Source organism: Cuculus canorus, chromosome Z (assembly GCF_017976375.1).
Source record: "Cuculus canorus isolate bCucCan1 chromosome Z, bCucCan1.pri, whole genome shotgun sequence".
NCBI lineage: Eukaryota > Metazoa > Chordata > Aves > Cuculiformes > Cuculidae > Cuculus > Cuculus canorus.
In genome coordinates, this window is record NC_071441.1 from 28,383,130 (window position 1) to 28,620,322 (window position 237,193).

The following is a 237,193-nucleotide window of genomic DNA, read 5'->3' on the forward strand; positions in this document are numbered from 1 at the left end:
AACTTATTCCAACAATATATTATCGTTTCAGAGCTGGCATAGAAAAAGTAAACATCATTCTTCATTATTAAAGAGATTTTTGTTTGACACATACAATTCAAAACATTTTAAAAGCATAATATTAGTTCCATGCGCAGGGTTCAAAGACAGTCTATAGTTTACATACATTTAAACTTGTTTTAATCTCTGGTAACGACCACAAGACAGATACCAAACACACACATTGAGATGGCCTGTGTTCCTCCCTGTTAGGGGATTTGATTTTCCTATCAATTTGATGGATTTGAACTATAAGTCTAGAACTCTCCTCCTAGATAGTATTGTTGGGTATATTCAGGGCATAGGGTTGTCATCCAATTGATTATTTGTCTTTGGTCTGAGTTATAGGTAGAACATCAGGGTAAGGTACAAATGTGACTTTCCCTCTTAATAAATGTAGAAGTCCCAGAAAACTCAAAACAAATACAGATGGAGGAGGAGGGGGAGGAGAAGAAGGGGAAGGAAGAAGAGGACGAGAAGGAGATGGTGGGTATGTTATGAGGGTGTCTGCTAATCCAGAATATTGGCATTCCTCTTGCCATTTTAATTTTTTGTGTGTCTGCCATTTCGTATTGATTCCTGTAATGACTGAAAAGAAATCACAGTTTTGGTGTTCATTCAGGTCTCAGGCCTTATTAATTCTTTCCCTTTCCAATTATTCAAAGCTTTCCACACTCCCTTTCCCTGGTTCCACATAAGGTAACTCAGTGGGTACCTAGTGAAAGGTAGGCATTAACCATTTCATCTCCCGACCTCCAGGTAAATTTGGGTTGGTATTGTGGGGCTGGGTAGGTTATTGGCAATTCAAATGTTTAATTATGCGTGCTTCATCTGAGTATCTGGTAATTGTTCAAATGCCATGACATCATCCACAAGAGCTTTCCCCACCTGGGAGATTTTGATTATGAATTTTTTATTTCATTAACAAACCATTCTGTATTTCTACAAACCTTTACTCTATGTTTGATATGGAAGGTGGAGAGTCCATCATAACCATCTTGATAAACACTACTCATACTTTGTTTAAAATGGGATCTATTATCAGATCGTATTTCTTAAGATGACAGTATAGTAAACTGTTAATTTGATCTTCTCACTGAAAGTGGAGCTGTGGCACATGTTCCAAGTCACTTATTACCTTTCAGAACATGCTGTCATCCCTTGGAGGTTCTCTGAAAAGGCCATGTGTAAAGTATTCATCAGATTTGTGTAATATTTTCCATTTTCTCAGGTTAGGATATCACTGGTCGTGGGCTATGCATCAAGCCACAGTGTAGCAAAACTGGCATGAGTATACTTACTATTTGTTTAGCTAAAGTATGTGTTACAGACTATACCCATTTGTCTGCATGTTAGAACAGATTTTAATTCCTCTTAAGTCCTAACCATTTGTGTAGTCACCTTTCTAATCACTCCTTACAGGTCTTTTGGACTGTACTAATTTTATTAAAAGATGGGTGTTGCCGGCAACAAAACAGTTCTGAGTCAAGGGATTTTACTTAATTTGATTTATGGCCAATTAAGAAACTTCTAGTTACAGATTCTAGTATTGAGACATAAACAATTAAACACCACAGCACAGCTTCACTCTGAACACTCCAGCAGGAAGGGACAGGGAGAGTGTACAGCTCTTAGAGAATGACCATCTTTTCCCATGTTCAGAGCTTCCTGATGTTTTAGAAGCCACTGTCGAAAAAGTATTTTACTTTAAAAGAATGTGTAAGGGTCTGGCTAGTATACTAAATCCAGGACTATGAGAGCACAAAAATCCTGGAGTACGTGTTGCTGCTCCTAAATCTGTTTTATTGTTAGGTGGAGTCATAACAGCAATCTCGTTCAAAACCTGTTGAAGAATTGTGTTTTTCTTCCTCCTATATACCTAGTTCTTATAAACACTACTTCTTGACTAAGATCTTGTCCTTTTTTTTGTCTGAGATTTCCATACCTAGAGTTAAGAGGTGTTTGATGACTGTTAATCTTTAAGATCTTGCTCAGTAATCAACAGGTAATTGCCAAGTAACATCAGGTTGCTTCACTAGCTACACCAGACTATCATAAGATGAATATCTCTTTTTTATTATTCCTCATCATTTTACTTGTTGGATCAGTTTAGAATCATAGAATCACCAGATTGGAAAAGACTTCTTGGATCATGAAGTGCAACCATTCCTATCTGCCAGTAAACCATGTCCCTGAGCACCTTGTCTACCCGTCTTTTAAATACCTTCAGGGATGGTGACTCAACCACCTCCCTGGGCAGCCTGTTCCAGTGCTCGAAGACCCTTTCTGTCATGCCCTATGCCCTGAATATACCCAGTTTTTTTCCTGATATCCAGTCTGAACCTCCCCTAGCGCAGCTTGAGGCCATTCCCCCTTGTCTGTCACCTGTCACTTGGGAGAAGAGGCCAGCACCCTCCCCTCTACAACATCCTTTCAGGTAGTTGTAGAGAGCAATAAGGTCTCCTCTCAGCCTCCTCTTCTAAAGGCTAAACAACCCCCCTTCCCTCAGCCACTCCTCATTAGACACAAGACAAATACTACTGGTAAGCTGTATTAAGGGATACATACTGATTTGCTTTCAAAGATAGATGGGGCAAGCTGGAGCAAACAGGTGTGAGCTTCCTTTTGGTTCATATTAAATGCTTAGATGGTGATCCAATTTCCCATTTTCCCTAACTGTCTACCCATGTCTGACATCTGAGAATGTCCATTCCCAGGATAATCACAATACCTGACAGAACCTGAGGTTTTACAATTCTGATATTTAGCAGAAATAATTTAGTCTTAGCCATGTGATATGTAACTCTTGTCATTCATTCCTATTGTTGAATTTTCACTTCATTTAAGTTGGGACTGTTCCTTCATATGTGTCCTTATTAATCATAGACTTAGGCCACAGCATCTATTAGGAAACTAGTGGAGAACTTATCTTTGATTAACATTTCTGAACTCAGATGGCGGTGGGCTGCTTGGATGGCTGCCAGCCATACAGTGGAGCCTGGCCAGCCCAGATCCCCGAGGTTGAAGTGGAGAATCAGAGGAACTGGTCTGGGCAGTTCCTGGTTGGGGCTCCTGGATATTTTGCAGTGGGCTGTTTTCTCCTGCTAATTGTTTGAGAGTACCTAGGGAAAGACTGCAGCTGTGACTGCTATAAAGCTTTATCTCAGCTTTTTTGTCTTCCTGCCTTGTTGACAGCAGTCTGAAGTTATTTGCTTTTCTGGCTCACCCGTGGCTTTCCTGCAGTGATGGTGTTGCAGACACAGGCTGGTGGGGTAGTGCCAGACCTTTCCTGGGTTTGTATTACTCAGACTTTGGGTGGTTCTTCTGGGCCATCACAAAATGACAATGTGGCCAACATCAGCTGCAGGGCTCCCGGCCAATGGATGTTGACACCCAGAGCTGCCATGTTGGTGGCGTTGAAGGCTTGAATTTTGGGGCAGCCTCCTCTGCTATAGCATAGTCTACTGCCATCCACAGGGAACTTCTGAGTCACCAGTGTAATCCTGGCTTTGATTTTTCCACCTCTCACTCCATGACCAGATTGTATAGAGGCAGTTGTCACATCTCAACAGAGACAGAGTAGGACTCAGAGGTGCACATATATTACAATTCCAAGTCAAGAGTATAAGCTTAAGTCTAGACCAATATTTATGTCCTATAAGGGTTTGTAAGGGATTATACGACCTGTCTGGAGTTCAGCGATAAAGGCTTTATAGATGGTATCACGAAGTTGCTGCAGGTGAATTTCTTGCAGACTCTTCGGTGGTGTAGGAATCAAATTCATGAAGTGATGGTGATGTCAGTGGGGGATCTCAGGCCAGCTGAGAGGGAGCTTCAACCATGGCTTACTCTGCTTGCTCTCTTAAGGTCCATTCGCAAGTGGTCTGGAGTGATAATGTCTGGGGTCAGCCCAGCTCTTATATTCTTCTTCATCTCTCATCAATGGCGCAGCTGATAAGAACACAGCCGGTTGTTTTGGCCTGGCCTTGCTGGTGCAGCCTCTGCCAATGTGTAAGGATCCAAAAACTCCAGGGTTACACACCAAGACATTTCCAGCACACAAACCACACAGTTTCCACATCCATAAGTCATCCAAGTACAACTTACATTGGTTTCAATTAATAAATCCCACTGATACTTCTGCTTTCAGGATCACTTTTGGTTCTTTGTTCTATGGGTATGGTGTCAGGTTAGTGCAACTCTGCCATATGTGCCTGCTTGCTTTGATGAGTGTGGAGAGCGAATTACCATGGGCCAGTGTGGTCATCCTGATTGTCAACAAGTGGTGGACACATGATGACTAAGTTATTCTTCCCCACTTATCCTCACTGTACACCTGGGCTTGGATGTGACCATTAGCATGGATTGATTGCCAGAACTTCATCTGGCTCCCCTACATCCGCAAGCTAGAAAAGCAGTAGCCATCTTCAGCAGCTCAAAGGGGAGTAATATGTCAGCAGTATAGCTTTCCTCTACCCATTTGATATCCCATTATGGATAGATATCGTATCTTTATAATATCGTATCTTTGACCTCTAGGATCCTTTCCTCTGTGGAAACCTGCAGACCAGCCCTTCTGTGGTGTTGCTGGGGCAGAGACTGATGGCCCTGGGGTGCATGCAGAAATCGGGTTGTGGAGCAGGGCCAAGGGAGAGTCCCTGGGAAGTTGGTCAGGGACAGTAAGGCTCACCAGTGCTCTTAGGTCCCTGACGCTTTCTCTACAATTTCATGCGTAAGAGGCATATAGAAAGCAAAATGCAGGTTAATGCAATACCACCAAAAAAAGTCATCCACCCTTTCCCAGATGCCCTGGAGCATATATTATGTCCTTGTGTGAGGGCTGAGGACAAGAAAATGAACATCACATCATGGTTGATACTATTTCATAGAATCACAGAATGGTTCGGGATGGAAGCAACCTTAAAGATCATCCAGCTCCACCCTTCCTGCCATGGGCAGGGACACCTCCTGCTAGATCAGGCTGCTCAAAGCTTCATCTAACCTGGTCTTGAATACCTCCAGAGACAGGACATCTCTACTTCTCTGGGCAACCTGTTTACCTTTACCTTTTCCTGTTCCTTTGCCTTCTAGATAAGGACTCAGGCTGGAATTTCAAACCAAAGAGAGCAATGAAAACATTAAAAACTCAATTATGTAAATTACCACAGAAGCATTTCAAATGTACTTTGAGACATTTGGTTTTCTCATGGCAAATAACAGGTATTTTTAGAGGAATATGCATTTGCATTACATATATGGGGAGGGGAGGGAGGGAAAAGTACATTTCTTTCAGCAGATTAGAGCTGTGTTAACTATGAACTTTTCACCTGCTCTCAACCTGAAAAACACACAAGTGCAGTTTCAAGCCTGAATTCTAAGGAATAACCAAACATGCAACCTGATGAGCAAAAGGCAGATGTTCTGAGGATTCAAAAGGACTTCTGAATAGAAAGAGCAAGAAGTTTTTTCCATTCTGACTCTTTTTTTTCCAATGATCAGGTATAAGGCAATAGCAGAGATGCCAGGGTTAGGAATCACGGTTCAAAAGCTCATTTCAAGTGCTGAATCAATTTAATACAAAATATAATATTAGAGCTACTTTAATATATATGTTATATATATATTTATATATATGATATATAAATAAAATAACAGAGTTACTTTTTCAAGAACATAGACATAAATACATAAGCCATCAATTCTGCAAACAAACAGATGACTGAAGTTCTCACTGGACATATATATCTGCAATCAATTAAATACATTTATAGATATTAAGATCCAAAATTAATAGTAGACATCCTACACAGGTAACTTCTGCTCTTTTTCTGACTAAGTACCACGTTTCTACTTTCATTGCTTATTTCCTACTGCTCAGAAATATTTAGGGAGTAGAATAATACATGTCTGAAAACTGATTTTAACAAATCTCCCAAGAGATCATGAATTGTGAACGCAATGGAAGGTATAACCCTAAGACAGTTTAACATTTTAAAGTAACGAGCAATGACAACTTTTTTCCATTGTCCCTTTTCAGAACAGGTTTAAGGAGGAAGCACACCTTCTTGACCAACAATTTTTTCTTTGCATGACTTTGCAGATTTATATTACACATTCAATTGAGTATTAAAAAGTCAAATAAATGTTCTTTTATTGTTCCTTTTATATTACCTATTCAGCATCTAGATAAGGACTCATTTTTTCATGAAGAATTCAGGTTATACACTTCGCTAACAACCATTATTTAAAATTATTCTTCCTCGATTATTTTCCTTGAGTTCCTACATCCTTGCCCACTGCATGTGACATGACCAAAATTCCCATCCAGTTATTTTGCTGTATCCTTTCTTCCCACTTAATATTGACTTCAACACCAAATTTTCCAATTCCCTTACCTAGGTTCTCATCATTAGGAAATCAAAATGCCAAACAAAAATCTTACTGTATTCATTGCTTGCATTGAATTGTGCCTTCCCCTTTCACTTACAAATCTTAGCACCGAAGGAGGGAACCAACTGAGAACTTAAGAACATGTAAAAGAAATGAAAATTAGTTCCCAACCATTGCATATCAAGACAGAGATCATTAACTTGTTAATTAATTAACTGCAATTGTTAACTAACAATATTAATTAAAGCTCCAGCACATTTAAAAGTCAAAAGAGACCACCAAACTACCCAAATGTTCCTTTGGAATAGTAAATAACATACATTTTTCAAGCATCACACTAGCACACGTGGCCTTCTGCTTATTAGAATCAGGGGGTTTGCGGTTTTTTGGGGTTGTCTTTTTTTCTTTTTTCTCTCTTTTTTACACCTTACTTATCCCTGCAGAAAAAGTGTGTGTGAAAAAAACGTTATAAAAAAGGTTATACCTCTACATCAAGCATATTCATTACAAGAGACATCCGAAGGCATTCTGGTATTCCTGAATTTTTTTCTAATTGCAGAAGAAAATGAGTAGAAAATCTAGGTGCTTAGAAATTATAGTGCTGAGTGTTAAAGAAAAGCCCTGAACAACACAGGTTCTTAAGAATTTCTCTCCTAAATCCCCACCTCCATTCTGGGCACTCTGTTTTTAAAAGCACTACTTAGGACAAATACAAGCCTCCACTGAAGAGCTTGCTGCATGACAAAAAAAAAAAAACAATCCCTACCTCATTCACCACCACAACATGTTACATTATTTCTTAATGTAACTTCAGTGATGCTAGGCAGAGGTTATATAAAGGTCTGCATATAAACAGTGGCCAAGACTAAAAATATGAGAAGGCTTCCCAAAAAGAGGACAGAGCCATCTCACATGTTTTAAGATATGGGCTTGAACCTCCCTTCAGCAGCAGCAGATAAATCTTTGCACTGACTAGATGAATAGCTGACGCTTGAATCAGAACATCACAGAAAAATACAACTTCTATCTGAATCCAAAGCAGCTTTAAAATTTTTTGAAAGTGTACAGACAAATTGATTTACGGGTTTCAGGCTGTGAAATCTAAGGCGGTAGCTCCCGTAAGTTCTGACTAAAGTACAAAAGCCACCAGAATGGGGCCGGTCTCCAGACAACTAGGAAGGCCAAACAACACCTCACTACTTCCTGTCAAGTCTAGCTTCCTATGCAGCCACCCCCACAAAGCTTTCCGTAAGGCCAAGACAACTAACTTTGCTGGGCATGGCAAAGAAAAGGAAACCTGGGACAAGAAGGATACCTTGTCAGTTTGAGTTCCTTTATTAATTATACAGTGCAGAGACATCAACTGAAATAAATACCATTATTGTACATAATACAAAAATATAACCCCTCAAAGTTTATACTGTACTAGGAATTATGTATTGAGCTTAAACAGTTTATATATTACATCTCTTAAATAATGTGGACAGGCACACTCAGCCAAATGAATGTATTAACATTTTCTCTAATTCGAAGACACAGGAAGAATAGTTTATTCGTTCAGTTTATCCATACATCACACCTCTTCTAGGATTTGAGAGCAAAATAAAAGTTTTTCAAATTTTTCCTTTTGTCATTGTACATTATCCATAGCACAGTGGTTCCACAACCAAACAATGAAATGAATTTTCAATAGGTAGCATTTATCAGCAGATAGATGAAAGTACTATCCAGACAACCAGCTCAAGGCACGATGTTTTCCACAATAGACATGAAATTACTGGCAAAGAAACAATTTTAAAGAAGGCTATACATGAATACGTAGCTACAGGAACAGGATAAACAACAATCTATTCTTTAAATATATTCTTGACAATATATTCAGTTGATTAGTGTGGGTTTTGTTTATTCTTTTAAAAGAGAAGTAAAATAAGACTGACATTAATAAAACCAAGAATGCCTCAACTCTTTAAAAAAAAATTCTTTCATCCCCATTTTAAATGTAAAAAAAAAATTCCAACCTTCAAAATATTTTATAGACTTTTTAGAAATAGTTTCCAACATATTATATTTTAAAAGTCCACTAAAACATTTCATTTTTCTTTAAAAGAAAGTATATGTAACTTCTGCACCTCGAATACTGTGTTCAGTTCTGGGCCTCTCACTACAAGAAGGATGTTGAGGCTCCGGAGCACGTCCAGAGAAGAGCAACAAAGCTGTCATCAGGCACTGGCACAGGCTGCACAGGGAGGTGGCATTCTGGGCATCTACCACCATCCCACCACCATCCCTGTAGGTATTTAAAACACAGGTAGACGAGGTGCTCAGGGATGTGGTTTACTGGCAGATAGGAATGGTTGGACTCGATCTAAGAGGTATTTTCCAACCTAGTGATTCTATGATTCTGTAACTGCAAACATTCTTCACTTAACTATCCACACCTTAGGGGCAGAAGAGGTCACAATTACCTTTGGTCATGTTCTGCATGTGCACATATCTATGAAAAACTGGCAACTTTAGGATACATAATTTATCTGCAAGGACCTAAACCAGACTTCCACTGATAATGAATTAACATAAGGGAACTGAAATTTTCTTGTATGGTTGGTTCCGCACAGCTTTGCTCAGTGGTTGTTCACTATTTTGCCTTCTCGCAGATGAAAGAAGTTGTTGTATTTGAGTTTAAGATGTTCTGGTAAATCTAGCTGTCTTTTTGCTTCTTCAATGTCTTCCTGAATTGCTGAAATGAGTGCATCTGAATAAGATTAGAACATGGTTATTTAGAAGTTGTTTTGAACTCTGAACACACAACAGCAAGTGAAAGTAGCATATCACAGAATACTAGATAGACAACAATCACAGAATATAATTACTTCCACTAGGCTTGAGAGGCAAGATTGCTTAGTTTTAAAACATCTTTTTAGAAAAACAAAACAAAACAACCACAGCAGAGCTGCATTTTTCACCATTATAAGCACTAACTTGTCCTTGTTCCAAAAGACGTTTTATGAAAAGAACAATGCAGTTTTATAATCTGTTTCACTTCTAACTGAGCTGCATTTTAAAGAGAAATTAACAGATTAGACTGATGCTTTTACGACAAGCCCATTATTTTAAAATTACTCAGACAAGTGAGACAACATTACAGGTTTTTAGTGCGATACTCTGAAAGATGTGGGGACAGATTTCTGTTTTTTTTTAATTAAACCAACTAGTTCATTTAATTTATGAAAACATCTTACTGAAATTTCAAAGGTTAATACATAAAACATCTCATGGAAAGAGAGATGGTGAAGACACAGTACTTGGCCTGAATGAGACAAATAAGACACTAGTTTGAGGGAGACCTGCAATACTGACCTAAGGAATCAAAGTTTTTCTCCGGTCGAATATATCCAATTATGACTATACTAAGAATTTCTCCGTAGAAGTCTTCTTTGAAGGTGTGGATAATGTGTGTTTCCTAAAGGAAGATAAATAAGTTTGTATTTATGATGAATTTTGAATTTATTTCCCTCACTGTAACCACATACATCTAATATCCCTACTTCAAATTCTTTCCAACACACACCAATAAAACAGACATTCCGTTTAGAATGTATTATGCAAGATTAAAAGGCTAGGGCTTTTGCTTATGTTAGGAAGGAGAATTGTACCTTGAATGGAATTTAAGAAAAGTTACTCACTTAAGAGTATTCTGATAGCAAAAACAAAAGAAGGCCATTACACGGGAGACATGCTTAATTGCTTCTCTGAGATAGGGTTTCCAAGGCAGCAAATCACAAACAAAGCTCAGTGTTTCAACATTAAGTTGATGCATCCAAACAACTATAAAGATTTTGATAGAAATAGTTGGCTTAAGGAAAGCTTTTACAACCAGCTCACATGGGAAATTAATAATAAAATTCAAGAAGGAATGAAGGCTGAGACAGGGTTCCACCTCATACACATCTGTCTCCAACACAGGCCCACCCATAGCATACACCAGCACAGATACTTGCTCAGAAAAATAATCTTCAAAAATTTTTAATATTTTGTGCCAGACAAGCACATTATAGAGGTCTCCAAACACTAAGAACTTTAGAAGTAGAGATTCATGCCCAAATAAAACTGTTCTTAACAGAATTCTAAGACTCAGAAAAAGCACCAGCATTTGACAGCAAAAAAAAAAAAAAACCAAACAAACCCACAGCCATTGCAGCTCAGGATTTTAACTCAACTCCTGTCCTACTTATTATGTACTTTCAATTATTTATTCTGTATACAAAGCCACAGCACTTCATGTATGGATTCCAACAATTAAGAGTAGATTTATGGAAAGTGATCACAAATTAAGATGCCCTAACACCTCTTATTTGAAATGTAGACAGATTGCAGAGAACAGCAGATTAATTTGTTCAACCTCATGCATGGGTTCTTATAACCAGTAAAATCAATGCACTTATCACAGTTATATTCAGTTAGCTATCAGCACCTCCATTTCAGAAATACCACAGAATTTTTAATTTTGAAGTATTTAAGTAATGACGGAATAGAAAGAAGAAAATAAACTTCATTCACCTACAGCTCTCTGGCTACTAGGAGTATTTTCTTTTCACAATATGAATGTATCATATAGATACCAAGGACATTTCTAAGAAAAAAAAGAGAATTTCTAGATTTCCTTTATGGATCAAATTCTGCATATCTTATTCAAATTAAACATTTGGCTCATTTAAAAACAACACCACCACCCCCCCAAGCAAAATTCTTACCACTGATTTCTTCGTATTCCTATAGAAAGGATTCCATCCTATGCTCAAAACCATTTTATGCACATCACCATTTCCAACACAGGCCCATCCATAGTATATACCAGTAGAGATATCCGATGGAAAGCTTTCAACTACTTGCTCTGAAAAGTTAGCTGTAAAATTTTAGAAAGTGTGAAGTGTGAATGACTTTGTGTACATCAAGGACATAACAAAATCTTTAAATACTTAAGAGCCAACCTCACCTACCTATTAATTATAAACATAATACTGATGATGATGAAAATGATGCAATGTGCCATTTGGCAAAGTATAAAATGCAAAACAGCTTCATAAAGTACAGTCCCTGTGGTAATACCAGAGTTACCACATCTCTTATATACATGCTTTACAGTTATACATATTCTCTTCTGCAGTAATACACCCTGTCAGAATGCATTTCATTCTTAGGATAACTAACTCAGCTTTAATATGGTGAAAGATGAGGGGAAAAAAAAAATCAAGTTTCTTTTGTTCTACAAAATAGCGTCTCAGAACTATTTACCTGTGAATAAAATAATTATTATGAAATAAAATATATGTACAAATGTATGAAATTATGATTCAATTACCAGCCAATTTTGCACAAGTTGCCTTCAGAGACACCTGTGCATTTCTGGACTTTTCATTGAAAACTATGTATCTACAGTAAAATAAATTTCCTTCTGACTGAATACAACTTTCTTTCAAAACTATTATTCTACCTCTACTTCCCACGAGTACAGTTTTTCACGCAAGACATCAAATTGACTTGAAAAAATTTTTAGTTACTGATTTTTTTATGAAAGTTCACAAATAGCAACAACCTCCCTCCCTTGTTCTCCAACATCAATACACCACTTACACACACCTAGGAGAAAACCACAAAATTATTAACATAAGTTAATTAATTATTAACCAATCCACCACCTCAAGACTGGTCAAGACAAGTTTCCTTGTCCGACAGGAGTGGTGTAACATGACTGCTGACTTCAGTACCTGTTTAAGACATGCCAACATTCACTTAAATTACATAAGCAGATGAAACGCATGGGGACTTGATTTAACAGCGGACAGGTATGGTTGGACTCGATGACCTCGAAGGTCGTTTCCTAGCGATTCTGTGATCTATCTGTATTTAGAAAACTGAAACGGACATGAGCAACAGGAAAACGTATTTCTTTTTAGGTCAAGCTCACTAGCTCTAGTTTTTAACTCTACACTATCCCCTAGAACTTCCTTCCTCACGTGTATTCCCAGTGTTTTATTCCCTTTCTTCGTCTAATCTGGGGCTTATGCGAACAGATATTTTCCAAGCTGCCACACACCACCGCGCGTGCGATCACTTCTCTGCATCCTGTACGCCACCATAACGACGCTGAAAACAAAGAAGGACGAAAACAACACGAAAGAGAGTCTAAAACTCTAAGCAACGCAGAAAAATAACAGCCAGCCCAAAGCTAACGCGGAACAAGCCCAGCCCCTTCACAGAAGGAGCGAGTCCCGCCGGCCCCAAGGGGGTCCTCGCCCCCCGGCCCGCCTTCCCCCGCGCTCACCGGTGGGGATGCCCAGCTCCTTGGAGCCCCTGCCGAAGCCCTTCACCACCTCCCCGCGGCAGAAGTACGGCAAGTGCTTCATGGCGGCCGCCGCCCGCAGCGCCGCCGCCCGCTCTCCACTGCCCTGCTGTAAAGGATACCAAAAAAGGAGGGCGGACGGTGCAGCAGGATAGCTTTCAATGCACACGCCTCTCTGACCGACAGCCGCGCCCCCTCAAGCATGGGCTGTCCCACACCCTCGTTTCCTCGCCGCGTAGCCGGGGGGGGTGGGTCGGACATGCTCAGTCCGCTGTGCAGCCGTATGCCTGGGCGGAGCGAGCCAGTCGCCCGGCAGGGGGGGAGGGGAGGAGGAAGATGGGGCCGAGCGGCAGCTCATGGCGGGGTGGGTCTTTGCTCTGGGGGCTGAACGCGGGGGAAGCAGGTACAGCGCCTAGGGGGCGCCCTTCCCTCTTGCCGACGGCCTCTGGTTCTGCGTGCATCCGTGGGTGTGGGCGGGAGCACTGGCAGCTGCCGCCCCGCGGTGCAAAACCGCGTTCTGTGCCTTGACAGAAGTCGAGATTGTTTCTTACTTGGTGACTGTGTGCTACAGAGCACAACATACGTTTGGGAAGACTCTAGAGAATAGCTGTTTTTCATAAAATCAGAGTGGTTTGGGTTGAAAGGGACCTTAAAGATCGCCCATTTCCAACACCCCTACCATGGGCAGGGACACCTCCCACCAGATCAGGCTGTTCAAGGCCCCATCCAACCTGGCCTTGAACACTTCCAGGGAGGGGGCATACACAGCTTTCCTGGGCAACCTGTGCAGCGTCTCACCAGTCTGATGGTGAAGAAATTCTTCCTTATATCTAGTCTAAATCTGCCCCTCTCCAGTTTATACCCATTGCCACTAGTCCTACAACCACAAGCCTTTGTAAATAGCCCCTCCCCACCTTTCTTGCAGCCCCTTTCACGTACTGGAAGGTTTCTATAAGATCTTCTTGGAGCCTTCTCTTCTCCAGGCTGAACAACCTCAACTCTCTCAGCCTGTCCTTGTATGGGAGGTGCTCCAGCCCTCTGATCATCTTTGTAATCCTCCTCCGGACCCGCTCCAACTGCTCCATGTCCTCCTTATGTTGAGGATTCCAGAACTGGATTCAATACTCCAGATGAGGTCTCAGAGGGGAGGAATAGAGGGGCAGAATCACCTCCCTCGACCTGCTGGCCACACTTCTTTTGATGCAGCCCAGGATACAGTTGGCCTTTTGGGCTGCAAGCGCACATTGCAGGCTCATGTTGAGCTTCTCATCAATCAGCACCCCTATTTCCTTCTCTGCAGGGCTGCTCTCAATCATGCCATCCCCCATCCTGTGTTGAAATGGGGATTGCCTTGACCCAGGTGTAGGACCTTGCACTTGACTTTGTTGATCCTCATGAAGTTCACATGGGCTCACTTCTCTGTCTTGTCCAGGTCCCTCTGGATGTCATCTTGGCCTTCTGGTACAGCAACTGCACCAGTCAGCTTAGTGTCATCTGTAAAGTTGCTGAGGGCACTCAATCTCACTGTCTATATCATTGATGAAGATATTAAACAGCACTGATCCTAGTACGGAACCCTGAGGGACACCATTTGTCATGGATCTCCATCTGGACTTCAAGCCATTTGTTACATAATATCCACAAAGGGTGGTTGCTTACTTGAAAAAAAAAAAACAACCGACAACATTTTTATATCCCTCTGATGTGCCGTTGCTCTCACAGCTCTTTTCCTGTCATTACCCCTGGCAATGCAGCGATTTCCTTTGGAAAAAACACATCACAATGCAAATGCTCATCCTGTATTCACTCTTATTTATTTAAAGGAAAGTGAAGGGTGAGGGAGCATTTCTTTCCCTTCACTTTTCACCACTGTTTCTGGTTCTTCTTCATGTTGTAGATGTATTGATAAATCTCTTTAATTTCTTTAGGTGATTAACACTCTTTTCTATGGACCTAATCCAGCTCAAATAAACTGAGTTTGCATGAGTTCAAAATAGTTTTATTAAGAGTGAAAAATGTCCATAATCTGTTTAAAGTACAGAGCAGACAGCCTGCTAGCAGTCAGTCTGTTTATATCAGTATGCCATTTCAGTTCTAGGGTCTCATTCAGCACTGCTATACTGCACATAGGCATATTTATGCATAAACACATATCTATATTTAGAAATGGCACCAAAGTCCTTGCTCTGAATTTCTAATCTTTCTCCTCTCTCTCTCTTTTTTTTTCTTTTTTTTTCTTTTTTTTTTTTGTAGTTGCTAATTTTACCTGTTTGAATAAGCTACAAAAATATTTCAGGACTTGCCTCTGATTCTGGTGAGGTATTTTTAATGCACAAAAGCGATGTAAACATCTATGACTTGTGCTTATATCTAATGGCATTTCAAGTAAATAACTTCTAAAAATAGGAACTATCCTGAGAAACTAACTTATATGTCATGTGGTCATGTGCTGCAGTTTATGGAAGCTGTGAACACAAACTATTTTATATAAGAAGGCCAAAATCACTTTTCAAAAGTGATTCTGCCTCAGACTTACCCTCTTCTTTTTTCTTTTTTTTCCCCCTCTTATTCCAGTTCCATACTATTTTTTTCATACTAACATTTAAATTCATTACTTCAGTTTGAGTAGTTTTGACTGACTTACAGAATCATTATATGTGTAATGGTAGTTGAACAACAGAACAATGGTAGTACATACATCAGAAGGAAATACGGAAGGGAAAGATGTCCTAAATATGCTACTACTGTACATGTTGTATTCTGCTGTCACCCCAACATACAGAAAGTAATATTAGAAAATGTGTTTTCACCAATGCTTTCTAATGGAAGCATCTTGGATAAAAAGTCCAAATCCTGAAGTTGTAATGTAATTGCTTAACTAATGACAGACCATGACCCTATGGCCATTAGGATTGTTCATTTATTTCAGCTGAAAAGAAAGAAACAAAACAGAACAAATTACATTTTCCAGAACATGTTTCTTCCTAATAGTAATGAATTATGCATCGTGTTATAATTTATATTTAAGGAGATACATATTTGTGTTCTTCCATGAATGAATGGGAATACAGTCTGAAACGAATATAGTTGTTCAGAATAAATGTTGATGTTCTTGTGATAACCACAAGATGGCACTCAATGCCTTCCTTCTCAAAGTCTGTAGTTGGGCATAAGCTTTGTAATCTGTTCGGTAGTAGAGAAGACCTTGAGAACTAGTAAACTAAGGAAGTATTTGTTTGAGAACTACATGGTTAGGTAGTTTCACAGAAGTCTAACTGCTGTTAAATGGTTATAATGTCAATGATTTTTATCAGTCATCACGCTAGATTGTTGCATTTCAGCTAAAATCTGTGCCATCTGTGATACTAGACGTTTTTCTTTTGTTAGCAATCGTACCTAGTTCATATTGGAAACAAGGATCTTGAACAAACAGATTTTAGTTACCTTTACTAAAGTTTAGTAGAGGTAATAGATGTCTTTCTTCCAAAAGTATCATCAAATTTTATTGATGAGCACGTCTGCTAGCATTGTCAGTCAAGAGAACATCAGTTCATACCTGCAATGAGAAAGCTCGGGTTCTAATTCAGGCAACTAGGAAGGAACTTCAGTTCACTGGTTATGCTACTTGCTCTACAGCTATTGATGTTAGTGAACAGTGTTAAAAAATTTTGTTCTAGTATACATATACAGCCATAGGGGACAGAATAAAGAAAACAGAGCACATGCTATGTCAGCTCTGTGGGTCTTCTGTCAGGTTAATTAATGTAAATTTTGTGGATACTAACCACGATATTAACCAATGTTTAATGCAATGCAAAACATTCTCATGTTCATCTTCTTTCGTAGTAGAATGTATGACTTTTATCATGTCACATCCCTGTGCCAGAGTCCTTGTCTCCTGCTGCCAAAATGGTTCATTCCTAGGCATGGATTAAGAAGGAAGCAGGAATATCCTGTTTCCCCCATGTGAGATGGAAAAACAGCAAAACAATATCTGCCAGATACAAGGATCTTTTAGGTCTGTCCTAGCCAAGCTGGAAATTCTGGTTACACCAGGCTAGGTGAAATATTCAGGAGGTGACTCAGAGAAAAGAGTGCCATGTAGTAAAACTAGAAGCATTTAAATCAGCTCCTTGGACATTTGCATTCCCAGCATGACAAAACTGTCATTGATTCAGGAGTTCAATCCAAGGACACTCTGGCACGCCTTGTTTTTAGTGGGCTGAAACCAGGTAATGAAATCAGAGTACAAAGATCCATACAAAACACTCTTAGAAGAATATCAAATAAACACACCTGATCTGAAACTATTTTTCCTGTATTTTAGTCTGGAATAGTAAACCACAGAAGTTAATTTTTTTTTAACAGTCTGAAGTTTTGTTCATCTGAAATGATCACATTTTTCTAGAAGAAATAACTGTGAATTAATGTGATGGCTAACAAGACTGTGTTAGATTACAGTGAAGCAACAGGTACTACCAATGTCTGCAGTATGGCACAGCTGTCTACTGAATAGCTCCTGGTAATTATAGAAAATTCTAGCAATTTCCATTTGTATGTGGCTAAATGATGTGTGAGACACAAAGCTTGTTTGATTACTTACTGGTGCAAATCAGACATTGCAGAAATATGGAATAAAGATATAGAGCTTGGTGCTTTTTAGAAGCTTATATCAATGTGTTCAAAAAACTCCCTGACCTTTTGAATCACTATTTCTCTTTCTAGTGACTTTTCTCCACACTGAAGCCTCAATTAGCTTCTTGAAAAATGCATAGTGCTGATTTCAACTATCTTAGCTGCTTTCCCGTTTCTGCACAGCATCATATTGTGCCACGTGGACATACTTCAGGGCTAGCACTTAAAATTCTCTACATTTTAAAACAGCTGAAGAACCCAAACTTTCTCTGCAAAGAGCCTTTAAAGGCATTTTACAGCCCTCTCCATCTGTCCATTTGCAAAAGGTAGTTTAATAGGAGTCTCAAATTAAACCACCAGGATCTAAGTACTCCTGATTAGACTGAATCATAATGATGGCAATCTGAATGTCAGGACAATATCATACGTATTTTTTCCAGCCACAGCTTGCTCAGATCAAAATGTTTGTGACCAGTCTGTCACATATTACAAAGGCAATTAAGACTTTTGATTTAGATTTCTAATCTGATACAAAATGGAAGATACAACGGAGTCTGAATAATGGTTTGGTGCAAACTGCAGGAGAATTGTACCTACAGGGGCTTTGGTAGCACAAGAAAAGTAGCACAGGGCAGGGCATTTCAGGAAGCTTCCACCCTTGAAAATAACTAAGTAAGATTCTCATATATTTGAGAGACCGTGTTCTGAAATATCTTGCATTTCTCAACAATCAACAGATTAATACCAGGAATCCCACAATGAAATGTAGAAGAACAAGACTGGGCATCTCAGTGAAGTAGGTTAGGATATGTTTACTGGATTGTCATGAGTTGTGCAATGCCTTTCAGATGAGTAGATGTTAGGCAACTTGGAGGTTAGTGTCAAGCTATTTCTGACCAGTATTCCTGCAGAAATGGCATGTAAGCAGCAATAATGTTACAGGAAGTAGTTAGCTGAGACCTCTTAAGAAAGCCACAAACAACAGGATGGACAATGGATTTTCCAGCTCATTAAATGTTGCAAAACCCAGAAATAACTTGATTTCAGATTTTGGTGAATTCGAATAATTTCTGGTGCTTATTAGTTGGAAAGAAAAAAAAATTAGATACCAAAATATTTTACTACATAACACTTAAGTGCTACTTGGCTCTTAATTCCCACTTTTCATGGGGAAGAATAGAAGGCAAAGGTGAGAAAGGGTTACAGAAAATGGCAATCTCTCAGAGGGAAGTGCCTATTAGAAAAGAATGAATAGAGAGAAAAGGAGGAGATAATTGATGATTATGATACTTCACTAGTTTGGGTGGGAACACTTTACCAAAGAAAGTAATCCAGTGTGTCAAAACTGTCTTTACTGTAAGAATTGGTTTCACAATGACATAAAGAAAAAAAATTTAAACAGTAACTACTGGACTAATTAAAGGAAGCTGTATTTAGAAGTGCTGGGAAGAACCCTGTCAAAACCACAAGAAACACAGTGCACCATTGGTAATTTCCTTTTTTTTACTGTCCAGAAATACCCTGCATAAGTTCTCACCTCTGTTCTCTTTATGGAAAACTGAAGAGGCTTTGTTACTTTTCAGGAGAAAAGGAGAAAACTTTTTCACCTATGCAATAACATCAGAAAGAGAAAAAAAAATATATTGTCCTAGGGACTGACGTTGCAGGGAGGAGGTAATGAAGGAAATGGCTGCAATGTTTTTCCCTGCATGCTACTTATCAGATTTTAACATAATTTTCTTCTTTCCTTCCCTGAGCTTGCTGTTACAGCCTTGTTCATATACCAAGCAATGGCTGAGCAAATAAGAAAGTCTTTAGTGAAAATTTCTCATTGTTAAAAAGAACCCAGAGTTCGTAATAGTCCTGGTTCACAAGCACAAGCAGAGCATGCCTGCATTTGTGACATCACTGCCATTTAGTGTTCTTTCTGCCGCCTATTTGATGAGTGGCAAATGTTTAAGCTTGTGTATTAGTCAATAGCAGTTGTCTAAGTTAGTATGTCTTATAGTGGTATGTGTCTTGAGAAATGTTTTTTTCTAAAAGGGGACTGATGATTGGCAAATGTTTGAGCTTCTGTCTTGATCTATAGCAATTGTCTAAGCTTGTATACCCTCTGTGCCTTGAGAGGGATGTTTATCTAAAGGGGGACCCGCTGTACAAGGAACAGGCATCCCACAAGATAAGATAAGGAAGCCTGGAATCCACACTGCCACACCAGCAGAAAAAGGACTGTTGATTTAAAGTTTGGGCTGCACCCCTCTTACTTCTAGCCTTCATCTTTGGACCCCAGGAGGTGGTCATCATGACCACTCAGTGGACTGACTGCTGATACATAATGACTCTTCGAAAAGGAATGAATATGTAATACCTTTTCAGATGATGAGATGAATATGCATAGATATGTAATATAAAAGACGCACCAATCTCTCGCTCGGCGTGCATGGTTTTGGAGGATTAATTCCCCCACGCATCCAGTGCTGCTAACAAAGGGTACCTGCTTAGTAACGACTATCCAGCTGTTATTGAGTTATTATCTCAGAATCCTTGCCCAGCCGCACCTAGCCTTCCACTTCAGTGAGGAGTGTTAGAAAGCAAGGAGGCTTGGAAACTCCATCTTTTGAATCAATTTGAATGAATATACCTAATCATTTCTCATGTCTGCCACTGCAAAGAGATCTTTTTCCATGTATGTACGCTATTTGACTGCAACTTTGTGTTTTCTTAACACAGGAAATACTTGCACAGCAAGGAGGATAAGTGTTAGCCATAACTTCCATTCCTGGTTTCTGGGCTACATTCCAATTGCTGTGCCAACCCCAATACTCCTGCAAGTGGCCTGTGCCAGACTCATCTGTGCTGTGGACAGAAGGGTTACTCTGCACAAGTCTCCCAAAAGTTGCCTTGCTATAGGCAGACTGCAGTCACTTGTCCTTGCCAGTAAACCTGGCTAGGTGCTGCTCTACCCATGTGGAAAGCCAAAACTAAGCTATGAATACAAAACGAAAATACAAAGAAGAAACTCAGAATTAATTAAAATGAGAAGAAACTCAGGTGCAACTCTAATATGTGCTATCTAATTGCATAAAGACACCAAATATGAAAAGGTAAAAGGCAGTTCCTAGGGTCAAGGCTGCTAGGAAATAATTGTGATTCTATCTACATGTTTCCTGCTCTATTTTTTCAGCCTATCATATATTTAGCATGTGCATTGTGTAATAATATCACCCGTATCACTAAGCAAGGTGTTCAAGAAGAAAGTAGCTCTACTGCATTACATAGGATCAAACTGACAAATCTGATTCACTTCCTCATGTAACTCCTTTCAGGTTCTTTGAAAATCAGACTCTTTCACCGTATTTTCTTTCTTCTTTCTTTCCAGTTTCTTTGACTTTTTACTCAGCAGCATGCAACCTATGGTGTTAATACCATTGTAAAAGTGGCAATGATGCCTACTCCAAAGAGTTGGATCTGGTGACTAGTATGTTATAACCGTACTTGGAAGTTTGTATTAAGTGGCTTTTTATAACTAGGATATCTCCCTTACTCCATTCACTTGTGCTTCACCAGTTTGTCTCACAGGACTCCTTACAGCATGATGCTTGCTCTGCCTTCCTCAGCAAATGACACCTGCTTGTTTCCAATGAGTTCCTTGGTGGATGATGGAAAGTGACTGCAGGTAGTATTATGGGAAGACAACACAGATGCCATACATGAGGTCTGCAAGAGCTGCTCTGGACGCTGCTGCGTGGTCATCTTGTCTTGCCCTAAGAATAGCAAGGCTTGTATGGTCTGAATAACACAGCTGGTATATTTGTTGCTGAATTAATTAAATTGTGGAAGCACTGTGTGCTTTTTGCTCAGTTCTCTCAGTTAAGCTGCATCCATCAGAAATGAAAACAATGACTATTTTGCTTATGGGTAGTTACAATTAAAAATCACTTCTCCTTGCCAAAAAAACCCTAAACAAACCACAACCCCATCAGGTTTTAGGACATCTCTTATTCCACTTACTTTCTCAAGAGTATCCCGAGCTGCAAAGGCTCAAAGCAGTCCCTCTAATTCAGTACTAGATTAATGTGGAGATGTTCTAACTAGTTTTTTTACTAGTTCTACTAGTTTTCTGCACTTGGATTGTTCATTTTGGCCCATACTATCCTTGGAGAAGAGGAGGCTGAGGGGAGACCTCACTGCTGTCTACAGCTACCTAGAAGGAGGTTGCAGAGAGGTGAGTGTTGGCGTCTTCTCCCAAGTGATAGCTGATAGGACAAGAAGGAATGGCATCAAGATGTGTCAGGGGAAGTTTAGATTTAACATTAGGAAATACTTCTTCACAGGAAGGGTTTTCAAGCACTGAAACAGGCTGCCCAGGGAGGTGGTTGAGTCACCATCCCTGGAGGTGTTTAAAAGGTGGGTGGATGAGGTACGGTTGGAGTCGATGGTCACTAAGGTGTTTTCCAGCCTAATGATTCTATAATTCTGTGATTCTATTTACCTTGGCAAAGAAATAGCAGTGGGAACCCATAATTTATGCTCAAAGATTCTGTAGAGCCTGCTTTACCTTACAGAATGAATTATCCCCAGAAACTCACATTTTTCTCATAGCCATCATCACTGTAATATCAGATAGATTTAATAAAGAGACAGTCCTTTGTTGCCTAAAAATAAATCAGAGGTTAGTATATACCCTTGTGAATTTTGACAACCTTGTACTTGGCAACCAGAACATACTAACGTGGAATAGATGTTCTAAGTTATTACAGAAGATTTACTTGTGAATGTAAAAGGGCATCATATTCTGGGGTGGTTTTAATAATCTACTACTTCCTTCTTTAATAAAAGAAAAGAAATAATTTCTTTAGTTTTCAGATTGATATTTTCTCACATCAAACAAGTGACTTCAACAGTCATTAACTGTCTCTAGAGGTACGTAAGGAAGTGGCACAAATGCATTCAAACTGCTCTGTCTGATGTTGGAGCATATATAAAAACTGAGCAAACTGACATTTTCATCTTTTAAGCAGAAATCAAACCATGGAAGAGAATCTCTACAAGTATCTGTTTTGAACTACACTTCCATTTTAATGCTAAATATTTAATAAATTTTACTGCTTATAGAAGGCCTCTTGACTAGCATACAAGTTTTTGAACCCGTTGCCTTTTGGAGAAACTTAATACCAAATGACTCAGAAGTTTGATATATTTTGAAAAATCTTTAAGAAGCAGCAATGAAATAACACATTCTAACACCAACTGCAGTTAACACCTTTTCTAGCCTTTTGGTTCACCAAACTACCCTATTCCTGGCACACTATCCACATCACTCTTCAATAAGCAATTCATAATCCTTCAGAACGTCAAATTTAGAAACAAAGAAACAAACAAACAAGGAAAAAACAAACAATCTGAGGACAATGCCCATAGGTATGGCAACAGCGTGACTTCAAGGGCTGGTTGGTATCCCTGTATTTAGTTTCATATCAGTAATGAAAAGAAAGCCCATGACCTTATTAATTACCACACTGGGCTGCAACTTTACATGTATAAGGTTCAGATTCACAGCTTATGGCCTCACCCAATTCAGTAAGAACACTCAGTTGTGCAAGCACTTGTCAGTGTGAATGACAACATTACATTTGGCATTTCCCATTCACACTCACTGCCGCCAGAAGGAAAATCCACACAGTTGAACCTGGAGGTTCAAGGAAGATAAGTTCCTCTGTGTCCTGACTTTTCTTTGTAGGAATTTAATCAACCGCTCTATCTGCTTTTATTGAAGCTTTCTTAAAGACTTGTTCCGAGGGCATGGATTAGTGAAAAAAGCCTAACAAAACACAATTGTTTACCTGAGCACTCCAAAGTGCTGCCAAGTTTGTATCAGTTTGTTCATGCCAGTTGGCTGGGTTTTGAGCGAATATCAACACTACATTTAAATGAAGAGAATATCAATGTGTATTTCAAGGCCCTTCCGTTTCAGATCTTAAAATACTGCTAGATTAGACAGGTAAAGGTCATCCTCCACTTTATTGAGAAGCACTTTTGCTAAATATATTTGTATTAGACAGCTTCCCTATCTATAGTTTTTGATGAATTCATAAAATATGTCAGATCATGAGCACCCTCACAGCAGGCTCGCTGCCCAGGAACGCATCAATGATCTTGAAATATTTATGAATATTTCTCAGTAAATATTACTACACATTAAATGATTAAAACCAAAATTCTGGTCATGGAATATGGCTAACACTTTGATCTAATAAGTTGTTCAAACGTCGAGCCAAATTCTGATTTCAGATACCTCAGTTTAAATACTTAGATTTTTTTAAATAAAAAATTTAATTATAATGGATTAAACTAAATTACTAGAGAGCCTCTCTATACTTTACTTCTTCGCAGTGTAATGAAATGCTATCACTTTTATCTATGTCAGCGAGTTGTCCCTAAATATGTTTGTCAGGAGTACGTATTATATTAAATTTTAAATTAGTAAAAAAGCTAAGTGATTTTTATTCAGAAATTCCAAAGTTAACATAATTATTTCCTGGGCATTAGTTTGCATTATATATACAGTGATTTTTATTCAATGTACTTCTAGTCCTGAATCAATTTCTGAAGAATCATGTGTGATACATAAAAGGTTCTCTAACATAATCTTGCTTCATTGGCAGAGCCTCAGTATGTTCAGCATTAACTGATATGTTTAACATCTACCACTTCATTTTATGCCTCTTCATGAGGAGAATAAGCAATGCAATATTTTGCTGTGGTTGGAATGAGGATTTTTTTTTTCTTTTTGACTTTGCTTTGAACACAGCTGCTGCTATGTATAGGAGAGAGGAGAAACAAGACAAATGGTATATAGCTAGTTCTTTATTTCTGTGAGAACATCAGGCCATATTCCCAGAATGGTCTATCAGTACATTAAACTTCTTTGTACAGGAAGTTGCAGCAATATGACAAAGAAATAAATCTGTCAACACTGGACTTCACTTTGAGCTTTATGGGGATATTTAAATATTTTGAGCTCAGACCATAAATCGTCTTGAACATATCTTGAGAAGGTGGCTGCAAGAAGCAAAGGTTGCAAAGACTTTGGACCGTAATGTCAATGACTGCAGCAATGCGAGCTCTACATCTATGGAGAACATTTCATAAGCAAACCTCAAAACAATTCACTGGAGAAATAACTGCCCTCTTTTTTTTTTTATTTCAGAAATTACAGATACAAGAAAATCTATACATCTGGCACACTTTCTTCTTGGTTTGTACTAGAAATACATTTTTGCAAGGGCACAGCTTCAAGCGGCATTATTAGAAAGGCTTTTATTTAATTAAGTGCAGTTTTTCAGATGAGGTAACCTCTGTTTGCATCTCATTCCTTTTCTGGCCTGGTTCTAGAAAAGAACAGACTACAGGTCTTCTCACACAAAGCTTTTTCATTTCAGATTACTGAAAGAACAGTGATCTGCTCGAATGAGTTTCTCTGCTGCACTGATTTATGTTGGTACAACTTGTTGGTTTCTGTTTGAATTTTGAGATTTTTAGCAGCGCACTTGCTTATAATATTAGTTTTCCTTACTTTAGACAATATGAGGAAGAAAGTGATGCCCTATATTACCAGATAGTTTCTTGATAAATTAAGTCTGTTGACTTCCAGTGCTTCTTTAAACCCTTGGAGTGAAGACCAGCCTAAGGCATAGAGAGCAGCCAGTTAACAGATCAAATGCTAAGAGTAAACAGAACATCAAGTATAAGGATTAAATGAAGATATTTGAGCCAGGAAGACTCTGCAGAACAATGGAGTCTTTTTTGAGGATGCTGTTCTGACCTTCATACGTGTATCTTGAAGGAAAGTTGTTTTCTGGGTGGCAACAATCCTACTTCCTAGCAGAGCTACAGATATTAATTTTAGACACATGCTAGCAAGCTGCGACACAAAACCACATCAGAATATTTGTTAATAGTATTTTTCACTATTGATACTTTGTAATTTATAGTGCAAAGCTCTGAATTTTGCTTAGAAATCAGGCTTGTTTGCTCTTGAGGGCTTCCTACAGGACAGACAGCAAGAAGTGGAACCCTTTCTTTCTCACAAGTTCCTTACTTGTAACTCATCATCAAGAGGTAAATACTTTCTGCTCCTTTGGTTGGATTTTTTTTTACTATTTACCACTGCCACAGAACACCACCAACTATAAAAACTATGTGATAAGACTGGTCTTAGGAAATGAGAGACCAAGGGGAAAAAAATCAAAGAGATTCCGCAGGAATTTTGTTCCTCAGGAAGGCTCAATGAAGCTGCTGAAAACAAGTATGAGAAGAAAGCTAATTTGTCCTGGATATTCAAGTTTATTTTAGTAAGTGATAAATAAGTGAAATTATAAATTTATCAGACCGTACTAAGGAAGTGTACTAAGTATTCTTGACCTAGAATGTCTGAAGCAGTTAAAAGGTATCAGGAATGAAGAGGAAACTTATGAAGCTCCTACAAGAGACCTCAATTTTAAGGCAATCTTAAAGCCTTAGGGAACCCCTTGTTTAGCATCTGTGTGACAGCCATTAAGGCACTCTAACCTGAATAAAATGTTTTCATAGAACACAGATTTAAACTTAGAATAATAAGCAGGGATGAATTGCACAATGTAAATTGACTAGCCTGTAATTAGGACCCCATATTTGCTCTCCAGAGCAGAACAATAACGGACTACGTGACTAAACCACTAACTCCTGGGAACATGAAGAAACAAGACAGATTTGGAAACTTAAATCTGCAAAATCAATAGGATGAGTTTGGAAAGGGCACTGTGAAAGACTGTATAAAGTGTGCAATAAAAGACATATCCCAGCAGTATCTATCATTTAGATGAAACTGCTACATTTCCAAGAATATAAGCCTTGTGCAAAAACCCATAGACAAAGATGAAATCCCTAATAAAAATTGAAGTACACTTTACAGTACACAAGTACTGATTCTAGGAACTGTTCAACAGGAAGTTGTATCTAGTAATATGGATAAAACCATTGTGATTTATAGTAATGTGCAGGTTATATGATTATGTGATGTCTAAGCTCACAGTGAAGTCACAGTCAATAATCAGATCATATGCATGGGGACAATTCTTATTATAGGTTCACGTGTACTAAATACGTAGCTAAAGACAATCTTGTGTTGCAGACATTATGCAGCCACCACCTAGCCCCTGTAATGAATTATGCAGGTGCTGCCTCAGCAGGGCTTGGCCCTAGGTTTCTGTTTTAACAAGACAAGTTGCCGGCCTGCTGAGTAAAGAACTGATTGATTTATCTGACATGCAGAGCAGCTTGAGCTGGGTGCCTCCAAGAAGGGATCCCCATTGCAGACCATGCACCTCAGTTAACACCCTTACAGACAGATTTCCTGGAACATTCCACCTGTTACCTGACACCCAAGTCCAATTACTTAATTCTGGTCAGTTGTTTCTTGATTTCTTATTGCTTTTCTTGGTCATTGGGCTGGCCACCTTCTGAAGTTACAACATTCTCTCAGAATTCTTTCCTTGGTCCTTATCTTCTACATTCTGCTTGCATCTGCCAGTTTCAGCTAGTTTTATGGTTGCAACATAAAACTTTATCAAAAAATTTACTCTCAGACAGGTCTTGTGGTCTAAGGCTTCAAGCACATTAGCTTTGAGTGCTAAAAAGGCTATAGATCCTAGCAATTCTCAACACTTGTAAATAGACAGACTATGATTTCCTTAGGAAATGGAGCACCTAATCCAGTAACGAAAAACATCAGTCTATAAATTTTATTCACAGCTGGCATAATAAAAGAGAACTCCCACGGAAGTACTGGAACATTCATATGCGAGATCTCATATTTCTGCAGTTTCTTAGGAATCACACATCTATATGGTACTTCTATTTTTTTACAGAGAGATGAAGTAGGCAGAGGGAAAGAGCAGGACATTCTGTTTTCAGCAGAGCAATTTTTTTACCAAAAAATGACTTACCTCTTGAAAAAATTTCAGCTGATCTCAGCTAAAAGAGCAACCCTGCTATTTAAAAGGAACCCACAATAACAGATAACTTACAGTGAAAGTGTAACTGAAAGAAAATTAAGAAATAACAGAAGTACTGCCTGTTTTACAGAAATTAGACAAAATGTCACAAGGAAAATAATAGGGTAAAATTCTGAGCAGATATTGAAAGCCTGATGATAAAGAAGGAACAAAGTAAAGACAAGAGGCTAATGTTGTGCATATAAATAACATCTAAAGAAACTTTATAGTCATGGTCCTAAACTGGAGGTAATTTGTTTGGATATGCTGGGAAAAAAGTGGTTATATTTAATTATTTTTTTCTTTGTGCTTACAAGTAACAATACAAGACCATATAGCATGAAATCACTTTAGCTATACATGGAATACCAACAACCCTGAAGTGTGCAACATCAGCAAAATACAAATAGCAAGCTTAGCACCAGACTACCAGCTTATGTAACAACTAATTGTAAAACACTGTCATTGTAGAAATAACTAAATTATAATTATAATTTAATTCTTACTATCAACTAATAATAGATAAAGATGCTGCTCATGTGATATAGGATAATATGAGTTTAACCATTTAGAGTGGAAAGCAAATGCATATTTATCTAGCAAAACGTGAACAAGAAAGACTAATAAACAGTTTGTTGTGGAATCGTTCCTCACAGCTATAGCAACAGACCACTGTCAACAAAGGGAGGAAGGAGATATGAAATGAACTTACATAGAAAAGTTGTGCAATGAAGATGACAAAAAATCAAAGGAAGTGCTTGAGCAGACTATTGCAGATACAGAGGATTGCAGTCCTTCCAGAAAAAAGACTGTGCTAAAAGCAATTGTGAGATCAGGCTCTGAAATTCATGAAATGTTTCCGAAGTGTAGAGAAGAAAAAAAGCCAACTCAGATATTAGTTCAGAATTTCTTGTGTATGCATACATGTACATGTATGTCTGCATGTATGTGTGTATTTACATTTATATAGATAATATTAATTTATTTTTACTTTGGGACAGGAGACATTCTACAACGATTGATATTTTCAATAAATAAAATTTAGAAAAGTTGGAAAGGCTGAAATTTCTCTACTTTTGTTAAGTGTTTTAGGAGAAGCTTGACTGATTCTCCTTATGGTTAAAATACTGGCTTTGCCAGGCCACACCAGACTGATCTTTCACCACTCCTTCCAAAACAGCCAGCAAGAGAAATCATTCATGGCCCTGGCAGACATACCAGGCCTGCTTCTTGCCTCCTCCCTGCAGTTAGCAAGTCTCAGTTTTTAACCCAACCAGAGTTAACAAAAAATAACCCAAATGTTTCTATTTGGTTTACTTAGCAAGGTCAGAGGGGTGAGGACTATAGGGTGACCTCTGTGACAGCATACCAAGAGATACCTTGTGCTGGACAAAGCTGGTTCTAGACAGCTCCAAGATGGACTCGCTGCTGGCCAGGCTGAGCCTGTCAGTGACACTGGTAGCACCTCTATGATAACATTTAAGAAAGGATAAAAGCCACTGCATAGTAGTTCGGAGAGAGAAGTGGGAAAAACATGGGAAAACAGCCTTGCAAACACTAAGTAAGACCAGTGAAGAAGGGAGGAGGTGCTCCAGGAGTCCCCTGCATCCCATGAGGAAGACTATGGTGGAGCAGCCTGACCCTGCTGCATATGGATTACCATAGTGGAGCAAATGCCCACTCTGCTGCCCACGGAAGACTCCATGCCACAGCTGGCAGATGTGCCCTGAAGAAGCCTACAAAGACCCCTTGCAGGCAGGAACTGAAGCCCAGAGGGAAAGCTGATACTGGAGCAGTATGTTCATGAAGAAATAAACCTCGTGGGAAGGATCCACACTGGAGCAGTTTGTGAAGAACTCTATCCTCTAGGGGTACACAGCGTGAGGAGGGAGTGCCAGAAAGGAGCCACTCCTCTTCCCCTCGTGCTGCTTAGGGGAAGGAGGAGGTAGGAGAGTGAGTTAAATTGCGCCTCTGAAGAAGCTAAAGGGGCTATGAGGAAGATGGGTTTAATTTTTTCTCTGTCACCATTCTACTCTATTTTTAATTGGTAGTAAATTAAAGAAATCCTTCCTAAGTCGAGCCTGTTTTAAGTAAGCAGTCTTCCTGTGTTTATTCAAACAATGAGCTTTTCCATCATACTTTCTCCCCCTGTCCTGTTGACAAGGTAGAGTAAGAGAGTGGCTGGGTAGGCATCTTCTGTCAGCAAGCCAAGGTCAAGCCCACCACAGTGGTACAACGAGAAGCCCCTAATTTATCCAATATATGGTTTGCAGTTAATTTTGGCAACTCAAGGCTGTAATCCACTCCTTTTGATTCTGTAATTAGTACTAACTGCCAGCCAATGTCTTAGAAGGGTTGTCCCAGGATGGCTTTGATTATGCAGTACTGACATAGTTTATTTATATTAAACTTTATTTATATTAAACTTATTTTAAACTTACCTGAAGAATGTGCCTCTCAAAAAGTATGATCTGTTTGTGTAAACACACAATGGGAAAGATGAAAGAGCATACCTGATATGTATTATACGTATTACACATATTTTGAGGAAAAAAACATAACCTTCATTTGTTAACTTTAGGCATGAGCAATGTTCATCCCAACAAACGAATACATACCCACATCAGAAGACGCTTTGTTCCAGATTGTGCTGCAATGGATTATCAGGCCCCATGAATGGCAAAACAAACTTGATTTTTGCAACAGAGACTGGTTGGCAAAAGGAGCAGCCAGCAACAGACAACACATCTAGTAAAACAGATAGATTGGGTGGTGGCTTGACATTCATATCAGCTTACTGGCATCTCAGCAAACAAAAACACCCCAAAAAGCATGGAGTGAGCCCCCCACGTTGAAGGTGTGGTGATCGACTGAGTCCCTGCTTCTAACAACAGAAGTGGCCTTGCCAAGGACCAATCAACACATACAAGTTGAGCCACCTCGCCATGAGGCGCCAAAAGGTTTTCAAAGTTATAAAATTGATACCTGAAAACCCTTTTCTTTCAGGATGAAAAAAATGACCACCTTAGCTGACAGATAGATCAATGGGCCTGGACCTCTCTTCCTCCACCAATAAAAGAAATGTCTTGGCAAGAATTGCACCTCTGACTCTGTCAGACGTTTCCCTGGGAAAATAACTGCTAATTTGAGTTTTTATGTTACTTGCTTTACATGTAATTGTTAACTGGCTATAAGTGTTTAAGCGCTAACACAGCAGTGAATTTATCAAGGCAATCCCAAAATTGTGTTAACCTGCCACTTGAATTAAACCACTTACTGCCTCCAGCACTGTGAGACTGTCTTTCTGACAGGCAAGCACTGCTAGCTGTCCTGGGCTGCAAACCACATGTATTAACCCTGTGACTACCAGTCTCCAAGGAGTCCCTCACAGGCAACCAGATTCTGACTTGTGGCAAAAGCACATATAAGCACGCACACATAATCATATAATCATAGAATGGTTTGGGTTGGAAGGGACCTTAAAGATCATCCAGTTCCAAACCCCTGCCATCGGCAGGGACACCTCTCATCAGATCAGGCTGCCCAAGGTCCCATCTAACCTCGCTTGAATGCCTCCAGGAATGGGGCAGCCACATCTTCCCTGGACAACCTGCGCCAACGCCTGACCACCCTCATGGTGAAGAAATTTCTCCTTATATCTAGTCTAAATTTGACCCTCTCCAGTTTATACCCATTGCCCCTAGTCCTATCACCACAAGCCTTTGTAAATAGTCCCTCCCCAGCTTTCTTGTAGCCCCTTCAGGTACCGGAAAGTCACTATAAGGACTCCTCGGAACCTTCTCTTGCCAGGCTGAACAGCCCTAACTCTCTCAGCCTGTCCTCATATAGGAGATGCTCCAGCCCTCTGATCATCTTTGCAGCCCTTCTCTGTACCGTTCTAAGAGGTTCATGTACTTCTTATGTTGAGTACTCCAGAACTGGACACAATACTCCAGATGAGGTCTCACAGAGAGGAACAGAAGGGCAGAATCACCTCCTTCGACTTGCGGGCCACACTTCTTTTGATGCAGCCGAGGATATGGTTGGCCTTCTAGGCTGTGAGCCCAGACTGTCACAGACTTAAGTCACAGACTGTCGACCAAGTCTGGGACTAGAAACAGATCCAGGCGCACCTAGACATCCTCTGTGAGGGGCGTTTAGAAAGCAAGGGGGTCCATTCTCAGCTTCATGGCTCAGTAAGAGGGCCTCCTTAGCCACCTGTCAGAATGTCACTTGTTTAAAATGACAAAAATCAAAATACACTACAATGTACTTCAGGTATGTTTTCTTAAATGGGGTGGGCTGTCCTCCTTTTGTCAGACAACGTTTTGTGTTGAAGTGCTTTTGTTAGCTGTTATCATCTTCTTCAAACCTTTTTTCTGCTGCACAGTGTTTGCATTTCTGGCACTCCATGCTCTGACTTACACTTAGGCTCAGCTTTCAAAAGTTCATTTGCAAACTGAAGACTGGAATTACTTTCTTCCCTACCCAAGCATAGAGCAAGCAGTGTGAGAATCTAGGCAAGAATTTTTAAGTCTCATAGAATTTACAATAAAGAGGAATGTTGCTAGGGATGCTTACAGAAAAGATAATACAAATTTCTGGATTGTGGCAACTCTTCCCTTACAGAAGGTTAAGGTAGTAAAGGCACAGTGTCCAAGTTAAGAAACCTCCAAGCCCTAGTAGGATTCAAAGATGGGGTTAGATCCTCTAACTGAGGTTAGATATTTGGATCTTCCTAATGTTAGGTCTGAACTATCACAAGAAACAGATATTGGGGTTACACTTATTAGACAAGCAATCTTTTGAAAAGGTTAGCAGAGAAGATATTATCATTACAAAATGCTAGACTACTGTCTGGCTTTTCAGAAAAAGGAAACTTCTTCTAAAACTTCTACTAATTCTAAAATTAAGAAGATACAAGAATGAACAGTAAGCATTAAGTTTAAAAAAATCCTTTAATCTCAAACTTTTGACAGAGCATGAAAAAACTAAGCCTGGAGGCAGCTGTCAAAACACAAATGAGATATGACTATCAATTTAGAGCAGGCATACCTATGAGACAGATGTCTTCCTAGTGGAAATGTATTTAAGCTCTATTCCCCTTCACCATAACTATCTAAGTTTAGCCATGCGCAGAAAACTGTTCTTGAAACTTTCTCAGTTATGTTCTTTGTATGTCGTGGTCCCACTGGATTGGTTTTTTTACCATATTATCAAATATTTACGTACAAATTGATTTCATGCAAACCAGTCAAGAGTGACAACAAAATCAATTAAGTATTTTAAATTTCCCATGCTTGTGACTTGCTTTTTGTCCACTTTTGTCTATATTTTGTCTCTTAAGTTCCATGTTTTCCAGTGTTTTATTTAATTCTGCTGTCAGTACTTGCAAAACTGTGAATGACACTTTTCTTTTTTTTTTTTTTTTTTTTTTTTTTTTAATTTTGTTTCACAGCTGCCAGACAGCCACAGCTCTCACTGGTCTGTCACACAGCTTGAAGGGCAACTTATGGACCCTATTATCTTCACCTCCCAGCGTCGAGGATAGAAGAGCAAAAACCAAGTAAAAAGCCATTTCATCCATTTTCTTCCAGGATCAGTTGACAAAAACCGTCCATGAAAGGAACCACAACTGAAACACAGTCCTTTAAATTTCACAAAGCTGCAATAAACAGATGATGAGGTTTTGCCAGCATGGGCAACAAAGGATCACTACTTCTCTAATCACATCATTCTACAAAAAACTTCACTTTCTACCTGTGCAAAAGTTAGAGAATAACAGACTTCTGAACTTCAGTTGTCTACCTGGAATAACTACTTTTACAATTACTTTAATGCTTTTTTAAAAACTTTTTTTCTCTCTGCAGGAAGTAGTTGTTAGAGGGTACATTCTGTTACTTCAGCAACATACATCAGCTCTGGTGCTTTGCTTATTTTTATACAACACGCTTCTTTGCATTTGTAACTCTGTAAGTAATTAAGGCAGGAGGAATAAAAAGCAACGAAAGAAAACATCTGCCAAAGCTTGTCTTAAGAATGCTTGTTGTTTAGTCTACAGTTAGTATTTCTTATACTGTAATGGCAATATTGTGATGCTTTGCAGACAGTTTAGCAAGAGCACAAGTAATTAAAGTTAGGCTACGTGTGACTTATTGTTCTAATTTACATGCAAGACCAACAAGATACAGTCATCGGCTGTAATCATAAACCATTACTCTACACAGGAATAACATGTAGGAAATCTTGCCCCCTCCTCCCATATTTCTCACTCCCATGGGAAAATTCTGTTACCAGCCTCTACAAAGTTTGAAGAGGAAAATACTTTTTAGCATGGTGCTCCGCCAAGAATTCAGCCGTATAAATACCAGGCACACTAGAAAGACCCTTTTCCTTCCCTTCCCTGCCCCATCTGTCAGGAAAAAGCAAGGACTGCCCAACTAGCAGTCTACTACTTCTCTACCCACAAGGTATACATATAATGAAAATTTTCTTGGCAACATAATGATGCAAATTTGAGGTCCATCCCTGACTAACCTGTCTGATATAAGTGATGAAATGTGGATGCAATTCCCCCTCTTCCTGGCAGTGGCTCCTAACGACAGCCTCAAAACCACATCTTCCCATTTTCTCATTAGCTTGATCCTGCTACTGTACAGATGCAGGAACGTCGAGTGGCCTGGAAAAACGACTGTAAAGTCCTTTAGGTGCACCTTAATCTGCCAAATTGTACCACACTCCAGATAATACCGACGTGTAGGGATTCCTGGGGAAAGCTGCAAGCAGCGTTCAAGTTGCTGCAGACTGCAGCACTTGGGGATTTTCAGTATTTTTGAACTTCCTATTTACTTGGAATTTAATTATCTGTTTTCTTTTTAAGCACCTTGGTAATGTATTAGCAAGCTGCCTGCCCCTAAGCTCCGCCTTCACGTTTCACAGCTGTCCAAACCCTGTCGAGTGTTAATCATGGGGCAGACCTTTGATGGGACAAAATGAACAACAAATCTAAAGGCTTTTTCCGGCTCTTTCTAGACAACTTCTTTTCACCGCTGTACGTTTCCTACTCGCCGCCTCAGCCGCTTCAGCTCACTCCCCACCCCACCTCCCTCTTCCGCCTCTCCATTTTTCCACCCGCTGACCTATTTACAACACATCTGTCCGCGAGAGCCGGGGTGGAGCCAGGTGGGCGCCGTTACCCCCGCTTGCAGGAGCTCGGCACCGACGGGTCCCGGCTCACAAGGCGCTGCGGCCGCACCGAGCCTCTGCAGGGCGGTCGGGGGGACTTCCCCCCTGGCCGCGGGCTGGCGAACGGGGGGGCTGCCTGGTGTTCCTTTCGGAGCATCCCCTGCGCACGCTGGCTCCTCCTGGGGTAGCTGCGGAACCGTGGGAAAATATGTTATCGCCGTGAGTCGTAGAACAGTTAGGGTTCGAAGGAACCTTAAAGATCATCCAGTTCCAAACCCTTGCCATGGGCAGGGGCACCTCCCACTGGATCAGGCTGCCTAAGGCCCCACCTAACCTGGCCTTAAACGCCTCCAGGGATGGGGCATCCACAACTTCCCTGGGTAACCTGTGCCACTGCCTCACCACCCTTATGGTGAAGAAATTCCTCACGTCTGTCTAAATCTGCCCCTCTCCAGTTTATACCCATTGCCACTAGTCCTGTCACACAAGCCTTTCTAACTAGTCCTTCCCCAGCATTCTTGTAGCCCCTTCAGGTAGTGGAAGGTCGCTATAAGGACTCCACGAAGCCTTCTCTAGGCTGAACAACCCCAACTCTCTCCGCCTGTCCTCGCGTGGGAGGTGCTCCAGCCCTCCGATCATCTTTGTAGCCCTCTTCTGGACCCGTTCCAACACCTCCATATCGTTCTTACGCTGAGGATTCCAGAACTGGAGACGGTACGCCACCCGAGGTCTTAGAAGGGAGGAACGGAGGGCAGAATCCCCTCCCCGCCCTGCTGGCCACGCCCATACAGAGTTGCCCTGGGCTGCGAGCGCACGCTGCCGGCTCATGCCGAGCTGCCCCCGCTCAGCCCCGCGCGGTTTCAGCGCTCCCGGCACTGCCAGGGAAAGCCGCAGCAAAGCTGAAAGCAGAGCAGCGGCGCAGGGGGCGGTGGGGAGCGGCGGGTGTGCGGGCGGGGCAGTGCTGCGCTGCCGGGCGCCGCCTGCCCGACACACGCGGAGCCGAGTCGGGGCGCGAGAGCGCAGGTGGGTGCTGCGGGCCGGGCTGCGGGGCCGGGGCCCCGGTGGGCAGCTGTCATGCCCCCTCCTCCTCTTCTTCGTGCTCCTTTTCACTTTCTTCTCTTGCTCTCCTTTTCCTCTTGCTTTTCTTCCTCTCCTCTGTTTCTTTCACTTCACTTTAGTTTTTTTCTCTCTCTCCCATTTCTCCCTCTCTTTATCTTGTTTTTTTTCCTCTTTCCTTACCTTTATTTTCTCCTCTCCTCTCCTCTCCTCTCCTCTCCTCTCCTCTCCTCTCCTCTCCTCTCCTCTCCTCTCCTCTCCTCTCCTCTCCTCTCCTCTCCCTTTCCACTCTTTCCCTTCCCCCCTTTCCCTCTCTTTTCTACTCTCCCTTCTTTCTTTTCTTCCTTTCTCTCTCTTCCCCCCTCCCTCCTTTCTGTCTTTCTTCCGTCCTGCCTTTACCTTTTCCCGCTGCAGTGCACGCAGGGGAGCCCTGGGCATTCTGTTGGCCTCGCGGGTTGGTGTCAAACCTATTGGTGACCAAAGGTTCAGGGGAACCTGAAACCTGGGATGTGGGGATTTTTTTTGTTTTGGTTTAGATTATTCCCCCGCCTGCTAAACTTTCTGTAACTGAGAAAACCATGAACACCCTCCCCCCAACAGCAAAACTGTTTAGAAGGTTGTAAATTTCTGTGGCCAAGGTTGGGTGGGAGGATTCTGGAGCCTCACAGGAGGCTCAGTTTGGCTTTGGCACTTCGCCTCCTTTCAGTGTTGCTCAGAAAAAGTAGATTTCTTTGTGGGGAAAAAGAAGGAGTGGCAGCAGCAGGGAACTGCTGTTTTGGAGCCCGCAATTTATTTTTTTCTTTTTTTTTAATAGAATATGAGGTGGATGACCTCAGATCTGGCAAGAATAACAGTCAGAAATCGTAAGAGAAGAGAGGACAAATCTAGCATTTCGGTCTGTCGACTTGAACTTGAAAATTCTTTTGCAAAATAGTGCAGTATTTGTACCCCAAGTTTGAACGTAGTTACAATGGTACATTTCTTCTGAAAATAGATGTATATAAAAGAAAATACTCTTCTCTCCTCAGTGATTCTCTACTTATGGTAAACAATAGTAATCAACATAATCTCTTTCCTATTAATCTGAATTTTCTGACATAATACTTCTTTACTGAGGCCAGAAAAGCCAAAAGTTCTCAAAAAAAACCCCAATGGATACCTTTGCCAAGTCTGTTCTCTTTATTCTAACTTAAGCAAAATGCACTGGGAAACATAGAAGCTGAAGTCTGCTGTGCTGAGAATACAGTGATTTGCTTGTTGCCACAGTGGAAAACGCACTGCTAGTCTTATGAAAAGATTTATGTTTGTTTTTCTTATAATGTCCTCCTAGTTTTCCTTTGGATTCCAACATAATCTAAAAGTTCTCCACTTAGTTTGATTCATAAGCTCCTGAAACCTGAAAACACATGACTTTGTCAACCTAAAATTCTGTCTTAGGGAAGGTGAAAAAAGGTAATTCCACAGGAATGTGGCATGCCAAACTAGTACAACCAACATAACTCGTACTGTTAGGTTTACTTCATAGCTCCAGGGAAACCACTTCTTACAGTGTGAAGCATTATTATACGCAGGATAATCGTGGCACTAGTACAGAAGCTTAATAGAACATGCAGAAACCTCCTCACATTTCGGAAAACTCTTTGCTTCTCCGAGAGAATAACATTGTAAATTGTGACAAAAACCTGCGTTTGGTAACTGTCTTACTAATATATCCCAAGTGTGCATTCTCCTGTTACAATCATAGATGGATTTAAAAGCTAATTTTAAATACCACTTAGAGGTGTGGGAGGATTACGGGATTTTCCTACTGAAAAAATCATGTAAAGGAGGGAATAAGAGGTGGTGGTTCTCGCCCAATATAAAGTTTTGATGAACACCAGGCAGTTCCACTGGGTGTTAAATTGGACAACAGTACTTTAAAGAATTTTTGTTCTGTGATTTTGAACTGTACTTCCAAGTTAGTTACTTCAAAGTAAAACGTATCTTCTCATCAGTACGAAGAGTCACAAACTTCTTGAGGTAGAACTGCTAACGCAATGATTTGCAAAAGGGGCTTTACTTTCCTTAGTTGAAATCTTTTATGGTTACAGCTCTGCCTGGGGGATCTGTACACAAATGGGAATAAGACATTGACCTGTTCCGAGAAATATTTACTTCATACAGTAGTACAAGAAAGTACTAGAAAAGCTACCGAAATTTACATTTTTTCAATGCCATTTTACACACTGAGTGTATGTTCATGTGGGATTTCCTCATTTTTTAAAAGAAAAAGATTTTAGTGTGTCAGATTCCTGACTTTTAAATGTATGATCTCCAGATAACCATAGGGTTTGAAGTTATTTCCATACTTTTTTTTCTCTGAAAAACAGCAATCTACTTTTAGCTGCTTTTACTGTTTAATCCCCATGTAGTGATAGGTGTGGCAGTACCAGTCATTTGTGGAGTTATGTTTAAATCTGCCTTCTGAGCTAACAGGGGACTAGAAACGTGATACTTTTTGCTATAAAAAGGAAGTTTTTATTATTTTTTTAAGCTCCTCTGAAGGAGATGCCCTGCTCTTGCTGAATGTTGTCAGTGAGCAGACAACTGCATCTACCTGGAACCTTGCTGCTGCCTCTGCATGACTTTTAGAATTAAGGTCTAATTAAGTCTAATGGTAAAACAAATACTCAGCTTATGACCAATTCCTGTTTTCAGTAAGACTGAAGGTTATCTAACAGAAAAACGTGAGTACTTTCATTCATTTACACGTGTCTACTTTCAAGATTGTGCTGCTTGATATCATAGAAATGATGAGTAAATGTGACTACTCTGTGGCTGGCAGATCTCTGCAGATAACCCTGTATCTGCACAGTGTGTCTGTGCTCATGCATGTTTGTATTTATGCAAGCTGCTTATGGCTTTAAAAATCACTTCCTTATCAGAACAAATGTTCTGCATAACTGAACCTGAATGGAAGCAGGTTAATTGTAATAACTGCATGCAGGCCATGTGTGCTTTGAAGCATCATGGAGATGCACTAGTAAAACTCAAGGACTTTCCAACAAATCCACCTTCAGTGGAGGACTTTTTTTCTGAAGTGCTGAAGAAAAGTTTTGTATCTCCATTAGAATTTGTGAATGAGGAGAGAGGATCTGGTCAGCACCTGCTCACTCACTATTCTCAAGGGTAGCTGAAGTTTCCTTACATCTTCCCTCCCTGTGAGGCAAGGGAAAAATAAATCTGTTCTGACTCTCGCTCCCCACCCATCAAAACAATTACTGGTCCATCCCAACTACCACTTCAGAGGTGGATGTACTCAGCATGGCATTTTCCACTTGGCTTTTCTTCATAACATTTCTGTAAAGCAAAAAAAACCCAACCAAACCTCAGGTAGTCATGAATGGATGTAGGCTTTTAGTGCAGCTGCCAGGAAGTTTTTGAATACCTGTTGTAAAGCTGTGATTAAAAGCTAATGTGTCTGTGGACATAGAATAGAAGCCTGCCTAATGTTGCTAGGTCATCTCCACAGCAGCTGCGTGCCAAAAATCACCAAAGCAACTACAAGAAAGTGAACATAACCGCTTACTTCCTCTGGTATTTGCTAGAGGAAGCAGAATAGGAGAAAATACGAAGGGAGGGATCTGTCTGCATGTTAGTTCAGCAGCCCACAAGTCTAGGAGTGTGATGACACTAGCACATTGCCACTAAGCCTGGAAGACCTATCACCTGCTGTTGTTATAATTGTTTTTGACATACTGACAGACTCCACGATGATGCTCTCTCCTACCTTCCTGTCAGTCTTTCATGAGATTTACAGCCTGTCGAAGTACCCCAAAGTACTTTCTTATCCTACACGTACCCTCTTCTGAATTTACGGTGCTAGTACTGTCCCACAGTGTATTTTGGAGGCTACAGTGCTTGCTTTTAGATGTTGAATTGGTGTTTAACATCTTCCCTCAACAGTTTTTCCACTGATGTGAGAAAAGAGTGAAGTGCCCAAATTAAAAGACACCTGATGGTTTTTTTTTTGTTCCTGTGCCTCTAGCCCTTAATGGTTTTCAACTTATCATGATACAGCTCTACATACTTGCTGTTTCACAGCAAGCCCTGGCTGTTTTTTCCAAGAGAAAGATATACTTGACGTAAAAAACATATGGTAATTGCTTAAATACAAAATATACATATATATCAAGTTTATGGTTTCACTCTGCTCTTTAAGCTACTTACAGAGAGGACAGAGGAGAGGTGTGCATTCTACATGAGCGGGCACAAAGGGGGCCCTGTGATGCCTGAGTAGTGGGAATCCTGTTTTCCCAATCCTGATGGAGTAACACGGGCAAAATTAAAACCCCAGAGAGTGGTGCAACTCTAGTGTAACATTGATTAGCGGCAGCCATTGCTTTTAACCTCCTTTAGGAAAAGACACTTCTCTTGCTCTCGGATGTATCAGTCTAAACAAGTGCCTGAAGCCTGGATGCTGGGTTTGCTGGACTGTGGCATGGGGAGCAGGGATTTCCAGGGCACCACAGGGCCGGTGGGTCCACATGTTTAGTCTGTCAGGCCATGGTGTGGCAGCCGGGGACATCCCACCATGCTAGCCCAGGGTGGGGCAGCTGGGAGGCGTGGTTGCAGGGAAGCATCAGCCACCTCCCTGGGAACAGGGATGGGCCGATGCTGGTCTGGGACTTGGGCCTAGCCTGTCATGGCCCATGGCTGGGCTGTGGTGTCTGGGGACCAGCCCTGCTGCGGCAGCACTGGGGCAGGAGCTTACAGCCCCAGGATGCTGAAGCAGGGTCATGGGGGAGCCTGGAGAGGATAGCTGGAGCCTATAATTGCCTGCCAGCAGCCATGAGGGCTGACCGCAAAGAGCTCCCCAGAGGCTGGCTGGCTCGATCTGATGGACCCCTCCTGCACCAGCACACAGCAAGCACAGATGAGAGCAAGGCTGCTCCTTCCACATCATGATTATCAGGCCAGTTGCATGCTGAAACTGCAACCAAAGATGTCTACTGTCCATGTTTCTGTGTTGCTGAGCCAAGGCACACTCACTTTGTCAGGGCCAACATAGTGGAGCTCTGCCTGATCTGTGCCCTCGCAAACACCTTTTTCCTTAGGATCAGCAAGGATTCTTGCTATTAGCACTGCTATTACGTGCTGCAGCTCCATTCCAGCCTGGTTGTATAAAACCTCCATGTGAACCTTGGTCTCCCTTTACAGTCTTGTAAAAGTGTTTTGTTTGCTTTTTTCTCTGAAGGCCTAGGTTTCTTGCATTATTTTCTGTTTATTTTTTAAGGATGGATGAACCTGAATTTACCTAAAATCACACGCTGAGCTGGGCTCAAAGGGTATTGCTCCCTTTTGTCTGTGGCCACAGCCTTTCTTCTGTGAAGGTTATTTATTCCCTTTCAGCTAGTTTGGCATAAGTACCTGTGTAGTCTATTGCCAGTTCATTTCAGTCAGTACCATAGGTCAGATTAATAATTTCACGGGTATAGTTAGCATAAGTTTATACAGTAACCAGGTAAAGACATTGTTAATGAAACTGGCTGATTTACAGAAGCAATTTTACAGTAATATAAAAGTTAAATCAGAACCTGACTTTTATCAAGATATCTTCCAAACTGGCAGGTAATGAGTGCTTGTTTCACAGATGAGTAGACTAAGAGGCAGATGATCCAAGTAATTTGCCCTTTGACACAGAAGGGGTGCCAGAAATGGACATTTAAACTAGGTGTAGGAATCCTTCTTCAATAAGATTTATTTAAATGGCAACACTAGCCTTACTAGAAATCAAGTTGAAATTATCTTGGTTTTGTGTTTAGACATACCGTACAGTTTGTATACAGCAGTGAAGAATAGTTTTGACAGGAAAGGGAGAAGTAAGCAGCTAACTCAATCTTTTTACTAACTCCTCCAAATACCAGCAGCTGCTATAAATTTCCCCTTTTAATGACTACTACATGTAGTAGTCACCTGAGGAAGAATTGGTAAAAGAAGGAAGAAGGTTGAGTGTGTATCTTCTGCAACTAAACTTGAGAGCAAGACCAAGGCTGTAGCATCAAGTCTTCTATCTGTGGTTATTGACACCCTGACTTCTGCTCTCACACAGTGTAAAGTGCTGCCTCTGACACGGCATTCTCTAGTGTGCTCAATAAAGTTATGCAGAGCTTGTGAAAAAGATGTTAGAAGTTTTACTGAATCAAACCACATAAAACAAAAAAAACCCCTGTGTTTTTAGATGAATCTTTATCCTGTAGAGGTCAGCTTTTGCAAAGAATGGGATATGATCAAATTTTAGGACCTTTTAGAAAAGGAATTATAAGCAAATTGTAACTTATTGTAAAGAGTGTTCAGAGGAAGCAGTTTGTCTGCAAGAGAAATTTAACTAGAGGGTAAAACCTCCACCTAAAGATGAGAGCCACGTTAGTGGGTGTTTGCAGATCTGTCATTCCTGCATAATGGAAATGCAGGGTCTGATTAGTCTGAGCTTAGAACAATAGAGGAATTGCAGTTAGCTGGTTATACAATGCTTTTCAGAGAACGATTCTTTATACTCCTTTCAGCTAAGGTTTATTCAAGAACAGGAGCAGAAAGGACTACTTAGCAAGGTTTATTCTTTGGAAATTGCAGAAGGTGAAGACTGTAACGGTAGCTTTCGATTAAGACTATTTCTCTGCCTTTTAAGGAACAGGGAGGAGGTGGCAGTCCTCATGGAGTGAGTTACTCCACAATGCTACTGCTCCTGTAAAAACTGAGAATAGGCTGAAATAGTAGTGCTAGCTCTCATACTAAAGAAAGAAGGATTCCAGCTTTTGTAATCGAAGGGTAACCGGTATCACAAGGTTCATCCTATGGAAATACATACTTGGTATGTATTTAAGACTAGTATCCTTCCTTTGTTAATTTCATATGTGATGGATATTACTTTCATTGGATCAGATCAACTAGACAAAATGACCAGGACATCAAGTTAGCAAGCATGTGGTAAGTTATAAAGCATGTTAAAACTTTCTTTAAATTATGTCATTGTGTTTGATGGCACATGGCAAACTAAAGTGGTAACTGTGGTAGCTTTTTAGATTTCAAATTCAAAATGTGGTACCTGATACTTAAAAGGTACCTTTCTATGCTTTCAGCTGTAATTGCACAGTAGTTCATCTAGCTACTTACCTTCAAGGTTAAAATTTTAGTTTTTCCAGTCTGATTGACTTCACTGTACACCTAAAACAGGCTTGGAACAAATGTCCACCTCCCTAAGATAAATTAGAAATGCAGGATAAAATAATTAACAGGTGTAACTCTGAAAACAAAGTACACTTTTTAGTAAATGAGCTGTTTCTATGATGCTGTTAGTCACAAGTATTTTGTCTCTGCCTAGGCATTTGTGCAGTAGTATACACCTACTACATATGGATCGATATCCTCAGTCAGCTTGCGAAGCTGTGGGCATAGTGGTAGACCCAATGTGCAGTGTATCCTAGTGACTACTGAAAAAACCCTGATGCCACAGGTCTTGTTTTCTAACATGTACCAGTTCCAAGATTTGCAAGTACCCAGCTGAAAGGCACAGTTTGAGAATTAAAAGCTAAAATGACACTGGAGTAGCTTAAAGAAAAGGAAAGGAGGTGGGAGAAAAATCTTACCCTGAACAGCCTACAGCAGAACCCAGAGTGAACAGAGCGCACACAGTTCTTAAACAGATTCTCTTGATTTTCTTACCAGTTTTTTAAAGTAGTGATTATTCTTAGAACTGTTCAGAAAATTATTTGTACGCACTAAACTTTTCTTGGAAGTATTAAAAATGCAAGGACCTGTATATCTCTCACATACTTCAATATTTCATTAACCTGTTATTTTATAGATTACAATAAATGTCTCCCAAAGGAGACATTGTCTATAAACTGTAACAGCTTTTGCAGTTAGAGGTTGATTTGAAACGCAAACCTGTACTGAATTATTAGGCAATAATAACTTAAAGCTTGGGAATAGAAATATTTGAGTATTTGAGCATTTAAGTATCAAAGTGAGTTGTTTAACGACGTCCTGTTCTTGATCAGTTTATCTGCATGAGATAGTAGTTACAAACAAATACACCCAATCCTGTAATCCAGTTCTAGACTGCAGTTTTCTCAGCAGCTACAGCTGTAGCAGCTGCAAAACTGCAGTGATCCCTTCAAGGGGTACTGAAATAGAAGGAAAGATTCTTAAGGGGACACAGGACTAACAAACAAAAATAACATAATGCCCATGAAGTAAAGATGAAAATAAGATTGCCATATGATAAATCTTGTTGAAACTCAGAGTTGCCACACATTTCTACATAAAATCAATCGCTGAATCATAAAACCAAGTGTGTTCAAACAATAGTAACACAGTGCTGCTGTGCTCTTAGATTTATGCATATGCAATGACTTAACACAATAGCTGCCTGGAGGAGAAGGACCTGGGGGTGTTGGTTGACAGCCGACTGAACATGAGCCAGCAGTGTGCCCAGGTGGCCAAGAAGGCCAATGGCGTCTTGGCTTGTATCAGAAATGGGGTCACCAGCAGGTCCAGGGAGGTTATTCTCCCTCTGTACTCGGCACTGGTGAGACTGCACCTTGAATACTGTGTTCAGTTCTGGACCCCTCACCACAAGAAGGATGTTAAAGCTCTGGAGCGTGTCCAGAGAAGAACAACAAAGCTGGTGAGGGGGCTGGAGAACAAGTCTTACAGGGAGTGGCTGAGAGAGCTGGGGTTGTTTAGCCTGGAGAAGAGGAGGCTGAGGGGAGACCTTATTGCTCTCTACAACTACCTGAAAGGAGATTGTGGAGAGGAGGGAGCTGGCCTCTTCTCCCAAGTGACAGGGGGCAGGACAAGAGGGAATGGCCTCAAGCTCCGCCAGGGGAGGTTCAGGCTGGACATCAGGAAAAAATTTTTCAAGGAAAGAGTCATCGGGCACTGGCATAGTCTGCCCAGGGAGGGGGTTGAGTCACCTTCCCTGGAGGTGTTTAAAAGACCGGTGGATGAGGTGCTGAGGGGCATGGTTTAGCCCTTGATAGGAATGGTTGGACTCGATGATCTAGTAGGTCCTTTCCAACCTAGTGGTTCTGTGATTCTATGAAATTAGGTTTAGAGATAGATCGTATTTATTGCCCTTTACCTTAGTAAGGTATTTTATCAATTCAGTCACACCTATTCTCACAACTCTGAATGTTGAGTAACTATGCTATACTAGTTTCTTTCTCCCCTTCTTATCAGCTCTCTCCTGATGGTATTTCTAAGCTCATCTGCAGGATGTTGAAGAAACTGTATCTCACATAAAAAATCTTGAAAGGCTTCAAGAACTGCTTTCCCATTGAGAAGGTATAGCATGACTGGCATCCAGGAAGTGAGTGGTAAGTTACAATGGAATCTATGTCACCACTGAAGTAAGCATAAAGCATTCCTGTCGAACTCAAAGTGTGAAATATCAAATACTTGCTTTCCAGTAACATATCTGATTTACTGGCTTTAATTCTGTCACTTGAAGCTGAGTAAGCTCATTTCTTCCTGAACTGTGGTTTTCCTGTCTTCTTGGTAGAAGACAGGAAGTAGCATCTCATGAAAATTGTCTGCCTCTCCCAATCTTGTTCTGAAAAAAAAACCTAATTTAATTAAATAATTTTTAATTTTCAACAGTATTATTTTTGGCTGAACTATTTAGTCTTTTACTGTCACGAAATAACAATGTAATTATTAAACAGTTTTTTAAAGAACCTTTTAGTACTTGAATGACAATTGTATTTAATTTTATTTTAGGATTTTTCCTTCCATCTTCCTGAAAAACTCACCAAATTCCTGAGAAATACAAACTTTTTTTCCGAAGTTATTGAAGTTGATATGAGCAGAGTGGAGGGTGTTTTTTTTAACCCTGCAAAGCTACCTGGTATTTGAAATGCTGAAGAGGAAATTACGGTTTTGTCACAACTCGCGGTTCAGGCTTTTCTTGGGTCTGACTCTTATTTTAGTAATCATTTCAGTTTTGAAAGTTAACCAGAAACAAGATTTCTTAAATCGGAGACATCTAGAGCTGACAAAAGAAGACCCTATTGGCAATGTTAACTGCACCAAGATTATAGAGGGGGATATAGAAGAAATTCAAAAGGTAAAGCTTGAGACATTGTCAGTGTCTTTCAAGAAGCGCCCCAGACTAACAACAAATGATTATATTAACATGACAGCAGACTGTGCCTCCTTCACCAAGACTAGGAAATACATCATGGAACCTCTCAGCAGTGAAGAAGCAGAATTTCCAATTGCTTACTCAATAGTGGTTTATCACAAAATTGAGATGCTTGATAGACTTCTAAGATCAATCTATGCTCCTCAGAATTTCTACTGTATTCATGTTGACAAAAAGTCTCCAGAATCTTTTTTTTCTGCTGTGAAGGGAATAGTCTCGTGTTTTGATAACGTCTTTATTTCTAGCCAGTTAGAGAGTGTTGTATATGCTTCATGGAGCAGGGTGCAGGCAGATATTAACTGCATGAAAGATCTCTACAGAAGAAGTTCAAACTGGAAATACCTAATAAACCTCTGTGGCATGGACTTTCCTATAAAGACCAACCAGGAAATAGTAGAGAAATTAAAAGCTCTTAAAGGTGAAAACAGCTTGGAAACAGAAAAAATGCCTGTTTATAAAGAAGTAAGGTGGAAAAAACACCATGAGATTATCAATGGTAAAATAAAGAACACAGGCGCAGACAAACAACCACCACCTCTCAGTACTCCAATTTTTTCTGGTAGTGCCTATTTTGTAGTTAGCAGAAGATTTGTAGAATATGTATTAGAAAGCAGTAAAATACTTAAGTTCATTGAGTGGGCAAAAGACACTTACAGCCCAGATGAGTATCTGTGGGCAACAATTCAGAGAATCCCTGAAGTCCCTGGTGCAGTTTCTTCTAGTGATAAGTACGACGTTTCTGACATGAATGCACTGGCCAGGTTTGTCAAGTGGCAGTACTTTGAAGGTGACGTGTCTAAAGGTGCACCCTATCCACCATGCAGTGGAGTTCACGTTCGGTCTGTCTGTGTTTTTGGGGCAGGAGACCTGAACTGGATGCTACGTAACCACCATTTCTTTGCTAATAAGTTTGATACTGATGTTGACCCTTTTGCAGTGAAATGTTTGGAAGAGTATTTGCGGCACAAAGCTTTGTATGTGCAAAAGAACTGAAATACTGCATGCTCCTGTGATGAAACATACGGACAAGTAGTATACAGCTATGTACTTTAACATTTTAACACTGATGGGCATGATGCTGATGACAGGTTATGATGGTTCTTACCATGTTAGTATGGTGGTAATGATGTCCTCCCTGCCTTGTCTGTGGTCAAGAGGGAGAGAGAGCATATCTCAAGTGAATATGGGGATACTTTTTGTTGCACACCAAGGACTGGAACTTTGTATACAAAATCAAAGATGGCAATTTTTGATGGCCAGCTATTTGGAATATTTATTATCTAAAGGTGTAATTAATAGACTAGCTTTTGCTAAACTATTTGTTTTAAGGCTTGGAAAATGCTTGTTGTTAATGGTCATTCTTCATTTTCATCCCATAAATGTAATGCTAGCTGAAGGGAAGGGTAGAGGAGGAGAGGGGAAAGAAAAAAAGGAAGAAAGCAGCTGGCCTGCACCGACTTCATTCTGAGTACTGAAACATCTCAGGAAAATAACATTAGAATTGGTCTGAAAACTAAACAAAAGGGACTATACCAAAGCAAGCTGTTATCATTTAACTTAAGTCTGATTGCTGTAGTTCTGTAATGTGTAATTCTTAATCCTCCTGAAAATGTAATCTGCAGCATGGAGTATTAGGACTAGTTCTTTTGCAGCCAAATCTTGCTTTTGTACTCTTAAAGCCCCCTGATAATGTGATATAAAGTTTATACACTAGTTTGTAATTACATCTTCTCAGGGAAACTTCAGTTTTGTGCCTGATGAGAGTTTAGAGTTGTAATTTTACACTCCTTATTGTATCAAGAGTCGGTTTTGCATCCAAAATGACTCAAATTTCTCAAAAACTTGAAAGAACTGCAGTAGTGTGTACATGTCGCTGATGGAACTGCTGGTTTCTGCTTTCTGTCAAGCTCAACTTGCATACCAGATTCTTTTAACACTGAGTATGAAAAAATAAAGTTATTTTTCTAAATTATGTTGCCTCTTCCTGCAACTGAAGTCCTTCTACAAGCACCACAAAAAATCCTTATGGTGAATATCTTAAATGTTCTTACTGTAGGTTGCTATACAAAACCGAAGCTACAGCTGAGGTAGGTCCTACCTGTTTTCCATGTTAATTCATTTATGTGTCTGCGCTTGTTTAGGTTTAGCTGGTGCAACTGATTTTTGTTTATTTGCTGCTTTTGGTGAAAGGGGAAGGAGGAAATCTGGATGAGTTGTGTTCTGGGTTAGGTCCCTGCTTATTTTAGCTTTTGCAATGTGGCACAGAAGCATGGTGATGAGACAACAGGACAGTGTGAGGGATTATATTATCTCTTTCCATATAAATTCAAGTTTGTCATGTATAGTTGCAGCCAGGTGTCTCATCTTACCCCTGAGATGACAGTGGAATTCACTGGAGTCACTAGCAAGTGGTAGAATAGACTGATTATTAATTTTTTTGTTTCTTTGTTTCTTGAACTGTTGCTGTGGTGGCAGCATTTGTTTCTCACAAAGGTCACTTTTCATTCTGTCCTGATGTGTGCTCCAATACTGAGGCATTAACATAATGAACTGCTTACTGTTGGTCATGCAAACAACTAAGGAAACAAGCAATTTCATCTGAAATAGGCTTATCCTTGCCAACCCCAACTCCAAAACCACCTGAAAGTTGTTTGGGGAGTCTTCAGAGTCTCTCATATGGTGCATAATTAGGTAATTAAAAGCTGTGAGCTGAGCAGTGGAGGGAAATACACTGTCTTCCACACCCTTTGGCTTTTCTACAAGAATGCTCTTATAGACAGTCATGTTCTTACACCTTTGCACAAGCTATAACAAGGTGTAACTTCACTGTATGTAGTTCTGGAAGTTCCAGGAAGTCATGTTATATTTTAACCAGAAAGGAAGGTGCTTTTAAGAATTTCCACCTAAAGACAAGCTACACAAATAGCTGCTGTGAGACCAGAACTGCTAGTTCAAATAGACTGGAAAGTGATACAGGAGTTCTGTGCACAGGGTCGACTGCTGACTCACTTGTATAATACAATGAATGCCTGTCTCTATCTGTTGTTAATGATACTGCTGCTATGGATGAACAGGGAAGACGCTGGTTGACTTATGTGCTCCAAATGTTACTGCTTGGTTAGAGTCAAGAGAGATCTGGTGTACACTCACTGTATATTCTGGTTCTGCACAGAAAGAAAGTTTTCAGCATATGTTCTTTGTAGGATAAGGAGGAATTTTTTTTTTTCTTCTGGGAAAAGTGAATCACAAAAAAACCCCTACCTCCCTAAAGCTGATGTGTGAAGAGAGACCCTGATCTAGTAGATTTTAAATGGTCTAGAAAGGCAATTAAATGAAAAGAACTCTTAATCTCTTGAACAAATACTGAATGTGCCAAAGGAAATGAATAGATTGAAGTCTTGCAACTAAGCATATGGGAGACACCATAGTCACCAATAACCAATAAGGGAGAGAAAGCAATCTAATGTATATTAGTATTTCACTGAATCTGCGAAGAAACTTAGCCAAAACAGTCATCATCCTAGAATCAAACAACTTTGTGACACCGAGAAATATCAAATAAAATCTAGATTATATCCCTTACTAACATCAGAAGCTCTTCAGTCAATTCAAACATGGGAAAAATACTGTTACATAAAATGGCTTCTCATTTCTAGTGAGCACTACCATTCATCCCCAGCTAAACATTTCAATAATGTTGTAGAACGGTTTTCATAGTTTTCGAATTCTTTTATTTTAAATAAATCAGTTTCCTTAATTGAGCTTTTAATGCCCTAGACTGCAGTGTTGTAATTTAACAGTAACGTGCTTTTGACAGGAAAGGAGCCTTCCTAGTGCCTTAGACCTCAGACCTAAAAAGGCAATATCCTTTAGGTTGTGTTCTTTATTCTAAATCAGTCACTCAGCTTTTTCCAGATATTCTTACTCAGTTTTCAAGAATCTACACTAATCTGATTTATCAAGTTGTTTTCATCATATATATCCTGAATTTTTCTAGTTTCTCTAATTTATAACTGAAACGAGTCAGTCTCAGTTATAAATTTCTAACTGTTTGCATAGAAATAATAGTTTGGGGCGAGTAGTTGTCTTTTTTTTTCTTTTCTGGGCCAGCTATTAATCTCGTGCAGATCCTTTGTATTTCATTGTGGTCTCCCTTATTTGCCTTACCTTATGTTACAATAGCTTCAGATAGGGAAATATTTTGCTCAGTGCCCTCATTTAAATTCTGTGGGTCTGAAACTGAGCTTTGCTGTTGGACTTTTACACTTGGTTGGGTTCTTCCAGGACCTGCCAGTATTCTTGCTAGTTTGTCTGTCTTCTACAGCTATAATAGAGCTTGACAAGGAAGAGTTAAGAACACAACCATGTCTTTGAAGTCAAACCAAGGTGTTGAAAAATAAATTGTTTTCCCCTAAAAAACTAAATTGTGTAGAAAAAAAAAGATTATATAGAAAAAAAATTAACTAAGAAAAACATGTCAGAATGGGCCCTGAGTAGATGTCACCTATTAAAATCCATGATGCATACTCCAAGACAGGATATTGGATTTTTTAATGACAAATACTGATCTAACTATACTTTTAAAAATTAATTTCCTCTGAATTTGGGAACCTTGGTCTACTGGGAGATCTAGTCACATAAGTAATGATGTTTTATTCTGTACTATTAAATCATATTAATAGTAATTAATATCTTCGTATTTTTTTATTTTGCAGGGACTTGACCCTGCATTCATTGTCTCATTTAAACAAGCAGTATTTCAGAAATCCTTTAACAGAAAATGTTTGGTTACTAATGAATGAAATTAATTTGTCTAAATCAAAACCTGTTATCACTCTTCCTTTCAACCAGCTTGCCTTTGCTTCACTTGGGAGTAGGAAGTGGAAATGATCATTTGGCTTCAATGTATATTTTGCTAACTGTTATGGCATAAGGAAAGTGGAAGTTGGCTTAGCATCGTCATTTATGGGTAAATACTTAGTATATTTTGGCATCAGCTGTGTGAATTTGCACTAGTGATGCTGGAAAGTGGGATTTCCCAGTGTTGATGTGAAATGAGTTTCATATGAAAAACATACTGGAAAAGTGCATGTTGCCTGTCAGTAGGTAATGCTCATAATCCCATTTAATAGCAGACTGATGTTGATGAAGTACGTTGCTAGCACCAGGCATTTAATTACCTCTTTGAACCTGTAGATCATTAGGATGATGTAGTGAAAACTCCTCCACAAGAAGTAGTTGAAATGCTCTTATCCCTAACTTGTGAGTTAATGCCAGCCATCCTTTCTGCCTGTTCAAATTTAAGGCAGATTGATCTTTTGGCATAAACCAGCAAACCTGTTGTTAACAACACACTGACTCTCGCTGGTTAGGCCAGGTCCCCTCCTGCTTGCATGGGGCTCTTAAACCCAAATGACCCGTGTGAGTTAATTTGTTCTAGACCAAGCAGTGCTGTTCTAACTACCTGCATGGCATATCTGTACTGGGCATGCAGAGCAAGGAGATGCTCTTAAGAGATAACGTATTGCACACTTGTAAGCTTTGCATCCTGGCACATTCGATTCCTGTTTCTACAGGGGTCTCAAAGATTACAGAAGATTTGCTTTTACACTGGAGCAAACCCAGATGAACATGCTTTGGGGCAGTGAGGTGAAAATCATTTATTCTTTCTTCTGACAGTGTGGAAGAACAGTACGGAGTGGCTGTTACCTGTGAGATACATAAATCCTTAACAATCAAACAGCAATGAAACATAAAGACTTTAGGAAAAAAAAAATGATATCCAGACTGCACCACTCAGGTACATCTTCTTAAAGGACTTCTGCTAGAAGGTAAAATACAAGCACCGTGCATACTCCTACCTCTCTCTCTTCCTCTCTCCCTCCCCACTGAATTTAATTTGAGTTGCTGCCATACCAGGAAACTCAGTGAACAGGATGCTTGGTAACTGAACTAATGCTCTTCCTCTGATGCCTGCTCCCTAGGCCATCTGACCTTTGGAGAGCATTGTTCTCTTCAAATGACGAAAACTAAAAGAGCCAGAGAGAAGCTTCATTTTTTTTCCACAGGAACTAGTCAAAGTATGTTGCCTTTGCTATGTTTTAGCCTTTTCTGCCTGCTTACATACTGCAACTGAAGGCACAAAGAAAGTGTCTTCCTCAGTATGTCTAGTCTCATGGGCTTTGTCCTTCCTTACTAAACAAGGCTTTTCCTACTCATACCTCCTTGGTTAACAGTCTTCAGCCTTCTTTTCCCCTCCTGACATGATCTACTGGAAAGAGGACATACCACTAAACATTGCCAAACATTACTTCACGTGGTGAAGGTACAAGGAGAAGTAAAGTCTCAGTAAAACTATTTTCAGATGAGGTTGTCTTAGGGCAAAGGTACTTAGATTCACAGAATCATAGAATGGTTTGGGTTGGAAGGGACCTTAAAAGATCATCCAGTTCCAACCGCCCTTCTATGGGCAGGGAAATCCTACTAGATCAGGCTGCCCAAGGCCCCATCCAGCCTGGCCTTGAACACCTCCGGGGATGGAGCAGCCACAACTTCCCTGGGAAACCTGTGCCAGCACCTCACTACCCTCATTGTGAAGAATTTCTTCCTAATGTCTAATCTAAAATTTCACCCTTCCAATTTAAAGCCATTCCCCCTCATCCTGTCATTACAAGCCTTTGTAAGAAGTCCCTCCCCGGCTTTCTTGTAGCTCCCTTCATGTACTGGAAGGCGTCTATAAGGTCTTCTCAGAGCCTTCTCTTCTCCAGGCTTAACAACCCTAACTCTCTCAGCCTGTCATAATAGAGGGGTTCCAGCCCATTCCAACAGTTCATATCCTTCTTATGTTAGGGATTCCAGAACTGGACACAATAGTCCACGTGTGGGGTTTCACGAGACTGGAGTGGAGGGGAAGGATCACCTCCTTTCACCAGCTGGTTACAGTTGTATTGATGCAGCCCAGAATATGGTTGGCCTTCTGCGCTGCGAGTGCGTGTTGTTGTCTTCTTCTCAATGAGAAGACCCAAGTCCTGCTCTGCAGGGCTGCCTTCTAGCACATGATCCACCATCCTGTATTGGAAATGCAGATGGTCCTGACCCAGGTGTAGGACCTTTCACTTGGCCTTGTTGAACCTCATGAATCGAAGCCCACTCCTCCAGCTTGTCCAGGTCCCTTTGGATGATATCCTGTCCTACTGGTGTAACTGCAACACTCAGCTTGGTGTCATCTGCAAACTTACTGTGGGTGCGCTCAGTCTCGCTGTCTATATCATCAATGAAAATATTAAACAGCACTGGTCCAAATATGGACACCACTTGTCACAGATCTCCATCTAGACATCAAGCCATTGACCACTACTCTCTGAATGCAACCATCCAACCAACAGTCCACCCATCAAATCCATATCTCTCCAATTTAGAGACCAAGATGTTTTGGGAGACCATGTTAAATGCTTTACGTAAGTCCAGATATATCACATCCATAGCTTTTCCCGTGTACACTGCTGTGGTCACCCCATCATAGAAAGCCACGAGGTTGGTCAGGCAGGACGTGCCCTTGGTGTGTCATGCTGTGGTCCTGAAGGGTGTCTTTCCCCTGCCAGCTTTGTAGCCCTCACTGTTCCAGTGATACCTAGACTGAAAATATGGTACAAGTCCCCTTTAATTATGGATAGGCATATCCTGTGGTGGATCATCTATCCAATTTTCTTGTGCAGTCTACGCTGAAACTGAAACCCTTTCTAGCATGATACAGTGAATATATATTCAAATAACAAGGGAAGATAAATGAGGCTTCTTTCAGCAGGTGAAAACTTTCTAATCAATGAAATTTTCAAAAACACACCTTTATGAATTGCAATTCAAAATAACAGCTACTATATACATCACATTTACAATTTTGTTGCATTTACTTAAGTGTCAGAGTAATACACTGATATACAGTATAAAATAGAAATTTGAACTATAAATGTAGGTTAAATTCATTCATTTAGAAATAATTTTCATTATTTTAACACGTGAAACACATTTCTTAGGTTCTATAGGACTTCCCATGAAAAGCAATAAAATAGAAATGTTTTAAATTGAGTACAGTCACTTGTATAACTGAGAGACATACTAATTTAATTTTTTTAGGGGAAGGATGACCAGAATCGGTTCATCTATATTTCAGTGTAGTTCTAGGCTTCATTACTTCCGTGGAAGGGGAGCAACTAGTGAAGAGAAAGATGGACCTAGAAAATGTGTTAGATGTTGTATGTAAGCAGTAGCTTTGTTTCTCAGTTTGGTAGGTCTTGCTTAGTTTAATTTTTTTAGTAAATTCAGAATATTAAGCCCTCTTAAGAATAACTGCTTTTGCATGGCTGCTATTTATTTGGCAGAGACGAATTAAAAAGATCCAGGGTTTTCTTTTAAATTAAAGCCTCAACTGCAACTGTCAAGTTCAGTTTTTATCAGAATTATTAAAATAAATGCTCTGAGAAAGAGCAGTCATTTCTAAATGTCTGTCTGTCATTGTGGGGACGTAGTCCCAAAAACCTCAAAGTCGACATAGGCTCAGTATTTTTCACATCTAACTAAAACAGTATTGAACTGTATGCCACTAGTATTTTGTGTATTTTTGAACTCATATTTCTTTTACCCATGAACATATAAAAATCTAGACTCAATATAATGGGCTTAAACCCTTCCTAAGCTTTGAAGGCTGAATTTTTACTAGGAGCCTGAAGAACACTCAGAAAATATTAAATCTGCTAAACTGGCAGCTAAATGGTTTAATCCATGTATTTCAGTTAATTTGCATGAACCCATAACAATTTTCCACCACCTAAGCATATTTCTAGCACTAAAAATACTCTCACAGGGAAATCTTTAGATGAGAAGGAAAATCTTCCACAAGGCTACCTTTCATCATCTGAAGATGAATGACACAGGCTGGAAGTCTCTCAAAAAGCAGAAGTGTGTCAGGAGTAGAAAACACTGTAAAGTGACAGTCAGAATAGAACAGAGTGACGAGCAATATATCAAAATATTTCACATAGCTCTGCCTGATATGCTATGATAGTTTCTGGTTCAGCACAAGGCACTGTTGCTTTCACTGTTGCTTTCAGCCAATGGAGGTTAAACAACGTATTTTGGACCAGCAGCTGGATGGGAAGCAGTGATGTAATGACAGAGACTGAGGTACCTGGCATTCAAGTGAGCCCTGTGACCAGTTGTGCTGCATCCAAGCATGCTAAAGGAGCTATGCAACATCCCCACAAGGTTGCTCCTTATCAGTTCTGACAGGTTGTGGGGGCTGGGGGAGGTACCCAATGACCAGAGCAAAGTGAATGCTGTACTTGTCTTCAGAGAAGAGCAGATGGGACAATCTGGGGAACTACAAGCTGGTTGGCCTCATTTTCAGTCCCTTGGAAAATCATGTGTGGAGCAAGAGCTCTTGGGTATGTACGAGCACACAAGCGAGAAGACAAGGATTGGGAATAGTCAGGAAGGCTTAACCAAGACTAAATGATGCCTGACCTGCTGGATGATCTTCTGTGATGAAATGACTGGATTTGTAAATGAGAGGGGAGCAGCAGATGTTGTTAGTCTGGATGCACGTGAGCAAGGTTTCAAGAGACATTGTGAGGAGCGGCAGCAAAAGCTGGGCTACAGAAGGCCACCTTTGAGGTACCTGTCCTACCTACAAGGAGGTTACTATGGTGGCCACAAATGTAAACAAGAGAGTTTCCAGCTAGAGAAAGTGGGGATGAGGAATTTCCATGGTAAGATAATGAAGTACTGGGACAGGCTGCCCAAAGAGGCTATGCTGTTTCTGTCCTTGGGGGATTTCAAGCCCTGGTCGTGTGAAGTCCTGAGCAACTATATCTGACCTCACAGCTAAGCCAGTCTTGGGTAGGGAGTTGGACTGGACACCTCCTGCAGTCCATACCAGCCCTTATTACTGTTTTTCTATATTGCTTCAGCAGCTGCACAGTTACAAAACACTCCAGAGGAATGAGAGCTGAAGAAAATTGTTTCCAGAGTCAGATAACCCACTTATTATGAACCGAATACTTTAAATAATATGTAATATCTGAGGCTTGCTTTAACTCCTTTTCTGATGTTGCACACATCCACTTTGTCACCTCAAAAAATACCAGTCCGCACAAAGACTAAACACATTATTTCCTTTTTTCACCTGTTCTGTGATTTTTTAACTTAGTGTTCTTTTCACAAGAACTCTGCCACATCTGTCTAGGATAAAAGTTGGTCAAATGTTTGCCTACATTAATGACAGAATTACACTCTGAGCTGTGCAGGCTACTTACTACATGTAATGTAAAGCTATTGGCCCTTTCAGTTGTATTTCAGAAGAGCAATAAGCCTAGCTGAAGCTAGGAATAGTGTTAAACAAACAAACAAACAAACAAAACCCCACTGGGAAATAATGAAGACACTTAGCACTTTCTGGTACTATTGTGCAGACCATTTGGCTCTGCCCACACCCTCAAATGAAGCCACAAACTTTGTGTGAATTTGTGCGATATAACAATGGGATTGTAGGATCTAGTTCCCTGCTTTTTCTTGGTATACACTCAGAAGGAAAATCAGTCTGTGCTTATACAAGGCTCTCTTTGGACACAAAGAGCAGTCAGCATGATCAGGTCAGTCTTCTCCTACGTGCTGCTGTAATAAGATATTTGGATTTTTGGCCATAAAAAGAATGTTGTAAAGGTAGCTATTATGATGAACTGTAGGAAAGCAAACCTGGTTTGTGTGATTATTTTCACACTTGCTCCTTGTCTATGAAGGTTTGTATGTCTGGACTTGTACAGTACATTTAAAAACTACTGTAAAAAAAAAGGCTAGATGCATGTGATTGTGTAGCTTGTAATGTCTTTGGACAGGAGCAGGTACTTAGAATAGTTTAGACTGAGAAAGTGTATTATCCATGTCTTTGATGCTAACTAAATACATAGCTTAACAATCTCATGCAAAAACTTGGCTTAGAATTAGCACATCAGACTATATAAATGGAATTATTATTCTTCATATATGGGTTGGGTTATAGTAGTGTAAATGATTTTTGGCAGAAGGTAGTATTTGGCTAATGTTTGTTAAGTGTTATTCTTTAACTGCCGGAGAAAAGGAAAAATAATTTCACCAAAATGATTTCACTTTCTGCTGAGTGCTCTGTGTCATTTGTTGGCAAGGGTAATGGAAGGAAAAATATCAGCAACAAAAGTGACCATGAAATTTTTTTTTTTTTTTACATTAACAGCACTGGCTGTTTTCTTTCCCATATTTGGTATTTACATAAAGTGCGGTAAACAACTACAATGCAGTTTGCATTTCAAACTGCTAGCCTTGGCCAATTTTCAAAAAGAACTGAAAGTACCTAATGTGGAAACATGGATGTCCGAAGTTACATCCCTGCGCCACTTCACCTAAAGGAAGAGGTACCTTCTTTCCATCATAGTCATACCTTTGCTCTTTCATGCTTTACGAAAACGTGTGAACCTACATGTCTCCTTCCACCTGGCCTGGCTCATGTGGCATACATAGCTCAGCACTTAGTAAATTTTTAAGTCTGCACAAAGTCATTCTACTCTAGGCACGCTCTGAAATCTTCCCTTCCCCTTTCCTCTCTCCTAGAGGAACAGCATCTGTTTTTCAAAAGAATAGGAAATACATGTGTCTATCTACACAGGAATTTGGGCTCTTCTCTAAAGAAGTCATCAGCTCTCTAAGGACAAATGGGTTCAAGACAAACTGTTCCCCATACTATTCCTTTGGTGAGCCACCGCAGATGATTGCTCCCTGTGCTGCTTGTTTGTGCACTCTGCAGACTCTGACCCTTAAGCCCGAAACAGACAATAGAATCATAGAATCATAGAATCACTAGGTTGGAAAAGACCTCTTGGATGATCGAGTCCAACCATTCCTATTAACCACTAAACCATGCCCCTCAGCACCTCATCCACCGGTCTTTTAAATACCTCCAGGGAAGGTGACTCAAACCACCTCCCTGGGCAGCCTGTTCCAGTGCCTGATGACTGTTTCTGTGAAAAAAAATTTCTGATGCCCAGCCTGAACCTCCCCTGGTGGAACTTGAGGCCATTCCCCCTTGTCCTGTCCCCTGTCACTCGGGAGAAGAGGCCAGCTCCCTCCTCTCCACAACCTCCTTTCAGGTAGTTGTAGAGAGCAATAAGGGCTCCCCTCAGCCTCCTCTTCTCCAGGCTAAACAACCCCACCTCTCTCAGCTGCTCCTCCTAAGACTTGTTCTCCAGCCCCTCACCAGCTTCGTTGCTCCTCTCTGGACACGCTCCAGAGCCTCAACATCCTTCTGTTGGGTGGCGAGGCTGGCCCAGAACTGAACACAGTATTCGAGATGCGGTCTCACCAGTGCTGAGTACGGGGGCAGAATAACCTCCCTAGACCTGCTGGCCACGCCATTTCTGATAGAAGCCAAGATGGCATTGGCCTTCCTCTGCCACAGCCTGTGCATGGTGTTGGAGGAGCTTTCACCCAGACCCCACTCTCCATGGATAATAATGTCTTGTCTTTAACAGTGCAGCAAGAAGTTCTCAAGAGAACATCTTTCCTTTCTGATAGTAGAAATGAATAACAGATTTGATTTCTCACTAGAAAATTCCATAATAGCTTGAACGACTAGAAGGAATTACTTGCTCTCTCTTAACTCCCTCATATGTCCAGGCCTGATTAAAGGATGCTTGCTTTCTAGAAATCCAAGATGAGTCTTACAGAGTTTATAAACTGGCATTTTCAGTATAATCTCTGTCATGAAAGGGGTCTGCATGGCATCTTGTGCATGGATAGGGGTCCTGTGTAATGCCTGGGGCTCCTAGCACCTAAAGGGACATAAGATTATCTATGCCTTTCTCTTCTTATTGTGTTAGCTCTAACAAATAGCATTGTGAGCCATACCTTACAGAGTCTGAGCACTATTCTTACTGGGAGTGCAACGGAACAGCACGTCATGGGGCAAAACCAGAAGCCTAAATTAATATTACTATAAGGAGCTAAAACCAGCACATAGTAATAAAAATAAAACATAGCAAAGCTAAAACCTTTGTATTATTCTCAGAAGAACAAACTACATAATCTCCTCCAGCTTGCAATGTAGTATGTATGTATTCAGTGTGACATCAGGGAATGCCAGAAGACTTGACAGTAAATGGAATTAAAACCCTTTAACAGAGACTTGTAAGGCTTTTCTGCCCAGGAAACTTAGATTTCTACCTTACCTAAAATGGTACAGCTCTGGGAACATATCTCCTTGTGGAAAATTAGTTCAACATAATAAGGCCTTTATCCCTTTTTTCATGTAATTCTTGACTTTAATAGGAAAAATATAAATATTCTGAAACAGGGCCATACACATTGACTTTTACTAAACAAAAAAACTGAGATAATGCTACAAAGAAGATCAGGATGCTCATTTCCATCTGAAAGTTGAAAGGAAGTTAAGCATCACGCATCAATCACGATGAACAATGAGGCATATGTTTTGCCCCTTTATACATTCATATCCTAGTGTTTTCTCACAATACATCCGCAACATTGCTTAAATCATGGCAGGAAGCCAGCTAGTATCCACTACATAATTGGTTTTAATCTAGTCTGTGTAGGCTGTTCTTTAGGCCTAAAAGTAAAATGAGTTGAGCTTTCAGGTTTATTAGTACCAGACAGCTATGACTGTTTTTTTTTTCCTTTGGGAGCACACACCCTGCTTACTATAGTGATTTATGAGATACTGTGATCCAGATATTTTTCCATGAGTATTACAGTTGCTACAATTATTATTAGAATATATTTCAGACTCTTCATATGCACTAAATCAAGTTCAGTCTATGTTATGTGTGTACTGCAAGAAAATCTTATTCTGTGTGTCCTCAGCATTCGTGTGGTTTCGAGACGTTGATCCAGGGTTAATGTATTACAAAAGCATAAACCCAGCCATCAACAAACACCTCAATCAGCACAGGGGGTCTGGGTCTCAGAATCCCTTCCTACCGCATACAGATAAGAAAATGGACCTTGTCACAGCAAAGCAGGACTGAGGAAGTCATGGTGATGGACAACACTGCCCTAGCCTTCCTGTTACTGCCACCCCTGCAGATTTAGTCTTAGGTGGCTTTGGATGAAGGTGCTGCTTCCCAGCATGATGGTTCTGGGGCTGCACAGAAGAGTGGTGGTGTCCTCTCAGGGTTGACAAGCACTGAAGAAACACACAATGGCCTTGGTCCCAGCAGGCACTCAGAGGGGAAAGCAAACAAGGGACATCTCACTATGTCCTGCAGTTTGAGGAAGGATGACTCTGGGTCTGTGGAACCAAGTGCTTTGCATTTTTTCTGCCTTGATGTTGAGTTACCCTTGGTGTGACAGCTAAGGTTGACTTTCCCCACCTGCAGTCTAAAAAAGGCATGTGCCTTGTCAGATTTAAAAAAATCAGAGAATCCTAGATATCTTCAGAATTAGTGTAATTCTTAAAAAAAGTATTATTCACCAAAAATGGAAAAGCTTGATAACAATAGGGATTGGTTACAGCCAGCCACTGCTGGCAAACTAAACCACTAAATGCCTATTTTATGTATCAAACACCACTGTTGTTCAGCTAGGCTGCTCACCTTTAATAGAAATTGTCAGAAAGATAGCACAATATTTATACTTAGTCCAGTCACCAAAATTAAGGAAATGCTAAAATACGCAGAACTTTTCTTTAGAGAAGGTATTAACTGACCTCTAACTAACTCTGACTAACTCTCTCTCTATTCTTTCACCACTGAATTTTTCTTAAATTCCTCCATTGTGTCTTTGTCCCAGTCCTGCAAGGATCATGTAGCAGCATATGTGGACAGGCACAATTTTTGCAATGTCAGACATTGTTAAAAGTTAAACATTGGACATTTGAGGCTATAATAGTACATTAAGAGCAATCAATATAGTTTCATGTGTAGACCTTTATGCAGTTAATTAAAAAAAATCATGCACTTCCAGAAGAAAACTTTTTATGTAGACTATCATTGCTAATTAAACCACTAAAAAGCACTACTCTCTTCATGACAGACAAATGGAAAGTGGTACATCAATGTATGTTTGTCTTTAGTCAGATGCATACCTGTGTAAAGATACAACATTTAAAAAAGGAACAATGTGCCTTTAGCGCAATGTGCCTGCGCATAAAGACAGATTCCATTACACTGCGCGGGTCATAATTTTTCGAAGGTCACACTATTTGTTAGGAAAGCCTGGAAAGGATCAAATTACAGAAAGATGAGTGATCCTTTCCCCCATGTCCCCTGCATTTCTTTGCAGTTCACGTGCAAGACTGACAGAAGAGTAGGCCTGTACCTAAGCTTCTCTTAATGGTGAGGACCCTTTCCAGGGAAAAAAGACACAACAAGTTGAATGACCAAAGCCCAAGAAGTCCAAGCTGTCCTGGGTTCAGCTGGGTTAGAGTTAATTTTCACAAGAAGCTGTGAGGGGACATAGCCAGAGCAGCTGACCCAAACTGGCCAAGGGATATTCCATATCATGAAGTCATGTTCAGTGGATAAGAGAGTAGTTAGCTGGATAATGAAAGCATGGAGAGAGGAGGTGTGAAGAGGAGGGGAGAGCTTTTGCCTTGGATTAGCAGCTTTTTGGCTTTGCAGCTTAGTTTTTTGGCTCAGCTGTGTGGCTCAGGATCCCAGCTCAGGTGCATGGCTTGGGAACATGGCATGGGGCTCTGGACTGGTAGCAGGTGAGGCATCAATTTTCTTGAAGTGGTTTGAGTTTAATTTGTTAATTTTCTTTTATTTTTATTGTTGCTATTGTTTTTCTCCTCCTTTTCCATCTTGTTGGATTGGTTTTATTCCAGCCCACAAGTTTTACCTTCTTTGTTTCCAATTCTCCTTCCCATCCCACCGGTGGGGAGGGGAGCTTGTGGGGAGAAGTGAGCAAGCAGCTGTGTAGTTCTTTTGCCAGCTGGGATTAAACCACAACAGTAGATTAATATACTGTTCACAGAGCACACATTGAAGTTTGTGTATTAAGACGGCCCAGCTGCATCAATGCAAAAAGAAAATTTCCTATAGCTCTGTCCCTAGGGATTTACTTGTCTTTCCTGTATCTGGATCCTGTCTAGGCTCAACCAACAGATAGGTATTGAGCAGCTGAGGCTGAGGTAGTTTTAGGTAGCAACTGAGTAGCAGATTTTATTTTTGAGACCAGGCTGTGGAAAGAAATGGATTGCAGTTTGGGGCTCATCCAGCAACAAAGTGCCTGAATCCTGCTCTAAATTTGCACATCATTTAGTGATCTAATTCAAGGTGAGACTGACAGTCCTCTGAAGAAACATAAACCTAAACACACCAGCATGTCAAGTCTTTTTTCACTAGTTTACTTTGAATCAACAGCTTCCATCTAATTCAGTCAAACATGTTTTTCTTTCAAGTTCTCCAGTCTTCTGTTCATTAGCCTTGTTCTGAATGCAGGAACAAGCTGTCTGGAACAAACTGGTCTCAGACACCGCCTCACCTGTCACATCCTCAGGACTGTTGAGGCCACCTGAGATGCCTTTTTGGCTCTAAAAGTCACAGTGCTTGGCTGTAGTGTGGTGCACAAGAGGACTTTATGCCTCTTATTGTAGGGCGAACTTCAGCTCCGCCTGCCTCATCCGGTCTACAGCTTTGCATCTTCCTGCTTGTCTTTGCAAGGACAGACTGGCAGCCTCAGACGACACTATATGGCTTAATTTAATCTTCCACAGTTTGCATATTTCCAGCTCCCTTTTCTCTCCATCTGCTACCAAACAACGGAAAGTCATGTCAACAGTTGCAACACCTTTGGGAAGTTTGAAGCCTGTAATTTTTGTCATGTAATTTGTTATAATGACTGAAGACTTGTTCAAAAACCTTTAAGGCTCAACACTGAATCTCGCACTCACAGGAGCAGAATGAACAGAATAAGGATGCACCCTTTCTCCTGTGCAGGAACACGAGGCAATCCCAGTCTTGTTTATAAATTATAGATAAAGAAACATGTCTTCAGATGTATCCAGCAGGGAATGAGATCAATACCTTGAGTAGTTCCAGCTGAGTAGCAGTACTTTGTATTCTCCAGGGTTTGCTCTGTACATAGACAGAGGGAATTACTTATTAAAAAAATCCCCAACATGACAGCATAAAATAACAATGAATACTATGGAAATAAATAAGTTAAAAAAAAAAAAGCAAGGGCAATTATGATGGGGAAGTTTGCTAACTACATCAAATCAGAGATAAATTCTTCTTGCTTGTTCTTAATTCTTTCATGACTTTGCATCTGGAATTTCATGAGTATATTAGGAAAATACCTTTATAGTAGGTTTTGATAAAACAGTGGTTAAAAACTGCTTTATCTCATGAAGGGTAGCTTACTTCCTATTTATATCAGCTTTCCTTGAGATATCTGACTTTCATTTAGCACTTTACAAGATTTATCTCAGAGCTGTCTTTCTTGATATCAATCCCATATTTTTTTTTTTTCCTATTGATGTTTTAATTTTAAATGGAAACTTTCTTGCAGCAAGCCCTGATGTACAATTCCACTGCTGATTTACCCATAAGCGGAAAAGTACCTGTCCAAACAAATTCCTGCATTTAACCTCATTAACAAAAGCCAAGATACAACCAATTTCTTTAGCTGGACATTTGGTTACTAGTTTAGTCGGCACAGCACAAAACTTGGTTTTTTTAAGGCTTATAGAAGAGAAGAGGTCAGGAAAGAAAGCCAAGAACTCATTTATATTAGGAAAGAAAAATGTTTACAGTAATTATCATGCCAGATAAGGTTTTGAAAAAAAAAAACAAAACAAAAAAACCCAAAAACCCACCATAGCCTGTTTTGTAAGTTTCAGTTTGATACAAGCCTATAGTCACCAGGAAATTCCAGTTCCACAGATGTTCTACCACTGTCACAAAGGTCACTGTATTTGCTTTAACTTCCTGACTTTAAAAGGGATGTAATAGCTTTTCACATTTATTAACTAACATTTACATTTAACTTTCTCAAAAATAATGAGGAAATGCTAAGGAAATGTGAATATATTCTTACACATCTTCTTGATCTAATTTCTCATGAAGCACCTTTTTTTCCAGGATCATTTTTTTTCAGTCTAAAATTACTCATATATATATTTCCATGGACAATGAATTTGCTTTAATTATAAACTCAATCTCAATGCTGGGCAGCTGTAGTAGCTCATTTCATTCCTTAGTTAGGCACTACAGTCAGTGTTTCTGAATGCTGCTAAACACACTGACTGCAGAATAACAAAAGGATAGCTGGATTTGGCCAAGTGTCCACTATAAGTTACTTTATTGTCCTGATTACAAGCTGGCTCTTTTTTTGTAAACTAAAGACAAAGTCCCAACACCCATCTCAAAAGCTTGCCCAACAGCAGTACTGTAAGATGTCACTTCAGCAGACAGCCACAAAACCATCAAATGACCCCATCAAACGGTTATTTAACCCTCTCCAGTCTTGTCCTGACACTCCTGCAGCCGTGGCTGCTGGCACTGTTGCCATTGCCGTGTTTCTTCCTGTCCCATCCTCAGCAAGGACAGCAATGGCAGGTGTGCCGGAGGGGCAGTGGGAGAAGTGGCACTGGTGATTCCAGCAACAACAGGAAAACCTTCAGCAGAGCTGAAGATCGTAGAATCAGCAGGATGCCCAGAAAGTAACAAAACCAAACCTAAGTGTGAAATCAAGTGCTGTTCTGAGTCAGCTTATAACTGGAATAATGCAGGTAGCATCCAGTAAGATGCAAATGGATTTTAAAATTAATTGCATGTAACAGAATATATTACAATACTATTTTCAAATACACCTGTTTATATGGTGTCTATTTAATGTCACAACTATAGCAAACAAGAGACAAACACTGTGCTCTTCAAGAATGGGAACATATCATAAACCGTCTTCTGGGTTTCTCACTGAAACTATGGAGTTGCTGGACTTTTCTGAATCTAGACTTGAAAATTTGTTTCCTAGATTTCTTAAAAATTGAACTTGTGTCTCTCAAGATGGTTTCATGTTTACCTTATTTTATTATTTTGTCTTGTCTTTTCTCAATGAACTATAACTCCCCAGAAGAAAGGTATTATTTTAATGGGGACAATTTTGCCTGTAAAGGATTTTCCAAAGAAAAGATGGGTAGTAACTGCATCCTTTTAAATCACTTTGGCATTCCGTTAGAGTCATCTGTCTGTACTTTTGCCAGCATGGTGTCATGCTAGGCATAACTAGGTGCAGCATCACAAATGTTTGCCAAACACTGTGATTTGCCAAACCTTCAAGAAAACAGGTTACCTAAGCTGATGTTTGGATCAGAGGAAATACTATTTAGGCAACTTTCTTTTCTTCTCCATCTTTGGTGGAATACAAGTTCTCTATGCCCCATCCCCTCAAGATGCAAACCAACCTTATGTTGGAAGCACTATACACTTCACAGCAAGCACTCTGAATTACAGCAGATCACTCTCAGGAAATGCTTATCACATTGCGTAGGAAAGTCCCATTACTATTTCTCGTATGTTTTCATGGAATAGGCTACTGTATCTCTCATTTTAAATATATTTAACATTTATAAATATCCAAGTCTGAAACTCTAGCCCAGCCAGTTGACTTCTGTATCCATCTGAAGGGAATTCATTGAAGGTAAAAAGTGTCCCAGCTTGACTATGTTTTGGTCCTGAAGTTACTTCTATTCACTTTAATCTAGGAATAATGATTCAAAGCAAAATAGTCATGTAGGCCTGACCACAATGACTTTCCTCCTGTCTAAATTAATGCAAACAGGAGTAAAACTGGAGAAAAATAACAGTTCTGTTGAAAATTCCTGAGCACATACTAGTGGAAACTTTTAAGAGACTAATAAATAAGACTATTTAAGTGAATGAGGCTTTTATTCTCAGCTTGAGACTGCCGTGACTGAAACTGATATGCTGCCAAACTAATATTAGGCACTCTCAACAGAACCAAACACTCAATTATTTAGTAGGTACTCTTATTCTGAAGTAAAAGCTTTAGCTAGTCTGTGATTAATACTACATGTTGATTTGGTGTGAGGACAATGAAAGAGGATTTAAAAAGTAATTGTATGTGACAATTTGAAGAAACACCAAATTCGATGAACAGAATAGCAAACAGAAGACAGTAAACCTCTGAAGGTAAAACTGGTTCACGTGTGCAGAAATATATGCATATTGAGGATATCTGGAGGCAGGTATTGAGATAAGCAAGGCAGCTGAAGTTGCCTTTACGCTAATGAGCAGGACTCAGCAGGCTCACCTTCCTGCAACAGTCACCAAGCCAGTGCATGTGCCTTTTAAAATAGTGCTTATTTTTAAAAACAAATTTATAGCACATAATAACATGAGGATATTAATATTATACTTTGCCACACATGGCACCTTCCCTCAGAAAATCTGTGTTGCTCTTTTTACACAGGTTAGTACTTAAAAAAGAAACTTCTTGTGACTGTAAAGAAACCTCAAACTGGATTGCATAATTCTGTTTCGATGCAACTGATGTGACTCCTCCCTCCCCATTTACATCAAAGAACAAAGGCACAGATCTAACTTTCTGAAACTTATACACTGAAATCCACACAGATATATTTACATTTTCACTTGTATTCACTGGTATTTAGGAATATTCAAAAGGTGTTAGCTGACCATTCCAGAACAACTGAAATCAAATTCATGACCAATGTGTTCACCAAGTAAATTTTCTTCATTATATCGTCAAAGCCACAAAAAAGAAAGCAGCAGCACCACAAAGGTAAATATGCAGCAAAGCTTCGCGCTAGCATTCATACAGACAGCTTCTGCTCATCAATGTAAATGTTCGCATTTTAGGAAATGAGAGAGGTTAGCTGGTTCATTTTAGCTGTCTACATTTGCTTTTAGTCATTCTGGAAAGTCTTTGTCAAGATAAGTATCCACATACTAACTTCTGCTCCTTATCAGGCTATTCCCCACCTACCAGTAGCAGAACTACTAGACAACACTTTGGGGTGTATTAAATCTACTAATAACAATGATAATAGATAGCTCATCCTCACCTTTGAAATGGAGGATTAATAATAAAAATAATGCGTAAACTGTTAGGGGATTGCACTGGGACTGGATGGAAGACATAAAAATAACAATGCCACTCACCTTTCAGCTAAAGGAGTCTCAGTGGACTGTTCCAGGTAAGGATGTTCTTTTTTAAAAGACATCAAAATAAGCATTCAAATCAGAAAGCAAGTTCAAATACAGTATGTTTGTTTATGTAGACAACATTTAATTTTGTGCTAAGCAGAGAGCTGTGTTACTTAATTCACCTTTGCTCCTACGTGTAAGCATGAGGGCGAGTATGTGTTCAGGACTGGAACACAGTGTTATGCTAGGGAGCACCAAAGGCAGGTACGACCAGTACCTGCTTTCAAGCTTAGTAAAGCTACGAATGAGCATATTGCTAAGAGAAATGCTAAGCTCTTTTGTCAATGCATCAGTTGCTGCTTAGCTTTATTTTCTGTCTGAACTTTCCCTCCCACATTGTTAGTGTGTTACCTTAAGGCAAAGAGAGGGATAAGCCCATCCTCCAGGAATTCTGAGACAGAGGTGAGGGGACAGGCTTTGCCATTTGTACAGTCTTGTAAGGCTTTCACACAGTCATGTTTGTGAGGTCTTGGCTTAGACTGTGCTATTTCATTTGCACTACATTAAATACACCTTTCACTTAGAATAGCTACAGACCTACTTAACACACAAAGATCTTCTAAGAATAATACATCTAATGTTTACCAAACATTGTGGTCTTCACAGGCTGGGTATTGCCAGTGGGTTTGAGGACTGTTTCCCCAAACCTTCCTCTCCCCAGGGCAGAAGTAAAAAAAAAAACCCATGAAAGGTCATCCAACAGGAAGGGTAAGAAAGCAAAAGTGAAGGCAATGCATAGAATAATTGGAAAAATATGTAGCCAGTATTGAGATGTGAGATGTCTGCAGCTCAAAAATGTCTCATTGGGGAAGGGCAGAAAAAATTTGCAACCAGATTTTCCCTGAGGGCTTTAGAGTTTTAGAAGTTGAGCAAAATAGTCTTGATTCAACAGTGTTGCCAGTAGCTACCACAGATTTGTTACTTGCTATAATTTATCCACCTCATAATGATCTGCTTGTCCCAGGCAAAAACACAGCTCAGCAAATCTGCAAGCTGAGAGGAGCTTGGCTAGTTTTATTAAAACTATTTCCTGAGGTAAACAGAAGAGTTAACAGATACTGGGTAATGTTTCAAAATGAAAGTGTGTAAGAAAGCCTCATAATTAAGTATTCCAGTAATACTTTCATCAGGTAGTAAACTAATCCTGTGTCATCCACACCAGACCAGAACTAATGTCTATCTGGCAGCAGTTTTCTCCTTAAGAAACACCACAATAAAAGATTTCACTGCAGTTACAGTGAACTGTTGCATTGTTAATACAATAGCCAGAGAACGTAGGTGTGTACGTGTACCAGCCCTACACCCTTTTTTTACCTATGCAAATAGTTACAACCTATTGCATACAATCTCAGCAATGCAAGAACACAGTGGAAGAGAAGGGCGACCCAGATAAGAAAAATATTTTGGAACATGCAGAAGGCTAGAGAGCTCAGGGACAGGTGTGCAGTGAGAAGGCAGCAGCTGGACAGTGCAGAGCCAGAGGCAGAAGTGGATCTGGCAGCTGGTAAAAAGGGTGCTCAGATAAAATGTTTACTCTGAGCAACAGCCTCTCTGCAGGCTAACCTGGGAAGCAGAAATAGCCCAAGGCTGGCTCACATGAAGCAGTGACGAGGGCAAGGTGTTGTTTGCTGTTTGTAAGTTGTGAACAGAGTTAGGGAGATTTCTGGTTCACTGAGCCACTGCAGGGTCTTCAGGGCCAATTCTTCTTAAGAACAGAAAAAACAAATAATTTCTTTGATACATGTACTTACCTGTAAACTGTGATCTGGTTCTATGTGAGAAGCTACCAGCAGACAGACATGGTCAGGTTTTAACTTTTCTTGTAATATACTCAGGAAGATCTCAGCTTCACAACCTGGATCACCAAATGACTAATTTATATTTCAGGTTCTCCACACACGGCTAGTTTCTAATTCTTGAGTACGCTTGGAAGAGCTGACAGAGAAAACTCCTCAAGATTAATTAATCTGTTTGCTGATGACCACAGCTATATTACATTCAAAAACTTATGTGCCCCTGGAGGCACTGAACAGGAACCTATAAATTCTGCATGAATGTACAGTTCAACTTCTTTGACAGAGCTTATTAAAATTAAAAAAAAACAACAAACCACCACTGGAGACTAACAGAAGTTCAAAGTTATTCATATTGAATTCATATTGAGTATTGAACTCAGAAAGGATGTTTAAATAATCTGTGGTTTTCTTTTCTAAATTCATTAAAGATATTTTCTGGTTTGCCCCTCCTTTATCAAGCAATTAGACTTGTTTGCTCTTTTTTCCTCTTTCCTCTCTATCAAGTGTTGTCAGGGCTACTTATGTTTACTTTCTTATTTGCATTTCTTTAATGGTGACAAAACGTCCAGGCTCCAAACAGACTCATTTACAAGAACAAAATCAGCGTATTACTCAAGATTTTCCTTCTCATACACTTGCACATCTATATTTGTCTTCAGCTGAGCAGTTATAACCTACCAGACAAAGAACTATTCTGCTTGCTCAAAACCTTAGAATCATAGACTAGTTTGAGTTGGAAGGGACCTTAAAGATCATCTAATTTCAACCCCCCCTGCCATGGGCAGGGACACCTCCCACCAGATCAGGCTGCCCAAGGCCCCATCCAACCTGGCCTTGAACACCTCCAGGGATGAGGCATCCACATCTTCCCCGGGCAGCTTGTGCGCCAGGGCCTCACCACCCTCATTGTAAAGAAACTCTTCCTTATATCAAGCCTAAATCTGCCCCTCTCCAGTTTATACCTGCTCCCCCTAGTCCTATCACTACAAGCCTTTATGAATAGTCCCTCTCCAGCTTTCTTGTAGCCCCTTTCAGGTACTGGAAGGATCTCCTCGGAGCCTTCTCTTCTCCAGGCTGAACAACCCCAACTCTCTCAGCCTGTCCTCGTAGGGAAGGTGCTCCAACCCTCTGATCATCTTTGTAGCCCTTCTCTGGACCCGTTCCAACAGTTCCATATACTTCCTATGTTGAGGATTCCAGAACTGGACATAGTATTCCAGATGAGGTCTCACAGGGGAGGAATAGAAGGGCAGAATCACTTCCCTCGACCTGCTGCCCACGCTTCTTTTGATGCAGCCCAGGATACGGTTGGCCTTCTGGGCTGCGAGTGCACATTGCAGGCTCATGTCGAGCTTCTCATTGACCAGCACCACCAGGTCCTTCTTCGCAGGGCTGCTCTCAATCACATCATCCCCCATCCTGTATTGAAATCGGGGTTGCCCAGACCCAGGTGTAGGACCTTGCACTTGGCCACAGAATCTGCATTTTTGCAGCATACATAAAGAAATTTCTGATTTTATCCTTTTGGGCATAAGGATAATAAAGAGTATGCTATCCTGGCAGACTTCAACTTAGCTCAGCTCAAGTGAGAACAGCCACAGAGCAAGCCTATGTTTCCATTACGCTTTGCTGTGAGGAGTGTTTGGACTTCCTGTAATTGTAAGGCCTCCTGTACAGACAGATAGATGCTGCACCCTTTACCAAAGCATTCTGGAAGAAGATATCTGCCCTTTTGGATGGGAGGGAAAAGACTTGTGGGAAGACAATAGAGAATTCCTGTCACAGCAGTTGTCTTATCCAGTGTCTCCACTTTGATGCCATCCTGTTGCCACAACTGGCAAGTTGTGCTGACCTAAGGTTTAACTAACCCAGTCTAGGGCCACTTTCACATTGGTATTACCACAGCCAAGGAGAAGGTTGTGCATAGGGATAGAAAGCACTTGGGAAAACATAAGAGTTTAAGGCTTGAATTAATTTTGCGAAGACACATTAGAGGCTAGGAGTCAGAATTAGATGCAGATTATGTCTTTTTTTTCAGGAAACTGAATTCTGGAACACGCTCAAGAAAATAAAAAATATTAAGATATTTTAATATAAGCTTGATGTTACCCACTTCTTCATGACAGGATTTGACACTGTAACATTAAAGGATAAGTCTTTCAACTCACTGATGCTATCTCCACATTAAAAACAATCATTTGTTGTACATGAAAGCAGGTCAAACCTTTAATTGTCGTATCCCTCGAACAGCTAACTTAACAACCGACACAGCATCAGGCAGCAGAGGAAGAGCTGCAGATGTTTCCTTAAAGCTTGAATGCAACATAAAAACTTGATTGCAACATAATCTTGTACAGTTCTGATGCATCTATACATCCATGTCTATATATATCTCTGATGCATCACACCCACTTCGGTGAGTTGTCCAGGAGCTTCATGTCAATTAAAGTCCAAAGGAACCTTCTTGTGCCCTCCTTGAGATTCCCATTGCACCACATTCCTACTTGGAGAGAAGACAAGTAAAAAAACAGTGCTGTTTCAATTAGAAAAATGACAAAACTAAGCATTTCCTCAGTAGTAATTATTTGCTTGAAGTTGAAGTAAAGTTAGGAAGCTAATTAATGGAAGAAGTGCTAGTGAATGGCAGAAGTAACACCACCTAATATGAAGTAGTCAGAATAAACAAAAAAAAGAACTTAAAGAGAAAAAAATCAAGGGTAAGCGATCAGGGATAAGAGACAGAGCATCTCTTCTAGATTCTGTTCAGCATTCACAAATGAAGACCTATGCTTGATCTTATCCTACTCTCTTTCCTTTGCTCATGGTTTCCACTCACAAGAGAGGGGAATGGAGTACCAGCTTTCTAGGAAACGCAGGAGCTGAAATCACAGAGGAAAAATTGTCTAGACATCCTCATGAGAGTGATTCTAAGGGCACTTCATCCTGCTTTGTCCTGACTTGGCTTTGGGGGGAGAAAATGGGATGTTTTTTTCTTTCCAAGACTTGTTAGAAGAGATCTGGGAAATCAGTTAACTGAGATGGTGATGACATTGCCCAGGTCGGCTCACATCCCTAGTCTTATTCATTTTACTCATTTCACAATCCAGAAGGTGAGAAACCACTCTGGAGCATATACTGAACCTGCCTGACAATCCTCCCATGCACTGTCTACCAACACTAACAGTGTTTAGATCAGCATCTAGCTGATAAAAGTCAGAAGTTCTTAATCAAAAGATGCCCAAGTCAGGTTTGGCAGGTCAAATTTAAGCTTATTAATAGCAGCCCCATGTCGATCTTCTGGTGCATTAGTACTGGCTGGGACAGTCAATCTTCTTCACAGAAACTTGTATTGTGCTCTACCGGATTTGTGATCAAAACAACGTTGATAACACATCAATGTTTTAGCTATTGCTGACCAATGCTTACACAGCAACAAGGCCTTTTCTGCTTCTCACACCATGCCAGCAAGTGGGTGGGGGTGCACGAGAAGTTTTCTAGATTGCCTTTATCTCAAGGCAGAGATAACTCTTTAACTGTTTATCCCTGAGTTTTCTCATTTTTGCCCTTTCAAATCTCTTCCCTACTCTGTTGTGGGGAGTGAGTCAGTGGTGGTACGGGGGAGCTTAGCTGTCTACCAGTTTTAACCCACAATATCTGTGAGCAAAAAGTCCTTCACCCAATAGCAGCTGTGTTTCCACGATATTTTTAAATAAGGAAAAAAAGAACATTTGGAACAGAACTGACTTGTGCCACTTCTGAGTCAAGACTTCAGGTTAACAGGGCCTGCTGTGTTTCAGAAGTTATCCCAAAGGAGAATCGAAATTTGGAAGAAGGCTGGAGTTCCACACATAAAGGTGTCTGTAATGCTACCTTCCCCCTGATCATTTCCCTGACCTGTCCTAGCTTCCTGTTTTTCATTTCCCATGCTGATAATTTTAGCTGTGTTTCTTTTCTTTTTTTTTTTCTTTTATGAAGCCCAAATCTCACATTAATATTCTCTGTGTTCTTTAGGTTGACTGTTTAATGCACTGTTACTCATACTTCAAAGGGATCAAAAATAGAGATGAAATTTTGCAGTCTTGATGGCTTAACTCAGGTTTCACATCAAGCAAACACTTCTTTCTGACTCACTCTTTCATGGAGGGAGTTTGCTTCACATTTCAGGCCTCAGAGAGTGAGAATTACTATGTGGATTATTCTCCTGCTGTTGCTGGAGGGTGCTTTGCTTGCTGCCTACTGAAGTATATAATAGTTAGGGAAGCAGCTAAAGTTCTGACATTTCTGATTTGTATTTTCTTTTAACTGCTTCTATTTTTGTAGTCAGTTGTGAAGGTAACACTGGAAGTGAGTTTATGCTTTTTATTTCTTCACCCAAATTTAGTCCCTTTGAACAGTGTGGCCTGACAGCTCTAAAGTTAATAGACTAGATACTGTATGAGAAGACACAGTGCACTTCTTTTCCTGTGGCAGCTCACCACTGAGGTCACAGTCATTCATCTCAAGAAAGAAACCTCATTCTCTGGAGTTGTTGTTTACTTCCAAGACTGTTTCGATGTTACCAGCTAATGTCAGGGCAGGGGCTATTGGTCTGCGGCCTCAAGTAATTTAAAAATAATTCGGAAATAGTGCTGCACTGAATTCAAATTACTTGTTGACGACACAGAAATATTGGTGTCAAATGTAACTCCTTCTAACTTTATAACCCAAATATTATACAAACTACAGTGATAGTATGGTAGAATGCATTCTCATGCCTAACAGAATTCTGGATTTAAGACCAAAATCTTAATGCACTAACTAGCCAACTAACAACTTGCTAACAATGCTAATGTATGCATGCTTTAGCACATAATTTTTTTTTTCTAATTACATTTATGAAATGACTGTTTGAACTTCTTTCTTCAAAAAAAGATGAAACCTGAGAATAGTATTAAATTATTTTTAAAAAACTGTATTTTTCCCTTATTATTCCTGCCTTGTCTAGAAGATTGAAACACAGGACTTTCCATAATGGAAAAAAAATGAGGAGACTGCAAGTATAGTTGTAGAATCACTCATCTGTTTTTTCCTTAACAATTATCACTACAGGAAGAGCCAGCAACAATACAGCAAAATGCCTATGCCAGTCCGCACGTTTAAATGTTCTGGCTTACTTCCATAAAGCTCTATTTAATAGGGTTCTCTTAAGCTGAGGAAAGCAAAGAGGAAGAAATAAGAGGCAGCAGGCTCAGGTGGCATTTTGTTTCAGGCTCTCAAATTTGGCAGAGCTCAACCCAGCCAACTCCATTGCTCCTCTGAACAGACAAACCCAGAGTCACTAAAAGGACTGTTAAGGGAAGTCACTCTGTGCAAGCAGATTGCTTAATCTATAATTCAAGTCAGCACAGGTCTTTAAAAAAAAAAAAAAGCAACTATTGATTTATATTTTATCTAAGCACTCTGATATACAGTAGAAAAAATCTGTATATAAAAGATTATATCTGTGCAATTATACATACTGTATTCCTCTTTCAACAAACTACTGATTTATAAATATTGATGGACTACTGTTAGGATAATATAGAATTGCCATATTATAACAAAAAACTTTTCAAAATATAATAACAAGCAAAGATAACCAGACCTTGAGCTTGCAACTATTTTTGGACCATCACATCAATGTCCCATTTTGTTTTCATGTGAAATTTGTCTTAAAACTTTAAAATTACTTCCATATCAGGCTGCCACTATTAATCCACCCATATCTTCTTAAATGGGTGGATTTTTCTATGAAAAATAACGAAGATCCGAGCACATGATTTTTTCAAGAGACTTCAGTGGCTTTGGGAAATAATTTATTTGGGTGAGAGCTTGAATTCTGCAGTACTTAAGCAACTCTCAACGCAAACACTGCAGAACTGCAAACCAGAACAATGCAAACAGGAACAGCCAGCATTTTAACTTCACTGTGCCATTCTTTGACCTTCCCCTGAACACTGGCAGATAGTGAGACAGAACAGCACCTACAAGTAAAACAGGTAATCATTTGTTCATTAGATATTATTTTCCACAAAGCAGCAATTTTTAGATATAAATTATGCTATAAGCCATGACTACAATTTTATGGGTTTTTTCCTAATATCAGACCTAGAAAGTGAAATGCTTTCTTCTTCTTTGGTCATTTTGAGGATTTTTTTCACTTCCACAAAACTACTGGTTACAATGAAAAGATATTTGTATTTGGCACATGACAAAATGTGAAAATGAAATACAAACATAAGAGCAATCAAGAAAGATCAGTTGGCTGGATGGCAGATCAGTATCTGTTGTTCATAAACTAGAACAAGCTCCAACAAAACATCTAAGTCATAAATATTTACTTCTGTCTATTTCAAGTGCTGAAAGCAATACCATGAAAGGAAAAGCAGTGTTAAAGAGCAAGCCTGCATCGAAGAAAAGGATTAGAAAAAAATAATGCTTACAGTAAAAACACACTAGCCTAAAGACCTTGGTAAGTTCCCCATGGATCTGAGGGATTTATGAGATCTCTCATGAAGCCTTATTTTAAAGCTTCATAAACATTTTGTTAATTGTCACTACCTGTCTCTATGGCAGCTGTATTTTGCAATGGGAACGGGGTGCTACAGGGGTTGCATGACTAGAGGAAAAGGACAGTGAATGTGCAGTAGAACAGTGAATTTCCTGATGCTTCCTTCTTTTGCTTCCATTGTGCCAGGTAATACAAGGACACCCACCCCATCTCCAGAAATACCTACATATGGCTACACAGCTAATACAATCTTGAACCTGTCTTTTATTCCAACTAGTGGCACTAGAAGGAGATCAAGATTTCTAACACTTAAAAATGACAAAAAATTATACCACAAACTTGAAAACCTGTCTGTAGATTTTGTGGTTTTTTTAATAAAATACAGTGCCAGCACTGTCACAAGCCTTCAACACCAACATGTTTAAATTTAAGAGGATGCAATTTTACCAGCCCTAAGGCTTCAGAAGGCAGAAGAGACATACCAAAAATCAAGTGGATCTGAAAAAAGCCCATCCAGTACACACTTATTTCAGAGAAAATGGTAAGGAAGTCTCTTATTAGATTTCTTCAGAAACATTTCTATTTCATATCTTAAATGTCTGATCACTCAAGACGACTAGAGTGGAGGTTGGGCCAGATGACCTTTGAAGATCCTTGCAACACAAACCATTGCAAATTTTCAAAGTAATTTAAAAGTTGAGCTCTTTATATAATCCAATACCTTTCAAACTACCATGACATTTGTAATAGTATGGGACTATTTCCTAATTCTATATTCTTGATGAATATTTGATACTTTCCTTCATTAAGAAAACTAGATTTCCTTTCTCTTTTCTGTACATATTCTAATGCAGTGATGAGTCCCAACCACTCTAACTTACCAGTTTTCCTAACGTACCAATTATAGCATAACTATCTGTCCTGCAGAAATTTGTAACAGAACAAATGAGATCAGTGTAAATGCCATATGAAAGAAAATATGCATGTGTGTGAATGCAGTTGGAATTACAGTAGAAGAAAGGTTAAAAGAACAGCAGAGACTGATAACAAAGACTATCATTTCCAGGACACACCTCCCAGGACACTGATTCCAGCAGTAAAATTGAGGAATTTGGTTTTTATGACAGAACCACAAGACCAGCACCCTGAGAAGATCAGAAGTTGTCACCTAACACCAGCAGGGTGGCAGAATACAGTATGTCATATACAGGCTGATGCATGTTGTAATTCACCAAGAGAATAAGCACATCCCTTGAACGAAGGAAAAACAGTGGCCAAAAAGGGTGGAAGCATGACTCTGAAGCAAAGGACCACCAAATAATAGCTATTGTCTCCTAAATTGTACAAAGGACTCAAAATCCTCACACTCAAAAGTAGTTTCCTGTCTGCAGTAAGAAAGATGAGAAACATGAGGACGTGCCCTTTCCCTTTGTGCTGCCAGCAACTGCTTATGGTCAGGCCTCCCTGGGAATACTGGTCCTGGTGGTTTTGAGCACATAGGTGTGACAGTGAGCATGAACGAAGCCTGTGAGAGGAGGGTGAACAGGTGAGATCAATTTACTTTTAGATTCCGTAAATGAATATGCTCTCCTTTCATAATATCTTGCATTCAGCTTGTTAAACTAGTTCTCCCATATAGAAAACCATCCATGTCATCAATTTGTGCTTTAGCTCTAAGGACTGAGATAACAGGAATACAAATCTTGTAGAAGCAGAGAGGAGGAAAATTAACACAGTTGGGAAATGAATGCTTACTTACTACTACTTACTACATGGCAATAGGTTTCCCTTTCAGCTAATACATTTTACTTTACACCAATAAATTGTGCTGAGAAATTATTTCACGACAACCCTACATTGCAAATGTATGAGAAAAGAAAATATATATTTTTTCCTCTCCTGAAGAAGGAGTAGATGAGTCAAACATACAGTTTAAATACTATGCACCTTTTTACACCTTTTTCTTGAGAAGAATGTTAAGATGTCCCAGATGTTCACAACATAGTGTCTAAATGGTCTATCAGAGAACAGGAAGATGTCATAGTTAATATACCAGGATTTTCTTTCTTGAAAATAAGGCTTCTTTGTTACTACTTACCTGCATTTTCAGTGTTTCCTTGTATAAATAGCTGCGTTTATTGCTCCAGTGTTCCCAGCTACAGAATCCACTAATCAGCACTCTGAAAACATTAGTCAAATTACTGGAAGACATAAATTGCCACGTGGTGAGCCATATAGAAGGTAGGGAAGGGAAAATATCTGAGCTCTCATTACAACAACTGATGGTATTAGGATGACCCAGAGCTCTCCCAGTTAGAACATTATAGCTGGACATAAGAACAGCCATTCCAGCTTCTGAGATCTGGGGTATAAGTGATACCATATTACTGCATGCCAGAGAACAACGGCCAACAAAACATTTAAACTGTAATTACATTGTATTGGAAGGACCTGGGGAAAGATAATCAAAACCAAAACACTATATAATATTCCTGAAATCTATCAGCACTTCTTTGGTATGACACAGCCATCACTAAGTCTGCTTCTGAGACCCAATTTAAGCCCTAAATTATCAGCCCCTGTAATCTGATAAAACTTCAAATCTATCAAAAGTCAAGGAGATAATTTTGAACAAGCATGACGGGTTAGTTTAATCCAACTTCTTTGGCTTTGCAATGAAAAGGTCTACGAGAATTCATAGAAGTGCTTGCAGGTGGGTAGCAATTAAGAAGCCATCGGTTATCCCCTTTTAGCTCAAATGCGTTGCCTCACCCACCAATGCCCCAGGTTAGCTGTCCAAAAGTCAGCAGGGTTTAAGTAAAGTACCAGAAGTATAAATCAACCAGTCTGACATTCACGTAGATTGGGACAGAGCTGGGCAGACGGCACCAGGTCTCTAAGAGGACTGAACATCCACCACTGACACCTTCCCTCACTGGAGTCAGTAAGGTGGTTTCACAGTCAGTTTGTTCCTACCCTGTAGCTTGTGTTTTCTGCCTACCATATGAGATGGAATTAAGACTATGCATTCTATTTTTAGATAACAACATACACTCAGAGATCAATTTTAAGTGTTCTTCCTGTTTTCTGTCAGGTGCGACATTGCTATTATTAGCAAAGCAAGGATTTGAATACATGGAGGTAGAGGGTAACATGAAGAGACAGAACTGACTCAACTTCAATGTTTGGAAGGATAGATGGAGAGTAGAAAAAAATATTCATAACTATGTAAAGAACTTTCATTTGAAATGGTCAAGTGTTTCCATGCATGCAGGGAATAAAGAAAAAACCTTGTAGATGAAAGGAAATACTTCCAGTGGTGGGTTGCAGTTCTTTATTTCTAATCCATATGCATGTATACACATACAATGATATTAGATATCCTTGTATTGCTTAATCTATAATTTAAGTCAGCATATATCTTTTAACAAAAAAAAATGCAACTATTGATTTATATTTTATCTGAGCACTCTGATACACAGTAGAAAAAATCTGTATATAAAAGATTATATCTGTGCAATTATACATACTATATTCCTCTTTCAACAAACTACTGATTTATAAATATTGATGGACTACTGTTAGTATAATATAGAATTGCCATATTATAACATTAAAAAACTTTTCAAAATATAATAAGCAAAGATAACTAGACCTCGATCTTGCAACTATTTTTGGACTATCACATCAATGTCCCATTTTGTTTTCACGTTAAAGTTGTCTTAAAACAAATTCCTTCCATCTCAGGCTGCCACTATTAATCCACCCACATTAATCATATTAATTCACGTATACCTTTGCTGCTCAGTAATTTCACACAAATCCTTTAGAATTAAACTCCCCTCTGAGTTGACATCCATCACTAAGACCACAAATTTCCTATATCCCACTTAGGTCTCAAACAGATTTGTGCTAAACCTTTTCTTCGTGGCAAACTTTTCTTGTAGCAAATACTTCTCTTACCTATAGCATAACACAAGTCACCTGGCTTGTTCTAGATGCCTTAAACTACAGGTCTACAGAAGATGTGACTTCATGCTACTAAATGATTTTAATAGATTAGATCTATTAGCATAGATAATTAGCATCTGGAAGTTAATACAAACATTACTCTGTACAGAAAACATTATCCCCAATATACTAAGTGACAGCACTTTTATAAGGCAGACACAAGCCAAGAATCAAACATCTGAGAAACGGTGAAAACTACCAGATCCTAATTTAGGGCAAGGTTATAAAGCAGCAACAATAGTGAGCAGGATTAGGTCCTTCCTCTGTGAAAATTAACAGGAACTGACAGAAGGATGCGATACAGCAGGCTAGCTAGTGTGACAGATTGAGTGTATACAATGCACCACCTGTCAGTACAGAGGAAGGACTGCAGAGATGCAGATATTTAAAGAAAGCATTTGTCAAGTTCTTGCCTTTCTGACCATTTTCACAATATTCATTATAGTAGCTGAACAACTCCGCACACGGTGGATGCTTTCTTCCTTTCCTGCAGACTACCTTGCAAATACAAATTGACAGAGATGGAAACGTGCAAACAACAGAACAAAAATATCAATCTTTTAAATGTAGGATAGAATACTACTTTTGCCCTCAGTTTAGATCCTACTGAAAAATCAAGGCCTGTGCTGTCATACTTTTTGCTTGAACTTTTATCCCCAAGAAAACTTCTGCTTGTTTTCTCTTTAATTGATAATTCTGGACTGGAAGCAGGACTGGAGTTAAGTGTACACATAAAAAAAAGGTGCAAATTATGTAAACTATGATGCATTGTTATTTACAGACCAGTAGAGAATCCATAGATTTAATACTAGGGCATATGAGAATCTCTTAAAGATAAGAATAATATTTCAGAAATTATGTAATGCTATTACTTCTGTCAGGACATCCCAAAATGCAGGTGCATCCGCAGGCTTGGAAGTGTTCCAAGGGAAGAGAAAGCATTTTAGTCATACTCTTGACTCTTGCCTTCTTAAGCCAGACAAGTAGAATTCATTTAACAATTACTTCGCACTTTCTTGCAAAAGAATGGTTAGAGAGACTGTAATTACTTCCCGGTGAATGAGGAGTTACACTGCAACATCTTTTGTACCAGCACAAGGAGAGCAGCTAACAAGAAATCCTTAGGGCTTTTTTTCTTTTTCATGTGTTTACTGCTGTTCTATGACACAGTAAATATTAACTCAATTGTAATATCTTTTTTTGCATGTGTGTATTAGATACACTTTGAATAATGCGTTGACATCTATTCCTAACAAATAACTGTGTCCCCCAACTGTGGATTTATACATTTAACCTTCAATTGTTAGCAGGAAATACTATTTGTTTCATAGTCATAGATAGCATTAATGCCCTTTACGACTGGAGTTTAGATGCCATTTGAAGACTTGTAATTAAAAAAATAAAGTTTTGGAAAAACAAGATTTAAAAAACAACAAAAACAAATTGATACTCGAAGGCTTTTAGAATATACGACAACATTTTACAGTATTGGCTGCTTCTGTAAAAACTAGCCTAAAATAAAGATACTAAACTGAATTATTAAAATAAAACTAATTTCAGTTACTCATTTGTCCTCTGGGAAGTCTGTTTGATGACTAATTAGTACTTTTTTAGTGTATTAGTCTTCTCTGTGACCAAATAAAAGTTATTAGAGTTAAGTGAACATGGAGGAATTTTCAGACAGCAAGAAACAGACAGATTCAAGGAAGTCCTGCATAATTTCTAGAATTATTCTTACATAAAGTTGCTGCTGCTTTGTGAAACAACCAAGCTGACATTTATTGCAACAATAACTATTCTGTTAAGCTATGCATAAACATTCATATTCGAAACACAAAAAAGAAACAAAAATCCACATCGTTATTGACTTGTTCATGAAGGTATCCCTTTAAACACAAATTGCACACACATATAGAAACCAATACTGGATGATATAGCTTTCCTAATAAAAACTATTTCTGAAAACAACACAAATAACCAGGCCCACAATTCTGCTGTTTCCATGGCAACAGGACTGGCTCTTCTGGTCTGCTTGAACTGCTGAGTTGAGACGACAAAAATCATAAACCGAACAAAATTAACCCAAATTGCCTGTTATACACCATAGTCATGGGTGTACAGGTGATGAAAATCCAAGCACCCTCTTCTTCAAATGCCCGTCAGTGATACTTTTTATTTCAGAGTCATGTCAATGCTACATATTGAAGACAAAAAAACAAACACAAAAGAACAACAACAAAAAAAGAAATCAGTGCTATGAAATACATGGTTAGTCATTTCCCCAATCCTGAACTCCCACAAAGTGTCAAGCATGGGCGTCTCTCATATACTTAAATGCACTGGTGTCAAGTAACCTACACACATCATATCTACTATATGTGAAAAATACACACTTCAATAAGATACGTTAATGTTGTATTTAAATTAATAACTACATCCTGGCAATTCCAATCAGAAGTAGACACCACATGTGGAAAGATCCTGGTGGAATGATACCACAGTGTGCCAAGATGTGGGTGCCCCTAAAAATGTTTCCAGGACTATAGTTTTGCTACTGAGTGCAAAGCACATGTCATCCAAATTTTCAGAAGCACTCTTTAGAATAAGTAGTTGTCATCATAAACAGTGCATCAAAATACAATCTTCCTCACAGAATACATAACTATTTAAAGCACCTTCAATATTTATGAACTGCTACAGAACACACAAAGTTCTTCACTGTGAATTATTTCATACTGCATTTTTTTTAAAAGGTCATGAGGAAGTGCAAGAAGTTGAAAAAAATAGAGCGCGAGAGCGCATGACAATAAACAAACTCCTTTGGAATAGATATTAAAAAGAAAACAGAAGCAAACTAAGAGCCGGGCAGACTCCACAGAGGTCTATGTCTATGTAAAACTGCTGTTATCATTGTGGAGGCATCTACACGGCAAATCTTATTTCCCAAAGAAATGACACCAGAAATCATTGATACAACCACAGTAAAATTCTTGCCATTTCTGAGGACATGTTCACATTTATGCAGACAAAATAAACAGCAGGAATTAACATTTATTTGGCCTCAACTATATTTATTTAAGTAAAATATGAATTCTCTTCTCATTTTGCTTTTTGCTGCCCAGCTTCTCTTTTGAGGAAAACAGGAAAATTGTTCAAGCCATAAAAAGGCCAAAATCATAAACAGTCTTAAACATGTTATTTATTCTCTGTTCTCATACTTTAAAAAAACAGTTCTCATACTGACTCATTACAGGTTAAACAGTGTCTTAGAACCAGAAAAAGATGCTCAGAGATTTTATGTCAACTGCTCTAGAGTCAGGAGTTCAGCTTATGATTCAAATACACATATCAGGTATGATAGGTTTAATATACAATTTTATTTTAAAAAAGTAACAAGAAGAGCTCCATTTTACTTATGAAGCTGTTTGCTACTTGTATTTCTAATTATCTGCCTGCTTATTAAAACTCCTGTTTTTGATGGAATCTTTTACCGAGGAGTCACTTTTACTACATGCTATTTCCTGATCAATATGCCAGTGTGAGACACTAATTTATTTATACATACCAGTCAGGTGGGTAGGGATAGCAAAGCCCTTGCTCCTCCCCTGTACACACTGAGCCGGAATACACATGCTGCTGCCCACCTGATATGCTATTCTAGCAATAAACTGCTACTACTTGTGTGACACACTGCAGCTACAAACACCTTCACTGATGAACAGTAAGAGCAGTGCAGGATTTTCCATTTGCATCAGGTATCAGGTAGAGGAATAGCATGTCAGAGGACTAACACATTGCCATTTCCAAGGGAACCAGTCTAGCTTTGAAGGGAAGACACACGAAGATACTAGTCAGGAATATAACTATGAAAGAAGCTGAGAAGCAAAAAAAGCAAGGAGAATGACTACATCAAGAGCACGACCCTGAAATCAAAGTAAAATGTAAGACTTGAAGCTTTGAATGAGAATGGAGAGTTTACCAACTTAATTTTGAGTATAATGCACGGGACCATCTTCACTCTGATCATATTGTACCCTTTCTATCAGTTTTCACATAATTTAAACTTGGAAATTCCCAGGCTAATATTTCTATCTGTCTCTGCCTGGAAATGATTGAGGACACTTCAAACACATCTGCAATGCAAATATAATGAATCATAACTTCAGCATTTTTTCTGCTTGCATATGTTGAATCGAGTTCCTTAAAGTAAGTATAAAAGCATTTAGGTCTTCAAAAAGCTTTATGGAGTCTACCCAGCCTCAGTTCCTTTCAGCATAGTTGTAAAATAATGTTTAAGTGTAATGACAGAATTAGGCATAAATTCTTACTCCTGCTCCACTGAAGTAATTTCTGGATCATTTGAGAGGCAGCTAGTTCTGGGTACAAGAAAAGAAAAGGTAGTAGTAAACATTTATTCTGTGTTTATGTCTTCCTCTTTTAAAATATGACATCAATTTTGGGGGATGCAGTAACTGTAGTAAGTATCTTTGAAAGCACAAACACACCCACTATTGATATTACAATAATGAGCAACGCTACTGGCTGCAACACAAATCTGAGTAATAAATTTTTAAGTTATTTCTTTAACTCGAGGAAGGGAAATGTACTACAGTGACTTCATATATCGAACAATAGTAATAATAATCATTGATGCCTCATATGAGTATTTACTTCCCCTTTCACTTACTGTGCTGCAGTGTGCACTCTTTTAAATGAAGGGAGTAGCAAGAAAGTAGCTTTTTTTCATAGAGAGGGATAGAAGTTGCATTTCAAGGTTGGTTGGGCCTCTTGTTTTACAAAATATTCATAGTATCAGGTAACTACTTATTTTAATTTATTGCTTCTGAGGCAGTCTAACTACTAGAATAAAAAAGCAGTGTTTGGTTATATCTCTGTGACTGAAAAGCTCATCTCAGGAGAGCTGGAGGGAAATGTGTAGCAAAAAAGAAGAAACTTTAGAAAAAATACAACAAAGAAGAAGAGGTAAGATGAAAATTATGAAGTACACAAGCTAAAAGTAGAAGACTGAAAAGAAAAAACTTGAAAAACACCAAATCTTTGGTTACAAAAATCACAGGGAAAAAGTCCCTCTAGAACTGACACACCTCCCTTCTCCAGAATCTTGTGTATGACACATATATGAAAAAGTACACTGGATACTTTCTAAGCTCTGCTCACCAGGTGAAGGACTGTATCCTTCCAATTAAGGATTTCTATGGTACTTTACACCATACTGCCTCAGTATGTTAAAGTCAAAGCACAGAAGTACAAGTTTAAAGTATCTAATCATCAGCTGACACTGATATACTAAGCAACCACAGATAATTCAATATTATCAAGTATTAATCCACCAGCTCATCCAACCAACACTGGAAAAAGAAGAATTATTACCTACCTACCTTAACTGAGAATGACGTACAATAGCAATTCCTAACTTAGTAAATTGTAAAAAATAATTTTTAAAAATAACTGCCTCCTGAAAACTTTTAGGAATCATCTGACATAATGAGTGAAGGACAGAAAATGTTTAATGAACCATTTTAATGCAGTAAAAAAGTAATTTCAATCCTCCCCGAGGCTAAAACAATCATTAAAAAACAGCACAAATGTTTTTTATAGTGTAAGGATACAATTTTTCCTTACTGAGACACAACAGAAAGACTGCTATTAGTTCAGCACAAAAGAAGACTGCTAATAGTGAGAGGGGAAGTCAATTCACAAATGTGGCAACTTACACAGTAACTGAAACTATGACCTGATTGCTGTACCAAACACATAATGTACTACACATTCAATCCATTCCTGGGAACCAAGTAAATACAATGCCAGCATCGAGCTGAAAGCTATCTTACTTAGCTGTTTCTGAAGTTTCCCTCAGATCTTCATCCAGTCTGCGTGAGTGAAAGTTATTGATATAAAGAAACAAAGAAGCAAGCAGAGCATAAGAGAGAAGCAGAGCAAGAGCAGAGCAAAAAATATAGTACATGCTTCTAAAACAGGCACCCAGGATAATACACTGACCCTACAGTTCTTCATTTTAGTATGATTCTATTTGTATTTGTGCTTAGCCCACCTTTAATTTGTAACTCCTTACTTAGCTAATTCAGAGGCAGAAACATAAAAGCAGCAGGGATCTGAGGCACGCCCAGTGGACAGAGCTGAAAGCATTCAGTTACTCTATCAGATGGTGTTAAACTAGCTGCAGCTTGGACCAAGTCAAGGACATTTACAGGTGAGTAAGTTTTATTTGCAAGAGAGGCTGATCTCAACAGCTTGAAGGGGAAAGTAAGATTCCACATCATTGCAAGTCCTCTCTCATTCAGCTGTTGAGGTCGCCTGCAGGTAAAAGGCTGTCACACAGATTCACCCCATTATGAGCAGCAGCATGGGCTAGAAAGCAAGTTTTACCTCATTCTTCTCTTAATACACTTCTCCTCATCATACCTTACAAGATAGGAATGAATGAAGGAAAAGAAAAGATGTACAAGTTCATTTGATACAACACGCACATTGTATTCCCATGTTCCTAAAAACTATAATCAGACAACCCAAATTCTAGCATAACCCTAAGTACTTTCTACAGGTGGGATTCCTCATGACCATAGTGGTACTTCTGCTCTTGCCAGTGGAACAATTACAAAGCTGAAAGCTGAATTTTATTTTATTTTGCTACAGGAATTTGCAGCAGAAGGAAAGCTATGAGCTGAATACTACTCTTCTCCCTGTGGCATGGGATTAACCACTCACAGTGCCTTGAATGCACAAACCCACTAAATCTTTGTATAACAATATCTTGAAAATACTTGCCACCAACGGGTACACTTGTTATCTTTCAATTTTTTTCTTCAGCAAAATCATGATCTCTCATCTGGCTCATGATGACATGAAATAAGCACTTGCCTAGAATTTCTTAAGCTCTAAGACCTAAAGTTTCTTTGGCCTGAAAGGTGAATGGACTTTCGAAACAGTTTTCAGTCTATGGGGAAAAAAAGATGTGTGTGACATAGATGCGTGGACTGCTATAGACAGTGTAACAGAAGAAAGAAACACATGAATTAACTGGTTAAGGTTTGTATCAGAAAGAACTGTAAGAAAGTCAAATGATAACAGTAATAAAAAGAGGGAGGGAAGGAGGAAGGGAGAGAGGGAAGGAGGAAAGGATGGAGGGAGAATGAAAAAAAAATTAGAAACGTTAAAACATTCTGGACTTCTCTTATCAGGTGACCAATGGTCTCTCTGCTCCACATTCTTGGCATCACTCCATGTCTAAAGAAGTTACAATAGCAAATAAATGTAAGTGAAAGTCCCTATAGTCCCTGATTTAATGACTGCAATTTACTATTTTTACAAGTGCCACTGCACAAACTGCTCCCACGTGCTCCCTGGAATTACACCAGAAGTTTCAGAGCAACCACCAGAGCACCACCATATGAAAACCATGACTGATTTCCAGAGTGTTTGGTACTGGTATACCATGTCAGTATTTTGTTTTCAGGTCTGAAAAAAGCCAGTTGAGATGAGCAGTTCAAATCAACTTCCTACAATTTTTTAATATATATCTTTCCTTTAGAAACACCTGCATTTTAAAAAAACCTTTATATTAAGAAACAAAATCTGAGAGATTGTTTTTCAGTGGTTCTGGGTTAAACCACAAAAATCAACAAGATAAGGAACTGCAAACCTACAAAATACACAGAAAAACATAAAACAGGTGACACTTGTGGAAGGGTTAAACTTTATTCCTGTTTTCTTTCTGGGTTGCAATTAGTGAGTAAACAGTCTATTCCAACTCAGATTCTATACTCATTGGGTTGATGAAGGAACTCTGAGCCTGAAAGTTTACCTCATTTTACCAGCAGTACCAGTACACAACCTTCCTCTTCCTTAAAGCACTGGTTTCCCTAGCAGTATATATTTATTGTATTTTGTGTTTCAATTGCCCAGTGTTTTTCTTCTTCTGAGTTTCACAGCAGAATTTTGTGGGACAACATAAGCATTTGTAACAATACCAGGAAGGGGCTTCCTGTATTTCTTAAGAGACTCTAAAACCCTAATATTAGTTTGTGAAAATAGTTTCCATTAGAACAAGTACACATTTACTGAACATCACTTACTTGACAATGTTGTCTGGTATGTGCACGTACTCCATTGGAATCATCTCACGAAGCTCCGCCAATGTGTTGACGTACTGTATCTTACTGCTGAACTTCGAGCTGAAACACAGAAACAACACATTGTCTTTCTCCAAAAATCTTTTATGACATATTAAAAAAAAGAGAAGGCACGTATTTAATGTATTAAATAAATAAGCATTTTGTTATTGATATTTCAGTTACAGAGTTCAGATGATTACGAGTCTGCCTGAGTTCTAGTGATGCTGAAATCAAGTCTAGACCTTTTGCTGTTCTCTGCATAGGCTGAACCACATTATTTAGGGCAATACTATAAATTGTAATGCCTACATACTCGGACACAGGATTACTTTTACAGTTCGAACGAGACGTATTAAAATTCTGAAAAGAATCAAATCCGCTACAGAATATTTACACGTAAAATGATATGGGAGGTATTCACTTACTGTGGTCATTATGAATTAACATCAAGTTATCATGATGATTTAGCATTTATATTTGACACTGATTCTCAATCAAACATAACAAAACTAAACTTCCTCATTTGTTTAGATGAGTACAGATCTGATTGTGTATGTGTATGTATATTCTTAGTGCAGGCAACTTAGAAAAAGGTTCAGAAAACACACTCAAAAAAAGAAGGTGACTCACTTGTCTGACCTGAATTATTTTATATATATCAGTTTATAAGAAATCTCTCATTTGACTCATAAAGCAATTTTCAAATTTAGGTCTGGTGGTATTTAGATAATATTTTAACATCAGCAGCAGTAACAAATGAACATCAACTATTAACATCCTTAAGTGCAGGCCATGAAAAATAGAACATATTCTTATTTACTGCTGATTTTCTGTTATGACCACACAACATGAAACCTTTGAAATAGTTCTCAGCAGAAAGTTACTTCCTCTTCCCTTACCATTAATATATTCCCAATAAGGTAAAGTCTGAAACAACTGGAACAGTAATACAGGAAGGTACTGTGAATAGTTGTTTAAGCTCACTCATGTTAATTTGTATCCATACCAGATTAACACCACTAGGCACATACACTGGAGCAGGCCAGTGGTCAAGTTTTAAGTTGCACAAATCACGCATGATTGTCCAGTCAAAGCCATGGTAACATACAGATAATTCTTAGCATTTTATTCAATATATTAATCATAGTCTGCAACATCTGAACAGAAGCTATAATAAGTAAGTAACTTGGCAAGCTGCAAGACAGTCAGAAGCTTCTAAAGACTAGAAGAGAGCACAAGAAAAAAAATTTAAAAATCTTCCAATGGTAATTTTTCCACTCGAGGATTCTCCTAGGTCCACTAATTCCACTGCAGTGATTGATTTCTGAGCAACTGCTTTATACAGTCATCTGTGTATAGGCATCCGAAATACATGATTGAAATAAGTCTTTGTTTCTTTCAGACTTCAGGGGAGACATGCTGCCAATAGTGCTAAAGCCCAGGGAAGTTGTGTATGCCCCATCCCTGGAAGTGTTCAAGGTCAGTTTGAGCAGGATGATCTAGTGGGTGGTGTCCCTACCCATGGCAGAGGGTTTGAAATTAGATGATCTTTAAGGTCCCTTCCAACTCAAACCATTCTATTACTCTAAGAACTCATGTGCTTCCCCATCCCAACATCATCCTGCCAGGGCAGAGCACCTTGAGGCAAACACCTCCAGTGTCCTCATCTGTAGCCTAGGGACAGACTTGTTTGAGGTCTGTCTTGATGTATGTTACTTGCTGTGTGGCTTCTGTAGTCAATGATTCTTCTGCAGTCGATGATTCTTCTCTTCCTTGAATAAGCTCTTTCTCACACCTGTCCATCTGCTTTCCCTGATAATAGGATTTCAACTGCATACTTGTTCATCTTCTCCAATAACTTGTGAGGTCTTCAAGATTTTTACTAACCAAAGGCTTATATTTGGTGGCACAAATTTTTTTCTGGAACCCAGAGTCCTATGCATTGAAACAGCTCAAGGTGCTGGCAGTCCTCCTGCATGAGCAGCAACTAATTTTTTTTTTAACCCAGAACTGCAGATTAATCTTGTCCAGTAGCCAGCATTTTTTTATGAGGTGATTAGCATAACATGCAGACTGCTTTTCTATATGCCTTTTATCTGGGCTTGGAACAAAGACAATTTAAAGGGACTGAACTCCCAGTTCTGCATACACATACAGGTTTACAATATCATGCCTGTCATATTTGAAACTAGATACTCATTTACATCACTTTTTTTTTTTTTCCCAGTCTTTCACCTAGTAAAGTCAATTTCAAGTATCAAAATGAGCACTCCCGGTGAAAGATGAACAGCCATGTTAGATGATTTAGGGTGCTTCTGTATTCTTAGGGACATAGAAAACCAATGGCATTCAATACCTACCTTATAAAAGGTCGTGTCACAGCCAGAATTGTCCTGATAAACCATGATGGATGAACAATTATAAATGACTTCAAATTCTTCCGTAACCTAAGTAAAAAAAGAAACGGTTTCTTAAAGAAAAAAAACATGAAACATTCAATAAGATCTTATACAGTGAACGCTATCATAGGGGGGAGTAACAGAAATGGACAGTGTTTAAAATAATGGCTGTGGATCAGAAAGGAAAATACTTCTCACCGTCGATCAATCATCTGGTAACATTTTTTCATCCAACCCAGGCCAGGCATCCTCCTTCTTGGTGTTGCTCCATTCAAGTAGACAATCATATAGTCTTCAGCTACCATCAGCTCTAAGGTACTGATTACATACCTGATAAAAGAACAGAAGTAAGTAAGCACATACTTTACATTATTCACTTAAGCCCAAACTAAATCAGTCTATTAGGAATAAATCAAGGCAGACGAAGAAATTTATGACATTGTTTTCTTTTCCTTTAGATCAATGCAAGCACTTAGCACTAGTCACCTGTAGATGTATAACTAGAAAACCACAATCTTACCTTCATCTTCAGAAATATGTGGTTTCCTTACACACATACAGTTTCATCATGAGTTCTCAAATCTCATAGGTGATTATGTTATTTCTTAAAAAGGCATGAAATCATAAGATCTTGCAAGGGAATGTGTGGCAGGACCATATGAATTTTCAGAAACTTCTAAGATTAACTGTTGAGAAACTTCACTACTAATTGTCATGTTTGTTCAATGCAAAAATAATAAAGCTCGGGAGAAGATACTTGTCTATAACTTTTGTGATCTTTACACTACTGCTACTGTGTCTGCGGCTGTAAAGCAAAAATACGTTGAATTTCAAGCCTAATTAAACTTGTCTCTCAATCTATCTTCTGATGTGACAGAGAATTGCATGGCATCATGTCTTGTTGAGGAATACATCTGCAGATGCTCTGCTCAGTTTCAAGAGTCTCTAACTCATTTAAGAGCTGTTTTTCACAGAAATCTTCAGATTGTTCTCTCTACTATCCAGCCCTAAGGCATACCTATGTAAAAACTACAGTGAAAAATCATGTCACACCCTAATAGCCAAATGCCTGAGTGCTCTCACTACAAAAGGCAGCTCTATTCTTGAGCATAATAGTCCCTTTCACAGGTGTTTGGGAATGACTCATGATCTAATCTGACTCTTAAATTCCTTAAGATGCAGTTTTGTTTAAAAAAAGAGTAGATAATCTAGTTCTTACCGAAGAGAACTGGGCATAAAGTAGGCAGTCATTAACCCGCCAGTTCCACGAGTTTGATAAATCCCATTTAAATCACTGCTCACTCAATGCTTTTCACTGCTCTCACCTTGAGGTTGTGCATTCTTTACTTGTGCCTAACATTTGCAAAGGCTCATGTCTAACAGGAAAATACCACAGTGAAGGATTGCATGGAGATTAACTTAACTGAACCTACTGACTGATTAACAAGTTATGAAACTAGCTCTTCTCTTATGGCAAAGCATCTAGTGTTTTAACAGCATTTAGACACTTAAATATACAGATAAGTGTACATAAGCACTTATGAAAACACTACAAGCCCTACAGTTACAGAAACAGAGACAGCCTGAAAAATGTCTGTTCACCTGGCTGCAAAAAGAATTGCCAATATGATGAATAACCAGTAATAATAAGAACATTCATGCATACTTCTCATCAGGAATAAGAGTTGTATTACAATGAAAAGGAATCTCTGCTATTTTTTTTGTCAGATCTCACTTATGTCACATATTTTCACTCGACAGCCCTCACTTACGGTGGAATGAATTACACAATTTGCTACTTTACAGATGCTGAGCTCTTGCAAACCTTACGTAACTGCAATATTTCTTTTTTTTTGATAATAATGGTAATTTATTTATTATTTGAAAAGATGGACAGTATCTTTCTCATTGACTAGAGCAATCACCTCACTCTGAAAGCAAGAAGTGCTCACTTTGAATTTCAAAGTGAAGTTTTTCAAGTTATGATTCTTTTAAAATACTTTTCACCTCTAGACTGTATCAGACAAATGAAATTGTAGAATTTTCTGTGTGGATCTGAATCATCCAGAAATATTGTGGAAGATCCTATCTCAAGAGTTGTGGCTCAAACCCAATCCTTCAGAAGATTAGTCTAGGTAACAAATAGGAATAAGGCAACTGGAAATGTGAAGGGAATCCAGGAGGGAAAGTAACTGTAAAACTTGTGGACAATTGAGGACAGTTGTCAGTCAGAAACTAGAGGTGGCTTATATACGGTAAGGGCACAATTATTTACCAGAAGAATGCCACATAAAAAGAACTACAAGAGTTTAGTGCTTTGCAGGCCTCTCCAGACCTCTAAATAATTCAAAATAAAGAAATCACAAAAATTTAAATATATCAGTTATTGAATATGTTGTAAACTGTGGCATTCCCTCTATTTCAATCTGCTTAATAGGCTTACAATTGAAAGAAAGAAGTGATCTGATTTTCTCTTTTGTTGTTGTGTTTCAGAAAACTAAGGAAGGTTCAGAGCCAACCCAAACACTCTCTTATACTGCTACCCCAGAAAAAGTGAGTTATAAAATTTATTTTAGCAATATCCTCAAGTAAGGTGGAAAAGTCTCTTAAGGCTTGAAAAGACTTTCTCTGCAAAGTCCATTCACCATCAGCTCTGTCTATGAATAAGGGTCTTGGGTGAAGTCAAGAACAACTACTTAGTGTCGGTCATGGCTACTCTCAGTTTTGCTCCCTAGTTATCAAGTTAAAACCACTGCAGTAATTCCTCCCCTCTAAATCACTGGGCATTGTGTAGATCAGTTACTGTAGATGACATGGATGTCTTAGAGGCTCTACCAGACAAATCCTAGGGGCTGGTCTGTAAATAAAGCACTCAATCTTGTTTTTCCATGCAGACACAATATTCAAGGCACCGGCTATCAGCAAGTGCACCTTCAGGGACTGGAGCTTTAAGGAGGCTGGGTCTGTGCTTTTGATGCTTTGTAAGCTGTCAGACCTCTGCTGGCTTTAGAAATTACTTACTGGGTTTTAGCATATAAAATTCTGTAATGATTGACTTTTTTTAACAGCTGTAAATGGAAGTAGCTAGAGGCACTTCAGGGGAGTGCTGCCTTCACAATTTTTGGCTGCCAAACCAAGTTGCCATTAGGAGTATTTTTTCCGTGATAAATCTGGGTTCATGTGGTCAAATTTGTATCCTGCCCAACAGTCCCTGCCACTTATCAGAAGCAGACAGAATCAGAAAGAATACTTAAGAGATCTTTGTGTCAGGAACGGTCATTCATCCTGTATTTTTAAAACAAGCGTCACAAAATCCTCCTGTGACTCCTAAACACTGCCACAGAATGTATTAGAAATGTGATATACAGTGATAAACCATGGTAATATATAATAAACAAGGAACAGTGAAAAGCAGCTCACCAGTGTGGTGAGCTAAATCCCTTTTGATTGTTCTTAGCAAGGGTAAGGGCTGTAAAACACCAGTGAAACACTGCCACATTTGTTGTGCCAAGAAACTAAAGGTATTGCGCTCCTTGACATTTAAGGAGATACTGCAGTCAGATTTGGTCCCAATAAACGTGCCTTAGTTTGGGAGAGTGAGTAGGAAAAGAATACCAAAATAACATTCCACCGAGGATTGTACCTATAACTGCTAATTTTTCTAGTAATTCAGATCACTCCCCTATAATGACCAAAATTACCTCTTAATTAAAGACAGGTTATCTCTCACTACATAATTATAAGTGCTAACTCAAAAGCCTCTGTCACATTGCTCACATATCACTCACAGGAAAAGATTTTCCATGACATAGTTGTAATCAGTTCGACTGCTGTCTGGCAAGAAGCATGCCGCAAACACAATGATAGCATTCAGACCATCACCATAGTATCCTGCGGAAAAAACCAAAAAGGCATTTTTATCTTTGTCAAAGCTCTTAACAAGATAAATTTAAAAAGAAATCTCAAAGTTCTGCAACAGAGTGACTATGTCTACTTCTGAAGAAGACTAAAAATGTAAGAACTATCATCAAGTGACAAGGAAGTAGGATAGTCAGTTGTGATGAACTCCTGAAAAATGTAATTAGCTCAACTATTAGTACATTTTTTATAGAGACCAGCAAAAAAACTTTATTCTACTTTGTAAGCAATACAGTCTTATCTGAAGTCCTGGTTCATTGCATCTCTACAGTAACTGTGTGCTGGATGCTTAGACTGAGGACTACGAGGGCTAAAGAAAATACCTTGCATTTGCTACTCTGCATCTTTTCAATGATGTTTCACAAGGTGTCCCAATCCAATCTCAGTTAGCTTATGCCCCTCCTGTGGCCTCAGGATATTAGTTATGACTTCACTTCGTTATACATTAACAGCTCCTAAGGACTGATTAAATCTTGAAGTTTTGTATAAAATGATTTCTTTCCTTGGACAATGCAGTTGTCTAATAGTGTCTTCTTCTGAGCTGCACCACTGCCTAACAATAGCTGTAACCTCAAAGCTGCACCGCTACTATGCTGGAATCCAGGAAAGCTGCGTGACCAAAAGAAAACATTTACTTTTCATGATGGATTAATGCTGGTTAATCTTGCTCACAATCATTTGCAGCTGCTACAGATTTCTGTGTTATTAATAATACATACAAAATACTCCTGTATTTCAGTTGAAAGGTTTGTTTAAAAGATATGTGCAATCAGTAGGCAATTTATAAAGATGCTGTAGAAATGCTTGTGCATTAATGATGCTCAGAGATAGAAGCTGGATGTACTTAAAGACTGACCTGAAAGCTTTTCAAAAGAGGCTAGGTGAAATTAACCATGAGGGAGAGATTATAATGTTTGTGAAGGAAACCCTGAATCTCCCTTGGAGATAGGAACACATTCCTGACAAAATTAAAGGATAATACCATCACCTATACAGCATTTTCCTAAGGACTTCTTTAGGACTTCTGCAGTGTTGTTTTAATACTAGCGAGCAGTATTCAAGCCTAACTCAAACACTTGTAGAACTTCTTACATTGTAGGCAGCCGAACAAAGTAAAATCCTCTATGGAAAGACAGAGATAACATACAATCTGCGTGTGCTAACCAGGGCATCATAGAATCACAGAATAGTTTGGGTTGGAAGAGACCTTAAAGATGATCTAGTTCCAATCCCCGTGTCATGTGCAGGGACACGTCCCACTGGGCATGGACATGTCCCACAGGGATGAGCGAGTCTACTTTGTTTTCTCCTTTCTCACTGGACACATAAGCTGAGTCTCAGTTGAAATAAGGATAAAATGTCGATGTCAAGTAAGAAAGTAAGTTCTTACATGACTTTGTATAGATCTTCAAAGAATCCACAATCTCTGACAAAACAGGTGCTTCAAGGCACTTGCCCATGAAGTCTTCCATGCCAGGGAGAATCACAGTTGATTAATCACAACTGTATCCTAGTTATAAGGATATGCACAGAGGTGCTCTTTGTTTAGGAGTCTCAGCTGTTCCTTAAGGGACAGGAAAGCACCACTGCTTCCCCAGTTACATAGCAGAGCAAAAGAAGAACAAGTCTCTGAAAGAATAACGTGCAGGTCAAAGTCTCCTTCCTCAAGCCATGTTATTTTAAATCAAGGCTTTGCAAAGCAACCTCTTGAAGGATTATGTTGGCCTCTTTTCTTTCTGAATTTCATTTGCTTCATTTGACAAAGTAAAATGCATTGGATAAGCTGATAATATATGTTGTTGATGGTAACATTAACATTAAATTGAAAATACTAGCTAGTCTAGACCTCATCCAAGAATATTTTGGACACTGTTGGCAGATTTCTGTCCTTAGCCTCACTTCATTCTTCCATGATCCTGGCATCTTCTGTCTTCCCAGCACTATGCAGCAACTTTTTTTCTGGCTCTCAGAGGCCAAAGACCAGGTATTCTACAGCTGGGCTTCCAGAGCTAGAAAAGGCACTGTAAGTATACAACAGCAGTCTGGCATATGTCCACTGTCTTCTCCAGTCCCACACTGTATCTCACACTTGTCATGTTGGAGTACATAGAATCATAGAATCACCAGGTTGGAAAGGACACACCGGATCACCGAGTCCAACCATTCCTAACACCCCCCTAAACCATGTCCCTAAGCACTTCATCAACCTGTTCCTTAAACACCTCCAGGGAAGGTGACTCGACCACCTCCCTGGGCAGCCTGTTTCAGTGCCCAATGACCCTTTCTGTGAAATATTTTTTCCTGATGTCCAGCTTGAACCTCCCCTGGTGGAGCTTGAGGCCATTCCCCCTTGTCTTGTCCCCTGTCACTTGGGAGAAGAGGCCAGCTCCCTCCTCTCCACAACCTCCTTTCAGGTAGTTGTAGAGAGCAATAAGGTCTCCCCTCAGCCTCCTCTTCTCCAGGCTAAACAACCCCAGCTCTCTCAGCTGCTCCTCGTAAGACTTGTTCTCCAGCCCCCTCACCAGCTTCGTTGCTCTTCTCTGGACATGCTCCAGAGCCTCAACATCCTTCTTGTGGTGAGGGGCCCAGAACTGAACACAGTATTCAAGGTGTGGTCTCACCAGTGGTGAGTACAGAGGGAGAATAACCTCCCTGGACCTGCTGGTCACACCGTTTCTGATACAAGCCAAGATGGCCTTCTCGGCCACCTGGGCACACTGCTGGCTCATGTTCAGTCGGCTGTCAACCAACACCCCCAGGTAATGGTTGACATTACATTGACAGGCAGAAGAGCTCAGGATTAGGATTTGAGTTCAAACTGAAGGGTAATGTAGATATAACCACTCTAAAACATGTGACTGGCATGGTGTGTCATAGCTCCAGCTCATGTTAGGATCCAGTAACTTCTTTTACAGTTGTTAAGTTACTGACCAGCATCCATTCAAAACTAAAGGAAATATAATGTTCTTGATCTTAGTTTTGAGTGATGTCCAGAACAAGATTTCAGGCATAGAAAATTTGAATCTTGATCATTTCACACTAAGAACTGAGCTGAATGACCTAGATTCCCACCAATAACTGTAGATTATTATGTACTGTCACCAGAGGTGTCTGCCACCAGAACTAGTCCTTGTTCAATAGTCAAGAAGTGGTCAATTAAGAACTACTTCCAAAATGGACTGGTATTTATTTCTCATAAAACCCTGTAGAAATGTATACACCGACATCTAGCAGGAACTGTATGTGACAGTTTTCACCACAAATCTACCTAGACTAGTTTACAGCATTAAAAAAAGCATATAAATAAACAACATTAGGAAGGGCTCAAAATATTTTAAGTTTGTTTCTTAAATTATGCCATCTGTGTTTGTTTTCTAAACTATGTCTGAGGTGTCATCACATTCACAAATCTTTGATGGTGTTGTTATAGTGGAAAAATGCTTGGAGGTTTAAATGTCTTAATTCTGACTAAACTTCCTGTACACTGGCTACTGTGAAAATATGTAGGCTAGTGTTTAGCTGCTTTTAATGTAAATATGTAAATTTGAGGATCGCAACCTCAGTGATATAATTAAGTAAAATTTATTTATATCACTTTTACCAGATAGAGATTCAACACCGAAAATATACTGTAAACAATGGTTTACCTTAAATGGTGTCATGGATCAGCAACAGAAGCATCCTCATACACACTCACAAATCTTACCTCTGAGATTCTAAGATACCTGTCTCAGTTCTTACAGGAATAGAACAATTCACTGTTACTTACTAACAACTTAACTGCTGGCAAACAGTGTTCTCCAAACAAATACAATCCAAAGTTATTCTAAACCAGACACACCAAGGAAAAGGTACTTAAAAAGCTTTGTTTCATTTTCTTCCATCAATATCTATATTAATATTTATCCATTTAAATTAATTTATACAGAAGTGTGTTAGTAACAGCAGAACTACAACTTCCCTGAGGAGATTAGGGAGCAGATGAGCAAAGGAGACAATACAGCAAGCACATGAGCTCATTTTCCTAATTTAAATGTTTTCCCTGATATGCTATTTGATAATCATTAACAAATTATACGAAAAAAGCATAAAACAGTTGCTGGTGAAATGCTGTCTGCTGACAACTATAAATGGCAGAAAAATAACATAAGGAGGTTAGCCATACGAAAGGAAGCCTCAGGGAAAACTGAATATTTTTTTGTCACTCTGCGTGTTTAGATTTGTGCAGCCACATACATAATTCAACAGATCACAGAGCACTATACTTCCTTGTGCAAAAGTTTCTGCCAAAATCCACAGAATAAAGTTTTCAACACTTTTTTTTCTGCAGAACAAAAAGTTTTTTCCTTATTCTAAGACAGGTTTAGCCTACAATGTTACAGACACGTATATGTTAGTTTATTTGCTGCTCCTGAAATTGCTTTGTGTGTGTAATATCCGTTAGTCATTGCCACATTGAACTGACAGCCAGGCTGACTTCAGTCAAGGCTGAAAAGTTAAGTTTTTCCCCCCCTTGCCAGTATGATAACTGAACTACAATAGAAATAAATTATGCTCACTGAAGCATGAATTTTCTACATAAACTTAAAAAATGCATTCAGAGTTTTCCTACCTCCATGTGAAATGACCTTTTTGTAAGGTTCAATGACTTTCATATCAATTCTTTGTTCTTGTTCTCCAATAACTACCGTTCTCCATAACCTGTTGTCCTCTCGCTCCTCTTCAGCAGTGTACTCTGGAATTGATTCAGATTCCTCCTGGGTAGCATCCTTAGTAGTAATAGTTTGCTCTTCTGAAAAATAGAATCGTATATATTATATCTCCCTGTAAAAGCTCTGTTTAGTAATATTTGGACTAATATTTAGTCTGTTATGTAAAGGTGAAATGGATGACTGAGATCATCTAGATTTTTACAACACTATCCTGGATCTGCAGTAGTATAAATAACCTGATCATCAGAATCTGATCATCTAACAGTCAGTAAATGACAAGTTCAGTCTTTCAAAAGTTTTCATCATTATGAACATAAAAAGAACAGCAGCAACCACTATGCAGAATACTGTGAAGGGATTTTTGCATTTTCCCATCCAGTTAGTAAAACTGATCAGCTCCTCAGCAGAGGTACTGCTCTCTTGGTCTTTAAAATGTGTTGCAGCTATGAGAACTATACTAAAAATCAAAATAGAGAACTAAAAGAACAAAGCAATGCTTCTTATGCTTCTTATCTAGAGAGGAATAACCAGAGAGCTACAGCTTCTCAACTCTTTCTCAGTTTGTCTCCAAGCTCTTCACATCTGGCAACAGCATATATGAAGATCACACATGTTCCTTTGATTCAGTCATAAGATAATGTTGGCTCCTCATATATCTTAAGTACAGTATTCTCATCACTCAGGACCTTTTGGTCACCATGAAAAGTGATTGTGTCTACTGCTGGAATTGTCTAATTTCCTTCCTTAGCTATTGTCAATTATTTAGTTTTCCCATGGGATAAAACAACCCCTCTTTTGTACTACTTTTCTTGCTGAAGCACCTTTGCTTTGTGGCTGCGTGCATATTATTGATTTAACTTCACAGCAAAGATTCTATATATTTTATGCAATAGACACATTTGAAGTAAACAAATAAAATCAACTGTTCTTTTCTGAAGTATTATTTTAGCTCTGCAGCCATAAGTAAGCGCCAAATTTGATCATGTAAGTCATAGAATTATAGAATGAATCATAGAATGGTTTGAGTTGGATGGGACCTTAATGATCACCTAATTCCAACCTCCCACTAGATCAGGCTGCTCAATCCCATCCAACCTGGCCTTAAATAGTTCCAGGGATGGGGCATCCACAACTTCCCTGGGCAACCTGTGGCAGCGCCTCACCACCCTCATTATGAAGAATTTCCTCCTTATGTCTAGTCTAAATCTGCCCCTCTCCAATTTACAGCCATGCCCCCTACTCCTCTCACTACATGCCTTTGTAAAGGCCCCATCATCTTACCCACTTCTGGTACTGGAAGGTTGCTGTAAGATCTCCTTGGAGTCTTCTATTCTCCCAGCTGAAAAACCCCAACTCTCTCAGCCTATTCTTGTATGGGACATGCTCCAGCCCTTGGATCATCCTTGTGGCCCTTCTCTGGACATGTTCCAACAGTTCCATATCCTTCTTATGTTGAGGATTCCAGAACTGGACACAGTACTCCACGTGGGGTTTCACAAGAGTGGAACATACAGGCAGAATCACCTCCCTCAACCTGCTAGCAAAGTTTCTCTTGATGCAGCCCAGGACACAGTTGGCCTTCTGGGCTGTGAGCATGCATTGCCGGCTCATGTCGAGCTTCTCATCACCTAGCACCCCTAAGTCCTTCTCTGCAGGGCCACTCTCAATCACATCATCCACCATCCTGTGGAAACCGGGGATTGCCCTGACCCAGGCGCAGGACCTCTCACTTGGCCTTGTTGAACCTCTTAAGGTTCACATAGGCCCACTTCTCTGACTTGTCCAGGTCTCTCTGGATGACATCCCATCCTTTCGGTGTGGCAACTGCACCACTCAGCTTGGTGTCATCTGCAAACTTGCTGAGGGTGCACTCGATCTTGCTGTCAACATCATTGACGAAGATATTAAACAGCACTGGTTCCAGTACGGACCCCCGAGGGACACCACTTGTCACAGATCTCCATCTGGACATTGAACCATTGACAACTACTCTCTGAATACGACCACTCAACCAATTTCTTATCCACCGAACAGTCCGCCCATCCAATACATATCTCTCCAATTTAGAGAGAAGGACGTTGTGGGGGACCGTGTCAAAGGCTTTACAGAAGTCCAGACAGATCACATCAGACTGGCCTTGCCCCTGATGAATCCATGCTGGCTGCCACTGATCACCTCCCCGTCCTCCATGTGCTTTAGCATAGCATCTGGGAGGATGATCCATGATCCATGATCTTCCCGGGCAGAGATGTAAGGCTGACAGGTCAGTAGTTTCCAGAGTCATCTCTTCTACCCTTTTTAAAAACGGGCACAATGTTACCCTTGTGCCAGTCACCAGGGACTCCTCGTGATTGCCATGACTTTTCAAATATCACGGAGAGTGGCTTGGCAGCCACATCTGCCAATTCCCTCAGATCCCATAGACCTGTATTTATTCAGGTTCCTCAGGTAGTCACGAACCTGATCGTCCTCTACAGTGGATGGGGGTTTACCCACCACTCACCATCTTGTTGTCCCACGACCCAGGAGGGGTGAGGAGAGCGTTTTCCCTCACTTTCCCTTGTTGACTGGGTCTGATCATCTGGTTGTCCTCTCCATTCCCTGTGATGGCACTCAAGATGTATGAAATACACAAATAATGATGACAGCAACAACAACAACAAAAATCACTACTCTCTACAGTCTGAACAGCTATGTCTTGGTATTTAGTTCCTTGGGTTTGGCATAACAGTCTAGAAACACTAATCCGTGGGAGATTACTAGTGCCGGTAAAAGTAGAGTGCATACTGGTTAATAGAGGAGTAATGGAAGTACAAAGATAACAAACGTAAAGATAACGAAGGTTTACCTGCAAACAAATCATTCTGCACTAGTTGCTATGACTATATTTAGCTATCAGATTCATGTAACACCACAGAATGGCAGGCGTTGTAAGGGACCTCTGGAGATCACCTAGTCCAATCACCCTGCTAAAGCAGGTTCACCTATAGCGGGCTGCAAAGGAATGTCTAGACAGGTTTTGAGTATCTCCAGAGAGGGATACTGCACAACCTCTCTGGGCAGCCTATTCCAGTGCTCTGTGACCCTCACAGTAAGGAAGTTTTTCTTCATGTTAAGGTGGAACTTCCTGTGCTTCAGTTTCTACCCATTGCCCCTTGTCCTGTCACTTGGCATCATTGAGAAGAGCCTTCTTATTTATTTAGAAGAGCCTGCTTATTTATTTATCTATTTACTATGGCCTACTTATTTTACTGCCAGCTTATTTTGATAAAATGTTGGGGGTTTTCACTTCCTGCTCTACATTCCATGTCATCTAAGGAGAGGACAATTTACTGATTTATTGTAAAAATGTCACCAAAAGCACAGGCACCTCAAGCTCTTCACTGAAGAGTTCAGGGAAACTGGTCCAACCTTGGCAATTGAATAAATCATGACATTTAGAAAGCAACAAAAAAAGGTGGAGAGAAATGTTTGCCATAAATATAACTGCCACCAAAATCACTGGGGTTGAATTTATTTACTTGAGGCCTTAAAGGCAAAGTCTGTTCCACTGCAGAGATTTCTGCTCTCCCACAGTGGGTCAAAACCGTCTAAAACTACAAGAACACACTGCTCTCTGTATGAGTATGTGCATGTTTGTGTATGTGTGTGTTAGTTTTAATCTTTGCTACAAAATATTCTAAGCATTAAGTAACTCATCACTATGCTTCACATCTACCCATAAGGAAATCAGCCTTCTAATGAGAAGTGACATTAGAGCGCTCATGCATGATTGAGTACACAGTAATGCCTTTCTAGCAATATGACTTGAACTGACACAACTGTTCTTGTATGCTCAAAGGGACATACAATTTTTAACTTATAGTGAAGTCACTAGCAATCAGGAATTTAAATGCAAGGGAAAATTCAGTTTAAATGAATCCATTTTTAAAGTTTCTTTCTGTTGTAGATTGTAAAATCATCACACTCATTTTCTCCTCAAATAGCTTACGATCTTTGTGTATTTACATTAATGAATATAGTTCTTACATGGTTTTTATGGTACTACAAATGAATGAGTGTACACCCTATTTTGAACATCATGAGGGTAAGTAAAGTGATGAAGACAGTGCAAAACAATTTCACACCACATGACAGAAAATCATTAATAAGCAAAGAAAGAGTGACCTATTCGTTGCACACTTCAGTGTATATCTATACTGTACAACTAGCCTTGCTAAGAAAGCATATTTAAATTGGTGCAACAAGTAATTCTGTTGTTCCACCACCTGAGATAGCTTTACCATGCTTTGCAAACAAATTCCATGGCTCACCTTTCCAACAAGGAAATAAAACAAAAGACCCTTCTCACTAGCAAAAGACCTCTCTCACCATGCCGTGCCTACTTAATTTATACACTGCAAGCTCTTCGGTGAAGCTTATTTCAGCCAACATATTTTGCATGAGATTATATCCCTAAGTACTACTGATGTAACTTTAAACTAGAGGTGGCCAGAGCTGCACAAAGATGCCGTTAGCTATAGTGTTTTCTGCAACAGACAGCAACTGCTTTCTCCTCATTGAATAACTATTTTCAGGCAAGCCCTATGGTAGTAGACAAAGACAGGACTTGGAATTCGATTCTCCCTAGGTAGCTCTTCTTATTTTATTGTATCAGCTCTACTATTTCTTTCTGCACTCCATGTAAGTAAAAATGTATTATTTCACACAAGGGAAGAAAGGTTTAAAAAAGTGCAGGCAGTATTCATAGCGTGACAGATATAAGACTAATTGTATAAGCAGTAAAGAAAAGGAGATCAGCTCTACATTTTCAACCAGGAACATTACCTTGTCCAGTGTATTCAAAAGAGTCTGCTTCATCAGGAGTGTCAAGGTCATCTACATTGATGTCAATTTCATCTGGTGTATCCAAATTATCATCAGAAAGTACAGACCCTTCACTCTGGTCCAAAGAGAGATTAATATTTGGAGCAGTGAGCTTTATCCTTCTGGGATGGGAACCGTTAAGATCAAGGGAATTGGGAGGTTCTGAAAAGAGGAAGGAAACGAGAACTTTATCTCCTCCTCATAAAATTAATCTCCCAGGTATGTAAGAATTACTTTCAAACGCTCTGAGACCAATCAATTTTAGTAACATCGTCATTTAAGACCATCTAACATAAAACACATATATCAACATTAATGTTTAAAGAAATAAAACAAGCTTTAACAGAAAGGGCACACATAGCTGGGAGCTCTTAAACTACGCAAATTCCAGACGCACTTTTTTGCAGTCTTCAGTTGAAAATCAAGCCTCAGACATGCTCTGATCCACAATTTTAAAGAATTTAAAGACCAATACACAAATCGATTGTGTTATGAACCAAGACATCACTGAATCCTGGAGAAATGAATATGACTGAAAATGCCCTGTAAATATTTGCTTTCTTATGCACTTCCTGCTATCCAAATAGCACTGATTTGCAAGTAGCTATGCCTTTAGCATAATATTTTATTCAATACTGTGACAGAAATAAAACCACCTCTGAGTCTCTTAGTGTTAAATAAAAGTAGTCTTCAATAAGACAAAAGCTAGGTATGGCTTTGCCCCTGGCCACTGCATATGTGGCATATTTCAAGTTGTTTTGTCTGACGTATTATAATACTAATTTAGAAAGTAGTTAAATGTTAAGACAAATAATAGAGACTACTTTAATTTCACAAGGACTAAGCAAGTGAAGACAACAACACACAAGAGGAAACAGCACTCTACAATTACCGTTTCTCAAACAAAGAAGAAAATTGACTAAATAAAGGAAACTTAACACTTTTTAACACTGAATTGATTATTAATCAGAACAGAAACATCCTTCTCACTGCATAATTAAATGCCAAGGGAATAAGATATAATAAAGAAAATGAGTAGGAGCTTCTCTCACCAGGTCTCATCTCCGTAGAAGTGGGGTTTAATACACCCTGAGCAAAGAGAATGTCCATTCCCACATCCTCTTGTACCACCCTGTGAGGTAAAATACAAAGCAAAATTTTAGAGATGCACAGTTGCATCAACACAGCTCACGTGATCTCATAAGGAACTGAAATCTTGCTCAACATGACTAGTCCAGTAGTATGATCACAAACATATATAAGTGAGAACAAACACAGCTGTTGTAGTTCTTATTCACACATCTGCAGAGTCTTTGGAGACTACTTGTGGCACATAGTTGCTTCTACCTGGATCAAGATACAGCATTGCAGAACAACAAGCTGTCAAATGCTTCTCATTTTATACAAATGTAGTTATCTTTTGTCATCTGGCAAACCAGACACGTTGTTGCATGGGGCTTCAACTACTCATTGCATGCAACAGTTAAGAGTTCCATAATAGTATTTTCCTTGCGGTACATACAGTTACTTTATAGCAACAATAGGATCAAGACTGGTTTTTTTCCATTCTTTTGATATCATTTGTACTTCAGAGCAATTCTGACCAAATCAGTAATTTCTGTAACACTGAAATAGTTGATGTCCTGCACTGAAGGAGTAAAGGAAGCACAAAAGCGAGAATCAAAACTACATTACAGATTTTCAGTGACTAAAATGTTGCAAAATATCTAACCTAGATTCAATTTTTTTTGGAATATACTAAGAAATTACATTTAACATACACATTTTTAGGAAGATACTAAGACATTACATTGAACATATCTACATAAGTAAAGTAAAAGGCATTACGCAGCGAAAATCATAACATAGCTGTTAGAACATTTAAGGCAAATTGACTTGTACCGTTTTCATGTCTATTTGCTATTCAAGTAATTTAGGAAATGCTTGCTGGGAGGATAGTTCAATTGTAGGGAGGAAACAACATTTTACCTTTCCAGGACACTATTGACAGCTTCCAAACAACCTGCACTAAAAATGTATGACTAAAAGAAAGCTTCATTTATTTTCTCAATATAATTATAGCATTTTTTTCTGTAATCCTCTTCCAAACACTTTTTTTAAAAAGAACAATTTTTTTTCCACAAAAGCTGAATAACAGGCAAATTTTACACTTTGATTAACAGGGCTGTAATAAGAGTAAAGATAATTTGCCCTGCCACAGCATCAGCTAGCACTGTTCTGAATGATTCAGCTGAATGGGTCTGGATAGGCTTGACTAGTTGCTCCTGCAGTTTCTTCATGTTCTCTCTTTCCCCACGAAGACTAGCCTCATTATTTTACCATGTGCAGACAAGACTCTTCTGGCCATTAGAGCATGAGTATAGATTCTGTGACTTCTTGTTAACTTCATACAGATTATATAAGTGTGCACGTGTAGGCCTGTAAGTGAGCAAAAGGCTTCACTGTGCTTAAAGTCGCAAAAGATCTTTACCTCAAGCCCCATACCATCAAATTCCCAATACAGAAAGGCATACTAGTGAACTCCCACTTTTCCTGTGATGCCATAGAGAATACAAAAAATATAAAGCTAGGGTCAAACATTTTTGTGCTGCTCAATTCAGGACCAGGACTGATCTCCCAATAAAAACAGATAGTGTAAAATTAGCAAGATTAATACCTATCTATCCCCACATGCTGCCGGTTATGTTTTTCTCAAATACAGAGATCAATTGCTTAATAGTTTCTAGAAAAAATGCCAATTCTGGAATACATTGAATTATTGTCTGAAATATTCTCTTTTTGGACGCACAACAGAACAGTAAAGAAATTTGATCAAACTATCTTGCTCATTAATAAAATGAATGGCACAAATTGTCTGTAATGTATCATTTCCTTTTTTTCTGCTCTGTAGCATCATCTCCATTCAGAAGCTGTGCACAAATCTGATACACAGAATATCATCACAATTTGCTTAGACAATGTAAATAAGTCACTGTAGTCTTCTTTTTAGTGTCTGTTCAATTTGTAGTAAAATGTGTAATGAAATCTAATTTATTCATCTGAACTTAGCAGAGACATATCTGAATTCTAACAAAGTGAGGTAACTAACAGCTGGATAAGTTAAGAAACCACAATAGTGGAAACAGTGCGGGCAGAATATGAACACTTCTAATTCATTTTAAATTGAGATTGAAATTTTATTTGAGGTTTATTAGCCTTTCCAAATATAAAACTATTAAAAGTTCTCAGTTCAAGGCAGCTCTGGACCACCCAGATTATGACTTATGGGTATTCAAGGGTGTGCAGTTTGACTGGACAAAACAGGATTCTGCTTGTAACATATAAGCCACATATTTATAAAATCTCTTACAGCTTTATCACACCTAAAGACAATTCCTTAGAGGACAAGCCTCAGAAATCACTGCGAGAAATTATTTGTAAGGAAATACTCTTATTTAAAATTGTGTAAAGAGTAAGCTATAGGAGGATAGCAAATTTTCAGACTTCCTCTATTTAAGAGACAGTAAGCCTGTAAAAATGTTTGAGCAGAATGATGATCATAATCTCCTTTGTATGATAAAAGCATGACTGAGCTTTATATACTCTATCCCTATGTAAACAGTGACAATTATAATCTAAAAAAGCAATGTCCCATAAGTAATTAAATCAGAATTTGAGAGTTGCCTAAAATTTTTGTAATGCTTGTGACAGAACTATCTTAAGCTACGACACCTCATAGACTGCTCTCAAGTTTATGCCTCAAGACTGCTTTTCTCTCTGTAGTGTCTATATCTTTTTTAAAAAAATGCATACGTACTTGGAGCTGGCATTGCTGCTTTCTCTAGAATCTCATACACATTCATGACATAAATTTTAAATGTTTTTCTGCTTTAAGCATTACCAGTACAACTGAGTTAACCCAGAATTCTATATTACCATTGTGTTTACAAGAATGGTAAGTTGCTAGGGGATATAAAGATAAATGTGTTTCATATCCTTTTACTTCTACCGAAATACAGCTACTGCTACAGGCAATATACTCAAAATATACCCCTTGCTTAGGGATGACATGGAAACAGCATCAGAATTTGTCTGAGAATCTCTAGATACATTTTGTTAGAACAGTGTTTTTAATGTCAATAATCCATACTTTTCATATTGGGATATTTATTTTGGAAGCCAGATTCTGTGGTCCTGAAAGACTTGGGACAATACAAGCAGTTACAAATCCATTCAAACTCAGTTATCACAAGCTTTGCTGACATAAGGCTATCCATTGTATTTTTGATCCCATAAGAGATGGTACCACCTTTCTGAGGTGAGCTGAGATTAGATTTCCTCTTTTTTTTTTTTTTTTTGTTTGTTGTTGGCTTGTTTTGTTTTCTTTTGTTTTTAATTTACTATCAAATAGATATTCAACAGGCTTTTTGGAAAAGAGTACTCTGGAGTTGGTCACATTTTTTTCAGATCCCTTGTGCTTTACCTGAATAGAGAAAAGATTTTTTGCCAGACATACATATTTTACGTTCACTGAAAGTTCATATTGTTAAAAGCCATACCTCATATTTGTTCCATCATAAATTAGTAAGCAATACAGGCATCTTTCAAATCTGATGGGTTTAGAAAGCGGGTCACTGAGTATGGCTTCTGAAACACCATACCTCAATATCCGGCTCCATTTTCCCTATCAGTGTGAAAATGAGCGAGATATTGCCTAAGTTTGTTTTCTCCAGGCATAGCTCCCCATTTTCTGATGGATCTTGAGAGCATGCTATGTTGAGCAGCTAAACACCTTGCAGAGTATCTGGTTGTGCACAAACACTCAACAGTTCTCAGCACAAACCTAGTAATGAAAGATGGACTCCAGAAACTTAAATTAAGCAACCACCACCTCTTCCTTTCTCACAGAATATTTCACATACTTCTAAAATTCTGGCTTACAAAATTCCCTTTCTTTCATACAGGTGCACTGATGCCATGGATGATGTGGCCAAAAGTATTAGAAAAAGAAAACTTTTTTTTTCCTGTTAATGAATGCTCTCTGTTGAAGTAGTATATTGAGTCACTTTAGAAAGCTCCATTCTACTCAGATATGATTTGCTGGATTGATCAAAAAAAAAAAATCTTTCATTTCGAACAGAGGTCAAAGTCAAATAAGCTTTTTGTGTCATAAATGACTTCTTTCATGTCTTACAGAGACTTACACTCGGACTCAAGTTACCGCATATTTGCTTTGATAATGCAGGTCTACATACTTGTACAGAAGTAGCTAAACACCTTGTGTTTCTCAAAGGTGGATCAGAGACAGATAAAAAATTCTTATGAAAGGAGGAGAGAGAAACTGGAGATTAAAATCCTTTCCTTGCTCTTTCTTGGTTCAGACACTGTTACAGCTCAAAAAATTAATAATCTTTAAATAATTCTTAGTGCCTTCTCAAATCAGTATTTCTCAGAATAAAAGTTATCCTTCCTGGCTTTTCTAGGTACAGCAGGATTCTGCTGTTTTGGAACAAGCGGACATGAATATTTACAGCAGTATGTCATAAACCCTACGGGCTGTGCTCCCTCACCCTTGTGTCATATGAGATATATCACCAGTCTCCCAAGCTGCTTTGCAGCTATTACGTATCAAGAAGTTAATTTGTTCAGTCTAAACCAAATGTCCCCTCCAACGGGTTGCTCCGACGTACACCTACAACTTGCAAAACCAAGAATCTTAATCCATCACCTTTCTAAAGTCAGTCCTTTCATTCCAACCCACAACTCACCCACCACCAGGAAATCAAATTTACATTTTCCAGGCTTCTCTATTCACCAATGCAAAAGTTTAATCTGAAGTGGAGCTTACAACTGCCAAACACTCTTTCTAGACAAGCAAATCATGTTTCTTACATGTTGTTCCCTCTATAGAAATAATTTATACTTAAATTTTCACAAGATGTTGCAGGGTTTTATAACGTTTCAAAACATGATTAGTAAAAGGAACGGCATGAATGAAATCACCTCAGCTCATCCTAATACATGCTTGTTTTGGAAAGTAAGTGGGAGGAGGCGCGAGGAAGTACAATGAAAACGTTTTTCAGAGACTGACTTTTTCATATTCTCAAATTCCACATTACATGGGTACATCCTGGTCTTGGCTGAAGTAAAAGTCCTGCTCATAGCCCACGGTCTCACTGGTTTGCAGCAAAGAATTGAGCTGTTTTGAAAAAGAATGCATGAACTGTATTCTTTTAGGTACAAAAAGAAGGTAAGGGAATTTGAATCCCTCCTTGAGTCACTTTTGCAGAACACAGGCAGCACAAAGTACTTTTCCTTTTAACTCCTCCTGTCCCCACCCTGTAACACTGGCTGCCCTTACGTAAGCAAAGAGGCCAGAAAAGGAGAAACAAGAATCTGAGGGATCAGACATGACAGTACAGTATTTTCCTTGGAAGGTGTGAAAAAGTCCTTGGCCTTTATCCAGTAACACCTGCCCAGTGACTCTCAGAGCTTCATCTGAAAGCACCCTTATGATTAAGTACAGCTAGGTGTTTTGCCAGGCCAAGGCCAGAGTACACAGTACCTTGTCTAAGCCCATCTCCGGCTTTTCCATTGCCAGAGGCAACTTACCAATGGCTTTAAGCACTCCACAAGTTAGAACTTATATCAAGGAAGAGCCAACATAGAGTGTTTTCTGAATTGCTACATTCCTCTTCAGATTATAATTCTGTGCTACAGAAATTCATATAGATTTAGAGCCAAAATATCTCAGCAGGTAACTAACTTACAAGGGGTGTTTGGGTTTCATCCCCCTCTACAGCTACCCCAAGATTCACCTCAGTTCATACAAAAGAACAGCAAAAACCATCCTGTTATCTTAATTAAACACTTGACACATTATTCCATTTTTAAAACAGAAACTGTTTTTTATTTATATCCAAATAGAACAGATTTCTCTTTCTTTCATATGTTATACACGTGTGCTCCAAACTCTCGGCTTGTAATTGTTTCACTTCAGAAAAAGCTAGAGATTGGAAGTTTGCAGACCACTGCTACAATAGTATGTCTCAAAATAAAGCAAATATCTATTTTCTGAAATCATAACTCTTTCTTGGAGTGCTCAGTCCTTTGTTTTAAATAGAGGATGGTTCTTCAGATTATAGACACAACTCCATAAACTATGTAATAAATGAAATGTGTTGTTTTGGAGACCTTTAGTGCTAAAGACTAATAACAAGTCCTAATCTAAAATGCATGTGTTTGTGTTTTGATGCTTAGCGTCCATGTTAGATGGGTAGAAACGTTCTGCAAGTAAGGTCAGAGAACTGTTGGATGTACTTCTTATGATCTGTGTCTATTACCAAAAGGAAATCACAGAATGACCTGAGTTAGAAGGGATCCATAAGGATCATCAAGTCCGACTCCTATCCCTGCACAGGAGAACCCCAAAATTTACACCATGTGTCCGAGTGCATTGTCCAAATGTTTCTTGAATATTTTTAGGCTTGAGGTCACGACTGCATCCCTGGGGAGCTGTTCCAGTGCTCCACTACCCTCTGGGTGAAGAACATTTTCCTATTATCCAACGTAAACATCTCCTGGCACATCTTCCTGACATTCCTTTGGGTCCTATCATTGGTCACTAGGTGGAAGAGATTACCACCTGCTTCTCCTTCTTCCCTTTTAAGGAAGTAGTAAACTGATGCTATAGGGAGTAAAGTGTTAGTATATAAAGTTGAAAAATAAAGCCTAACAAAATATGGGTTTTAGGCTGAAGAAAGTTTGATGAAAATACACAGAAAGAAACAGAGAAAAAAGCTAGGAACATTAGTCTCCAAAAATCCAGCTGGAATGTGCACTATGACAAGAAAACGATTAGCAAATACAACCGCGGCAGCTTCAAAAATTACTTCCTTAAACTAATCCTTCGCTACAGAACTTCCAAAAAATAAACAAAAACTTCCACAGTTGCTTATTTGCAGATAAAGGAGACTGCAGAGTGATTTTTTTAGGTTCAGCAGAATCAATGATCCCTCAAATGTAGTAGAGTATACAACAAATCAAAGTGACGTACACTGTACAGGATTCTGTCAACATCAGTCAGAGTCCATGCTTCATCTACATCCACATACCCCAAAGACAATGAGCATATTAGAAGGAATCCACTCCAGGATATGCGAGACTAGTAAAAGTTATTACTTTTACTCACAGCTGTGTAAAATAATCACACTGTGTACAGGTGACTTGTAAAAACGGATTAATTTCATAACTGGCTGAGAGCTTGCTATTTACTGCGTAGCTTTTAATCACAAATTAGTTCAAGAAAAATCTATAGACTGAGCACTGGAATTTATGCATAGCACAAGATTTTTATTCCCATGTCTGGATGTAAACAAAAAAAACCCCAACCTCAAAATTATGTGTGCTGCTTTGCTTGAGCCAAAAGGTTTATTAATCAAACATTTATGCAAATGTTAACTAAGCATTGACATACTGCTGCAGAATAGATTAATTCCTGCTGATATTCCTATTTTAGAGAAATTACTTTCATGACACCACAGAACAAATCCTTGGAAAAAAATTAGTAAAATTCCTAACTTCCTAGTTTTTCACACTTCACTCTTCAGATTTAAAGTTTTCTTTACTAATTATACTGTTAGTTTATGTTTTCCATGTGATGATTTTTTTCTCCATTTTCAGCACCAAAGTTGGGTGAAAAAGCTATGTCTGTAAGAGGTAGCATTCTTTCTGTAGGAAAATGCTAGCCAAAAGATTTAAATTTTTTGCATTTCAGTATGTTAGCTGAAAACATGTTAAAATTCTCACTTTGGACCACTGAATATTTTTTTTAATCACTCTTTATGTTTTTAATGTTTTTAATGTTTTTTAATCACTCTTTATATTTTTAATCAGTATGTTAACTGAAAACATGCTAAAATCCTCACTTTGGGCCACTGAATATATTTTTTAATCAGTCTCCATGAAAATGTTTCCCAGTGTCCCATCAATTTTTAGTTTAGTATCTGTTTATCTGGCCATATTGTTCCTTGTTCCTTAAATCTAAATTGTAAAACTTCATTTTTTCCAGGTAGTCACTCATAGTAGTAACCTCTCCTGTCAGCTCTTATCAGTTTAAGACTGTTAAAAATTAAAAGCTGCTATTCTTAAGTGCATGCTGCTGTATTCACTGCTGCTTAGGCAGCCACAGGCTGCCTGTCCTGACTCCTTGCCAGCTTCCTCCCTGTGTCACAGCGCAAGAGAAGCAGTCAAAGCCAGGGAAAGATGTATGGAGCCATGGAGGGACAAATTAAGTAAACAGATGAATGATAATGGGATTCAGTAGGCCATTTCGGCAACCTCATGCATATGCTCATCGATGAGGAAGGTTTATGGAAGGAATCCAGGGCTCCAGGCATCTTCAGTTATCTGTGACTTCCAGCCACATGAAATAAAATGACATCTCTGTATAGAAAGGGGAAAACTGGATTTAAGTCCCAAACCTAGATGTCTTGTTGAAATGGGGTGCTAGAAATGTAAGCCAGGCTGATGCTGCCTGAAGCAGATCCCAGAGTAGCCAAAAGTCTCTTCCCAGAGGTTTGTCATCAGTAGGTCATAGGATGCTACAGGAAAGACAGTGCAACCCCATGACCAACTACTTAATAACTTATGTTGTCCTTTTGCATCCCTAAGCCTTATTAACTGTCCACCATTCAAACACTGCTCTAGAGACAGGACAATCAGTCCTTTCTGGGGTTTTTCAGAGCTGCTAAACACTTGACTATTGAACACTTCCATACCTTGGACAACAGCTTTATGAGTTAAAGAATTATTCAATCTTATGGGAAACAGAGAAATTAAATTTGAGAGCATTTACTAATTGTGAGTTCACGATATGTGATGCCTAACAAGAGATTACTTTTTCCCTGAATATGTAACATTTTATAAAACCTGCTATATGCCACTACTGATCCTCATGACTTGCTGACACTGAAATACACTGTTACAGTCACACTCCAGTGGCTTCATTTTGGCATCTAGAAAAATAACAAATGAGACAGCCACCAGAGGAAAAGAACATATATGATTCAAATAGCTGGTAACTCCTATTGACCTGCACAGCACCATGTAGCAAATCTATGGCATGGACAGGGACAGGAGACAGTTCTTTAAGGCAGTGTTATCCAAATGTACCCACGAAATAATGCTATGTCCAACTGTCCTCCTTACAGTGGAGTGTACAACCTGCTACGCATTCCATTTTAATAATATTCTCTTAGCTTAATATTTTGTGTGCAAAAGCAGGTCATGGGTAACAAATGCTAAGATAGAAATAACATGTCACTTGACATCGATTCCTCTGCTTTGGCACTGCATTCATATACTACCATATGGTCTTGCCTTCAGAGCAGAGGCTCTCCTCTGTTACACGCCTAGCTCAACACTCCTTAATCTTTACTGAGCCAGTGGAAAATTACCAGAATCAACAACTTGAAGTTGGGGAGCCTGTGTGATGTGTGCTTCGCCATCGATGCTGCAAGATCACAAGGTCTAGCAACAAGCTATGTAGGTTCAGAGCAGTATTAACATTTAGAAGGCTTGTTTAAACTTATCTCATCTCTCCCCTCTTAATAAATGCTGTTAATATTCTACAAATAACAGTGAGATGATCTGTTAATCAACAACCAGTATTAGACAAACACTACAAATGCACTGTAACAAAGTACTGCCAGCACAGAAAGCAGGAGTTAAATTAATGTGATGCAAAAGATCCTGAAGCAGGTTTTGCTTGCAAACTGTATTTCTAAAAATTTATTACAATGCCAGGTCTAATTACAGATCTGCGACCTTATTTCCAATTTCCACTTTCACTGAGCAATTAATTATTCCACGAGAAAACTCAGTTTTAATTTTCCTCATTTAAAAACAGTTTTCCTTGCAGCATGTGTGGTTCACAGCAACCATTTTCCTGCCATACTGTGCTTCCAAGACCATTCATCAGAATACTTGTGGCTCCAAATGATGTAACTGGCACATGAACAGCACCTGAAGAGCAGTGTGCAACTTACACCCAGTGCAGCCATCTGCACTTTCAGGAACTATACTAATGCTTTGAAAGTAGTTAATAGGGTAGAGGTCACAGGATCCTAAGTAGAAAATCTCTAAGAAATTTTACATTTTATGCCCTACTGAGAGTCTCCAGTGGAATTGTGAGAACTTCCCTCCATTTTTTATTACAGTCTACAACTATGAGGCAAATTTGCTTCCAAACACAGATGTGCTAAAATGCCTCAGACCGTTCTTAATCCTTAGTAATAATCACTAGTTCTGCAACTGAGCTAACTTCTCAACTTCAGTGGATATTTCGTGTTTTCTATTTCGCTTTTCTGTAATACTGTCAACTTTCTGCATTGCTTAATGGATTTTTTTTCTCCTGCATATATGAATTTTGCCAAGTATTATGATGATACTTTTTACCATACTATACTACCTGGAACCAAATGTTTATTAATAAAGTATCTTATAACAGGTGAATTCTGTCTTGCTAGTGTGATAAAATGTGTTTAGGGATGATTTTCAGAGCTGTTAACCATATCAACTCACTTAACATCAATATCTACAGATTCGTAGCACTTCCATTGCTCTATTCATTAAAGCATTAGGATTTTTCCAGCACTCCTTTGATTTAAAGTTGAAACTTTGCACAACTTATAATAGGCTCATAGACAGAAAAAAAAAAATTGCAATATTTTTTTCAGACTGTGACTTCTACCATTTCCTCTCCTCATAATGCTTCTTCTCTGATTCTATTTATGACTTTATTCCTTATCCTTCTTAAAGAACTTCTAGTCCTTCAATAGCTTAATTCTTGTGAACTTGTTGGTTTTATCCTTTCTTCTTGCTTCTGTGTCACTATACAGCCAAACTTCCATCTTTCCATCTTTTCCATGTTAATGTAACTACGATTTCACAACTTAGGATGTTCAATGTTATTATAATTTAGATTCATATCTTACCTACTGCAGCAAGCCTACAAATGACTAACAGCTACCTCTTCTCTATCTTGGCTATGACTCTAAAAAGAAGGTGGTGGTGAACTTCAGTTTCTTAAAGCTGCGGTTGTCAGAAAGATAATTGATAGCAGGGCAATGCAAGTGGCAATGCAGAATGTGGAACAGCAATTTTAACCAGCAGATTTAAATAGAAATACCCTCATAAGTGTAAACTTGTTCCCATCCATATTGGGTGATTCATAGCTTGGGAGAAATACTGGAAAAGCCCAACCATGAGCCAAAGGAGACACCTAATCAAGGGGCATAAGCTTTACTGAAGAAGCAGGTCTGCTCGCACTGGCAGGAGGTGTTCAGAGCAGGAACTAATGTCAGACTCTGCAGTAGGCAGGTCTAAAAAAGCAAGTGCAAAGGGAGACAGAAAACGCAGAAAGACATCAGCTATCTCCAGAAGCAAAACCGTGTAACTGGAAGTGTCACAGAAGCAGCAGGAAAATACCAGAAATAGCAAAAATGTGAAAAAAGTCAGAGTGACAGCAAATGCCAGACTGAAGAAGTAATGCTAAGGAACAGGTGAGAAAATGGGAGTGCTCTTGCCAACACCCCTGGCATTCCTCATACGTTACAGCTTGAGAAAATAAAAGGGCAAAGGTTAGCCATACACTCTGCTGCTTTAGACACACAGGCAAAGTTGTATCCTGCTGTGTTGTTGTGCATCTGACAGCTCCTTAGAGTCTGCTGCCAGTGTACTCTGCTAAGCAGAGCAATCTTCTTGTTGTAGGATAGTCAGTTCCCAGCTAGTAGCCTGAAATCAGGAAGTCTGATCTGCTGCTCTTTGTTTTTCAGAGCTGCAGTGGCTATAGAGTAGACCACAATCTACAGCATATGCTAATCAAAAAATCTGAATAATTAATTCACAAAATCCCATAACAACTAAGCCATTTCCTTCAATGCCCAAAGGAAAAACAGACAACCTAAGAAATCTGTCATGCAACTGGACTTTCACTTCCATACTCCCCTCTGCTTCAATCTCATTTGTCATAGCAATAGCACCATATTTTTCTGAATATTTGTACAGGGGCTGATAGGAAGTGTCTCCAGGCCTGAAGACACCACAGTGACAAAAATAGTTTAATCAATATTCGCAGACACTGTCAAAATCATATACATTGTTTCTTGCTAAGATTCTTGCTGCATCTTTTGCCTAAACAAAGTCTATGGCTTAAAGATTGACTTTTTTACCTCTGCCTTTTTCTACTGATACACTACAAGCTCTCAATTAACACTGCCCTCCTATTACTGCTGAGTACTACGGAGATGCCACAAAACCACAATAGACTGCTTGTACGAGAATCTAAGTTTTTAAAGCAGTGAAGTTTTGCAAAAGCTAGACTTATCTCTAAGTCCAGATTTATGCAAAGCCAAAGAATGACCAGGCTCATCAACAACAGGAAAAATAGGGCTATTTTAGACCTTAGCACTCCCCTGCCCCACAAGAGATAGCAGTGGAGAGTATGGGTGAGAGTAGTTGGAGGAACATGGCAGCCTTGGGAAAAAGTGTTTTGGCCGGGTAGATTCATGTGTGTCATTTCCCTCTGCCTCACACCCCACAGTTGCCTTACTGCCTCCTGACCATGTTGCTAGAGCTGTATGCATCCTCCCTTTCTCAGCACAGCTCTGCTTCCCAAGAATATTAATAAAAAGCGCAGAAATTACACCTCTGCCCACTGCCCACTTACTTCAAACACTTCTAGCTAAATACACTTAGAAAGCATGTATACATTCCTTTTCAGTGTTGCTCTAAGTAGCTAGTATTTAGACATTCTGTACAGTTTCAATGCCTCCTGCACATCACTATCATTTGTTTGCTTACCACACTGAAGGATATCTTCGTTACTTTATCAGACAGAAAAGCAAACAACTGAATGGAGCCGAACCAAGATCCTGTAATTAATTTTAAACAAAACCGCTGCCTGTACAAATCAACTTTTGCAGTAATTTTTCAGTCCTCTTACCACTGAGATTATTGTTGCATCCTTGATTGTTTAACCTTCAAAATTCTGTTCACTGCAAAATTGTAAGAGGACATTGCAAAAAATTCAAAAATCTTATCCTTCAGTTGATAGTAAAAACCTGAAAACAACACCATTGTCAAGTAGTCTACAATGACAGCTGTCACAAACAATCGCTATGCCAGTAATTAAGCAGTCTTAAAAGCAAGTTATACCTAACGTTCATTCTTTTTTTTTTCCCAATATATCTTGAGAGCTAGGCAAACAAATTCAAAATAATCTAGCATGCTATGTGGCCATGCAGTGAAGTTGTTTCCTAATTACAAATACAGTGCCTGCACTCAGACAAAAGGAATCCCATTAAACTGGTGTAAGCTTCTGTCATAAAGAGCTGCAACAGAATTAAAATACAGCTGTCCTGTTTTCAGTAATGAGGTCCTGGATGCTTTGCATCCAGCTGACAAACATTTTCTCCTTTTCTGTCTAAAGTAACTGCAACAATAGAGCTATTAATCAGAAAACATTCTGCATATTAGTCTAAGTAAAGAGATGCTTACCTTCTAAAGATTTGAAGAGGCCTTTCTACTGGGAAAATAACAAAGATGCTTCACTGCTGCACTTCATCATCCCTCTTCCTGTAGCAGTTTACTAGGAATACAGATCCTCCACCATTTTCTTGTCACGTGGCTAGTGGTATTGCTAAATAAGGGTGATCACCTGCCTTCAGATAGCTGGCTGTGCAAACCAGCAGCTACTAGGCTTTGGTTAAAGGAGCACTTAAATGAATGCAGAGCTGTGCTTCAGCTGTGAAATGATTTTTTTTTTTTCACATGCTCTGTGATGCTCTGTTGGAGCATCACCAAACTTCGATACGGCAAGTCAGCTGGCAGTAGTGAAAAGCTCCCTGCTGTTTCATTTCAGAGCCTGAGGAAAGGTTGTGATGACAGATTGTATGACAAAAGTTCTTACGGATTCAAGCCGTCTCAGCCTTCATTTCTTTTTGCACTGATGGTACATGCATATTCAGACATGCTTTACATAATTTGTTCAGTTTGCAATTCAGCTATGGGAATGCATATGCAAATTAACCCCCCCTCCCCCGAAACAACCACCAGTGCAGAAGACAGGGTGAATTCTGGGAAAATAAACTGTATGAGCAACAAGAAGCAATGCTTATGGCCTGTACCTTTGACTTTGTTTCTCAGAGGTGTGCCTGAAGGAAGGACATTTCCTCCCATGCAGTGCAGTCCCACAGTGTCCTTTTATAAAAGTCTATTGCAGGTAGGGTCCCTAAAACTCCAGGTTTCTTTCCCAATGCAAAAGAGCTTTCAAACCTATTCCCTCATAATCCTATGTGGATAAAACAGCAAGGCAACAGGCCCTAGGAGGTGCAGCAGTTTGTACGGCAGTTTGCACAGGCAGAGCGAGCGGAGAGGGCACTGCAGATTCGCTAGAAGGAGCAGAGAACCATGGTGGAGCAGAGAACCATGGTGGTCATTCACCAAAAAAACGGGGCTGCTCCAAGCTCCCTACCAGCCGTGACTGATGCAGCCTCGCAGACAGAGCCCCAGAGGGTGAATGGTGCCACCCAGGTCGCAGGCTGTAGGGTGTGTCCCCTCCTGCTTCAGTACCAGACACTAATGGGGAATTCATCTGTGGGAGTTGTGCTTGCGTGGAGGAACTACTTCAACTGGTGACAGAGTTCAGGGAAGAGGTGCGTAGGCTGAGGACCATCAGAGACTATGAGAGAGAGATTGACCATTGGAATAGCATCCTATGCTGCCTGTCTCAGGCTCAACAGGCAGGCTGTATGACAGCATCCTCTCTCCATCCAGCCAAAGAGAGAAATACAGGAGATGGAGGGGAATGGCAGCAGGTTCCTGCCCAATGCAGCCAGTGTGTTTCCCCTGTGCCAGCCTCAGCCTCTCAGGTTCCCTTGCACAATAGACATGAAGCTCTGGAAGCGGAACCAATCCTCAATGAGGATGGTGGTCTCACAGCTTAGAAATGTTCCCTAGATTAAGACACAACAAGCCTTCCTCCAAAAAGGACCTCTGATAAGAAGCACAGGTCGGTTATTGTCCTAGGGGACTCCCTTCTAAAGGGAACAGAAGGACCAGTCTGCAGACTGGACCCATTACAAAGGGAAGCTTTCTGCTCTCCTGGGGCCTCAGTTAGAGATGTAGTGAGAAAACTACTGACTCTGGTCAGTCCCACAGATTATTATGAATTGCTGATCTTCCAATGAAGTAGTAACAAAATCTCAACAGTAATTAAACAGTAACTAATTTAACAGTAATTAAAAGGGATTTTAGGGCCTTGAGAATTATGGTGAAAGGTTTGTGGGCACAAGTTGTTTTCTCCCGTCACTCCTACCACTGGCAATAAGGAGGGAAATATCAGGAAGTGCTGAGAAATAAATAACAGGCTCCAAATCTGGTGTGAGGAGCAAAACTTTGGGTTCCTTGATGGGCAAATCACCAGGTTTGCTATAGAAGGATGGGATACACCTGTCCCCTAGGGGCAAAAGGGTACTCACCAAGAAGATAGCAGGGCTCATTAGTGAGCTTTAAACTAGATGTGAAGGGGGACACAACCAGGCTTGATCAAAAAAAGACGAAAATATATGAACTCTGGAAGAAGCGGCAGGCAGCTCCTGAGGACTACAAAGATGATCTGTTATCTTGTAGAGAGAAAATCAGGAGGGCTAAAGACCAATTAGAACTTACATTGGCCCATTCTGTAAGAGATAATAAAAAAATCCTTCTACAACTATATCAGTAACAAAAGAAGAACCAAGAAAAATCTCCTTCCTTTACTGGACGCAAAGGGAACAATAGCAGTAAAGGATGAGGATATGACTGAGGTGCTTAATGCCTTCTTTGTCTCAGTCTTTAATAGTAGGGTGAGATGTTTCCTGGACACTCAACCTCACGAGTCAGTAGACAGGGAGGAAGAGCAGAACAAAGCTCCCTTGACACAAGAGGAAATGGTTAGAGACCTGCTAGGTAAGTTAGATATTCATAAGTCTGTGGGGCAGATGGGAATCACCCAAGGGTGTTAAGGGAGCTGGCGGAGGTGCTTGCACAACCCCTTTCCATCATCTATCAGCAGTCCTGGCTGACTGGGGAAGTTCCATAGGACTGGAGGCTCGCAGTTGTTACACCCATTTATACGAAAGGCCAGAGGGAGGATCCAGGAAACTAGAGGCCTGTCAAACTGACCTCAGTGCCAGGGAAGGTCACGCAGCAGGTCATCTTGGGTGCTATCTCACAGCACATACAGGACAAACAAGTGAACAGACCCACTTAGCATGGGTTTATGAAAGGCAGGTCCTGCCAAACTAACCTGATTGCCTTCTATGACAAGATGACCCACTTGACGGGTGAGGAAAAGGCTGTGAATGTAGTGTACCTGGACTTCAGTAAAGCCTTTGACACAGTACCTCACAGATCTCACAGTATTCTACTTGAGAAATTGGCTCCCACCGGCCTGGACAGGTGCACCCTCTCCTGGGTTAAAAACTGGCTGGATGTCCGGGCCCAAAGAGTAGTGGTAAATGGAGTTAAATCACCTGGAGGCCGGTCACAAGTGGTGTTCCCTAGGGCGCAGTGCTGTGTCCAGTCCTGTTCAATATCTTTACCAACAACCTGGATGAGGGGATCGAGTGTGCCTTTAGCAAGTTTGGGGATGACACTAAGCTGGGAGGAACTGCTGATCTGCTGGAGGGTAGGGAGGCTCTACAGAGAGATCTGAGCAGGCTGGATCAATGAGCTGAGGCCAACAGGATGAGGTTTAACAAGGCCAGGTGCAGAGTCCTGTACCTGGGACACAACAACACCCGTGCAGTGCTACAGGCCTGGGGAAGAGTGGCTGTAAAGCTGCCCGGCAGAGAAAGACCTGGGGCATTGGTCGAAAGCCAATGAAGATGAGCCAGTGGTGTGCTTCTGTCAGCTAGATCTACATAAAATTTCCAACAGTGAGTACATTTTATAGCACTTTTTCAACTGAACAATCTTTAATTCATTTGACATCAAAGGTCCAGCCACCCAGAAGCTGTATCCAGGAAATAGAGCTATAAAATATTTATGTACAATAGAAGTCATTAGTGATGAAGCTCTGAAATTAGTAATCTCGCAGAAGCTATGGCCTTGATCCTCCATGCTCAGAATGACACAAAGTATCTTTGAGATTTTAGCAGGCTCTGTTGGGACTCACTAAACTCAATGGGGTTCACTGTCAAAGTCAGGTCTGTGTGAACAGTGTTAAGTTTCAAAGTTCATTAATGCTTTAGGCTGAAATATTATGTCATTGATCACACTGATTTGAATAGATTACATGGTGAATTAGCTCAGAAAACCCTGGAATTTTGAATAGTGGGGGAGTTTTTCATGTGACTGCTAAACTGTTCTAACACAGTCCAGGTCATCTTGCTCTATGAAAGTGACTTTATCAGCCCAGACTCAAAATTTAAGTAGAATTTCAGAATGACAAGTGAATCATAGTAGGGGTTTTCCTTCTAAAATTGCTTCTCAGTTACTGAAGCGGTGTTCTTTTCTTGCTAAAAGCGTTTTTTAACATACTTGGTATTTGGCATGTAAATATTAACACTGTTTTTACAAAAACATCACCATATTGGCTACTGCTATTGTTTAACAGCTGGTTCTGCAATGGAAAGCTGGGTTTTTAGTTTTAATTAATTTTCAGCCTCCAGATGGTGATACAAAATATTGCATCACCCCAAAATTGATAAGAAAAAGACGGTTGTCATGACTTCATAGGCCAAATCAAGTAGAGGAAAAGAAATGGTGTTATTAAAGCCCATGCAAGAAAAGCATATGTTGCTCCTTCCATCAATAAAAAAGGTTAGCAGTGAGATTCACCAATAGATAGATTATTCTTTTAAAATAATTTTTAATTTTTTTTTAAAAAAAAGTAATAAATGTACAACTATATTGGAAAATTCCCTGCTCTGAATCTTTCCTAGGGATTCTTCTGTTTTCACAGAAGCAACATCTTCACAAAGGCTAATATATAATATCGAGCTTCTAATACATAATGTATATTACTGTAATAATTATAATGTTATGATATGTAATAAGGTAAAATATAATAATTATATAGCTTCTCATCCTAAACTCAGACGAACATTGAAGATCTCAAATTTTGAGCCAGCAATCTTAGAGTTCTTGCCTATGCTAATCTAAACATTTTGTTTAGTTTCCATTCACTTTACTTCTGTTACAAGGCTTTAACTCTCATTTGCATGCACTTTCTCACAAGCAACCATCTCAGTTGTTGCTCCTTTCCTTAGCTGCTTAACATTTAAAGCGTACTCCTTCTATTTAGTTAACAGTCAACACTCTGTGCTGCCAAGTGAGAGGCCTGAGTTCAGTTTCCATTTCAAGTCCATAATTTTGTAGTTCAGTAGGAGCTGGAAGCACCAGTGAAACAGCACGTCTGCTGCCCAGAGTGCATGGAATTTCTTTTCAGCAAATCTGGCCAATTAATAAACAGTCTTGATAGGAGTGAAAGATGACAACATCATGGGTATGTAATGCTAAAAAGGAAACAGAGGCATCCAAAGGGAAGTAAAAGCTACTTTGTAGAATGTGTCCTCCAACTTGGAACAGATTTTCAATGCTTTAGGCTTCCTATATATAGCAGCCTGCTTCGATCATGAAAGCAAACCCGGTTCATTGCCTTTTCCTAGCTTTGGGGTGACAGAACAGACATTTTGAGAAAAAACAGGATTAAACTCTTGGTCCATTGGAGCCAATGAGAATTTTTTTCCCTCGTTCCATTTTGTCAGTATTTCAGTTCAGTACTGGAAATTGATATTTGACTTGAATCATTAATGGCTTTGAGACATATGATGTGCGTTTGGCTAAATCAGAGAGATAGCAGAGTAGTTTCAGAACACTTATTAATCTTGAAATAGTCACAGACTTTTCTGTCATTGTATTTGATTCAATGTCAACCATAGTCAATCTGATGAAAACCGGCTTCCCTATTAAAAAATTTACTGGATATCTTACAGTACTGGAAAATTTTAATAGCCAGCAGTACAGCAGTGGTCACAGAGAGATACTTTGGACAGAGGCAGTAGAAGAACCATCTTTTCAAAAAAGTTACTATACAGGTGAGCAGAGAAGACTGATTCCTACTTCTTTGAGAACATGCTATCCAAAAGATAAATTAAGCTTTCTTTTGTGGAAGCCTTATTCTAATGGGTTAAATCAATTCTGGCAGTTGTTCAAAGGAAATTCTTCTGCTTAGTTTTCCAAGCTCTCCCCAAAACCTTCCAAACACCAGTGTACTTATCCCTGCTTCTTCTTACTCAAGTCAATACATCGTTTAATAGCATTTTCCTCAAGTCTTTCTAACTCTTCCTGCTAAGGGAAAGGATAATCCTTTCCTACAGCAAATGTAAGAGCAAGAGTGATGTGGTATACACAACTGCTAACACAGGCTGAGGAGTGTGCTGGGAGATAAGGGCTGGCATAGCCATCTGCAGTGTTCTCCCTTTACCTCCTGACCACTTCACAATCACTGAGCTTCATACAGCTCTGTATGATCACATAGCTTCTATTAGGAAGTAAATTACTTCCAGTCTTCATGAATTTTACAACTAACACACCTCCAACCACAGCAGCAGCGAAGTATGTTATCCTGCCTACCCTACACTCTTACAGTGCTCCATGAATTCTTCCTTTTTAAATGTAGGCACTCTCAGCTATTCACATCTACAAAGCTGCACGGAAAGCTATTTCATTTCTGGAAAGACTGACATTAACAATATGCTATCAAATCTTTTTGTACTTTTTTATGAGAGCTAAGAAACCTCTAGAGTTTGTTATTTCTGGTGTTTGTATATTGCTGGGACAGGTTTATATCTTTTCTTCAGAGTTCTAATGCTAGCAAGCATCCTTATACCTCTCTTCCTGCTGCTGCTTTTTCTCACAGAAGAAAAACAGGACAGGAGGAAGAAACTTTACCACCGATCTCAGACTTAAAACCCACCTGAACAGCCTGGATGGTTGTTGTGCTTGACATTGGGATGAAGATCAGAGTGATCAGCAGACATGAAGACCCTAATACACTTCCTTGTTCTTAGTTTTGTTTAGACTTTCTGTTTCAAAACTTTAATTCCTTCTACAAAACAGTCAATTTTCTTAGACAAAGCCACAGACACTTTCTAGATGACAGCAGAAAATAATGCAAACTGACCCTTATCCCACTACTAAAGGAACCTACTTGAGCAGAGTATGTAAGCACGAACTTCGTTTTTTTCTAAACAGGGAGATGTTTTAAGAAGGAACTTGTGTTTTTAAAACTGTCAACAAAATACAGTAGAAAGCATTTCTAACTATACACTTCTACCATATCAGTTGCTGTTTCTTCATCTGTTTCATGGAGATGTTTAATGAAATTGACTAATAATGTAGAAATAACTATTCCCATTTGTGTTTCATCCTTTCTACCATAGTATTTTTTTGTGTGTTTGCTTTGTTTCAAATCAATTAATGTCTCCGTGATCATGCTGTAGGCATGCCTAGGAACATCTGCATGTGTCTCTGCTACCCCCTAAAAAGTCTGAAGTCATCGTCTATCTGACGAAAGGCGTAAGCTTATTACAAGTTTACTACCAGGCACAGGGGAAACTGAGGGGAAAATAGCACCATAAACACAATCTCTATTACATATGATATCCTCATACAAGAGCAATATTTTTAATAAAATTAATGGTGGAAAAATTTCCATTAGATTTCACAACTTATCATCAATAAAGTCTAACCACAAAACATAACCCCAAAGGAAAGTAGATTTTATATGCTCCATACTTCCATAAATAATGATTAATGCGTATGCTGAATAACTTCTTTACTGTTCCTGGTCTTCAGCATCACTAGTGGTAAGGACAGAAATAGCCACTGCTACCCACTGAAAAGGCATTTGTTATTAAACAAGTACTAAATGAATTCTGAGTCAGATACAGTGGAAGCTATAGTGACTATACGTGTGTATATATATATATATATTCAATACTTAGAATACCATGAACTACCATATGCTTTCCTAGCAGGATATACCATATTTCATCATGCAATTAAGTTTTCACTGATAACACTCTTAGACTAACATGGTCCAGTTTTGGACTTTAATGTGGGAATCAGACTAAGACAATATACAAAGGTCTAAAAAATAACAAATGTACTACATTTGAAACACCAATACCAAATATTATTATGTACAAGATTCAGTTTTTGCTTTGGAGTCTTACAGAAATTCCTAAAGAACAGCAAGCTTCTTCTCAAAGTTGATCCAACAAGTCATAGCAATAAGATGTTAAAAAACCCTATAAATCCATGGCCATTTTCCTAGTGCCAATGTAAATTCAAGTATCAGATACTTTTCATGAAATATCTAATAAAGAACCTTAAGGCTTCAAAGTTATCTCAGCTCCATTGTGGTGATATATAAAAATAATGTAAAATCAGATATCTAGACCAGTTTTCTTTCTCTTTCCAAGAACAACATGAACATGTAAGCATGGCAGCCCAAACCTTAGGACTGTGCCTGGATGTAATTAATCAGCATGACTTAAGCAGGGTCAACATCTGGTTGCTTTTAATTTAAAATGGTTTATGGGAGACAGAGAAGTTGACAGCTGATTTGCTCATGTCAGATTTGCAAGCTTGCAACTAGCCACCATCTCCAAATAACCCTTCATTTTTCCTGTCTCATTCACCACTGATTGTGAACAGAGGGGGTAAGCATTTTTTGGTTTAAAGATTTTGACTAGAAATTACTAGTCAAAAAAAACCCCAAAAACTTTATTCATTGCATTTTGGTGGTTTTGATGAACTCCCAGTGAAACCTTGTAGAGATAATGGAGGAAGATGACTTCCAGGGTGTGGACTAGTCCTGACAAGCCCAAATCACCTCCAAGTCAAAGCAGGCTCATCTAGTGGGAGGGGTCCCTGCCCATGGCAGGGGGGTTGGAACTGGATGTTCTTTCAGGTTGCTTCCAACCCAAACCATCCTGTGATTCTGTGACACCTCATTTTTCCTAGATCCACAAATCTCAAGCAGCCCTTCCAACATGGGTGCAAAACAACTGCTTGGCAATTTTGCTTGTTTTGCTTCTTCCAGATTTCTGTTTTGTTGAAAATTTCAAAATTTCTACTTCCTCTTCTCGAATGGAAGCTTGAATGATTGGGTGCAACATGAATATTGTGCCAACCAGCTCTACATTTAATAGTCTGAAGGCCAAGCACTCAGCATTTGTTTTACTTGAGATGACACAGAAATGGCAGGTGGTAATCTTCTGCTAACCCTTCTGAGTATTTCCCTCTTTCTTGAGGGCAGTAAATGCTGATCTGCACCAATAAGAACCGTGACTGCCTTAGCAAATCAGAGCCCCTCTCATCTCATTCTCCTCAGTGCTATCTGTTTAGTTAGCTCATAGAGATTTCAGCCCTGTGCTGTGTGTGAGGGCAACCTATGCTCTGTATACTACTGCAATTTTTGTCTGTCAAGAAAACCTTAAGACCTATACATGTGCCTAAGTTTAAGCCTGTAATTAGTATCATTATATTTCAGAGTTTCTGATACTTGGGTTTCTGTTTAGGATGAAGCCAGCACTTACCATACATTAAAAATAGCTCAGCTGTAACAGTGTCTGATCTTGTGGTAATGATACACTCTTTGAAAATTGTGTGAAAATCCTTAGGGGGGAGGTATTTTAATGTTTGGGGCAAGATAAATCACAGCTACTGAACTATTCATTCCTGAAATCTTAATAATGTGAAGTGTTTGGGGTGGGGGCAGAGGGTGGCAGAAAGTCGTGCTTTTCTATTACAAATTATTTGTACATGCTGTGATCATGGTTATACTGTCATACATAGGTATGCTACCTTTAGGGGGGGGAAAAAAAGGCTACTGCTAAAATAGCAAAATTGTCAGTGAAAATTGCAAAAAGTAAAGTCTAAAATAAATTATAAGCTAATTAAAACCTGATCACAGAAGCTGTGAATGTGATGTGTACTCTACACTGAACTTACAGGTGCTTGGGAGAAACTTGAAAAAAGTCAAGAAATCAGTATTGCATTCCACACAAAGAGTATGTTCACATGTTTGAAACAACATATGTTTTTTTGGGTAAGCATAGTTCAAAAGGGGTAAGAAGGGTTCAAAGCAGTTACATTCTCTAGTTTTATTTATGCTGGGAAGTTTCTTTTACTGCTCACAAGAATTAGACTGTATAATCACAACACCAGCTTCCTCTTTGTAAAAATGCAGCATGTCAGTTGCAGATGCCCAGGATAAATGACGTCAGACTTCCACACTCGCATCTTTGGGGCTACCCAAGAAGTTCACTGTAGCAGGTGTAACCTCCTAGTTGTAGAAGGGTCAACAATAAGCACTCTCTCCAAATGTTACAGGGGGTCATCTCCCCCTCCTTCCATCTAGTGGCACAGAAAAGATACAGTGGGCACTAGTAATGCTATGGTTACAGAGGATGCACTTCCATGAGGATGCACCAGGCAGGTGCAAATATACTGAGCCTCATGCGCCAGTCCAGTCCAAACAGACAGAAATACTGCTCTGAACTGACTACAGCTTGCAAACAACGACAAAGACCATAATTTTCCATCACCCTTTTATTTCCTCTATATGCAGCACCTTTTTCTGACTCTGGCCTTTGACTCCTTCCCACTTCCCAGTAGTTTTGCTTTAGGTAGAGATAGTACTTCACTTCAACTCCTCCAAAATGTCATCGCAGGAATTGTATCTGGACTGGCAGTACTATTAGTACCCGCATTTGGCCTCTGTTCTCTGGCCACATCTGTTTCAGATTTATCGGTAGGTTATGAAGTCTATGGAACTTCATAGAATGAAGATGGATTTACTCCTGCAAGGAAGTGACTTTACAAGCTTCCTGATTTCAAATCAATCCTAATACAGCTCATAGTAGAAGAACCAAGACTCTGTTTTTAAAAAGTGAGGAATACAGTGATACTTAAATCACGTAAATATATAAATAGTACGTCAGACTTGAAAGTCCCGTCATCTATTCATAACATTAACAACAAATGAACAGAAGACTCTTGAAAGGAAATAGGCTGTTTTTTCCTTACCTTGATCTTCGACTCAGTTCTCCTTCACAGTTAAGAAGCTCCCTTTCCTCCTTCATTTCTTGTTCTGTTGCTACGTTATTATCGAGTTTCTGTTCAGAATTTGTTTCCCATGCACCATCACCACCAACCATCTGCAACACACGTGTTCCTTCAGTGCCCAAACTCTTGTTCTCAGTGATTACAATGTCTGAAGGAGAACAGCCCTCATGTTCAAAAGATTCCTGAATGGGAGTTTCTACCTGAAATGATGTCTGAGTATCAAGAAACAATTCCTGTGCTAAAACAGCTGCTGGTTCTTCACCAGAATGTCCAGACCCTGGTTCTGGCACTTCTGACTTGGCAGAAATTTCTTCAGGTGATATGTCACTAACTTCATTTTGGGCCAATATAATCCAGCCCACATCTTGCCCACAGCTTTCCTGTGATCTCCTTTCATCATCCAGTTTTTGTGGCATAACAGAAGAACTTTTATCTTCTAAGTGAACAGAGTCCCATTCAGTCACACAAACAGAGTGATCTTCCGTTTCATTTTTAATGGAGATTGGCTGAAAGGTATCCAAAGAGCACAGTGAAAAGCCTGGCCAAGATTCTGTTTGTTTAGCTACATTAGCTTCTTGTAATGCAAAGTTACTTTCATTTCTTGAAGGTATATTTTCTTCCTCAGTAACAAGGATATAATCCATCTCCACTGAAGTTGGATCTCGGTGCACCTGCAATCTCACATCTTCCTTATTCTCTGTATTTTCCAGTTGAGGGCTCTGAGAGGAGTTTCTCAGCTTATTCTCCCAATAAAGAAAGGAGTCAGCATCAGCATCTAAAAAAAAAACCAAAACAGGTAAACAAAAACTCCTTTCAGTTTTTTAATTACTATTTTCAGTCATGATTTCTCTAAATCAGGAAATTGAGATAAAAGCTCTTTTCAGTTTTCTTTGCTCTGTTAATGTGTACTTGAATTTTACAACATCATCATCATTATCATTACTGCTACAGATTATACATTAACACTGCAGTCACTCCTAAGAGACAAATGCACGCATGCTAGGCCCTGTACAAACAGTAGGAATAATGTTCCTACTTCACTGCTTAAAAGCTTTAAATATTTCTAGACAAGTGACACTAGAGGTCTTCCCAAAGTACAGAATTTTGTATGTAAGGGAGACACACAAGCTTCGAAATTCACTCAAAGCCTCATTGTTCAGCAGTAGCACTCCAAACATTTCCTTCTTTCTTTGTCCTATAGACTTGCTCTGGAAAGCAGGTTTTCTTACCATCAGGTGATCTTTTATCTCCACCTGGCGGTGAGTTGAGATCAGTGGTTTCTGCTTCAGATTTTCTTATCGAAATCTCAGAAGCTCCTACAGTTACTTCAGACTTAGAGAGTGAAGGCAGTGATGTGTGATTTTCCTGAAGGCACTTTGTGGATGTTTCAGACACCTGATCTTCAATGCTGCTGTCTTTGGTCGTCAGGATGCCTTCTGCACTTTCTGAAGGAGTCGGTGGTGGTAAAGGTTTTTCCAAACAAACATTGTCACAAAATGGCTGCTGTAACAAGAGCTCTCTGCTGCCAGAGTGTTCAGCATAAAAAGACACGTAGGACAGTGGAGCACATACCACTTGTAGTTCGTCATGGGGCATTTCCTCAAACACAGGAACATCACTTTCAATTAGATCTTCAGATTCTTTTGCTATGTGATCAACCAGTTGATTATTTGAATCAGATTCGTGTCCTTCATCTCCACCAAAAAGAAATGATTTGGGACAGAGTATCTGTTTATCCTCTGATTCCTTTTCTGTAGCTTCACTGCCTACTAATGCCAGTATGTTCATTCCACCAGATGTGTTTGCAGGGACATTAGTCACTGATGTGTTCCTGATGTTATTTTCAACCCCTGTCTCAGATTCATCCACACATTCTTCTAATATGTCTAGCTCATCACTAGTTACTGCTGTATGGTCAGTATCAGAATATTTTTCAACTTCAGCCAAGGCCTTAATTTCTTTTAAGTTTTGTTCTGCCCTGTCAAGTAGAGTGAAATCCATGGGAATCGAATGCACTTGGGAAGTTGCTATTTGAGTTGTATCGGCAGGTGTCCCCTGACGGCTTGCAGGAGTAAAACTTTCATGGACTGTGTCTTTCACATCTAAGAATGTCACATCTAAAACTTCATTGGTAGTTTTAGCCAACTCAATTGGCTCCTGAGTATCAGAATAGATTAGCTGATATGATTCCTCAGTCTTTTCCTGTTCATAGTCTGGGGGGCTACCACTTCCAGACTGTCTCTCTACCTTCTGCAATACAGACTGACACTTTGAATCCAAATCTACCTCCTTACTTATATTTGACCATGACTGAATCCGGTGGCTGTCTGAAGCATGCTTAGCTTCATTCTCCAGGCACACATCAGGACTGTATGATGCCTCTGAACTACTGTCTTGGTCACAGTGACTTAATATATCAGGATTTTCACAATAAGATTTCAAAGTGACAATCTGCTCAGCATTAGTCCACAGGTCAGGTTCCACTGAAAACAACTGATTACTGTCTTGTGTGTTATCCTGTAAAATATCTGGGATGAGTGCATTTTGGGGAACTAAAATACTCCATCCTGGACTTGACTTCTCCGTCATTTCAAAAGATAAGTCTTCTACAGTGAAAGCACCTACCATGGAGTTCTGCAGTTCTGATCTTCCATAGGTGTCCTGCTGTTGTTCTTGAGGAACAAGACTTTCATTTCCTGCATCACCTTTTAGTAGATTCAGTTCAGTGATTCCTAGAACTGATGTATTTGGCATACCTTGTTCCTCATCTGAAGAAGGATTCTGTGCAGTCATTTGATTTTTCTCATCTGTAGAAACCAACCGCTCTTTCAAGCTTCTTTCTTCTTTATCCATTATGGAAAGATCAAATTGTTTTAACTGTATAGTGTCTTGACTTATTTCGCTATCAGGAGTATTCATAGGATGTACTGGCCTTTCATCTTCACAGCACAGGGAGTAAGGCTTATTTCCATCATTACTTGCATTACTGAAATGCGCTTCTATTAGTTCTTCATTTTGTGAAGGTGATCTGAAGGAGTCCTCTTTACTACTTGTTAACTCGTTAGTTGCAGAGTGACTTGGAATGGAATACTGATCTTCCAATTGCTTTTCTTCACAAGGCTGTGTATTCCACCATTCTGAACTGTCATCTGGAAAATTAGACATTCCTACTGTGGATTTTGAATTGGTTCTTAAATCACCTTCCAATGACATACTCCACATATCTATAGCTTTTGAAGAACACTCTTCTTTATCACCAAGAGCAAAAGTTGGTGTAGTATCTTCATTCATTTGATACAAATATAAGTCTTCTCTGCTGCCCGTTTTTTCACTGAAAAGTCTCACCTGAGCTTTTGTCTGAAGTGTTTCCCAGTGACCTAAATATTCAGAAGTCTCATTACACTCCATTATAGTCAAGTTCTCCGGAAACATTCTCCTAGCTGTATCTGTTTCAGGACTTTCACTGATGACGCCTACCTGGACCTCCTCTCGCACCTCAGTTTTTGTATCTAAATTGTCTTCATCTGCTTCAGGAGTTGCTGCACTGTATTGAGCATAATCCTCTCCAATTTCAGATACTTTCTGCTGATTTTTTTCATATGTGGAATCTTCATAAATCACTCCTGGACATGCCTCTGAATTTTCCGAATCCTCATTTATGTCAGGACTTGATAAAGAAGATACAGTATCATCATCTACATGGGCATTCCAAAAATCTAAGCTTTTAGGAACTTTGTTCTGTTCAGTGCTTGTTTCAAATCCTTCTTCGGTTTCATTTCCAAAGAAATTCCTTTTATGGGCATCTTCAAGATTTTTATTATTTTTAGTTTCCCACATATCCCTACTTTCATGATGACTGGTAACTGGAAGGTCTTCCCACACATTCACAGATGCATCACTTAAATCTGGACTTGTTCCACTTGAGTGTGCATAATAATTTATTGAATCACTCCACACATTATCTTCTTCCAAATAACTTTTGATTCGTATATCCTTTGAAAGGCTACTTGTGGTGTTTGCCTTTTCGAGGACTTCACTTGCCTCAGGACTTGTTCCAGGAGATTGCAAATCTTCACAAGACTGGGAATTCCAAGCATTTTGGGGAAAACTGTCTTTAAGCATTACACATGGTTCTCCACAAAGATTATTAGCAGGTTCCAAATTTTCTGAGTTTTCACTTTTCCCAGAAGCTACTTCAGGTGAAAACACATTTTCCACCATGGACAAATCTGTAATCTCAGGAACATTGACATATTCAGAAGAAGGATTCTTCCTAAACTGATCTATGTAAGACTTTTCATGAGTCCTGTTCAGTTTTGAGATATTTTTGAAAGAAACTAACTCATAATTAGAAACGCCTGGATGGTTAGGAGCCACTTCATGTAAGCCTTCTTTCACTTCTCCCAGTGCTTTTTGTGATTCATTCAACAAACGAATTGATGTGGTTATGCACCAACCACTGTTTCCAGAGTCACTGCAGATGCTTGAGCTTTCAGGCATTTTAGAAGAACTATTTTTAGGATTATCACTACCCTTATCAGAACTTTCAGAGATATTTTCCATCTCAGGACTGGTTGCATCTTCTACCACTATAGTGCCCTTCTCAGCTTTCTCAGAAAGCAGCTGCAATGTTTCACAATAATTGTAATTTTGTGGTCTGGAGTCATGTAAAGATTCATAATTTCTGCCTTCCTCAGGAGCACTTGAAGAAAATTCTACATTATTCTGTGTCAAGTCTTTCCTCTCTTCCTGACTAACAGGATTACTTTGATTGTAAAATGGCTCATTCTCTTTGATTAGTGCTTCCAAACTAAGAGTACTCATTTTTTCTGGGGAGCTGGGAACTTCAGTTGTTGATCTGTTTTCTTCCAAATCTGCATTAGATGAAGATTCACTGTCCTCTTGCGCTTGTTTATTACAAATGTCACTAATCATTTGCTCTCCACTTGTCTCATCTGTTCTCTTGCATCCCTTTTTTCCTTCCTGAGAGATGACAATGGCATTGTTCTTCCCTTCCCCACAACCCTGCACTCTCTGTAAACTCCATGAGTTCAGCTGCTGTGCTGAACCCTGACTATCCAACTTTTCATCAACATCAGCACAGTTTTCTGCTACCTTCTTACTTCCTAAGTCACTTATTTTCAGATCCAAACCATTCCCAGTATCTGAAGATGGCGTAGATGTGTCTGTGTCTTCTACAGGAACACTGTTCACTGCTTCTACATTTTCAGCTGCAGTCTGTCTAGCATTTAATTCGTTCTGTGGTGGTGATAAGTCATGCACTGTTTGATCGTATGTCGGCGTTAACCTATTTTCAGGTATAGAAAAACTGTCTTCTCTGGTGTGTATCTCAGTTGAAAAACATTGACCAGCTGTTTGTTCTGAATTAAGGAAAGGTTTAGCAGAGGCATAAAGAGCAGTAATTTCAGAATTTATTTCTTGTAAATGAGTGACATTATTCAGAGGAGGGTTCCAGATGCCTGTATTTCCAGTGCTTGAAAAAGGCATGTTTCTAGGAGATAGTGTTTCCTTATTTGCTTTCTCAAGTACTTTTGGCTCAGTCAAATTTGGGTTTATCACTTTATCAGTAACTGTTTCTTCATCAAAATCTTTGTCCTTATTTTCTATTTCGTCTTCCATGTATGTAGGTGATATATATGAATCAGATGTTGAATAATTGGTGTCTGGTGGAGAAACAATTAAATCTTCACCTGTGTTTGATGAACTAAGATCTGATTGTTTATACAAGAAGGTATCGTCCCATGGCACCACTACTCCGGTCACTTCTTTCCTGATATTTTTATTATACATATTCCAGGTCTCTATATTTTTAAATTGTTTTGGTTTATGTTTAGAGTCACCAAATACAGCTTCTTCCTCTGTCTGAAGCTTGGAATTATTTTGCATATTGTTGAAAACAGAATTTGTATCTTCAGATTGTCCATATTCTTCTACTGAATAACACGGTTCTTTATCCCAGGCTTCTGGAGATACCTGGAGAGGTGGATTTTCACCCTCGTTGTCTACTGTGATCTCTGAAGAATCTGATAAACTAGTTTTTGATATGGCCCTTTCCTCAGGAATATTCACTGATTCTTTTTCTCTATCCAGTTTGGGCATGTTCCATGCATTTTCTGAGGCTCTAGCAATGTCTTCTGCATCAAACTTAGTCCAGACCTCATATGAGCGCCCAGCTAGCTGAGAACCCTTCCCTTCACCATCACACCATGCATCTGACATCACAGGTGTTGGCTGATCGACCTTCCACAGATTGGTAAGGCTCATGGGTTCTTGCTTCATCTCCTCTAAAGAAGCAGTTTGCAAATGCAAATGTTCACTTGTTTTCTCTTGATTCTCATGGTTCCAATTATCTTGTTGAAATGGACTGTCCCACAGACCTACTGTCACATACTCACTTTGCTTTGGCTGTTTTTGGAGGAATACAGAATCTGAGGCTCTTCTATCAATGTGTTTTTGTAGCAAAGGACTTTCTTTGCAATCTTTCCATAAGACAGGGCTCTGAAATACAGATTCCTGCTCACTTGAACTCCAGGTATCAGCATTTCTGGACTCCAGGTCAAAGCCATCCCACCAGCTCCCATATCTAACACGAGGCTGAGAATAATTTGTGTTATCTATTTCATTAATTTTTTTAATGACATCTTGTGGGAAAAATAAAGGCTGCCCGTTATCTAACGGCGAAGTTTCTACAAGACTGTTCATAGGAGTTGGTGGAATTCTTGAATCAACAGATTTCAACATCTCTGGTGAAGAAGAATCACCTTCAACTAAATCAATCAAACTTGAAGTTTTCTCACACATTTCTTCTGGATTCTCAAGAAATTCAGCTAAATTGCCTTCATCATTTCTTTTCATAAGTAAATCAGGTGAATAATTTGCTCTATCATTTTGCAGCAGGTTTGCCTCATCAAGTTCTTTTTGCACAGTGAGTTGCCCTTCTGAAGAATCACTATTAAGGAAATAGTCATCTGCTAGGGAACAATCAACAGAATGAGAAGAGGACTCAGATGGAGCTGCAACCGCAGGTGCTAGTTCAAAACTGAAAAGATCAAAGTTATCACTAGTGTCTCTAGATTGAGGTTTTTGTTCTTCAGCAATCGCTCCTTCAGGAATAGGGCTACAGGAATCAAAGCCAGACAGAAAACTGTGATGGGAAGCAGCACCTTCTACAACAGGGCTATCATCACTAAGGAAAACAGAACTCTCCTTGGAAGACCGGCTGCTTCTAATAGTAGCTAATCCACTGTCTGGACTCACGAGGTCTACATTAACATCAACGTGGGCTTGCATAGATCCATTTAGATCTGGAGGATTTTCTAAAAAACTGGCAGAACTGGGCTGTGGTTCTACATCAGAGCCGTATAACTCCATAATACCAGAAGATCCTTGTGACAGTGGAGCACTTCCTGCAACAGCTTCAGTAGAAGAAGTTCTACTGTTTGATGCCATTTCTGGTTGTCTTCTATTCAAAACGTCCTTAACCAGAAGAAAAATTTGATCACAGGTCACCGAAGAATTTTCTTGATGATAAATGAGAATTTCGTCACATCCACATTCTAAAGGATCCATCTCCAAACAAGGATTCTGACATTCTTCTAATTCACAGCAAATCTGTTGAAAAACAGGATGTTTCAAAAGCCATGGCAATCATGGGCATAAGGGCATGTATCTTCTACTTCACCATATAACACAGCCATACCTAGCTATTCCTATTAATCTATTTCTTTGCCATTTGCTCTAATAACCTTATCATGATCCATAAAAAGATGAAGTATTAAAACAGAATACAAAATATATATTATATAATTGGTCAAAATATTTACTTAAAATGACACAATTTGATTTTCAATTTCACTTTTCATTAGTAAAGGAAAATCCAAATAAATGTTTAGTTGTCACCTTAACATATCTGAGTAAAATATGTAAGGGTACATGAGAAAAGTATTTCTAGGATAGGATAATTAGATTCATAAAATAAATACTTTTATATCAACCTTGAAAGCAATAGAATTATTTAGCTGCCTGTCCTTAAAATCAGAAGCTTTTAAGACTGAGGAAAAGGTTCCAAAAATTGCCACTAAAATTTCTTCCGTTTGAGGCCAAATATAAAATGGACAGCACTTGACTTTGGATAAATGAACATCCTAGTAATAATTTGGTTTCTTTTTAGAGCTAAAATTCTTTAGCAATAACATACACATACATGAGCTCTGGTCATTAAAATTTACGATGTGTTTGCTTATCCCTTACTGGCAAAAAGACTCATTTGTGTAGATCACAATACAAAACCAAGCCAAAACTAGTAAAAAAAAAAATTCATTCTGTTTCAGCTAAATTGAAAAATCTTCTCTCTTCCTGTACTTCTTTTAACTTTTTCTATTAGGCTGATCTGAAACAATCATAAATATCACAATCTTTCGTTTTGCGTCATATAACTAATGCAGAAATTTCAAATAGCTCCTCAGTTTCCAGTCAACTTCTGCTACTTTTTGTACTTAATTTAACACTTTGGTGTATACTACTTTAAAAAAAAAAACCAACATTTTTTTCAGGAACGACATTACTTGATTATTATTCAAGGTACTTACTTGGTTGCCTAGCTCTACGTTTTCTGAGTATACTGCTATTTGTCGTCTTGTTTTCTTCTCATCTGACAAACAGTTGGCCAAAATGACAAGTACATCAAACCCATATTTATCTATGAATGCTTTCAGATCACCAATGAGGCTTCTGTGTAACACACAGTCCTGAAATATGGTAAGAAATTAAAGCAAATGTCAGCATCTTTTCTTTCCTCTTTCCATCCAAACCTGTGATTAAAAAAGCCAGAAACATTAACAAGCATCAGTGTCTGAAAACAGCAACAGAACTCCATTCCATTTGTTGAAACAGCTATGTGCTTTAAAAAAAAATAAATCATACACTGGTTGCACAGCACGGTAATGGACTTTTATTCCTGAAGAATGATAAAATAACAAAGGTAGGTTTTGCCTTGTTGAAACTGCTGCTGAAACAGAATTCTTACTTGTTCCCACTATTTGCTTTTGCAAGTTTGCTTAAAAGTATTGGGCTACTGCTATTTCTTGAATAAAACTCCCTTTTTTGTTAGAAAAAGTAAAATATCTTATGAAATTTGTCACGTCAGTACTTTGTTTAAAATAAGAGACGTTAAAATAACAGTATTGAGGTGCAAAATCAGGCACTCAAAAGCTAATTGTATGTGCTGACTGAATTTTGCAGCCCTTTATACGTATCTATTATGATGTCATATGACTATACAGTTTTACCACAGATTATCACTTTCGATTCCTTTACTCTTGCTGTTCCAATGCTGTGCAAATCGTCAGAGCAATACACCCCAAAATAAGGAAAGAGTAAGGCAAACTAGTTTTAAAATTTCTTTGTGTCAAAGAAAACCTTTATTTTCTTATAGCGCCCACACCAAATAAACCGGATGTAAACACTGCATTTGTAATTCCTATTTATACTTGGACTAGCCCAATGTTGATTTATCTAGATTTTGCAGCATAAACCATATCTCTCTCTACCTGGGGACATAATGCACAAAGTACAAATCTCTCTCTTCAGTCCTCAGTTCTAACTGCCAATGAAGAAAGTCTTAGAAATTTTATTTTCTTCTTTATGTTTTTGTTACTTGTATTTGAGATAATTTTTTGTCATCTTCCAGCTAGTAGTTCTTCTGATGCTGCCAAGCTGCACTGGCCCTGAATAAACAGCAGTTCATCATGAACACAACACAACTGTATATGCAGATTGGCATGTTATTGCCCTACATCTGTCTCCTACCTGATAAATTACTGTTTTGGTTACATATATACAAATACTATTTATTAATCTACTCAAACATGTCCAGAAAACGCGTCTCTCTCCCTGCAAGTTAAACTTTAAAAAAAAGGAGGTTTATCAAATGCCTTGAAAGTAGATTATTTTCTGAGATTAGACATGAAGTCTGACTTTGATGTTCACATAGCACCTAAAAATAAGTTTTTAGTGAAATTTATGCAGAAAAAGCCAGGTAACTCCTTATCTTACTCAGAGCCAATTCAAGAAGATTGAGAGGTCACAGGAAGGACATGGATCAATACAGGATCTAGTCTGCAAGGTGTTCTATGACTGTACTTAAGTTCAATAAATGATATTCAAATAGTACCTGACAAAATATGATACTGAATTTTCCCAGAAACAGTCATTTTAATAACCAATGATAAAGGTATCTCAATAGTTGTTACTACATTAAGAGCATCCAGAAATTAAATACAAGGCAAACACACCTCATTAAAAGAATAGGCTAAGGAGTAAATTTGCTGGAAAACACTGTTGACTAAGCTATTGAATAAAACCAAGGTCAGATTACATGCCTTACAGCATCGTGACTCTACCTCATCAGTTTTTTTAGTTGAATGTACTAGTAATCAAAACATAAAATTAATTGTTAATTTTAAAATAAACAAAGGTAATGCTATTAATGTTAATAAATATTATTAACTTAAGTAATCATAAACTACTCATTAAATGAAACATAATTTAATTCTATCCCTCCCTGCAAACATCCATAAAGTTTACTTTTTTAAACTAGTACAAGAACACAACTCAGATACTCCCCTCACAAGCACTCAAACATTCAAATAAATAAAGACAGTTGCAAACAAGAAACTCTTACAAATTACCAAAGACAATATACTTAAAGACATGGTAGACATATGGACTCCTCCACAAATTTCCTAACCTATGTAAACAACCAGAATGTTGTGTATTGTAAATGCTAACAGAAAATAAAACATTTCCTTCAGAAATGTAATAATGCTAATCATTTCAACAGTTAAGCTGCTACATCCCAAGTTAATTACAAGCACTGGAATATATGCTGTTGATGAATTGGTATAGCAGGAAATACACTGGCATACAGCCATATCATGACAAAGGTCAGTCAACTATTCATTCTTATACTACTTTTCCTTACTTTATTAGCATGGGATGGCTTAGATTTTAATTAATATTTGCATAGTGTACAGCAGGTAAACAGCCTATGTAAACATTATTAGTTGTTGCAATACCCTCTAAGTAACCTGTAACAAAAAACCCTCACATTTTGCAAATATGCAAGATGGATACTGGAGAAATTTAGTGTCTTAGAATTTGTAATAAAACTGTGCATTTGTTTTCTCTAATGCATCTAAATAGTTTATACAATGCTACAACACAATAATATGGTGAACATTCTGAAAGGACAAATATTTTTTTTATCATCCAGGTAAGCAGAATGAGAAAGCTTAAGAAATCCACAGACTTTTGAAGGATTTTTTAACATGACCTGTTCTGTTATTACGTATGTTTGTTGAGAAATACCATTTTATGCAGCTTGTATATTGTTGTGAAATTTCTTTTCTGAAAGCTGACTTTCTTATAGGAATCTCTTTTTTAATTGAATAGCTAACAGGACTACGAATATGGATGATCCTTTAAAGAGCAAAATCTCCAATAAATATCAAAGATAATCTTTAACTTCTCCCTCTATAGCAACACTTTTTGATTCATGAAGCCAACAACATATTACCCAAGTGATCACTGTAAATGTATACTACACACACTTCTGATTCTTCCAAGTTAACTGTGTCAATATTAACCTGACCAAATTAAGAACAAACTGTCTCTTTTGTTCTTCACACTCTTCATATGGAGAGCACAATATGGCTTTTGTCAGAGGTACTTCATCATTTTGGCTCAAGGAAACTGTCAGTACAGTTTGGGATTCGTTATTCATGGGCAGATACCCTGATGGGTCTAATGAAGCCTTTCTGCTGACAACTCATTTGCTAAAAATACCCAACCATCACAAAATACAAATGAGGAATATCACTGTATCCCATTACAATTTTCACAACCAAAACAATTACCACAATACAGAAATCGATATATACTGCTTCACACTGTATTCGCTTAATATTTCATGGTCAGTACTTCTGCACTCCAGTTTATTTCTATGTGATCACTGATAAAACTTTATAACATACTTAAATTGCAATATAATAGGGTAAACACCAACATTATAGCACACATGCAGAGATAACAGTCTGTGTGCCATTTGTCGTAAATACAGCTAATTACTTGAAGCCCCCTCCTTTAAAAAAAAAAAAAGACGCATAAAAAAGCATGAAATGATTCTATTTTTTATAAAAGTTTACAGGTAAGGTCACTAAAAACAGAAAAAATGGTATAAAGAGTATGGTTATAGGACCCTGGAAGTACGAACAAGTATATTCGCTATTTTACCTCCTTTTGGTATGAACGTCACCAGTGAAAATGCTCAATGTAGTATTCACCATCTTTTCTGTGAGGAAAGATTGCATTTTTCTGTTGTGCATTTCAATCCACCAAACAGCAGCTCTGCTGTACAGATATTTATCAGTCTTCTGAAAAGAACAAAAAAAGTAGGCAATTCTGCTTTCTTTGTGTTGCTGTCTAAAGTTTCCAAAGAGAAATAGGTATTAGGTCCTAAACTGAAGAGCAGGAAAATGCGCACCTGAGAGCTTGTGCTACCCTGCTCTATAGAGATCCCAGTCACACCTTATGTTTAACTTTAGGCATCCCAAGATTAACCCATGATTCATCGATAATGAAAGAAATCATTATGCTTTGTTACATGCAAGTGAGTTTAGCCAGCTTCATGCTGGAAGCAGTGTTTTTTCTAAGCACTGGTACATTTTATGATATTGTGTCTTAACAATGATCTACTCTTTATGAACCAAGATTTCAGCTAAACAAGTTTTACTTGCATTTGATACAAGTACAAATTCCCTGTGAGAAAATTTAGGCTTGTCCATTTCAATGTGTTTAACTAGAACTTACAAAAATGTCCACCTTTTTATATGTATTTAGCACAGCACATGATTTCCAGGAAAGACTGGAAAATATGAATTCATTCATAAAATATAGGGAAGAAAAAGTTGCTCAACCAAATTTCATTTTCATTATTCCACATTTTCAGAGCTAGCTGAGACAGTTTTGAATTTAGCAGCTGAGCTACAGCATCTCCATACTCTTTAAAAGACAGTAGGATATCCATGTAACATGAGAATATCATAGTGGCCCATTTGGCTTAGAACATTCTTCCCCTAGCTCGAATACCTACCTTCAGCAGCCATCACTGCCTCCCACCTGAAGGAACACAAATTCTTACCCACAAGCAAGGCAGCCTTCCCTAATTGCTGAGGGGAAGCTACTAACTTCCTGAAATACAACAGTAAAAAATGCTCCCTGGTGCCAATGGGGTCTGTGCACATTATGCTCAGAGAATGTAATAGATCCAAAAGACTGGAAATGGAAGTCCTGTGCTGCCACCACTGTATGAGATAAACATTAAGTGTGTAGCCTAAAGACATAAACAAGGGCATTTTAAGCCTGAGTAAGTATGTATGTGCAAATATCATTTGTGCAAAATTTGCAAAAAAATATGTACAAATGAAAAGAAAAAAATCTCCATAGAAAAGTACAGTATAGTATATACAATCTAATACATCATTTACATCAGAAATCTGGAGGAGAAAAAGAGATGCTATTTTTTGTCTTAGTAATCCATATCCCATATGAACATAGCATTTGATACACTTTTTTATTCTCTTTTATATTATTCTGCTGTCTGATCCTAGGTTTAAGAACTTCCCTCTGATTTTTCCACAGCTTGTAAATCAATTAAAAATACTGAAAAAGACACAACCTACCATTTCAGCTACAAGGTTCATTTAATCACATACAATATTTGATTTCACTCTTGACTGATTAGCAAGCGGTAATAAGTAAAAGGCTGAATTGCCAGAGTGATGAATTAAAACATAAGAAACACCACAACCATATATATACTGACCAGGAGATGTCTATTTTAGACAGCTAAGTCTCAGGTGTAAGTTTATAAGTAATATTTCATACCTTACAAAATAATTCCCATGCAAACACGGTAATGCAAAAACACATTTCTGGCTGTCAAGAAAATTTCTGGCAAAATTAATCAACCATTCATCCATTCAGGCTCTTTGCATACCCTTTTGTCAAAGAGGGAATACTAAAAGATTTCTTTCCTCTTCCACGCACTCATTGCAATGGTTTGTAGAATCCATCAAGTCTGGGTTGATTTATTGAACTGTCTCTTAGCTCAGCAGTATAACGATAGCAAATGAACTGGTAACTTCTCAAAAAACAGCAGTGATTCAACAATATCTGGTTTATTTAATTCCTCCTAACTTCAGACTAGCAATTTCTTAAAGGCACTGACTTGCATTCTTTAGTTCTACCTGCAATTTTATGTTGGCATGTTTTGTTTCCGTTTGACAATAGCATTTTTTATTTACAACTGATGCTAGCATCTATCTAAACATTCACATCTTCACACAAGCTAGCATGCTTCTATTGATAGTCAACAGAGCTTTCAAATCTAAATACAATACTGCCACGTACTTTTACGTAAGCCAACTTATTCATTATGCTATAAATACTAAAAATAATTACCCACTTAAAGAACTCACCTATTTCTTTAATTACATAGACAACTTTGGATGCATATTCAACTATTTTTGTATGTATTTTATCTCATGACTACTAGTGAAAATTGTTATAAAAAGTAGTTAACACGCAAAAAACAGACATGCCAAACCATTTGAAACACTGTTTAAACATGGATTTTATTGCTAAGCATCGTCCATAGAACCCCATGGAGCACATTTATCACTCACCAGCTTTGCATTTTTCTTCATAAAGATATATGACCTTTGCCTATTAGATTTCATTAGCAGGGCACCATACAAGGCTCCTCTGCAGATGACAGTACAGAAAACTAAACAACCTCGCCTGAAGGATTTGTGAGAACAAGCCCATCTTCAATCTTTGTCCCTGGGAGGCACTTCTAACACCTGCCAACCACAGCACTATCATCAGAAAAACATTTAGAGATTTATCTTCAGGCTGGTGATTATAAGAGATAATTTGTTTGGAGTATGGATAAAGTTGGTCTAGCATAAACAAACTACAAGCTCAAATTATGCAACGCATCTCATTAACTATTGATTTAACCACTGCAAATCCATGAGCAAATGTTGTATCGAAATGCTAATTCTTCCTGAAGATATAATCAATGAAAAAAACCAAAATGCCAAGGCAGGATGGTGAGCTATTCTTATAAGCATTTTTAACACTGGCAGCTTAAATTGCAAATGGAGACTTGCTTCTAACAATGACAGCAGTATATTTTTGTCTGGCAAAAAGGGCTATACTGGTTTATTTGCTGTCAGTATAGAGAAGTGAAATAGTGCTCTCTCTCCTACTTTTAGGAACATTTTTTTGTTCGGAGACAAGAAGACTAGATGTATCATTAAAAACACTTTCTATAAGATAGAGGGTAGCAATATTGCAAATGGATACCATCACAGTCAGAAGGTCTGAAAAATTATATATACATTCATACCTTCTATATTATACATATCACACATATCCCCCATGCCTGTATCAGGAGATAACTCTCTCATCTTTGAAAATTACTTTTACTCAAAGTAATAAATCAGCAGTCTTCAGACAAGAGCATATTTGGAAATAATGTAGCTGAGTTAAGCCTGAGGGCTTCTTCTTTTTCTTTTTTTTTTGGATACCACAGAAGCCAACCCTGACCCCTCTTTGGTACAGTAGAGAAATATGCTGTCAGACTTCTTATTGCAGCCCAAAGACAGCAATCAACAAATGTTTCCACCCAGTGTTGTTAGAATGTGGCCTAGTAGAGTTCCATTGTACCAGGTCCCCGCCTGCATCCCTGTTCCTTAACACCACTACGCAGAGGGAAAAAAAAAGTCATTTACGTATAGGAAATAGAAGCAAAACTGCAGTTGTTCCTGCAGTGTGGCACTCTGAACAAATCATTTGGTGCAGCTCATACTTAAAAACAAAGTACCAACATTTTTAACACTAACATAAAATGTAAGAACAGCAAAAATATTTTGGATGGAACTCAAAAGCTTCCAGCTTTTCTGTTTTCTGTTCAGTTATCAATATTTTTAGTAATTTATAATCCCTTAAATTTCTTTAAGTTGTTTAAAGGTTAAACAGCAATTTTAAATCCTGAGCTACTGACCTTTTTTTTACCTTTTTTCCCCCCATCACATTTACTTCGCTACTTTATGTAAGCACCTCACAATCTCACTACAGGAATAAGTAACAATTACTTAATTGTTAAAGCTATTCCACTCTACTTAAATAGGTAGGCAAGTGATTTGCAAGATAACTGATCCAGAATTAAAAAAATAGATGACTGCTATTGACATGGGCCTATCAGGTATCCACATCTGTGGAGGATCCAAATCTCTTCTTTCCCATTAAAAATCTTGCTTTGAAAATTTTCAGGTGACCACGAATTAAAAGAACCATTTGCACAGGCTTCAGAACTATCACTTTTAATGTAGTCTGCTTGTTAATCTGTCAGTTTTGGATTGTTTCAGCGAATTTTAGTAATCAGTGAGGCCTTTTGTTTCATCAACTCTCTCTTACCATTTCCAGTTTCTTATTCAGTTGCTTCCTATTGCAATCTAACCAGGGTCTCCGCAAATTAAAAAATACAAAATAGTAATTATTACTCTTAGGTGTTAGTTCTGCAAGTCTGAAAGAATAGGCCAATTCAGAATCACACGAATCAGAAGTTAATGGAAAGTCTCTTGCTAACTTCAAAGGATTTGGCACATGCAACTAATATACATGTAAGTATTCTTCCAACAAGTTCCATACACAGACAACAAGCATGCTATTTCTCAGGCGTTCAAGTTTAGCAAAATGCCCTTGTAGGAAGAAAAAGTTCTCTGCTATGTATGTGAATATTTTAGAAATAGATGTTTAATTATTTTATTAAGCTAGTTTTGTACTGTGTACAAAACCACTGGCACTTTGCTTGGGCATCTGTGCTGTCTTGTCAATAGGGAGTAACCCTCATCTGGAACACAACTAGATACAAAAGAGTAATTAATTTCCCACTCATTCAGTTCATCTCTGCTGAGGAAGCTTAGCTTCTTCTCTAAGATCCACAAAGGATCAATGGTTTATCAGTGTTAAGTGCCATAGTCTCATCCGCACTGGCTGTTTCTGAATGGGAACTAGGAACTAGACAGATGATCAAATATTGTACACTGAACTTTGCCACCAAAGAAATCATAGAATGGTTTGGGCTGGAAGGGACCTTAAAGATCATCCAGCTCCAACTCCCCTGCCATGGGCAGGGACACCTCCAACTATATCTGGCTGCCCAAGGCTCCATCCAACCTGGCCTTGAACAGTTCCAGGGAGTGGACACCCACAGCTTCCCTGGGCAACCTGTGCCACTGTCTCACCACCCTCAACATGAAGAATTTCTTCATAATGCCCAATTATAATCTTCCCCCTTCCAATTTAAAGCCATTCCTTGTCCTGTCACTACATGCCCTTGTAAAAAGTCCATCTCCAGACTTCCTGTAGGCTCCCTTCAGATACTGGAAGGTCGCTGTAAGGTCTGTCCACAGCCTTCTCTTCTCCAGTCTGAAGAACCCCCACTCTCTCAGGCTGTCTTCATAGCAGAGGGTCTGCATTCCTCTTATCATCTTTGCAGCCCTCCACTAGACCTGTTCCAACAATTTCATATCCATCTTATGTTGGGAATTCTAGAACTGGATACAAAATACTCCAGGTGGTCTCACGAGACCAGAGTAGAGGGAGAGAATCACCTCCCTCAGCCCACCGGCCATGCTTCTTTTGATGCAGCCCAGGATATGGTTGGCCTTCTGGGCTGCAGGTGCACACTTCCAGTTCAGGTCGAGCTTCTCATCAACCAGCACCCCAAAGTCCTTCTCCACACAGCTGTTCTCAATCACATCATCCCCCATCCTGTACTGAAATCCTGGATTGCCCTGACTCAGGTGTAGGACCTCGCACTTAGCCTTGTTGAACCTCATGAAGTTCACACAGGCCTGCTTCTGCAGCTTGTCTGGGTCCCTCTGGATGACAGCCTGTCCTTCTGGTGTGACAACTGCATCACTTGGCTTGGTGTCATCAGCAAATTTGCTGAGGGTGCACTCAATCTCGCTCTCTATATCATCAATGAAAATATTAAACAGCACTGGTCCCAGTATGCAATTCAGTTTATTGTACTTTACTTAAGTTTTCCTAAGAATTCTCCTAATAAGCACTTACAGTTATGCAAGCAAAATGCCTCTAGGAACTCATTTGTTAAACAGTCAGTTCCCTCCGAAGAGATAAAAGGAGTCATTACCAACACAAGCAAAACCAGGATAAAACAAAGTTCTTTGCAGATGCCTGTCGGGTGACACACACTTGGTTACACCAGGCAGAATTTCATCTGTGGCACACTTGTGTCTGTTTTACATTTAAAGTAGCTAAGACAGCAGCTTTTACTAATGAAATGGTTCAAGTTTCTGATAATAACACACAAACAATTGCGGAGTCTTGCACCATGGGTAGGAATAACCCCATGCACCAGCATGGGTTAGAGGCTAACCTGCTGTAAAGCAGCTCTGCAGAGAAGGACCTTGAGTCCTGGTAGACAAGTTAACCATGAGCCAGCAATGTGTGCTCGGTGGCCAAGAAGCCCAATGGTATCCTGGGTCACATCAAGAAGAGTGTAACAAGCAGGTTGAGGGAGGATATCCTCCCCCTCTACCCTGCACTAGTGAAGCTGCATCTGGAGTACTTTGTCCAGTTCTGGGCTCTCCAGTTCAAGAAAGACAAGGAGCCACTGGAGACAGTGCAGTGGAGGGCCACAAAAATGATAAGAGGACTGAGCATCTCTCTTATGAGAAAAAGCTGAGATTCCTGGTTCTGTTTAACCAGGAGAAGAAAAGACTTAAAAGGGATCTTGTCAACATTTATAAATATCTAAAGAGCAAGCGTCAAGAGGATGGGGTCAGACTCTTTAAGGGTGCCCTACAACAGGACAAGGTGCAATGGGTACAAACTGGAGCACAGGAAGTTCCACCTGAACATAAGGAAACACTTTTTCCCATGAAGGTGGCAGAGCACTGGAACTAGCTGCTGAGAGAGGTCATGGAATCTCTTTCTCTGGAAATACTCAACACCCGTATGGACATGATCCTGTCCAATTTGCTCGAGGTGAACCTGCTGTAGCGGGGGCATTGGACTAGATGATCTCCAGAAGTCTCTTCCACTGCCATTCTGTTATTCAGCACCCAAGCCAACTGGTTTCCAAAACTGTTGTTGGTGCTGATCACATTAGGCTGGTGCTGCCTCTGCACCTTAATACAATGCACTTTACCAACTGTTGGGAATTCAACAATTTGCAACAGTGGTTCCACCTAGAGCAAACGACTCTCTTCATGCCCCTACAGCTTTCTTCAGAGCAGTTAAATCTTCAGCCAAGACTAATCTGACAATTTACCTAATCGGGTAAATTATATACCAAGACTTTTAATAAAGTACATAAATACATTTAAATACAAAAATTTAAATAAAAGAAATAAGAAACTAAAAATGAAAAACAAAATGAATATACAGCAAGTTAACAGTATATATTTGAGTTTCACACAGACATGCCGTGCATTGCCGTAATGCCTTAAAAAACTCCTTTTCTCCTTCTGCTTCATAAATGCAGTCATGCATTGTCAGTGGATCATCTTTGTAACACACTAAGGAGGGAACAAGTACCTCAGCAATATCAAAGCCAAATTTCATCTAAGAAAGCAAGCAGTATATTTACTAAATTTTGCACTGCTATCCATTGACTTCACTGTAGACTGTTGATACATTGAGGTTTCAAAACAAAGGCTTTGAATACAATTCTTTTACATGTTGAAATTGTATTGTCTGAACGCTGGAGAAAATGCTACAGGCTTGAGGATGAATGGCTGGAAAGCTGCCTGGTGGAAAAGGACCTGGGCATCTCGGTCAATAGCTGGCAGAACACAAGTGAGCACTGTGCCCAGTGGCCAAGAAGGCTAACACATTCTTGGCTTGGAACAGAAACAGTGTAGCCAGCAGGGCTAAGAAAGCCATCATCCCCCTGCACTCAGCACTGATGAGGCTGCACCTCAAACGCTGTGTTCAGTTTTGGGCCCCTCACCACAAGAAAGACAATGGGGTGCAGGAGTGCGTCCAGAAAAGAGACACAAAGCTGGTGAAGGGTCTGGAGTGCAAGTCTTGTGAGGAGCAGCTGAGGAAACTGGGGCGGTTTAGTCTGAAGAAAAGGAGGCTGAGAGGAGATTTTACTGCTGTCTACAAATATGTGAAAGGAGATTGTAGCAAGGCAGTTGTTGGTCTCTTTTCCCAAGTGATAAGCGAGGAAAAGGCTCCAAGAGGAAAAGGCCTCAAGTTGCACCAGGAGAGGTTTAGATTGGATATAAGGAAACATTACTTTACAAAAAAGGGTTGTCAGGCACTGGAACAGGCTGTCCAGGGAAGTGGTTGAGTGACCATCCCTGGACGTATTTAAAAGATGTTTAGATGTGGCACTTACGACAAGGTTTAGTGGTGGATTTGGCAGTGTTGGTTTTACAGTAGGAGTTTATGATCCAACCTAAATGATTCTGTGAAAACAAAGTAAAAATAGGGTGGTAGTGTGGTCAAACTACTAATACACTTACAGATAAAATGTACTTAAAATATACACAAATCTTTGCAAATTCATGGAACTGAAGTAATTCATGGCAGTAAATAGTATGTGCATGAACACCTTATTAATGAGGCCCATGAATAACGCTTTCTATCCTGCTGAATCATTTTAGAATGCTCTCGTTCAGCTTCTGTGAAATTGTTGGTTTTAAATTCAGGGCCTCATTTATTTTATGAAATATTATTAAAAATGTTAACATGTAGATCAGAGAACTGGGGCTGCAAAAGGTATCAAGTCTTCTTTCAAACCATGAAAAACACCCATATGGAATAACACAAGGGCTTTACCTCTGCTACACTGTGCATTGCAAAACCATCTATTGCTGAGTACTAGACAAAATATAGTGGAACGCATAATAAAGCCACAGCCACACAGCAGCTGCTAAATAGCAGACTAAAGGTTCTATTAACAACTTGGATATTAAATGTGTGACTACTATACTACTCCAGTTTAGCCTCTTGCAACTCTGTTAAAACAACACCAGAAAAAAAGAGTGGTACCTACAGCTGTTTTGATGGCAATACTTGTATCATAATCCTTAACAAAAGAAAATTTATAACCTCAAATTTGCAGAAGGCAGCAAGACAGAATGGTCCAGCTCTAAAACGACACAAAGGCATTGATTCATCTCTCTTTACACTAAGCACAAAGCCTTCTACTCCTCTGTCCTGAAAAACAATACTGCAGAATAACAGCATTCTTACCTATAAGGCTTGGTTTACCCTCACCAGCATACTTTCACCAAAAACCAGAGGAGGAATGACAAGAGGAAATAGTAGAAGACATGGCATCCTTTGCCAGCCCTTTTAGCAAAAAGTTGCTTGCAGATATCAGAGAGGAGAAAGAGGATACAGCAAATAAACTGAGAACAGGTAGAAAGAGGGGAGCTAAAAGAGAGTATCCGTAAAACTACCATGTAAGTTCATACAAGAATTCTACTTATAAAAAATTCTCTGTTGAGTTCATTGAATAATGCTTTGAAAAACACAAGGCACAGGAAGAAATACGAAGCAAAGCATATACAATAACAGGCATTATATCATCTGAGCATGAGCTCAGATGATCATCACAAAAAAAGGGAGCAGATAAGAAGCTTTGATTAAAACACATTTAAATATGATTGTGCTATCAAGCTTTAGTCGTTTATTCTTGTTCATCCAGCAGATGGTGCCATTGCAGCATCCATGAGCAAGTTAAGTCCACCCTTATCTCTGCCTACACACACAAGACACATTTGACTCGTCGGTTTCCATACCCGTTTCTGAAGGCACAGTTTAGACGTAATACTGTTAGCTGGATCTGTTCTTAAAAGAGGTGAGTTTTCAGATACTTCTTGTCATACAGATTTTTCAAAATCTCATTGGAAGTGTGACTAATTTTGGCAGCAGCACTATCTACATGACGTGCCTACCCCTGTGGGAGCTGGTATCCACTGTGGTGTGTGGATCTATGATCAGGAGGAGAATGACAGTTTGGCATCAATTAAGAGAGCGCACAAACTCTTAGAAGACACTGGAAATTTATTTCGTTGCCTGAAACATGGTTTTTAACCTGGAAATATTTCAACTCTGCAGAGCTGTGTAGTTGCCCACAGTGATGGAGAAAGCTTTGCAGCTGTTCAGGTTAATGTGTTCCTGTTTGTCCACTGACTTTTAAACTGGAGGATACACAGCATTCTTCAAAGCCTGATTGCCAAATGGAAGTAAAATGTGTAATCAGTGTTAATCTCCTAGTCTATTACTGCCGTCTTTCATAATGTACATATATTTTACGAAATTCTTTAGAAAGAAATGCTGTCAGAGCAAATGATGCATCAAATTCAAACAGGCCATCAAGATTGCTAATGGATTTTAATAGCAGCTATTATAGCATAATGGTATTTTCCCAACAGCTGTTTGTTTATAAAATTTCCAGTTTACAAGACCTTTATGTCCAATCCCAGGAGACATCCCTCGATTCATTTATAATCATTTGGTTCAACCTACACATAAATGCTGTCTTATTCACATTGGGTGTGTTTGTATATGTGTATAAGAGATGAACAACTATCACAGCAATGAGAATCATGGGAAACCTTACAAGCTAACTTAATTAGTGTGTATCTTTTGACTTTAACAGCAAATAAGTGGTTTAGAGGCTTCTTCTCTCTTCTCACTCTTGAATAGCTCATTGCAACTAAGAAACAGCTGCCTGGATTACAACCTATTTTATATCTCTAACTGACATATGATTATGCGTTGATTTCCATGTAGCTACACTTGTATAAGACTTTGAAACATAGTCGTAGGTGTCACAAGGGCATAACTGGGGCAACTGGCCAGCAGACAATGGCACAATGTGGCCTTCTGAAGTGCTGAAGGAGCATTAGAGGAAGAAGATCTTAACAGGCTTCCACTGTTTGATCTGAGCTGGAAGACCTGTCAGAGATAAAAACAAAATGCATGATTTTTTCCACATTTAGGTTTTTGAGGGCTTTGGTTGGTTTGGGGATTTTTTTTAACATATGAACAAATATTTTTGGAAAGCTGTAAGATCTAAAATCAGGATTAAATATGCAACTAGGACGCTGGAATGCTTTTTGCATTGAGTCATGTTCAGAATTGAACTGTACTTTTCCAGATGAGGTTTTTTTGAAACTATTAAGAAGATAACAGGGAATGGAAGTCAACCATGAACTGAACAGAAAAAATGTAAATTTTATTCAATTGATTTTTTAGACTTTGCGCAATTGCAGATGGCTGTTCGTCCAGCCTTCTTCCTGATTCTTGGCCTGCCTCTGTAATATAAATTTTTACATAACAGTTAATGCTGAAGTCTAGATAGATGCCTTTTTAAAGTAATGACAGGTAAGTTTTTTCCAGACATTTATACACCTCATTGTTGCTGTTAGCAAACATCCTGCTAACAAATAACAGTGGAGAATTTTTGAGGATATAGGAGAAGACAGAAAAGTCAAACACTTCACTTTAAATGATGCTCTCTTTGTATGGCAGATGGCCCCAATTTTTCAAAGAAGAATGCTACCACTAAAATTCTTAGCCAAGACTGTAATTTGCGTAATACATGAACATGGGAGGTTGTATGCAGTAGCTGTTAAGTGGGTACAGTTTGTAAGAAGTGCTAAGTGGCCACCTTACAAAAAGGCACACACACACTATAAGTAGTCTCCTGGGTAATTACCTGATAGTAAATGATAACTACAGATAGGCTTTGTAGATTCACATTCTATTTCAGTGCTTGCCAATCTCTGTGGTCTGATAAGCACTCAGATATTTCAAGTGATCAGGAATCTTACTGAAAGAAGAATCAGTACATTTACTTTCATGGAGTGCCTTTGACATTCATGGAGAGCTACCACCTTCTCCTCCTAGTCTTTTCAACTCCATACCATCACTGACCACTACCACTTGGGTTTACTCTGTTTTTTCACATGCATACTGCACAGCAGAATGTAATAGCTGCAAAGCAAAAGTTTTCATGCTAGAAGAGCTACTGAAAAATCGTTTCTCCCAGTACACATGGCCTAACGTCCAGGGTCCTTTGTCCCCCCATGTTTGCCAAAACAGTTATGGCCTTGCAGTTAACAAAAAGAAAGCATAATCTAAATCTGATCAAGACAAATACATGTACTTTTTAACCAGCTACAGAAGAACTTCAAGCAAAAACAGCAATGAGACTAGACTGTGTGACATTTATAAACCAGCTGGCATAAAAAATAGACAAAATTACCTCAAGCCTGGCACGTACTGATTACTAGTAACTCATTAGCATCACAGTGGAAAGAACCTATTTTGCTAATGGGAAAGTTACTTTTTGTGAACAAGCATTGGTACTTTGGAGTGCTGTACCCAGAAAAACATAAGAAAAAATATTGATTCAAGACTGATTTTTTTTTTTGCCATTTACAGGTCCAGCTTCTGATCTTACACGAGGACCTCATGCTTACGGATATACCGCTGCTTATCTTTGACTGGTTTTAAGACAGAAATTCACAAATACATAGAAGAAAGATTATTTAGCTGTTAGTTTTGGAACTCTGAGAAACTGCTTGGATTTGAGCTTCAAGAACTCACCCATATGCCACAGTATTATTTAATTTTGTTGAATGCTGTAAAAAAGAACATTGCCTTTGCTTCTCTGAAAAGTACACAGTGTACGGGTAGGAACCTTCATGTTAGTATGCAAAACGCTTCCCTGTGCCTCGTTTTCCCTTCATCTCATCTATGATCTTTCCAGAAGGTCTGTTAAAGGACTTTACAATAAATTAGACATATTCTGAGATACTATTGTAAGTGATCTCTACATTAGAAAGCTAGGAAAGTGTACAGAATCTTCTGGCTTACTTGTCTTGGGTTGTCAAGATACCATAATGACTTCCATCATTATGACTTTCCATCTTTGGCCAAAGGAAATTTCAAACTCAGCTAAAAACACGGCAAGGAAAGCTTAAGAAATCTAAAAGGCAGCTGTGATGGGAGATGAAAGATGACCAATCTTCTCCAGGAAGCTTCCTTTTAAAACTCTAGTAGCTTTTCAAAGAAGAGGGGGAAAACTGAAAAGCATTTAAAGAAAACATGTAAAAATTAGTAAAAGCAACAGTCAGACTTGAGATGCAAACTTTTGTTCACTGTTGGAGTTGCTTGTGGACATAAACATGCTTAAACAAATCTCATGTGTATGTATTTTGTATTGTATGTGTACTGAGTACATACACATATTACATATACTCTATATACACTGAATGTTCCATATTTTAACAGTTTGTCTGCATATATACATTGTCAAAATAATATATTTCTAAGTATGCAAACACACATATACATTATCACTTAGGCATTTCAGTTCAAGTTGATGCAATACAGCCAATCAATAACTAGTCATGAAATCAAGACACTACAAATACTATAATTCAGAAGAACCATTCATCCAAATTGTACAAGTAAGCTGTGGGTCAGCAAGTTTATTTAGATTAGAGATGTTAAAGTAAAGTAGTGTAAAAGGAAAAATAAACAACAGAACAAATTAACTTATCTGTGGTCATTTTGACTTTAAAAAGTTTGGATAAATGACGACCTATTATATAACTTAGAATTTAATGCCTCAGACTCTCCGAACTCATACCACTGTTAGCGGAAAGCACAGCAATAGCCACAACAGTAAAAATAACATAGACGTCCAGAAAAAGTCAAAGGTAGTCAAATAAGAAATTCTGTATATAAATACAACTTGAAAGTTATTAAATATTTTCTTCACAGTGTTTTCCTCACAATGTCATAATAACTTAGGCTACATTCTCAGTTCGGGCAGAGCTGTGCTCACTACAGCACTTGCATCTATCTTCGTAATAAGTATCCTCACTGATGTGCTTCGCCTGTTGAGTTCCCACAATCTTGGTATTAAAGTACAGCCATGCTCTGACACAACCACAGCAGAATCCAAGTAGTTCCTGCAACTAAAGCTTATGGTTTGCAACATACTTGGGGGACATATATAATACTTGGCCATCTCAATTACTCCTAGAAGGTCAGAAGATATTTGAATTTAAATTGCTGAGTACTAAATCTAATTCCTGTTATAGGCTTCCCATAGGATCTCCAACATATCCTGTATTCCCACCTTGAGGACCATGCTGACCCAAGGAACCTTCAGCTGAATAATACAACTAGAGAGATTCCAAAAAGAAACTGAAGGCACAAAGTATTTGACAGGTGCTTACTCAAAAGCAATTTTCAGCACTCCCATTTGTACACCACGTAAGTTTACTCTCTGAATAGTTTTCTGTACAATAAATTAAGGGCAAGAGGGAGGAGCCAATGGTCTTTATAAATTTGCTTGAATGTTGGTTGTACTTTCAGTATAGTATAGAATAGTAAGCAAATAATGAATATTATATATATAGGAATGCTACCTCTTCTGTATAGAATACATGTTATTAAATTCTTTTTCTGAACAATGCATTACATTTCCTTGTACCACTGAACAAATACTGTGTTTCTCGCTGACACTGATGAGTGAAGTGAGAATTACATGCATTAGATACTCATAAAGGAGGAGATTAAGGGAGTACTGAGGTTTTTTTGGCACAATTCATAAATCATTATGTGATCTTTCAGGATTCATAATGATCTGTAGGAATAAAATTTCAAAGAACTAACATGAAAACTATATAAGATGATGCTTATATATCATTAATACGTATCTACTCAAATGTTTTGCCTCAGCAGTAAGAAATTTGTCTATTCCACAGTGGGAAATCCATGTAAAATAAAGGGTAATGCAAAATTCCTAACAATGCCAAATGGATACATAGCTAGAGCAGAAAATATAATGTAACGCTTGCTCTGGTCATGACAAACTGGTAGCATTTAAAAGTAACAAATATCTTGAACATTTTTCAACACAAACTCAACACATACTGTTTCCACCAACCACCTGAATGTGAAATTCTTTTGTCTCACTGAAAAGAAAGCTAGGACACAGTTGTGTGTCTTGGTTTCTGTTAAATTCTCAGTTATCTTTACTGAACAAATAAAGCAGTACTTATTTTACTATTAGGAACTCCTCTTAAGCTCTTTATAGAACTGCCTAGTGAATGTCTAATTTACCACTGCTATCACTAAGGTAATAAATTTAGCCATGGTTTTACTAGTACTAAGCATCATTCTCAGACAGACACAAGAACAGTTAACTGTAATAATGCCCAATAGCAGTCAATCCTAAACTTCATGGAACTTATAAATGCTGAGAAAACACGTTCTTCATTGTTTCTCAAACAAGTCTACACCCTGTGTTCTCATAAAAAAAATACCCTCATTTATGTGTGAATGGAACTTACAACACTGAATAATTTGCTATCAGTTACTAGATCAGATTCTGATTTCAGTTATAACGTCTAAGACAAAAAATGGCTTCAAATCAGTTAATATATGTCATTGGAGACAATTTACATTGCAGAAATAACAATATCAATGCACTGAAGAGATACCAATAGATCTAATCAAACATCTTTCCAGACAGGATGAGTTTCAATATCTTTCATGCTTCCCCCTTCTTTATTTATATTATTTGGACAGTTGTTTAGGGCCTCACAATTTTTTTACTGACTTATTTCACATAAATTAATGGATAAAATACTTCTATAAAGCAAGATATCTCATCAGTGAATGCAAAACAACGTCCAGGATCCTAAAAAATACCGTTATGTCTGAAATGAGTTATCTCAGTAGTGACTTGGGCTCAGATTTATTGTACAGTTCATCAACTTCTCAGCATGCTGGATAATGAATGTTTCATTTACATTGCTAATTGCCAAGCCATGGTTCCTCCAACCTTTAACCCTTACGCTTTATCACATTATCACCATATGTCAATATAATTGCATTTAATATTCCAAATAACTAACTTTTTCATAAGGTCAAGAGATCCTTTTTTTGAAAGCTTTACCAGTGGGACATCTTTAAAACTACCAAGAAAATCAGTATTATACAGATACTGCAAAACTAACGTCATTTTCTCCACTGATCCAAAATGAGCTCTTTTCTGTTAAAATCTGCATTTCCCCATTGTGACTAAATCACTTCCACTTCTATGAAGAGCCTCAACTTTAATATTTGTGATTATAAAATACTATTAACTAAGACCTAATATGAGATACTACCTTCTATATCTGTATCAGATTTTTGTCTCCTTTTTAATTTTATCTGTGGAATTATCTAGTTATCTACACATATCATATCATAGTATCATAGTATAATCATATTGATCTTCATTTTGATTTGCCCAAACAGGAAAATATTTTACTGTAGGCTACCATCCAAGATGCTGTCTTAGGCTGTGTCTCTGGCATAACAGCATTGCTATTCATCTGCTTACAATTACCTCTAGAACATCCCATGGACAATGTTAATTCACTCTGCACCTGAAAGCCCCTTTCTTTCAGATGACTTTCACCACAAATACTTCTTCCAGCTCTGAAATCTGCCTTGTCAATAGCAAAGTTTAAGCCAAATCATATGCACAATAAGTTGTTCTGGAAGCGGTTTTTACTACGGAGTGTAGCTGAGTCAGTTTTACAGTTTGAACATGGTAAAAATTAAAAGAGAAATAACTCTAGTTAGTAACAGTTATGCCAGTGGAGACTCTAACCTCTCTTCATGTCTTTGAAATATGAAAATTTGGTAAGGTGCTTTCTCAGAACATATCTAAATTTCAGGAACTTAAAAACTTATTTCTCAGGATCTGACAGAGAAATCTAGATGCACCTTCAAAAATAAAAATAAGCACAAATTGCACTAGAATAAAGAAAATGAGTACTTAAGGATAACATTTCATGCTACACACCTGGAAATTTCATGCTACACACCTGGTAGACACCACATACTTCTCACAGGTCACACATTCCTCACTTATATGTGGTGTGTCTATACACACACACACATAAACATATGGCACACTTTTATGCGGCCTGCAGTGCCACAAATTAGTAGCCCCATTTCTAAGAACAATCCTATTGCATAGTCTTGAAAACCATAAGCTGGTGAAGCTTCAGTCTGGTTTATATTACACCTCATACTGGTTTATGCCTTTATGTTCTGTGCCATAGTGGCTCACTCTCCTTTTATGTATCATATGTACCTCTTCTCTAATTCTTGGAATGTCCTTTCTGATCAGACATTGAATCCCTTATAACTCCTTCGTTTCAGTTGCTTCGACAACACACTTCTACTGTAGAAATGTCACCTGACCCTATGCACTATAAACACTATCATACTTCAAAACTTTAAACTATAATGGTGTTGCAGGCATAAATATCCAGCATATCTTATGAGATTCATATACCACTCTCTTAAAACTACAAAATTATGCTTTAGCACATACTGCTTTTAGCATGACCCTCTTGCCAAGCTGTGGACAACCACTTTTTATATCACCTGCAGTATCCACCCAGAAAAAAAACATTTGTTATTGCCCAACTTATCTGGATGTCACAGAGAAGGACTCTTTCTGCTCCCTGCTGGCTTGGACAAGACATAACTTCCTGATTTACCTATACATAAAGCATGAGAAAAGGTTGGAATCAGGAAAACCCCTTTGAATTAGATTAAGACCAGAAATGCACTTATTTTTTCCCTTCAAAGTGTTTCAATCCATTAAGTATATGTAAAAAGTTTAAAAAAAAATTTGTTACCACTGGGAAATAAATATTCCTTCATGCACACCAACTGAGACTCAGTCCAAGTCTTTCGCTTAAAAGATTTCCTAAATATGAGTATCTTCTAGCAATATATGTCAAACTGTGTTTTCCTAAGATTTAAGCATATTGTGGTTATCCATTTCCAGCTGCTTCTGTGGAGACAGACTTTGGTTTTATGTTATCTGTTAACATTACTATTACATTTTGTGAGCAACAGTGGCATCAAGCGCAGCTACATCACTGACTGTGAAGAATGCCATTTGAAAATATACTTAGTTTTTTTGAGTCTTTAAGAACAGATCAAAAATAGCCAAATAGCCACATTCAGTGTCATTTTAAATGTATTCAGAATGTGAATTCACAATGGCTGAGTGTGCAGTACACAAAGGATCCCTCACCACGTAATTTACCTTAGCCTCCCAACCATTTTCAATTGAAAGACACTGTAAATTAAGATCTAATGGTCGAAACATAAAATCCACAGAGTCCAAAACAGTCACCAGTGGCACCTGACTTCAGATGGCTGTTATTCACAGAAATTTAAACGCATCATGAGAATTAGAAAAATCACTACTTTCATGGCTCTGTCTACTCAGGCATCTTGAAAATCTCACTTTGGATTTTACTGCTACAACAATAGTAGTAGTAGATGACAGGAACTGAGGCCAAGATCTGGCTTTTGAGTAAATATTGATTTATACTACAAGACCAATTCCATTACCTCAGAGGATCTGTGTAAGTGTAATTGACTGGAATGCTATAAAGAATTAGGCTAATGATATACATGAAAGAAGAATTAATACTAGTCGATAAAACAACCTGTATTTACTATTTATTCATCTACAAGTATTTCCAGATAAGTTTATGGAGATCAAGATGCAGCACATTAGAGAATTATAAAATACCCAATAATAAGCAGAGTAACAAAACTGGCCACTCCAATTAGCCCTTGTTCAAAAGACTGAACAAGAGGAAATAAAACACAACTGCAAATACTTATCTACTAGTATTTAGGTAAATATGCAACCTGTGGATCTTACTGCCAGCCTGTGGAAATCACACTGAAACAGACTTAAACCAGGATCCAAAGAAAGAGTTTAGTATTTATTTGAACTAAATACCTGCAGGTGTTGTAAAAGAAGGAATGTTGTCTAAAGGAAATTATATCATGATTGTTCAATGCAGGACTATTTCACTTTCTTCTAAATCTGAACAATCCACAATTCTCATCTATTTGGCTGAAACCTCACACCTAAATGTGAACCTGCAGATTTCTCGCTGGAACAGAAAGTATCCAGACTAAAAGGAAACTATGTGCATTTCCAAAGTCTATTAAATATCCATAGGGTAAAGGGCAGGACTCAAATCTCAGCTCTTTCAATGCATTTTATTTTGTAGCTATTTGGTAATTACAATATCAAGTGTGTAACAGCAGCAATGTCTATGTTCAGAGCAGTGTATCCGTTTATGCAGTGGAGTTTCTCTTGCTCAGATACGCCTGCTTCTGACTGTAAACCAGGTTAGGTTTTTTGTTTGTTTTTATATAGCAATGCAGACCCTCCTGCAAAAAAAAATATTCTCTGATCTGGAAACACTGATGAAAGAGTGCTCACTTGGGTTCCCAATACATGCTTAGTTCTCTGTGCTACTCTCCAGAAATCTTCCACACAGGTATGCTAAGGAATAGGGTTGACCAAGTTTTAAAGAGTCTTTGAAGGATGGTTATGGCAGCGAAGTCACTAGAGGGAGAAAGTTACCAACAGAGAGAAAGCAAGCACATATGCAACCATAAGAGAAAGCCCAAAAACTCACGGGAGATGGGAGGTTTTCAAAATACTGACGCTGCAGATATCCATGGTTGTAAGTCATGAGAAAAATTCATACCATTACTTATAGCTCTTTCTCTGCCTGTTCCAAATCCTAGCAGTGCACCAGAGCATTAAGATGTTCACTCAGTTGGTGATCCTACCGTGGAGGCCCAGGAAGAAGCTAAAGCACCCCATGCCACAGCAAGAGCTGCAGTTTTCACTAACTGCCCTTGGTGGGGACAGCACAGCCCTGGGGGGCCTGGCAGCATACCAGATCAGAGCAGGGAAGGTATAATTTACACACTCACACAAGCTCCAGCAAATCAATCTCGTGGCAAGAAAAGCACAGCATTCCACTCTTCACAAACTCCCAGCAGAGTGGCAAACACTTACATACTCAACTGAATGCCACAACTATACAGGCTGGACCTGAGTATGTTTAGTTCAGTTTAAAAAAAATGAGGTGGGAGGAGAATATTAATAATTTCCTTGCCTTTTTTTTTTTTTTCTGTTCACTCACTATGTGTTTACCATAAATTAGACCTGCTGAGAGTGTGATGCTGAGCAACCCATATGGCAAATACTCAACTGAAAGACGTGAAAGGAAAATAATTTTTGTTTCTGAATTTTCCCCAGTCTTTTATTGGGAAAGTCTTGTTGAACAGCAAATGCTGAGAAACAACCCTGCTAATGCTATTTATATAGAAAACGAGGGAAGAAAAACTTTTTAGACCAAAACAATACATTTTCAGGAGAATATGACTCAGTATATGATGACGTCTGACAAAAAAACAGTGCTTAACTCAGTGCTCAGTTAAGATTTTTAGTTTTAAAAGACAAATACAGGAGTTCTTGCTTGTATAAGTGCAATTTATTCAAATTTATCCCCAAATCATTCTTCAGCTAAAGCAATCCCCTGCTAATATAATTCCATGGTGTTCTACCACATGAAGAGCTGACCCAATGTTTCCCATTTCAGATACAAAATTAATCTATTCCAATCTTTTTCCTTTCTGGTGTGTGACAAATGCTCAGACAATGAACCAGCATATCAAATAGCTGGCATCCAAAGAACTAAAAAAATCTAAATCTCAGTGTGGAATCCAGGGTCAAATTGCTCACTATTTCTCTCTGAAATTTTATAGTAGAGTTAAAAAAGGGGTGGACTACAAGAAGATTCCCGGTACACTCCTGTTAATTCTTATCTTTCTGTTTCTGTAGATCTACATCTTTTTTTCTATATTTTGCTCTGTACCTTTTTGCCTGGGAGAGGGAGGAGAGAGGGAAAGTCATGTTTTATGAAAATTCATTGGAAATTTGACTAAGGAAAAAGCAAGAACAACAGCAAGACAGAAATGCTGAAATGTAGTCAGATTATCGGATAAATAGTAGTGAGATTTGTCCTGTAAAATGAACGAGAACCAGCAATAAATAGATACCAACTAACAGTTTATGTTGGCAAAGGTAGAATCCAGGGTAGAAGAGATTTTCGTCTACTGGTTTTGTTGTTCATACAAAGGAAGAAGAAAAAATTATCTGGTGATGAAGACGCGTAATTCTGCCAGGTTCCTTCTTTGATTTTACTAACTCTATAGACCTGTTCGACCTGAGTCAAAGAACCACTTCACCCATATTCAGATTCATGATTTCCTTCTTACAGAACTGAAGGTAACATTCTCCCAAGTGTGAAAATGTTGTATATATGTCTGATATTCCCCATCTCCACGATGCAAATACTGTGATTTTTCTTATTTGGGGAAGATAAAATATTTGGGGCCATTGTTTTCATTTGGCATAAACTTAGTGGCCTAAATAAATTTCTTCCTGTTTTATATAAACTTAAATCCTGTGTTTTATCTTGTTTTCAGAAAGAAAGGGGACTGTAAGAATCCTGGAAGACATATGCATATCCAATATGCATAAGAAATTCTGGAGCATTGAGAGATACATGATCACAAATGAAGAAAATATGTTGTTCTACCACTTTTACCTAAACAGCCATAAGAACTTTGTGGCTTTCTATAAAACTACAAGAATTGTGCTAGCATGAGAAAGGAAATAGCTACGTTTTCAGTCAAAGCATGATTTTGTTATTTGTTAGAAATCACAAATGAAACTCAAATTACTGACATTTATTCTTCAGATAAAGTAATTAGGAAAAAAAAAAAAGCTATAAATCTACCTAAGACCTCAAATGCCTCCTACTTTCTTTATCATAATCAATTAATTCAATCTGTACTTAGGAACTTCAGTTAAACGTACCGTAACTTTCAGAAATGGGACAATTTCAGGAATAAAATAATGTATTCATACAGAGAATTTCTCATGGAGAAAAATAATACAAATCTCTATCCCCAAAACAGTGCAAAATTACCTTGAAGGAAATTTCATTTGATATTTATTAGGTCTATACAGAAAATGAAAAAAAGGTAAAAAATTATGAAGTTGCAATATTTGCAATTTACCCAGCAGTTCCGAATGCTGTTTTTTCCAGGATCTCAGACTTTACCTGTATTCGCTTAAATACAAAAACCAAAATTTACACAAGTAATCTAACTGTGGACTTACAAAGAAATTCTAGGTTTTGGTGATTAACACGCAAGGAGCAGCTTTATGATGAAAACTTCATTTTGTTAGAAAGGCACAGAAGCTGTGTAATAATTCTGAATACACAAGCAGTGATCCTTCTGAGAAAAACTTTATGTGTCTCCAAGAAAGAGGGCAAGAAAAAATTGCATTCTTCAGTAGACTTACAGCTGGTGCTCATACCTACTCTGAATCTGAGTATTCAAATACAGGGTGAAGGTTTTCAACTTGAATAATTTTGTATTTTTTTATTCCTATATTATAAATGAAATATATTATTACAAAATGTACATAAAAGCAAATAAACTCTTTAAGTTTTCAGTCAGACAAAGCACTTGACTTGAAGTACGCCTGAAAGTGGACCGATCTATATGGAGTCAAAACAAGAATCTTCCCTGTCGTAATCTAACCAAAGAACATAAATAATGAAAAATCTTACAGAGCACTTGATCTGACTAATTTGAAGTTCCAAAATGTTCCACCATCTTAAAATAATCAATAGATTCAGGACTAGGCTTCTGATATGTAGCAGAAGGTGTACACTAAAAACACACGCTCTTATAATGCTTATGAGTGTCAAGCACTCATTTACATTACAGTACAGAAGGTGTTTTAGGCAGATACTTTGCCAAACAGAACAAAATTAATATTTCAAGACACAGCAGACATATTTTGTTGGTTTTCTCCATAAAAAAATATCACTATTCAAAATAAATATTACATGACTTTAAAAGGGGAGGGGGCTTAATTGCCAAATTGAAAATATAAAAGCAGTCTATCAAGACAGATACGTGCTTAGAAATACATCGCATCTCACTCTCATTCCAGTGGATGGAATTACTGTATACTGCAGTAATGCAAAACTAACATTAGCAAACCCAAAAGAATTCCTTCTACTTAGAGCCGGAATTCCATTGGATTATGGTTCAACAGTTTAATGCTCTAATTAAGTTGTTTCCCATACAACAGCAAAGAAAAAAAACAAAACAACAGTAGAAATAAAATTGAAGTTTTCTGTAATAGTCACATTGTTGTTATCCCTAAACATTATCAGTTCCTTTATTCTCATGCATTATGGTCAGACCTTGAAATATTAAATGTCAAAGTCAGGTTTTACATTGAAATCTAAAATAAGTATTGTATTTCGTATTAAAAAAACCCTCTTCATATGCTAAATATTTCTCAAAACAACACCTCCCGCTGTCAATGTCTATGCCCCATGAGCAGCTGAGCTGAAATGCTACTGACAAGAACTACAAGAGTATACAAATGATAAATTAGTCAGCTTTGCAGAAGTCAGGAATGCAGTCCAATAATGATATGAGAGCATTTTATGTAGCCGAGAGGTGGTGTATATTATACAGTTGTATTTCATAAAAAAACTAGCTTAATTTAAACACATTTCATAAATGATACAAAAGAAAATACAGTTTCTCTTCTTGAACAATGTACTTGTAAACAAAAGCATATTTTTATTGTAATGTTAGTAGACTAATCTAATGTTTATGCCTTTTCCTTTAATAATTCTCAGTTATTTTACCTTATTTATTAACTTTCGAACCAAAATTGAACAAAACCAGTAAAGGTAAAATCATAATACCATTGGCCAAATTCAGACCATATGTCACACAAATTATGGTGGACGAAGTCTACACAATTTCTTCAGGCACCAAAATAAACTATCCTACATACTTTGCAGACCTGATACCACTATGTACCTCACGCATTCTTAGAGATACTGAAAGCACAAATCTCTGATGTTTCTGGTTTACTATGAGTAATGATAGCAGTATAGAATAAAATAATCAAATATATCTGGCAAAAATGAGAGTTGAATAAATCATTATTTAATTATTTAAGCACAGCCTACACATGACAGATTGATAGATACAATGGTCTTGGACAGGTTTACAGGTTTGTATTCTTTCTCACATCACAAGGGACCATAATGAACACCTTGCCTGACATCCTACATGACTTCATTCAGAACCTCCTTGGGAACAGACTTGGGGAACATTAGCTCATATCACCCTCACATCCTCCTCTAGAATTGATGTGGTCTTGATTTTAAAAATATTATAAGCAATCCTGGTAACCACTGTAATCAATGTTGGTTTTGCTGCGATCTCATTTCACATAGTTAATTAGGAAGTACGTAAAACGGCCAAAGGTTCTCCCCCCCAGTTTCCTTTCATACCTTCAGGGACGAGTTACTAACTAAAACAGAGAAGTTGGCAAGTCTGCCTCAGATCTCCACGACTTGAATCATATTCATTACTACTAGGGTACATTGGCTGATCGGAGGCATCAACAGAACAGCTACTGGCTCCCATAACACGTCAGTCTTATGTTTAAACATGACTACAGCATTTACATTAACGCACATCTGGCTGCATTACTCAGTTCTGTAAGGTGATGACTTAACCCCCCTAATACTTCTAAAAAAGCAAAAGAAAGTATGTTCAATCTTTGTGTACTACATATGGTATACATTTTCCTACAGGCGGATCTCACACACTGACATTTTAAGACCTTAATTAAGGTTGATTTATTTACAAAGAGTATGTTTTCAACTCCCTAAAATGATGTATTTAATGTTTTATTTTTAAACACAATTAAAAAATAATATATAAATATATACATACTGCAAATGTAATACAGATAACAAATTCATTTAAGCCCATTTATGCACATTAGTGACACACCATGTGGCAGAAAGACTAGGACTACAAGAAGACCCCTTGGCGATTTATTTTATATTAAATCCCTAATGGCCTCTTCTCATCTTTGCAAAAATATGCACAAAAGTCCAGACTATGCAGCCATTGAAATGAATGGTTATTTATTTGCTAAACGAGAACCCTATGTTTAATGTTCCTTACACATAAGGTAGTCTGCAAAAGTCGCATTCCTACAGCTCCATACATCATTTATTTTACATACCCTAACTTCTCACAACAGGCATCAGAAAAACAAGTCTGAAGAGTATCGCTATTGTAAGTTGCTGAGAATTTTGTTTCCAATTCCATTACTGGAAGATTAAATATTAACATGTTTACTTGGGGTTTTCTTCTTGTTTCCTTTTTAGCATTAAAAACAAATTAATGGACCAATCTGATGCCATTTAAAATAAATGTATATTCATACTGCAGGAAAAAAGTTCCTAAATACGTAACTATGGTCCAGTCACTGCAGACAGACAACAAAACTTTGAATATTCAAACATGCTGTAATCTCATTTAACCGTGTGCAATAGTCTATCTAGCACTTGTTTGACATGCTGTAGCTGAGACAGGTTTTTTATTTGCTTTACAGAAGAAGTAAAAGCACCACTTTTCATAATACACAAACTAAATTGTCCGAATTAGTTGCATGGTGTACTACTACTACAAAAAAAAAACTCTGAAAATTAAACAGTGTCTCAGCGATCAGACTATTTATTTATTTATTCCTCAAGAAGCAGGTATACCGTGTGCCCAAACATTTGTAGATTTACCAAGTTACTGTTGCTGGTACAGACACCGTGAGCTTCTCTGAAACACAGTCAAAGAAAAAGGCAAGTTGTTGCAAAAGCCAGAACTTTCCCTTGTTGCCAGTTCTCAATTCATCTGGACTACTAGATACTATCTAAGGACAGTCAAGCTCACTGTGCTGCCATGAACTTGCAGGTCACTTTCTTGGGGCAACAACTGCTGACAGCAGTCTCCACTGACGTGCTGACATTTTCTCTAAATCTCTTGTTTGTCGCCCTTATACAGGTGTCTCTAACATTACAATACTAAAACGTTACACAACTTATACAACCTCTACAACCTGGAAATTGTCTTTATGAAGTATGACACAATGGCCAGAAATATGAACAAGAACCCCAACAGATCAGTCTGCCTTCAGAACACATGTATTCCCGCGTCTGTAATAGTCAAGAGCAGATAATCACTGACTATTTACCTTGTTTTCTACTGACTGCCCTGCTTCTCCATGTAGAAACTTTATTTTCTGTCTTCCTAAGTTACTGCAAGTTCTGTGAGCAGTTAGAATAAACTGCCATGGATCAAAGACTAAGCACTTACTACAACACACACACTACTAAACTACAATATCAAGAGCCATTTCAACACTCATTAAACCTGGACTGTTCTTCCAGTGCACTAGACTTAACAAAACAAGAGTTCAGTTCAAAAAGGACGTATTGCTTTCTGAGGAAAAAAATTACTTTCGCAGAAAGTCACGTTGAGAAGCTATTTCTCATTTCCAAGAGAATTCCAACAGAGAACAAGCAAAATATACTCTCCGGTTATAACATAATGTAACAGAAATTAATTATAACACAGGCACTGCATTTTGTTGTAATATCCTTTAAGCAATCATTGTTATAACTTTCCGAAACTTTCTGGCAAAGGCAAAAAAAATAACTGTGATCTGGGAACTGTCACTTTTCTTTTGTCACTCTCCTGAAAAAATACTGCTGTGCAGGTGAAATCCAAGTAACATACACTCTGGTGTGTTATTGACAGCAAGTTGCTGGATGCACAGGTCTTATTTCAGCTCATAGCTTTAATGCCACCTAAACTGGGGAAGCTCAGATCCAAAGGTAGTTAAATCAAGAAACGCAAAGCTGCACATACACTTTTACAGAAACATAAATCCACACAAAATGCCTTCCCTGCCTTTATCACTAATGACAACACCGTCTATTCCTTCCATATCGAAAAGATTTGATTTTACCAGGATCAGTCAGCTGACAAGTAGTTAGCCAACAGACAATCAATGTAAATCGCACACTGTTGATTTATATCAGTATGTACACATAAATAAAGCATGGAGATCAATTGCAATACTGTGTCTACATTCATCCCGTTCTTCATGAGAAACTGGCAAGCAGCAGTGTACCTGTATGTATCCTACACCTCTGAGTACTGCTGTGCAATAATACTAGAAGTAATTATCAGTATTAACTTACATTTGATGACTTATTAGTTACAAAAATTTCCTTCCTTATAAAGAACAGAACTCAGAAAACATTTCCACATTTACTAGGAAATCATATCCATACTAATAAAAATAAGGTTTACAGCAACATATCTAACACAAGCTTCAATTAATTTAAATTTGCAGCACATTTATGAAATAGAGATTAATATCCTCACTTACAGAGAAGAAACTGAGAAAACAATTTATTTATTCAACATAGGAAATCAGCAGTAGGGAAGAGAAAGGAACTTAGCTCCAGGTCAAGATCTTGCTAAAAAGAGCATCAACCCTCTCAAGAAGAGATATTTTTTTCAGAATCTATTTTCAATAAACATCTGTAAAACTTGCCATAGAAACAGAAATAAGGAAAGCCTAGAATAATTTCAGTATGCGATAATCGTATAATAGTGTAATCATCTTTGTTCTTAGCAGTATCACCTACCTAGATCATTGAATGAAAGTAAATAAACAAACCTATAGAAAGCACTTTAATGAAAGATAGTTTTACATACTTGTTGATTTAAGAAAAACAATTGCCTTTGTGAGATTCTTGAATAGTCAAACAAATTGGAGATTCAACACCTGCAGCAAAGCCAAGCCTGTTCTTCATGTTCCCTTAACGCTTAACCACATAATGTTCTGTAGAGTACTTTAATTATTGCTTAGAAAATCCTGAAGTCATTAAAGTTTGTGTATTCTGAGTTCATAACAGAGTTCTAAACTAAATAACAGACAGGTCTGGACAGTTTTGTCTATATATTTCTGATAGTGGGTGAAGTAACTTACACAGAACGTTTTTACAAGCCATCTCCTTTACCATTGTGCAGATTATGTCACTCCTGGCTCTAATAAGAGCAAGTTAAAAAAGTCTTGTGCTGATCAACCACTGTAAATCAAGGAGTTCAAACAATGTTTTAACAAAGGGCAATAACGCAGCAAACACAAAATGAATCTCCATCCCAACTGTGAAATTAAAAGCATTATTAGTACAAAGTGTGACTTCATAAACATTACAATTAGGGAAAAAAACAGTTAAATCCCTCAAAAATTATCTTTTTCTGAAGAAACTATTCACAGCTGAAAAACAGTGAGTGAGAAGAGAGATACCTGTAACATCGAGAAAAATACCATCACTTCATTTTTTTGTAAAATGTATCACAAAAGACATGTTGTAAGAAATCTCATAGGATATACACAGGAAGTATTCAAATGATTTTTGGTACTGTTTGAGGAAAAACAAAGGTCTCATTAAAGTAAAATGCAAAAGTAGAAGGTGACAACTTCTTCTGCCTGTCAAATACTTTTGTATGGGTGACCTTTAGGCAAATAGTAAGATTGTAAATTGCAAATATATACTATGTAAAAGTGCCTCTTTTTCCCTCTCGTTTTCTTCAAGTTAGTTTTATTATTAATTGGTGTATCAGTATGTAAACTCCCATAAGTAATAATGCCACGTCATATTTGTTCAGTGATCTAAATATGAATAATTTTTTAGTATTACTTTTACATACTAGCCAGTAGTATTTATATCTATTTCTGGTCAAGGTAAATAGCTACTGACATTCATACTACAAACTGTCTTGAAATAATTATACAAAACATATTACAGAAGAGTTTCCCCTAAGCAATTAAAAAATGTTTGTGTCTGGTCAAGAAAGAAAATCCAAGCAGCCAATTTCAGGCTGCCTAAGGGATACTCACAAAGATAAATCTAGAGTTTTGATTCAAAAGATCAAAATTTTAAGAACTTCTGCCTCATGGAGGTTGTTCCTACCAACGTTTTCATTTGGGCAACGTGGCAACAGACACACGTCATCACATAGTTTCAAGATAGGTTTATAGAAGGCATAAAAGAATATCCACTCCTCTCAAAGAGCAGTGAATCTTAGAGTGGCTTTATAAATTATATGTTCTGCTCATACTTTAGAAAATAACTGACAAACTCTTTGGTAAAGATTCGCATCTCCATATGCAATAGGGCCACTTACCAACTACATTGTTTAGATAGTCTCTTACCTCCAGTGCCATGTACACAGTGCTAATTGCTACTTTGATTTCTCCATCTGAAATCTCCTTGAGATCCTTCAGCATATCCTCCTCAATACTTGCTCCTATTTGAGAAGAAAAAGAAATTTCAACATTTACAAGTATCTACAGCTGATCAGCTGCAAGAATATAAATTAAAACCACAGTTTAGATTGAAATGTTGAGCACTCAACATATATTTTAGGACATCCTGTAAGAAACTTGAAACAAAAATTAATATTTCCATGTTTAATGTTTCTAGAGAGATTTTTTAAGCAAGAAAGACAATGGAGTGGGGGAGAAGCAGGAAAAAGGATAACAATTAAGTCTCCTGCAATAAAGTTGTGTGAACACTCACAGTTTTATGCTAACCCAATTCCACTTGATGACAAATGTATAGATAGATTGTTTCTATAGTCTAATATGAAATTACTAATACGAAACACTTCTAGCATAAGAACTATCTTGAAAAGTACACATAGAATACTATGGTATTTACAAAATATTCAGAAGCAAAGCCCTTACATAAGCACAAAGTTATTCAACCTTTCTGACCCCCCTCACATATTGATAACAACACCAATAGGCTTTTCTTATGTAGATGAAACAGTGAATGAACCAACTGGATATTTATATACCATAGAAACGGAAGTACACATCACCAGTGTAAAATTGGAATTGCTTCAAATTGCAACCAGACACGTTAATATGTTTAAATACAATACATTGAAAATCCATGTGACTCAGTTCATCTAATTGGACAGGTCTACCTAAAATGCTGTAAAGATTATCACAATAAACAGATATTTGGTATAGGAGCATCATCATACCACATAAGCAAAAATACAGACATCATAGCCAAACACCTATATAAAGAAAGCTGAAAGCCACTTACTTCAGTGTAGGGTGGCAACTAAATGTCCACAGACTTTCAAATCCTAGCAGCATAACATCCAAAATGTGTTTGCATGACTGATTTTTAAGATGGAGCCAAATTCCAATTTAAGCCAAGGAAACTAATCTTCTCATTACTGTTTGTATACAGAGTCCAGCTACTGCATTCAATCTAATGATAAGATGAACCAGCTAATGTTCATATATTTATTATATTTACGTGCCTGTCCTTTTTAAAATATTTCTAGGTATACTGTAGACTTTCTGGTGGGCTACAGACTACTGTGCCTCAAATAACAAATGAACTCACGATTTCAGGCCAATAAATCATTATTTCTGTATGAAACTGAGATGTTTTTTGCTGAATTGTGATAGTACTACCTGAAATAACAGACACATAAGGTAAAATACTCAGCAGAGGTTAGTGCCTTCAAAAGACTTCAGAAACTCAACAGCACCTTAGCAATACAAATGTCACATGAATACAATGAGCCACTATATACTGACAGAGCAATATAACTAAATACATAAAAGGTCTGAAAAATGGAAGCAAGTTGCATTACCGTGTGGGTTAAAGTGAGTCTCCTGGAGAGCAGAGAGAATTTCCTCTCGTGGGGGAAGATCAGGAAACTTTTCTTCTAGGATTGACAGTACTTTCTCCTGCTGCTCTGTAATTTTATCAGCCTCCAAAGACATGCACTTGAAGAGAATGCTTCCTGAAATATTTAAAGACAAAAATTGATGCCTCCTGTAAAAAGCAAAGAGGTACTACAGAAATGACACTGTTTACTGTATTGCCATTCAAGCCCTTTCCTTCTCGGAGGCTGTTTCCACTGACAAGTTCACCAAATTAGATACTGAATGCTTCCCACACAGAAATACGCTCCTAACATGAAAACAGTTTCTAGAACCTGAACTAGGTAGCCTGTCAGGGTCTATGCTACAGCCAACTGCATGGTCCTAGTGGTACCACGGTGCGCAGCATGCTTCCGTACGTCTCACACAGACCTGTAGCACAGCCACTAATGAGCAATTGTTCCTCTCTCTAAGCATTAGACCAAGGGCTTGGAAACAGTAAAGCACACTGCCAGCCTTCCTTCTAAAGATGTGTTGGTAACTCATACAATGAACATAATGAAGAAATTTTTTACTCTAGGCATGTTGAGGAACTGGAACAGGTTGCCTAGAGAAGTTGTGGATTCCCCATTCCTGGAAATGTGCAAGGTCAGGCTGGATGAGGCTTTCAGCAACTTCATCTAGTGGGAGGTGTCCCTGTCCATGGCAGGGAGGTGAGAGCTAAATGATCTTAAAGTCATTGGTCATTTCCATGACTCTGCCTAATTTCTCATCGATGAACATACAAAAAAAGCAGAGCATATTCAGCCAAACAAAACAACGCATTCAATTTTAAAATTTAAGAGGAACAGAACCCAAGAAATCCGTTCACCATAAATCGTATGCTCTTACAATACAGAAGTGAGTTTGATATAGTTTCAGACAACTATGTGCTGCGGATATTCTAGCCTGCATGTGAAACATTCCTGGCAGTTCAAGGTTTAAAGTCATTCTTTCATTCTCTAGAGGCTGGGATCTCTTATAATAATACACCCAAAGACAGCCTTTGCTTCCAGTTGCTCACATGACATTAAGGATAATAAAATCTAATACTTCAGCACTGAAATTATTTATTACTGTACTATGCACAGGGATTTCAAACAAGTGTATGATTGCATCATGCTAGGTCAATGAGCAAATCAGTAGAATAGTATGAGAAAGTTATTGTAAGCAAAAATGTTTAGGCTTTAGCACAGAGCCAAGAAAGGAAAAGAAAAGCCTGGACACAGGCATCCTCAATCTCACTAGACTGACTAGGACCCAAACATCTAGTATGTATTGATTTTCCTCCTACACTGTCATCACACAAAATAACAACAAGCATTTCTTCACAATGCATAAAGCACTTGCAACACAAAACTATTTTGACAGGCTAAGTACATATCTCCTTATTATAAAAATCCTGTATGGATTAAATAATAAGTAATGGTTAATAAGACAAAAGCTGTTCCTCATCAGATACTAATTTCTGGAAATTCACATACACAATGTTCCATTCTCTGTTTCCATTACAGATACTGCAACTACAAATATTCTTTTTAATTCTCAGGGTCCCTTTCTTTACATCAGTCTTACCATCACTTCAAGAAAATGCTCCTGCCCTATTTGATAGTATTGAAAATATTAAAGAAATACAGACTGCATAAAAATGTATACTGATCCAGGCTGACATTCATAAATATAGGTACACAAAACACAGCCCCCACAGCAAGCAGATTTCAGATATTTACAGGCAAATAACTGACAAATAAAGCACCCAACATACCTACACATATTAGCAAGGTCTATTTTTCAGTTCCTTCTATATGAAGCAAGTTTCTCAACCAGCAGCCTCCAAGATAATTCATCTAACAATATCCTTTTGTTATTTCCACCTCTAACCAGATAACAGTGCCTGTGCTGCATACACTTGTCCATGCCTTGGAAAAGGCAGTGACTAGAATGAGTTAGACAGCTCACAGCACACTCCAGTCGGCGCAGAGCAGCACCTAGATGAATGGTAGGTCAGGGAACATATTGCATTAATTATTTTAGCAATAACAATCTTCTGCTTTTCCAGCATCCTTTTTACTTCCTTCAGGTGCCAGCAGGGAAATTGCTCATGACACACAAAAGAAATGGAGACTCCAAAGTGCTGGACCTACAATGCATGCTCAAATTCATCATAAAATTGCCTACTGAAGGGAGGCTGTAGCGTATCCTGTACAGTCTCCCAGCACCACTAAGATGAGCTAGGCTGTCTGTTCCTCTGCATAGGTGCTCAGATACACAATGTGTCAAAATTTACCACAACTGTGTGCACTTTGTCTGGGAGAGTATTTGGGGAAGAACAAGAAGAGGAAGTCTTAATACATAGTGGAAAATGAAGTAAAACAAGAGGTGCAAGTAGTATATCCAATCAAGCTCTTCAGTTTTGAAGTCATTATGACACGAGCTTCATTCTTTGCCTAATTATACAGAAACAACTACTATGCAGTTGGTTTGGTGTCAGGTCAGCAACTTCTGATTCATTTTGCCTCCATAAACAACAAATCATTCCAGCCTAATTACAAGATAGATAGTGAATTGAGCACTAACTACACCACAAATTTTATCCAGTTAGTCCTGGATTTCAACTATTCTATAAGGCAAATACAGAACTATGTTCTTCCTAAATTATAATTAAAGTTCAACTGTTCAGAAATAGTCTAACAAAGAGAGTTTCTGAGTCTCAGAATTTAAGGAAAAGTATTTTTTCCAGTTTCTCACCGAAATGATTCCCAAACTATTTCACCTTATTTATAATAAAATGTATATTTTATTTATAATAAAACGAAACAGATTATTTAACTAACTTTTTACCTATGTCAGTATTTCAAACAGATAACATTTTCAGCCAGCCCAGGTAGTTTCTACTGCAAAGTTCCAGGCTGGGCACCAAACTAAGGTCCAGACTCGATCTAGCCCAGCCCTTCTACAGCCAAGTAGAAGGGTATTGAGAAAAAAGACAGGAAAGGAGTTGAACAAAGAAGAGGAAGAGTCCCATATTTCTCCAAATGCAGGAAACAGAATGGCAGTAGAAAGCTGTGCTTATACCATGACAGGTTCTAGCAGCTAGGTCCATATCTGGCTGTGATTTACACAAGTGCTTGAAGCACAGCAGCTATGCAGCACCAAAAATCCTCATAAGTATCTATTTGCTAAAATAATACATAGATTTCTTTCATATCAAAGCATTTATACTATAGCGTTATAGCAGCATTGCTAATGCCAATTAAACTAGCTTAATTCTCCTAAAAGCATGGATTGTTGGAAGGAAAAGCTTTTACAGTATTTATCTACTCCCCAAACAAAAGGGATGGAAAGATTGCCTAGGGCATACTATGCAGCATACCGTGGATTTTTACAGGTATAGTGTGTATTGGTCTCTAGCTTTCACAGGTGCGACAAATTCTTCCAATAGTAAGGCGATCCTGGATTTGGTCTCACCTTTGGCAGGATCCAAACATTACAGTCAAGTTGTACCATCCCTATGTGCTTAGTCATGCAGAGTACTACAGCATCTAACTGCAAGCCTTTGCCTTTCACTGCTCAGTTCATCTCAGGGCCAGTCCTTTTGCATATTTACTTCACAGGTGACATCTTCAAAGAGCAAAGCATATTTAGAAATCTTGTTGTTTATCACCTAGTAAGAGAATCACAGAATCATAGAATAGTTAGGGTTGGAAGGGACCTTAAAGATCATGTAGTTCCAACCGCCCTGCCATGGGCAGGGACATCCAAGGGACAGCACTAAAGCAGGCTGTCCAAGGCCCCATCCAACCTGGCATTGAACACCTCCAGGATGGGGCATCCACAACCTTCCATGGGCAACCTGTGCCAGTGTGTCACCACTTTCACGGTGAAGAAATTCTTCTTTATGTCTGTCTAAATCTGCCCCACTCCAGTTTGTACCTGTTCCCCCTCATCCTATCACTTTAGCCTTTAAGAACAGTTCCTCTCCAGCTTTCCTGTAGGCCCTCTTCAGGCACTAGAACGTCTCTGTAAGATCTTCTCTGAGCTTTCTCTTCTCCAGGCTGAACGAGCTCAACTCTCTTCTTGTAGGGAAGGTGCTCCAACCCTCCAATCATCTTTGTAGCCCTCCTCTGGACCCGTGCCAACAGCTCCATATCCTTCTTACCTTCAGGATTCCAGAACTAAGAACCAAATGCAGTCAGCCTGAAATAATGCCTCATCATAGGCAGACATCTTAGAAAGGTTTTCAAAAGATTGTTTTTAACACTTATCACAGCAATACTGTAGCACCTGCAATTGCTAACTTTTCTGCTGGGATGATAGCAAGAAAATGATCCTTCTCAAATTAATAGGGTGTCAGTATGCCCTAGGATCAAAATATATTCTTCCTTCATTCCTTAATATTATGGTCATCAGCAGGAGAGAAAAGCATGCATGTCTTCTCTCCTAGGCATCCTCGGCATTCCTGTGAGGGTTAAGACTCCAGATAGTTAAGAAAAACAGTTCACTCAAGGTACTTCTGCTTGCCCAAAGGTCAGTAGTCCGTTTAATCATGAGCTGTCGTGGAAGTACATGCAGTAAAAGAGATACATGGGCTCAGAGATCTCCTGCAGATTTTACTGAGTGCTGGTGCAACTCCCCCAGGGTTTCTGAAAGCATAATGGAGGCTGCTCTATGTGCTTACAAGCAAAGAAAAAAAAGAAATCTGTAATACACAAGATTCAATATTATTTCTTCTGTACATCACAGTACATTACAGATACATTTTTATGAAGGAGAGGTCACTAGAAAACAGGCTAGGATTCTTTAAAAAATGTGCATTTTATTCTTTTTTGCAAAGCAGTTTGGAAGTGGAGCACGAGTTTTGCCAAAAGCAATTGCTGTGCATTAATATTAAACATGATCTAATGAAGGCAGAAGTCATTTTGGGAAAACATTAAGAACAGCACAAGCATCTCCTGAATTATAAGTTTATGGCTGACAGAAACAGTACAATGAAAATATAGACACTTCTACTGTCAAGCTTTTTTTCCATGACCTGGAAAAATAAAGGGCAGAGAAAGGGGCAAAATCAACAGTCCCCCATGGAAAATATATCAACTCTCACCCCTCAAAAATACCCACAAACCAAAACTGTAAAATGGATCCAAGCAAGCAGACTTCTTTTTAATTAACAAGAAAGCCACAAAGCTGGAATGAAATGTAATTGGGGGAAGGAGGGTGGGGTGGAGGAGGAGCAGGAGGGCAGAGGGAGGGGGAGGCATTGCCCTCAAGAAAACTGGTTCCATATATGAAAACAAAAGTACCAGTCCAAATAAGTGCAGCACCCCATGCTGTTCAAAATGCTCCCTTCTTTCTGGCATGTATATTAACAATGTACCAATTAGAGAACATGTGAATCATCTGGTTGATGTATAAAACAGAACAACAACAACAACAAAATGGCATAATTCCCAAAGTCCTTAAAAGGGCATTTCTTAGTATTTGTCTGGATGCCCAGAATAACAAATTAATCCTCTCTACGGAAAGTCAGACTGCCCCAACAGGGCACAAAAAGACCTAAACTATGCAGCTTATAACTAGCAAAAGCATATTAACATGCAAACAAATTGCTGATGCTCTTGCTGTAAATCTGTCTTTATTTACACGTGACTGTCTGCACTTCGTGGCATCCTTCAAGGCCTTATACAAATAAACGTAAGCAGGCACTTTTGAGAGTGCACTGACCCAAGATACCTGACAGTGACTGCTTGGAATCACATCCTTGCCAGCTGGCTGCAACAGAAAATGTAATGATTCAGCAGTTTAATGGATCTTGAGTTTGGCAACAGTCCCTTTGTAAACATCTCTGGGGAAATAAAATAATACAGGCCCAAGGCTCTGGCAGGTTCTGTAATTGTTTGCTTCTGGCAAAAATCCAGGAACAACACAAGTTCCAACTTGAGGCAAATATGGCTGTACAACACACTCTCCAAACAGGCTCTACTCAAAGCCCGAGGGTAGAATTAACTTATAGCGTGTCTGACAGGGATACAAAGATACCAGAAAAGCATTCAGCTGAAAAAAGTCCTTAATATTAAACTGCCTAAATCAATAATGCTCAGTTTCACAAGAAAAGTCTTTTCTCTTGACTTTTTTTTTTTCTTTAAACATAGAAGAGCACACAAAGTTTGTTCAAAGTTGAAATATGCCAGGTATACACATCTGCTCTTGTTAATATTATAAAAAAAAAATGCTAACAGTCTATGAGAAAAAACACAAGTTTTGAAAAGATGTAACAAATGAAGCTGTCACAGTCACTTTGCAGTAGTTATTAAAACATGACATAGTTGTATTATCTTAGAAGTCTTCTAGCAAAACACTCATGTAAAGCTAGCAGATGAAAGATGAGTTCCCAGCTCAGAGACTCAGAAGTTAGAATCTCTCAGTAGTTTTATGAAAACAAAATTCTAATTGACTTCCTGTCTGGCCTTCTGTTCTGAACTTCTGGAATGTATAGGTACTAATAATATACATACTTACACTGAGAGTAACATGACAAAGTGGGAAAAGCTCAGTAGGACTTTTGAACTGGCTCTGTGCCCATGGGGAGCCACCACAGAAAGGAGTCATCGTGTGAGTCACTACACAAGCCCTCACTGGTAGTGAGAATGAAGCAGCCAGTCCTCCTTCTAGACCATGATATGTGGCCCCTTAATTTCCTATGCTCATGGGCGAGACGAGTTTCAAAAGCTATACTTCTTATGTGAAAGGACTTTGTCAAAGGGCCATAATATACACAGAGAAACAGAAAGCTAGACTAGAGGTAGGTTGTATTTGATCTTTTATTGTCAGACTGCTTATAGTTTGATCTGCCATTTATGTACACTTACATCTAGGGATACTTTTTTTTATCTTATCAAAACCAGTGATGGGATTCGCTGACTTTTTTGAATTTGCAATGGAATGTTCTTAAGTACTGAAAACCTTTCCTATTTTAAGAGATCCACGTGAAGACTCATTTTACTGCTTAGCCAGCTATACATGCAAACTGCATTGCTGAGAGAATTAGAAAAGCATCAAGTGACAAGTGCAGCTTTTTTTTTTTGTTGCTTAAGGTTCATCAATCACTTCTCACACCATGCAAGAGAAGGTCTGCAGGGGTCCTGTATTCACTAAGTTCCTCAAACATGCACTACCAAACATAATAGTAAAAATTAAGGCACTAACTTTTAAGAACAATCTAGTTACTATCACCCTGAAAGCTGGAAGTGCTGCCTCTAATGCAAACACTCTCATTATCTCTCTAATAAAAGCACTTCGTTTTAATTTGGATACAGAATAGAAAGGCAAAACGCACAGACACTTAAAACCACATACAGTTCTTGGACACGTTCTTTTTCATTATTCAGAGCATTGCGTCCTAAGCTCTTCCACCACCAAAGAGGTATCCTGACAGATTCCCAAAAGTATTTTTTGGTTCTGCCTCCAAAATCAATTAGTCATTTGGCCAGATTCCTGGATAACTACTCAACAGAAAATTTGAGCTTACAAAAATATTTCATGGTAGGTTTACTAGAATGTATTAACATGGAAAGACACTAAAAGAGCAGGCTAAATGCTGAGTTACAGTTAATGCTTCTTCTAGCAAAACATTAAAAAAAATAGAATTACCTTTTTGTAATTTCCTATAACAGGTTCATTATATTAGTCATCACAGTGTTGAGCAGAATGACAAGAGAAGCTCTACCAGATTCTGAAATCTAAGTCTAGGCAATTTTTCACAATCCTTATTAAACATGGCCACATTAATTCCTTGAAAGAGCACTTAACAGTTGCACATCTATTAAAACCTAAACTTTTAAAATTCATTAAACACTATTAAAATTCAGTAAATAACTTAAAAGCAGCAATCAGATCTTTTAAACTCCAGTTTTATTTCCAACTGAAGACTTCTGCTATAGCAATTAAACTAAGGAAATTAATACAAATGATGAACTATGAAGATAGAATTGAAAACTATTGTGACTATTCAAGTTTCATTTTTTTACCCTACTAGGCATACAATACAAAAGAAAAGCAGAACATAACAAAGATTTACTGCTTTAAAACTCTGTAACCAAAAGTTTTGTATCGCGCCATTAAAACACCATTCTATAAAAAGATACTGCCATCAAGAGAAGCTTTAACATGTAAATATTAGATTCCAAAATCCATATTGTTGTCCACAGGCAGGCAAAGCCAAACTGGCAGCACTGCACAGCCCCTGGAATCAACGGACTGCACAGCTTTTCCAGCTACCCAGCTGGTGTGTCGACAGCTCCATTTAATATTCTTGTCTAGTGATACAGCAAAGTCCTATCATGCCTATTTTTAAATGCACATTTTTAATATTCAATGTAATGTTACTCTTTAACAAACTCTTTACTCCCTGCTTCTTTTATGAAGCTTCCTGTGGTCTTTAAAGGGATTGTTAACCAAAGAATGGATCACACTCTTTCTGCATGAGCAGATTCAGAAACACTCCATTAAATTTTTCAGTATTTAATATAAAGAGTAATCTCTCACCTCTGAGGAGATAAGCCAGTTGCTGAGTGATTAACTCTGGTGCCTCTTGAAGAATCTCTTTTACTACCAAAGAGGAAGAAGATGCTTGTAACTCCAGGTTGCCATCACACTGCTCATCTGGATTGATGACTTTGACAACAGCTGATTCCAAACTTTTATCCTCACTATCAAGCAAATTTAAAAATTATACATATTTTACTTTCTAGCTGCTTAGACAACCTAGTAAAACAGAGCAAAGTCTTTTTTTTTTATACATTTTGGACTATAACACTATAGTTATAGTTACTTGAAGTCTATAGAGCCAAAGAATGTCAGAATTAAGTCTTAAAACTGCTATTTTTTAAATGAAGTTTCCACAGTGGTTTTATTTCTTGACACATCATTAAGTAGTAAGACTTAAATATTTATTTTTCTGTTATTAAAATCTTAAAAAAATAATTCAAAAAAAACCTCATACACATACGAAAAATATCATCCTTTATACAAAGGAGATTTAGGGTTTTCCCCATTGACTACTTTGAAAGCTTAAAACAAAATCTTTCTTTGGCATTTAGACACTTTGTTTCTGCTTGTAGTAACAGTAACAAAGCCAAACTGTATTGAATAATATAAAAAGCTAGTGATAATTCTTTGGAAGGAAGAAATACAGTAAGGGACTGTAATAATCAGAAAGCATATCTCACGACTAATTTTTACTTTGAAAAAGCAGATGATGTACTGAGCTGACTGCAGCTGAACAATCAATAGCTATGAGATTTACACATATTTCTCATTTTAGATTTTCCCTAATGTTATTCTAATCTACAAACCCCTTAGAGTAGGAGGGAGCCATAGTAACAGGATGTTACTTACCTTAAATTAAGTTTTACAGAGACTTGGAAGTAAAAAGGACCCTTCACTCTGGGCAAGACAGGAATACTCTTATAAAGAGGTTCCCTATAAAAGATTCACTATGGGCTTAGAAGTAGTCCCTCTTAAGGTTGGGTATATGGACTATGGTCTTCCACAGAGTATCTCTGAGCCTCCAGCACTGAGGACATTTTGAGAAAAATGCTGCAGGCTGTAAGGATTGCAACAGTCCAGTGCTCATCTTAACAGCAGTTATGGAAGTGTGCTGGCCATTTTCAAATCTATGTGAGTCTTAATGTCTTCAGTGAAATCTAACTGAGAAGCAGGAAAAAAAATCTCATCTCTTATTTGCTGGTCACAGGAAACTTCCAGACTATTTAAACTAAATTAAAACATCTATCCTAAGTTGTGTGAAAATACAAGGTCCTTAAAAAAGGGAGTTCCATTAATAGTGATGGAAAGATGAATACTTAGTTTGTTACACTGATGGGACATAATAGGAGACAGAATATATTTTAACTTCCTTTTTTTTTTTTTGTTCTGTGTTGACATAGCAATACCAATACTAATGCAGAAAAAACGTAAAACATAATTTTTAAAACAGCTCAAACCCGCATAAGCCATCTTGTTGTACATACAATGCAAATACCTTGTCAGCATGTTGCTGTTTACAAGTGTTAAAGACAATTTCCCTTCAGCATTCAGCCGGTGCAAATTGATTTCATCGCGGAAGATGTGGAATGACTCCAGGATATTCAGCTCCTCCAATATAAATCTTGTTTCTGTGAAGTGGCTAAAATCTCTTCTTGGTATGTTCAATACGGGTAAGCAAAGAACGTCAGGAGGACTGACCTGTAATGTATGAGTGCATTTGTCAGAGGTGCATAAAATAAGAGCTGTTCTTTATTACGATGGTGTTTTAACAGAGTGAGCAATTGGAAACAATTTTTGGCTTTTTTTCCCCATTTACTTAATTTTTAATAAAACTTCTTTTGCTTTTTTCTTGTTCTTTTGTTTCTGTTTGCCTCCTACAGAATCACTGGGAAACTAGGAAGGAGAAGGGAGTAAGAATTATGGAAACGGGTGATTTTTTTGCTACTACTGTATAAGTCACCTAACACACAGTCACTAATTTTTGTATGGAAAGAAATGTAGATTGTTTCAATTTAAAAACCTTGCCCCTGAATAAAACAAAATAATTTTCTAAAATAATATTTTCACAGTATGTTTCAATTGACTTAACAATAAGATTTCTGTAACAACCTGGAAGACCACTCAGTCCACTTTTTTCCATTACCTTGTCTAGAAAGTAGGCATAGGCCAGAGTAGAAATGAATGAATCCAAATCACAGGTTTTATTCCCAAGAACAACATGGACTTTCTCCAGACGTTTGCTCCTGTTCTGTAACACATCAGAAGACAATTGCAATGAGTGACAATGATGACAAAGAAACAAAGCCCAATCACGAAGACACTTCAAAAGACAAGTTAAATATGAGACACTGTCCTCAGTTTTAGCACTTTTTGCCTCCGCTCGAAGAAATGCACCTACTGTGGGATCAAGACATGTTTGCTTGGCTTTACAGCTGCAAGCTTACAGTAATCCTTCTAGCAGCAAAGTAACAGATAAGCAGCTTCATGTATATATGGAAAAAGCTTTTAAAAACACCTCACAAATCTAGCAAGAAAAGCAGTCCCAATAAGCATGGAAATACACACAACAAACTACAAATAGCAATTTTTTAATTTTATTTCTCTCATTTTGCAGCTGAAATCAGTAACCAGACTGAGGGGCTCAAAGTAAGTGGCTCTTCAGAAGCTGAACACGACTCAGTGTGAATACACTGAGGGCTTTGAGCTGTTCCCACTTGGAAAAGGAACTGAGTCTATTCTGCATTTGGAGCCTTCCAAACATGAGCAAAACAAAAGACAGCAACTGTGTGACAGCAAAATATTGCAGGGAAGTGTGTACCTTCTTTATAATTGCACACAGAAAAAAAAAAAGTGGTGTTTTTCTGTTGTGCCCATCATTAATGTCAAGCTAGTTGCACAGAAACATTCCAGTTTATTTTCTTCCAATAATCTATGCATCTTAATTTGAAAACATATCTGACTGAACACTAAGATAGTTATTTCAGAACCAAATATATGCAATTAAACATTTTTGTTGTTGTTGATAAAGGCTCATGTACTTTTTGTAGTTTTGAATTAGGATTTTGGATTTAAAATAAAATCTTTCAACAGAAGTATATAATCAGTATACTATCCTAAATAATTATAAATGTGCAATTTTTTTTTAAACTAACCTTTTTTCTCTGTGTCTAATTTTACCTCTGCCTGGATATAAGGAAGAAACTTAGTTCTGTTTCCCTTATTGGAACATAGCCATCAAAGTACCTTTGAGTAATAAAGCCAACACACCTATTCTCCATTCCCTATGTATCTGAAAAGGCAGACAGCTTTCTGAAGAACACAGTGTCTGGAACAGATTTGCTCATTTAAGCTGTAGGCCTTCACTAGCAATTAAACTATCTCCATTGTCCTCTTTGCAATATATTTTTTTGTTATATTTTCTTCCATAGTATACATTTCTGACTGATCTGCTATCCCAAAGAATGAAAATACAGCTAATGAATGCATCCTTTTTTAGTATTATTCGGTGTGTAGAAGTCTTTTTTTTTTTTTTTTAGGTTCATCATAACTGTACAATAAATGACTCAGCCCTGAAAAAGAAGGGAACAATGAACTGACAAAATTATTATTAAATATACAAGGTAACTCACCTCTAGCAATCCAGTGCAAACAATAATATAAAAAAATTCAAACCATCTGATGGTGTTCTATGCCTACATATTCTGTACCAATAAAACTATTTGCTTCCCATTGTTCATATTCCACAACAGAATCCCATATATCCTATATAGAACTAGAAAGGATCCTCAACAGTCATCTGAGTTTCAGTGATGAATATCAGATCTATTCAAGTCATCAAGCATATTACTGTTTTCTTTTGAAAAATTAAGGAATTTTGTGTATTGTCTTTAGAGTTCATTCTCTCAAGTACTAAAATCCACACACTTGTTTTTAAAACTCGCATGTTAGCTATAGGTTTGTTAAATTCATAGGTTAGCTGTAGCCTTGTCACACAGGTTCTAAAATCACTGTTCTATAAACTGTAGAAAATCATGTAGAACTACCAAACATGGAAAATGTTCTCTAACAGTTCCTTAAAAGGAATTCACACTTAAAAAGATTCACATTTCTAAAATAAAAAAAAAATTTAAAAACCCAACTGAACCCAGCATCTTTCACTCATCTGTATGTGCTATTTACCCCCTTTCTTCATCACCTTTTTGGAATGAAGACAGAATAATTACATAAAAATTGAGGAATTCCAAAGCTGAAAGTTTCTCAACCCTACACTTGACTTCTGAAGAAATGAGAAAACCATGACTATAAAGAGTAGAATAAAAAGAACCTAGCAAAGCAAGGAAGCTTTTCTTCATAATCTAAACAGGTCAACTAGCCATCTGGGGACTGATTATTTTTAACTCCAGCAGACCAGAATTTCATCAAAATATATGAACCAGAACAGACTGTGGAAGGATAGGTCACCTTCTTGGACTGTTCTCAAAAAGGAAAGGGAATGAAAAAAAAATTTCTAAAGGCATTCAGGAGGTTCTCTTGCACACTGCCTTTTTGGTCGCTCCAGGGAGGATATATTTTGTTTCATCCACTAGAACATGTTGTTTTAATGACTCTGTCTCTCCTGAGTAAAAATCTGTTCATTTGCACACAACTACTCCACTTGACACCCTAATCTCTCATTTGTGACTTTTAACAAAATGACTTTGCAATGGGGTTTTTCTAACAAAATGACAGCTATTCTACTAGCGTTAAGATGCAAAGTCAACCTGTAAACTGTCTTAGTAAGTAATTCAATTTTCTATTTCACAGATTTCAAGCCAAAATTGGCCAGAACAAACAGCAATGAAAGTGTACCCTTCACATTCTGATGAAGCAAGACACACTGGCAAGAGAGAAAAGTGATAGTCCACATCTTGTTTCACCAGTCTAAAGAATTGTCTTCATAAAAAAAAAAAAAACATGAAAACACTGTTTTTTTGAGAGGTACCTTCCAACACCAAATCATGTATAATCAAACTAACTTAATAATAAAATAAACTTGTATTAATAAAGTTGTAGAATAAGTTTGGAGAGTTAATTCTTCCTATAGTTCTGGGAACTTACAAAGGGAGCAAATAAGAAAACCAACCAAAAATGTCTAGAAAGCACAAAAAGATGTCCATGTAGGTAGTTTGCTTTCCTCAGGCTTGCAGGCAGTCTGGACCAGTCACAGTTAGCAGTCCAATCCAGTATTTTTATTCACATAGTATGTGCTGTCCCATTAGAAGCAAAGTTAGTAGGAACACTGGCAGTCCTCGTATGCTGTTTTAAAGATCAGTGATGCCTTTTTTTCATCTTTCCTAGGCTGTTATTCTATTCGTTAAGTGTAATTTTATTCTCTTTTCCTTCCTCTCTTGCAGGTCCAAGACATGATTTCACCAGTACTTCTACTCCCCATGTGTAGGTTCCTGAATGCCTTTTCAGCACCTTACTAGTGCTTACTAATAATAACCTTCCAAAAAGTATCTTTCCATAAATGCAGCCCTGAAGTATGCCCTCACATAACCACTCAAGCTTATCTTATAGGTCTAAAACTTCTTTCTATCACCCCAGATACAAGTAGTCCTCATAAGACTACTGCTTGACAAACAGCCAAACAGATTAAAAACAGGTACATGGATGTGAGGCTTTCTCTTCCAGCTCTTCCCAAGCAAAGACACCAGCAGGGAAGCTCACAGACAGGAAGATGAAGCTTTAGATCCAAAAATTCTGTAAGACTTAGCTGCAATAGCACTAAAATCTGATTAACTCCAGCAGCTACCATAACTGAACCTGAGAGAAATCATGAACCCTCAACATCTCTAAGAATTTTAAAATGTAAGAGGTTGATGAAGAGATTCGTAAACACTAAGCTACTTCTGCGATTTAGTAAGAGATCTCTTCTGATACTCTGATACTTAGAGTGAGGAAACTCTCCCACATGCCCAGTTTTGTTGTCTTTAATAACATAAAATTATCAATAAGGCAACTGTAGCTTTATGCCACTGCAGAAAGAAAAACACATTTTATTCATTCTTACTTGCATCAAACACAAGACTTATTCAAACGTATTCCATACACTGGCAATTAGGTTTGCAAAAACTTTGGCTAGGACATATTACTACAGTGATTCATCAAACTACAATAGCCTAGTCAAAAACTACATTGTCACTTCTTGTCTTCTTTTGTTAATACAGAAGCTGAAATGATCTTGCAAGATAAATACTGAAGAATTTTTCTACAAAACACTCACTGTCTCAAGGCAAAAAGTTTTAGTGTTTTCACTCTCCCTTACACATACACCTCACACTCCACACCCACGCTCCCCATCCACTGTAGCCACATACAGCCCTGATTTCTGAACCACTATTTTCTTTTGGCCTCAGCACTTACTGGATCTTCTCTCCCTAAACGGCAATGAAATCAATGTATTTTGCTGTCTTGTCAAGAACAACAACTATTTGAAAGAAGGAGCTATATGGCTCATCAGAAGCATATTAAAAAAGAAGCAGCTGAAAAGTCACATAATAAAACAGTGTCAGATACAATGCTGAAAGCCTTCCCAAGTTTGCAGCTCAAGCACTAACAAGGGAGCACAACTGCAGAGACATACTTAGCTCTCTTGGACATGCATGGGGAAAAATACCTAAAAGCTTTTTTAAAAAAAGCTTTACAGCAAACATCGGTCTCACATGCAGAATAAAACATAAAAAAAACCCAAAAGGGCAATTCCCTAAATTCACATCATCTGCTTTGTATGGGACACACTGCCTCACAAAAAAGACAAACAAAGGTGGAAGGGTCATAAAAATTCAATAGTGCCCTCAGAAATTATTGTATAGTCATAAAATATGACCTGATATTTTGTGTTGAATAAGAGCTGATGACAAAAGACTATGACTAGTCTACAACAAAGCTTAGACAAAGGTCTTTACACCATAGTTGTCATGCATGTAGAACCTAACTGGTACACATATTTTACGTGTTCTTACCTACACTCACCTCTCTAATGGTGCCTGCATTTCCCACAGGAGGCTGAACACAGCCTTGTTAAGCAAGAACTACTGGTCTTCTGAAGTTAATACTTTAAAAGCCATATTTAAGAGCTAAGAACTTGCTAAAGAGAGTTGTCTTTAAAAATGCCATTTCCCAAACCCACACTGTTCCACAGAAGCACGCTGACCCTCCCAGTTATTCTTAATCATAAATTGGCACAGTCAGTTACAACTGACAAGAATTCAGTTCACAATTTCTGCATCAAAGTCTTAACACCCGAACTTAGCTTCTTCTCTAAAATGGTGGAAGCCACTTTGCAACTGAGAATAAATTCACCATGACTTAGGAGGCACTGAACTTGCTGTTCAAGAGCCTTTGGAGGTGAGCTTCATGTTTCTTAAGTCAGTGTAGCCCTGAGGTGTTATGCACCAAGTCGAACAGGAGACCATACCTTGAAGTGAGCCAATAGCCCAACAGAAATACCACAGTGATCATATAATAAGACTGAATTTTCTGTGTTTGTATCAACAATGTGGAAGATGTTACTCTGTTCTTTCCTCTTTTTAAATTGTATTATCTTGCAATCTTAATGTTTCTTCCAGTTTTTTATCAATGCGCTAGAGGCAATGTTTGTGACTATATTGTGCTTGCATACAAACTGTATGCACAGCTACACTTTCACACTTCCATCAGACTTTATGTGTAAACTTCTGTCTCCTCTCCATAATGAACTAAATTTTAAGTGACTCAAGACAAACAAGTAGTCTATGCCAACAATGAAATTGTAGACACTATCTTCCCATCAGTGACATATCCTAAAATGAGGATGACAGAGAAAGCTGGAAGAGATGATCAGGAGACGAAAGGCACTTTCATTTTTGCCTTTCTTGTTCAACAGGTCTTTATCATAACTGCAAAAAAGTCTTTGGCTTTTTACCCACTGTCTGGTAAGACTGCCCCAGAAAAGATGCAGTACTTTTTAACTTTAGTATTATTTTGGTCACTATTTCTTTTTTCATAACAAAAATTTGAAAGCAATTAACAAGTATTCCCCTGCTGTCCTTTATGCCTGCTGAAAACACCATTCCCCAAAAGACCTTTTATAAAAGCCCTTTCTCTTTATTGGCAGCTTCTTTTTCCAGGAGGGAATTTTATTATTGTAACATGTTTAAGTCCAAGTGTCCTTGTGAGAGATAGATGTTGGGTTGATTTACTGCTGAAGCTGAATGCAGATCAAAAGTTATCTTGCAACACTGTGCTTGTTAGTGAAATGACAGTGCACTAAGAAATGAAGACTCAGAATGAAACTTAATTTTACACAAACAATCTCTTTCTCTTTTTATTTGGGATGTTATGAGAATAGAAACATATGTTCCACTATAAGAAGGCACTGCCCTTTTATTCATACAGTAACTGGTTATGTCTATATTGTTTAGATCCCTGAACTGTCCTCACTATAATACTAATAACAGAGCCATGTATGCACTGCATATAAGAAAGAGAAAATGCAACATCACATTCTTGTATTACTTTTAACATTCATGTGCTTTTCAGCGTATGTCTAGTCACTAATAAAATTAGAACTTGTGCCACTTTAATGTCCAATACTTTTTTACATGGATGACATTACAACATTAGGAACTTGGAAGTAATTTTTTTAGTAAATTAGGCTGGGTTCAGGCTAGGGACAAAAGATATATGGTAACTCTTGAATCCATATGCAAAGAACGTAATCCATACATCAGAAATCTCCATATATGGAGTGATCCTCTTTCTCCGATTGTTTGGGATGTCTATGACTTCCCAGTCTGCTCATGAAATCAAAAAAGGTCACTAATACAATGACCCACTGAGTTCTTTTTGGAACACTCTGGAACCGCCTTAGTCGATTTGTCTTAGCAAGAAAACCAATTCAGCTCTTCTGCATCATGACACACTCTTCTCTCCAACAAAATCAAAAAGGCATAAGCCAACACCTATGTCAATATTGTCAAACTTAGATCTTCATACATGCTGAGATGACTGGGGACTTCTCAGTCAATCATGTTTTCCTTTCGATCAGAATCAGTGTAAAAAAGTAGTGCTGATGTCTCCTAAATCAGACGTGATATTTAAGGGATGATCCTGCATTCCATTTCATCAGCTAATGCCAGTGCATTTGTTCAGAAGTCAATAAACTTCAACTCATCTTGTTTTTCGCCTTTTCTGCATTCCATATTCCTATGCACATTCCTCTTGTCATGACAAGTAGCCTTCACGGACCTTTCCAAATGGCTCTTAGGTGACAAAGTATGTTTCAGCATAAACATTACCCAAAACCTTTTCAGAATCAGACTTCTCATCTATGCCTGAAGCATTAGGAAGGCACTAAAACATATTTCCTTGATACCATTTGTCTCCCTGCAGATTTTTGCTGTGTTTTAAGCACACTATTGACTGCATTAAATAACCTCATAATCACATTTAAAGGCTTAGTGATCTAGAGCCACCAATGCACTAAAATATATGGTAACAAATGCAGTCAGCATTATCCATACCATATGCTTGTAAATGTTATTCTGCAGGGAACCAATTAAAACTATGGAAAATTTGGAACACAGACATATGGAACAAAACAAAGCAACTTATCTTGTCATCATGGTGCTTGCTCAGTACATTGATTAGAGAATGGTGATATTATAGGACAAACAAACACCACTTTAATTAAAGTGTGCTGAAAGGCAATATGCAGTAGCAATCTAAACCCTCATTCTTGCTCTGCTGATGTTAGTTTTCCTTCTAATGAGATAGATCAGGTAAAACACACTCCTATAAAAACAAAAAAAAATCTACAATCATTCCTATTGAAGAAATTGAACACTAGTCCTAATTGATTGAAAAATTTCCTCTTAATATTCAGTGAGAAAAGGGTAGGAAACTGAAACTGTTTGGGTTTCAGGGAAAACACTTAAAATACCACTAAGGCTATAAGTTTTTTTCAGGAAAAAGAAAAGTTTGAGCATGGACTTATTTCTTATATGTCTTTGAAAACATGGGGCATCAGGGAAAACACTGAACCTAATCCTTATATTCATCCAGTGCAATTGACAATGGAAAAATAGCAAAAGAACGGAAAGAAATAACAATCACTTTGAAAAATATCCTCCAGAGGAAGCAAAAAGTTATCATGAGGTGGAATCATAACTATCTCCTACACCTGGTGCAAGTGGGAAAGAACTATAGGCAGGAATACACTCAAATCTCCATTTCCCATTCCTTCTTGCACTTCAGAGTTCAGCACTGCAATAACTGAAATCTCACAGGGCACCACAGTGCCCACTAAAAAGATTCCCTGAAAAAATAAGAACCTAGAGGTTACATAGTTTGCATAAGATTCCTGCATTACTATTCCTGTGTGTGTCAATGACACCTTGAACAGGCATACAGATGATGACACCATAAACAATATTTACAGTGACAATTATCACTGCCCTTCTGAACCACAGCCTCATTTCACATTGTTTTGTCTTAACATAGGACCTAAGCCATGTTTTAAATGTAACACACTAGGATAATTGGTACAGGAAAAAAAGGAATGACTGTTACATTGATCATAACAGTAATGTTCCAGCAGAGTGAAGGCCTATCAAGAACCACAATACAACAAACACATCTTTCTCATATAGGGCTATAGTCAGATTGCCACTGTAGTTACCCAAAAAAAAGCCCACCTCTGCTGGAGATGAGAATTTCTGTAATAGTAAATAGCATATTGATTACACAGACCCTATCTGGCGTAGCAGCTCAATTTCATCTCATAAAAGATGGAGAATCATAGAAATACAGAGTATATAGTATTAAAGATTACCTTCATGGTAAGGATATCAAATATTGCTTTAAACATACAGAAAATAACAGACAAAATGTAATTTTGTGTAATTACAAAGTAAAAATAAGCACTGCTTATATTGCTACAAAACTAATTAGAGATATGTTATGCCATACATTTCTGATTAAAAATGTGGTAAGTATTAAGAGAATATGAAAACAATGAACACACCTAGAAGACGTTTTTCTGTGTTTAAGATTTGGCTCAATTTCATCCATTTCGATTAAAGTTTTCACAAGTATTATTTCAAGTTTTATTAAGCAGTAGGAAACAGAACATATAAATTGACAAATTCACATATGAAAAGTCAGGCATCTTCTTTAATGATAGCTTTGCTGAATCTCTCAGTTAACATGAAAATGAGCAATCCATCATCCCTGGCAAATCTGCTGCCCTGGCCAATTCCAAAGAAAACAAATACTTTAGAAAAAAATATGGTTAACAACAAACAAAATAAATTACATTAATATTTCAACTTTACCTTTCAACTGACAGATCTACAGTATCCTCTATATTTATATTTAACACACTAATGTGTTTTTCATCTATGGAAAACACTGATAACTGCATCCTCCCTCAAATAGGGCCTTGCTTGATTTTCCTCAACAGTCAAGCCCTCCTTGGTTTTCAGCTGAAAAGCATACTGTTAGGAAAAGCAGCATCCATTGTATTAGTTATTCTGTAGTTAAGAACAAAGAGTTCAAAGGTAAGGAGAGTCAAGTAAGCTAGCAAAGAACAATCTGCTGCTTCTTAGGATACTACCTTACTTCCACCAAATCATGGTGCTCTAAACTTGCTTAAAGTGATTCTGAAGGTAAAACAATCCCAGAGCACATATCACTCCTAGATGACCTCTTGTACACAGATCCTTGTCCTTAGATCTCTGGGAGCGGGGAGAAAAAAATCCCAACCAAGCAACAGCAAAAAAAAAAGCACCAAAAAGCCCCTAGCCCTGATTATATAAAAAGGACCTATGCAAGTGAAAATATCTGATGCACAAGACTGATCGTAGCAGTCACTGTTATCTGCTGGTAAACTGGGAACACTGTTAAGGCATTTAGAATTTGATTGTATTTGATTGTCACCTACCTTGGTGAGTAGCAACAAAACATACTCCATGACGTGGAAGTTTAGTATATGCCAATAAGACAATTCCTGTATTTCCAGCTATAAGAATGCTGTGATCATAAGCTAAAATTCCTCTGTATTCTCAAGGTGTTCAAGGTGCTAAAAATACAGTTTCACTACCCTCAGAGGTACCAACGAGTACCCAGTTAAACACTTGTCAGAACAGGAACAGTGGTAACATTAGAAACTGGTGATGACTTCACAGCTTTGTACTGTAAAGTTCTCTGTTCTCAACTGACATTCTTCAGCTTATTGTTTCTGCTTAGTTAATTGCATAAGACTCAGAAGATCACAGGACCCTTACACAGCATTTTATGTAATATAAGCATTTTGCACTGAAAGAGCAAGAGGAATAACTGTGTAGCTTGCTTTCCCTTATATGGGAAGCATGTGCTGGCCTTTCACTGCTGTCAAAAGGATATCTGCTCAGCATTATTGGAATTAGGAGAGTCTTAAAAATAAACATGGCATAATTCTTTCCTTTCATTACCAACTAAGTAGAACAATACTTTTCTTCAGGATCAGTCGAAGAGAATAAGATGTAATGCCAACACATTTATACACAGTCATATTTGAACATTTAATCTCTGGCTCTAGACGAAGTTCATACATATAAATAAGTATCAAAATACATTTGCCACTTCTGCATTTAAAAAGCACATCAGGTCTTCAAAGAACATACTAACTTAAAGGATATTTGAGATACTCCACTATGTGATTACTCAAACATTAGGAAACTGTAACCAGTTAGTATAAATTTAATAAGAGGAGCAACCCACAGAGACTTTGTGATTTGAGCCATCTACTACAAGCACAGCCATATAAGAAAAGCAACTTTTGAGAATGTCTACTTACAAAGACAGACTGTTATGGCTGTCAGAGGAGGTCCATGCCCACTTGCTGAAGTCACATGAATATTGCTTTCTTGTGACTTTAAAACTAGCCATACAAATAAATTGTAATGATTTTCACCAGTTTGGAGAAACAGGTGCTAACAATTATGGCAGTTGTTGTGACAATTAACTTAAAAGTTTAATTTGTATTTCATTTTCTTTAAGAGGTACATTAGAAATCTAGATAGAAACATATACTTACTTTACCAAGAGTATGACATAAAACAACCCGGCTTACTATGCAGGGTACATTCTGAAGCATTTAAGTTGTGCAACATGCTTAAGTTAACATTATCAACAAAAACTGCAGTTTTTACTATGCTGACATGTAGTTTGTAAAATAAATTAATCTGATACAAAGTGATACAGTGTTAGGTGTGCTTAACAATAAGAGGAAACAACTTAAAATGCTATTTATGCACAACATAGAGAAAGTTTGTAACAGTTGATGAAATCTACACCTAACTGCTTTGAGAATTGGAATGGAATTCTTTGAGAATTCCATTGGAACTGCTTTGAGAATTGGAATGGAATTCTCTTTTCAGAACTGTTCCAGCATAAAAAAAGGACAACAATCAGAGAACGTAGTAGAAAATATTTAAATGACAAAATCTCTTAATTAATGCATAACTCCTCAGAAAAAATTACAATCACGTTTGGGAGCCTGAATATTTTGCAAATAGCAGGACACAGAGAACATATCATCCCTGTCTAAGCATTTCCTTCATTTATCATGGCCAAATAATACCAATAACATCACATTCAGTATCTAAAAACTAAACTAGCACAGACTCATCACAAGCAAAGGCAAAGAGGGAAAAGAAAGAAAGAGAAAAAGCAAGAATTTCAGAAATTGTGTCAAAAGCAAACATAGCAGCATGGTATCATTCCCAGATAAAAAACATTATTACTGTCAGATACAAAAATACCTTTTTTAATGTTATGCAAGTGCAATTGATTCTCCAAACACCACAGATCTGATATTAATGCCAATTACCGCTCAAGTTGAACCTCAAATTAAAGTTGCAGAAAGACCATGAAGCTTAGCAGCTTTCTGGAAGAGTCTACATCACAGTAAGGGCCAAGACAAGAACACCACTTCCCCACCCCATATTACCATAACTGCCACAAGAAGGAAAAGGCAAGTCATAGTTGTAGAAGACTCCCTGCTGACGGGAACAGAGGGTCAAATATGTCAAGCAGATCCTACTCACAAGGATGTCTGCTGCCCCCCACAAGCCCTGGGTAGGCATACTGCTAGGAAATTCCCCAGTCTGGCAAGGCCATCAGACTACTGCCCCTGACTGCGGTTCCATGTGGGAGGTGACAAAGCTGCAGTGCATAGCCAAAGTGTGATTAGAAGAGATTTCAGGGTCTTGGGACGGCTAGTGAGGGAATATGGGGCCGAGGAGATTTTTCCCTCCCTCCTTACAGGTGATGACATTGGAAAGAATAGATAGGTCCAGTCTATTAGAACCATCTAATAGATGGTTCTGCAGCTGGTGTCACTATAATAACTTTAGGGTTTTTTGATAGTGGGATGGCCTAAATGGCAGCAGGTTTTACAGGTATCAGGTAGGAGCTACCTTTCTCAAAGGGGGAGGAGGGTCTTTGCTCAGGAGCTTGCAGGGCTCATTGACAGGTCTTTAAACTGGATGTGAAGGCAGAGTGGAATAAGATCAGACCTGCCTATGACAAGCTGCGGGAGAACACAAAATGGTTGGAGGGATGGCATGCTGGTATGGGCCCTCCACCTTCTACCCTGGGGCATGCTGGGCATGCTGTGGCAGAGCTGAAGTCCTCTGGAGATGAGCAAGAGGCTCCTGAGGTAGCAAGTCCAAGGAAGGAAACTTCCGCAGAACACCTTAAAGAAAATAAGGGGTGTTCCACTAAGAAAGTGATGCAGTCAACATCCCAGCTGAAGTGCCTCTATACAAATGCCTGAAGCCCGGGCAAAAAACAGGAGGAGCTGGAAGCTACCTTGCCACTAGAAAGCTGTGATCTGGTTGCCATCACCGGAACTTAGTGGGATGAATCCCATGACTGGAGTGTGGCTATCGGTGGCTACAGGCTGTTCAGAAGGGACAGACTGGGAAGGAGGGGTGGAGGCACTGTCCTCTATATCAGGAAATGGATAGTGTGGAGAGCTGTCTCTGAAGAGTAGCCACCATCAGGTTGAAAGCTTGTGGGTCAGAATAAAAGACTGAGGCAGCAAAAGGAACCTTGTGGTTGGTGTATCCTACAGGCCACCTGATAGAGGAAAGAGTACCAATGAAGCCTTCCTCCTCCACCTACAGGAGGCTTCATGCCCACAAACTCTCATTCCACTGGAGGATTTCAACCACCCTGACATATGCTGGAAAAGTAGCATGACAAGCTGTAGGCAATCCAGAAGACTCCTAGAGTGCATTAAAGATAACTTCCTAACCCAGCTAACAGACACTCCCCACCCAAGGGGATGCAGTACTGGATCTGATGATCACCAATACAAGTGAGCTCATCAGTGATGTCAAGAATGGAAGCAGCGTGGACTGCAGTGATCACTCACTGGTAGACTTAAAGGTCCTGAGAGGTATCAGACAGGTGAGGAGTATAGTCAGGACCCTAAATTTGAGGAAAGCAGACTTCCTGAGTAGCTTGAAGGAGCTACTCAGTAGGACCGCTGGTATACGGTCCTCAGGGACAAGGGAGCAGAACAGCGCTGGCAAATACTTAAGGAAGCTTTCCATAAAGCACAAGAGCACTCAGTCCCCCGATGCAGAAGATCAGGCAGGAAAGGGAAGAGACCGGCGTGGCTGAGTCGAGAGCTGCTGGTTAAACCAATGGATGTGATCTATCTGTTCTTCTGTAAAGCCTTTGCCACAGCCTCCCACAACATCCTTCTCTTGAAACTGGAGAGAGATGGATTGGATGGGTGGATGGTAGGATGGATAAGAAACTGATTGGGTGGTCATGTTCAAAGAGTAGCGGTCAATGGCTCTATATCCAGATGGAGACCTGTGACAAGTGGTGTACCTCAGGAGTCCATACTGGGACTGCTGCTGTTTAATATCTTCACCAAATATACAGACAGTGATGTGTACAACCTCAACAAGTTTGCAGGTGACACCAATCTGAGTGGTGCAGTTGCCACACCAGAAGGACAGGATGTCATCCAGAGGGACCTGGACAGGCTGGAGAAGCGGGCCTGTGAGAACCTCATGAGGTTCAACAAGACCAAGTGCAAGGTCCTACACCTGGGTCGGGGCACAGTTTCAATACAGGATGGGAGACGATGTGATGGAGAGCTGCCCTGTGGAGAAGGACTTGGGGGTGCTGGTCAATGAGAAGCTAGACATGATCCAGCAATGTGCCCTCACAGCCCAGAAGGCCAACCATATCCTGGGCTGCATCAAAAGAAGCGTGGCCAGCAGGTTGAGGGAGGTCATTCTGCCCCTCTATTCCTTCCCTCCGGAGTATTGTGTCCAGTGCTGCAATCCTCAACATAAGAAGTATATGGAACCGTTGCAACAGGTCCAGAAGAGGGCTGCAAAGGTGATCAGGGGGCTGGAGCACCTCCCGTATGAGGAAAGGCTGAGATAGTTGGGGTTGTTCAGTAGGATAGACTGTCCGCATATCCCCCTTTTTTAATATCCTTGAATATCACACTGATGTTCTGTATCTTTCTTTTTCTCAAATCAAATTTGAATATTTGGCACTAAAATGAGACTTGTTGATTCTTTTCTCCAGGGACACTTCAAAATATGCACTTACGAGAGATACATTTTTAAGAGAAAGGGACTAGGCAGCTTTAGTATTAGGTGCTGGAAGACAGACACCCTGTAAAAATTAAAAATAGCATTGTGTCTCAGTGTGGCCTTCTTCAGAACAAACAGAAAAAACTTTCTTCTCGCAGACCATACAGCAGCAGAAGCTACAAGCACCAAAGAGTAGAATAGAAGGTAGGGAACCCCATCTCTCTGTGGCTAGAAACAGACCACTATTTCCAACTGACATTTGGTTCCCTTACCTTACATCACTCTCTGGCCTCCCAGTACAACTATTGTATCAAACCTATATAGGTGTTTTCAAAAAGGCTTGCCAGGAAAAAGACCTAGTTACTAAAGCTCCACGGGCTTGAGCTATTTCAAGCTTCATGCATGTTGATTCGCATTAATTAGATGCCCTCAGAAATATTTGCAATTATGTAAAGCTGGGCCCTTGAAATTAATGTCTAACAACAGTTAACTAAAAATGGCAGACAGAGAATGTAAGCACAGGGAAAGGAGGAAGTATTCAAGACTCAATTCAAGTTTTCAAGTTTATTTAGGTTCTTGAGACCACCAGGACCCAAATATCTTCAATAAATACCTTTCATACTATCATTCTACTTACCACTTTTCCCTCTCTCTCTCTTTTTCTTTTGTCATTTTCGCTCCCTGGCCTTGACTGTGTTTCACCCACCAACCACTTCAAACAACGTTCCATGATTTCCAGCACAATACTTAGAAGTGTCAAACCATAATCTTGTTCAAAACAGTACTCAGTATTAATGCTCAGGGATAGAAACAGGGTTGTGACTACCCAAGTAGTCTGTAAAGATGCAGAAAATGCAAGAGAATTCCCTTGCCCTGCCTGTTACTTATTCTTACACACTTCCAATTATGTCAAATTATGACCATATGGAAGAATAGATCTACTTTAGGTTTTGTGGAGAGCTTGTGAAAATTTGTTTACCATATTTCTTATAGTTTCAAAGGAAGAACTACAAACTCTTCATATTTCAGAGAATCCTAGAATATCTCATGTTGGAAGGCACCCATAAGGATCATCAAGTCCAACATTGTGCTCGTCGCAATTCTACCTGAAACTAAACCATACAACTAAGACAATTGTCCAGATGATCCTTGAACTCTGAACGGTTTAGGGCCATGACCACTTCTCTGGGGAGTCCATTCCAGTGACCACCCACCCTCTCACTGAATAATCTTTTCCTAATGTTCGATCTGAACTCACACTGACACAGCTTCATTCTATTGCCCTGTGTCCTATCACTGGTCACAAGAGACAGGAGATTAGCACCTTCTCCTCCACTGACCCCCTTGAGGAAGTTGTAGACTGTGATCAGGGATGAGGTCACCCCTCAGCCTTCTCTTCTCCAAGCTGAACAAGCCAAGTGACCTCAGCCACTCCTCAGAAGTCTTGCCATTAAGGCCTTCAAATTTTTCCTTCAAATTGAAGTGAAAAGAGAGCATTAAGAGTACTTTATTTCTTGAATAGTTTTTGTTAGAAAAGCAAAAGCTATAGCATACAATAGGGACATAAGGAAAGTGTAATTTCCCCTTTCTTTATAGATGTAAATTTAACTAAAGGAACAGTATTTCTAATACCTACAAAAGAAAAGATGCCAAACAGACCAGCCTTACTTAATAAGGTCTCCACCCTTGTCACCTTAGGAATCTTCTTGCACATCTCAACAATTTCTAGAAGAAACCTCCCTAGAGATCAGTGGGAAACAGAATACACTGCATCTCCTTGTATCATTGGAGCCTGACACTATGCATATGAGTGCACGTACGTGCATGCAGATGCACAAAACGCAGGCACCATTCCCTGCCTGGTTCAATAGGATTTCAGAAATAGTCCTCAGCCTCACACTCTGGTCGGGTTTAGGAGCTTAAGAGTAAGAACTCTGCCCAACGGCTCCCTACTCCATTAACCTACTTGAAGACAGAGTGGGTTTGTGTTTCTCTCTGTGCACGAGAGTAACAAACAGTGTGGGCACACAAGCAACTGAACTAGATGGAAGTGGTATTTTAATAATATGGGCTAAGTGAAAACTGTGTTTACACCTTCATTGGTTTCTTCTGTTTTGCTAACATTTATGTTTTTTGCCTAAAGGATCTATGTAGTCACTTTGGAAACATTAAAATCCAAACCTGTACTTTAAAATGAGTCTCATATTCACCTTCAACAGACATTTTCATGTGCCTGAGAGAGATGTTCTCATCTGACAATGACTGGAGTGCAACATTATACCACATTTTAAGCTTTGAAATTGGACAGGACATGTCAGATTACTACTCCAGCTTTAATTTCTGCTGCTGTACCACAGAGCTGCTGCCTCAGTTCAAAACAATGCTAAGAAATACTGATGGGTTTTTTCTACTTTCTGCCACAAGCCTAGCACTCCTTAAGCAGAATTCCTTGTCCCTTGATTACCTACAAGCTTCTGATTTATGGAAGCAAGGAAGAGATTCTGCTCTTACAGACCCATCTTAATTCAGTATCAGTAATTACTATCTGGTTGGGAGAGAAGCAGCTAGATTTTAATTACTACTTAAAACAGCAACTAACTAGGCTGCTTTTTCCACAACATCATCAAAAAAAACTGATACAAGCTCTGAAAATCAAAATGCGCAAAGAATTATAATGAATATCTAACTAGTTAAAAGGCAAGTAATTAAGCCCTCAGTTAACAATAGAGAATACATGCAATTAAGCAGACTAAAAAGTTTCAGAATGTAATTTCACACCTTGTTTAGCATCCTTGCTTATTTTCCAGAGCAGCAAAATGCAAAGAGAAATAACATCAGAGGCAGACAGGATGAACTGTCTGGTTATCTAGCAATGCATAGTATTTTGTAAGGTAGAACAGAAAACAGCAGTTCATAAACAACAACACACCAAAAGGCTAATTTATCCTAAACATTGTAAGACACTCAAAAGACCAATCTGTACCTCATTGGCTGGCACAGAAGGAAACAACAAACTGCAAGATTACAAGCACTGGTAGTGAATCACGAAGTGCTTACACTACAGCATGCTGAAACTGTTGAAATTTATTGTGAGACTATACTAGTTTTACACACATTGGTACATATGACCCTGCTCCAAAAAGTGACACAGAATATCAGAGCTCTGACTATAAAATATCCTACTAGCAAGAAAGGAGAAAGAGCAGAGAGTAAACAGAGAAAGAAGGAAAAAGAAAACAAAGATATAAATAAAGATCTCGTTCCTTTCCCCTCTTTGGAAGCTATGAAGTTGAGGAGAGAAGAATCAACAAGGTAAATTCACCTCCTTATTCTGTCTGCATTAAAAAGAGAGCGTTTTTACATTTAGTGTTCTATTTTAGCACACTGAAACCAATCCCTTCTGTTTTTCTCAATATAAACACAAACTGATGCTACCAGAACTGGCATTGTAACACAAATTAGAATTTGAATTCTCAAACTATTAGAAAAGTTGCAAGGCATTTGACAACAAGAACAAAATCTTGATCAAGTTCTACAAGATGGGAGGTTGGGGAAACACACAGGGGGAATTAATACAAAGCCTGGACATTATCTCAAGTAATGGTTTCTGCCACCACAGACAATTTGGCTAAGAGATAGATTCAAATTATTCTGTCTGGGGACAGCCACAGAACACAGAAGTGGCATACAAACTGCTTCCACCAGAAGTAAGCCAGGTACTTTAACTTGCTCTGTTTCCAAGAAATAAGATCTCAGTATCTTCTGTCAGGCAGCCTTCACAGTGTTCTTCATACTGACCTAAACTTAACTAAAACTATCTCTTTAGTTTGTTTTCTCTATCAACTGTAAGTTGCTTTTATTTACAATCTGTAAATTGTATTTTCAGACCATAAGATTGTGACTGACCCAATTCTTCGGAGGCCAGGGTGAGGAGGGGGTGAAGAAGGATTAGATTGATTGCTGCTTTGCTTTGATTTGTTGTTCTTTTAAATAAAAGTTCACCACTCTGATATTGAGACAGGGTCATACCAACAACTATTACAGAAGCTTTGCAAAACAGATCAAGCAAAAGACTCCAGTCTTAGAAATCCCTCTTCTACCATGCAAAACCTGCCACTTGAAAAATGCAATGACTTTGAAAGGTGGACAAATAGCTACTAAGATCAGATCACTCAATTAATTTTAATATGTGATCTAAACCAAGGTATGAGTCCATGTCTCTGGAGACAAAAGACTAGAACTTCAATATGCACCACCCTCTCCTCTCTCATCCCTGGAATGAATGCTTTAATGCACAATTATGCCGTCCTTCCAAAACAAAAATGAAGTCACTGTCTTTACTTATTCTTCCCAAGACTACCAGTGCTGAAGTTCTAGTGTCAATCAAATTCTCAAGTGAGGGAACAAATTCTACATAGCAGCATGGAGATGTCTTTATATGAGTTCATGTAGCTGGGCTCTTAGAATACACAGAAAGCAAAGATATTAACAGAGCCATCCCATGGGTCTTCTTCTCACATATAAAACAACTTCTACATAAAAAATAGCCAAGATGCATCATTTTAAAGCTGGCTGCAGCAACTTCAAAGTTTATCTATCATTAGCCTCTACAGTTCCATCATATTACAAAGAGATAAATACATGTATTTCCCTGAAGGGTGGCAGAGAAGAAGTATATGATCTCTTACCACAGATTATGCCTCAGTGACACAATTCAGCCTATAACCTCTCATAAACTGAAAGAGCAATTAATTTTGAAGGAAAAAAATAATCTGTAATTCAGGTAAGCTTGAATTACAGTATTTTTGCTACTGATAAAATTACCATAGCTACTATCTCAACTAGGTCAAGTGAAGGGACAGTTAAGTCCACCTTTTCTAAACGGCAAAGTTTTGTTTGTTTTTTGCACTAAAGTTATTTCAATTGAATTGTTAATTTCCACTTTGATGCTTGCTGAATTTAAAGACCAAAAACACTAAACAACACAGAAACAAGTTGAAAAAGAGAAGCCAGAAGTGAAACAGTGGCTTTAAGATCATATCTGGCATTTTAACTCAATAAGGCTACTCACTTCAAACGTGAATAAATAAGCATGCAGGAACCTGCCAGGCTAATGTTTCCATGGTTTCATATAGACCTAAATCTCTTAAAAGCACAACACACAGGTACATCACGTAAAGCCACTTGTTCTTCTAAGAATGTGAATGCTTAGGATACAGACTCAAACAGATTTATTGGCAAGAAAACTAGTTAAACTTATGTGAAACTTCTGTGGACCACATACACGGATTGTCAAAAAATAGTGGTATACATTTCCAGCAAGTTCAGCTATCATTGCACTCCATCTGACTCAGCTGTAACCCAGCCAGGCCTGCAAATGACTTTGAGTGTTAAAATCTTTGCTAAATGAAAGAAAGGCTGCTGAATCAATCAACTGATCATTTGCCAACTGTCTATATTTAGGAGAGACTGTCCCTCTGAGTGTTTAACTATTTACCATTTATTGCTACTTCAAAGTGTCAAACACATTCCAAATGGAACAATTCTGCTTGTGATTTTTTTTTTTTAAAGGCAAAGTCAAAAGAAAAGTTCCTTTCTTTCCTCCTGTGCCACTGACTGCAGAACAGTGCACAAGGTGCACCAGTCAGTACACCATCTGGATTCTATGTCTCCACTTATTTCCACGAGTTACAAAAGTATGGTGGTATCTGAAGAAACAATTCAGAGGTTTCTCCTTCCCTATCAATGCATCTTTGCTCAGGATTTTCTAACCACTATTTTACAAGAGCAAGAAAGTATTTATTAAGTATAGTAATTCTTACACCCTGTAAGAAAATGTAGCACAATAAGAGTAACCTTAGGGAAAAGGTCACTTCAGCATGATGGTCTATCACTGAATCAAAGGCTGATTCAGCGACTAACTTGGTCAGGCACTGTATACAGAGCCATTTCCACAAAGAAAACTAAACCAGAATCAAAACTGTAAATTACATAAAAAGACATAAAACCAATTATTGCTATCAAAATACAGCAAAATAAAAATTTACTTAACAGTATAAACAGGCAAATCCTGTCAGGTATACTGCAAAATCTCAGTGTGGTCCAGACAGAAGTTGACATAAGGAGGCTCAAGACTAATAAATTGAGGCTAGAGGAGAATGTACAAAAGAAGATTATGTCTGTGCAAGATGGAACTGGGCCGGTGCATTAGGTCTATTAGGTCTATTACACATCATTCAGTTACTGTCAAATGATACAATAAAAAAGGAAAGAGAACTATGTGACGTCACCCAGGCGTCACTGTTTTCTGAAATGTTCCTAACCTTTTCACTGTTCGTCCTCTACTTTTCCTGTGCTGCAAACCATTTGCATCTCATTAGAACAGGTGATATCATTCCAGCCGTTAAGGACCTGTCTAACTTGTTGTCACCAAGCTCTCTTCTTTGGAGAAAAAGAATATAACAGGAACGTTATCTAGTCATTTAAACTCTGACCCTGATCTTCCTCAGGACTCCAGGCTGGCAAACAGGACTTCAGAGCTGTTCTAGTCCTGTTCCTTGCATACTTAAATCTCACACCTTCTCCCCACTTCCTGGAAAAAGCTCACTGTACTCTCCAAATCAGCATGGCTATAAGCGGAGCTTTTATTCCTTCTCCTTCTACTGCACCTCTCTCACAGGGACATATATAACATATACAGGGACTAACAAAACCATCCTACCCATCACTACAGCTTGTAATCTTGGAATCACGTTCAGTTTAGACACATACATCCTTCCCATTCCAAAATCCCACATATGGTTGGGTTTTTTTTCTCATTAACCTCTGCAATCTACCCTCAGAGTTAATACTCTGGCTCTCATTACTTAACGGTTTAATCATCTAAGCATTATTTGTCTTCAGCAGAGGTAACATAGCAGCTTTCAGAACCACGCTATGGAAAACTTTCCCCTAGTCTGTAGAACTGACCCCGCCTCACTATCTCTGTCCATACAGGCCTCTAAAAGTTCTCCTTGCTCCAACACATTAAATACAATCCTATACTATATTTTGTAACTTTTTCAAACCTTCCTCTGCTTCATTTATCACCTCCTAGTCAATAACAAAATGTTAACTTTTATCTCCAGCTGGTCAACAGCAGAGGAATGGAAAGAGTAATTAGAGCTTCTAATTTCCTCCTATGTAGTCCACGTATACCTAAAGACATGTTTCCAAGACTCCAATCTTCCTTCTTCTGTCTCCTATTCAAAGCCTCCCTCTACCAAAATGCTAACAAATAGGTTATGATACACAAATGTTATCACACCTATTACCACCCTAGTACTACTTTACATTCACCTGCTTCCTCCTACTTTTCCCAAATTACTTTACAGACTCTTTAAGAAACAGATTGAATAGATTTTTTTTAATGAAGTATTTGCATAGCATTTAGTACAACATTTAGCACAATTTCAATTGAATTGTTAATTTCCATTTTGATGCTTGCTGAATTTAAAGACCAAAAACACTAAACAACACAGAAACATGAAAAAGAGAAGCCAGAAGTGAAACAGTGGCTTTAAAATCATATCTGGCCTTTTAACTCAATAAGGCTACTCACTTCAAACATGAATAAATAAGTATGCAGAAACCTGCCAGGCTAACATTTCCATGGTTTCATATAGACCTAAATCTCTTAATTAAAAGCACAACACACAGGTACATCACGTAAAGCCACTTGTTCTTCTAAGAATGTGAATGCTTAGGATACAGACTCAAACAGATTTATCAGCAAGAGAACTAGTTAAACTTACATGAAACTCCCGTGGACCGCATACACAGACTGACAAAAAATAGTGGCATACCACAGTAGCATGCTTAAATAATAGTATGAGTAGCATGATATCCTAGTACGCTGACATATACTGCACTAAAATGTCTTTGGAATTTAATCCTGGGTAGAACAAAGTACAAATGTCAGCTACACATGAAATGATTAAAAAATTCAAAAAGTTATTCAGAATGGAATTTGGTTTAATTTTGATGAACCTGATGTACTTCACCTTGTCCAATGGAAAATTCCCTAATATGTGCCTTATTCTTCCATCTCCACTCTCTGTGTGTGCATGAGAGCGTGTGTGTTTGTGAAGAGGGTGAAAAATCACTGCACCAAAGGCTGATGAAAGACAGGGTATGCGTATTATTTATGTCCTCCAAAACTAAGAAAATCCATAGGGAAAAGGTATTTTTAATTCTCAGCTGCTGATAAGTACTTGTAGACTGTATGATTTCAGTGGAACTGTAAAAAGCTATTTAAAACCTCAATATATTTTCCTCACGACTGTCAGTTGCTTTTTGAATTACTTTTTCACATGTTCATCCCATTCATCTTTTATTTTGCTTTTATGGAGGACCTTCCTCTCCTTCCTCTGGAAGACCATTCTCCCAGGTAAAAGACCTCATTTTCAGGAAACATTCTCTTGTCTGCTGACTATTTTGCAATTCCTTATTTATAACTATGTACCTGAATGAATGATTGTTTCTTTGCATTGCTTTTAGTACTCCATAGATACAGGCTGCTTTCATGTCTCAGCTCAGCAGTAATTTAATTTAGAAATTTAATCAAGTTTTATGTTTAGCTCATTTTTATTCCTTGGAAGCAAATTCTTTAAATCATTTTGGTTTGGTTCTCTGCATTCTCCCTCCAGTTAAGAAATATTTTGGGGAATACGGTACCCAAAACAGAAGGAAGCACTCCAGTTAAAATTGTGTAATGATGATGCAAAAAGTCTACAAGACTCATAACTCTCCCTAATAAAGATGTGTATGTGTCTATAAACATACAAAAGTCTGTTACTGCCTTACTATGAAATATGGAGGCTGCATTCCAAAATTGCACTCCAAAATTCCCTGCAAGCATGTCTTATTCGCATTACAGTGACACTCTCATCTTCATCTTCCTATTTTCATGCTCTCAGACTTCTTTCCTCGTATTGAATGTATATTTGGAATTATGCTTCAATAAAATTCCCCAAAATATTTTTCTAATCACTTATCTCTTTAAGTCCCTCAATATTACTCTATTGGCTCAGCACACCTTACAACTATTCTTTGTTTAAATATACATCTCAGAATCACATTAATGCAATGTTTACTCCTTTTTTTTCCACATTACTAATGAACCATGACTCTGAAGTTCCTGCTGCAGAGGTTTCTTCTGACTGATTTAAGGAATAAAAGGTTAATCAGCTGTAAGACTGATCCTAAAACATTTTTAGGTGTAGGTGCAACTTACATGATTTTTCTGACTGAAGTGAATATCATTACTTGTACTCTTTATGGTGTGCATACTGTAAGCGCCCAGCTAAATGGAGTCCAGTCCTCTGTTTGCTAATGGATTAATGCAAAGAAAATAGATGAGAAGGATAAAACTTGATTCCTTATCTCAGTGCTTGAAAGCTTTTTTTTACCCCTCTGCTTAGCTAAGTCCAGCAATTTCTGGGAAAATAACTTCTCCACTCCTGTAATGTCTTTCACTTCCGATAAAGCCACCACTTTAATCCAATTAAATCAAATATTATTTTCAAAGTAATCACGGCCTATCATTGAGAACAAAACTCCAGACAGGCAAATAAAAGGCAATACACATAAACATGTAAGTGACTCAGCTTATTTTGAAACTACGGTCCCATAAATCTGCTCAAGTCATACCATCATCACTAACTGTTCTTTGAACTTCTTTGCCTCAGAAACAAGTACAACATTAATTTTCCATATCTATCAAAGCAATGCCTTGGAAGCCTTTTTATTATTCTCAAGGGCATCTCCCTGGCCACAGGCCTGGCCCTCACTTTGGAAAATATCCAGTCACATAGTGCAATTTTTGTCTAGGCACACCTTTCTGGGGACATTATTCTCCATTTGCCCAGTGCGTTATTCTGTCACGTATAACATGGGTCTAGCTATAGTCTCTTTTCTTACAGCAACAAGGGATTAAAAAAAAACTTGGAAGTTTTAAGGGCTCCGAGTCTTTTTTGGTTTGCTTTTTTTCCCAAATGCTCTTAACTGCTGAAGATGACACAGCACTTAGAAAGATTATTTTGCCAGCTAATCTGCTATTCTCTGCAGAGGGAGGACCATCTTTCAACTGCTAGTTTGAAGCAGTTTGCTGCAGTATGTGGATATCTCAGTATCATCTACGCATTAAGCTCTTTCCAGCCTCATTCTGTCCTCTTTGACTTCTCCAAAGCCAGCATATGAAGCCTTAGGCTGTCCATTAAGCACAGACCTAAGGCCAAGGAAAAGTACTGGCTGGCAGCCGTTGTCTCAGCAACTTTAAGGGGTATTGTGTCAATTTTTAGGTGGTTTTTTTGTTTTCAATTCTTACAGTTTCTCTCTTGACAGACTCTCTTGATTTAACTTCTCACAATCATTCACTTTCACTGCAAACAGTCTGAAGCACATGAGAGTACTTCAAAATTACCAAATTTAACTACCTCATGCAGCATACAGTATTTGACATGAAAGAACTTACTAAAGAAATAATTTCTGAATTTTCACTTCTTGATTTAATTGCCTTTGACATTTTGATAATCATTCTGATAATAATTCTGAAGTTGCCTCACTGAAGGCTTAAACTTTTTATTTTTCTAATTAAACTTTACAAAATTATGTATGGACTCATCAGTCACTCGTCTCCCACTTGAGAGCTTAGCTGTTCCTGAAAGAGTCTAACCCAAAGAGAGACTAAATTGCCACCAAACATATGAATAACTTAATATATTGAGGAAGAGACAGCAAGGTTTTTGGAAGTGTGACATTTTTGTACAAAAGTCTTTTAAAGCGTTTTGAATAATTCAACAAGCATGCAGAGAAGGACAAGCTAGACAACGAATTATACTTCAGTCTTGAAAAATATTACTGAGAAGTTTCCTAGAGGCTAGTAAAAAAAACTAAATGACCAAAGAAAAAGGGAGTGTGATCTCTTGTGGCATAATAAAGAACTAAAAGTTACGAAACAAAGGATGGGAATGAATGGTTTGTTTTCACAATGAAGGAAAAATATTTGTGAAGGATTCCTCACAGTGATATCTGCAGGGATATGGGCTGTTCTTCATATGCAAAAATAATAAATAATATTACTTCCAGTAGAAAGGGCAGGCAAATAAAGACAAAAGCTGCAGACAATACCAGAGTATTCAGAGAGTCAAATCTAAAACTGGGTACAAGACCTGCAGAACGGACTCATGACATTGAGGGACTAGGTAATAAAACAGTAAATGGAAATGAGGGTGGAGAAGTGCAGACTAGGGAAAATGTGAGGAAACAGCCCCACCCCCATTTTTTAACTATATTTACATACCATATAGTCAGAGTGCCTTTAAAATGGGTACTATTAAGCAGAAAAAAAACCCTTGTATTCATTTTAAGTGATATTCTGAAAGCACTGGAAAAATGCTTTCTGACAGTAAAAGAGAGTAAGAATAGAAAGTAAGTAGAATACCAAGAAAATGGGCAAAAATTTGAAATGTTCTTACACTACTGCCAAAGTCTTTTATGCATGCATGCCTTAAATGCAGCAGGCAGTTCTGGGGTCCACAACATTCAAAGGATTGACAAAATTACAAAACCTTCAGAGAGAGACTGCAAGGATGAGAGAACAGTGCTTGTAAGAAGGGGTAATAGAAAACCTTAACTCAGAAAGGCTTGGGAAAATAGCAGGGTATGCGGTAATACTTAACATTGCAGAGAAAGTGAACAGAAAATACTCATTCACAGCATAAGAACCATAGAACACTCATTAAAATTGTCAGACAGATGGTTTAAAACAAACAAACAGGGATATTGTCCCACTCATGCAGAGCATATGAAAAAATTGTAGAATTCACTGTCTCGGAGATTTTGTGTAAGCCAAAGTATAAATTGATTTAAGTAATTAAAAAAACAAACCAAAATATAGTCAAATTTTAGAAGATGGCTCAAGCTGTGGCTTACACAGTAGTTCAGATACACATTTTGATCGAAGCTTTTAACACCTGATTAGCAGACTTGTATATTCCACCACTTACAATCCTCCCTTGGCAAAGACAGAATACTGGTTTAGAATGACCTTTGGTCTCACATAGTCTCACTTATTCTCACAGTATTCTCTTAGGGAATACTGGAGAAAAACCTGCAGAAATTAACTGTAAATGCCAAAAAATGTTAGTACACCATCTCTTGTATTCTGTCATGTTTTGTCTTTTAACTTTCTTCCCCATTGGTTTTACATAGATTACACAAAACAATTTTAAAAATCGGTACTGAAAATCACTAAAATTGTTCTATGACTATGTCACAAGTCAAAAAAGCAAAATTCAATGTTCTTAAAGAACAGCCCAATGGAGATTTTATTTACTAATAGATAAAACACAGAGAATTTTCCTCTCTAACAATCAATTAAGGTACACAATACAAAAGTCTTGGAAAACAAAAATTTTGCAAGTCTTTTGTATGGCATACTCCACGGCTACAATCTGCTTCATATGGAGAAATAGCCTTGATTAATATTGCAGCTGTAGCCAGACCCAAATGAATGATGAAGCACTTGCAGTAATAGGTTCTCGTGCAGAGTCTGGAGCAATTGTTCTTCTGGAGCTATTGTTCATGAGAAAAGAAAATTTTCGTTAACTCGTGCCGTGTAGTACTCACACAGCCAGTGTACTGTAATCTGTTTAACTTAACAAGATTACCTACTATGTGAAGTACTGGCACTACAAGACTAGCATCATCAGGTCTCTGAAATACAACTGCAGGGCTTTATTGTCTTCCACAGACATCATCACTGCAGTAGCACATAAACATAATGCCGCTTGTTAGTTCTGAGCCTCCACCCATTTACCTGAACAGCTTTACCTTATATCAGCAGCAAAACATAGACCCTTGTTGGCCCTCAACTCAGTCTACAGCTATCTTCTATCAGCAGAGAAAAATTCCCCACCAAAGGCTTGACCAAGCAGGAAGGAAAACACATCAGCCATCTGATTTGCAGAATGTGCATATTCAGTTACTGTGGCTTTACTTACCGTAGTACAAAGTAAATTAGCAAACTGAAGTCAACACGTAAGATTTATAAGCCTGCTCTAAAGCAAACACACTAGTGCTCAGATGTTTCCTCCCCAAGCATGTTCAGACGACATGACCATACAATGAAACATCACAGTCAAAAAGACACTCCCTCCCACAATACTCCTGTAGAGGAGATCCACTCCAAAACATGCGTTTTTCTCCCATGGTTCAGGAGGTACAAAGAAAAGTCTGCATTTCTTTTGAAAGCTCACATTGCAGAACACAAAAAAAAAAAAAGGGCTGTTGTTCAGTCACTGTTCTCTGCTTCGTATAAATTAAAGAAATAATATTATTGATTATTGATGAGTCTCTTGAGATTATAGTTTTCCAGACAACTCCTTTCAGATTATCAACAGCTACTTAGAAAGATCATGCAGGATTTGCTTTTAGCAGTAAAATCATACTGTTCTTACTGCTTGCCACTTGCTAGTGTTGCAGAGGGGACTGCTATCATAACACAATTTGTGTCAATTAACATTAAGACCGCCCTTGATGTATTTGTATAGAAAACGTTAAAACCAAATGTTCCATTCAAATGTTACAATATGTGAAATCCCAGTCTGAAAATGTATTATTTCTAACTGCACTATGCAGCACCTAACAGTGCTACCAAAGTTTAGACTGTTTACATGAAAACATAAGAGAAACACTATAAACTCCTAAAAACATGTACACAAACAACTTAGCTGGCAAGTGACCAAGATGACACACCTCATGTTTATGCTTAACATCCGCCAACACAGCTAAATACTACAGGAGCCACCAATGGATTCATTTTCTCTTCTATTTTGCTAGTCGTCTAAAAAAACTGCCTTAATTCTCTGATTTCCAACACACGCATGAAAACAAAAAATGGTATAACAAACTATCCTTTACAAATTATTACATATAGAGACTGATGGTCATCAGAGAAAGAGGATCTCGGTCTGCTTCAGATTGCTCACTCATAACAGGTCTATGAAACTGGGAAGGCTCTATACTTCTAATTATCAAGAACGAAGGTTACATTTAGCTATCCACAGCAACTCTTCAAAGGGTGGAGAGGGGACCCTGCAAGCACATAGATCCCAAGCGCCCAAAAAGACAGCAGCTGTAGAATTTTCTTTTACTAATCCATTAATTGTCCTATAATTGAAAGTACTTCTCAAAGCCGGGACAGCTAGACAGAGTGCACACTGCCCTTGGACGTAAGAACTGTAAAACCGAGTTGGGCACAGAAAAGCAACAGTCACCACTGGAAAGGAGCTGGCCTGGGACCAGTCTTAAAAACATCCTACTTTTGCACTGCACATAAGGAATGAAAAAAAAAAAAAAGGCCACACTATTTGGGGACCTATTATCTATCACTGTAAACGAAATAAACGCACACCACAAGGCTACTGACAGAGGCATTTGCGAACAGGACCTAGATGTCTCCGCTTCCTAAAACAATATTAACTACCTATGGCAGACGAGGCACGATTATGTGCTTCATCATCTTTGCATACCGCTCAGTTATTTTTTCATATTTATATATATATATTTATTTATCCAAATTTATCCCCTACTCCTTTATGCAGACCGTAGAAACGATGAGTTTAAAGTAACTTCTGATATTTTTCCCCCCGTTTAACTACACAACTTGATGCGTCCTAAAGTATCTAGAAAGCCGGGAATCGCCCCAAAGCGGCATTATTCAGCAACACCCCGAAGGCAGCGAGGCGTGAGCAGGCACCGCACCCTCAGACGCCCCGTCCCCGCGCCCCAAGGAGCTGGCGACTCACCAGGCGGGAGCGGGCGCGCCGCAGGAACTCCTCCATGCCGCCCGCCGCCCGCAGCGCTGCCCCGCGCCGGAGCACCGCCCCGCCCTTGACGTCACCGTGCCGCAGGGGCTGCGGGCGCGGCCGGACCAGAGCCCTGCGCCAGGGCCGCGTCCCGCCCCCGGGACACGCCCCGGGTGTCGGAGGAGCAGGTGTGCGGGCAGCGGAGCTCAGGGGCACAGGCTCGGGTGGCCTGGGGTCCGCTAGCGGGGGACAGGTGGGAACCGGAGAGCCTGCCCGCGCCCCGGAGGGGCAGCGCTGGAGTTAGGGTTTGGAGTTTGGGCTCAAGTTAGGCCTTGAGTTTTGGCTCGACTTAGGCTAGAGTTAGGGTTTACAGTTTGGGCTCAAGTTGGGGCTCGAGTTAGACCTCGAGTTTGGGCTAGAGCTTGGGTTTAGACTTTGGGCTCGAGTGTGGGCTCAAGTTTTGGCTCAAGTTTGGGTTTAGAGTTTGGGCTAGAGTTTAGGCTACAGTTACAGTTCGGACTTTAAGCTAGAGTTAGGGTTTAAAGTTTGGGTTTAGAATTTGGGTTTAGAGTTTGGGTTTAGAGTTTGGGTGTAGAGTTTGGGTTTAGAGTTTGAGTTTAGACTTAGGGCTCGATTTAGGCCTCGAGTTTCGGCTCAAGTTTGGGTTTAGAGGTTGGGCTAGAGTTGGGGCGTAGAGTTGGGCGTAGAGTTGGGGCTTAGAGTTTGGGTTTAGAAGTTTGGGCTACCCTTTGGGCTACAGTTAGGGCGTAGAATTAGGGCGTAGAGTTTGGGCTACTGTTTGACCTACAGTTAGGGTTTAGAGGTTGGGCTGCAGTTAGGGTTTAGACGTTTGGCCAGACTTTGGGCTTCAAGTTAGGGCTTAAGGTCTGTGCTTAAGGTCTGGGCATAGAGTTTGTGCTCGAGGTAGGGTTTAGAGTTAGGGCTGGAGTATAGGGCTGGAGTTAGGGCCAGAGTTTGGGTTACAGTTTGCCTTTAGAGTTGGGGTTTAGAGTTCGGTCTAGAGTTTGGGCTGGAGTTTCGGCTACAGTTTGGGTTACAGTTGGCCTTTAGAGTTTGGGTTTAGAGGTTAGGGTAGAGTTAGGGCTACAGTTTGACTACAGTTTGGGCTAGAGTTTGGCTACACTTTGGGCTACAGTTTGGCTACAGTTTGGGCTACAGTTTGGGCTACAGCTAGCCTTTAGAATTCAGATTTAGAGGTTGGGCTAGAGTTTGGGTTTGGAGTTTCGAGTCTGAAGTTTTGAGTTTGGGCTTCGAGTTTGGGCTTCGAGTTAGGGCTACGGTTAGCCTTTAGAGTTCGGGTTTAGACGTTGGGCTAGAGTTTCAGGTTTGGAGTTTCGAGTCTGAAGTTTTGAGTTTGGGCTTGGAGTTTGGGCTACAGTTAGGGGTACATTTAAAGTGTAGAGTTGGGGGCTAGAGTTTGGGCTGGAGTTAGGACTACAATTAGGGTTTAGATCTTGGTCTGCAGTTAGGGTTTAGAGCTTGGGTAGAGGTTTGGCTAGAGTTAAGGCTTGGAGTTGGGGCTTAGTATTTGGGTTTAGAGGTGGGACTTAGAATTTGGGTTTAGAGTTGGGGCTTAGAATTTGGGTTTAGAGTTGGGGCTACAGTTATAGTGTAGAGTTAGGGTTTAGAATTAGGGTTTAGAGTTTGGGCTGCAGTTAAGGTTAAGGGTTTAAGGTAGAGTTTTGACTGGAGGCTGGGCTAGAGTTTGGGTTTTGAGTTTGGGTTTTGAGTTTGGGTTTCGAGTTGGGGTTTCGAGTTGGGGATTCGAGTTGGGGATTCGAGTTGGGGTTTCGAGTTGGGGTTTCGAGTTGGGGTTTCGAGTTGGGGATTCGAGTTGGGGATTCGAGTTGGGGATTCGAGTTGGGGTTTCGAGTTGGGGATTCGAGTTGGGGTTTCGAGTTGGGGTTTCGAGTTGGGGATTCGAGTTGGGGTTTCGAGTTGGGGTTTCGAGTTGGGGTTTCGAGTTGGGGATTCGAGTTGGGGATTCGAGTTGGGGATTCGAGTTGGGGTTTCGAGTTAGGGCTAGAGTTTGGGCTACAGTTCGAGTTTTGGGCTAGGGCTAGGGTTTGGGTAACAGTTTGGGCTACAGTTTTGACTGGAGTTTTGGTTGGAGGTAGGTCTGGAGGTTGGGCTAAAGATCGGGCTACAGTTAGCATTCAGAGTTCGGGTTTAGAGGTTGTTCTAGATTTAGGGTTTAGAGTTAGGGTTTAGAGTTAGGGCTACATTTTGGGATAGATTTAGGGCTAGAGTTTTGGCTAGAGTCTGAGCTAGAGTTTGTGCTACAGTTTGGGCTACATTTCGGGTTTAGAGTTTGGGCGTAGAGTTTGGGCTACAGTTAGGGCTTAGGGTTAGGGCTTAGGGTTTGGCTACAGTTAGGGCTACAGTTTGAGTGTAGAGTTAGGGTTTAGGTTTAGGGTTTAGAGGTTGGACTAGAGTTATGCTTCAGAGGTTGGGCTACAGTTATGAGTTTAGGTTTAGAGTTAGGGGCTACAGTTAGGGCTCCTGTTTGCGGTCTAGCGTTTGGGTTTGGCATTTGGGTTTAGCATTTGGGTTTAGAGTTTGGGTTTAGAGTTTGGGTTTAGAGTTAGGACTGCAGTTAAGGTTTAGGGTTTTAGCTGGAGTTTGGGCTGGAGGTTCGGCTACAGTTTGGGCTACAATTTGGGCTACAGTTAGCATTTAGAGTTCGGGTTTAGAGGTTGGGTTAGATTTAGGGTTTAGAGTTAGGTTTTAGAGTTAGTGTTTAGAATTTGGGCTACAGTTTGGGTTCAAGTTTGAGCTACTGTTTGTGCCACTGTTTGAGTTACAGTTAGGTTTTCGAGGTTGAGCTGCAGGTAGGGTTTAGAGGTTTGGCTAGAGTTAGGGCTTAAGCTATGGGCTTAGCGTTTGCGCTTAGCGTTTGTCTTAGCGTTTGGGCTTAGGGATTGGGCTTAGGGATTGGGTTTAGAGTTTGGGTTTAGAGTTTGGGTTTAGAGTTTGGGTTTAGAGTTTGGGTTTAGAGTTTGGGTTTAGAGTTTGGGTTTAGAGTTTGGGTTTAGAGTTTGGGTTTAGAGTTTGGGTTTAGAGTTTGGGTTTAGAGTTTGGGTTTAGAGTTTGGGTTTAGAGTTTGGGTTTAGAGTTTGGGTTTAGAGTTTGGGTTTAGAGTTTAGGGTTAGAGTTAGCTTTTAGAGTTAGGGTTTAGAGGTTGGGCTAGAGTTAGGGTTTAGAGTTAGGGTTTAGAGTTAGGGTTTAGAGTTAGGGTTTAGAGTTAGGGTTTAGAGGTTGGGCTACAGTTTGCATTTAGAGTTTGGGCTGGGAGTTTGGGCTGGAAGTTTGGGCTGGAAGTTCGGGTTTCAAGTTCCGGTTTCGAGTTCCAGTTTAGAGTTACGGTTTAGAGTTACGGTTTAGACTTTGGGCTGCACTTAAGGTTTAGAGTTTGGGTTTAGAGTTTGGGCCTGAGTTAGTGTTTAAAGTTTGGGCTAGAGTTAGGCGTTAGAGTTTGGGCTAGAGTTAGGGGTCAGAGTTTGCGTAGAGTTAGGGTTCAGTGTTTTGGCTGCAGTAAGGGTTTTGAGTTTGGGTTTAGTGTTAGGTGCTAGAGTTTGGGCTACAGTTTGGGCTGCGGTTTGGCCTACACTTTCTGCTACAGTTAGGGTTTAGAATTAGAGTTTAGGGTTACGGTTTGGAGGGGGTTTAGAGTTTGGGCTGCAGTTAAAGTTTAGAGTTTGGGCTCAAGTTTGAGCTACAGTTTGGGCTTGAGTTTGGGCTACATTTTGGGCTAGAAGTTGGGCTGGAGTTTGGGCTGGAGTGTGGGCTACAGTTAGCATTTAGAGTTCGGGTTTAGAGGTTGGGCTAGAGTTAGGGCTTAGAGTTTGGGTAGAGTTAGGGTTCAGAGCTTGGGCTGCAGTTAGGGTTTACAGTTAGGGTCTACAGTTTGGGCTACAGTTTGGGCTACACTTTTGGCTACAGTTAGGGTTTAGAGTTAGGGTTTAGAGTTAGGGTTAGAGTTTGGGCTGCAGTTAAAGTTTGGAGTTTGGGTTTAGAATTTGGGCTACATTTTGGCTGGAGTTTGGGCTGCGGTTTGGGCTAGAGTTTGGGCTGCAGTTTGGGGTGCAGTTTTGGTTTAGAGTTAGGGTTTAGAGTTTGGGCTAGAGCTTGGGTTTAGATTTTGGGCTAGATTTTGTGTTTAGAGTTTTGTCTAGAGTTTGAACTAAGGGGTAGTATTACTGTTAGGGGTTAAATTTAGGGTTAGGCTTACGTTTAGGGTTAGGGGGTAGGGCTTAGGTTTAGGTTTAGTGTTAGGGGTCAGGTCAGGGGTCAGGATTAGACGTGGGGGTCAGGGTTATAGTTCGATTTAGTGTTAGGAATTTAGTGTTAGGAGTTAGGTTTAAGGTTTGAATTAGGGGTTAGGGTTAGTGCTAGAGGTGAGGGTTAGGGTTAGTTTTAGGGGTTAGGGTTAGGTTTGGGGCTAGGGTTAGGGGTAGGGTTTGGGTTAGGATTATGTTAGGATTAGGATTAGAGTTACTTTAGCATTGAGGCTAGGGTTGTGGTTAGGATTATGTTACGGTCCTGATTCATACTATGTTTTAGCATTGTGTTAGAGTCCTGGCTCATCTGTAATTTAAGCTTCACTAAGGCAAGAGTAGTTTAGTGGCTGCAAGAAAAGGTGAGAGTTAGGCTAAGGTACTTCTATTTAAAAATTAGTCAGATAGGACAACTAGTTCTGTGTTAGTGGTTTTGCACAATAGGCTGTGAATAATTATGCAATATCTAATACAGTAATTATGAAGACAAACAAGTTGTTTGAAAAAAAAAGTTTCAAAATATATATTTTACAAATATTTTCAGGGAGCTCAGATGGGTTCTGTTTTGTTTACAACACAGCTGTACTGGAGCCCTCTCTGGATTGCCAGCATGTGGATCATAAAAAATCCACAGGGTTCGTCTAAGCTTAGTGGAAGACCACTCAGATATTACTGTGTAAGGATATGTTTATTGACTCTGCCCATAAGCACCTAGAGAGACCTATTCATGGGATGTGTGAAGAAGTAATTAGTCAAAACACTTTGTTTACAGTATATGGGAGTAATTGTGCTTATTGCTAAGAGGCATAAGAACATTAATTTGCTTCCTGTTTAGCAAATTCAGCTTTTTATTCTCCCACTGTTTTCTGTCCAGAATCTGCCTTCTGACATGGTATTTTATTTAATACGTACACAGCAAAAGTGACCCCTTAAAACATTAGTATCTTGAACTCAGTTTCTCTGCTATAGCAAGCTGGATTTTTTGGTTTTTACCTTCTTTTGCAAACTTCAGTGAAGGGTAGTATATACTTTTTCCATTTTTTGCGAGATCATATTTCTTACTTAGAAAAGCATTTTTAGTAGGCCTCAACTCTTCATCTCAAATTACATAGCAATTCCTGTATTGCAATACTTCAGTTTCAATTTAAGTTACAAGTAGGAGAATACATTGCGCAAAACTTCTAAACTTTCAAGAGACCTTTTCTATAGGATAGTAGGAAAACCCAAGTTCTGATAGAGTTCTGAAACACACTAATGTTTCCTATGTGTTCAGAGGAAGAAATGTTCCAGTACGTGTAACAGAATTTGGTTTTTTGTAGAACGCTGTCATTTACAGGACTTTGCTTTGTGTCATTTGCATGGTGCTCCAATTCACTCAAATATTTTAATGAAGATGTATCTTTCAGTTTTATATGGTTACAATACAGACTGGGTGGGAGGGGTTCAGTTCCCCAGAACATTAGAATAGGAGTATACGACTCGCCAGAGCAGACTGATCATAACAGGCAACTCAGTAGCAGGATCTGTAAGATATCACGGAAGAATTAACAAATCAAATAAGAGTAAATTGCACTCATAAGAAAAAGATTGTTAATAAGGAAGCAAGAGCCTTTAGCTTTTACAGTAGTATCTTCAATACGCTGTAAAATAATACACAAGAGAAAAAAACTACCAGGTCTCATAGCACTTAATTTATTAATAGTTAGCCATTGCCAACTCCTCAATGAGGCACAACTTCATTGGAATAATAAATCTATACTATTCGGGTTAGTTATTTATAGCGGGCAAAGGAAAGACACTGAATACTAGTGGTGAGAGAGCACCGGAGAAACTGTGGATCCTGCAGTTTATATCTAGGTCCACTCTACAGTCACCATACGGCCTTTCATTGAATTCTACAATCCTGGACAGGGACTCCAGCCCTTCAAGATTTCATTTCTTTTCTCTATACAGGGGATGGAAACCTAGGAGGCTGCTTTAAAAGTTGCTCAACTGAATATATATGAAATGTGTCTGTGGGCACTTGAGTAAGATAGAGTCCTAACCCTAGCCCTAACACAGGTAACCCTAATCCTAACGCTAATATTAACACTAACACAAACTCTAACTCTAAACCTAACCTTAACACTAACCCTAACCCTACCTCTAAGGCTAACCGCAACCTTACCCCTAAACTCAACCCAAACCTAAAACTAACCCTAAAGCTAACCCTTACTCCTAACCCTAACCCTAAACCTCTAAAGTAGAGGGCAGAGTTTCTGGAGCCTAGGCTGTCTGCTAGCTTGCACTACCCTGGTAAATGGACGCTGAAATGGTCATTGCCTCTTACCCCGACACCCTTGAGATTTCCATTGCTTAGTTTTGCCATTTGTAAAAACAGATTGCTGAAGGAATAATTCTCCAGACAACTACCCCCCAAAAAACCGAGAAAGATTGAAACTGCATGTAGCAGCAGCAGATTAACAGGCATTGACATTGGCGCTCAAGCCTCTTTATTTTCAGAGTCTCCATATGATTTCCACACTCATGAAAGTTACTGCTTCTTTCTTACAGGTTTTACCAACAGGACATATACTTAGAGTCTCCAGTTATACAGTCTTCTGTATCAAGCATCTTCATTTTTTGTGAGTATCAATACATTTCAATGTTACTGACACTTCCCAGTTTTACATGTTTCAAACACACTGGTCAGCCTATAAAGATGGACAGAGAGAAACCATTTTAAATATCAGAAGACTCTTCTCCTCCAGACCTGAAGACTGTCCATCAATAATACATAAAACCTCTACACTGTGAAGGCCTCCTGTATTTCTCTAAAGAAGGTAGGCCTGAAAATGGAGTTAATGGACATCATATCCCTGTTGGACTGCTGATTTGCCCGATGTAAAACAAATACTAATAGAAAACTATGTTCTCAAAGAGATGACTGTTGTTTATTTCATTACTTTATTCCCAACCATACATTTCAAGGTGAAGGCTTTGTAGCTGTCCCTATTGCTCATATGAAATACTAGGTATGGTGAAAATGAAGTTGCTGTTGCTTTTCCAGAGGAGTGGAGAAAGAGAAAGGAAAAGCCATGCCTGGCTAGGAAATAACTTCTACCAACCTGATACAAATATCTATTGAGGTTTTTCAAAGGCTGAAAGCATTAATCTCGTTTTAGCTATGAATAACACATAATTTTTATGTTACAATAGTCCATTCTGGTCCTCCATGTGAAACTGAGTAAGATACCAGAGCACATTTTTGAGCCAAGCCACACTACTAATTTCAAGCCAAAAAGCACCACTGAATCAATACCAAAAGTACTTGGAGTTATTCCAAATGATGGCTGATTTAACTGTTTCCTTTGTGAGGCAGTACAGGCAGACTAGCACAGACAATAAAACTGCAGGTGTAGTCCCTCTCAAACTCCAACTGGTAAAAAAACCCAACCAAACGACAAGAACAACAACAAACATGAAATAAAGAGCATGAGAAGCCAGAACCCATATCAATCTTCAGTTAGCACTAAGTCCATTGAAACCATGTTCCAAGATTGTTCATCAAATTTCAGTACTACTGAGTACTAGAACAGGTTATTACAGAAGTCATTCTGCTGTGCTGCTGCCTCTTTGTTATGCCACTTGGGTTGAGAACTTGGTCACATGTTCCATGTGACTATTAAGAGATGGAGTATTTTACTTAATTTGCACAACCTGAATACGGGCTTGTTGTATTAAACTAGTCCCAGGTCAAAGAAGTAATTCTGACAGATATGCTCAGCTTTGAAAGTTAAAGCTGCTACCAAACCACCTGTCCACCTACCCCTCATCTGGAAGTTAATTGAAGGAAACTTATTCCCATTACACTAATGCTCACTAGTACCATTCAAACTATGCTGACAGTATGTTTCCAAGGGACAGTGATCTCTGTCAAATTAGGGGGAAAGGGCTTACGCTGTTTGCCTTAAATCATTAACACTATTTGCATCCCATGCATGTGGGTCAAAGTCCTTGAAGATAGACGTCTCAGGAACATCCAGTCTTGTGCTTTTGACAATAAGATTTTATACTGCGGTGAGCACAAGGAATTTCCAAGTTAACTATAGGAAAATAAGAGTTAACCATACATAAACATCTGCTGCTTTATAGGTAACTGTTAATCAATTGCATATAGTGAGTTCATTGATTTTTGTGTTATTTAGCAGAAGGACACAAGGGAGCATTCTTACAAATGTTACTTTGAATACAGATAAAAAAGAAGTTAAACCTTTTTTAAACCTTTAAACCAAGAAGTTGAACCTTCCCCAGATTTTAAATCAGAGAATATAATGTTAACAGAATATTCTGTGACAATAAAGCTAATTCTGAAATATTTTACAGTGAATATTATATTGACTACTATTTAAAATCCAAAAAGCAATAGAACTTCTCATTTTGCAAGCTGAACAAATATACAACTCTTTGTCATAGATCAGCTAAAAGTAATTCTGATGTTAGAAACTACTCAGTTAGTAGAATAACGTTATAATTTTTAGCCAAGTCCTCTCACTCCACAGACAAGTGCTGTAGCTATCTACCATTTTTAAGAAAGTCTTAAAAAGAATAATCTAAATCCAGTACAGTTCTCTACACTGAACTTGAATTCAGCTGGCGGAGGTGCTTGCCAAACTCCTTTCTATCATCTACCAGCAGTCCTGGCTGACTGGGGAAGTTCCACTTGACTGGAGGCTGGTAAATGTTACACCCATTCACAAGAAGGTCCTTAGAAAGGATCCCCGGAACTACAGACCTGTCAGTCTGACCTCAATACTGGGGAAGGTCATGGAGCAGGTCATCTTGAGTGCTATCTCACAGCACACACAAGACAGGCAGGTGATCATGCCCACTCATCACGGGTTTATGAAAGGCAGGTCCTGCCAAACTAACCTGATTGCTGTCTATGACAAAGTGACCTGCTTGATGGATGAGGGAAAAGCTGCGGACCTGGACTTTAGGAAAGCCTTTGACACAGTTACTCCCAGTATTCTACTTCAGAAATTGGCTATCACTGGCCTGGACAGGTGCATCCTCTGCTGGGTTAAAAACTGATTGGATGGCTGGCCCCGAAGAGTGGTGGTAAATGGGGTGAAATCCAGCTGGAGGCCGGTCACAAGTGGTGTTCCCCAGGGCTCAGTGCTGGGTCCAATCCTGTTCAATATCTTTATCAACAACCTGGATGAGGGGATCGAGTGTGCCTTTAGCAAGTTTGGGGATGACACTAAACTAGGAGGAAGTGTCGATCAGTTGGAGGGTAGGGAGGCTCTACAGAGGGATCTGAACAGGCTGGATCGTGGGTTGAGGTCAACGGGATGAGGTTTAACAAGGCCAAATGCTGGGTCCTGCTGGGTCTTTGGGACACAAAATCCCCGTGCAGCGCTACAGGCTTGGAGAAGAGTAGCTGTAAAGCTGCCCAGCAGAGAAAGACCTGGGGCATTGGTCAACAGCCAATGAACATGAACCAGCAGTGTGCCCAGGTGGCCAAGAAGGTGAATAGCACCTTGGCTTGTATCGGAAATGGCATGGCCAGCAGGACCAGGGAAGTGATTCTCCCCCTGTACTCTGCACTGGTGAGGCTGCACCTTGACTACTGTGTTCAGTTCTGCGCCCCTCACTACAAGAAAGACATTGAGGCTCTGGAGCATGTCCAGAGAAAAGCAGTGAAGCTGGTGAAGGGTCTGGAGAACAAGTCTTACAAGGAGCAGCTGAGGAAACTGGGGTTAGCCTGGAGAAGAGGAGGCTGAGAGGAGATCCTGAACAGATTTCAAGCCACCATGGAATTCAGTTAACTTCTGAAGAGTTTCAATTGTTTGCAAAGAGAAATGGTCTCAAATATGCCCCATCACCTTTTTATCTTGCAATATATGTGCTAATGGAAAGGTTTGTTCATGTATTGCAGCAATTGTTTCAAATTATGACTGAGAATAGACCCTAAAACATATAATTGCAAGTGTCCTGCCTTCTTACAAGCTGACAGAAGGTGTTCTATAGGATAGAATGGAGACGGTGATGTTTCCTCATGGGAGTCTGTGATTCTCCTTATATCATGAGATATGAGAGATAGCAATGTGTTCTGGCTGAGATGCAAGAAATCTTCTGCAAGTTCTACAGAATATTATGCATTGTAGATACCTCTTGTGAAACAAACCACAGGCAATGTCACATAACACTACCAATGAGTTATACATCCCTGTTCCTACAAGACGCTTCCAATGTGAACTTGATACTCCATAGCTGGAAAAAAGGCCAGAAAGTACATTGTTCCACATGTTTTTGTACAGTGTCTGTAAAACATTATCCAAAGAGAATCTTTGATACTAATGCTTCATTTGTAGAATTCTGTATATCTAATGATGTTAATGCATTTTAATGATTATAATGTATTTTTATATTCAAGGGGAAGAATGCTGCAAAAAGCAAATAGCTCCATGAGCAGCACTGAGGAACAGACTGACAAAGTGTTTTCTGGGAATGACTGTATTTCCTTTGGAGGACTTTCTGGTTGGAAATTGGAAGTCTGGAGATTTTTGATGATTGACATCTTAGTATGACTATTTTGATGGGTAACCTAACATTTAATAAAGAGAAATTAATCTCCAGCCTTTAATTCCTCTCCCCAAGTTAAATTTGTGGAAAAATCTTTCAAATGTGGTTGAAACTCATCAGTTCTTTAAAACTTATTGTTGGAAAACAATATCAGATGTGCAAGTAACTATTTCCAAAGGAAAACTGGGTAAAACAGACAGCGTTCTGCCAAAAGTGTTGTTAGGGCCCACAAGTGCTTTAATCAGTAACACCTATCGTTGTTATACCATTAAATGCCCAGCACCAAGGAGCATGTGCCATACACGTTTGTACAGTGGATGACTGACCAGCTAAAGGCAGCATGCAATATGAGTCCCCTGCAAAGCCGCCTCTTTTATGTGCACTGCCTCAAGCCTGTAGTATCACTACCGGTCAATATATCTTTTGGAAAGTGTGAAACCTCTTCTGGTACTTGCTGAGTACGATTTAGAAACCTGACGGAGCTGAAGCACAAAGGTAGCTGGACTGCCTATGATGAGTAAATATGACTATACTGAATGCAGCTGTGTCCATGTGGCTTCCTGTTATTTTTGCATGAAAAGCAAAGGACAGGAAAGGTTTGGAATCTTTTTTGTTACTTCTATTTTATATTTTTGAGGATTATCATAAACCAATGAGATAAATGATAGGTTTTGCATTTGTGTTATGTTTCAATAATATGTGTTATATTCAAGACATAGGCTTTTCAGCGAAAAATTCATACTGTAAAGATAATAAGCTTGGCCATTGATGATCATTAGTGTCACCACTAAGAAAAGATTCATGTTGGTGTTATTTATTAAAGCAATCAAAATGTGTTATTATGCTGCTAATTACAATATTTATCCAAACTCCCCTACTTACCCACGGTACAAATACAGTGCAGGCAGCTGTTGTAGAAGCTTCCCTGTGCATCCCTGAAAATGACTTTTTCTTCCAGCTAAGGATACTTCTGTTCTCAAAGGGAAAGAATAGAATAAATGTGGACTGTCACACTGTGAGGCAAACACTGTGGTTTTGGATGCATGAAGTTGTATTACGGGTAAAAGCTGCAGAAACGGAGAAGTGACTAAGAACTGTGGTAGATTAAAAAAACCGTGATCTGTTCTGGCTTCTACTTCAAATCAGCGTATCATCATAAAAATAAAATATTAAACAAAATATCATTTGTAATGTAAATCACCCACAAGAGAAAACAAGATTTCAAAATACTATAGCATAATTTCTATATTTGGGGCTGCTTCCTTTTAGAACGCTAGCATCAGGATTTACAAATAAAGCTTTCATATAATAAAGTCCTCCCCAGAGAGCTAAAATTAAAGGCTTCCTCCACTGTTAGCAGCACAGCAGCACACAAACTACAGAACTGAGGGTATCATAAAGCCTGCCACACCAAATAAGGAAACAAATATGAATGTTAGATAACTTATTCTAAGAAAAATAGTTTCTAATATTAAAAAAAATCTTCAGATGTATTCGGTGTCTATTAACTGTGTGATTTTTGCTGAAGTATGAGCAATGTGTTTAATAAGTCAATATTACCATTTTCAAACATTATTAAGCAGACTACTAAGATAGGTAAGAAGGTAGAATTCTGCCCTTCTTATGTGAAGCCCACCTTTCCAAAACCAATTAACTTTATCAGCAACTACAGCCTAATATGGATTATCAATATCATCTGTTCCTTTTAGTTTTAGGAAACAAAATTTGAACACGTGCTTTTTGCAAAGCAATCCCAAAGAAAAAGACACAATTGAAATAGATTATTTTGTTAGCAACGTTGGTGTGTACATCTAAGTGCACACACTGGTTGTAATCTTTTCCTCTGGATTCAATCTGTTCCTGAATGACTGCTGCATAATTGTTCTGCTTGACTGTTCATTCGCTTCAGGAGACAGAGAAAGAATCAAGGGTGCTCTTGTGACACCTCCCCAAACCGCACCTCTGCCATTCTAAACCATAGAACTCGGGTACTGTGAAATAAATATATTTATTAGTTAACACAATATTATTTCAGAAATATAGGAAAAAGTAGTAAGATAACAAGTCAGTACAAACCTGTGATGGTGTAAGATTGCCCTTCTTTTTTGGAGGAAAAGTTTTTCATGGAAGTAAGAAAAGAAAGGTTATGCAGTTAAGGAGCTTAGTAGGGAATAAAACAGTACTTAGCATCCTCTATACCTTTGCTTCCAGTATGTATCACAAAACTAGACAGAGAGAAAGATCAAATTACAGGTCATGCCCTTCTCATCTGCCAACTGCTTATAAACAGTGACTTCATAGTCACAAGATAATTGCAGTCATAATGTTAACATGCAGCATAGTTAAATGTATGTTCCAATAGGCTTTTCTGAGTGCTGAGTCCAGACTATTTACTTGCTCACTGAGCAGTTCTGTTCACTTTAGCAGAAATGGGTTTTTTTGTTTGTTTATTTATAGCCTGAAGAACACTATGAAATACAAGTAGAGCAGATTTTTTAAAAAAAAAAAATGGTAGTAATATCAGTAACTAGTGGAACTAAAACTGAGCCTAAAAATAATCTTATTGGCAAATGGCATTGCTGTTGAATAAATAATCACTGAGTGAAATGTATGGGAAGAGTAGACTAATCAATTATTTTTTTATATTACATTTCTTTATGAGAATTTTGTTGTATCACCTGAGGGTGAATTAACTCACTGTACTCGAGTGGCAGTGCTTCATTCAATAATTATTTCTTTAAAAATAAAAGATGAAAGGCTGCGTCTACTAAAGTCAACAAGGAGGTTCTCCACCACAATCAGCAGGGTTGATATTCCCTTCTTCTTACTTATCTTAGTTTGCTCTTCAAGCTTAAAAATTGTCTAATCCACAGGTATTGCTTTTTATAGAGTAATGAGGAATAGAATACAGGAATAACCAAATACTGAGATCATACACATCATAGTGTTTTTTGACAGCCACAATTCTTCTACCTGGAATTAAAATAAAGCTTGGTATTGGGTATTAGTTGCATCTTTCTCATACTGTTCCAAAATTTACGGTTACTCATTCAGATTGCCTTGTTAGAAGCATTATATCATCTCGTGTTCATGAGCTTATATTTGCATTACTCTGTTTAGGTAGTATTAAAAATTACCTCCTTTATTTTTATTATCTATAATTATAGCTTTCGGTAAGCAATCCCTATGCTTCCCTTTTGAATCCACTATTTTGCAGGACATTGCAAATAAAGTTGTACATTGGTATACTCATTTTAGTTCTTAAAGAGCTCGTTATCTGTATGGAATTGTTGAGGAGCATAGATATTTGAAGTGTGTTATTACAGGCAGAAAAATGGGATTTTGTTTTTATGGCTCAAAGCTTCTTTAAGCAGAATCACAGACACATGAGTTTTGGAAGATGACAGTCCAGCAGTTGAATATCTGTAGACTCACCTTCATGTCTCTGGTTTGCTTATAGTCCAGAAGCTTCTTACAGGATAGCAACTGTTTGTAATCTGAATAACATAGTATAGAACAAAGACTACACTATTGATTTTTGTAGCAAATTCTCAAGACACCCAGGAATTATTTGCTTGGTGGGCAACTGATCTATCCACTTTTTGGGCTAGACTGCACTTTCACTTCTCCTCTAGCTGTCCTTCAGATGGATAAGTCCAAGGCAGGTATGAGGGATAATATGTTAATGGGTCTGTCTATATAGAATTGTTTTCTACCTTGGAGAGCCAATTAAACATAAAATGCCTAGGGCTTTTAAGTGCCTTCAGAACTCCAAAGCTGATATATTATTCCATATCATATTCCAGTTTTTAAAACCCAACAAAAATGGCTTAATTTACATAGCACAGATGTTATTTCTGTAAATTGTAGCTATTCAGAAATGTTTCTGATTTAACCACCAATAATCAGTCATAACATATATTGATTTGCCTGTCTTGCTAGTATCATAGATAACGGTTGTCCAAAAAATGTCCGTATGGCTGGCAGAAGTTGCCCTTTCTTCCCTTCGCTGCACTGACCACTGAGAAGTTTATCTCCCTTCTTTCCACTGACTTTAATATGAACACAAATAGTATCTCAAGCCTTTTATAAGGCGTGGATCACACAAACTTACAACTACACAAACATTTATCTGGGTAAATCCAGGGACTATGCATGTTAAGTCAAGCGTATCCTTGTAAGTTATTTAGATAGGGCCTCAATTTCCAATGTTCTGTTTAATTAAATTACCCTTCCTCTTTTATTTAGAAAGATTCATCCACTGTGGGAAACTATTTCACATCACCCAGCTAATATGTTTTTATCTTCTTTTTGATATAATGAAATAATAACAATAATAACAGTGGTAATTATAATTTCCACTATATACAAATCATACTGTACTTACTAAGTTGGGCAAGTCATTTGACTGTGATCCTCCTTCCTTTCAATTGCAAGATACATACAATATTCATATTTTTATCTCAAAATTTCAAAAAACTGTAGAAATAGCAGTGCAACATATGAAGCAAAAACATGTGAAGTAGGTGAGGAGAAGCATATTTGTTTCAGATGTCTGTCAAACTTTCATTGATAACAGTGAAATATTTTTTCAGTGGATTAATTAGAAGTAGCAGGCTCAAGGAATTAGTGTATTCTCAGCTGAAGGACATGGTGTTTCTGTATAGCTTCTCACTCTAGTAACACACAACATTATAGACATCTGACACACACAGTCTGTTTCATGGGATCCTGCTGTGGCCACCAGTGGATTAATTAACTAAAGCGGTGAAAGTTAAATGCTGCTCCAAGGCTTAAAAGAAGGACTGAGATTGTGATGGAGGGGTGAAAAAAATGTTCCCCAAATTAATTTCAACTTTCAGAAAGAATTAGCGTTGACTTCTCTGCTGAAAGTTTCATCTAGTAGATGAAACTGGTAGGACCAAACCAATTCTTCAGTTTGACTTCTAGCAGCTGTTGTAAATAAACCATCATAAAGTTTCTTCCATGAATAACCGGAGTAAAACTAGATAAAATTAAATCCTAAGGTACTTAAGTAAATTTAAATGAAGGAATGTGGAAAAACCATAGTCAGCTCATGTACACTTTAGTTTTAATTGTTTTAATTGTAGTACAGAAAATTGTGTTTTAATTGTAGTACAGAAAACTACAATAAGAATATTTATCTGATAACAAAATGCCATTCTTTGTGTTCCAATTCTATGTCTCGGTAATCATGCTAGTATCATGTTGGAGAGATATTTGTGATTCACAACTGGATGCTAAGAGGAACTGTACTACTGATTTCTGCCAGGATGTCTTCTAGCCAGAACCATCAACTAAAACCAAAATGATCAGCCCCAGCTATTTAAACCACAGTTGCTGTTCTACTATCAGAGCATCTTTCTTGCTGTATGCTTACAGCTTATGTATTTCTACAGCGGGAGCTAAAAGAAGTAACAAATTAATAGCTCTTTCTGCTCATAGGCAACATGCAAAAAGAAAAAAGAATACCACCTGTTTAGGTCCTGCAAACGTTGCACAACTTTTACAGTAGGAGCCTGTGCTAGCAGTTCTGTGTGTTTTAAGTTAACCCAATTGCAACATAAGAATATGAAATATCTCTCCTGTGCATCTGTTGAGATCCTATCCTAAGTAAAGTAGATTTCCAGTACATATGTTAATGCTGCTCATACATAATGAACATCAAATTGAGAATGGTGCAGAGGCTGACTGCTTTGAGCATGAAAGAACAGGACAAAGCTCTACACTTAAGTCTATGGCTTAATAAAGCAAAGGTCTTGTAAAATAACAATAGAGTTCAGTGCCATGTTAAGTGCCAGAAGAAGCAGTGCTCTAACAGAAAAAAAAGAACAGCCTGTTCTCGGGGCTATTTAAGGCATGGCATTCACAAAGAGAAACATTCTAGTATTATTCAGCTATGCTGACTCATGTTCTTAATGTTCCATTGCCTTAAAAAAGTGAACAGTCTAAAAGGCTTTATTTATTTATTTATTTTGAGGAGTGATTCGAGAGTGGAAGGATTTGATAAAGGAAGATGGTCTGCGTGAGTCAAAGTGAGTAGAGTTCAATGTTAAATCTAGACAAAGCCTAATCCAGTAGATGTTTAGAAGTTTAAAATGCTCTAGGAAGACAAATGGTGATAAAACACAGTAATCATGTTTTGTCACTCAAAAAAATGTAGTTTCATGATCCTAGTAAACTAGAAAACCATGAATGTAATAGCTGTTCTTGAACTGGAATTCAGTGATGGGATAGATCCTTCCCACCTCAGCAGTACAAAACAATACAAGGAATGGGGGAATCCAGGATGTATTAAGTCCCACATTTCATCTTAGATGGTGAAAAGCAATAACGGCTTCAGTGGAAGCTGTGAAAATCTACACTGCTTACAGAAATAATTATTCTACACACGAAATTTATTCCTACCAATTCAATTTCACAATTTAAAAAGAAAAAATACATACAAGTTAACACCAGGATTTCCTTATTTTCTCGACATGTTCTATGAATTGTGTGTTTGTGAGGGTAAGAGAACTCTTTTTACAAGTTAAGACCTTCTTAGCCTTGTCAGCTTTCACCTGCTACAATGCTTCAGCTCTGAAATCCCAGATTCACGGATTGATGCAACATGCACATCTTGTCATGAAGCCAAATCAGGTAGGCCCTGCTCAGAAATAAGACTGTTTCAAATTTTGTTCCACATGATAAACTTCATCCTCTCCTTATTAAAAATCTAACTCTTTCACAAGCACTTTTCTTAGTCCTGAAGATAACTAGAGGTAAAGCATTTCCGTGTTAATTGTGTCAAATGAAAGAAATTCCTTCTTACAAATGTGCTCCCATTTACATTCATAGCTTTCCAGAGGCAGAATGTAGTAGTACTTTGCCAGGTGGAGAAGGGTGTGTATTTTGGAAATAGCTTTAAAATAAAAAATTACAATAGAGAATGCAATGCTTTTCAAGGCAATGACAGAGTTTTTGTTGTGGGTCAACATCGAGGACAGGTGGCATCATTACTTCAGCATTAGTACATGGGTTTTTTAGAAGTTTAAAATCACACTACCAGAGTGTGAGTCCCTTGGCCACCAGTCTTGATATAGTATGGTACCATAATGCAATCTATTTTTTTTCTTTCTTGTTATGTCTGCTCAAGAGCACTACAAATCAGCTATATACACCATTAGCGTTAGACTTCAAAGTATTTTACTTGAAGAACTTTCCATTTCTTAGTTAATCTGTTAGACATTTTTTGCCCAAAGGTTTGAGTCTACAAAGTGCTAAGCTCACTGGTGAACCAATCAAATGCAGTTAATATTTCAATCTTCCTGCTTTAAAGGAAAAAGCAGTATGTTGCAATTGAAACTGAAGACAGTGTTTACAGCAGAACATGCAGAACCTGGGACATTTGCATTAAATTATCTTCTCACCCCATAATTCTTTTCTGGCTTTGACCAAATCGCCCACTATCTTTCATGGACAAATCTTAAAACTAAATTGTCCCATCCATGCACAAATCCAAAACTGCAAGTACTAAAAGAATCTTGTTAAATTATTGCTCAGCTTCCTAGGGACGTATGGGAGTTCTTTCACTGGGAAAACTGCCTACAAAACTGTTTTCATTCAAGTACAGGAACACCAGGGCTGAGCAACGAGGCACCAGAACTTGCCAAGATCCATAAATATTACATTCCATTATCTAATTCACATGTGTCTCGTCAATACAGTAGCTGGTCTAAACACCTTTCCATGGTCCTTCAACTTTTCCACTTTGTTACCTGGGATAGAAGCCATGGGGTGGAACCTACCAATCTGTATTCCAGAGGATTATTCAGATGACCAGTCTCATAGCCCTTTACTTTAGAAAGACATCCTGCTTTCTCTTGGCTCACCAATACTCCTTGCTCTGTGGTCCCATCACTTTTCTTGGCATCGGATGTTTTTATTGGGTTCATCATTGAACCAAATGTAAGAAGAAATCTTCCTTCCCACCAAAAAAAAAAAAAAAAAAAAAAAAAAAAATTGTTCCTGGACTTTTTTCCAGGTTAGTTTTCCACTGCGTTAGATCCTGGCTGGCACAGAATTAAAAAACTTTGAAGCCAGAATACAGAAGTGGGAAGAAGCAACTGGCTAGGACTAGAGGAGCAGTAAACGTTAGACCTAACCACAAAGGAGCAGAAATCCCTTTTTCATCTCAAAATCTGTGAGCCTTCATGAATGCCAGTTTTCAGCTGGGAATAGCTTTTGTTGCCATTACTCTATTGTGACATTAAGATGGCCCTTCTCTGATTTTCTCTTCACAAATCCATTCATCTCAAAATAAAAACATTGGGCTAGTATTCCGGCTAAGCAACAGACAATAAAAGTTCCAGCCTCAAAACCATCTTCACAATTCTGCAACTGCAGAGAGCTGTGATATCTACTTTCTAGGGCTATTTTATCCATATAAACATAACTAGAATCTGTATGTGCTCAAATTTGCTTGTCTTCTGCTCACAGTCATTCTCAGAAATAATACATGTTGCTTTGCTGAGTTTGAGTCCTGAATGCTTCCAGGTTATGCAAGCAAAAGCTGTTTAATTAAAATCAAAATAGCCAGGAAATACTTTGTGAATTAGTAGACCAGTGACATGGGAAGGAGTGTTATTTGCAGAAAACTATTTTGAAGGTTTGTAATACCAGAAGAAATACTAGCCAGCTGAAGAGGCACTATCTGTTGAGCTCTCCCTTTTCCAAGAAACAAGAGCTTTTTCTCTCACTCATAACTGGTTGCTATTTTATACTAATTACATACTAATGTCTTTTTTTTTTAAGAAAGAAAGGCAAACAATTATCTACAGTAAAACTTGTTTTACCACATTGAAAAAAATTCCTTAAATATAGAAAAATTCATTCTAATAAGGGTCTAACAGGAATACTGTACAAAACCAAAACAGTTGGCTTGCTTCTGAAGCGAAATTGGTGTAAAATTAAAACTCACCAGATATCAAATGAAATCACACGTCGTAAGCAGAGTGGTGGTTCATTAGATCACATTCTATATTTTGTCTCTTCAAGTTTCTTCCTACAATTCTCAATTATAACATCTCCCATGGTATTTCTTCATACTATATAGAGAGATTATGCACTGTTGATGAAGTGCAACAAGAAGCATCAGAGAAAAACTGTAAAACAACAGATGTGAATTAGAAGGCAAATTCCATGTGAAGGAGTTTTATTTTGACATGTTCAGATGCAACATCACAAATATAATTGCAATACATTGCTTCAACTTTAAAATGTAAACATTTTAATCTCTGGTATCAGATCTTTTTGTTTTCCTGATGTTTTAAAGTGCATATATACAGATATATTTTGCTGTCTGTGCCGTTTCATACCCCACTTGTGATTCTCCACAATCCAGCAACACAGATGATTCTAGGCTTACTGAGACAGCCATCTTCGGACATGAAATCTGGAATGCAATGGATCTGCCCATGCTTGTGCCTAATCTATTCCTGTGCATACAACAGATCTGTCCATGCCTAATATCCAGATTCAGAAGCAATTTAGTCACTTCTGCTTCACATTAATTTAAAATGGAGAAAAATATCTCTATCTCCTCACAAAAGAGGAACACTTATAAACATACTCTCAGTGTACCCAGTGTGCTGTTCTTTTTTTTTCCACTGGTCTTTTTAAAGGAAATACTGCCATCTCCTAAAGAAAGAATGCCCTCTACTGCTTGGTTATAGAGCTGCACCATAGCAAAAAAAAGCTGCTCAAAACCAGGTTTCATATATAAATATAAATAAATAAATAAATAAACTCTCAGAACTATTGTAAGACATGAAATGCATCTACAAAAGCAGATGTTTTTAAAAGCAGCAGTTCTATGAGCTCTACTGTTCATTTTTTCTTGATAGATCTGCATAGCATGACCCCAAATATGCCACTCTGAACAAGTATATAAAATCAAGCTGAATTCTTTCTCTGTAATTCTTGAATACATAACATTTTTATTGTAAAATGTCTGGTGTTGTTACTTTCAGTAATTGTTTTGGCATGCATTTTCCTTGAACTTCATATATTTCCTGCAGGTCATCAATTTAGTACTCCCCTCCCTTATTACTTCAGAGATATATGTACATCATTTGTACACAGGGGTTTGCCTTTGAGAAACAACCAGCTGAAATTCTAACATCTCTACAAGTTACATTTATAGCAGGCAATTTTGCAGCATGCTACCGCACACGAGTGCTCTAAAGCATTGTAAAAAAACAGCAGAGACATACATGCTGATTTAGTTTACATTAGCAGAGAAGAAAGGGACTCACATATGCTACTCTAGAAAGCATACCTCGGATCTGATTGTTTTGTATCAGATTTGTTCCTATGGAAATCATTGTTTTCTTAAAGCAAAAGAGAAATTTCTGAAATTTTTTAAGTCACCAGTTAGTACCTCCAGCAGAAGATACTCTTTTTTTCCCTGCAATTTCCTGTCCAAGTAAGCAGACAGAGAGTCATGGGGTATTCATAGCAGGCTAATTTTTCTTCTCCAATAACAACTTCTTTTTCCTTGTACAGCACCTAAAACTACAAACTTGATGATAGTCTAGCTCAAACTCACCGACTGTTTAAAAGCACAGAAATGGTGAACTGCTGGAATACATGAGCTTTTCTGTTCTGTTCTGTTCTAGAGAATACTTAGCACTGTCATGTCTCATAGAATGGGCTCATAGGCACTGTGGAAACACAAAAAACTTGATGCTAAAAAACTAGTGATCACCTCCCAATATTTCTGAGACTAAAACCTCACCTGGTTACAGCTATGGGAAAGCAAACAAGGGTATAACGCTGCAATATTTCTTTTTCTGGCAGATATTAATTTAAATTTTCCTCATTTCTTAACGTCACACTTGCAATATCTGGAGAAATGCTTTGGCAGGAGGAAAGATTTTTTTCATTGGAAGAAACATATAAGAAGTCAGGTTAAAAAACAAAATTTTCAGTCGGGTAGATATACATTAGCTGAGATAAACTGACAATGTACACTGTAAGAGAAAACATGGAAAAGAGAATTTCACTCTATCAGATATGTCATAAGCCATCATTCTCCAAACACTTTCAGATCTTTACCAGTGAGGCCAGAATTTCTAGGAAAAGAAACAACATGTCTCAACAGTTCAAAAATAAAACAGAAACTTTTTTTAAGAAAGAATCACAGACATGCATAATTGCGTACACGGAAGTTTATTGCATTTCATGTAAAGCCAGAAAAGACCGGTTTCATGCCAAACACGTGGTGAACATCAAAAAAGAACAGCCTATTTAGAGTGATCTCAGGAATTCCCCAGCCTCCCTCTATCAAAAATTACTTCATTTTGAGAAGGAAGGAGTTACCAACTACACAAGGCATCCTTAATGTGTTTGACTATGATTGTTACAGTGCATATATAAAAGCAACAACAGTTGATTTCAGACTAGTTCCACATTATTCTTAATTTTCAATCAGCAGTGGCATATGTTGCTACCACCAGGGCTATTCCTGGGTGTTCATAAATATTTTCTGCATTTGTTCTGATATTCTGGCACTGAATTGACCTGATGTTTACAAGGAAATTCTTCTCTGAGCTGCAGAAACAGCCACAGTAAGAAAGACTACAGCAAGAGTGGACAGAGCTTTTTTGTCATTCTTCAGATTTTCGCAGTATGTATACATATGCATAACATCGGTGGATAGATGGTTGAGGTACTCTTCAACGATATACGTGCCATGGTTTGCAAATTTCTATAACAAGAAACGCTCCGAAGATTTTACAAACTTAACAATTTGTTGCATTTTCACCTTTCTGTGAAGAAAAGCTGTACATTCAATTTTCAGCAGTAATAAACAAAAACGCATCTCCCAAATAGAACACCCTATCAAATACTTTTTGCTTTCTGAGACTATATACAAGTTCTGCATGCATTTCCCCATTAATACTATTCATTACATACAAATACTCAATTAGGTGTGCATATATACATATCTGTGTGTGCACGTATGTGTGTATGCATGACTTCTTCACATTAAGAATCAGGGATTGAGGAATATGTAGGTGTAGCACTAAAATTTAAAACAAGATTGCAATGACAGTACTATTATTCATTGTTGCTAGGACAAAATCTACAGGAACAACGACTTCTATTCAACCTATGTTTCCTTTGTTGGATGTATCAAGAACAGCACCTGTCCCAGAAAGGACTGTAAATCGAAATAATCAGGCACTTTAAAGAGGCAATACTTTTCTTTCTTCATACAAAATACTGGAATATTTAAAGTATTTTGTCTTAAATTGGAAAAAAAATATTACAGAATATTTTTAAGGAGAGGGGTTATTATTATTATTATTATTATTATTATTATTATTATTTAAAGTTTCTTTTTGAGCACAGCCTCCAGTACAAAAGAATTGCTACATTTACACAAAAACAATATCAACAGTAATGACAAGATAATGTCTCCTAAGCCCGTTGTTAATCATATGTCAAAGGTAATAAGGGTGACTTATGGAAATTAAACTGATAGTAATGTGATCCATAAAGGTGGACAGTTCCTGCTGTAAAAGGAGACAAAATATTTTTCTGAAACAATTCAGATATGTAAGGTGTCTGTTCCATTGTATATTAGCAGAATTACAATTCAGTAAAAAAACAGGGAAAGATTGTCAGTCAAACATAATGGAAGCGACATAAAAAGGTACTGCATGCTTGTGTATTTTGCTGTCCTGGCTTAGGGAATGGGATACAATGAACATTTCCAAATATTTGAAGGCCATAAACTTCAAAATTAAAATAATTACTTAGTATGACACATAAAGTATATTTAAAACTAGTGGGATTACTCTACCGAAAGTGGTAAAGGCTTCTTGACCATTAACATTTATACAAAACATTTATACAGCTTTCTTTCATCTGTTGCTTAAGTCATTTAAATCAGAATGCAGAGAGCACATGGGAATGTTCTACAGGGAATGCTCTGCCTTGGTTTAGCAATAAACCTAGTATGTCTTTCCACTATAATTTGTATTATTTCCTGCTTTTGGACAAAAAAAACACATGGGAACTCATGTTACAAGAGTTACAAGTTACAAGAGTTACTCAGTTACAAGAGTTCATGTAACTATTGTTTTTGGCCAATCTGATTACCATATGCTGCAATACAGGCAAGCTGATGGAATTATGTAAAGTTAATGTCAAGTTACGAAGAGGCATGTGTTTCTGTCAACATTTTGGGAAGAAAAACCCCATCATATAGAATCACTAGATATAAAATAAACTTAAGATGGAATATGCTGTCGATATCAAGGATTCTTGCTATATGGCAGCGTTACTTCAAAACCTTCTTTCTGTATTCATCATGTCAAAATGTTTCCATCATTGTCAGAAATAGCCTTCAAACTACCTGCAAGCAGCCCTATGGAGTCACAGTAGAAAAAAAAATGAGTGACTCTTCCTACCCAGAAGTTGCGTTCATGTCCTTTGCATGAAAACATTGACTATGCTGCATTTTTTAAATAAAAGAAGCTTTCCAGGCCTGCAGAGCATCACAGACTCAGCTGTAACAATAACACCTGTGGACTATTTCTCATTTCAGTATGTCTTCTAAAGTAAGAAGGAAAAGTCATCCTTTCTTCATTCTGTATTTCTTAGCTTCCCTCTTGTCCTTATTAATAAAACAAGAAGCACAACTACAACTGGACAATACATAAATTTCTTAAATGAGTGGTGTAAGGCAGGCCAAAGCCTCTTCCCTTTCTTATCCTGTCTTTATCACCAGTTATTTGGGGAAAAAAAAAACAAAGGCAGGTAGGAAAGACAAACTTAGGTACATAGAGGGGGCGAAAGGTCACTGAGTAACAGTACCCACATCTAAAAAGACACATTCCTGAGCCTTCTACAATGACAATGCCACACATGCTAGTCCTTAACATATAAAACCACCACCCACTGTTGACATGTACGAGAGTAATATTCTCTAGTGATCAGCAGAGATCTCATCCTGAAAGAGTGCAACCTTCTTCCAAACTTTCTGTTTGTTACATAATTTCCATCATCTTGTTTTATTTTTTGTACCTCTGAAGTTTTATTCCAGGATAATGCAGTAGGAAAAAGAAGTTGTTTTAAAAAGCAATTAGTTAAATTATTTTTAAAACTGCCTGCACCTCTAACCAATAAGAACTCTATTACGAATACGTTAGCATTTGGTACAAAACTATGCGGAAAGAATAAAGCCCCCGAGCTTTTACAGTTTCGTGAAGTCTTTCTATACATAGGAAATTAAAATGAAATTTATGTCAGTTTGATAATGGCATCCCTTAAAACCATAACAGTTAATTAACTAATTAACAACTTAATTAACTCAGCACTTAATTTACTTAGTTGTGTTCATTGAAATTCCCCAGATGAGATTCAATAAACTTCTAGAATAATTTCTGACTAACCATGAGATGTATGTTTCTCTTATCTAGGAGATATTTCATGGAACTAAATGACTTAAGACAGAGCCCAGGAGTAAGTTTTTACTTTACAGCCTACAACATTCCAAAATTTTGCAATGGGAAAAACTTGCAGCTTGTTTCTGCATGGGAGACAGGGAAGGCGAAGCATTGCAGGTTTCCTCTTTTTGGCATAACCATAGGAGTGTTCGAAGAATTAAGAGACTTTCAATCACGCTCAGTTTTAATCCTTTCTCGACCACCACTCGTAACGGGACACTGAATTGTGGGTTATTAACAAGGATTACACCTTTTCCAAAAGCACGAGTTTGCACAGTTCCAGCAAAATCAACATATGAAATAATTGGAGAGAGACAACATGAAGCTGCTCAAGGTAGAG

The 237,193-nt window shown here is 38.5% G+C and overlaps 3 protein-coding genes and 1 long non-coding RNA gene across 8 annotated transcripts; 2 read left to right on the forward strand and 2 right to left on the reverse strand.

The window, feature by feature from the left end:
- Positions 1 to 5,788: 5,788 nt before the first annotated feature.
- Positions 5,789 to 12,974, reverse strand: RFK (riboflavin kinase). The gene is made up of 4 exons (XM_054055236.1): positions 12,752 to 12,974; positions 11,181 to 11,332; positions 9,787 to 9,889; positions 5,789 to 9,181 (listed from the first exon to the last, which is right to left on the reverse strand). Exons 1-4 carry the CDS (start codon positions 12,831 to 12,833, stop codon positions 9,051 to 9,053), a joined length of 468 nt encoding a protein of 155 aa, XP_053911211.1. The 5' UTR covers positions 12,834 to 12,974; the 3' UTR covers positions 5,789 to 9,050.
- Positions 12,975 to 35,576: 22,602 nt separating this feature from the next.
- GCNT1 (glucosaminyl (N-acetyl) transferase 1) lies at positions 35,577 to 47,837 on the forward strand. The gene is made up of 3 exons (XM_054054948.1): positions 35,577 to 35,646; positions 44,902 to 45,038; positions 45,442 to 47,837. The coding sequence occupies exon 3, from the start codon at positions 45,578 to 45,580 to the stop codon at positions 46,856 to 46,858; it is 1,281 nt and encodes a 426-aa protein (XP_053910923.1). The 5' UTR covers positions 35,577 to 35,646; positions 44,902 to 45,038; positions 45,442 to 45,577; the 3' UTR covers positions 46,859 to 47,837.
- Positions 47,838 to 80,565: 32,728 nt separating this feature from the next.
- On the reverse strand, positions 80,566 to 211,645 carry PRUNE2 (prune homolog 2 with BCH domain). Of its 5 annotated transcripts, XM_054053847.1 has the most exons (20): positions 211,470 to 211,645; positions 182,130 to 182,234; positions 181,482 to 181,684; positions 179,984 to 180,147; positions 171,391 to 171,543; positions 169,925 to 170,019; positions 137,280 to 137,438; positions 129,900 to 136,302; positions 128,632 to 129,445; positions 104,538 to 104,617; positions 103,447 to 103,647; positions 98,520 to 98,699; positions 93,778 to 93,880; positions 90,188 to 90,319; positions 89,951 to 90,037; positions 87,552 to 87,650; positions 85,846 to 85,881; positions 85,290 to 85,328; positions 83,766 to 83,813; positions 80,566 to 81,631 (listed from the first exon to the last, which is right to left on the reverse strand). In XM_054053847.1, exons 1-20 carry the CDS (start codon positions 211,503 to 211,505, stop codon positions 81,610 to 81,612), a joined length of 9,159 nt encoding a protein of 3,052 aa, XP_053909822.1. In that variant the 5' UTR covers positions 211,506 to 211,645; the 3' UTR covers positions 80,566 to 81,609. The 5 variants fall into 5 exon arrangements, with proteins under 5 accessions (XP_053909822.1, XP_053909818.1, XP_053909819.1 ...); XM_054053843.1 differs by lacking the exon at positions 85,846 to 85,881; XM_054053844.1 differs by lacking the exon at positions 85,290 to 85,328.
- Positions 211,646 to 216,310: 4,665 nt separating this feature from the next.
- Positions 216,311 to 222,317, forward strand: LOC128850356 (uncharacterized). The gene is made up of 3 exons (XR_008447700.1): positions 216,311 to 216,443; positions 218,321 to 218,391; positions 222,186 to 222,317. It is a non-coding gene; the product is annotated as an uncharacterized LOC128850356 (long non-coding RNA).
- The last annotated feature ends 14,876 nt before the right edge of the window (positions 222,318 to 237,193 follow it).

Excerpts from the sequence above, each read along its gene's own strand:
- RFK (XM_054055236.1), bottom strand. The coding sequence starts at position 12,833 with ATGAAGCACTTGCCGTACTTCTGCCGCGGGGAGGTGGTGAAGGGCTTC. Across the intron at positions 9,890-11,180 it reads GGAATACGAAGAAATCAGTG|GAAACACACATTATCCACAC; the intron begins GTAAGAATTTTG and ends ATCTTCCTTTAG. Across the intron at positions 9,182-9,786 it reads GAAAAACTTTGATTCCTTAG|ATGCACTCATTTCAGCAATT; the intron begins GTCAGTATTGCA and ends AATCTTATTCAG.
- GCNT1 (XM_054054948.1), top strand. The coding sequence starts at position 45,578 with ATGCTGAAGAGGAAATTACGGTTTTGTCACAACTCGCGGTTCAGGCTT.
- PRUNE2 (XM_054053847.1), bottom strand. The coding sequence starts at position 211,505 with ATGGAGGAGTTCCTGCGGCGCGCCCGCTCCCGCCTG. Across the intron at positions 103,648-104,537 it reads TTCTACGGAGATGAGACCTG|AACCTCCCAATTCCCTTGAT; the intron begins GTGAGAGAAGCT and ends TCCTCTTTTCAG. Across the intron at positions 90,038-90,187 it reads TACCAGATGATTGATCGACG|GTTACGGAAGAATTTGAAGT; the intron begins GTGAGAAGTATT and ends TTTTTTACTTAG.